This window comes from Carcharodon carcharias, chromosome 20, assembly GCF_017639515.1.
Source record: "Carcharodon carcharias isolate sCarCar2 chromosome 20, sCarCar2.pri, whole genome shotgun sequence".
NCBI lineage: Eukaryota > Metazoa > Chordata > Chondrichthyes > Lamniformes > Lamnidae > Carcharodon > Carcharodon carcharias.
Window position 1 is genome coordinate 62,080,959 of NC_054486.1, and position 288,358 is coordinate 62,369,316.

Sequence of the window (288,358 nt, forward strand, 5' to 3'; positions counted from 1 at the left end):
TCATTAATACCTCTTTTTGTTCCTCTTCTCTGTCAAAGTACTTTTCAAGCATATTTACATGACACACCCGCTGCTTCTTTCTTCTATCAGGAGTATTTATTAAATAATTTACTTTACTCAATTTATTTTCAATCCTGTAAGGCCCACTAAATCTTGCATTTAATGAATCACCTAGTGCTGCTAACAAAACTAGTACTTTCTCCCCAAAATCAAAACAGCGAATTTTAGTTTTCTTAGCTGCTTTCACTTTCTGTGATGCCTTTAAATGTTCCCTAGCCAACTCACATGCTCTGTTCAATCTTTTCTTGAAATTTGATATGCAATCCAGGAGAATAGCTTCTATATTTTGACCCACCAATTTCTCATGAATCAATTTCAGTGGCCCCCTTACCTCATAACCATAAACTAGCACAAAGGTCAATGCATTAGGAGCGTCTCTCATAGCAAATAACAAAAATGGAATTCCTGTATCCCAGTCCTGTGCACAATCCTGACAGTATGTTCTTATTATAGTTTTTAAAGTTTGATGCCATCTTTCCAAAGCTCCTTGTGATTCCGGATGATAAACTGTTGACTTAAACTGTTTTATGCCCAGACTGTTCATTACTTCCTTAAGCAGCTGTGATATGACATTTGACCCCTGATCTGATTATATTTCATTAGGTGAACCAGTCTTGTAAAAATTTTGATTAACCCTTCCACAATCTCCTTAGTTGTAATATTTCTTAAAGGAATCGCTTCAGCAAACCTGACAGACACATCCATTATTGTCAATAAATACTGATTTCCACTTTTAGTCTTAGGGAGGGGTCCTACACAATCAATCATGACCCTGGTAAAAAGTTCTTCAAATGCTGTATTGGGATTAAAGGCACCAGCTTAATCAGTGCTTGTGGTTTTTCTGTGTTTTGACATGTATAACAGGTTCTACAGAATTTGACTACATCCCTGTGCAGTCCTGGCCAAAAAAAAGACCTCTGTATCTTTTCCTGTATTTTCCTGATTCCTAATTGTTCCCCCATTGGAATTTCATGAGCAATCCTCAGAATCTCATTTCTATACCCTAATGGGATAACAATCTGATGCACCTCCCTCCAGCTTTCATTTGCTGAGACATGATCCGATTGCCACTTTCTCATTAAAATATCTTCCCGAAGATAACATACTGGAATACATTTTTCTTGTTTCTGAATAAGCTTTCTGATATAACTGTTTTAATTGCAAATCATTTTTCTGTAACTCCACTAACCTCTTTGAGTTAAACACTTCAGCTGAATTTTCCTGTATTCCTTCCTCTTGAACAATGTTATCAATTACTGTGCCAGCTAATTGGATTTTGACACCTTCTTCTTGCCTTTGAACTGCCTGCTTATCTTAATAAAAACAAAAAAACTGCAGATGCTGGAAATCCAAAACAAAAACAAAAACAGAATTACCTGGAAAAACTCAGCAGGTCTGGCAGCATCGGCGGAGAAGAAGAGAGTTGACGTTTCGAGTCCTCATGACCCTTCGACAGAACTAGTTCTGTCGAAGGGTCATGAGGACTCGAAACGTCAACTCTTTTCTTCTCCGCCGATGCTGCCAGACCTGCTGAGTTTTTCCAGGTAATTCTGTTTTTGTTTTTGCCTGCTTATCTTGTTTGCCTTGTTCTTCCCTATGAGCCTTTGACCTCGCCATAACACAACCTGGAAACAAACGAAGATGTTCCTTCAGTAACACCTCTGTTGAAAACACTTCTACAGGCTGCTCAACTACCATAGCTTCATGACAGGGCCCTACTCTCCAGATGGGGATAGAAGTCTCACTCTTAGCCAATTAACACCCGCCCCCCCCCCGAACATTAAGTGACTGCAGGGCAGCGGGTATCAGTGGGGATGCATTTCCCACCAACTCTTCAGGTGGCGGGAAAAGATCCATTCCCATATACTGCTAACCATATACTGCTAAATTGCTACCTTCCACTATTAAGTGAAACAATACTTTTCAAATCAATTCAAGGACACTATATTAGACATCATAAATCTGAGTGACTAGACAACAGTTTCCTTTTCTTCTTCAACACTAACAAACATGCAAGACAAGGCCCAAATCTTTCGATTAGCATTGGAACCACTTTGTCCGATGCTGATCAGACCGAAAACTACCCACTTACTTGGATATGATTTTTCTGGCCAAACTTCCAATCCATGATGCAGAAGAACTCCCCCAGTGCAGGAATGCATGGCGAGAGCAGCAAAGAGAATTAGTGCAGAAGCCACACACCCTTTTTACGGCACTAGCTGCTGTATTCTGGTAAGTTCTTAAAGGTCCCAAAGCTTTTCAATGCATTAGTGAGTGAGCGTGTGAGTCAATGGGTGTGTGCACATATGTGGGTAAGTGGGTAGGGTGGCAGATGTGTGAGGTGGTGGAGTGGCAGCTGGGTAAGGTGGTGTGGTGACAGGTAGGTAGAGTGACAGGGTGGCAGTGGGTGGGGTGACAGTTGGGTGAGGTGGTAGGGTGGCAGATGGGTAGGTGGGTGAGGAGGTAGGTGAGTTGGGGGGTAGTAGTCAGGTGTTTTGGGCTAGTCAGGTTGATTCGGGAGTTGAGAGGTATTTGGAGGAGGGGAGCTCAGCTGTAACCTAGGATTTAGTCCAGGATATTTCTGTCTAACATTCAATGGGTAACTATCCAGGTAAATACCGTGGAATGGTCTGAAATCGCCAACTCTAACTCAGGGCTGAATTTTTTGCCTGTCGGGCGGGCGGGCCTGACCCAATCCCCGGTGGGCAGGGAGCCGATCACCGCCGGAGAAGCGGGCCCCGCCGCCATTTTAAGTGGGCAGGCCAATTAAGGCCCGCCAGGCATGATGTCCGCCGGGAAACGCTATGCGCTTCCTGTGTGGGCGGGGGGGATTCCCCAAATGTGAGAGTGAGCTCTTTTGCGCATGCGCATGAAAGAGCGCACATCTCCCTGAGGCTAATTGCTGCCTCAGGGAGATCGCTGAAAGGTTTTCAAACTCTAAAAATAGAAAAATAAAAAAATCATTAACATGTTCCCCTTGTGTGACAATGTCACACAAGATGGGGCATGTTAATAAATTTCCCAAAAACTAATAGACTTTTTAAAAACATACATGAAACCTCATCCTGCCAGTGGATGAAGTTTCATGTTTTTTCAGAAGCCCGCTGGGGCTCCTGGCCTGCTCGCCAGCCTTAAGGTTGGATGGGCAGGGCCTTTAATTGTTTTAATTATCCTGTCAATGGTCTCAATTGGCCATTGACAGGTCAGCAGGCAGACAGCTGATCGCACTGTGCCCCCTTCTTCTTGAAGAGTTAAATGGGGTGGGATGACATCGGGGGTTCGGTCATCCCGCGTTGCCAAGCGGGCCTCACCCCCTGCTTGCTGATGGAAAAATTCAGCCCTCAGAGTCAGAGACTTTAGTGGAGGGTACTGGGAGCAGGGGAATTGCCTATCTGAAGTTCACACTTCACTGGCAATTCCCTCAGAGTCAGTGCATTGGGATTTCTGTGGGGTCCCGACGCAAATGTTGGGTCATACATCTGGTCTCCAATAATCCGGAGACAGAAGTTCTGGGCCAAAATATTGTGGGTGTTGGAAATCTGAAATAAAGACAGAAAGTGTTGGAAATACTCAGCAGGCCTGGCAGCATCTGTGGAGAGAGAAAAAGAGATCAACTCTGTCGTCTCTTAAGTCTTTCATCTATTCACTACTAAAACTGCACAATTTTTTTAATACAAAAGCATGACTTTAATCTTATTTTGATGTATTTCTCATAACCTTTTTCATATAATAGTTTAACCCCACCAGCTATGGAAATCTTTGCTGCTTCCAATGCCATTTTGTAACAAACCAGTAGGAGAATTCATCTAGAAAAAGAGTAGGAAAATTCAATATTATAACAGTTACAAGAAAGGCAGCCTAAGAAACTGCGTATGGAAACAAACTTTAAGACCATAAGGCGTAGGAGAAGTAGGCCATTTGGCCCATCAAATCTACTCCGCCAATTAGATCATGGCTAATCTGATAATCCTCAACTCCACTTTCCTGCCTTTTCCCCATAACCCCTCATTCCCGTACTGATTAAAAATCTATCTCAGCCTTGAATATACTTAACGACCCAGCCTCTAAGGTAAAGAACTCCACAGATTGACTACCCTCTGAGAGAAGAAATTCCTTCTCATCTCGGTTTTAAATGGGCGCCCCCTTACCCTGAGATTATGCCCTCTGGTCCTAGACTCTCCCATAAGGGGAAACAACTTCTCAGCATCTACCCCGTCAAGCCCCCTAAGAATCTTTTATGTTTCAATAAGGTTGCCTCTCATTCTTCTAAACTCCAATGAGTACAGGACCAACCTCCTCAACCTCTTCTCATAAGAAAATCCCTCCATTCCTGGGATCAACCTAGTGAACCTTCTCTGGACTGCCTCCAACATTATTGTATCTTTTCTTAGATAAGGGGAACAAAACTGTTCACAGTATTCAAGGTATGGACTAACTAGTGCCTTGTATAGTTTTAGCAAGACAAGTGAAAAATACAGCCTTCAGGAAGAATTATATTTTATAAGTAGAAACACCAAGCTTAAAGAAATGAGCACAGATTCCGCAGCTGCCTAAATCAATTCACTTTGAAACTTGTCAATGTAAGATGACATATTAGAACCATAACAGAATAAAGATATTCTTCTGTTTGCTCCTCTTTACATGGGAATCTTATAAAGGGATGTGAAGAATTTTTTAACTTCTATCATTGTCTCAAATGCTGTTTCTAGGGACTTGGCAATGACAACCTACTTTTGGTCCTTCTAGTATCCACCATGTACAGAACAAATAAACCATGTAACACTGGCAAGTCTTTAAAACGCTCCTGAAACCGACAAAATAAGCAAACAGGCTTTAAAAATTTCCTTCAAGAAAAACTGCTCTCCTCACAACCTCATAAAAGTATCAAAACAGCCATTCATAGTATCAATGACAAAAGGTTTAGTCCTTTTAACAATTCATAAATGTGTCCAAATAAACAAATAGGTATCAAAAAACCTCATCAAACAGCAACTTATTACAATTGCATAAAAGTAACAAACTGAGCACTCCTATTCAAGCTGTGTAAACATTGACTAATGCATTCAGACTTGTAGGCAGTCTTGGGAGCTCAGCCAAGCTTCTATAAGAACATTGGAAATAGAAGCAAGGGTAGGCCATTTGGCCCCTTGAGTCTGCACTACCAGTCAATAAGATGGCCTTAGTTCCACTTTCCTGCCTGCCCCCATTAACCCATGACTCCCTTGCCAATCAAACATCAGCCTTGAATACATCCAACAACTCAGTCTCCATTGCTTGCTTGGGGAGTGAATTCCAAACATTAATGACCCTCATAAGAAATTTCTCTTCATTTCCATTCTAATGAGGCCATCTAGATACTTTACCAACAGAAATGGGGTGAACAGATGGTCTCATTTTGAATGCTTGGCTGAGCTCCAAGACTGCCTAATGGACTCAGCCCTGTAGGTAATGTAGGTTTACACAGCTTTGAAGGTGGAGTGTTAGGTTTGTTCAATTAACACATTTATGAAGTTATGAGGAGAATTTTCTCCCCATCAGGGAGGGTTGGGCAGGAGCAGGTACATGCGCAATCAATCGCCGCCTGCGATTGGCTGCGTGCTGCCATTTTACGTAGGCAGGCCAATTAAGGCTCACCCAGCGTGACGTGCACCCAGAAGCGTTGAGTGCTCCCTGTGCAGGCTTGGGCGGGGGTGCGGGGGGGGGGGGGGGGGGGGTGCGGTGGGGAGTAGGCTGAGTCAGGGCCTGCGCTCTTTCGCACATGTGCGCGAAAAAGTGCAGAAATCTCCGAGGCCCACAGCTGCCTCAGGGAGATCAGTTTGAGTTTCAAAATTTTTTTAAAAATTAGGACATCCCCTCATGTGAAAGTGTCACATGTGCTGGGATATGTCTATGAATTTTAATGAAAATCTTTACTTCACTTAAAATCATTCATGAAACCTCATCCAGCCCATGGATGAGGTTTCATGGAAAATGCAAAGGCTGCCTGGGCTCTTCGCCTGCCCGGGCTCTTCGCCTGCCCGTCAACCTTAAGGTTGGACAGGCAGCTATGTTAAGCACTTTAATTAGTTCATAAATAGCTTTAATAGGTATTTGTTAGTTCAGTGGGCGTGCAGCTAACTCTGGTGCGTGCCCACCAAACTGAAAATTGGAATGACGTGCAGTGACATTGAGACACATGCCCAACATCACTGTGCATCATTTTACGCGTTGGTGAGCAGACCCCGCTCGTCGAGCCAAAGATTCTGGCCAATGTTTTTCTTTGATCTGGATTTTCAATATCTGTTCGTTTATTTGGACAAGATTAAGAGATGTTAAGAGGACTAAATATATTTTCATTGATAATATGAATGGTTGTGTGTGATTGACACTTTGATGAGGTTGTAAGATGAGAAGTTTTTTCCAAAGCAGATTTGATTATTTTGAGTTTCAGGCCCATTTCAAAGACTTCAGTGTTACCACATGGTTCATTTGTTCTATTCATAGTGGATACCGGAAAAGTGGTTATGGAGGATGCAAGGCAGGGTGGGGAAGGAAGGGGCATGGTGGTGGAGACGGTATGGGGGATATGAGGAAGCATGAGGGTATAAGGTGGCATGGAGGGTGCATCGGCCAGGCCTTTTATGCGGTATCCAACTCCACAGCAGGTTCACAAATTGAATTACCTGACGGGGTTCCCACAGACTTCAGGAACCCACCTGTCTGGGAAAAAAATGAGAAAGGAAATCTGAATTTCCAGCAGGGATTTAAATTGTGAACCTAACATCACTTTAACTGCACTATGTTTCCCAACCTAGGGAAAATGGGCAGCGAAAATGGACTGGCAACTTTGAAATTTTGGCCCCACACGCATCACAGTTAGGCCTCTCAACACAGGTTTGCTCTGTGTGTGGGGGAAGAGTCCAGCTCTAGAACTTATTATGTGGTCTGAAGGAGCATTCCTGCTCCCTTTTGTCCTACACAGTTCAAAAAGAAGCAATGTCCTTGCTTGCCTTGTCCTCTTATGATTAGTCCACTCTTCCTGCCTTGGTTCTGTTGTTGAACTGTACATGGTGTGGTAACTCTCTGGCTTTAAGTTAATAGTACATTGTGGCACTGATGGCGTCGTTGGGCTATGAGACTTGAATGTTAGGTATTAGCAGGAGCCTGGTTAATAGGCTGATTATTATAAAAATTACAGCCAGCTGGGATATTCTACTTTTCAAATTCCTCTTTAAACACTTCTAATTCAAACTCCTCTTATGTACCATTCTCACTGTGTGAGTGGAGAGGGGGTGAAAATCCTTTAGGTTTGAGACAATTTTTTTGCTCACAATTCTGCTACATCTATTCATTCATTTACTATTCCAGGAGCCTTTTCATGTAAAGGAGTTTCGTGAAAAATGTGATAACATTGTTTCAGCAGTTTAAAAGAGATTGATGTGTTCTGCTAATAGCTTACTGAGTAATGGAACCATGAGGTGTGTTATTTAGTCATATTAACTAGAATATCTGATGTTGAGTTAACTAATCTTATTTATTGAAATTGATATGAATATTTTAATCCTAAAAATAAGGAAGATTAGCCTGGGTCCTGCTATCCAGAGGCTTTAAACAAATAAATTTGTCTGGATACTAGATAATAGAGGATTACGCTCAGCTGTGATAGTCCCCTTAGGTGGATAGCATTTCGGCTTACATACAAATGGATCACCACATGGAAAAACGTGCTATAGGACTACAACACAAACAAGAAATTCTGGGAAAATTATATAATTTGAAGTGTAATATCCCAATGATCATCATAGCTCCACAGTAACTTCCCATACTCTAGAACTGTAAAGAAGTCAACATAAAGCACCATTATTTCATAAATTGTACAGAAAAAAATGATCAGATACAAACTATTCTCAAGAGGCAACTGTTGAATCCGAGTTACTATAGAAAGTGTCCATTCTGCCTCGGAGTATAATTTTACAACTCTAAACCACTGAGCATTTTCTAACACTATGAACCCCTTGGGCATTAAGGAATACTCATTTTAGGAAACTATATTGATTTGTTCAGGATAGAAATTGGGACTGTGGAAATTGAGGACAGTATAAACTTGTGGTTTGCACAACCTTAATCATATATTCTACGATCTGCATAATATAATTTGCCTACAGATACTGATTATGGGTAAGTAAATAATAGCACATGCACTGGTAATATCAAAATGAAAACTCTCAATTTCCAGATTGGAAGCTCTTAGCATGGAGTAGTGCTCCCCAGGAGCATTAGTTAGGGAAGTGAGACTGCAGCCCTGATTTGTTAAATGGAGTGTAAAATCAATGTCTTGATAAATGCACCCTGTCACCAACACCACTCTCCAGTAGTGTTCAATCATAGAACCTGCTGTTATATAACTTTCCTGAGAGCAAGGAGAACCCAGAGGACCACCAACTTCCACAGAACACCAAACACTTGCACAGCATATCCACCTTTATTTTGCAACTGGCTTGAGCACAGGAATTGTTATATAGGCAAACATGCTGCAACTTAAATACATATAGTAAATAATAATGAAATAAATGATTTGTTGATCCATGTTATAACAGAAGAACTCCCTACTCTTCAAAATAAGATGTGACATTTTTAACATGTACCTGAGCCACACGAAGAGGCAAATGGGGCCTCAGTTTAGTGTCTCATCTGAAGGATGACATCTCCTGGAACAAGGTACTCCTTCAGTGATATAACCATTACAAAGCTGATGTGTGTTCAAGACCGAGGGTGGAGTTTGAACAGCAGCAATTGGTTAAGATCTGGAATGCATTGCCTGAGTGTGGGGTGGAGGCAGGTTCAACTAAGGCATTCAAAAGGGAATTAAGACTATTACCTGAAAAGTAGTCATGTTAACTAGAAGATCTGAAAAGGAAGAATGTGCAGGGTTATGGGGAGATGGCAGAGGAATGGCACTAGGTGATTTGCTCATTCAGAGAGCCAGTGCAGACACAATGAACCGTATGGCCTCCTGCACTGTAACAATTCTGCGATTCTGCTTAAAAAATAAACCTGTGAATTTGTAACTGTAAATGCTACATTGATAAAGCAACAAAACACCAATAATGAACTTCACAACATTTTAGCTGACTATTCAGCAATCTCAGCCCTACTTGTGTCACTAGAAAATGACACTGAACAGGTCAGCAATACCATGATGAGTTAAAATAATTTATTGCCCTCTGTATTTTTGAGTTTGAGTTCATATCCGATATTAAACTCCAATGATGGAATAGTCTGTTGTGTCCCTTTATATGTCAAGAGGAATTTTATTGAAAAAGAATTTGCAGTGAATTTCCATTCTCATCAAAATTAGCAACATCAACTTTGGGAGTGAAATTATTTTGCACTTTTCATACCCATTATGAATATCAAACATTTCTAATTATTTGTAATACAAGGTTTATTCAGTTCAAAAAATACACATGAAAAATTGATACCGGAAAAGTAAGGATGCTTTTTGATTTGGGGTTTGGGCCCAGCTGTGATGTGTTAGTGTGGTAAGAATTTACTTTATATCTGACCCACGTAGAATAGGAACAGAAAAATGATTGATGCAGGAACTAGGAAAATCCAAATGTCATTTTCCAATACTGGCATCCTATACCTTAACTACCAGTGTATGTCCCAGTATTTATGACCAAAAGACAGCCCCCTACCAGGAATAATGATAGAAAGACAGCCTGACAATTTCTCTGATATCACAGCACAGAGAAAGAAATCATGAACTTGAATTTAAATAGTGGCTTTTGTATCCTCAACGTGCTCAATGTATTTCCCAGGCAAAGATATTTTTAAAAAGTGCTCATTGCAGTTGTAGGCAAATGGAACAGCTATAGTTGTACGTACCATGTTTCCTAGTGTAAGCTTGATACACAGCAGCCACCTGAAGCATTTCACTTGGTACCAACTAGTAAATTGAATGGCATCAACTGGATTCATCTCAATAAAATTCCATTCCACTCAGTGAGACGTGCCTGATTGTTGCTACAATTGAGGCAAGGGACTGGTTCTCATGGAAAATGATAGCCTACATTAAAACACCATCAGTGCTACTAGAGATGACTCTCCTACAACCCTGGGTGCACCACCACAGAAGGGAAGATCACAAAAAAGATGTTCCCAAATCAAAATAAAAACAACTTAAAGGCTATGAGCCTAGATTTTCAGCTGGTGTTATGCTGAAGAACCAGTGCAACTCAGGTGGAATACAGAGGAAGATGATCCTCTTACTTCCTGTCATTTGAGAGATTCATCCTTGGAGGTGGTGGAGTTTAGGGTGTGAAGAATTATGTTTATACATATGAGATGATATATCATTGACATATTTCCCATAATTTGTGACACAACAACAATGAACACATGGATACTTGTTCATCCCTGATTTTCAGCATTGCTTGAAAATTCAAACAGCCAAAAGCTAATGCACTGTGCATAGATACAACCGTCGCTATTCAAGATTTCATTTTTCTTAAAAGCTTTATCCAGCAGAAGCTAATGGCCAGCAGAATCTTAATCTGATCATTGGCAATTCTTCGTGTCTAAGATTATTCTTCCTTGTAGATGGCTGGGTTTAGCAAGATGCTAGTGTTACTTGTGGGTTCATGGTCCAATTCTATCCCCTCTCTAGCCATCTCCCAGTGGAGGCCAAGAAGCCTGTCTGAAAAATTGAAACCAAGAAAGAAAAGGCCACTCACACAGGCACATTGTAAGGGCATAAAGTCCCAATTTTCTGCATTTTCGTTGGCATTGTAGTCAAGATTCAGAAATAACATCCATTATGACTTTCATCATTGAAGACTTGAGCTTGCATCTCAAGTTGGTGGAAGGTACTGGAATGAAAATCAATAAACTCCATTTATATAGTATAAATGTCTTATATTATTTCTAGTCTGGATATGGTAAATTAGCTCAATCAGAAATCCCATGTATAATGTAATGTTTACTGGAATTTTGATTCTGGCCACCTATGCAATATGGTAACAGTCTTATCCAAGAATGTCTACAATTAAGGCAAATATTTACATTCTACACTTAAGAGTGGATGATAATATCTTGGATTATAATCGGTAATCTGGCCATACACACACATTTTATTTTATGTTGACTGCATTTCCTTTTACAGACAATTTTTAAACTCAGTGCCAACATCTTAGTATTCAAGTAATTTAAAAGTTTTCTATTTAGTATGTACACAGTGGTAATAACTTTGCCTTCACAGTCTGAAGGTTATTTTTATGCACCAAAACAAAGTAAGCAAGTTCCAAACAACAATCCCTTTAAATCTGCATAATGGAGAAGAGTTGACTTCCAAGAATCTCAGAACATTTTTGGAACAAGATGAACATTTTCACTGAACAAAATTTAAGGTTTTGCTATACAGAAGGAGAATATTCACTGAGATCAACCAGCACTGAAAGATTTCAACACAGAAGTGCAAAATATTCGATCATGGGAGTCAATTTTACAGCATTAACAACGAATGGAAGAATTTTAGTTGGACATAGAACACAATTCACCTTTGGTTCAAGTCCATTGGCTTAAGGAGCATTTTGCTATGGACCAAATTTTATTTTAAAGTATGTTACTATGCACAATTCAAAGCAGAGGTTTTGAAGACAGTAATTTTAACTCTTGGTAATGGCGTAAAATTAATGGCATCTGGTCATCCAATAAACTTTTCCACTGAAGTCAATGAAAGGAAAATACAAAAATCCAACACACAAACTAAAATATATTTCATGCATAACTATTTCTGGAAAAGCCTTTATTAGCATGTAATAAGACATCACAAGAAATCAGTTTGCATCTTAGGCACCAACAAAATTCTTTCCAAACCAAACTTAAGTAAAGCTACTAAATTTTGAACTAGAGAAATCTGAATGCGTGCACACAGGCAATATCCTGAAAATTTAATCAGAAAGCCTTTCATTCTGTATGTATAGAAATTAACACTAGTGTGACAACTGATGAAAATAATCAAAAAGGCCATCTTTTCACTGACATTAATTGCAATTTTTAAATTAGCAGAGGTTACAATAAATGGAGTTAGCTGCAAGTCATGTGACAAGGTTGACATTTATGCATAATATTGATGAAAAATTAACTAGGGCATTTTCCCCCATTTTGTAAGAAGCTTAATTATTGTGCGATACTTCATTTGCTGTAGTTTTGCCAGCAAGATTTGTCATGGTACTGTTGAGTGCTCAACACTTCATTATAATACTTCATTAGTAATAGTGGAGTTAATCTTTCTATATGCATATTGGAAATAAATATAGGTAAAGCCTTTTATTATCTTGTGTATTTCCTTTTAACAAGGATAACAGCTAAATTATATACAGTGTTATAAAACATAACGGAGAGTAAATATATTAATCTTAATTGAATTCAAGAAAATATTTTCACTTAAAGTGAAAGGTACCAGTCGTAATAGAAGATTAAAATACATGAATATAAAGGGTAAAATCTTGTCACTTGACTTTTAATCCACATTAAAATCAAGAAAATGCAATAAAAATATGGATAATGCCATGATACGAAGCACATGGTTTAACAGTTAAGCCTTAAAATTATTCTGTACACAATAAGCAAATAAAACAGTACAATCATAGGTAACAAGCCAGGTATGCAAATCTGTATCTAGACTTCAATAAAATAGCTGCAAGCATCATACGATCAAAACAGTTTTATAAGTTAAAATAGGTGTACATTCTGTTTTGAGACTCAGCTGCTTTTAAAAAAGTTATTTTTTAGGCAACAGTTTTGCGATGACAATACGTTTTTAGGGATTCCCCAAAAGCTATGTCAAAGTAAATGGTGAGAGATCGAGTAATGCAGATATTTTGAATCCCGAATCAATAATTTTAGTTGTTTACCATGATTATTTTCATCCAAATTTAAAGGAGAAATAATTAAAAGCAAGTTGCACCTGAACTTCCATACATACTAACCCACACACCCTCAAAAAAAAATTACAAAATAACCCAGGAAAACTATTAGGAAACATTTCAAAAAATGAGTGATCTAAAGATGTTACATTTGCATTGTAAATAGATCAGCTGCTAAACTATTTTAAATTATAGATGGTCTTTTAAACTTTGATCAAACATTCCAGTCCACCACAATTTGCCAGGTGTGTCCACAGCTCTGTTACTGCTGATATTCATACTGCTTGTTTATACAATGGTGTTCAATAAAAGCTGCATCTGAATTGTTACAGGGATTTGTGTAAATATTCGTACTACATTATATTTTAATGGACTTGAAACAGAAGGTGAGCAATTTAGATAATACACTATGCAGCAGAACTGAGCAGTACTCAAACTTAGAACTAACAGACTGGAATCCTGCAGCAAGTATTGGTACTTTAAATAGAATTTGACAGCATGCTGAAGATGCAACTCAAATGGAAAAATAATTGTTATACAACACTAAAACCAATATTCTTAATTCAGTTTCAGTTAAATTGTAACATTTTTTCTTTGTATGGGGGGGGTAGAGCATCACAGCTCGTTTCATTATTCAAAAATTAGAATAATTTCAAAATACAATATTGCATTGAATTTCAGAAACACCTTTGCAAAGGGTTAGTAAAGCTTTTAAAGAATACTTCAGTATTTTGAAAAACATCCGCCTTCTCACTGATCTCTGGTGCAGAACTTGGCTAATCATTTATCTGCACACCTGAGAAATGAAACCAAATTACAGTGAATGAGCAGATCACTGCCATACACTCTTACTAAAAGAGAGCAAGTCTAAATAGTAGTAATGCTAAGGTTATGCAATAGCCATAAAACGATTTACAGCTTTATCTGGACAGGCCAATCAAGTGTATACACAATATATTAAAATCATATAAATTATAAAACTATACAAAGGGCACACTGTAGCAAAATAGGTTAGAACAATAGGATAACTTTTTTTTTAGTTGTAGCTTTTACGAATGGCTCCTCCAAATGCTGAACCCGTAAAACATTAATCATTATCATCCACACACAAGTAACTGTGTCCCACACCAACCTGCTCACCCTCCCAATTCTTCCAAAAATGATGTCAATCATTCAGCAACAGTGGGCATCCAGCTACAGTGGCAGATTATTTTCACAGTATTTCCCAAAAAAGTTTTTTATTCTTTTTTGCCCTCCTTCAAGTCTTCATCAGTCAATTGGTCCCTGGAAAATTAGTTTAATGATGCCTTGCTCTCCATTAAGTTGTATAGCACAAAAAGGACACGCTGCATGGAATGCATGAGTACCATGTGGTAATGGAATTTGTGACCAGTATTTTGCTGTTTTCTCAGAGCACACATGTCCACATGGGCTAAATGTATGTGTAGAAGGACCTGCATCCACATAAAATCCTGCCTCACAACCTAGCCAAAGAGGCACATATGGGCCAACAGTTCTGCACATAGGACATTCTCGCTCATTGGCTTCCGTGTCACTACGATGTCCCCAATTGTGGTAACCATGGACATGACCACAGCTGAGGTAAGCCCACGGCTGTTTCTCTTCCACAATGTCCTTGCGATTGATGCTGGGAAATGCTAAGGTGTTAAGCCCAACTGGACACTGAGGTCTAGCAGCATTTATCTCCTGTCGAAGCGCCTCAATGTGTTTTTGCGTTGGAGTATGGAACAAGCCATCTGCCGTTCTCCACAGAAGTGTTGCCCCACAAAGATCAACAAGTGAGCCGTCCTGAAGAACATTCGTTTCACAGTCCACCTAAGGAAATAATTAAAAATACAACATACGTGTAAAAAAAAGTTCTTCCTGTAAATATTTCTTACCTTGTAGCACAGCAATGAAATAAATAATACAAATATAAGCCCATGGTCTTGTTTTAATCCCTCCCAATGATAAATGTAATACCAACTGTAGAATTGAACTGCACAGACCAGCAAGGGTCCATGGTTCAATGGCCAATTTGTGCTGAGTTGCACCCTCATGGTAGGTATGGTAATAGGAATATTATAATTGGCTTCAGCATTCTAGTAAAGGGGAGGGAAAATAGACAATGATGTCACTCCTTGTCACTTCGAGGTGGCATCCTGCCAGAAAATGGACATCAGAAGAGGTCAGAATTTGAGTAAGCCTGTGATGCTCCTATGACAGAATAGCATGTCAACACTAACTGGGCTCACACTGTTTGTGTTACTTTTTTCTCCAATGTTGTGGCTATAACTAGCTGAGCCATGAGCAAACTAGCATTGAGTAAATCAGATTAGAGAGTTAAAAGCATGGCTTAAGGAATGGGGTGGGAGAAATGAGTTTCAACTCGTGGGGCATTGGCACCAGTACTGGGCAAAATGGGAGCTGTCTCTTTGGGACTGTCTTCACCTGAACCATACCAGAACCAGTATTCTGGTGAGTAGTACAACCAGGACAGTAGAGAGCGTTTTAAACTAAATGGGTGCAATGTGATAAATTTAATAAAGACAAGACAAGGCAACAGAGCAAGGTTGGAATAAGAGAAATGATGATCAGAGCATGGCAGGAAGGGAGAGTGTGCAAACCTAAGAGAGTACCAACAGATAAGCCTACAGGTCACAAAAAATTGTAATAAGATAGAGCTAAAGACTCTGTATCTGAATGCATGCAGCATTCATAACAAAACAGATGAATTGACAGTACAAATAGAAATAAATATGCATGATTTGATAGCTACAGAGACATGGCTGCAAGATGACAAAGATTGCGACCTAAATATTCAAGGCTACATAACATTTAGGAAGGACAGAAAGCTAGGAAAAGGTGGAGGGGTAGCTAAGTTAATTAAGGATGATATTGGTGCAATAGAGATGCTCTTAGTCCTGGACAGCAAGATGTAGAATCCATCTGAGTAGAGGCGAGAAATAGTGAAGGTAAGAAGTCACTTGTGGGAGTAGTCTATAAGCCCCCTAACAATAACCACACATAGTACAGGGTATACAGGAAGAAATAATGTGACAAAGGTACAGCAATAATCATGGGTGATTTTAATCTACATATAGATTGGGCAAATCAGATTGGCAAAGGTATCCTGGTTTATGAGTTCATAGTGTGTTTTTGGGACAGTGTCTTAAGACAACACGTTCTAGCGCCAACCAGGCAACAGGATATATTAGATCTGGTAATATGCAACGAGACAGGCATAATTGATGACCTCATTGTGAAGGTGCCCCTAGATAGCAATAATCATAATATGATTGAATTTCACATTCAGTTTGAGGGGAGAGAGCAATGGATCTAAAATTAGTGTTTTAAACTTAAATAGGACAATTATGAAGGCATGAAGAGGCTCAAGTGAACAGGGAAATTAGGTTAAGAATAGGTCAGTAGAGATGCAATGGCAGACATTTAAGAAGATATTTCAGAATACTCAGAAAAGATACATTCCAGTGAGAAAGACTCTAAGGGAAGGATGTGCCATCTGTGGCTAACTAAGGAAGTTAAAGATCTTATCAAATTGAAAGAAAAAGTGCACAAATCCACAAAGATGTATGGCAGGTCAGAAGATTGGACAGCATATAAAGAGCAAAGAATGGCTGAGATTAATAGGGAGGAAGAAATTATTAGAGTATGAGAGAAAGCTACTTAGAAATAAACAAACAGACAGTAAGACTTTCTACAGGTATTTAAAAAGGAAAATAGTAGGTAAAGTGAGCTTGGGTCTTCTAGAGAGAAGCTGGGGAATTAATAATGAAAAATAAGGAAATGGCAGATGAATTGAACAGATATTTTGCAAAGGTGAAAGAGAGGGAGGAACTTAAAACAACTACAATCACCAAGGAAAGGGTACGAAGGAAATTATTAGAATTAAAAGCTGAAAAGTCCCAAGGTCCTGATGGATTTTATCCTAGAATCTTCGCTGCTGAGACAGCAGATCCATTAGTTTTAATTTCCTAAATTCTGGAAAGGTCCCATCACATTGGAAAATAACAAATATGGTTCCTCTATTCGAGAAAGGAGGGAGACAGAAAGCAGGAAAATACAGGCCACTTAGCTTAAAATCTGCCATAGGGAAATTACTGGAACCTATTATTAAGGAGGTTATAGCAGGCACTAAGAAAGTTTCAATACAATCAGGCAGTGTCAACATGGATTTATGAAAGGGAAATATGTTTGCCTTATTTATTGGAGTTCTTTGAGGAAGCAACAAGCAACATGGAAGAAGGGGAACCTGTGGATGTGCTGTACTTAGATTTGCAGAAGGCATTTGACAAGGTGCCACATCAAAAGGTTACTATGCAAAATAAGAGCTCATGGAGTTGGAGGCAGCAGATTAGCATGGATTGGTTAGCAAAAATTAAATGGAAGGCATAAATGGGTCATTTTCAGGTTCGCAAGCTGTAACTAGCAGAATGATACAGGGATCAGTGCTGGGGCCTCAACAATTTACAATTTAGATCAATGACTTGAATGAAGAGACCGAACGTACGGTTGCTAAATTTGCTGATAACACAAATGTAGGTGGGAATGCAAATTATGGAAAGGATACAAGGGGTGGAATTTTCCATAAATGAGACTAAGTGCGGTGGCGGGCAGTTTCGGCAGCATCCACCCCGTCGACCAGACTGGTGGGCACTCGCATCCAATTTTGCACTTGGGGCATCATTAATTATGCAAAGGAGCATATCAGTCCGAATCACCTGCAGGTTGAGAGTTGATTTGTGCAGCCACCATCAGCTGGTGGGTTCACAGGTCTGGGCGCCATTTTCAAAGGCCAGTCCAACACACAATCTCTCTCTCTAGCCCACCAGAGATGTCTGGCAACCAGAACAGGAAGGCCAAGAGCCTGAAGAACAAGACAACATCCCGCTTGCAGGAAGCGGATGAATGATCTCATCTGCTCTGCCAGAGTAAGTCATCCTTCAATACCCTCCAATATCAAACTCTCATCATGGCATCATACACTCAAACGGCTACTCTGTTCATGGGTCACAAGCAACCACCAGCCCATCTATCATGTTGCTCACACTCCATCCTCTGGGCCTTCTGGGGAGGGCTCACCACACACAGGGAACATGCATCTCACCCAACCTCTGCTCCATCCCTTCTCATCACATGCCTTTCTTTCTTCTTCATACAGGCCAAGCTGGCGCATAACAGGCACGAGAAAACGAAGACCAGGGGAGGGATGGCAGACATCATCATCCTCATTGAGTTTGAGGAGGCTGCAGCCAAGCTGGCTAGGGAGGGCAGGGATCACTCCTGTAGGGAACAGCCTCTCCCACCAACCCAGTACAAATCACAGCTCCAACACTTCATCAAATTCAGATTTGCACAGTGAGTCACATGCAGTCTTATCTAGCTCATACTCATTAGCCGAAACTCTATTTTCTAGGCACCAGCAGATCGAGCCCCAAGTCAGTGCAGCACCACCAGTGCGAGCCCCCAGAATTAATCAGAGGAGGAAGCTCTGGAAGAGCCCTCACAGCACTCACACATGCCCGCTACCAGTTTAGAGACATACATGTCAGTGAGACACAGATGTAGATTAGGTTTGGGCTTATGCTCTGGGGAACACCACACTGACATATCCCTGCAGCAGTTGGAGGCAGGGACAGCCCAGGTCTATCGGAGGGATGCTGGAGACGAGGGCGCTTCTACCCAAGATGACCCTCATCAGGCTGGGGCCCTTCAGGCCACAGGCCACCAGAAGACATCCGCCAAGGTCGACACAGACATCAGGATGTAACAGTCGGCAGGCTGCCTCCAGCTCCACGTATGGCGCTAGAATTAGGAAAGTTAAGAAAAATTGATGTCACTTTTGGGTCACGGGTGCACTAGAGGCACGTAAATAAATTGCACTTTTGTGAATACATTTGATGGTTACGTGAATGTTCCTGTCAATTGAAGGCATTGTGATTTTGTGCTTTGGAATCCTCTTATTTCAAGCTTTGGCCTTCCTCCCACTCAGTGATAGTGTCCCACTGAGAGATTCACGTTCCGATGATGTCAACCTCAGCTGAACTAGTGTCCGCACCCCTTGTGTGATGTCAGGGAGATGTGTTTAAATCTTTTTTGGAAGTGTGTGATGTAAGCATCTCTAACCCTTCTCCTCCTTAAAGGACACCATCAAGTGAGGGCAACTCTCAGCATTGATAATCTAGCAGCATTTGTGTCACCTCAGCGGTAGAAGAAGAAAAGACATGCACGGGAGGAGATCCCTAGGCAGTCCACATCTCAATCGCAGCAGTGTTTTGCATCATTAGAAGGTGGCAAGAGGGCTGCCCTGAGAAGCTGGAGGTCACAAACAGAGGGGGCTGTGAGTGGCTGATATGAGGCCCCTCGGGTGTCCAACTCATGCTCATCCTGTGGGTGCCCAAGGGCCCCATCCTGACTCCTGCAGGAGATGGTGCACCTGGAGGGAGGTCAAGGTGCCTCATCCCCATGCCACCTGCATCCTGATGGTGTCCACCAGGGTATGTAGCAATGGAGTGCAGGGCTGAGCACAAATTCAGCAAGACCTGGTGGGACCAAGATCTCTATGGTGGTTGCCAGCCTTCCCATGGTGACCTCGAGGCACTCGCATGTCAAAGCCACATCAGGCAGAATGCAGGCAGACTCCATCATTTGTTCTAGTTTCCTGAGTGACTGCTGAATCTCTGCCTGATGTTCCGCAGCATGTCGTTGCATATCCAACTGCTGCTTCCAGAGGTTCATCATCTGACTCGGACTGAGCGGGTGACTGGTCTCCAGCAGCCCTCCGAGTGTTGCAGTGCAGGTGCATGGGTAAGTGCTCTTTCTCTTGCATTGCTCCTGTTTCTAAGTGGGCTCTCAATTCCCGGAGTGAGCTCACTCCCAGGACCTCCACAGACCTAAGCAAAGATCATGGCCTGGTGATTCATGAGGCAAATGTGAATGTGGGACTCATTCTCAATGCAAGTGGGTGGACATCCCGAGTTGAAAGAACATGGCATTGAGGGCTAGGACAGACGTGTCCATATTCCCTCACTTGACCTTACTCTTTCTGGAACTTGTCGGTGATTAATGCATCATGGGCACATCTCCCATCCCTTCTTTCCTCCATGGTGTGATCAACTCATACTGACCCTCAGCAGCTTCCTGAGGTTCTTGGGCCTCCAGATCATCATCTGGCAAGGGTTCAGCTCTTTGCACAGCTAGATAGTGAAGGGCACAACACACTTCGATGATGCGTCAGGAATGTATTGGAGTGAGCCAGCTGAGCGGTCCAAGCATCTGAAACGCATTTTCAGATGCCCTACTGCCCTATAAAGGAGCGTGTGGACCTGTGAGCAGCATTGTATCTCTCCTTGGAACGACTCTGAGGTTGATGTGCCTGTGACATCAGTCAGCATTTCAGTGGGTACATGGTATCCCCAAGAAGTCTACCTTGCAGACGTAACGGTCCCTCGAAATTCTCAGGCGCCTGGAAGTGACTCAGGATGTAGGAGTCATGACAATTCCCAGGGTACCAAGCACAAACATGCAGAATGTGCTTCTGGTGATCACACACTAGTTGTACATTGATGGAATGACAGCTCTTGCAGTTTATAAACATTAGGGCCTGCTGTCATGGAGCCCATGGGTGCAGTCTATTGCACCCTGCACTCTTGGGAAGCCTGAGATGGCAGCAAAGCCAGTGAATCTCGTGGCCTGGCTATCTTCGCCCAGAGCTAAACTGACATAATGATGGGCCTTCCTGTAAAGGGCATCTGTGACCTCCTTTATGCATCAATGTGTTGCGGACTGAAAGATGCCACACAGGTGCCTGTTGGATCCTTGAAAAGAACCAGAGGCCAAGAAATTGAGTGCAGCAGTCATCTTCAAAGCCACTGGTAGGGGATACCCTCCAACTCCATGTGGCGTCAGGTCTTCACGAAGAAAGTGGGGACAAGCGCAGATGTACACGGCATTGCCTCTCACTCATTTATAAATAGGAGACTCTTGGATGATAAACCCAAGGTCTGGTGGGTCACCCGTTGTCTGGGTCTCTCCTCCTGACCCTCCTTGTTCATGCTCTGGCCCTGCTTGATCATGTCTCTCCTGCTGGAGCTGCACGCAAAGTTGACTCTCCTTGTTTTGCCCCCTCCATTGCATTAGAACCCTGAAAGGCAGCATTGAGTCCTAGATCCATATTAGCTTTTGCTTTCTCTCTGAAAGGAAACATTGAAGACATTCAAGCAGTAAAAAAGCAAAGTTCAGAAAATGGCACATTTGGAGACTGTAGGGGTCCAAAGTTTCTCGTGCCCTAGTGGCATGGTGGCTGATGCCACCTTGTCCTTGAAACACCAGCACACACATCGAGGTGACCAAGATGGCATCGCAGGTATGTAACATCTTGAACCCTGTGTAGGATGCTAAAGCTTAATTGACATAAGTTACCCAAACTGGCTCTGTGCTCCAAGCTCTGATATGGCATATTAATGGCCAATCAGTTGCTCATGGTCAATGAACGGATGCCCTTTGGCCCAATAGGAGTGTCACATCTGATTAACATGACAGGCCTTCATTGATGAAATGCCATAAATGATACAGCTGTGCCTCTTTCACTATTGCCTGCTTTCCCAAACTCTACATTCCTATGTCTTACTCTTGTGATGTGTAGCCACTGAGTTCTGAGTAGCCCTTTACAGTGCTAATAAAGTCATTGGCTTTAAGTAGTTTTCATCACAAATAGGTATTCCTCCTTTCTTTCTAAGCAGACTCCTGCTCATTCTTGTGGCAACAAGAGGTTGGAGGGTGACCCCAGAAAGACCCTCATAGTGTTCGCCTTTCCCTCTCCCTGCCATTCCACTGCCTTCCTTCTATATTGCCCCCATCGTGTTCGACTTGTGCACGCCACCCTTTTTCAAACAGGCATTCATGATGCGCTAATGAATGCAAACGGTGTTCGTGTCACTATTTGACAGGATAACCATGAACACTGTCAGGAGAATCGTGGCTTGTGTTTACAACAGCAATTTGCAACTTTTTGCCTGCTGCTGGACTCTCCACTCCTGCCCGCCAGGAAACCCACTGCAGGCAGTATGGGAAAATTCCAGCCAAGGAGTCTGCAAAGGGACATAGATAGGTTAAGTGGATGGGAAAATAAATTGGCAGATGGACTATAATGTGGGAAAATGTGAACTTGTCCACTTTGGCAGGAAGGGCAGAAATGTAGCATATTATTTAAATTGACAGAGATTGCAGGACTCTGAAGTACTGAAGGATCTGGTACATGAGTCATAAAAAGTTAGAATGCAGGTCCAACCAGTGATTAGGAAGGCAAATGGAAGGTTGTTGTTTATTGCAAGGGGAAAAGGATATAAAAATAGTGACGTTTTGCTCCAGTTGAACAGGATGCTGGTGAAACCACATCTGGAATACAGTGTACAGTTTTGGTCTCCTTATTTAAGGAAGGATATAAATGCATTAGTAGTTCAGAGAAGGTTCACTCAACTGATTGCTGGGGCGGAGGGGTTGTCTTATAAGGAAAGGTTGGACAGACTGGGCCTGTATCCATTGGAGTCTTGAAACATATAAGATCCTGAAAGCACTTGACAGGGTGGATGCTGAAAGGATGTTTTCCCTCATGGGAGAGACTAGAACTAGGGGACACAGATAAAAATAAGGGGTCTCCCATTTAAGTCAGAGATGAGGTGGTTTTTGGAACTCTCTTTTCTGGAGGTGGGGTCGTTGAATATTTTTAAGGCAGAGATGGATAGATTCTTGACTACCAAGGCAGTCAGAGACTATCAGGGGCTGGTGGGATGAAATGTAGAGTTGAGGCCACAATCAGATCAGCCATGGTATTATTGAATGGTGGAGTAGGCTTAAGGGGCTTAATGGCCTACTCCTGCTCCTAATTCATATGTTCATACGTTTGTATGTACTACATTGTTTGTGGGATCTTGCTGTGCACAAATTTCTTGCATTAAAAAATTGGATACACTTCAAAAGTGCTTAATTGGCTGTAAAGCACTTTGTGACATCATTAGAATGTATAAAGTGCTATGTAAATGCAAGCTTTTTTTTAACGTCCCAAGGACTCTTGGGTCAAGTAATATTCAGGCATCACTGGAGGCTACCTAAATAGGGATGAGAGATACACATTACAGATGGCCCTTTTTCAGGATTCTTCTCCTGGATAAGTTATTGTGGAAGATTTTTCCATATTTTCAGCAGCCTAACCAACCACCTCTAATGCCACTAACAAATGGTTTGCTTTATCTGTGCACACCTTTACGTAAGGCTACAGAATCTGAAGTGCTCGTTCTACCTTCACAACATTACCGCAAACTGCTGCTAGCCAGCAGTAGCCTCCTGTCATTCGCTTGCTTCTCCACAATTAAGGACTTGCCCAAAGGGCGGTCAAAGTAGTTGATGAGGCCCAAGGCCCAACTTTGCACGAGTCACAGACTTCCAGCTTCTGGCACATGTATCCAGCATGCCAACAATCTCAGGTTCAAAATAAGCTTAAATGAATTTCTAGGAGAGCAGCATTGAAAAGATATGCTACACCATGGCAGTCTATAGGACTTTACCAAGCAGGGCAACAGCAGAGATATTTACTTAAGGAGATGTGTTAGAGAAAATTACTTGAGCGGGGAGATACAGCAATTAGAGCAGAGAGATGTATGGTAATTTTATGTTTTGTGACTTCATTGCTTAAAAACTTAAAAGTTTGTCACCAAAGATTTAGAAATTATACAGTTACTTAGAAGGTAAACACAGAATTTTGCAATGCTTTCCAACATCCTTAGTGCATACATGAAGAAAATGAAAATTACCAAGGCACAAATAGTATTACGTAATCATTCTGCACTAAACCTGAGTGTTTTGTGAATTTTTTCCAATCTTGATGAGATACGTCCTAAAAAACAATATTCCATTATCAAATTAGATGATGCAATTATCCTCAGCGTAATTATAATGAACTTATATCATAACTCATGAGACAGAATCAGTTCTTTGGTAAGAATTAGAAGAGGTGCTGTCTTAATTGTCCCTGAAGGCAATGCTGACATCACAAATTGCATTCAATAATGAATGCTAGCTGTAACTTCAGGTTTAATAGAAACTACATAGACCATGTTCCAAATCTACTGTGCTTTTGGCACTATCTGGTGCTTTCTTTAACAAGACCCAACAAGACCCCGTTCTACTGGATTGAAAAATTGCAATAGCTATAGCGAAATATAAAATGTTCAAAAGTGGAGCACCTTTCTGACATTCCTAGGCAAAATATACTAAATGTTTCTGGTTCAAAAGGTTTACCTGCATATTTGATAAAGATTAGAATAATGCTTTCATCCTATGTGTTTTATTCATTGCTTCATTGAACCAAATGTATAATTATACTATGCAAATTGGAAAGGGAACATCATAAGAATGAAAAAAAACTAAGTAGTTGAGCAGGTGGTGCTCACACTAAGTCAGAGGAGATAACAATGACTTACAGGACTGAATTTTAACTTTCAGACCCGCTAACAGCAGGGGAGCTTGGCAAAAGGAGGAGAAACTGCAAGCTTGCAGGGTAGCGTTCCCCTAGCTCTTTAACTGAGCCACGACATTAGCATTCCCCTTCTGGCTTTCTAGACCAATTAGAGCAGATGGATGTGATCAATATCAAAAAGGTTGTGTTGTACTGAGTTTAATGACCAATATCAAAGAGATTGCGTTGCACTGAGTTTAATTTGCCAAAATACGTCACTGGCTGCTGGCCTGTGCTCTAATCTGTGCCCTTCAGACTGTTCCATCAGGCTCTCCCCCATTGAACTGTGCCCCTCAGACTGTTACATTGCAAACTCTTCCCTCTCCTGTGCAAAGCAGCTGCTCACAGCCTGTGATCGCCACTCGCTTAAGTCACCTAAGGTATGTTTAACCTCGTTCATCAGCAGGCAAATTATCCTTAACAGCTTTCTTAACCATCTCGATTGGCTTCCTTCTGTGTTGAGGCAGGTTCTCTGCCTTGCTGCTTTCGGTTTAATGCAGCCGTCATTTCTGCCATTGGAAATCCTTCCCGCCTGCTCCCACCTAATTCTAAGGCTCTACCCATGGTGAAACCCGCTTGGGCGGGTTACACGAAATTCCACCCTGTGGGTCAGACAGATATGTGGATCCAGGATACAGTGATGGAAGAGCCTTGGCCCTTGCCTTTCTCCAACAGGTAGGAGGTATTTGCTGCCTGTGTGGATGGGCAAACTAATCATAGCAATCATGGTGCAGGAGTCCATTCAAGTGGAGGAAGTTAAAATGATCAGTAAATATAGGTTAAGGAATAAATTCAAGGCAATCTGGCAGAGTCAACATGGTTTTGTGAAAGGGAAATCATGTTTAACCAATTTATTGGAGTTCTTTGAAGGTGTCATATGTGTTGTGGTAAAGAAGAACTGGTGGATTTACTGTACTTGGATTTCCAGAAGGCATTTGATAAAGTGCCACATCAAAGTTTACTGCAGAAAATAAAAGCTCTGGTATAGGGATAACATATTGGCATGGGTAGAAGATTGGTTAGCTAACAGGAAGCAGAGAATTGACATAAATGGGTCTTTTTCTGGTTGGCAGGATGTGATGAGTGGTGTGCCACAGGGATCAGTACTGGGGCCTCAACTTTTTACAATTTATATAAATGACTTGGATGAAGGGACCGAAGGGATGGTTGCTAAATTTGCTGATAACACAAAGATAGGTAGGGAAGTAAATTGTGAAGAGGACATCAGGAAGCTACAAAGGGACATGGATAGGTTAAGTTAGTGGGCATGGATCTGACAAATGGAATATGTCAGCAAATGTGAAGTTACCCATTTTGGCAGGAAGAATAAAAAAGCTCATTATCTAAATGATGAGAGATCGCAGAGCTCTGAGATTCAGAAGGATCTGGGTGTCATAGTCATAGAATCATAGAGGTCTACAGCATAAAAAAAGGCCCATCGACTCTGTGCCGGTCAAACAAGTACCTAACTATTCTAATCCCATTTTCCAGCACTAAGCCCATAGCCTTGTATGCCATGGCATCACAAGTGCAAATCCAAATACTTATTAAACGTTATGAGGGTTTCTGCCTCTACCACCCTTTCAGGCAGTGAGTTCCAGATTCTCACCATCCTCTGGGTAAAAAAATTCTTCCTCACATCCCCTCTAAACATCCTGCCCCTTATCTTAAATCTAAGCCCCCTGGTTATTGATCCCTCCACCAAGGGGAAAAGTTCCTTCCTGCCTACCCAATCGAAGCCCCTCATAATTTTATACACCTCAATCATGTCCCCCCTCAATCTCTTTTGCTCCAGGAAAAATAACCCCTGTCTATCCTCATCAAAATCACTCCAGCCCAGGCAACATCCTGGTAAATCTCCTCTGCACTCTCTCTAATGCAATCACATCCTTCCTATAATAGATTACAGAACTGCACACAATACTCTAGCTGTGGCCTAACCAACGTTTTATACAGTTCCAGCATAATCTCCATGCTCTTATATTATATACTTTGCCTAATAAAGGCAAGAATCCCATATGCCTTCTTAACCACCTTATCCACCTGTCCCGCTACCTTAAGGGACAGGTGGACATGCACACCAAGGTCCCTCTGATCCTCAGTACTTCCCAGGGTCCTACCATTCATCATGCATTCCCGTGCCTTGTTTTTCCTGCCCAAGTGCATCACCTCACACTTATCTGGATTAAATTCCATTTCCCACTGATTAGCCTGTCTATATCCTCCTGTAATCTAAGGCTATCCTCCTCACTATTTACCACCCCACCAATTTTTGTGTCACCTGCAAACTTACTGATCAACACTTTTACATTCAAGTCTAAATCGTTTATATGTACACCACAAACAGCAAGGGACCCAACACCAATCCCTGTGGAACCCCACTGGACACAGGCATCCAGTCACAAAAACACCGCTTGACCATCATCCCCTCCTCCCTGCCACTCAGCCAATTCTGGATCCAATTTGCCAAATTGCCTTAGATCCCATGGGCTCTTACCTTCGTTATCAGTTTCCCATGCGGGACCTTATCAAAGGCCTTGCTGAAGTGCAAGTAGACTACATCAAATGCATTGCCCTCATCTACACACCTGGTCACCTCTTCGAAAAATTAATTCAAATTGTTCAGACATGACCTCCCCTTAACAGAACCATATTGACTGTCCTTGATTAATCCCTGCCTCCCCAAGTGGAGATTAATTCTGTTCCTCAGAATTGCTTCCAATAGTTCCCCCTCCACGGAGTTTAGAGTGACTGGCCTGTAGTTCCCTGGTTTATCCTTCCTCCCTTCTTGAATAATGGTACCACATTGGCTATCCTCCAGTCCTCTGGCACTTCTCCTGTGGCCAGAGAGGTTTTGAAAATTATTGCTAACGCCCCTATCTCCTCCTTCGCCTCACTCAATAGCCTGGAATACATTTCATTTGGGGCCTGGAGATTTATCTACTTTTAAGCCTGCCAGACCACTTAGAACCCCCTCCCTTTCTATGCTAATTTCTTTAATTATATCATAATCCTTCTGCCTGATTGCCATACCCATACCGTCCCTCACTTGTGAGCACCGACACTAAGTATTCATTTAGAACCCTACCTACGTCTTCTGGCTCCACACACAAATTACCACTACGGTCCTTAATGGGCCTGACTCCTTCCCTAGTTGTCCTCTTACCTTAATGTACTTGTAAAATAACTTTGGATTTTCCTTTATTTTACCTGCCAATATTTTTTCATGCCCCCTTTTTGCTCTCCTAATTTGCTTTTTAAGATCCCCCCTACACATTCTATACTCCTCTAGGGCTTCCGCTGTTTTGAGCCCTCGGTATCTGCCATAAACCTCCCTTTTTCTCTTTATCCGATCCTGTATATCCCTCGACATCCAAGGTTCCCTGGATTTGTTGGTCCCACCCTTTGTCTGTACTGGAATATGCTGGCCCTGTACTCTCCCTATTTCCTTCTTGAATGAGTCCCACTGCTCTGACGCAGATTTACCTAAAAGTAGCTGCTCCCAGTCCACTCTGGCCAAATCCTATCTGATCTTATTAAAATTGGCCTTTCCCCAATTTAGAACTCTGATTTCTAGCCCATCCTTGTCTTTTTCCATAACAAACTTGAATCTAAGAGTTATGATCACTACCTGCAAAGTGCTCCCCCACTGATACCTCTACTACTTGCCTGGCTCCCATTCCCTAAAATTAAGCCCAGGACCATCCCCTCTCTTGTAGGACCTTCTATGTACCGGCTTAAAAAGCTCTCCTGGATGCATTTTAAGAATTTCGCTCCCTCTAAACCTATCACACTATGACTAACCCAGTTAATGATGGGGAAGTTGAAATCCCCCACTATTACTACCTTATTATTTTTACACTTCTCTGAAATTTGCCTACATATTTGCTCTTCTATTTCTCTAAATGTTTGGGGGCCTATAGTACACTCCCAGCAATGTGATTGTTCCTTTATTGTTTTTAAGTTCTACCCATTTGGTGTCTTAGTGCATGAATCATAAAAAGCTATTATGCAAGTCCAGCAAATAATTAGGAAAGCTAATAGAATGTCATCATTTATTGCAAGGGGAATTGATTACAAAAGTAGGGAGATCATTCTTCAGTTGTACAGGGGACTGGTGAGACCATATCTGGAGTATTGTGTATAGTAGTTCAGAGAAGGTTTACTAGACTAATGCCAGGAATGGGTAAGTTATCTTATGAGGAAAGCTTGGACAGATTAGGCTTGTATCCACTGGAGTTTAGAAGAGTAAGAGGTGACTTGATTGAAACTTTTAAGATCTTAAGGGGTTTTGACAGAGTGGATGTGGAGAGGATGTTTCCTCTTCTGGGAGGACTTTTAAAAATAAGGGGTTGCACATTTAAGACCAAGATGAGGAAAATTTCTCTCTCTGAGGGCCGTGAGTCTTTGGAATTCTCTTCCTCAAAAGGCTGTGGAAGCAGAATTTTATATATTTTTAAGGCAGAGCTAGATAGTTTCTTAATTAACAAGGGGGTGAATGGTTATCAGGGGTAGGCAGAAATGTGGGGTCGAGGTTACAATCAGATCAGCCATGACCTTATTTATTGGCAGAGCAGGATCATGGGGTCGAGTGGCCTACTGCTACTCCTAATTCATATGTTTGAATAAATACTGTTCACTGCTACAGAGACTGGGAGTTTCAAAGGTTCTGCTGCTTACCCGATGCCTAAGTTTGGGTCATCTCCATGTGACTGGTGAAGAACTTGGAGTGGGAGGCGGAGGATCCAGTCATTGTGATCCACGTAGGAACCAATGACAGAGACAGAAATAAGAATCACCTTCTGAGAAGGGAGTTTGAAGACCTGGGTTCTAAATTAATAAGCAGAACCTGAAAGGTACTTAATCTCTGGATTACTATCTCAGCCACAGGCAAAATGACATAGGGTCAAACAGATTAAAGAATTAAAAGTGTGGCTCAAAAAGTGTTGTGGGAATAAGGGATTTTGATTCATGGAGCTTTGGCACCAGTACTGGGGAAAGAGGGAGCTGTTTTGTTGTTGAGATTGCTCAACTTAAACCGAGCTGGGATCAGTGTCTTGGTGAATCATATAACTAGGCTGTGGATAGAGCTGTAATCTAAAAGGGGAGGAGGCAGGTGAAGGGAAATTTAGAAATCTGAAGAGAAATTTGGGTAAAGGCAAGCAGAGTGAGACAAGAAGTGGCAAAGTGTTTAACGGTAATAATAAATCAGTAAATAAGGCTCATGCAAAAAATAGTGGTAAAAAAATTAAATTAAAGGGTTTTTACTTGGGTGCACCAAGTATTCTTAATTGATAGATGAACAAGCAGCACAAACACCTAGCAAAAAGCAAGGTGGTTGCGGCTGATGGAGATCAATCCTCTCAGTTCCAGCACATCATTGCCGGACTTCCTCAGGATAGTTTCCTAGGCCCAACTATCTTCAGCTGTTTCATTAATGACCTTCCTACCATCCTGAGTTCAGAAGTGGGGATGTTTGCTGAGGATTGAGCAATGCTCAGCACCATTCGCGATTCCTCAGATACTGTAGTAGTTCATGTCCAAATGCAGCAAGGCCTGGACAATATCCATGCTTGGGTTGACAATTGGCAAGTGACATTCGTGCAACACAAGTGCCAGGCAATGACCATCTCCAACAAGAGAGAATCTAATCTTCGCCCCTTGACATTCAATGGCATTACCATCATCCTTGGGGTTACCATTGTCCAGAAACTGAACTGGATTAGCCATATAAATATTACAGCTACAACAGCAAGTCAGAAGCTAGGGATCCTGCGGCGAGGAACTCACCTCGTGACTCCTCAAAGCCTGTCCACCATCTACAAGGCACAAGTCAGGAGTGTGATGGAATACTCTCCACTTGCCTGGATGAATGCAGCTCCAACAACACTCAAGAAGCTTGACACCATCCAGGACAAAGCTTGATTGGCACCCCATCCACAAACATTCACTTCCTCCACCACCGACGTACAATGGTAGCAGTAAGCCCCATCCACAAGATGCACTGCAAGAATTCACCAAGGCTCCTTAGGCAGCACCTTCCAAACCCACGGCCGCTACCATCTAGAAGGACAAGGGCAGCAGACACATGGGAACCACCTCGAAGTTCCCCACCAAGCCACTCACCATCCTGACTTGGAAATATATCGCCATTCCTTCACTGTCACTGGGTCAAATCTGGAACATCCTCCCTAACAGCATTGTGAGTGTACCTACACCACATGGACTACAGCGGTTCAAGAAGGCAGCTCACCACCACCTTTTCAAGGGCAATTAGAGATGGGCGATAAATGTTGGCCTAGCCAGCGACACACACATCCCATGAAAGAACTAAAAAATAGAAGATTTAGATCTAATCATCTTTGTGGAAACATGGTTACAATTTGAGAAATAAATATTCCAGGGAACACAACATTTCAAAAAGACAGGCAGAATGTAAAAGGAGTAGCAGTCCTGACAATAAAGGATGACATAATGGCAGTAGTAAGGAGGAATCTTGGCTCAGATGATCAGGAAGTAGAATCAACTTGGGTAGAGATTATGAATAACTAAGGTCAGAAAATGTTGGTGCAAGTAGTTTACAGGATCCTAACAGTGGCTATATCGTTGAACAGAAGAACATCAAGAAATAATTGGAGCTAGTAACAAAGGCAATGTAATTACTGTGGCTGCCTTTAATCTTCACAGACTGGACAAATGAAATTGAAAAAGGTAGTGTCAAAACAAAAGAAGATGTGTTTGTAGAATGCTCCCTGTAACAATATGTTGTGGAACCAAGTAGGGATCAAGCTGTTTTGGATCAAGTAGTGTGTAATGAAGCAGGATTAGTTAGTGCCCTCATAGTAAAAGATCCTTCAGGACCTGGGGATTTGTCAGCTTTTAATTCCTTAAGTTTCTCTACTGATATTAAGTGAAGCCATTCATCCCTCCCCATACTGGGAGATTCCAGCCATCACCTTCTGGATAAAACAACTCCAAGACTCCATCTGAGTGTTCAGTATACATAAAAGATTCCAATGTACTTTTTAGAAAAAGGATATTAATCCCTAAGCCAACAAATTAACTGGTCTTCCACCTCACTGCTGCTTGTGGTACCTTGCTGTGGGTAATTTGGCTGAACTTTCTGATAAAACAACACTGACGACACTTCAAAAAAATTAATGAGCTATAAAGTACTTTGGGATGTCCAGAGGATAATTACTGTATAAATGTGAGTTCCTCCTTATATAATCTGGGCAGAAAGGTGTACTGCTTTGGCAAGTTAGCTTAATGCTCTTGGTAACAGCTCAGAAGGACATGGAACTCCTGTAAAAGATTAAATTTGGGACTTTTGTGCAATGTGGAGAAATCACACAATTTTGCACTCGCCCAAGGACATTGGGTGAATTTTAACTTTGAGACCATTCACAGTGGGATAAACTGGCAACTGGTTTGTCAGCTGTCTTTCAACTCAGCCACTGTATTTGTATCAGACTCATCGGTTTTCTAATCAGTTAGATTGGCAGATGGGATAGCCACCTGGGTCAATCTATTTTAGCTCCAATATTTAAAGGATCCCTGCGAAAATCCGAATTGAAGCATTGCAAAAGCATCATGAAAGTGCCAGGCTCGACCTAGAAAGGCAGCACCATGTTGTGGGCTGCAAGGGCCCTCAGAGTGATTGGGCTCCCCACAAATGGGAGGAAGGGGGCAGACTCAGAAGCCAAACAGACATAGTTGGAAATGGCCAAGGAGGATAGCAGCAGGAGTATGGCGCCTCCCTCCTGGATACAGGGCCACTAGAGGTTCAAAGACCCGATCAGGACAGGAAAGATGAGTGGCAAGGCACATTCAAATACAAACTCCTTAATTCTGCCTGCCCCAGCCTTCTCCCACACATTATTCCTCATCCAACAAACCTTTCAGAGGGATGCACCCATCCTCTCTTACAAGGCACCTTTTCACATCTTTATTTGACCAACCACCACTCATCCTCATATTACTGCAATGCCACGGACATCCTTGTGATCCTCAGCTAATACTGGCCTTACACCTTCTCAAAATATTCCACAGCTCACATTCAATGAGTCCCTTCTTTCTTTTCTTGCAGAGTATAGAACATTAGGGTAAGGCAGAGAGTCAGAGGTGGTTCTCCAGTCATCTCCACCTTGACAGCTGTGGAAAAGGTGCCACCAGATATTAGCTGGATTTCAGCATGCCTAGTGATTAACAATGGAGAGATGGGGGTCTCCCAGCTAAATGGTGACAGAATTAAATATCTCACAGCCACATGGAATACAGCACTCATTCATGTGGGCTTGATGTCAGCAGTCACTGGAATAGGATGATCTGCACAGTGATGACTTAGAAGCCTCTCACCTTGTCAGTTCTAGTTCATGTCTTTCATCTTCCTCCCACAAGCCCTACAAGTGTCCCTTAGAGTTTGATGTTGAAACAGAAGAAGATTCCTCAGAAGAGGTGCCATTACGAAACTTATTCCAGTTTCGTGTGCAAGTACACACTCTCCAGTGGAGTCACCAAAGCAGGTAGCTGGATTACCACTTCATGAAGCACACATCACAAGTGAACAACAGCAGATGTTGACATGGAGACAGCAGTGGAGAGCCCCTACCAAAGGATGCTCCAAGCTTTTCTCAGCTGGACGCAGATGCTGAGTGTCGGGAGATGTTAACGAAGAGCACTATTCTGGAGCAGCATCAGTACTCTAATTGTTGTCTGGGCTCTCAGCCAAGCATACATAATAAGGCTTAGCTGGGAGCAAAGACAATCATTAGGCTTTGAATAATTGAAACAGCTGCGTCCCAGAGAAATCATTGCTTGACTGACAGCTCAGGCTCTGATCTCTGCTGTCAATTTCACAATTTTTGTTTATACAACCTTGAGTGGTTACAAGTGTTATAGTTTTTGTTATTGATACTTTAAAAGCATCAGAATGATTGACACTTATTATCTTGTAGTGAAATGACAAGGACAGAGAGCATGGTTTTAAGGGGAGCTCATGTCTGACCAATTTGATTGAATTTTTCGAAGAGCTGACCAGGTGTGTAGACGAGGGCAATGCATTTGACATAGTCTGCTTGGATTGCAGCAAGGCTTTTGATAAGGTCCCGCATGGGAGACTGATAATGAAGGTAAGAGCCCATGGGATCCAAGGCAATTTGGCAAATTGGGTCCAGAATTGGTTGAGTGGCAGGAAGCAAAGGGTGATGGTCGAGGGGTGTTTTTGTGACTGGATACCTGTGTCCAGTGGGGTTCCACAGGGATCAGTGTTGGGTCCCTTGCTGTTTGTAGTATATACGAATGATTTAGACTTGAACGTAGGGGGGTTGATCAGTAAGTTTGGGGGTGACAGGAAAATTGGTAGGGTGGTAAATAGTGGAGGAGGATAGCCTTAGATTACAGGAGGATATAGACGGGCTGGTCAGACGGGCTGATCAGTGGCAAATGGAATTTAATCCGGATAAGTGTGAGGTGATGCACTGGGGCAGGACAAACAAGGCACGGGAATACATGTTGAATGGTAGGACCCTGGGAAGTACCGAGGATCAGAGGGACCTTGGCGTGCACGTCCACCTGTCCCTTAAGATACAGGTAGATAAGGCATATGGGATACTTGCCTTTATTAGCCGAGGCATAGAATATGAGAGCAGGGAGGTTATGTTGGAACTGTATAAAATGCTGGTTAGGACATAGCTGGAGTATTGCATGCAGTTTCGGAATTCACATTATAGGAAGGATGTGATTGTGCTAAAGAGAGTGCAGAGGAGATTTACCAGGTTGGTGCCTGGGCTGGAGAGTTTTAGTTATGAGGAGAGATTGGATAGACTGATGTTTCTTTCCCTGGAGCAGAGGAGATTGAGGGGGGACATGACTGAGGTGTATAAGATTATGAGGGGCAATGATGGGGTAGACAGAAAGGAACTTTTCCCCTTGGTGGAGGGATCAATAACCAGGGGACGTAGACTTAAAGTGAGGGGCAGGATGTTTAGAGAGGACATGTGGAAGAATTTTTTTCACCCAGAGGGAGGTGGGAATCTGGAACTCACTGCCTGAAAGGGTGGTAGAGTCAGAAACCCTCATAACATTTAAGTAGTATTTGGATATGCACTTGCGATGTCATGGCATACAAGGCTATGAGCCTGGTGCTGGAAAATGGGATTAGAATAGTAAGGTACTTGTTTGACCGGTGCAGACTCAATGTGCCGAAGAGCCTTTTTCCATGCTGCAGACCTCAATGACTATCTTTTCAACATAGGAGAAAGTTATGAATGAATGACTTTTTTTTAAAAAAAAAAGCTTTCCTCTTTACACATCCTACATTGGTTCTAGACAGTATATAGTGAATAAATGGGCATGGAAGTGCCATAGCTTGGAGTTGTGGGGTGGCGTGGGTGGGGGGGTTTACAGCAGTTAAGGGGGAAGAACTTGCCATAGGAGCACAAGGGGCCACAGGGCACAGGGGCTGAGTGGAAGGGCAGAGCTTGGCATAGTGGTAAGAGGGGTGAAAGAAAGTGATTTGCAGAACAAAGCTTTGCACATGGGGCATGCGGAATCATAGCGGGTGTGAAAAGGATCTTTCAAACTTAACTTTTAAAAGGGCGCCTCATGCAGACCAGGGTTCATGAATCCTGAGGGGCTGTGAACCACAGCTCTTTAAAAAACTGGCCCGACACCATGAAAATTGCAGAGGAGTAGACCATGCTTATCTCCACAATGGAGCTAGCCAGGTCAGGAGTGTTGAATGTGGGCTTTTGACCTGAACCAGCCCACACCCTTTAAAGGCACTCCTAAAAATCAAACAGCTTAGGAATGGAGTCCAGAATCCCAGAACTGGGACCCACTGCAATTTTTTAAAGGGGTCCTGAGTCATCCCGGTTTGGCGAAAATCCAGGCCAAGTGGGTCGTTAGTCTGTGGACTTTCCTTCCACAGAAAGTACAGGAGATTGAGTCATTGAAAGTATTCAAGGCTGAGTTGGATATATTTTTGATCAACAAGGGAGTCAAGGGTTAGTGGGGGCAGACAGGAAAGTGGAGTTGAGGCCATACATGCAGATCAGCCATAGTATCAAATCGCAGAGCAGGTCTGAGGGACCAAATGGCCTATTCCTACTCCTAATTCCTGTATTCATCTGTTCTTGATCTATTATGTATGCTGCCATTTTATCTTTCTACATTATCTGCCTGCTTCAGTCATCTTGGTTTTAATAACCAAAGAAACATAGTTCAATTGCTCGTTCTTCAAACTTTACAAGTTTTACAAAGGTAATATGGAATAGCTTATTTCTAATGGATTTGGTATAGATTGACAGCTGAATACAAAACCAGTAAACCAACATATTTGTTACAATTAGGCAAGTATGTATACCTACCAGTTTTCCTCTTTGCTGTGCTGATCTTGTTTCCCTTAGAGTGTATACATCTCCACAAACAGAAATTTCCCGCCATACCCCAGGCTTAGATTCCTCTGTAAACCCTCCCCTGGGATGCATTACTAACACTCCATTAGTTGTTAACCCATCCATGTGGCCATCAGGATTTTTCCACTTAGCAGCTTTCTCCTATTAAGGTACAAAGAATACAGATTTACAATACGCATTTTAAAAAAGAAAAGCTTTAGATTAGCAAATAAGGTAAATATACCTGTTATGAAAAAAATTAATTTTAAAAGACAAGATCATTTTTGCTCAACTAAAACTATATAGAACAAAAAAATAAGGAAGGTGATTGCGGTTGTTGGAGGCCAATCATCTCAGCGAAAGATATCGCTGCAGGAGTCCCTTAGGGCAGTGTCCTAGGCACAACTTCAGCTTCTTCATCAATGACCTTCTCTTCTTCTGTAATGTCATACTTGAGGATGTCTGCTGATGATCGCAAGGTGTTTAGTACTATTCCCAACTCCTCAGATATGGAAGCAGTCAATGCCCGCATGCACCAAAACCCGGACAATGTTCAGGCTTGGGCTTATAAATTGCAATAAACATTTGCAACACACACAAATGTCAGGCAATGATAATCTCCAACATGACAGAATAGGAGCCATAACCTCCATGACCATACTGGAGGATGACAATCTGGAGATCAGCAGGGTGGCAAAACCTTAGGTATCAGTAATGGAAAAAATGGGGGTGACCCAGAAACCTGCTGTCAGCATTTGATGATGTACTGCCACTTGGTACTTAAGTCAGCATAAATGACTAATTTCACCAGTAACTAAAATGCGACGATATGCACTATTTGCTGAGTTTGGTCACTTTCTTAACGTCAATGCTAACTCACATTAGTCATGACACACAAGGTGTGATCTCCCACAGGCCCTTCAAGAACAATTGAGGAGCTAAAGGACCAGGCTGAGGAATCCTCAGAGGAGGGCAGGAACTCTGAAGATGCACAATCACATGACTTTGCACCTCCTCCACCAATGCAGATACACCTCCGCCTTGGTGGGTACTCCAGTAGAGATGTCTAGGTTGTCACATGGTGAGAAGCACATCACATGAGAGCAGGAACGGGTGCTGGAGACAGGGACAGCAGTGGAGAGCCCCCATTGAAGGTGCCGGATACTCCAACTTCTGCTCAGCTGGAAATAGATGCTGAACCTCAGAGGTCATCCACAAAAAGTAACGCTGAGCAGCAACAGGAAACATGTGTACTTCCGATAGCATTTCCAGAAGCAGTACACATCCCTGGAGAGGGACTGGAGGAGCACATCTCTAGCATGAGTGTAATGTCGTCTCAGCTATTTGCATTGATGTTCACCTCCATGGAGAATCAGAGATGGCAGGCCGCCAACTGCAGCTTTTCCAGAAGAATGCCCTACACACTCATGCTGCCTTTCTACACAGGATAGAGCAAAGCCTTGCCTTGGTGGCTCAGTGCCTTACTGACATGCAGCCAAGATCTCTCCAAGTCTTGCATAGCAGGAAAATACCAGTGAGCCATGAAAAAATGGAATAAGGGTATATGGCAATTGGAATTCTTCTCAAGATGCTCTCACTTCACATTGCTTGCCCTGTACAAGTGCAGGTGAGGCAGTCTTTGGCGAGAACCTCACAGGCTCCAAATTCAGAGGATTCCCACACAAAGCACCTCACCTGTCAAAGGAGGAGAATGAGCAGCCTGCCTTTAGCATAGCTAAAGACATAGGGGTTGCAACATGTAGAACTAAAGGGAAGCAGGTAAGAAAACTTTAATAGAAGAACCAGGGTCAAGGATGTTATGGAATGGCTGCAGGACATTTTAAAGGGGGAGGGTGAACAGCCAGAGGTCGTGGTCCATGCTGGGACCAATGACATAGGAAGAAAGAGAAATGAGGTCCTGCAAGCAGACATTAGGTAGGAAAATGAAAAGCAGGACTTCAAAAGGTAGCAATCTCCGGATTACTCCCAGTGCTGTACAGTAGTGGGTATTGCAACTGAAGGATAGAGCAGATGAATGTGTGGCTGGAGAGATGGGTAAGGAGGCAGGGCTTTAGATTCCTGGGGCATTGGGACCATTTCTGGGGGAAGTGGGACCTGTACAAGTTGGACAGATTACATCTGACCAGGATACTATAGGCCCCAAACAACCAGGGAGAGATAGAGGATCAAATATGTAATCAAATTTCACAGAAGTGTAAGAATAATAGGACAGTAGTAGTAGGGGATTTTGACTACCCAAATATTAACTGGGATAGTTTTAGTGTGCAAGGTAGGGAGGGAGCAAAATTCTTAAGTTGCATTCAGGAGAACGTTTTTAGCCAGTATGTAGAAAGTCCAGTAAGGGACGGGGCAGCTCTGGATCTAATATTCGGAAATGAGCCCGGGAAAATGGAAGGCATATCAGTAGGCGAGCATTTTGAGATAGTGACCATAACTCAGTTAGATTTAGAATAGTTATGGAAAAGGATATGCTTGGGCCTTAAAAAGATAAAAGTTCTAAGCTCGGGGAAGACTAATTTTATTAAGATGAGATTCGATTTGGCCCAAGTGGACTGAGAGCAGCTACTTGCAGATTAAACTGTGCCAGAGCAGTGGAAGGCAATCAAGGAGGAAATAGTGAGAGTGTAGGGTGAATATGTTCCTGTAAAGACAAAGGAGTTCAGGGGGAAACCAAGTCCAGAGAACCCAGGATATCAAGGGACATAAAGGTTAGGATTAAAAGAGAAACTTATGGCAGATGCCAAGGGCTCAATACAGCAGAGTCCTTGGAGGAGTATAAAGAATGCATAGGGGAAACTTAAAAAGGAAATTAGGAAAGCTAAGAGTGCATGAGAAAGCATTGGTGGGTAGAATAAAGGAAAACCCAAAGGGGTTTTTTAAATATATAAAGAGCAAGAGAATAACTAGGGAAAGAGTAGGGCCATAGAGGTCATGTGTGTGTGGGCCCAGAAGACATGGGTGCAGCCCTCAATGAATACTTTGCGTCAATCTTCATAATGGAAAAGGACGACACCGAAATAGACATCAGGGTGGGAGGACTGTGAAATATTAGAGGAAATTAACAGAGAGAGGAGGTAGTAGCAGGTTTAGTGGCCTTAAAAGTGGACAAATCCACAGGCCCAGATGAGATGTTGAGGGAAGCAAGGGAAGAGATACCAGGGGCCTTGGCAGTAGCTTTCAAATCCGCCCTGGCCACAGGTGAGGTGCCAGAGGACTGGAGGACTGCTAATGTTGTCCCATTATTAAAAAGGGAGGGAGGGGTAGACCAGGAAATTACAGGACAGTCAGTCTAACCTCAGTGGTGGGGAAGTTACTAGAAAGAATTCTGAGGAACAGAATATATCCGCACTTAGAGCGACATGGATTAATCAGGGGTAGTCAGCATGTTAAGGGAATGTTGTGTTTGACAAATTTGATCAAATTTTTTGAGGAGATAACCAGGAGTGTCGATAAGGGTAATGCATTGGTATGGTCTATGTGGACTTTAGCAAGGCTTTTGATAAGGTCCTTCATGGCAGACTGGTCAAGAAACTAAGAGCCCATGGGATCCAAGGCAAAGTGGCACGTTGGATCCAAAATTGGCTGAGAGTTAGGAAGCAGAGGGTGACGGTAGAGAGGTGCTTCTGTGACTGGAAGTCTGTTTCCAGTGGGGTTCCGCAGGGCTTGGTGCTGGGGCCCTTGCTGTTTGTGGTGTACATAAATGATTTGGACTTAAATGTAGGGGGTATGATCAAGAAGTTTGTAGATGACACAAAAATTGGTAGGGTGGTATCTAGTGAGGATAGCCGAAAACTGCGGGAGGATATCAATGGACTCGACAGGTGGGCAGAGCAGTGGCAAATGGAATTCAACCCGGAAAAGTGTGAGGTCATGCACTTGGGGAGGGCTAACAAGGCAAGAGATTACACTATGAATGGTAGGACCCTGGAAAGTACTGAAGATCAGAGGGACCTTGGTGTGCATATCCATAGATCCCTGAAGGTAGCAGGGCATGTGGTTAAGATTGCATATAGGATACTTGCCTACATTAACCAAGACATAGAATACAAGATCGGGGAGGTTATCCTGGAACTGTATAAAATGCTGGTTAGGACACAACTGGAATATTGCATGCAGTTCTGGTCACCACATTATAGGAAGGATGTGATTGCAATGGAGGGGGTGCAGAGGAGATTTACCTGGATGGTGCCTGGGCTAGAGATTCCAAGCTATGAGGAAAGATTTTACAGGCTGGGGTTGTTTTCCTTGGAGCAATGAAGGTTGAGAGGGGATCTGATAGAAGTGTATAAGATTATGAGGAGCATAGATAGGGTGGATAGGGAGGCACTTTTTCCATTAGTAGAGGGATCAATAACTGGGGGCATAGATTTAAGTTAAGAGGTAGAAGGCTAAGAGGGGAGTTGAGGAGAAATTTTTTCACTCAAGGGGTGGTGAGAGTCTGGAATTCACTGACTGAAAGGGTGGTTGAGCCAGAAACACTCGTAACATTGAAGTAGTATTTAGATATTCACTTGTGTTGCCATAGTCTTCAGGGCTATGGACCAAGCTCTGGAAAATGGGATTAGTGTAGTCAGATCTTTGTTGACCGGCATGGACACGATGGGCCGAATAGCCTCCTTCTGAGCTGTAGACGTCTATGAGTCTATAACTTGGGTGTGTATTGTAATGTTAATAGCAATATTCTGATGTTTATTTCAATTTTCTCAGCCTCTATTTTGCACTCCCCATTCACCCTGGACAATAACCTTCAGGCGAATTGTATGATCAACATATGAGGAGGAAAGGGAATGAACCTGATGGTTGGCTGATTGACTGTTGAAATGGATGACGTCTATGGGGGGACACAAGGCATGGGGGTTTCTGATAGCACTAGCAGATGACCTCACAAAAAGAGAGATTAAGTAAAGCGTGCCTAGATGAGCGCATCACCAATTTCTCTGGCAGCCATATTTGTGGGTACAGGTACTATGGCCACATCTGGTTCCTCCTCAGAGGAGGAGGGTACCAGTCATTCTGCATCTTTTCTTGCTGCGGCCATTCTTCTCTGCAACATGATATTGTGATGGGCACAGCAGAGGCACAAGGCTCCTGTTGAGTCTCTCCTCTGGCTCACTGATGGCGTTCTTGCAGGAGTCATCAACCAGGTATTCAGAGGGTAGCTGTCCTCTCCAAACACCCAGCTGCTGAGGCTGTGTAGAGGAGTGACAACCTGCAGGAAATGACTGGTACAGAATGAACGAATCATAGCAGCTCTCTGGATATCTGGCACAGATATACATGAGCCACTTTTCAACGGTCACAAAGTAACTGGACATCAAGAGAGTGGAATCCCGTGCGATTAAAGACGACTTCTGGTTCCACCTGCTTAAATCAATGGCTCCCTCCACTTAAGTTGACATGCAGCCAACCACTGCAGCAGAGCCAACAGCCCTCTGTGTTCGATTAGCTTTGCTGGTAAAATGTGGAAGTCTTGGAAAAAATGGCAGCAGTAACCTGGATAGTGCATTATTGGGGAGCAGATTGAGAGATCCTCAAGATGTCACCAAGGAGCTAGAGGCAAAAGAATTCATGTTTGGGATGACCTTGATGGCCACTAGCAAAGCGTGCCCATCTGTCCCCTTTCAGACAGCTGCAGGCATTAGCAGTGACTTACCACAAAAACATGAGCCTTCTGTAGCACAGCTACTTTCTCATGTTGAGGAAAGCACTCATATCTGTAGACCTTGTGCTGGGGATATTGCCTCCTTCGAACTGCAGTTCTCTGTTGATCCCTTTTGTCACATGGAGCAAGCATGTGGCTACAGAGTAGACAGTCTTTGTGTTGCTGCCGTTGTAGTCATTGGTGTGCTGTCTGGTATTACTGCTCCTTATGAGAGTCCCAGGTGACTGCTGCGTAAGTTGCTCCCATACTGAAATGAAGGCTGACAACAAGGAAGTTGAAGTGAAGGGAAGCGATCACTCCCTGCTGTGCTCTAGTCTAGTTGACCCTGCTGAGTTTCAGACAGCTGGTCTGGGGATCTGGAGTTCACTGCCTAAAAATAAGGTAGCAGCAGAAACCTCCATAGCAGTTAAAAAGTACTTGGATACGAGCTTAAAGTACCATAACCTAGAAGGCTCATGGACCAAGAGCTGGAAAGTGGGATTAGATATTGCTAATATCTGCAGATGTCTGGAAAGGGACAGATGAACATGCTTTGCCAGTGGCCATCAAGGTCACATAAAAGCTGAGGAACACCTTGTTAGAGTAGGTTTGTGGGCCTTAATAAACAATTTTTATGTATGCAGAAATAAAACAGAAAAGGTTCAGATACATGATATTCTCAAATATTGGCTTCACTATGAATATATTTTCCATTAATTTACAGGGTAGCATAACATTCTGATCAGTGCTTACAATCTATATTGCAAATGCTCCAAGAAATGTGCTTTTAGATTAACCAAACCCTGCACCATACTTACCCCAAGAAATATGTTTTTTGATGAATCAAATCCTGCAGCGTAAATCCGTGCTGTGTATGGTACATTTCTGTCACAAACTATCCTACATGCAAATCTGGAGATGGTACTTTGAGTGATTTGCATCTCATCATTACTCTGGCTGCCAGAAACTGTGTCCGTCACCACAAAATCAATGGGATTCTCTGTAGACCTTCCAATCTGTGAAAGAAGGAAAAAACAAATAATCTACATATGGCACTACAGAATACTGCAAAGAAGAATATTTCCTAGTCTCTCTCAAATATATTAGCAAGAAACTTAAACTACATTTTTCATTGAATTTTATCAATAGACATTTTCTACTTTCTCATTGCAATGCAATATTATTTTCAAGTTATTATTACTGATTAACAACATAATACATTAGAATTCAGTTAGCCGTGTAAAGGCTCATGTAGGTGACAGTTTGGATTCATATGGTTCTACTCAATTTTATTCTATTAAGTGGTCATAATAATTCTATTAAATGGTCATAATAATCCTATTAAGTGGTCATAAAATTATTAAGATAAATAAACTTACAGGCCCCTTGATAGCTCCATCAAGAACCCTTGCTGAGCTGAATCCATTAGTAGGCTTTGAAGCTCAGCCAAGTGTTCATAAAAGGATTCCATTGAACAGCTGTGATAAAATCTTTGAATTCAAAGAAAGACCTCAGCCATCTGCTCCAGCTTAAAAGCTGGGGAACAGATGTCTAAACTTTCAGTAGAGGTCCGCCAGCTGTTCAAACTTAAAAACAAGGGAACAGAAATACGAGCTGTCATTCAATTAAGAGATTAAATCACAGGAGACAAATGACAGTCAAATCGGAATATCAATGCTGTTCAATGCAGAAGAGCACTTTATCTATTGGACAATGTAATCTAATGCATTGGAACACATTCCCACTTTAACAATGCTGGTCAATGTAATGGTCACTTGCCCTTTAAGAACAAAGTCCTCTCATGAATTACTGTATTAAAAAAATATTTAGATTATACAGCATGAAATGTGAAGTTATCAACACATTTTGAACTTGCCTGTCAAAAGGTTTCCAACTCCATTTTAGGGGCCCCCATGGTTCATGATACCTTGGAGCAACCATGAACCACAGTTTACAAAAATGGGCACATCATGAAAATAGCTGGGGAGGGGTGGGGGATTGGGAGTCTAAAATGCCCAAATACCCACCCCATGCAATGAGGCCAGCAAGGCAGGAATGCTGCATTGCTGCATGTGGGTTTGTGACACGCCCCATTTCCCAAACTGATCAAAATAGCCGACAACAGGAATGGGGTTAGGAACCACAAGCCTCTATTTTCACATGCCCAACACAGATTTGCTCCGTGTAGGGGTGGGAAATCAGGCCGCACAAGTTGTTATTCATTTTTATTTTAGGAAATAATACATTGAGTAAACAGTACATGACCACTTAAACAATACATGACCACTGCACGTCCTTGTGGAGACGAAGTCCCGCCTTCACAGTGAGGATAGCCACCATCGTGTTGTATGGCACTAACTGTGCTAAATGGGATAGATTTTGAACAGATCTAGCAACTCACAACTGGGCAATCATGAGGCACTGTGGGCCATCAGCAGAAGTGTATTCAACCACAATCTGTAACCTCAGGGCCCAGCATATCCCTCACTCCACCAAGCCGGGGGAATCAACTCTGGTCTAATGACGAGTGTAAGAGGGCATGCCTGGAGCAGGATCAGGCATATCTAAAAATGAGGTGTCAACTTTGTGAAGCTATAACAGAGGACTGACTACTTGCGTGCCAAACAGCATGAGCAGCAAGTGACAGACAGAGCTAAGCGATTCCACAACCAACAGATCAGACCCAAGCTCTGCAGTCCTGGAACATCCAGTCGAGTGGTGGTGGACGATTAAACAATTCATTGGAGGAGAAGGCTCCACAAATAGCACCATCCTCAATGATGGGGGAACCTAGCACTTCAATGCAAAAGATAAGGCTGAATCTTTTGCAAAAACCTTCAGCCAGAAGTGCCAAGTCGATGATCCATTTCAGCCTCCTCTAGAGGTCCCCAGCTTCACAGATGCCTGTCTTCAGCCAAATTGATTCACTATACATGATATCAAGAAATGGCTGAAGTGACTGGGCATTGCAAAGGTCCTGATAATATTTTGCAATAGTACTGAAGACTTGTGATCCAGAATGTGCCGCGCCCCTAGCCAAGCTGTTCCATTACAGCTACAACACTGGCATCTACCGAGCAATGTGGAAAAGTGCCTAAGTATCTCCTGTCCATAAAAAGCAGGACAAATCCAGGCTAGCCAATTGCCACCAGTCTACTCTCCATCATTAGTAAAGGGATAGAAGTGCCATCAATCAGCACTTGCTTAGTAATAACCTCAGTTTGGGTTCCACCAGGGTCATTCGGCTCCTGACCTTATTTCAAACATGGACAAAAGAACTGAACTCCAGAAGTGAGGTGAGAGTAACTGCCATAAGACCATAAGAAATAGGAGCAGAAATTAGGCCATTCAGCCCATCGAGTCTGCTCCGCCATTCAATCATGGCTGATAAGTTTCTCAACCCCATTCTCCTGCCTTCTCCCCGTAACCTTTGATCCCCTTACCACTCAAGAACCTATCTATCTCGGTCTTAAATACACTCTGTGACCTGGTCTCCACAGCACTCTGTGGCAATGAATTCTATAGATTCACCACACTCTGGCTAAAGACGTTTCTCCTCATCTCTGTTCTAAAAGGTCTTCCCTTTACTCTGAGACTGTGCCCTCAGGTCCTAGTCTCTCCTAGGAATGGAAACATCTTCCCCACGTCCACTCTATCCAAGCCTTTCAGTATTCTGTAAGTTTCAATCAGATCTCCCCTCATCCTTCTAAACTCCATTGAGTATAGATTCAGAGTCCTCAAACGTTCCTTATATGTTAAGCCTTTCATTCCTGGGATCATTCTCGTGAACCTCCTCTGGACCCTCTCCAGGGCCAGCACATCCTTCCTGAGATACGGGGCCCAAAATTGCTCACAACATTCTAAATGTGGTCTGACCAGAGCCTTATAAAGCCTCAGCAGCACATCCCTGTTTTTATATTCTAGTCCTCTCGAAATAAATGCCAACATTGCATTTGCCTTATTGATTTGATTTATATAAATTTATTTATAAATTTATTTGACATCAAGGCAGTACTTGACCGGGCCTGGCAACACTGGGGTCAACGGGGATCAGAGGGAAAACACAATGCTGGCTGGAGTCATACCTAACACAAAGGAAGATGGTTGTGGTTGCTGGAGGTCAATCATCTCAGTTCCAGGACATCATTGCAGGAGTTCCATAGGGTAGTGTCCTAGCCCCAATCATCTTCAGCAGCTTCCTTAACGGCCTTTAATGAAGTGGGGATGTTTGCTGATGTTCAGCACCATTCACGACTTTTCACATACTGAAGCTGTCCATGTCCAAATGCAGCAAGACCTGGACAATATCTAGGCTTGGGCTGACAGGTGGCAAGTGACATTCGTGCCATACAAGTGCTAGGCAATGACCATCTCCAACAAGAGAGAATCTAACCTTCGCTCCTTGACATTCAATGGCATCACCATCGCCAAATCCCCCACTAACCCCCACTGGGGGTTACCATTGACCAGAATCTGAACTGGACTAGCCATATAAGTACTACAGCTACAAGAGCAGGTCAAAGGCTAGGAATCCTGTGGTGAGTAACTCACCTCCTGACTCTCCAAAGCCTGTCCATCATCTACAGGGCACAAGTCAGGAGTGTTACGGAATACTCTCCACTTGCCTGGATGAGTGCAGCTCCAACAACACTCAAGAAGCTTGACAGCATACAGGACAAAGCAGCCTGCTTGATTGACACCCCATCCACAAACATTCACGCCCTCCACACCCATGCACAGTGGCAGCAGTGTGTACCATCTACAAGCTGCACTGCAGGAACTCACTAAGCCTCCTTAGACAGCACCTTCTAAACCCACAAACACTACTATCTAGAAGGACAAGGACAGCAGGCACATGGGAACACCACCACCTGGAAGTTCACCTCCAAGTCCCTCACCATCCTGACTTGGAACTATATCTCCAATCCTTCAGTCACTGGATCAAAATCCTGTAACACCCTTCCTAAAAGCACTCTGGGTGCACCTGCACCACATGGACTGCAGCGGTTCAAGGAGACAGCTCACCACCACCTTCTCAAGGGCAATTAGGGGTGGGCAATAAATGCTGGCCTAGCCAATAAAGGACAATGGACAAATTTTTAAAAGTCTGAATTCTGAGGTCTCCCACCTTGTGAAAATGGGATATTAATCCCCTGAAAATGGTGTGGGTGAAGTTACTGGCCTCTTCCAACCATCACTGTGAGCATCTTTATCTTTCAGGGTCCTGAATAGGCAGCCTAGGAGGCCACCCAAAGAGGACAAGTTGGATATTTAAATCAGGGTTCCAATGCTAATTTAAGACTGAATTGAGCAGAGGTTATACTCCCATGGATTCCACAAAAGCAGCATGGCCAAAACCACTCCCCCACCTCCCCACACCTCACTCCCATTAATGTCATCTTGGGGCTGAAACCAGTGGAATGCCCCAGGTTGCTTGATTTCGCAGCCCACCAGCTCAATGCAGTGAGGTCTAGCCCTCAAAATGGAGCAGGCCTCCCTACAGGACTAGGGAGTATCTGGTCAATGCTTTCCACCGGCTGGGTTCACTGAAATTTGCCTGAGGGAGAGGAAGTCTACCCCAATGTGTCAACTTGTTTTGTTGGCAATACTAATGAGTCAGAATGCAGTTGGTTACACTCCCAGTCCAGAACCTGAGTTCATAATCAATGCTGACACTTTAGTGCAGTATCAAAGAATGCACAGATGCAGCCTGACATTACTTGACCTCCACCTTCCTGTTGAAGTGATGGTAAACAAGCCTTTAACTGAAGAATTGTAGAATGAGTTTCCTAGTCTTGGCCAGCATGCTTACCTCATTCAATGCTGTTAAAAACAGACCAATTGGTTACTCATATCACTTAAGTTGACTGTGCTTCAAAGTAATTAAACACAAGTACATCTAATCACTAGTTTGAACCTAATTAGAATTACCAGAGTGATTATATGAAAACAAAAATAAACTCAGCAGATCAGGTAGCATATATGGAGAAACAGAAGTCAGTGGGCCTGAATTTCCCCTATGAGGTGGGAATCATAAGTCATGAGATTTTCGACATTTTGATCCCCCCCATGCCTGACAGTACCCACAACACACTGTCATGACTGGATGGCTGAGGCGGGTTTGAAAGAGGGCTGTTGGCTCCCAAAGCAGGCCTTAGGCAGGAATGGATGGAGGCAGGCAGATGCCAAGGCGAGCAGGTTAGAAGGTTCGCCTTTATTCATCGAGGCATTGGTCCAGTTCTGTACATTAATTCTAGGCACCCTAGCCCTTACCCCTCCTCACTATCCCCATTACTCATAACACCCGGAATCCTGTCACCTCCCACCCACCCTTCTGTCTCCTCCATATACCCCTGCCATTGCCCACACGCACGTATCTACTATGGACAGACCTCATGAGCCCTATAACAACATTGGGAAGTCTTTGAGCTGCTCACGAAACTGTCAAAATAAATAAACATCCATTCAAACTCCATTTAAAAAAAACCTTAACCCTCTTAGAAGCCCATAAGACTGAAACACAGTTATTCAAACTCCACTTGAAGAAAACATAATCCTATTAAGTGGTATTAAGATTGTCAAAATAAACAGCTATTCAGAAACCACCTCAAAAAACAATCCTCTTAGCAACTCATTAAACAGTCACTCAAAATAAGCTCTATCCCCTTGACAGGTGTATCAACAACCTATGTTTATCTGAATTCATTGGTGGGATTGGAGCTCAGCATTCATAGCGAGATTCCATTGCACAACTGTGTCTACAAAGCCTCCAAAGCTGAATATAGAGCAGATGGTCATCTGCTCCACTGCTTCAAAGGCTGAACAGATGGCTAAGCTGTCAATAAATAAAAAGATCTAAGCGCAGGATGCAACTGACACAGTAAAATCTGAAACTCAATATTGTTCAATGTAGAAGGGCACTTTATCCACTGGATAAATTAATCTAATGCGTCTGAAGACATCTACTTACACTGTGCTGGTTAATTTAATAGTCACTTACCTTTTCTAAAAACAAATCCCTATTATCAATCACTGCATTAAAAGCATAATTAACTTAGAATACAGTGTTACATTACGACACATTAAGTTAGCAACAACGTATAAACTTACCTGTCAAAAGTTTCCCAACTCCAGAACAAACTTTTCCCATGGTTCATGGTACCTCTGAGCTGGTGAGAGCCACATCTCCTTCAGACGTCGGCAGGATTCCATGAAAATTGTGGGGGGGGGGGTCTGAAATCACCGCCCCAGCAATGGAGCAATCAGCGTCTCGATTGCTGCATGCTGGTTCACAACCCACACCCTTAAAAATGATGCACATGGGAATGGGGGAGGGAATCTCAGTAACAGGTCCCATCCAGCTCTTTTCCCCCACCTGACATCGGTTTGCCCCACGTCAGAATGACAAAATCCAGCCTGAAGTCCTTCTTTCCCACCCAGTTAATGGAGTCCTGCTAATGTGGATACTTGGCTATCAATTAGTTCGCTGTAAATGCACTTTCAGGAATATTATCCGAATATGCTAATCGTTTGGCTTCTAATATCATTGACAATGATTTCTAGTATTACAGCGATTATAACTGACCTTAGTTATTGAATTGATGTAATTAACAATTAAAGTCCAAGCATTGATTATCTTTAACTTCTGTAAGTTTCCCAGCTGTTTTGGTTTTAAACAGTCTTTATGGCTTTCCAAATATCAAACAAGGTAAAAGAATATATCTTTGAGAACTTATCAAGGGGAGAGAAGGACACAGTGGGAAAGAAGGACACAGTGGGAAGTACAGAAAATTAGGGTTCTGGTGGGGGAGAGAAAGAAGATAAATTACCTAATTGAGGAGGTAACTTTTTTGGAATGCGTAAGGAGACAGGTAGAGGGGGAGTGAGGTAAAGGGATTTTGGAAGGAAGTTTCAGAAAAAAGGCATATAAACATTGACGGATCTGCCTCATACAGGAGCCATTATCCTAACTGGACAAATAGGTTAAAAACTACAAGGTGATAGTTAAGTTAGTATATATTTTGGTAGTTAAGTTATCTGCGCCACGAAGCCAGTGGTGTGTGCTAGCCACTATGATACAGTTATGAGCAACTCTCCAGTAGTTCTTAACTCAGCCTAGACAGTAACAATCTCAGGCTGCTCAACTGTGAGAGACTTCACTACACATAGACATGCACTTCCCAGTATGGATCTTCATAGGGCAATCTGGAGGAGCATAAATTTTGAATACTTTTTCCCCTCAAGCCCAGGAACATTGATCCCAACTGTAGCATTCCCCCCCCGATGCTCCATGAGAGGCACCATGAGAGATTCAATAAATCAACACAGACTATTAATTGAATCTTGAACCTTTCTGATTTTTAACACATTTTATTTCAACCGAGAAGGTTTTATATATATTTCTAATGTGCTTCTGAAATGGAATCCTTTAACTGCATCTCAGAATTTACACAATTCAACCCAAGTCTAAGTAAAACTCACTAAACAGGACTGAGAGTTTTCCCCTTACAGGGTTACAGAAAACAGTTTGCCATAATATAGTATATTTTAGGAACCGAGGAAATTTGTAGACTATTTAAATACCACAAGTAAATAGGACTCACCTGAAACATGTCTGTGTCCTTGTCATAAGTATACTCTACCACCACAGTCTGGTTTCTGGATAGTGTATATGAGATGCTATGTTGCCCTTTACAATTGACTGCCTATAAAGTAGAAAATAAAAGGGAGTACATAAATATTTTTCTTCGGATGTAATAACTGGCTTTCAGCGGTATGGACATTGCAACAATAGTAAGCTGCAACCAACTGAACAAGAAAATAAAATTGTATGATGCAAGTTGCAATTTATAAAAATGGAAAGTATCTATACCAAGAGTCAGATTTTCTCTATCCAGATGGTTCTGATTAGTCATTTTCAGGAGTGTACCTGCCGGCAGGGTTATTTGGTAGGCAGAGCTTGGCGCGCACAGGGTGTCCTGGTGACAGCGGAGGTGGTAGCGGAGAACAAGAATAATGGAAGGCAAGGGGAACCCAGCAAAGTCACCCTAGCTGAGGAGATAGTTTCCACGAGGGTTGGGATGGAACTGATAGCAATGGCAAGAGCAGGATGGGAATGGCATGGAAGATGAATGAGAAAATGGAATTGGTTAAATGCGGCAAAATGACAGGGACACTTGCTTGATACAACTTATTATTCAAAAGCTATTCTTTGTGCTGAAAATGAAGATTCTAAAAAGCTGCCAAGTGAATTCAAAAATACATCAGCATTGAGTCTATAGGTGAAGATGGTGACAACAGCCTATACCCTCCACAGTTTCTACACAGTCTAAATCCAATGGGCATGTCACCTCTGAAATTTAGATTCAAGGAAGGAGCAGTTATAATGTTACTAAAAAATTTGAATCTTAAGGACTTTGCCATCGAGCATAGTTGGTAGTTAGGACGTTGTTTTCTTCAATGATAGGCAGATTTCAAGGAAATAGTGTTTATTCCTCAAATAATATTGAGCCCGTTGGATGTAAATCTGCCTTTTCAACTCTGGAGAAAACAATTCCCAATCAGACTTTCATATTCTATGTTGATAAACAAGTCACAAGGCCAGACTCTTGACAAAATTTGTATTTATCTTCCTTAGCCTGTTTTTAAACATGAACAGCTTTGTAACACTTTCCAGCGTGAGAAATTTTGATTCTGTTAAAGTCTTTGTTGGAAGAACAACTAGAAATCTTGTATTTAAAATACTGTTGCAATGAAGATACTAATTTGACCACAAATGTTTTGCTGCTCTCTGTTATTATTAATCATATGTTCTGAAAATTGGACTAATGTATGAAAACCCCTGTAAACAATTAACGGGGTGAAACTGTTCGGTCAGTAGTGCAAAATGGGCTCTTTAACAAATTGGCAGCAGATTTTTTGCCACAAATTTTTCTTTCCATATTGCGAATATTTTTAATTTCATATTATTTCCTAGTCTGTTGCTTTTACATAAGTCTTTTAAAAGATTCTGAACCATCATCAGGCTGCAGTGAAAAATTGGCTGCCGATTCACCACGAGCCCATTTTGCAGTGTTGGCATAGACCAATCTTGCCCCCTAAGCCTCAAAGTCATTTACAAGGTTGGAGTACAATATCCCAAGCAAGATTAAAATCTTTTCATCAAGATCAACAAACAGCATTCAGCATAAGTGACTTGCAGGTTAAATAATGAATACTGCATTCACTAGCAATGTATTTGATCAAAAATGTTTTTGCACTTGAATTTTGTAAAGTATGTTTACGAAGGTACCAAATCTCTAGCAATTTCAGAATACAATTAAAAATGCCTGTGAATGCAGAATGTTTAAAAGGTTATTACAAAAATAATGTACAAATTTTGTAAAAAAAATACAAATTGCAAACTGTTTGAAAGATCCTTAATACACAGCTATAAATCCTGGAATTAGTGACAATCAAATTTATCCCTCCACATTGAAGTAACTACATCAATAACATGGTTTCTTCATGCTGATTTTCTTCTGCTCCAAAAACATCTCATTAAGTGAGGGGTTATTCACATATTAACCTAGACATAAATTAGCAGCAGGCTGGTCAATCAATGGGAAAAAGAAAGGAAGCCAAGAATGACTATATTCTCATCCAATGTCCACATTTACACCTGCAGCAGAAGTTTCTGGTTGGTAGAAGTGAGAAGCTTGGCTGATTCATTTTCCCACCTTCCCACCCCAGTCCACATATGGTTGGAAAAGGGAGACCAAAAGTTAAACTCCTATTACTGCAATGGTTAAAATCAGCTAACTTAGCATGAACTCAAAAAGAAATGTCAATCCTTCCTGTTTTGTGTGCCTCAGCTACACATTAACTAAACCCCACAAAATGACATATGGCCATTAAAATCTCCAACTCTAATATTTGCTAATCCTTCATTCTGTGGTTTGCATACAAATTTTGCCTTTGTTTTGTTTAGGATTATATTTTCTGTTTCTCCCTACTCTATATATTATTTTGGACAGCGAGGTATTGGGCTGGACTTTCAGAATTGGGGAGACTCCATGACCTTTAAAAACGGCAGCCAGGATCCAACTCCAGGATTCCTAACCCCATCTCCAAAGTTTACTATTTTCACCAGGGCTTTTTAAGGGTGCGGGCTAGTTCGGATTGCAAGCCAACACCCTGTAATTCTTGACCTGGCTGGCTCTATTGCAGGGATAAGCATTTCCTAGACCTCCACAATTTTCATGGAGCAAGCTAGTCCCCCCCCCCCCCGCCACCCTCTCCGCAAAGAGTTGTGGTTCATGACGCCTCAGAGCAAACCTTTTGAAAGGTAAGTTCTAAAGGTCCTCCTCATGCACCCCTGCCAAGGTATGCCCCCAACCAACCCCAATGACCATGTCAAATTATGGCACCTCAATGCCCATTCACCCACTATACACTGTTAGAACCAATGAACTCTATAATGACCATAGGATGCACCAAAAAAGCTTTTAGAAAGCACTGATACCTTTTCATTTTCTTTGAAAAACACTTTCATCACAAGCCAACAAATGTGTCAGTCATTCAGACCCTTTAAAGCATCAACAGCAGAAACTACAAGCACTTGAAACCTCTCTGTATTATGCAAATAAACATTGTGCAATTGACAACACAGATCAGAGAGCCAGAGCTGTCAATCAGGCAATGTTTTCCCTGTGGCTCAGGTGTTTGAACAGGCTACTGGCTTTCTGGGCTTTCAGCCAAACTTCTATGTATTCTTGGCTGAAAGCCCAGAGAGCCATTAGAGTACATTGTAAATTTAGAATTACTCAGCCTCTTTTCCAATATCACAGCTCCATATAACAAAACGTGGAGATCCAGATAATTGAAATTCCTTCCTCTACTAATTGTTGTTAAAAGGCTAGCATTAATTTTAAGCTCTTTTTATTTAAATTAGCAGATAGGAATTTCACTCCCAGTTATTTTACTTAATATGAATAAATTTAAGGTCACATAATATAAAATTGTTAGACTTCAGTTTTCACGATTTCTGATAAATTAGTTTATAGGATTAAGGAGATTTTCAGTGTGAAACAACAGCCTTAGCCTGTTGTGCATCACTGCTGAAATCCTCAGGTTACTAGCTTACTAATGCTGCCAGTGTTTTTTTTTTAAACTGAGCATATTGACAAATTGAAGTTAAGCAAGTTAAGCACCACCACCAAGGAGGCCTACTTGGCATTAGGCAAAACATTGAACAGTTCTACTGGTTGAAACATGATTTGTGGTTCAAGTGACTTACTGGCCTAAAGTAATTTTTGCTTTATTACTCCTTAGCTTTTTGGAAAATGGTGGAGTAAAAACGTTTTATCATCTTTTATCACAAAAAATGCCTACTCCGATCACGTGTGAACAGTTCACTATCAGGTTGTACCAGTGCTGCTTGAAGACAGTCATGGGGGTAAGTTAGAAAAAGATCACTTTCCATTTTCACTACTGGCATCTTTTACACAAATACTTTGTCTTCACTCAGCAACTTTCCAAACAGCTCAGCTCAAATGGCATGAGGTCATTGCAATCAGGCAGCTTATTGTATGACTATCACAAGATCTCTTTCTGTGCAATTTTCGGAGGTGCACAAGGAATCATTTTGGTGTATTATGACACAGCCAAAGGTAAATGCTAAATTGTTCAAATCCCAGAGGGAAACTTGAAACAACTGTCATAACCAATTTTTGCAATTTGTATGTTTTGAGATGCAGCCTTTGAATTCAGTTATAACAAGACCACTGAGTCTCAAGAAATCTTTATAAAACTAAATTAAACATTCATTAACTAAAACATCGTAAGCACATAGATATGTCTACAAATTACAACTACAATAACTTCTAAAAATCCCCTTAATCTGACTCTCAGTTACACCTCCGCTGAGGCAACAGTAACGGCGGCTTGAGGCTTACAGGTTGGAAGTTTTAGATCTTAGAATCCCTCTCCTTTTACCAACAGCCTCTCTTCCTTTATACATATTTTCCTCCGAATGCAAATTTTCATTGTATCACTATGTCTTTTGAACTTTACCTCTTCTAAAAAGACCCTTTCATAATACCCACTTTAGTAATCCTTGGAAAAAGTAAACACATTGTTTGGCTTCTTCTGGCTAAGTGTAATATTTCACACATTCTTTTGAATGGTTTATTTAAAAATGCAACTTGCCCCTTTTACACTTCATCTTGTAACTTCCCTATGTTTCCCTAATTAACATTTCAAACCTACTACTCTTCTATACATCAAACCTTTGGGCCAGCTGGCTTTAATCCAAGTAAGACACATAAGAGTTATAGTGGTGCTTGTGTCCAGTTTAAAATAATTTCCAATAACATTATAGACATTATTCTATCTTCTTGACAGGTGTCATTTTCTTAAACAAATTCGCAACTTAACAACTAAGTATCTCCAAATAATCCAAGTACACGAAAGATATTTTTACTGACATTGCACCTAAGCCTGGAGAAAGCAAAAATCTGTAAAACAAAAATAAAAATACCTGGAAAAACTCAGGAGGTCTGGCAGCATCTGCGGAGAGGAACACAGTTAACGTTTCGAGTCCGTATGAATCTTCAACAGAACAAGCAGGCTACAAAAACCACGCAGGGTTGAACTATATGTAGAGTGTTCCAATAACTAACTCAATTAGTGATTTATTTGCAAATGTTTTATTCCTCACTTTTGGAACAAGCACTGCACCAAATCTCGGTTCAAGAATTATTGTATGCAATTGCTTTTTGTTGTAGACCAATATACTCTAAATTGCTGTTAACTATATTAATTGGTCAGATTGCCAAAATAAAACAGAAAATAGATTAATCCCTGGAATTTTAATTTAGAAAACAAGGATGCTTTAAATGAAATATTTGGGTAAAAATTCAGAGTGTACTCATTTACTAGCAGGAAAGCCAGTGCAGAAAAGACCAATTTCAGGGTGCAACGTCTGCACCTAATCTGCTCCTGGGTTACATGTGTCTCCATATTGTTAAGCACGGCTATTTAAGCTGCATAAACAGATGTTAGGTAACAGAGATATCATTTTATTTCTTTATTCTTTCATGGAATGTGGGTGTCACTGACAATGCCAATATTTGTTGCCCATTCCTAATTGCTCTTAAACAGAGTGGATTGCTAGGCCATTTCAGAGGGCATTAAGAGTCAACCACAACTCTCTGGGTCTGGAGTCACATGCAGGCCAGACCAGGTAAGGACGGCAGGTTTCCTTCCCCAAAGGACATTAGTAAATCAGATAGGTTTTTACACAAATCGAAGGTAGTTATCATGGTCCCCCTTACCAAGACTAGCTTTCAATTCCGGATTCATTAATTAAATTTAAATTCCAATATCTGCCATGGTGGGATTTGAACCCACGTACCCAATTACTAGACCCAATGTCTAGTAATCACCAGGCCGTTAGTCTGGGCTTCTGAATTACAGCCCACTGACATTACCACTACGCCATCACTTCTCGGAAATGCTTTAGGTTCCCTGTCACCATCCCCTCAAAACTGTTTGGTAATCAGCAGAGCAAATGCCAGGCCTGCTCTGCTTAGGATTTGTGATTGGCCCCTCCAGCTTCGATCAGAATACGAGTAATTTTTAAAAAATAATAATCTATCAATTTTACTGTGGAACCAAAAGGAGCAGTACAATCAATGCCACAGCATTCAGATGAACCACCTCAAACTGCTGCAATTCCTCACCCCAACACCCTCCATGTCCCTGCAAAACTAAACTTAAAACCCCAATAACCACCTACTCACATATGTCACAGTTACCTAGCTGTTGCGAAGACCTAGCTCATAATTCATATATTTTAGAATATAACTTTTAGTTTTAGGAATTAAAGTTTTAACTGTAAATAAATAGGGGAATCTGATCAGCAACCCTGAAGTAAATACAATTCAAACAAGCTTGGATTTAATTATAGTTAAAAGCTAACCCATCTTCTCTCTTCAAGGTCAGAGTTAGAAGGGTAAACATTGAACAACAGATGACCCAATGCAAGACCTCTTTGTAGACCCAGTGTGTCTAGCGTTATCTCCATAGAAGGAGCTAAAAGCTAGCAATTCTGGGAAAGAGTTACTAACGGTAAAATACATTGTTTATATCGCCTTTTGAATTATCCCAAAGTATGTCATGTTACTAGAACAATAGCGATTCAGGATGGAGTCTTGGTTAGAAGGTTCTTCCTGTTTAATGTGCATATGTGCATGCGAGCGCACATTTTCTGATAGAAGCAAGCAGTTCAGCCTGGGAACAGAGAGGCAGCCTAAGCAGAGAAAATACTAACTTTATCATTCACCGTGTGGAATGCAGGTGGGGGCTCGAGTTCAGTTTGGAATTCGAGAGGGGATAGTAAGCTAGAAGATTTGCCTATCTTGAAGCTAGGAGAAATCTACAGTGGCCCTGTGGCAGAAAGCAGCTAGTCAGACAAAGCAGGTAATGAGAAAGCACCTGCCAGGGTCATGGAATCAGCTGTGGGACCCACAGCTGTACAGAAATTGTGGGAGCATTGCGGGATATTGTGAACCAGGGAATGTTCCTGATGGTTAAATCCCTAAGCAAGACAACAGTGAAGCCAACACTTGAACTGAAGAGTCCATAATCACAAGGTCTTTAAAGAAAATTAGAAGATTGTTTAGCCAAAAGCTGATGGAAGAAGCCCCATGAAACTTGCACCTCAATGAATAGCTGGAATACTAAGGAGAATTAAAGTAAATTCCAGAGAGCCATGGCGTACCTTTGGATTGGTCCCAGGAAAAGTGGATGAACCTTCAAGACTTTGTAAGATAAGGGAACTCTTGGTGGAAATAATTGTAAAACTGAGTTCATAATATACATTGCTGTAACCTATAGTGTTAAAAGTGCTTATTTTGTTTAATTCTTTGACATACAATAAAGTTTGTTTTTATTGTAAAACATGAAATCTTGTGGCACATTCCGTCAGTTGCTGGGTGTTCGGGTTTCTTCTTTAAATGTTAACAATCCCAAACAGGGATCGTAACATAGCATTGCTTATTTATTTATTTATTCGTTTTGGTGAGGAGCTGGAGGGTGGTTGATATTCAGCTCAGGATCAAGCCGGACCCCAAGACTTTATACCAATAAGTTCAATCAGAGTAAGCAGCTACAAAATGCGATGGAATTTCTGCCTACCTTTGAACAAGGTGCTATAAATTTCAAATGCAATTATTTCTGTTAACCTAAAATTTCTCCAGGTGAGATGTTGAAAAGTGGAACATCTATCAGCTTCAAATACAGGTTTGCATACAGACATGCAAATACACATGGTATTATTGCATAAACATTATCAGTGACCATGCTCCTAGTAAGAAGATAAAAGATACTTATCGCGAGTTGTGGGGAAGGGAAAATAGACATCTGTTGAGATGCCTTCCCATTTCAAAAGTTACGATAGCTGCATATGTAATACAGTAGCAAAATCATTTTACTAAATCAGCAACAGGCTCCAGTCATGTTGCTTGCCAGTGGGAAATTCACATGATTATTCCAATGAGAAGAAAATTCACAACAGTCTAAAGTCTTTGGAAAATATTAATTTAATCACTGATCAATTTTATACTGAAATTACTGTATTCACCACATATTCTAAAATAATCAGCCGTCCAGGAAGCTATACGCACATACCGTAGGCTGGTAGAGTCTCTTTGACCAATGACACATCCAAATATTCAACACATTCAAACCTTAAAACTATTGTTTTGGTTCTCATCCAGTTATCTTATTCTCAAGTACGCTGGACTAAAATGGCAATTGAGTTGGGAGTTGAGAATCAAACTTGGGAAAGTAAAATGAACAACAATTTTGGCAAACAATGCTGTAGAATAACAATGGAAAACATTTAAAACAGTGTTCAAAGTGCAGGAAAAATATATTCTGCTGAAAGGAAAGAACAAACTAAACACTAGCGAGAGTCCATGGATGAATAAAGAGGGTTAGAAAAGAGGCATACATTAAGTACACTGACAGCAGAGGAGCTCATGATATGAGAGAATACTAAGAGATTAGGAGATAAAAAAAACAATTAGGAAGGCGAAGAGGAACTATGAAATTAAATTCTCAAAGAGCTTAAAACAAACTGGTAAAATAATTTACAGACACATCAATAAAAAGGAAGGCTGTGATGGGAATAGGATCATTAAGAGGAAGGGCAGGATAATACCACAGGTAATGATAGACAGCTGGCAGAAATATTAAACAATTAATTTGCTTCTTTTTACCTGGGAGACAATGGAATGATGAGATGAGCAATAAGTTCACTTAAAATATAAAAAAAGGGATGTACTGAATAAACTAATCAAACTCAAAGAGGATAAAGTTCCTGGTCTAATGGATGACATCCACGTATTTTAAAAGTTTGATTCTGAACAAAACTGAGATCTGTTGAGGGACACAATATCTGCTATGAACCCATAAGCAGCAAACAAGCTATGCAAAATGGCTAAAGTTTTGCTAGCTGTTGTTTGATTAACCAGAAACCCCCAACTCACTTTGAATGGCTATCTATCACAATGAATAGCTGTTGCCCTTCAAATTCTGCAAAATCTATGTGCAGCCTCTGCCATACTCTTGCTGGCTATTTTGATGGTTGCAAAGGTACCGACGGCGGCTTCTTTTCGAAGCGCGGCATGCTCTACTTTCACATGCTTTCACTGTGTCCTCTATGTCCTTACCCAACCCTGGCCACCAAAGATTGCTCCACACTAGATTCTTTGTCAAACTCATCCTTAAGTACTGATCATGAAGATCACAAAGCAACTGCGATCTGTATCTTTCAGGAATTACAACTCTAGCCTTCCAAAAAACACAACCCTCATCAATAACAGCTCATTCTTATACACAAAAAATGGCCTGATTTCTAAATCCAGTATCTATGTCAGCCATTCAATTGCAACATAGTTGTATAATCTTACCAATAGAGGGCCCCAATGAGTTATTCTACCAATGTCATTTGCTGTGACTGGCAACTCTTCTATGTGCGAAAAGAAAAATACATCTTCCTTGTTGGGCTTTACTCTAAGCAGGGGGCAGAGGGGAAAGGAGTAACCTAGACATCACATCGGCATTACAACGATCTTCTGCTCATCTGTACTAAACGTCATACTGATAAGCAGACAAAATTCAAAGCCCATCTCTGCATTCAGGTTGCAGCTAAAATGTTAATCTGAGGGCATAACGCATTCCTTATTGCTTGAACCTTACTGTCAGTAGGATGTAACCCATCTTTGTCTTCCCTGTGACCCAAATACTCAAGTTTCTAAACATTCCACACTTTTCCAAACTTTGGAGGGCCTTTTTCAACCTGGTTCTGCTGAAATTAGTATGTCATCCAAAAAGCACACTACTCCCCAAGTTCCTTGCACAATTTGGTTCATCAGCCCTTTAAAAATTCCAGGGACTGAAAGAAACACCAAATGGTAGCCTATGAAACTGAAAAAGACCCATGTGTATTGATAGTTAAAAAAGACTTAGACTCATCGAACACATGTTACATATAGGCATTTGATCTAACTTTGAAAAAAATAATTGGCCTCCTGACAACATTGTGAGATCTTCCACATTTGGCAAAGTATTGAGTGGTGCTATGATGCAGCCGGTGGTAAAGGCAGAGTTGTTCAAATCCCAGTGGGAAACTTAAAACAACTGTCATAACCCATTTATGCAATTTGCATGTTTCGAGATGCAGGCTTTGAATTCAGCAGTAATAAGACTGAGTCTCAAGAGGTTTTGTATAAAACTAGATTAAACATTTATTAATACAAGAAATATTGTAAACACATACATATATGTACAAAATTACTACTATAATCACTACAAACATCCCCACATTAATCTGACTCTCAGTTACACTCCCGTTATGTCAACAGGAAAACTCAGATCTCAATGGTCACCTGGCGAAGCACACTCTGGACAGTCGCATGCCACGCACATACATCTCCTTGAATATAAATTTTCCATTGTATCACTAGGCTTTTAACTTTACGTCTTCTAACAATAACATCCTCTCATCCCACCACTTTTATTAGTAAGCGCAAAAAATAAACACACTGCTTGGCATCTTCTAGCTAGGTGTAAGATTTCACCTGCAGTCTTGAATGGTTTCTTTTAACAAATGCAAATTTACACTTTACCTTCTACTCTTTTTACATTTACCTAACATCTCAAAACTACTATACATCAAAGCACCTAGACTGGCTGGCTTTAATCCAATTAAGACACACAGACAGACCCCCCCACGAGGACTCTTTAAAAAATAATTTCCAATAACATTATAGACAATAATATCTCTTCATGACAGGTGGATTATATTCCAATAACTGAATTAGTTATTTTATAATCCCCACACGACCATCTGATTTTGGTACTAGTGCTATGGGTGCAGCCCAATTACTCTGTTCTACTTTAGAGATAACTCTGTCACACTCTCAGTTCTTGCTCTGCTTTCTCTTTTAGAGCATAGGGTACTGGATGAAACCTGCAATAAACTGGCCTTGCATTCCTCTGGACCTGCATATCCTTGGCCTTATATCATTGAATCGGTTTGCTGTTAGTGTTCACTAAACACCCGAGGGCACTTTGCAATCAGGTAACTTGCATTGTGAATTTTGCTTCTATGCGAAAAAGTTCCAACTTAAATTAAGTGTTGTTAACCAGTTTCTTCCTAACAAGGCTGGTTTTTCATCCTTCACTACAATGATGGGCCATTTTGCACATTGCTCCTACTATGGGCAGAATTTTTTGCCTGGCGTGCGACACGCATCCGACACACTCGAGCATAATAGCGAGCAATGACATCAGATGAGCATCCCGACATCATCACGCACTCTCACAATATTTCAGTTGGCTGGCACGCAGGAGTGTCGGCATCAGCCAACAACTAAAAGGGCTATTAAGCCCATTAATGGCACAATTTAATTGGATTTTTCCTTGCCCATCCAACATTACGGTTGGCAGGCAGGAGAATCGGCCAGGTGGCCTTTGCGTTTTTCAGGAAACCTTATCCAAGGGCGGGATAAGTTTTCTGAGATTAATTTAGAAAAAGATAAAAACATTTGGACACAAATTTCAGCATCCATGTGTGTAGGTGACTCATTCTGATGTGTGGGCATTTTTTCCAGATTTTAAAAAGTCGGCTTTTATTGAACTTAAATTCTTCAGCTCCCTGTCTTCAGGAAGCTTTCATTCTGTGCTTGTCCTGCATCCACGCTGACTTCAGCACCTGCCCCCCTCCTGCCCCTACACTGGCAGCGCTGAACCTTTCAGCGCACCTTTCACACTGGTCGGCCAGTAATTGGCCAGCCAGCGTGAAGTCGCAGGCCGATCGTGGGTGGTGGCCGATCGCAGGTGAGCAGTCCAGTCCCTGGCCCGCCAATCACGGTCGACCGCTGACCCGAAAATCCTGCCATGTTGGAAACCGATATTTCCCATTATGGGGATTTTCTCTCCTCCATAACTTCGTAATTGGATGTGTGATATCTCCAGTTGATGCTAACGGTGTAGCAATTCAGGAATCGCACTGACTGATGCACCTGTGTCGACCTCCATGTTTACTGGAGCGCCATCCATTGCAACTTGGCCACAATTCCCTGCAAATTTCCACTGGACTTCCTTGTGCTTTAGATCGTATGGGTCTCAAACAATCCTTCATTGACCTGGTGCTGTTTGACAACCTCATGCAGAGAGTGCTGTTTCCCCCAAATAGCGTTTTCTCCATTTACATATTTTGACATGCACAAGATGGCAACTACAGCATTCTGTCCTCACAAGTGGACAATTCTATGCACTAGCAACAGGGCTTAAGTATCACTGCTACAACTAACAGCTGTCATAAAGGCCTTCTGCTTATTCAGCTGCAGTTTGTTTACTTCAAAAGACTACGGGCAGTTGTTAACTCTGACTTCTCTAGAGTCATGGCCCGCTCTGTCCATGGGCAAGGCTGTTATGCAAGCTTTGTTGAAAGTTAACTTTGGCAATGTCAACAACTTACTATGAATGCATTCACTTTTTAAATCACACACAAATCTATACCGCAACACTCCCTCTTGACATTCTTCAAAATTATGATGGATGGAAAGTTTTTCAAAACCATGCTAAAGTCTCTAATGTCCTCACTGGGCAACTAATTCCTGATTCCAAAACAATAGCTTTCAGAAATCTCCAATGGTTTCTGACTGTAATGCTGCTCAAGCTTACACAAAATGTCTGATGGTGTGTGTCTTTTGGCTTAGCAGGGGCAAGCAAATTCTAATTGTTTCATACATTTCTAGGCCAGCTTCAGTCATAAATATCAGCCTTTTCCTTTCTCCCACTGCCTGATTAACAGCTGGGATATCAGGGACTTCAGTCATATTATTAGCAGTGAAATACATCTCTAGCCTCTCTAGACATGCACCAAAAGACTCTCAGCCACGACTATACTCTCCCAGTCACCCAATGATACCTATTAACTGCAGCCATCTTTGCACATCAGTCCACCAATGTATAGAAACAGCCTTTTTCAGACTGGATTTTAAAACTATTTCTCAGCAAAAAACAAACTATTCCTCAACTGTTTTGCTGAAAATTTCTCCAACCCAAATTTGTCTGGCTAAAGACATCTACAATCCCACCTCAATACCAGACTGTGATATCTTTACAGCACAGAAAAGAGACAGCGTGCAGCACACAGAGTTCGAAGTACCCAACTGAAAAAGCTAGTTTATTCTGGTTTGACTATATATACATACATATACAAATGTCCACGATTGTATGCTATTACACGCATGCCCTGAGGTTGGTGTGACACTCAAGTATCCTTGAAGTCATTAGGGGGAGGTCAATCATGTACACTATTAAAGAGTGTAGGGTTTATCAGGCTCATATGAAGCATAACTAACTCTTACCTTCACAGCACTAAATTTTCTTATGGGCTCCAAAATACTAAGTTTTTTGGTATAAGTACACATACAAAAAAAGTCACTTTGAGATAGGATTGAAGTAAAATGTAAAATAATGCATTCAATTTATCAGTAGTAAACTTGAAGACTATCTGCACAGCAACCATGTACTAAATATAGTCCGAACAAATTTACATGGAGAAGATACTGTCTGACCAACTTCCTTGATTTTTTTTTGAGGAAGTGACAACTGGAAACCCTACAACATTATAAGCTTAGACCTCCTGAAGGCATTTGATGGAGTTCTGTGCAAAATAATTCAAACTAAGATCAAAGCTGGAAGGATTCAGGACAAAAACTGGATGGATGAGAATGGGCAAAGGGTAGAATACCAACAAGTACTATTTAGAGGGATAACACCAGGGTAAGGGAAAATAATGAGCATGGGTGCCAGGACTCATTGTTGGAATCAATCCTATTTCTAATGTACATTTGTGACTTGGATTCCAAAACTCAGTGCAAATTGATAAAATTTGCAGGTAATACTACTAAACAAGGAAAGATTGTAGCATTGAAGGATGCACCCTAGAAACTGCACAATGAGCTAATCAAAATGTGTGCAAGCTCAAACAATGGTAGATGATTATTTTTTTTTGCAGACAAATGTAAATATAGAACTAATATCAGAAAGTGGTTCTTCATGCAGAAGTGTGCTCAACAACAGAGGAAAAAATCCTGGAGTCATTTAAGAGACAAACAAATGCAGCAATAGGGGGTAACTGTAAGGTTGTTCTGGATGAATGAATTACAATTGGTTTAAAGGACTTCCTTATGTGGTAGTATCCTGTGAGAATGCACCCTAGTTGCCATGAGAAGCACTCAGAGTGGAGAAGTGGTGGCGTGGTGGTAATATTATTGCATTAGCAATCCAGAGGCCAAGGCTAATGCGTTGGGCACATTGGTTCAAATCCCACCACAGCAACTGGAGGAATATAAATTCCATATTTATTAATTGAAGTTAAGAGCTAATCTCTATAATGGTGACTTGTTGGTAATTGTCCTAAAAGCCCATCTAGTTCACTAATGTCCTTTAGGGAAGGCAATCTGTCATCTTTACCTGGTCTGACCTAGTCCGTATCAGCAACGTTGCTGACTCTTAAATGCCCTCTGAAAGGCCTAGCAAGCCACTCAGTTGTATCATAAAAGCAACAAAAACGGACAGACCACCCAGCTTTGATCTAGGTACCAGAAATAACAGCAGCAAACCCAGCCCTGTTGACCCTACAAAGTCCTCCCAACTAACATCTAGGGGCTTGTCTCAAAATTGGGAGAGCTGTCCCACAGACTAGTCAAACAGCCTGACAGTCATATTCACAGAATCATACCTTACAGACAACGTTCCAGACACCACCATTACCATCCCTGGGTATGTCCTGTCCCCCCATCACGGGTGGTGGCACAGTGATATATAGGAAGGTGTTGCACAGGGAGTCGAAATTGACTCCGGATCCCAAGAATTCTCATGGCATCAAGTTAAACATGGGCAAATAAAACTTCCTGCTCATTACTACCTACTGCCTCACCAACCCAACCAGTGCTCAGCTGATGAATCAGTACTCCATGTTAAACACCACTTGGAAGAAGCACTGCAAGGTTCAAGGGCACAGAATGAACTCTGGGTGGGGACCAAGAGTGGTTTGGTAACTGACCGGGTCCTAAAGGAAATAGCCGTTAGGCTGTGACTGTGGCAGGCGGTGAGGAAAACAGAGAAAAAAGCCTACTTGACCTCATTCTCACAAAGCTACCTGTCCATGATAGCATTAGTAGACAACCACTAGAGACAAGTCCCACCTTCACATTGAGGATATCCTCAATCATGTTGTGTGGTACTAGCACTGTACTAACTTGGATTGATTTTGAATCAACCTAGCAACGCAAAATTGGGAAACCATGAGGCATTGCGGGCTGTCAGCAGCAGAAAAATTTTATTCAATCATAATCTGTAACTTCATGGCCCAGCATATCCCCTACTCTACCATTACCATCAAGCTGGGGCATCAACCCTGGTTTCAGTACAGATACAACACTGGCATCTACCCAGCAATGTGGAAAATTGCCCAGGTATGTTCTGTCCACAAAACAGGACAAATCCAACCCAGTCAATTACCGCCCATCATTCTACTCTTGATCAGCAAAGCTTGGGTTAATAAGTGGCAAGTAACATTTGTGTCTCCCAAGTGCCAAGCAATGACCATCTCCTACAAGAGAGAATCTAACCATCACCTCTTGACATTCAATGGCATTACCATTGTTGAATACCCCACTATCAACATCCTGGGGAGGTTCTCATTGACCAGAAATGAACTGGGATCAGCCAAATAAATACTATGGCTACAACAGGTCAGAAGTTGGGGGTTCTGCAATGAGTAACTCACCTCCCATCCACCACCTTCAAGGTACAAGTCAGGAGTGTGATGGAATACTCTCTACTTGCCTGGATGAGTGCAGCTTCAACAACACTCAAGAAGCTTAACACTATTTAGGACAAATCAGCCCACTTGATTGGCACCACATCCACCACCTTAAACATTCAGTTCCTCCACCACTGACACACAGTAGTAGCAGTGTGTGCCATCTACAAGATGCACTGCAGCAACATGCCAAGGCTTCTTTGACAGCACTTTCAAACCTGTGACCTCTACCGCCTCAAAGGACAAGGGCAGAAAATTAATGGGATCATCACCACCTGCAAATTCCCTTTCAAGCCACTCACCATCCTGATTTGGAAATATATCACCATTCCTTCACTGTCACTGCATTAAAATCCTGGAATTCCTTCCCTAAAGGCACTGTGGGTATACCTACACTGCAGGTCAAGACAGCTCACCACCACTCTCTCAAGGGCAATTAGGGATGGGAAATAAATGCCGGCCTTGCCAGTGATACTCACATCCCATGAACTTATTTTTTTTTAAAAAACCCTGGTTTCAGCACAATTGGAGTACTGTGCATAGTTCTGGTCTCCATATTATAAAAAGGATATAGAGGCACTGAAGGAGATGAAAAAAAGATTTAAGTGGATAAAAGCAGAACTGAGAGGTTGCGTCTATCAGGAAAGATTAAACCGGCTGTTACTTGTTTCTCTCAAGACTGAGGGTGACCTGATAGAGGTTTTTTGAAAATTTTGGAAGAGGTTGATAGGGTTAACATTGGGACAATGTTTCTACTTGTGGGAGAGATCTAAACTAGGGTTCACCACCACCTTCTCAAGGGCAATTAGGGGTGCGCAATAAATGCTGGCCTAGCCAGCAACACCCACATCCAGTGAACAAAAAAAAAATTACAATGCATGAACTAAGTAATAACATGCCATATGAGAAGTGCAGTGTACCGAATGCAAGTCTAAGTGGAAACATTTGTCGGTCACTTTGGTTCCCCTCCATTTCTGGAAGTAGCTCATTCAGCTTCCATCTAAATGACTATCCATCACTAACCCCTCCAAAGTTCCCAGCAATATTGATGCTTTTGTTTGGCAGTTCACCGGTTTAAAAAATAATATACCAGTACACAATAGTAGCTTAAATGAGGAGTATTTGTTTTGAAAGAAAACAAAAATTAGGAGTCTATAAATTTATTTGTAATACCATGATGGAACGCTTCGTGGTACTACAGTCCAACTTTGAGCAGGTGGCTGCTCCAAGTCAATTTGCAACAGAGGCTTCCATGAATGTAGCCTTTGGCTTCTAAACTGGGCACAAAGGGTGCTCCCGCAGATACCTTCAACAATTAGCTTGGCAAGCAGCTACAGGCAACATCCCTATCCTACATTACCTGACCTGCCCTCCCTCTGTTGTTCCTCCTCCAACAAAAAAGGAACAGGACCCCAACAAACTGATGGTAAAGCAGTTATGAATAATGATGTCAAAATCAGCTGAGTAATAATCTTATGAATCTTTTCATAACAGCTCAGGTCTCTTTAAATCCTGTACATTGCAACATTGGATACATGCTTCATACAGCCATGACGTACGTTCTTTGTCAATCACAGAAAATTAAAAGCATGATGTCATTATATCATTACTAACTTATTTAAGCATGCCTGCTTAGCTAGAAATAATAGCATAAAGTTGAACAGATGAAGAAAGGGTGCAATTCCTGAATAAAAGATCCTTAGTCCATTTCCCAACTCTACTTAAATATTATTTGAAAATCAGACAATAAAAAGAAAATCCAGGATAATGTGTAGGCACAAAGTTCTTTCATTTTTGGGATTAAGGCTTGAATCATTCTGGACTGATTGATGTTACAATCTGCCAACTGTAAGAATTCCATATGAAATGAGTTTGGAGAGGTTCAAACCAGTTCTGAACCTCAAACTCCAAATTAAAACGTGTTTGCTTTTTTAGTTATTGCATGGCCACTGCCAAAATTAGCCCTCACCTAGCCCACTTAAATGATTGCTGCTGAGCAGCACGTTTTGTGCTTGGCAATAGCCCACAAAGAGAAGCAATGAATAAATAATCAGCTAATGTGTTTTTAATTTTAGTTGCAGGAAGAATGATGCCACAGATACACACACAGCCCTGTTCTTCAAATAGTGCCATAGACCACAATTTTACAATACCCTGGGTGGGGGCAGCAGGCAGGCAGAGGGCATAAAATTGGGCATCATGGTAGGAGCACCATGCCTATCACCACAGCCTCCTGGAAATTCAACTATAAGAAGCCTCACAGCTTACTGAAAAACACCTGCTTACAAGACCTTCACTTCAACTAAAGCTATCAACTCATCTAAGAAGCTACAGGCCTGCCACAAAAGGGAGACTGAGACAATTATACATTGTAATCATATTGCTTTTAGTCTTCATTTATTTCTTATCTTTGTGTGAATAATAGCATGCGAGAATGGATCGAGTGAGATGTCACGTTTTTAACCTCCTGGCAAGTATGGGATAATAAATAACCTTTATTTTTAAGCCACCAAAAAGCTCGTTTCTGGAATTAATTAAATCAGGAGTCACTCTGAGGGTAAGAAAATACACATACCTCACATACAAAACACAATAATGGGCAGTAAGATAAAACACAAATTCTGTCCATGATACAAGGAAGAATCATCCCTGGCATTGCCAATGATGGGGGCCTAGGTATAGCTTGCTTGCCTGTTTATGGTGCCTGACCCCTGGGACCAGAGGAGGGGAAAATGGGGTTGAGGTTTAAGGTTTGGGAAGGAAAGATGATTTGGAGAATAAATAACTTAATAAATTTACACACAGTCCAAATTGGGTTTTGTTGAAAATCACCATTTCAAAATGTAGTTTTGACAAGTCCACTCTAGTAAGTATTTAGGCAACAAAATAAAAGTTTGAAGGGATTTATTAAAGCAACATTTATGATGTTGTTCAGTCCATGACGAGTGGTGCAAAAGCCTCTGTATTGCAAGCAATTCTATATATTTCTATACCTTAACAATAGTAGCAGTGCTGAGAAGACAAGGAAGCTCAGTTTGATACATTAGGAACTGGAAAGTAGATGGGAAAAGATGGGCAATTGAGATGGGGAGTGATTGCCAGTGGAAAGGAGAAAATGGGTGACAACAGAAAAGAGCAAATGTACAGCAAAGGGAAGAGGGAACTGGGTGATAATGAAGAGAGAAGTGTTTGGGCAGGGAGGGGGCTGCAGTGGTGGTGGAAGTTGATGGAAGAAGCGAGAAATGAGGCACAAAGAAGAATAATGGAGTACCATCATAGACCTGAGGGGTGGGAAGGCAGTGCGAAAAGGAATGCAAGTCCAAACCCAGGGAGAAGAATTTCAGCTTGAACTATGGGAAAAGAGCAGCATATTTCAGGATCTCAGAACATGAAGTATAATAACTGTTGTTTCATAGGCATAAGTCGCCTTTAAAAGATGGTTACCAAGTGTTAAAGATCCACTATTGTAATGTGTAAGAATATGGTTATCCTCCTCACATGACCAGAATCACCCAACAACAATGTCTAAAAAGACATCCTGTATATCTCAATACCTTCCTACAGTAATAACAGGTGCAGTTGAGCATTTGTAAAGTGCTACTTTTATTGCCCTCCCGACTTAACAGGTCATGCTGTTGCCTTGATCATGGTGAACTGCGCTTATTCTATGCCTTCCTAATCTTAGGGGACCAAAGGGACAAACCACAAAAAGACAAAAGACAAAAAAAGACATATTTTATGTTCTTACGTTCTCAGAAGTCGATAGATTTTTGAAGGATAGGATGGGAAAGTAGAGTTGAGGTAGAAGATCAGCCATGATCTTATTGAATGATAGGGCAGCTTCAAAGGGCCATGGTCACACTCACATAGGATATAATTTGTGACTTTGATAAGGGTGATTTTAGTGCTGTTACTGTGGCAGAAACATGATTGGAGAGGTTCAAACATGGACAAGGATTCAGGAGACGATAAATACAAGGAATCTGGAGAAGAAAGGGAGGTTAGAGATATAACAGTGGTTTGCAATGACAGTGCGTTCATGGGTGGATTTTTGAGAAGGGAATTTATAACAGCAGATTTGAAAAGGAGGACAGTACCAGAGAACAGAAAACCATTTACAAATCATTTGATAAGAGTCGTATGCACAGGCGGTGGGTCTCATAGATAAAATGAGCTCAAAGACAGAATGAAGGAAGATAGCTGAGACACGAGAAAAAGATTTGAGTTTAAGCTAAGACATCCAAGATGGGGCTAAACAGTAAGTTAACTGAAAAACTTTAACCTGGGTACCTAGCAAATGGTTTACATTTGAAAAGTCTTTTTTCTTTATGCTATAAACCACAAGAAAGTTTTCTTTCCAAAGAAATAATGTAACAAGGGTGTCAGCCTTGGGCAATGTTGCCAAAAATAATGTAGCCTTTTAAAGAATTACTATAAAAATGTGAATGAAGCTTATATCAGATATGCATTTTTTTTTACAGTATTACACATGGCTAGCAGTTGGAGGTTCAGAAGTGTAGTATATAGCATTAAAAAGGCAAACTATGGACATTTTCACTTGAAAGGCAGAGAAAGTTCTGTCTGAGCTTCGCTAGAAAACTCCTTAATCCCACCCTCAGTGCCAATAGCTCTTGTCACAACCACACAAAGTAAATGTGCAATGGAATTAAGGAGAAAAGACAACATTCCACAAATAAGATGTAGAATGAATAGACCACAAAGCAGCCCAATCCCCTACTTTGAGCATTTAAATGAACTCACCTGACAACATGTGATGTATGGACTTTAATACAATAATAGACCTTTCATTTTTATTCCATGAATTAAGGAGACTTGCAGTTTGCAATGTATTGTCAATTATTTGTATGCTGAAATATTCATAACTGCACAATTTTTATTATTTAACACTTTTTATTTTATCTATAACTATGCTATGAATTATGATTACTTGTTTTATCTGTAATGTCATCACAATTCGGCACATGCTGCCATGATTTTTCAATAATCCAATTTCAAACCAATTATCTAAAAGTCCAAATGTAATTGTTTCTCAACATTGAAAGTCAATGTCAACGCTCATCAATTTCAGATCTCTTTCCAACTTCCTCTAAAATAAATTACATTGATTTTACTGTTCTAACATGTCAATTGCAATCTATTTACAGTACAAAATAGACTTCCCCCAAGTGTCATTTATCCATCTGCTTTGGAAATATGTGAACAGGCCCAGAGTTATTTCCAGAGTCATGAGTTAATTCACATTGTAGGATGTGCTCCACATAGGATTCCTATTTAGGTGAAGTAGGTGGTCAGGTTAAAAGGGGCAAAGGAGGCTCGAAGATGTCAACCCCATGTTTAACCAAAGGCCCAGCACAGACCAACCCCTCTGGCAAGTAGGAAATTGAACAAAACTGGAGGGAAAGGAGCCCTATACTTAGCCCTCTCACTCGATTTACAAATTTGGGGCCATTACCACCACTATCATGGGTCTGGAAGTACCTTTCACCAGTTTGTTCCAAGAAATGGTGGAGTGGGGGGGGGTAGAAATGGGATGAAAAGTTAGGCACTTCATCTTCTCATTTCATGCATTATTGCAGAGAAAAATCCTGCCCTCTTGGTTTTGGAAAGTGACATGAAAGGGCAAGTGGTTAGGAAATGCTAGATAAGCACAACAATAACTTGGAACTAGCACCTTTAAAAGGTTGCAAAACATCCCAAGGTACTTCACATGAGTGGACATAAGTATAAATGGCCAGGGTGCAGAAACCAATTGTAAGTTTGCCAACACTTCTCAAACAGAGTTGTAGTCAGCTTGGAGAATGCAGTTAAGGTTTCACAGAAAATTCAAGATCTGCTAAGTGTTTGGGCAAACAAAGAGCAAATTAACTTTGAAATTGTTGGCATCCTTCCATATACATTGGACGATAGACACGCAGCAAACAATCCATTTAGGTAGGGTGTCTTTATTTGGTGCACCTTTGCTGGTAGCTGTGAAGGCCAATCCTTGAGAGGAAAGTTCTGCAAGTGTCGCACCTTACCTGTCAAGCGTTGATTTTACTGTTCTAACACAGCAATCGCAATCTATTTACAGTACAAACCGGGGGGCGCGGCAGCACAGGGGAGGGAGGTTTGTGTGGCGGGGGGGGTGCAAGGGAGAAGACGGAAATTACTGAGCCTCTTTTCCCGGTAGGTATAAGTCACCCATGTTTCGCAGCCAAGTTAAGAGCCAGAAACTGAACATAAAAGGGGATTTGCCTGCAAGAAGAGATAAGTAACAGAAAACAATCTTCAACTGCAATATTTCTGTGGTATGTCAAAGGGCTCACCAGAGATTTCTGAAGTTACCATTTGTAAGTCACTTAAATTGTCTCACTGTGTTTGCGCCCCCTCCCCTCCTCAAAGATGGGCTTACTTTTGAATTACATAGTATTTAATGGCCAGAAGCAGATCATTTGGATCTTGCTGGTATTTATACTCCACACGAGCCTGCTCCACCCCTCTTCATTTAACTCCATCAATATATCCCTCTATTCCTTTCTCCCTCTTGTGTTTAACTAGTTTTCTCTTCTATGCTTCAACAACTATTTGTGGTAGCAGGTTCCAAATTCTAACCATTCTCTGGGTAAAGAAAATTTTCCTGAATTTCCTATTGGATTTTTAAAGGTCATTTTATATTTATGGCCCCTACTTCTGGGGCCGGATTGTTAAATTTGTATGTTGTCCGGATTGGATGTGGGCAGGGGCACAATTTCAGCTTGCCACCACAATCCCACCTCCAAGCCTTATGGGATCAGATCAGCTGGCTGCCACTTACTGGCGAGGGAACCCTCCCCACACCCTAACCCAAAATGGCTGCTGGGCCACAACTGCAGCCATTGGTCGCACCCAAGGGAGGCTGCCCCTCCAGGATTATGACAAGATAGTAAGATCAGCAGCTTCCAACTTAGCCAGTGGGGCTGCCAGTCACTGAGTGTTGCAGGGCCTCCCACTGGCCCACCCACCACCCCCAATTAGACGGCAAGCCTGCTCACTGACCTTTAATTGATTGCAGCTTTCAAAATCCCAGAACTAGCCTGTATTTCAGTTCCCAACCAGATTGAAATCCCAGTCCTTGGTCTCCCCGCAAATAGAAACATCTTTTTTAGATCTACCCTATTGAGCCCTTTTATAAACTTAAAAGGCCTCTGTTTAGGTCGCCCTCAATCTTCTCTTTTCTAGAGAAAAGATCCCCAGCCTGCTCAATCTTTCTTGCTAGGTATAACTTCTGTGTGCTAGTAAATCTTCTTTGTATTTTTTCTAGTACCTCTGTAACATTTCAATAAAATGGAGAGCATAAAGGCATGCTTACCATATCTGGGAGTACTATATAAAAGTTTAACATAACATATCAGAGTTTCAATCCTCTCTCTTGTTATAGACAGGAGACAGGAGGGCAACTGTGCTTATTTCCTCTCCAGCTGTCCATAAACAGAAGCTGTTTTGAATTATTTTTGAAGTATGTGGTGGCATGTTTGCCCAACCCCTCCCGGTTTGAGAGATCCGATTTGCTAATAAACCGCAGCAAACTTGTGTTAGGATTAACTCAGGTTAGTTAATTTCACATTCAAAACATGGGACAGGAGTGTTCGCAACTTTCCACTCCACGCAAAAGCACATACATAGAAAAAGGACTTTTACAGCTATAGATAGTAACAATACAAGAACCACAGAAATGAATATTAGCTCATATGATTTCCAGAGTTCAGAGTTAAGAGTCCAAGGTGGAATTCTTTCATGTAGGAGTTTGAGTTCAGCTGGCTAAAGGCTGGAGTTGTAAAATTCACTTTACAGTTGGCATAAACAACACAAGATGAAGTAGGCACACAGAGACTGGGTCACTTCTGCAGGCAATGGTAGAAACAGGCTTGAGGAGCAGGCTGGTGTTCTACCTGGAGAGCTGTTTCTTGGTGGTTCACCAGTTAGATGTTAAACAGCAGACTGCAAGGCTAAAAATGTAATGTTAAAACTGTTCAAAAGGGCCAGAGGCTTTGGTCATGTGTTACATGATCTATTACTAGTTAATTGAAGCTTAATCAGTTTGCGCTTCTGGCCAGAAGTCCATTGGTCCTCCTTAGGAGGGAGACGATGATTAGCATCTCTTCGAGTACAATGAGTTTTGATCTTTCTCTTTTGTGATAGTTCAGGATAGGGGGCCAGTTCGTCTGCACTTCCTCTCCTTTAGTTGATTACAATGTACAGGAGTCTGTACAATGAGGTGAGAGACTCCACAGGCTGAGCAAGGAATTATTTTGTGCTTATAACCCTTGGTGGTAGCTCCCAGAACAAAGGCTATTCCTGTGGCTATGTAACTTGTAGCAGCCATCAATGTAGGTTCAGCAGCAAATCCATTTAAAAAAAAGCAATACGAATAAAGTTTCAAACATAGTGTTCGATTTCTTTTCATGTCATAGAAACCCAACACCCTGCAGAAGTGAGCCCCGTTTTTATTTTAAATGGTCTTATTAACCTGCATTGCTACTTTTAATGATGTGCATCTGTATCCACAGATCCTTTCTACTCTTCTATCCTATTTTGACACTTAAGACCGGATTTCCATGTTAGAGGCAGGTAGCTCTAGTTGGGAAATTTCCTGGTTTGGCACGCCCATCTTGGTAAAAGTGTCCCGAATGGTGTGAATTTTGTTCTAAGGCGGGCAGGTGCAGAATAAAGTCAGGCCTGTCACCCAGAGGATGCAGATCAGAGACAGTCATTGAGGCTGCAGTGTGTCAAGGTGGGCTGGTTAAAAGGACCACCTTGGTTCTCTGGGACTTCATCCCAGCTGTTTTGTTAGATATTTGACCCTCTACCCCTCATCCCTCCTCACACTGCACCCACTCCACATGTATGCCAACCAATGCTCCTCCACACAGCCCCAATTGCACCTCTCATCTCCATGCCACACACCCCCAATGGCCCCTCCTACCCTGCATGTTAAACCATGCACCCCCACACAACCCCAATGGCATGTATACACGCTGTACGAAATCAATGAACCCTTTAGTCAAAATGGCATGCGTGGAAATGCTTAGAAAACCCAGCCATTCATAACTTATCTTTAAAAAAAACTGCTGTTACTACAACCCCACAAAAGTGCCAAACAACCAGACCTTTAAAGCATCATACCAGAAACTATTGGCACTTGGCACCACTTTATCTAATGTAAATAAATAAAGTCAGTGACAAAATAGGTCACAGAGAAAAATGGTTGTAAGCCTATCAAGTATTGTTCTCCCTTGTCTGCACCTGTTTCAACAAACTAATGGAAGTCTGGGATCTCAAGCAGGCATGCATATTGAGGCTTAGCTGTGAGACCAGATATCCACTGGAGGTGGGGGACAGGCAGGTGCATGGGTAAGACCTTTTGAAGTTATCTTTCAAAATGTTCCCGCATCCAGGTTATGATTCACAATTAGACCATAAGACATAGGAGCAGAAATTAGGCCATTTGGCCCATCGAGTCTGCTCTGCCATTCAATCATGGCTGATAGGTTTCTCAACCCCATTCTCCAGCCTTCTCCCCGTAACCTTTGAAGCCCTTACCAATCAAGAACCTATCTATCTCGGTCTTAAATACACTCTGACCTGGCCTCCACAGCCTTCTGTGGCAATGAATTCCATAGATTCACCACTCTCTGGCTAAAAAAGTTTCTCCTCATCTCTGTTCTAAAAAGTCTTCCCTTTACTCTGAGGCTATGCCCTCGGGACCTAGTCTCTCCTACTAATGGAAACTTCTTCCCCACGTCCACTCTATCCAGGCCTTTCAGTATTCTGTAAGTTTCAATCAGATCCCCCCTCATCCTTCTAAGCTCCATTGAGTATAGACCCAGAGTCCTCAAACGTTCTTCATATGTTAAGCCTTTTATTCCTGGGATCGTTGTCTCGTGAACCTCCTCTGGACCCTCTCCAGGGCCAGCACATCCTTCCTGAGATACGGGGCTCAAAATTGCTCACAATATTCTAAATGTGGTCTGACCAGAGCCATATAAAGCCTCTGCAGCAGATCCCTGCTTTTATATTAGAGTCCTCTCGAAATAAATGCCAACATTGCATTTACCTTCCTAACTACCGACTCAACCTGCAAGTTAACCTTAAGAGAATCCTGGACTAGGACTCCCAAGTCCCTTTGCACGCCAGACTTCTGAATTCTCTCCCCATTTAGAAAATATTCTATGCCTCTATTATTCCTACCAAAGTGCATGACCTCACACTTCCCCATGTTGTATTCAATCTGCCACTTCTTTGCCCATTCTCCTAACCTGTCCAAATCCTTCTGCAGCCTCCCCGCCTCCTCAATACTACCTGTCCCTCCACTTATCTTTGTATAATCTGCAAACTTAGCCAGGATGCCCTCAGTTCCTTCATCTAGATCATTAATGTATAAAGTGAAAAGTTGTGATCCCAACACTGACCCCTGCGGAACTCCAATTCTGAGGGGCCATGAACCACGAGTCCTCGAGAAGCTGGCCCGACTTGACGAAAATTACGGCAGGGAGCTAGGAGATAGCCAGCTCCATTGCTGCTGTAGGTAAGTCAGAATGCAAGCTGAGGGCTCAGTGCCTGCACATTTCTCCCACACTAGTGAAAATTGGGGGCGCTGGGAATGTGGGCAGGAATCCTGGAACTGGGACCCATCTGCCATATTTAAAGGTCTGCAGTATCCCCAACTTCATGAAAATCTAGCTCTTTATTTCCAAGGGAGTATATGGTCTCATTGTTTCTCCCAGAATACCTCACTCTTACCTATATCGAAGTACATTTGTCCAATACATGCTGATTTTGCAAGTTTATCAATGTCTCCCTGTATCTTGTTACACTGTCTGTAAATTTTGAAATTGTATTTGATTCCCAAATCCAAATATAATTTTATATAAATAATCAATAACAACCTTACGCCAGTGGCACACCACTTCCCACCATTTGCCAGTCTGAGTAACTATCTTTAATCCCAAAGTGGTTGACATTCAGTTCTCGGAGAATGCATATTTATATGACAAAGTACTTTTCAGAAAACAGAAAATATTGAGTCTTGTGAGAAAATATATTTAATGGAAATTAAATCAAAGCTAATTTCTGACAAAATGCCATTCTTGTTTCACATGCTTAGTTATAAACTTGGAGAAGACACAGGGCTTTGTTTAGGCTGGGGGACAATAATTTCACCATGGCAATGCCATGATCAGAGGCGACTTGCCAATTAATCAGCATCCTTTTCTCATGCAGTATAAATTGTTGTTCTCATTGGAGTTTGGCATTTTTGCATCTATTCTGAGTGAAAGATGAAAAGCTTTGTCAGCATACAACACCATACTCAGGTTAATAGACTTTAATCCAGTATTGCTGGCAAGCACATTTCAGGAAACATTAGGCAAACAACTTGTGCCTTTTCAGTCAATAAAATGAATGGGCAGATAGACTAGGAACTGGGGTAATGGCCTGCTTTTTTTTTTAAGTACTCCAGAATCTTAAATAGACAACTGTGGAAGTAAATGCAGCATCTGTTGCATCTTGGTTGTGACTGGCTAATAAGGAATGATTGTGGAGACATAGATATCTGGCAATAACTGGTTTATTGTAGGAATATAACTATTTAGAGATATGCAAGGCTACAGGTATTACTCAGTCTAAGCCAGGAGTTTTTTTCTCTTATCAGATTCCTGGTCATGTGACTCTTACATCATGAGCAGTACTGATTCTCCAGTCCAGTTCTTGGTAGAAGGATTAGACTGTTGCCTAGCAACAGGGGACCAGAGGCAGGTCCCTCCCACAGACACACACAAAAGCTAGAAACAGCAGTTTGTTTTGGCTGTTGGAGCTCAGCAGGTTCTGAAGAAAGCTGCCAGGCAGAAGCAGCCTAGAAGGGACAGATAGCCAGTTCTAAGCTAAAGTTGGTTGATAATAGCTTCCAGAGAAAGACTGGAGCAAAGGGACAGATAGGCAGTCCCAAGCTAAAGAGACTCCAAAATCCAGGGGAGTGGAACAAGAGAAAGTCCCAAGCAGACCTTCTAGTCAAAGGAAGGACAGGAACCTAAAAAAATCCTATTAATGAAGTTAAGAGTAAGGGGCAGAGAGAAATGCTCCAAGCTTCAGATTTAAACAAGAGACAAAAGCTGCAGAAAGTGGATTTAAAGTGAGAACAGCTTACAAGAGGCAAGAAGGAAAGAGATGGCTGAAGGTCTGTATTTCTTTGCTATGGGCACGTAGGGCAGTGGTACTGTTGACGCTGAGTCGGTGAGAGTGTGTGCGGAAGACAGCTTGAATGCATGTGGTGACCCAGGAAAGAGGATCCTCAGAAGGAGAGTTGAAAACCCTGGAGGTGGACCCTTGCAGAAGATGTCTGAGGGAAAGTGTCAGTTTGAGAGAAGATTCCAAGGTGAGGTCTTGGAGAGTCGAAACCCTCGTGTGAAAGACGGAGTGCAGTGAGACTGGCCGGTTCACAGTATGACAAGTGTCAGGGGGGAGTTGAAGAGAAGTCCATAGCATCTGGTTGAGGTGATATCTGTCACTTGGTTTCAGACTGTGGTGTGTCTGTCCACAGGTTGCCTATTGGATTACATGCAGTGTACTTACTGTGAACATTAAAGTATAAGATAGTTTTTGTAACTTGTGTTATCCTTACAAATCTGTATATATCTGTAAAAGTGTAGTTGTGGGTGAAGGAGTATCGTAATATAGTTAATCTTTGTTTAATAAATGTTTTATTCTTTCCTTAAAAATTCATCAGTTGACTCCTGTGACTCTGTTCAGTAGCTACTCTCCATGTATTTAAACAAACAAAGTTAAAATCTATCAAGCTGGGTTCCACCCTGGGATCTGGCTTGTCCAGGGGTAACCTCAGCTGGAGATCGTAACATTTGGGTCTAATATTTTGTTACTCCGTAGGTTAAATAGTTATCAAAAGCTTTAAGATCTCTTCAAATTTGTATGATGTTTCATTAATGCCTTGATTTGCTATCACATCATCAGCAATTGCTCCATGGAGTACAATAATGTATTGACTTGTTCAGCGTCTGACTTATTGTTTAATCAGGATGCAATTCTAAATCTTAAAAATCTCTTCCTCCATATTGCTCAATTCTGCATCTAAACTGGCCTTTCCATGTGCCCAAATCGGTCTGGCAAGGTAAATTTGGAATCCATTGCTATTTTAAGCTCTTGGGATGTTTGCCTGGATTTTTTAAACTTATGTTACAATAGTGGAGTTTTCTTGTGATCAGGCTTTCTCTGATACCCACTATTGTCACAGGCCCTCTTTGGTAGCCGTTCCTAAACTTCAGAACTTTGATACTAATCACTGGAAGTAACTATTAAGCCCAGTTCACTGCTTTCCTCCTGTTGGGGAATAGCTTTGAACAGCCAATTCCAAACACCCCCCCGCCTTGGCCAATTACTGCCACATGTAATGGCACTAACCTCAGACCTGGGCAGTGAGTGTTTCGGAACCTGTGGGCAAAAAGTGGAATTTTCCAATGCTGCCTGCTTACTGAGCTGTTAATTTGAAGATAAAGGTTTTTTCAAGGTTTTTCCGCCCTTCAATTGTTGGCAGATTCTTTGACTCTGCTGCTGGATTGTGATTTTTCTTGGATCTTCTTGTGCTAATGTGTAGCCTTTTGCAAGCTGAACAGTTGATTTCTTCCCTGCCTCTCATCCTCCATATCTTCTATGCAGCTACTGTTTCTCCAGTCCGACACGTTAACCCTTTCCCTTTCAGCCCTGAACACCTTAAAACTATAGCTTCAGCTTGACGTCTTGGCTTATTGACCAGCGTTCCCTCCCTGCACTGCAGTTATCATGCAGTGTTCTGACTCTGCAGATGCTGACAATTCATGTTCTATCGTAGCATCCCTGAAGCATATTAATCCATTACTCTTAATGATCACAGATGGTTTTACAAACTGTTAAGACACAATCATAAATGCATTTATTTAAAATCTCAAGTTAAATGCCATTTATTTAGTCCACTCTTCTAATGCAACTGGCAAATAATTAGAGCCAATCAAAAGTACCTTACAACAGATTCGTCACTTAAGCAGAACCACAAGCCCACTGTAAGAAAAAAATACTTCGCCCAATCACAGTATGAAGCGTAAAGCTAAATCAAACACCAAAAAAACGAAATGTTGCAGAAAAAGATCAACTCAAGATGATCACAACAAACAGTCAGCTAATAATAGAAAACTAAGCATGTGAAGGACTACCTTAGAATTTAACCTTCAGTTGTCAAACTGAGAACTATATAAATAAAAACATTCTTATCCAAGCAGAACAAAAAGCCTGGCAAAAAAATACAACTTCATAGCTATTAATTCAAATCAACTTTTTCTGAACGTGAAGAGACTTTATTAACATTTCTGTGCAAACATAAGTGTACAAGAAATTCACTGCCGAACAATTTTTTTGGGCACCAGTGCTACCATTTGTGCAAAGTTTGAAGTTCCCTTTTGAGCATGATACTAATAATTAATGCAACAGCTGATGCTTTTCACCCAAGCTCATCTGTGCTTATTCTATAAAAGTTGACAGTAAATAACTTGGATGACACATAACTCAACATAACCAAATGTGAAAAAGATATCTATGTGTCTTGTTTTGACAATATCGTGTCCTATACTGGAGAACATTGTGCCCTATATTCTATAATACAAAGTCACAAAATACACATTAATATGAAGTTCAATTCTGTTCACCTTTTTTGTAGATTAACTCATTTTATACTCAATTATATCAGTAAAGTGGAAGATATGCTCATGTTTAAATGACACCATGCAGAAGATAAAAAAGGTACTGATTTTCTCAATTAATGATTCTATTGAGGCAAAAAATTCTACATATAAAATGATGCTGATTACATTTGTATTGCAATGCAAAATGGTGACCCTCAGTAAAAAAGATCAAATTTTTAAAACAACATTCAGCAGCAAACATTATTGTATGTCAAGGCCTACAGGACACAATTGATCAAATCTCATAGCATATGCTTACCATAATTGTCATAGCAATTGCATTTCAAATTTGTTCCAAGACTAACATTTTCACATACAAAAATAATACATGCATATATCAGGCCCATGAGAAAAAGCAACCATGGATGCCCCAAATGTAGGTGTCTGTCTTGCCAGGGCCAGGTTGGCAGGCCCCAGCGAGAGAGGTGGGGGCAAGCTAGACAAGGCTGGAGGGTGAGGGTGGATATGGGGAGGGCCTCCGATTGGCACAGGGGACCTTGGAAGGGGGCACCATGCCTTTTACTGACCAGCCTGTAGGATTAAACCTGCTGGGCTATACATTAAGTGCAGGCCTCTCCCATTGCCCTTTAAATCGGAATGGCGGTGGGATGAGACCCTTAATTAATGCTATTAAAGGCATTAATTGCCCACTTAAAGGCCTCAATTGGAAGGCAGGCAGGCAACCCAATGCCACCATACTGCCTGTAAAAACATGGCAGGGGTCTGCTGATGGCATGGCACCATAATTTATGGGTCTACCTGCCTATACTCTCACCCAAGGGTGGATGTTAAATTCAGCCCAGCATGTTGGGGAGCTTGGAGGTGATGTTCCCAGAGTATTTCTGTTCTTGTCTTTTGAACGTTAGGTAACCTTGCAAAAGTAGCTGCAGGTCATGTGTGCATTCCAGCCACAGTGCATCAGTCATAGAAGGAGCAGCACAAAGACACCCATTCTCTCCTGGATTGTTGAGCTCCTTGACTGTGCTGTGGCTACACCAATCCTAGTATTTTCTGGTCTTGTTTCACTTTTCAGGGCAGAGTTAAGCCTGCCACTTCCCAGATATACATTAGAGCAGCCATACATGCTATTTAAAAGGCCCACCTCAGCTCTCTGCCCCAATTGTTTCTACATACTTTAGTCTTTCTAGCCTTCATCCCTCATACCCACTCACCCCTCCCGCCCACTCCCATTCTGCATCCATGCCAACTCATGCACCCCCAACCCAATAGCCCCTCATACCCTCTGTCAACTCATGGCCCCATCCACACCCATGGTCTCTTAAATCCCCAATGCCAACTCATGCCAACCCACCCTCCACCCTTTGCCCTTTCATCAATACTAACTTATCCAGAATCCAGCATGGGCAGACCTCAGGAGCCACTTAAGATGAAATAAAGTTCTAAATATCTATTACAACCTTAATTTATTAAGAACACGTTCCAATTCATGAAAGCACATTCAAAACTTTTAAATCCCCTTAAGTAGTTAATTCCTCAAAAACAGACTTGTACTCATAACCCCGCATGAAAGACAGCTAATTCTTCAACAACCGCTTTGAACTGTCAATCTGTGCATGTATGACTCCCTGCTGGGATAATTTTAAGTTGTGGAAAGCAGCCAAGCACTAATAATTACATAATGGTGGCCTTTTGGGTAATGTCAACAAATAACTAGTGTAACTGTTAGATTAGATTTTGTTTTACCTCGCACTGACATAGGTAGCCTATTGTTTTCAAGTTTAAAGTGCTGATCTAAGTTACTTCACAACTTTACAGTTCTGCGGGTTTTCTCTGCCTTTCACAAGCATTTATGTCTATTCTAAAAATAGATAACCCCCTCACTGCTTGTTAATGCGCTTGTCACAGCAAAAACGGAGTCTGTTTGAACTCAGCATGGAGTCCAAATAGCCCGACTGAGTTCAGGTTTCCTTCATGCGAGTCACATCCCACACCTTTCACTTCCTGCCTAAAACAGAATCTGTCCAAAATTGAGGCAGGAGTACCGGATTTAGGTCACGCCCATCATTTTGCAAGGTCCACAGAGTCTCCACCACTCACTGAAAATACAGGCCCAAGTTTCCTGGCTACTAAAAGATTGTGTTGCCAGCAGTTAATCAATTTTGATTTATTTGGGCCTTGGAGGCATGGGCCAAAGCCATGCTTTGTTGGTGCGCACTGCCAATGAGGTAACAGTTGTGGCACTGGGCGCAATGTGGGATTACTGTAATTTCAGGAATGATTCAGTAATGTTATTTCTGATGTTTTTCACACATGGTTAAATCATTGAAGAAAATTTTACTTAAAGAAAAAAAATGGTGGAAATGGATGTAACAACACTGTTAACAACTGGGTGGAAAACTACAACACAATTGTCTTACTGTTCCCATCCAACTGCCACCAGAAATTTTATTGCAAGGTAAAAATGAGATCAATCAATCCCCTTAAAGAAATGTATTATTGCAATTGTAATCTTTTAAAAAAAATCATTTAAAACTAATTGTAAATAATCCTATGTACCATCTAAAGCCATCAGTCCAGGTAATTTATCGTGCAGTTTGTTGCTGAGTTTAGAATTTAGCTTGAAAATAATCTCCAAGCTACCTAAAACATTCAAAGAAAGTGTCTTATGTGCATATAACACATCAAACTTTGTTTCAGTGCCCACCTCAAAACAAAGCCTGATTATTCTTCAAGGAGGCAGCAATTGCTAGCGCTAATACACTAGACCTGGTTGAATAACAGGTCACTCGCTCATGCCCAAGGGAGTCATGTTGGTTTCTGCACAGCTGCTAAATACAAGAAAACAAAACAAGATAATACTAATCCAGATGGCTCTCTTTGGATAAAGACCTTATGACTATCTGGCAAGATTAAATTCTGCTTGCAAAATTGCAGTTATACACTCAAACATAGGATGTCTAATTTCCTTCTAAAGTTAACAGACAGATAAAAACACATACATTTCTGAAAAGTAAATTTCTTTATAGTTTTTTTAGTATTATACTTGAGAAAAATATTTCAACCAAAACAAAAAAATAGGTTGCTACTTAATATCGTCAGACTAATTTATAAATTTCATTAAATCCCAAATTTCAATTATGACTCATGTTTTTACCCAAACATGGAACCTACGGGTTTTCCAACAATAATCTTCTGGGAAACCAAATGCAGTTGACAAAAGAACTTGAAAAATTTTATCCCTTACATGGCCAAACCAAATAAACACAAAAAAACGTACTTGCAAAAAATCTTTCCAAGAGAACCAGCAGAAAGCTCCAGGCTGAGATCTTTGAACCTATTAATTAAGGAGTCTTATTTGTGTCTTAACATGCCATTGTTGGCAGTGAAATCATTATAATGCTATTCTATCTGTAAGAGTTTGCTTTAAAAAACATTTAAGTGGGGGAGATGCAGCACTCACCAAAGCTGCTATTCTCAACATAAGAATTCCCTGTTGCCTCCGTCAGCAAGTTAGCTGAGGGGGAGCCTAACAATTTTTAAAATGGATTCCTGAATAAAATCAATGGGCCCTTGATAACTCAGTAAACGTATTGAATGACAACACCAAGTCACTAGGGTCAGGAAATCCCAGGTTTGATCCCTGAAGCATTGTAACCGCTCTTCACATCACTGTTTGGGAAGGGATGGTGGGGGCAGGGGCTGAGGAATGTCTGGGGAAGGGAAATAAAAAAACTAAGCCAAGGCTCCAGGTCCTGATCACTTTGCAGTGAGCTCTATTAGAAAACAGATATTGAATCAGGACTCCTGTATGGCTTGGCTCTGCAGTTAGTAATTGTAGTGACACACAATATTCAGTTTCAAATGTGAAGATAGCTATTTGGACAAGATACCAGAAAGTTGCTAGAACCATAATTAAATATTTGGCCTGCCTCGAGGAGAGAAAGGAAGACAGCAGCAATAAGAAGGGAAAATAATTAGTAGGGGGGGTGGGGGGGGGGCAATGTAGAGAAAGCATGTTCTAATGAGTGAATGTTATCCTTTATGTAAATACACAAGTTGCTGAAGCACATACAATTTTCAACTATTTGAACTCAGTTTCATTAAAAAAACCTAAATGGAAATAAACATATTGCAGGCTAAAACCTAACTATATATCTTAAAACTATTTTTAAACTGTTGTGGCTTAAAAAGTACTGTGGGGTAGGGATTTTGGAGAGCAGAGTAATTGAGAGGGAAGAAATGAAAGGAGACATGACTATAGGATCTGGGTGCGGTAAAGAGAAATTTCAAACAAAATACAAAACACATACCTACACATATCTATTTATATGGGCCAATGGGCCTCTTCAGTGCCATAAATGACTCTATGGGCTGGATTTTTGCAGAGTCAGGACTACTCCAGAGTCATTTAAAAACAGGTGAGACTCAATTCCAGCATTCCCATCCCAGCACAGGTCATTTTCACCACCACAGGATAAGTGTGCAGGTAGCAAGTTCACACCCTGCACTCCTGAACTGGTCCGACTCCATTGCAGAGTCTCCTAGCCCCTGCAGTTTTCATGAAGTCGGACCAGTTTCTCCAGAACTTATGGTTCAAGGCCCCCTCAGAAACATAAGCCACAGTCTGGATTTGGAAACCTTTTGAAAAGTAAGTGCAGAAAGGTCTTACCCAAGCCACACTTCACACCCCCCCCCCCCACCACCCACAACCCCCACCCCTCTCTCTTTCCCCCCATGGTTCCAGGTACTCTCCATGCTAACTCATGCCCCTCCCATGCCTATTCACCCAGTATGCACTATGTAGATAACACAATGAGCCATTTAATAACAATGGCAAGTATGGAGATGCTGAAGGGAAAAGAAACATCCATTCAGAAATGTTCTTTGAAAAAGAACTGGAGAGTGAGGGGCGAGAGCTAGAGGGCTTATCAGCTTTTATTACAATTGGGACAAAGTCCTAGAGAACTGAGTCGGGTTTTCTAACCAGCCCTTCTCCACATTTACCCGCCACTGTGGCTTCCTAGTATCTGCTTCTGGGCTTGGTGGACCCAGCTCCATCCCACACCCAATTCCCAGAGCAAAAATAGCATGCATATGGGCATTTTAAACCGAGGAGAGTCTACCGAGTTGGGAAATTTCAGTCAAGAAAGCTCACCAGTTGGAGAACCAATGGGGAACCCCAGTCAGTTCCATGGGAAATGCCCAATGCAATCAAGTGCCTTTCAGGCACTCAACTGGCTGCTGTCAGGCCCTCCCTGCAATTGAGGGGGCCAGTGGCAGAAGTCCTGCCTACCAAAAGCTGCCTGCTAGAGACCGACAGCTCATTATTGATGTCAGGGCCAGCAAGACTGGTGCTGCTGGCATCACTTACCCAAGGCCCAGGATTGCAGATGGACCCCAGCCAGAGAAGGCAGGGGTCGGAGGGTGGTGGTCACCTGGTGCGGAATAGAGTCAGAGGCAAGGGCAAGGGATGGCTTTCAGTGGCCGATGCTGGATCTCCCAATTGGGCACAAAGTGTGCAGAGGGTAGCAAGGGACCACACCCCTTTGAGGTGGGGGGGGGGCAAAGAGACCTCTGACAAACCCAGCAGCTTCTGCTGAGTGATCATCTAAGGGCACGGAGACCAACGCAGTTTCCAATTAATCCCTGAGCCTCCACTAAATTGTGGTGAGCTTTGGGATAGTGTGTTTATTCATTTATGAGCCTAACTGACATCCTGCCACCACTAGCTGAGAATCATGCGTCAGCCTCTTTTGCTCTCCGACTCAATCAGGGGAGGTTTACCTGCCGCTGGGAGACTGGCATGGGGCCTCTCTAACGATTAAGTGGGCCTGGATACCATGGTTCCTACCACATTGGGCTGCATAAAATCCATCACAAGGTCAAGCACATATCGTTATGCTACTATATTTTACAACTAATTAATTTACAGATTAACAGACTCAATTCAAATCAGTACAACTTGTCTTCAGTAACAACACAAAATAACAAACATCGCTGTTTCCTTACAACAATGTGTTATCATGACTTAAACAAATCAACTTATAATCACCTATCTCCCCCACATTTCACTAAGCTTGGAAAAGTCCAGGTCCTTCAACTTTTGATTTAAAAATCTGACTGATTTCCTGCGTATCTGTGTTCTTAAATTGAGAGAATGGTCTTATTATAGACAGGCTGGCCACTTGCTTATTGTTTATCGTCTTCAAGAAAACATCAAAGTCCGTCTCATGATGATTTTATCTCCCTTTCACATCACAACTCTTGTATGAAAACACTTGGTTGTATTTTAAAATACAACCCTTAAATGCAACTTCTTCCACCACTGCTACCAAAATTCTTCCTGGAAAAAAATTCTCAAAAAAGCGTTTTGACAAATCAGCATTAACCAATTTATTTTAAGTCTGTGAACATCAGCATTAAAGTAATAGCAATTGAAAAATATAGGCTCAAATATTTTACATTTAGCCAGTAACATTTACCTACATATCAACAATGGATGCATTTCAGAAGTAAATCATTGCTTGAAGTATCTTAGGGCATTCTGAGGACAGAATAAAGCATTAAATACAGTTGCTTACATCACTTTTCTAGTGTTTCTGTGATAGTTACAGCAGGAGATCTCCTGTGGAAATTACAAGCACAGGTGTTTCCAATCAACTTAGTATTTTCTTAACTAAGCTAATAGAAATGATTTCCACTTAAATGTAAATGATGCATGTGGTTATCTGCTGTATGCAAAACATCACACTGATAAATATTAGTTTTACAACACAATATGAACCGGCATATACACAAAGTATCACATTTTTTTTTAAAACACAAGATTCAACATCAAGTACAAAGCATCTATAACCACATGCGGTACAATGGTTGGTGAATTACATACATTTACCTGTAAAGTATAGGTACTAATTTTTTTTCACATTCGTAAATACCCAAGACAGAATATTTCTGTAATAATGCATTGCAATTTAAATATATCAAATGTATATCCTTGCATCTGCCATTTCTTATGGCACATTATTGATTTTATTATATTGATATGCTTTACTCCAAACAGCCACTAGTTTTACATTTTTCATTAGATTTTAAAAAAAGGTAGGAAAAAAAGGGCTGTACTTCATGGCATTGACAATTGACACATACTTTGAAGGGTTGCCACATACAGCATTAGGTATCAAATTCATTAAGTTCTAGATAGTTCAACCCACTTTGCATGATGCTGAATCTGACTGCTAACAAGTTAATGGCTCAGATTTCGTCATTCGCAGCGACCATATGGGGTGCTTGGTGTTCACTATGCTTACCCACAAACATCCTGTGGGACTTTGTGGCTTGCTGTAATTAGATAAATAAAACAGCACAGTGCCCTCTATTGGGGGTCTGGCACCTATGTGAAAAGGACACACAATGTCATCTTAACCAATCAAATTGAAGAATCCTTAGAGACTGAGGTGAAATCAGGAAGTCTAAGTTAGAATTTTTAGTTCAATGCACAACGTACAGTGAAAACAGAGGAAAAGAAAGGTGGAATTGAAAGACAGCAAAAAATTAAAAAGTTGGAAATGCTTTTAAAAATCTCCAGTAATTAAAATCTGAAGGAATGATACAATGCATTTAAAGGGAAAATTCACTTACGCTCAGAAAGGCAAGTCCTAACTTTTTCTGTTTAATGAGTACCTATCGTGTTAAGTACAAGAAATTTAGCATTCACATACATACAAAGGAATAAGTCTCTCAGCAAGACACCAGCATCTCAAAGCTTCTGGAGGAGCTCGGCAACTCAAATAAAAACTCCCCAATTTGCACATTTAATTGTGCCTGTCCAGATCCCAGAGGTTGTTGTTTGATTTACTTCTGGAAATCAATGACTGCATCATTCCAGGTGGGAGAGGATGACATATCCAACATTTCCCAATATGCTACCTATTGCTGCAAAGAAATAATTAAGTCTGTACATGTGAGAAGGAGCACTAGCATGTTCTCTCTAAGCAGGATGAGGGGGCTTTGCCTGGATAGCAGGATTCCCAGTGGTTCAGGGATGGTAGCAGCCACAATGTCTCCATTGTGAGCAGACTGCCTTCCCACCATCCACAGGCCTCCATTCTGAACAGACCACCATCTGCAAGCCTCCAAGAAAAGCTTAAGGGTGGCTAATCAGACGCAACGGATATCCCTTTTACACCTGGCTGATGATCCCTCCACCATGTCCCACCCCCACAACCACCAAAAGACCACACAAGGACAATGGGTGTATAATTAAAGTAATGGAGTCACCAGGAATATCATGGAACACACGTGTAAAGCAAATCTCTCAACTGTATTGACCATTCAGAAGAGCTTCCATTTTTTTACCCTTAAGTTCGTCGTGGTCTGCTGTGTCCTCCACAACACTGCCCATCATGAAGGCACAGCCATTGCCACCAGTCATCCAGAGGCCACAGGGAGGAGGAGGAGGAGGAAGGGAGGAACAATAAGGGTCAGGGAGAATTAATCTAGGAAGCCTTTCCGTTGGACAGGCTGTCCAAAAGCAGCTTCTAGGACTCCATTTTCCATAGGAGAACTTAACTTTAGAACATTGGCTCCAACATTCCCCACCTTACCATTCATATAGGATGACCTATCATAGCTTCCCCTTGGTCAAGATCCTGCAATGAAAGCACCATTGGTAACCTTACCATAAAGTCTTTATTCAAAATTACATACACTTAAGCAAACAGAAATTAACAATATACCCTAAAGTATTTCCTCAGTGACCAACATATGGGTGCTTGTGACTGTCCTAGCTCTCCTATGCAGTGCTACACCAGTGGCTGCAGTTGACTAATGGAAGGCTGCTGACTTTCACTGGTGTTAACTGCAGATGTCCTTGCAGGACATCCCAATCAGCTCTGGGCCTTGAGGGCCCAGCTTTGGACTGCACCCCCTGGCAAGGCAGTTGCAGTTGGGGTTGGCTGGCTGACTGAGAGGCAACAGCAAGGCACTCACTGGTGGTGACAGTGGTGGGAGCATGAATACTTTCATCTTGAAAGGGGACAGTGGGTTCAAGCTCTATAGTTCTATTGCAACTCCCAAGAGGAAGCATCTCACCAATCCTAGAAATCTTGAGGACAACAAGTTGCTTGACTGCCGAGACCCTACAAATCCCTTTGGCAGCAATCTGAGCCGATATCATAGCATGACTGGATCTCATGACCTCTGTCTGAGCTCCTAGTGCTGCAAAGAGACGTCGCAAGATTTTTGCCTGTGCTATGGTGGAAGCTGAGATAGTGACCAACTGACGCTGCATCACGGCTGCATCTACAAGGGCTATCAAGCTGGCCACCACTCCCACACTGGAAAGGACGGGCATCCTCCATCATGTTGCAGCCAAGCTCCTCCATGTTCCTTTATAGTGACAGAAGGCTGTCTGGCAAGCCTCCCAATGCACCAAGCACCTCAGTACAAATGGTCAAAGCTCTCCTGTATGCTGCCACAACGAAGTCCTCATCACGGACCGTTAGCAGAACTTGCCTGTGACCTCACCTTCTGGTAAGCTGGTACACAAGCTATCCTTCCTCCTTGGCTTGGCAACAGCCCAGTGACTCACCATACATTGATCCCAGCTCTATGCAAGCCTTTAAAGTTTGCATGGTAAGCTGGCAACTCAAGTGTAAGAGCAAATTATGGTGCTTCTTCATCAGTGATGTGCTGCTGGTTTCACTCTTCCTTCTGAAGTTCCTGTGCCTGAGCAAGCAGCATTTCTTGGGTGTCTGAAAGCAGAAAATCAAAAGGAAAGGGCCAAGGTGAGGGCAGGGTGGGCAGAAAGCAAGAGGTTACACCAGCTGCAGCTTGCACTTCATGCCAGACACCAGGGTGAAGGGGAGGTGGAAGCTGAGGCAAAAACACAGCATCACCCTCAATGTTCTTGGCAATGCCGGAAGCAATGAGCGATGTTGGAGCGGTGCCCATGATGCAGAACATCTCCTCCTCCACAGGTTTCAGGGAATGCAGGCATGCTTGTCCCCTGTTCACTTCTATTTTGTGTAACCTTTCCGACAAGAGAGGGAAGAATGTTACTAATTGTGTCGCACTGTGTTTGGGTGGTGTGATTGCCATGGCTGAATAACTGCAGGTATGAAGAGGTGGTGAAAGGTAAGTGAGAGGCTGGCATAATTGAAAGGTGTGAGAGGGTAAGGTGTAGTGTCTGAAGATAAGGCCCAAGTCCTGACTGCTAGAGACTGATGAATGAGCGATGGAGCACTGAGTAGAGAGAGAGATTGTTCGAGCGGAATGGAGATGTCCTTTGAAAATGCATTCACTGATTGGCACAAGATCTGGCAATAGTGCCAGACTCTTAAAGGCCATTCTTAATGGCCTCCTAGCCCTCCACAAACACATGATCTCTCTCCTCCTGAGTACTTCCATGATGAAGGCCTCCAGTGCTGCCTCTGTGAACCTGGGTATCCTCTTTTTGTCCTTGTAATCCATTTTCTTTGTTTCTAATTTTAGGCAACTGGTACTAACATTCAGCAGCAGCTTCCTTTCCGTCAATACAGCTCCCTTTAAGGAGGGAGCTGAACACATCCTAGCTTTGCAGGTTGTGGGCAACTACACAATACAAGTTGGGTAAAGTTTCTACGTTGCCTCCCTCAATGGAATGAGCGGATCACAACTCGCAAGACCCATGCGCAAAGCATGTGCAGGCCAATTTTTAACTCAAGTCGTTGATATTGTTATTTATTGTTCATTCCCAAAGTAGAAGCCTCTCTCCAGTAGTCACCTGGGTTATGATGCTGCCCAAGAACAGAACTACTAAGATTGGTAAATAACTTATACGACAAATTAGTTGTCCATCCTAGAGAATAAACACATACACTTACATTTATATAGTGCCTTTTTTGGCCTTCAGGAGACTAACACAATCCACAGGAAGTACTTTGAGTGGGATTCATCATTATGCAAGAAAAGTATGGCAAAAATCACAACTGTAAAGAAAAAGTGGTGGCATTGTGAAGAAAAATAAAATAAAATTTAAGGCCTTTTATTAGAGCTGGAATCTGTCAGATATTCAATTCTAAACACCCAACAGACGATAAAGCAAATGCAATCAATGTATACAATGCATCCATTGAGACATTCACTTTCACGTTCTTTTAAGCTTTCAAATCAAATGCTACAATAGGAAATCATAAGTTAGGGCCAAGTTCTGAGGAAAAGGTAAGGGGTTCAACTATTTGTTATCAATAGACTCATGCAAGCATTATAGATCAGAATCAGAATCCTAGGCTTGCCCCAAGTATATGCCAAATTTATTTGCAGTGCCAAACCCATTTATGACAAATGTCCCTTGTGTTTATATACCTCTACAAGTTGTAGCACTCAACTTTATAAATATTTGCTCCATGGAAGCCTTGCAGCTATTCCAATTTCTTTGAAACTACTGGAAAAATAAACTGCTTTTTAAAAAATTTTGGCAAATAATGGACAAAAACCTATAGCATCAAAACTGTAGCATATCCTATTTAACATGGTGACCAGCATGGAATTTAAAGTGCAGCTCAGCAGGCAAAATTATGCCAATATCTGGGCAGAAAAGATTTAAAATCCGAACTTTTAATTTGGAAATTATAGCAAAATAAATTATTTTATTTGCTCTTATTTAACTTGGTATCCTAAATTATGCAATTTTCAAGTTTACTTAAATCCTTTACAGTGGTTGTTACCGTTAGTAAAATTTACTAACTTACTGCATCTACCACAGAAATCAATGTTTCAGTACAAAAGCAAAATACTCCAAATGCTGGAATTTTGAATAAGAACAGAAAAAGTTGAAAATACTCAACAAATCTGGAAGCATCTGTGGAGAGGGTAACAAAGTTAACACTTCAGGTCTGTGACCTTTCAACAGAACTGGAGAAGATGAACATGCCCTCTCTCCAAATTTTTAAGCTTTGAAATAAAAAAAAGACTCAGCAACCGGATCACTATTGTTGAGGGGGAAAACCCAGGCAGGGAGAGCCTCAAAATCCTGCCCGGAGTGTTGGCTGCCCCACTCTACCACTGGGCAGCTACCTCCAGGCAGCTGGGCTAGTCCCCAATGCTTCAGGGACCTGGAGGCAAACTGGAAATAAGTCTCATTAGGTCTTTAACGGGCCTTAATTAACAACTACCACTTGTGTGGGTAGCCCTACTGCCCACATCCCACCTCTGGAAAAATGGCTCAGGCACAAGATAGTGCCAGCAACTTAGCATGCCAGCTGATAGCATAAAATTCCACATCTGCCCACCTCTTTGCTCACCGTCAGGACCTAAAAGCCCAGCTCTTGGTCTCTGAAGTTTCCTCATGACTGACTGCCAAACAGTTACCCTGCAAATATATTTTAGTAAACTGAGCCTTTCCTAACTGCAGCAGAGATCTCCTCATACAAGGGAATGCTACTTGAAGCCTGTGGTGTCTTGGAATAATTTTCAACTGCCTAAGGTAGCCAGAGAACACTTTTCCAGATTTGCTTCTCCTAATTGACTGTTTCTTTTATATACAAGTTCATATTTGATTTTTTGCCACTTCCAGGGCATTGCACGGCTTCCAGGCACAAGGCACCACAACTGTTTGAGAAGGCTAAATGATCAGTAGGTTATTTCCTGTGCAACATTTCTCATAGGTGTATATGCATCTATTATAATAAGTGGTAAAAGTGAGTCTCAGCAGCAGTTTGATTAACAAGAAACTGTAAATATTAATGATATTACAAAATGCAGGTAGGAGAATCCCAGAAAGCTGAACATGCACAGTTGAAAAAATTAACCAATGTGTCATTTTCTTGGCAGTGTCTTGGACAAAATTAGTTTTCCAAGCTTTATCCTTTTGAATGGGTAAGAGAGAAGAGAGGAGAAAGAAAAACAGAGATTTTAAAGAGTATTTTGCCACCAGTAAACCCCTGGTGCAGATTAGTACAGCCATTAGGAGGTAGGAGGAGGAAAAAGAGTGACAGCAATTTAATAAAATATTATTCTCTTGTGTCAATGATTAGCTGATCCATACAGACAAGAATGATCCTAAATGTGATTACAGATGCTGTTGAGCAGATCTCAGGTGGATAGGGTGGCATTAAAAAAAAAAAATCAATGCCCATGAGATAGAGCAAGGAAATGGATCAGAGTTCCAGCTCCCTGAACCTCATCCATGGGCCCTTCCTGCTGCTCTGACAAATATACTAGACCTGGTTATGATAATCCCTGCAACTGAATTGTTGACATTCTCTGTCAAAGTCCTTTGATTAAAGTGCCAGAGGGCTAGCAGCTAATTCCATCAAAACAAAAAGGTGGGAAAGGAAAGAATATTGTGGAATAAAAAGCACACAAAAAAATTTCAGCCTTTCCTGCAAAAGCTGTTACATCCACATTTTCCTCAAGGTTAAACTGGTAATTAAATCAGTTTGCAATTACAAATGGATCCAAAAATCCATTTTCAGTATTACTCTATAGATTCCTTCCAGCCTGTGTTGAAAGAATAAAGGCATCAAATGCAAGGATCAACTTGATAAGTCCTTATTAATGGCTATGGCAGCTATATTAAACAGAAATTGGAAAAGCAGTGTTGAAATCTGCAGAGGCCAAGAGAAGAGGTGCTCTTTTCAGATGTCTTATGAGACCAGATGTCACAGTGGAAAAAGGATGTGTAAACTGTGGAAAAATTAGAACATTAATTTTGAATGATGTCAACTGGAGACGACGATGGGGTCGTGGTAATGTCACTGGACTTGTAATACAGAGGCCCAGGCTAATGCTCTGGGAATACGGGTTCCAATCCCAGCACAGCAGCTGGCAGAATTTAAATTCTATTAATAAATCTGGAATTGAAAACTTGTCTCCATAACGGTCACCATAAAACTACCATTGATTGTTGTAAAAAACCTATCTGGGTCACTAATGTCCTTTGGGAAAGGAAATCTGCCATTCTTACCCAAGTCTGGCCTACATGTGACTCCAAACCCATAGCAATGTGGTCGACTCTTAACTGCCCTCTAAAATACCCTACCAATCAACAATTAGGATGGGCAACAATTGCAGAAGAAAAAAAATGGACTGAGGGGGTTATCCAAATTCACAAGTCCAACGACAACCTCAAGTCAACCTCTGCTACCAGAGATTAGCCAATCGTTTGAGACTGCCATCAAATTCAAAAAATACAAAAGGAACAAAAAAAAGTACATAAAATGTACTTGACATATTTGGATTTGGTATGAAGGCCTGGAGAAGCAAGAGTACCAAGATGGAAGAGGGACAGAAGGGAACACTAGGTGAGTGTTTTCTGGAGGAAGGGAGGAGTTATTGAGGCAAGGGATAGGACTGAGGCAATGGAAAGCTGATGTGAAACAGCAGGTGGGGGGGTGGTGAGGTGAATCTTTTCTATTGTTGTTGCACAGGGCAGGCAAAGGCTACACTACAGAAGGCATCTGATAAGAGATAGTGACAACTCTTAACAATTCATTCAGGAGATGTGGACATTGCTTGCAAGATCATTTATTTCCCACCCTTAATTGCCCCCATGAAGGCAGTGGTGAGATAGCCTCTTGAGCCACTGCAGTCCCTGTGCTGTAGCTACATCCACAGTGCTGTTAGGGAGGAAGTTCCAGGGTTTTGACCCAGTGAAATTAAGTGACAGAAGGCTGGTGGATTCACGAAGCTTATAGGTAAAAGTAAAACTCCAGAAATAAGATTAACTGAAATTAAAAAGTACTAAGAGTAAAACAAAAAGTACTAAGAGTAAAACAATGTTACAGTTATAACAATGGAAATAGGAACTCGTAACACAATAAAGATGCCATTACTGTAATCCTTATTACTTCTAAAACAATACAAATACACACAAAACATCCACACTGAAATGAATGCTAATGCAGATGACATCAGCAGTAAATCAGTTCATTTTATGTCAAATAACTATTTCATTCTTTTCTGAGACATCTTGCAAAAAATCTAAAATGTAACAGATACAAAAAAGTAATCAAAAAGGCTACAAGAATATTACCTTTCATACCTAAAAAGGGTGGAATATAAAGAGGAAGTAGTTTCACTAGAGCTATACAAAGCCATGGTTAAACCACATTTGGAGTACTGTGTATGGTACTGGCCATCACATCTTAGAAAGGAAGATGGCTTTGAAAGGAATGAAGCACAGATTCGCCAGAATGTTACCAGGGCTCCAAGGGTTAAATTATGAGGAATAATCACAGGATTATAGAGGGGAATATAGAGGGTTATGCTGTGATTTAGCGGAGATGTTAGATTGAGAAGAATGAATACAGAAGACAAGAGAAAACCTTTCCATTCTGGTGGGGGTTTCTGGGACAAGGGGACATAATCTAAAAATCAGGACCAAGACATCCTGGGTGGAGGAAGGGAACACTTCACACAAAATATGGTACCCCTTCCCACAAAAAGTTGTGGATATTAGCTCAATAAGTAATTGTTAAACTTGAGTCGAAGTGATTTGAAGCCAAAGCAGGTGGATGGAGTTAATATATAGATCAGCCACGATGGGCTGGATTTTCATCGTGTCAGAAAGACTCTGGGGGGTGGGGGAGCGAAATGGCAGCCGAGGTCCAATTCCAGGATTCCCAGCGCCATTCCTGGTATTTCAGATTTTCAGCAGTGCTCTTTAAGGATGCAGGCTGGTTTGGGTTGTGAGCCCGCAGACTGCACTCCCGACCTGGCCGACACCATTGCGGGGATAGGCATGCCCCAGTCTTTCGCAATTTTCATGGAGTCAGGCCAAGACCCATGGTTCACAACTTCTCAGAGGTATCGTGAACCATAGTCTGGATGGGAGAGCATTTTGAAAGGCTAATTCAAAACGCATGCCCATCCCAAGCCATACCCCCCCAAGGTCCCTCATACTCTCCATGCCAAGCTATCCCATTTCCATGCCCATTCACCTACAATACACTCATTTGGAACCCAATGAACCCTAGTCACAATAGCATGTGTTGTGTGAGGTGCGAAAGCCAGAGGGCTTTACCAGTTTTTATTTTAACTGCAGAGTCTCAAAACACTAAGGCCTTTTAAACAGCCTGCCTCTGCACTCAGCAGCCCATGGCTGTCTCCAAACTCTGTGGGGGAGGCAGGCCCAACGCCAGCACACGCCCACTCCATTGGAACGAAAATCCTGCCTTCGAGGACACTTTCTCCTGAGGTGGGAGCGTCGAACTGGGAATTTTCCAAACTCCCACTACTTGATTGAAACCTCTAAGATCCTGAGGGGTCTTGACAGGGTGGATGTGGAGAGGGTGTTTTTTCGTGGGAGTATCTGTAATTTGGGGTTACTGTTTAAAAATAATTTAGGACAGAGATGAGGAGAAATGTTCTCTCTGAGGGTCGTTAAGTCTTTGGAACTCTCTTCCTCAAAAGGCAACTGAAAGCAAAGCCTTTGAATATTTTTAAGGCAGAGCTAGATAGATTCTTGTTTAACAAGGGATTGAAAGGTTATTGGGATAGGCAAGAACGTGGGGTTGAGGTTACAATCAGATCAGCCGTGAAATTATTGAATGGCAGAGCAGGCTTGAGGGGCCAAGTGGCCTACTCCTGCTCCTAATTCGAACGTTCATATGTACCCACCGTGAAGATGAAAATCTAGCCCGTTCTCACCAAATGATAGAACAGGCTCAAGGGGCTGAATTGCTTATTCCTGTTCCTATGTGCAATCAATATGCAAGTGGAAATCAGTTTTTTTTTGAAACAGTAAACTTACAGGAAAGGAAGTTTGGAATTAAAAGTGCTTTAGGCTACCCCATAATCAAGAAATTAAATAATAACTAACTTAATCTGCAATATAGATAAACTAAATCCTTTTTTTATTTCAAGATGAACACAACCTTAGTCACATTTTATGCAGATATATTTTGAAAAATACAACCAGTGTCATTTCACCACCATCAGACACTAATGGCCAGAATATGCTGGGTAAATGATGAGTTTAATGCACACACCATTATTATTGTATAAATAATCCAATTTGAGAGGAGAAAAGGATGCATTGGGTGTTGAGGTACATCACAAACTGTTAGCCTTATGAATGTTAACATCCCCATAAATTTCAAGGAATTGGTGCATTTGTGCTGTTAAAGCAAATTAAAGTTCTTGCAGAAATTTAAGGTTGGTACTTAATAACGCAAGGACTAACTGAAGAGAATACACTCGAGGCCTAGCATCATCGCTGGATCGCAGCCCACAGATGAGTGATGGTGGGGGGTGTGGGGGGACCGGGGCTCACAGGGGAAACAGCAAGAGAGGGATGGCTCTCAGCAGCCCTACTGCCCACACCCCATGCCTCTCCCTCACCCAGTTCCCTCAACCAGGAGGTGCTTTTGAATGAGGAACCCACCTCAGAAGCCTGTAAACAATGTTGCACGGGCTTGCTTGTTGTGCTACCTGCATGGCAAGCACAGCCCCCCTCCCCCACTAGGTTAAAACCAGTGGCAACAGGAATTAATTGCCCATGTAATGGCCTTAATTGGCGAAGGGGCAGGAAGGCCATCCACTGGCTTAAATTGGGGTACCCACCCACAACTCTTCCACCTGGTGAAATGACCACTGCTCCTCCTGCCAAACTCACCACAGGGGAGGACATTTCACCCAATGAGCTTGCGTCTGAGTTCAACTATAGTTGCAAGTTTTGCTGACCACAGATTAAAATTAGGAAAAGCATTGATAGGTAATATCAATGGACTTAGTCAGTCAACAGGTCCATGACAATATCAGTAGGAGCGACCACTGCAGAGTGTTGTGGAGACGAAGTCCCAGATTCACATTGAGGATGCCTTCCATCATGTTATGTGGCACTACCACCATGCTAAAGGGGATAGATTTTGAACAGAACTAGCAACTCAAGACTGGGCATCCATGAGATGCTATGGGCCATCGGCAGCAGAATTGGAATCGAACACAATTTGTAACCTCATGGCCTGGCATATCCCCCACTCTACCATTACCATCAAGTCAGGGGATCAACCCTGGTTCAATGAAGTGTGCAGGAGGGCATACCAGGAACAGCACCAGGCACACCTAAACATGAGGCGTCAACCTGGTGAAGCTATAACAGGACTACATGCATGCCAATAGCATAAGCAGCAAGTGACAGACAGGGATAAGTGATCCCACAACCAACAGATCAGATCCAAGCTCTGTAGTCCTGCCACATCCAGGCATGAATGGTGGTGGACAATTAAACAACTTACTGGGGGAGAAGGCTCAACAAATATCCCCATTCCCAGTGGTGGAGGAGCCCAGCACATCAGTGCAAAAGATATGGCTGAAGCATTTGCTACAATCTTCAGCCAGAAGTGTCAAGTGGATGATCCATCTCAACCTCCTCTGGAGGTCCCCAGCATTACAGATGCCAGTTTTCAGCCAATTTGATTCACTCCATTTGATATCAAGAAACGGCTGAAGCTACTGGATGCTGCAAAGGCTATGGGCCCTGACAATATTCCAGCAATAACACTGAAGACTTCTGCTCCAGAAATTGCCATGCCCCTATTCTGTTCCAGTACAGCTACAAAACTGGCATCTACCTGGCTATGTGGAAAATTGCCCAGGTGTGTCCTGTACCCAAAAAGCATGAAAAATCCAACCCAGCCAATTACCACCCCATCAGTCTACTCTCAATCATCAGTAATGGAAGGGGTCATCAACAGTGCTATCAAGAGGCACTTGCTTAGCAATAACCTGCTCACTGACGCCCAGTTTGAGTTCCACCAGGGCCATTCAGCTCCTGACCTCATTACAGCCTTGGTTCAAACATGGACAAAAGAGCTAAACAGCCGAGATGAAGTGAGAGTGACTACCCTTGACATCAAAGCAGCATTTGACAGAGTGTGGCATCAAGGGGCCCTAGCAAAACTGGAGTCAATGGGAATCAGAGGGAAAACTCTCCACTGGTTGGAGACAAGGAAGGAGATGGTTGTGGTTGTTGGAGGTCAGTCATCTCAGCTCCAGGACATCACTGCAGAAGTTCCTCAGGGTAGTGTTCTCGGCCCAACCATCTTCAGCTGCTTCATCAATAACCTTCCTTCCAACATAAGGTCAGAAGTGGGGATGTTCGCACAATGTTCAGCACCATTCACAGATCCTCAGATACTGAAGCAGTCTGTATCCAAATGCAGCAAGACCTGGACAATATCCAGGCTTGGACTGACAAGTGGCAAGTAACATTTGCACCACACAAATGTCAGGCAATGACCATCTCCAACAAAAGAGAATCCAACCATTGGCCCTTGATGTTCAATGGCATTACCATCACTGAATCCCCCACTTCCAACATCCTGGGGGTTACCATTGATCAGAAACTTAACTAGGCTAGCCATATAAATACTGTGGCTACAAGAGCAGGTTAGGAATAGTGCGACAAGTAACTCACTTCCTAACTGCCCAAAGCCTGTCCACCATCTACAAGGCACAAGTCAGGAGTGTGATGGAATACTCCCCACTTGCCTAGATGAGAGTATCTCCCACAACACATGGAGCTTGACACCATTCAGGACAAAGCAGCCCACTTGATTGAAACTGCATCCACAAACATTCACTCTGTCCACCACCGACGCACAGTAGCAGCAGTGTACACCATCTACAAGATGCACTGCAGGAATTCACCAAGGCTCCTTCAACAGCACCTTCCAAACCCATGACTACTACCATCTAGGAAAGACAAAGGCAGCAGATAGATGGGAACACCACCATCTAGAAATTCCCAAGTCACTCACCATCCTGGCTTGGAAATATATCACCGTTCCTTCACTGTCGCTGGGTCAAAATCCTGGAACTGCCTTCCTAACAGCATTGTGGGTGTCCCCACGCCACATGGATTGCAGCGGTTCAAGAAGGCAGCTCACCACCACCTTCTCAAGGGCAACTTGGGATGGGCAATAAATGCTGGCCCAGCCAGTGAAGCCCACATCCCGTGAACGAATAAAATAAGAACACCCTGGTTCAAGTGCCTAGATTTGTTACAATCTATTTCATTATTGTGTAATATGAAACTTGGTTGATACTTTTAATTGATTAGCCAAAATTGCTCCCTCAATTACCATCAAGTCTAACAGATTCATAATCACCAGAACTTCATGATATTGGGGCTTGGAGTGCTGAAATCTTAGTGACATGAAATATGATTGAATCACGATCAAACATAATTCCTGGGGGGGGGTGTGGTTTGGGGTGGATGTGAAGAACTTTTTAATGCAGCGAGTGGTAGTGACAAGAACTTGATGCCTACAAGAGTGGAGGAAGCAGAGACAGAATAAGTGTTGGATGGAACAAGTATTCATACCTTGAAAGAAAGTTTAAGACTGTTAAGATTCCCAAGTAAAATAAATGAGCAGTTTCCATCTAATCTCTAATGAATGAAAACACATGGCAGAAAATATAAGATGTGGAGGAGGATGGAATAATCCTGTAAAATAGATATTAACCAAATGCGGGAAAGAGAGGGGTGTGGGAAGAAAGGATGAGGTAAAATGACCTTGGTCACTACACAACTATGAATATCTTGCACCACTTCTATCAATGTCTCAAGCTGTCCAATATTTCTTAGAAATTGTGCTCGGAAACCCATAAGAACATGGTCCCCTCAGGTCCTTTAATTTAATAGCAGGACCTGATTTAACTTTTTTGTCTCCGTTTCCCAGTTCTGGCCAACCACATCAGGTGGTGAGTAAGCAGGCATCAGGCCACAAACCAGGAGTGGCAAGGAGGAAAGGGATCAGAAAAGACCAGGGAATGGGAAGTGGTGAATGAGAAAGAGATTTGTCACGATTGAGGCAGGGAAGAATCAAGGGGTTGGGTGCAAGGGTTCAAGTATTTTAACACTGACATGATGATCATTGGGACTCTCATTACTCAGAATAGAAGAAACTTTACCGTGTGTCTATTGGGTGGTCAACTTGACCATGGGTGTTGGATGCAGTCCCAATCACAAGGCAATATCATTTAAAAATATTCCAGAAATACTTATGTCTAGGCTGACCAGGTGCCCCAGTTCTGCCAGGTCGGTCCTGGTTTTTCATTAAATGCCCTGTTATATAGACATCCATACACACTATCACTGGACAATAATATGAAGCAATGCTAACCTTGTAAAGCTGCTGGCTACAACAAAAACTGTAGTAAAGTTGGAACTAATTCTTAAGTATTCTTGAGGCATAGTGTAGCACCAACTTGTTGGACTCGGGCAAACCTGAGCTCAGTCAATGCAAGTTACTCTATACCAGCGTAGAATGCCAAGGAAATTGTTGATATTAAGAAATAACCCAATGTCCTTCCAGAGTTTTTAAGCATCAAAAATATTAATGCAGGCCGTAGGATATTATTTAAACATTTTCAATAAGTTAAAAAGATGGCTTAACAGTTACATGCAGCTAGTGTGAAGATCAAATAGTTAAGAAATTATTTGCCAAAACTCAAATCATGACAGACTGACTTGAAACTACAGTAACATTAACCCTAGTGACCCAGAAGTTACATTACATCAAGTAAAAGCTGATGTAGAGGTGACACATTGATTTGCCACCTTAACCCATAGATGTAACAAGGCACTGAGCAAAAGCTGCACACCTTCCCAAACAAATGAACAGAAAGTACTTCTAGGCTTCACATTTATGCACCCTTTGGCCTGATTCAGTTGCAGGATAGGCAAAGGTCTGCAACTAGCAGTCCACCCACACTCACTTTCAGCTGTGGGCGATGCACGAGAACATAAGTGAGATTATTCATCTTCTCTAAAAACAACATAACAAATAGAATTTTATGTTCAAAATTCATTTGCAATGCCAGTAAACCAAATTGAAGCACTAATTTTTGCTGAGTCTAGCAAACTCACGAAACCAACATATCAATAGAGTAAGTCATTAAATTTTATTTGTCTTATTGCCTTGTGCTTGGGACTGCATATCATTTAAAAATATCCCTGAAATACTTATGTCTAGAGTGACCAGATGTCCTGATTTTGCCAGGACAGTCCTGGGTTTTCATTAAACGTCCTAGTATCCTGACAGTTTTCTCCAGATTGCACAAATGTCCAGGTTTTCAGCTTCCCCTAGTGCCCCCCCCTTCAAACCCAGCTCATGAGTTCAATTTCCTGTTGGCAGGCACTAAAAAAAACCTAATTACCTGGAAAAACTCAGCAAGTCTGGCAGCATCGGCGGAGAAGAAAAGAGTTGATGTTTCGAATCCTCATAACCCTTCGACAGAACTAGGTGAATCCCAGGAAGGGTTGAAATATAAGCTGGTTTAAGGTGGTGGGTGGTGGGTGGGCCTGGGCCCACCCACCACCTTAAACCAGCTTATATTTCAACCCTTCCTGGGATTCACCTAGTTCTGTCGAAGGGTCATGAGGACTCGAAACGTCAACTCTTTTCTTCTCCGCCGATGCTGCCAGAGCTGCTGAGTTTTTCCAGGTAATTCTGTTTTTGTTTTGGATTTCCAGCATTCGCAGTTTTTTGTTTTTATTTAACAAAAAAAAACCTTCTCACACTAGGCTGTTCTGCAACTTGGGAATCGAAATGCTGCCCCCTCCCCAACCACTAAGCTGTTGCACCAAGACACTGGACACTCCCACATTCGCAGAAAAAAAAATCCTTCTCCTCAGCATTGGACAGCTTTTTGCTACCCTGGTTTTTGTGCCCTGATTGGCCATTCCATCAGAATACTCCAATTGGCCAATCAAGCTGTCCGTGGAGGCGGCCATCAGGGAAGAACTGCAGAGCGGGAAAGAGCCGGAGGCCAGCAGAACATAGTTGGAGGCCAGAAAGGGAGGCACTGATTTATAGGAAGCACTAGTTAACTTATAGGAGTTACTGAGGATAACTCATAGGAAGTCATGGAGTAATAACCTCCTGTAATTAACCCCTGGCACCACCTAGGAGCCAGAAGGGATTCAGCCTCTGGGTGACGACAGAAGATTGACAGCAGTATCCGCCATCTGCAAGCCGCAGTTGAGGTGGTAGCCAGATGGCATCAATCGACAAACCATCAATCAGCACTGAGGAAGGTGGCAGGCAAGCTCAGTTGAGCCATGGCACGTTCAAGCGATCTTTTCATTGGAAGATTTCATGCTTTCCTACTTGTAGCTCTGGGTGCAAACAAAATCTTCCACACTTTAGGTATGTTTGCTAATTTAAAATCCAGCTTCTAGCTGAAAGCATCTATTATTAGAACCCAGTGAGCAAATGAAAATAAACAAGGCTTTTTAAAAGTGAGATTTGTCTTACTATTGTGCATTGCACAGTAAAATTAGAGTGGAATAGAGGATTCTGTCTGGGATCTTGTGACAAACAAAGCTTTAGTTCAATTTTTTTTAAAAAAAGAGTCAGATATGTCATTGAGACAAGTCTGTAGCTCCTAACTGCCATTTTCAAAAACTGGGTGTCTTAATAGGGTTGCCAACCCTGACTGGATATTCCAGGGGATGGCATCACATGACCTTCAGGTGCCCCTCCCCCAGACTCCTGCCATTGGTGACCCGGCTTGTCAATCATCACAGAGCATTGCTGTCCCAAGGCCTTTCAATGTGTCCCAGTTTTGCCTTTTGAAAATCTGTTCACCCTACTTATGTCAGTCACAAGAAAAAATAATTGAGGGAGAAGAAATTAGGCCAACAAGGAAGCTCAAGTGGTACAAACTCCACTGTGATTATAAATAATGGTTATCCCAACCAACAAACTTAACCACATACCTTGGAAGCCTGCGGAGTGGAAATAACATGCACTGTACTGGGCTTGACTCCATTAGGTTTGGGTCGTTTGTAAAGGGCAAATCTGCTTTTCCTGCGTCCTCTGTCACCATTTGGAAGGGAACCGTTGTACCTGTGAGTAAAAAGGAAGCTGCAATAAAATTTCTGTCATCAAAATATGCAATTTGTCCATATTCTACAATTATAAATGTTTCTGATCAATAAACTTGTTTCAAAGATGCAGGAGCAAATTATGCACTGAAACGCAGTAAGACATCTCGAAAGAATAACCTCTTCACATTGGCACCATACCATTGTTACAAATATCTAATTTCATAATTCATGCGTTTTAGAAGCATAATTTTTAGTTTGAGGGATTGGATTTTTAAATGAAAGATAAATAGAAAAAGTTGAGTTTGATAAATTGGTAAATGCCAAGATAATTACAATCCAAAGGGTGGTCGACGTTTACTTGAAGGGGTTAAAGTTGGATATGTTAAAACAATAAACAACAGGTTGTCCTCTGTTAACTTTGTTATAGAGCCAGTAATTCTGGTAAGATTGCAGATGTCTCAATTAGAGAAATAAATTATTAATGCATTTCCCTAGATCAAAGAAGGGTTTGAAAGCAATTGGTAAACAAAAGAATGCCTTAAAATATCCCTATACTTTTTGGATCAAGAGGCAAGTTTAAAGTTGGCAATAATTAATTTAAGTTTCGACCTGGAACATCCCAGGTGTGCAACATTGCTACAGAAGTAGAAGTAGGTTATGCAGGTACCATTTTGTTTTGGGTTTTTATCTGAGATTTCTCACAGAAGGCAGTTAAGTCACCCTGTAAGCAGCTTTGAAACTGCAAGGAGCTGTAGGCCAGAATCAGAGGGCTATCAGAAAACAAGGGTGCTTTCTGATGTGGAGTCACTAAACAAGAGCGCAGTGAGGCTCATGCTCATATGGGAAGTCCACAATCACGAGGTGTTTAAGGGGAGATGGAAGATCACCTAGCTGAATGCTAGTGGAAGGACCCTAAGAAATCTTACATCTTGGAGAATAATGGGAACACTGAGGAGAATCAAAGCGAATTCCTGAAAGTAGTGGCATACACGTTGGCTTAGATCCCAGGAGAAGTAAAGGAACCCTCAAGATCCTGTAAAGTATAGAGGAACACTTGGATGAAAAAAAAACAGGGAGTGTCTTTCTTTGGACGATTCACTCTCTTCCCTGAAATCAACCTGGTGAATCTAAGCTGTACACAAACTATGGCCTAAATGCCCTTTCCATAAAAAGGATGCTCAAACCATATACAGTACTCTTAACTGTGGTCTAAGCAATATTTGTAACAAGTTCATTCTTCCTTTACTCATGTATACGATGCCACTATTTATAAAACTAAAAAAATCTATTGATTTTTTAATGACTTTACTACCTACATTCACTCATTCAGGAATTGATATATCATGACCCCTAGAAATTGTTATTAATCTATGCACTCAAGGACCTGTCCATTAATCGTACTCCCATTCATTTTTTCTCCCAAAACCTAGAGGAGATGGTGACGTAGTGGTAATGTCACTCGACTAATAATCCAGAGGCCCAGGCTAATGTGTTGGGTTCAAGTCCAATTCTGGCAGAATTTAAATTCAATTAATTAATAAATTCAATTAATCAATAGTCTCAATAAGGGTGACCATGAAACTATTGATTGTCATAAAAACCCATCAGGTTCACTAATGTCCTTTAGGGAGGGAAATCTGCTGTCCTTACCTGGTCTGGCCTACGTGTGACTCAGGCCTACAGCAATGCGATTGACTCAAATGCCCAATGAGCAACCTAGAAAGTCACTCAGTTGTACCAAACTGTTTCAGGAAAGTTGAAAAGGAATAAAACCGGACAGACCTGGCACCGACCAAGCCCTGAAAAATGCCCCTTAATATCAAATGGGGGGCTTGTACCAAAATTGGTGATAGCTGTCCCATATTCAGCCCAAGCCCAAACGTTGTCCAGGTCTTACTGAATGCAGGCACAAACTGCTTCAGTATCTGAGGTCAGTATCTGAGGAGTTGTGAATGGTAATGAGCACTGCACAACTACTGAGCAGCCCCACTTCTGCCCTTATTTTGGAACAAAGTTCCAAAACAACTTAACTCATTAAATCGTACCTTACAGCAGGGATCAAAATACATGGGGGTGGCAGGTGAATTAACTTTCAAAAGCCCACCAAAAATCAATGGTAGGGCGAAAGGGGACAAATGCTGGTGAGACACAGACAGAATCTTTGACTAGAGCTGCTGCTGCTCCAAAAAATCTGACTCGCCCATTTCCACTGCAGTCCATGTGGTATAGATACACTCACAATGCTATTAAGGTACAAGTGCCAGGATTTTGACCTAATGACGGTGAAGGAACTGCGAAGTAGACCCAAATCAGAATACTGAGCGACTTGAAGGGAACCTGCAAGCGGTGGTGTTCCCATGCATCTGCTGTTGTCCTTCTACGTGGTAAAAGTTAAAGGTTTGGAATATACTGTTGAAGCAGCCTTGGCGAGTTGCTGAATGTATGTTGTTGATGGTACACACTGCTGCTACTGGGTACTGGTGGCAGAGGGTGAAAATGTTTAAGGTGGATGGGGTGCTTATCAAGCAAGCTGCTTTGTCCTGGATGATGCTGAGTTTGAGTATTGCTGGAACTGCGCTCATCCAGGCAAATGAAGAGTATTCCATCACACTCCTGACTTGCACCTTCTGGACAATGGGCAGGCTTTGGGAAGCCAGAAGGCAAGTTGCTCGCTGTAGAATTCCTAGCCTCTGACCCATTCTTGTAGCCACAGAATTTATACAGTTGGTCCAGTTTCTGGTCCATGGTAACTCCCAGGATGTTAATGGAGGGGAATTCAGCAATAGTGATGTAGTTGAAAGTAATGGGGAGATAGTTAGGTTTTCTCTTGGACATAATGTTACAAATATGAGGGTTTATATGATTGTTGTATTTTAGGGCTGTGTCTTTAATTTGAGGTAGAATGAGGGGTTGGGTGTGATGGGTTGGGGTGGGGGTACGTTGTAACCTGTTTGGCAGTCTGCCTGACAGCAAGCCTGAGTGAGATTAAAGGGATGCTTGGGTCATTTCTGATAGAAGCGTAAGGTGCCTCTGACCCAGGAGGCAATGGCAGCAGCAGTTGTGTTTACTGTAGTTAGACTGCTAATCTCCAAAGGAACACAGTTAACATTTTGAGTCTGTATGACTCTTCAACAAAGTCATACGGACTCGAAACGTTAACTGTGTTCCTCTCCACAGATGCTGTAAGACCTGCCTGAGTTTTTCCAGGTATTTTTATTTTTGTTTTGGATTTCCAGCATCCGCAGTTTTTTGCTTTTAAACTCCAAAGGTGTTGAGAACGTCAGGTTGTAAAAGTTAGGCTTTAAACTGCCCATTTACTTCCAAGATAAAAAAGTTGGGTTCTCCACTAAGATCCAGGAGAGGGGGAGAAGTTGGAGGCTGAGTCTATCTGGTTCACCATGCAGGAATGAGGCTGGGAGTTCACTCTGATTGAAAAGACCAAATTCATGAGGATTTGAAATGAGGCTGGAAGATTTGCCTGGCTTGTGTTAGAAGGAGAAGTTGCATGAAAAATCATCACCATAATGTACAGTTCTGGGGTTAAAGGTTGCCAAGCGAGGAAAGGATAGGAAAAGAACAGAAGTAAACTCTTGGGAGATAAGAGTCACTTCGGGCTGGATCTGGGAAAATCAAATTACTACTTAGGGGACTGTGTAAAATGTTCCTGTAAAGTGGATTTTTCCAGTTGTATTAAAAGTAAACAGGAAAGTTGTGTTCTGTAGTTGAAAATATAAATTGCCCACAAAAGTATTTAGTCAATAGTGCTTTCAGTCTGGCAGTTACAGTAAAAGTCTTAAAATATGAAACCTTGTTGCGTCATCCTTTCAGCTAGCAACTGGAAGTTCGCTTTTTTTTTAAAAAAAACTACTGGTCTTTACGGGGATCATTGTACTCAGTCAGATCATAAGTCACTCAGCCCAAGCCCAAATGTTGTCCAGGTCTTACTGAATGCAGGCAAAGACTGCTTCAGTATCTGAGGAGTCGTGAATGGTACTGAACACTGCACAACCACTGAGCATCCCCACTTCTGCCCTTATTTTGGAACAAAGTTCATTATGAAGCAGCTGAAGATGGTTAGGCCTAGGACACTACCCTGAGGAATTGCTGCAACGATGTCCTGAGGTAGAGATGACTGGCCTCCAATAGCAACAACCATCTTCCTTTGTACTAAATATGACTAACAAATGGAGAGTTCCTCCCCTTCCCACTGACTTCAGTTTTGCTAGGGCTCTTTGATGCCAGACTCAGTCAAATGCTGCCTTGACGTGAAGGGCAGTCACTCACCTCACCTCGAGTTCAGCTCTTTTGTCCTTGTTTGGGCCAAGTCTGTAATGAGGTCAGGAGCCATGTGAGCATGGTGAAATCCAAACAGTGACAAGTTCCATCACTTTGCAGAGACCGAGGATAGACTGATAATTGGCCGAATTGGATTTGTCCTGTTTTTTGTAAACAGAACATACCTACGCAATTTTCCACATTGTCAGGTAGATGCCAGTGTTGTAGCTGTACTGAAACAGCTTGGCCGGCAGGGGGACAGCTATTTCTGGAGCACAAGTCTTCATTACTACTGCCCGGATGTTGTCAAAGCCCAAAGCCTTTGCATATATCCAATGCCTTCAGCCATTTCTTGATATCATGTGGAGGGAATCAAGTTGACCGAAGGCTGGCATCAGCAATGCTGGGGACCTCAGGAGGAGGCAGAGATGGGTCATTCACTTAGTACTTTTGGCTGAAGATTGTTGTAGATGCATCAGCCGTATCTTTTTCCCATGTTTGCCTTCCTTATCAAAGGATGAGGATACCTGTGGAGCATTCAATTTAACATTTGTGGAGCTGACAATTTAACAATTGTTTAATTGTCCACCATGATACACAATTGGATGTGACAGGGCTGCAGAGCTTTGATCTACTCACATCACTGCAGTGACTACACATCAGCATACTTCAATTGCAGAAGCTGAAAATCTGAATTAGAAACAGAAAATGCTGGGGGGAAAAAGAAACAGCATGTCAGACAGCATCTAAGACGACAGAAACAGTGTTATGTAAGAAAAATCATTGCTCTGAAGTGTTGTTGAGCATGATTTTATTCCCCAAAAATGGTTCAATTTTGTTCAGGTTGGGAGGTTAAAAAGTTACAAAAGCTGAAACCAGAACTACAGCCCACCTCGAATCAGACTGCATCTGGTTTTACGAAGCTGGATGAGGGGAGAGTGAGCAGTCCGCTCGCAGGAAGCAGGTCAGTCACTGAAATCTTAAGGAGGCTGCGTGCCTTAATTTTAAATGGAAGTAGATAATAGTGATTTGCATAAGGGCAGGCCCTCTGCTCATCTCTCCACACCTCCTCAGAGCCTCCCACTTTCAATCTCAATGAGCTTTGGACTAAGAAAAAGAACACAAGAGGTGGTTTCTCATTGCCTTCCTCACGTGCTTAAAGGAAACACGAGTCATTTTCCCAAATGATTCTCTGCCTGTAAGCAGCCATTGTCCCTCAAGGTTCTAGGTCTTCTGCTGTCACTATGAAAAATTGATGGTTCCATCGCTGGCCTTGACTTGTAACCCTGAACATGGGACTGGGATGACTCGCAAAAAGTCAGGGATAATCACCCCATGAAGTCTCAAATGACACTAGTAAAAGGCAAGAAGGGTAAAATTCATAAGCCAAGTATGTTTACTGTACTGCTTGTGAGCCAGGGGGAAGACTTTTCCTTCAGGCCCAACAGCTAATCCTGTAAACTCACCCCACTACCAATGATTTCTTTTTTCATACACCTTTACCACCATCTATTAGCCCCCTGCAATCATATTCCCTTCCCCCAACCACAGCCTCCACACACCCACCCCCTACCGAACAACCTCAACACCACCACTCCATAGACCCTGTTCAGCTGCAGTGTTGTACTACAGGGTTATACTGTCAAACTTGCTGTCAGGCAAGAAACCTACAGAACAAAACTTAAGAAACATTCAAGAAACCCATAATTCTACAACTCCATCCTACACCATCACGCCAAACACGCCTCCAAGTTTGGGGCTATCACTCCTCAGCGGTGCTGCCTGGCCTTCTCTGTTTTCCCAACAATTCCTATATAAACTTCAAATTATTTTACTGCTAGCGTGCACCCCAATTTGTATTAGTCCATTTGATCCTTGGATAGGAAGCTAAGAGAGATAAATGAAGGTGGCAGATCCTGCCATTTAGAAGGTTGCAAAAGGAAGACAGTGCAGGCATATCTAGAGGCTAGAATTAATTTGCAAAACAGGTGTAACAGTGGTATGAAGGAATAAGGAACTTTTTTCTTTCTATTCATAAAACGTGGACTACACTGGCAAGGTCAGCATTTATTGTCCATCCCTAAATGTACTTGAGAAAGTGATAACCTCCCTTCTTGAATCATTTGCAGACCACATGGTGTTGCTACACTCACTGCCATTAGGGAGACAGTTTCAGGATTTTGATACAGTGACAATGAGTCAGTGGTATACTTCCATGTGGGATAGTCTAAGACTTGGAGCGGAACATGCAAGTGGTAATGTTCCCTTGCACCAGCTGCCTTTGTTCTTCTTGGTACTGGTGACTGCAGGTGTCAGGAGGTGCTGTGGAAGGAGCCTTGGTGAATTGCAGCATTACATGCTGTAGATATTTTGACATGTATTTAGTAAGTTTTCAATTGTTGTGGAAAAATCAGTGCAGCCTGTAAGTGAGGCACTCCTGAAGAATCACAATAAATTTTTGAAGAATGAGTTATACTTGGAGAAATACTGACAAATAATGGTGTCATATTTTCTGAAAAAACTAGTATTTGATAGTTTCTTCAGCATCATGCACCCTGGCTATTCTAAATGAAGCAAGTATTTTTGGTAAAACTGAGCAGTCCTTGAAATAGCTACACAGATTTATTGTGAACTGTTTCTATACGTGATACTCACTATGCAAATAAAAATATCTCAGCTGAATAAATGTTATATTATTCCTTTGTTTTAAAGTGCCTGTTCACAAAATTTTTACCTTTAAAAAGGTATCTGCAATGTCCTATTAATTGTCGCTAAACACGTTTCTCTCCATGAACCATCATAAAAGTCCAAAACTAAGTAGGTTTCATTGGGAGAAATGAGTGGTTTCCTTGATAGGTAGTTATAGTACTAATTTCTCTACCCACAGTGACAGAAGTCACTTTCAAACTGTAGTTGGACTGCAGTTAGCACTTCTCTTCATAATTAGGAAAATTGACTGCTTATGGTTTTAAAAAGACATATTTATATAGCGCCTCATCATCTTTCAAAAAGATATCAAAGAATGAACTTAAGTACAGTAACAGTTATGAAAAGTAAATGGGTAGCAGCTATTCTGTACACTGCCAAATCTCATGAGCAGCAAAAAAAAGTTAATCTGGCATGCAAAGAATGGTAGGAGAATTTATGCTGTTCTTAAAAAGCCCCACAGCACGATTTGAAGATACATTTAAAGTACTGAAACACAGGTTTGGTTAAATAACTGAACAAAACAACACTTCATACATTATGGATGGATTTAGCTCAACTTGTGAGAAACCCACCAGATCAGGTGGAACACTGATTTTTACATCTTGCTCAATATTACCCATTGACTTCAATGGGGATAAAATCAGACCGAGTGCAAAACCAATATTTCACCTAATCCCGTCAAACTTCCTGACAGGTGGGATGGATCAATATTGGCACCATTGAGTGGGGTGTAAAAATCAGCATTCCCCTTGATCCAATGGGTTTCCTACCCAGTGAGTTGGGTTGAAGTTGACCTATCACACACTCCGATGCTGCACTGGAATATTGTTAGGTTTTGATGCTCATTCCTGGCACAATACTCAAACCCAAAATTTTCTAACTCACCAGTGAGAATACTGTAAATCAACCTGAAAGACGGTCTTACATTATTGGACATAGGTGTCACCTCTCAATATAAACTACCAACAGAACTCAACCAGTAGTGTTCTGTATTTAGCACTTCAGTTCCAAACCCACCAAGGTCCCAATGCTTACAAAAAGAACAATTCTGCACACTAGCATTGTTACAACAGCAACCTGCATTTATAAAGCAACTTTAATGTAGCAAATGTCCCATGGTGCTTTGACTTATCCTGGCAGGGCTTTTCCCAATGTCAGAGTATAGGTCCAAATAGACCAGCAATGGTGAAAACACAGTAGCAGTCAGATCTAACACAAACGCTATCAATAGGAACCATTTAACTTTGTCACCAGCGGTACTTCACTCACTCACAATGAAGTTTTCACTCAAACAGTGCCCTTCCAATAACAAACATTCCTGCAGTGGTCATTTCTTGGAAATGGTTAGAATATATATATTTTCAAAAATTTAAAATCTAAAAAGGTGAAAGTCAATTTTTAATAATTCATTCCATTCTGTAATGAATTGATTTTTATCCTAACATTCTTCTCATCAGCTCATTTGCTGCCTCTCCCACCTCCACTTAGAATCAATGGCCCAGATTTTGTGGTCAGCAGCAAAGCAATGGTGCTCACTGCTGACATCAAAGAAAGCTGCCCACAAACATCTAGCACTTTATAATGACATAGATTTCACCATTCCCAGTATTAATTTGAATCTGGCAGCAAGTCCAAGGGGAGCTCCAGTAACATTGATGTCATCAAGCCACATTGCAGCCAATCACATTCAAGAATTCTTTGACAGCAAAACAGGACGTAAAATGCCCCGATCATTCTTCGCTTTTAATTAGATTTTATTAAGTAAAATAAATGATTGATACTTAAAGTTTTTGTGATATTTCAACTTAAAAAAATTAAAACTATGGAATTTATTGGAATGGAAAAATCCAATATCACACAAATACAACAGCAGGTTATCATATCAAGTTGTTGTGCAGTTACAACTTAATATCCTATTCAAAACCCATTTACCTCATTAAACAAGATTTTTTTTAATAAACCAGGAGTTTATCAGCGTGAAGCAAAGTTTGTCAAGTTCAGTGATTTCCAATGGATTGTCATCTGTGGGAACTTCAACAGCACATCCGATGGTGAAGTGCAAGATCATTAACAGAAACTTCTAGTTTCCAGGCTTAACTGCATGTCTGTAGACTCCAGGAGTTGCCATCAATTTCAAAGGAGTAATACTGCAAACAGTTTCATTGTCAATACTACTACAAAATCTAGGCCATAGTGTCTTCCAGCACAAGAGGCCGCCACTTGGCCGGTTTTCACCAAAACCCTGCAAGTATATATGTCCAATAACCTTTTGAAATTTCCTTTAGAATCTGTTTCCACCACTGTTTACAATCAAATTAAGATCTGAAACACAACTGTTCCAGAGTTTTCACTGCCACCACACCAGGTCATATAATTTCAATATTTACACTCCCTATCTTCAGGGACAATTGGTCTACTCACAATAGACTCATGGTGTTGCTTGAACTGGAGCACATACCTAAAGCAGACCTGAAATTTGCAACAAGGTTTGAGAGTTTTAAATGATCATACTACAGTAAATGGCCGTATACAGGGAGGGTGGACTAAAAGCCACATTCCTTGTTTTATTTTACATTAATAGTAATATTTTTTTTAAAATGTTTCTGGGATTGGATCCCTTGTCAAATATTAAGAGAAGCCTTAATGCTATATTGATGAGACTTTGAAAAGTGATTGTGACTTTAATGTGGGTTACACTTGTCAAGCATAAAATAATTAATCAATAGTAGAAATAATGAATAACATGCATGTTACGAGGGGATGTCCATAAGTTACAAAAGGAAAATAATTTTAATTTAATTGTTACCTGTAAGAGAAACTGTTAAAAATAAAACTAACTAAATATTAGGATGCATCACAAGGGCATTTAACTACAACTTAAAACATGATCCTGTGCACTGGTGAGGTTGCATTCTGCAATTGTGCACATAATTCTGAGTTCCCTACCTTCAGAACTACATCGATTAGTTGAAGACGACTCAAAGCCAAAAAGAAAGGTTCCGAAATTCAGATCACTAAGTTACAGGAAAAGATGTGGAATTTTGAGCTTGTTTTAGTTTGATTAACAGTGCAGGGTGGAGATATGAGCCAAATGCTGAAAAGATGTAGATCATACAGATGAAAGAATGCTATGTCCATTGTACTGAGTGCAAACGTGAGAGCACTATTGTATAATGAACCTGTCTCATGCAAGATTAAAGATCTGAAGGAATTCCCTTTTCCACCTTCCCTCTCCAGCATAAGTAGTGGCTACATGGATGAGACTCCTAACGAGAAGTGTCTGTGGGGAAAAAGATTAAAATGAGGTATATGACCCTTCATCAGAATCTACAAAGGGTTAATATCTGATACATTAACTATTTTCCTTTCTCCACAGGTGTTCTTTTTTGTTTTCATTTCAGATTTCCAGTATTTTAATTTTTGTCCCAATGAAAGCAATTAATGTTGACTTGTACAACAAAAACACTTAGAAAAACTTAATTTATGACTCGAAACGTTAGCTGTATTCCTCTCCACAGATGCTGTCAGACCTGCTGAGTTTTTCCAGGTATTTTTGTTTTTGTTCCAGATTTCCAGCATCCGCAGTATTTTGCTTTTATCTTAATGTTGACTTGTGAATGTTTCTGGAAAAATAGTCCCATTCCCAATCAGCTGAGGGTAATTCATAGGTATGTGTGAATATTTCAGTCTATACTTTTGGATAAGACACTCAGAGTGGTGCAGGAAGAGGTGTGTGGGGGCTTGCAGGGCAATAAATAATGGAGTTGTAAATGAATATTCTAGAAACCTGCTTCAGAACCTTCTGAGAATCAGGGTATGTTCATGCAACATGTTCCTTTAGGATTGGACTGTTGAAACATCTTGCCTTTTCTGGGTTGCTTAGGTGTATATTCATTATTACCTTGAGGACCACACAAGCTACATTTACCTAATCACTCTTATGAAAGGGCACTTCACAGAAGCAAAAATTAACACCAAGTCAAAGGAAAGGCATCAGGACAGATGAGCAAAAGTTTGGTTAGAGATAGGTTTTGAGAACACTTCGGAGGAGGTGATAGAGTGGAGGAGAGGTTTAGGGAATGAATTCCTGAGACTAGAGCGTAGACAGCACAGCTGAGAATGGCAAGTGAAGGAAGCAAGACATGAATAAGAGGCTAGAGTTAGAGAAAAGCAGAGTTCTTAGAGGGTTGTAGAGCTGGAGGATGTAACAAAGATAGGAAGGAGCAAGGCCATGGAGGGGCTTAAACACCAGGATGAGAACTTAAAAATTGAGGCAATCTGGAACCAATGTAGGTCAGTGAGCAAAGAGATGATGTGTGAACAGGGCTTAATTTGAATAAAACTACAAGCAGCAGAGTTTTCGACTGAGTTTAGAGAGAGAGGAAGATGGGAGATTGGTGAGAAAAGCATTGAAATGGTTCCATTAATTCACATTGTCTCAGGCTTAAGATACAAATAAATTTTGGTGTTTTGACCGAGAACCTAACCACCAATGAAGGAACAGTATTAAAAAACCTTTTTAAACCTCTGAACTGCTAAGCCAGGGCATCTGCCTTCCCATTAATTGCAGGAACTGCCCTTGGTGCAAAATCAGTTTAGCAGCTGGTATATCCCTCAGTAACAAACCTCCAGACCTACAAAATTTAAGCACAGTGAAATCAGCAATTGATACACATGAAGAGTTTATTGTCTAGTCTAATGAGGAAGGTTAGCAAGCCTCATGGGGCACACAGACTGTGCTTTGCACATTCATACTGCAACATGTGTTTAGATAGGCACCATTAATGTAATAAAAAGTCACACCGTGCTTCACAGGAGCATTATTAAACAAAAGATGACACCTATCCACATACTGGGCAGAATCTAGGGTGCATGCTCAGGGTCGGCGGCAGGGGTGCAGGTGTCGTAGAATCAAGCCTTGGCAAGGCAGTGGGGGGCCTCATCTTGCCACTGCTGGTAGGATGCCACATGGAGAGGCCACCCAGTAAAGGTTGGTGGCCTCCTTGCGGGCTCAGGCCCTACTGATGGGGAATTCTGTGGCCCACTGAGGGGCCCCTTGCAGCAAAGGTATGCCCTCACAAAGCCCCATCTTCCATCAACAAAGTACCCCCTCACCCCACCCCACCCCCCCACTGGGGCCTGCATAACTGGCACCAGAAAGACCTACATTCCAGGGCCTCCTTCAACTCTGCCATTTGGGACTGGCTACAGTCCCAGCAGCAGCCACCTTCATTGGTGGTTAGGTGCTGCTGGAATTGAAGAGCTGTTGGCCCACCAATAAGCCACAGCTCTTGGTTGAGGGATCTCTGCACTTAACAGAAATCCCGATGCTGGGCAGTTTACTGCCCAACGTCCATGCACTTACATCAGGGCCTCTGAAAATGGCCACGGAGGGGTTGCCCCCGATTTTCCTGACAGTGTACAGGTAACAGCCGTAGTCATTAAATTCAGTCCATTAGGCCAGATGACCAAAAGCTGTGTCAAAGAGGTAGATTTTAAAGTGTCTTAAAGAAAAGTGAGGTCGAGAGAGGGAATTCCAGAGCTCAGTCTTGACAACTAAGGCACAGCTATCAACAGCTGAACAATTAAAATCTGGGTTGCTCAAGAGCCCAGAATTAGATAAGCACAGGCATCTGAGGGTTGTGGGGCTGGAGAATCCACAGATTGGGAGAGGCCAGGCCATGGAGGAACTTGAAAACATGAATGAGAATTTTTAAATCAAGATGTTGCTTGACCAATAGTCAATGTAGGTCAGCAAGCACAGGGGTAACAGGTGAACTGGACATGGTGCAAGTTAAAACACAGGCAACAGAGTTTGAATGATCAAGTTTATGGAGTGTAAAATGTGGGAGTCCAGCCAGAAGTGCATTGAAATAGTAAAGTCTAGAGGTAACAAGAATGAATGAATTTCAGTAGATGAGCAGAGATAGGGTTAAAGTCAAGTGATGCTACAGAGGTGAAATAGGCAGTCTTAGAGATTGTTTGAAAATGTGGTCAAAGTTCAGAGTCAAATATGACACCAAGGTTGCAAAGAGATTGCTTTAGCCTCAGACTGTTTGGCAGGTAAAGACCATCTAGTCTACCAAGCCTGTCCTATACTGGCATAATGCAAATAATGCAAACACCATCACCCCATGTCTTTGTCCTATCATACAACAGCAGTGTGTACCATCTACAAGATGCACTGCAGGAATTCACCAGGCTCCTAAGACAACACCTTCCAAACCCACAACCACTACCATCTAGAAGGGCAGCAGGCACATGGGAACACCACCACCTGGAAGTTCCCCTCCAAGTCACTCAACACCTTGGCTTGGAAATATATTGTCATTCCTTCACTGTCACTGGGTCAAAATCCTGGAGCTCTTTCCCTAACAGCACAATGGGTGTACCTACACCACATGGACTTCAGCGGTTCAAGAAGGCAGCTCACCACCAACTTCTCAAGGGCAAATGGGGTGGGGGGGGGGAGGGGGGGTGGTAGCAATGAATGCTGGCCCAGCCAGCAATACCCACATCCCATGAATAAATTTAAAAAAACAAAATCGACTTGGCGAAGCTACACAAAAAAATTGTTTTACAAAATAAAAAACACTGGGAAATTCATCGTTTCTTGCTCTGCCACCTAAAACAGACAAATAAGTTAGTTGATTTTGCTGAAGGCCAATCATTTCAGACCAAGGACATGCTGCAGAAGTGCTTCAGGGGAGTGATCTAGGCCTAACCATCTTCAGCTGCTTTATCTTACCTCCATCATAAGGTCAGAAGTGGCTGATGATTTCAGCGTTCAGTGCCATTCACAGTGCCTCAGATACTAAAATAGTTTATGCCTACAGGCAGCAAGAACTGGGCAACATTTAGACTTGGGCTGACTAGTGGCAAGTAATATTCATGCCACACAAGAGCCAGGCAATACCATCTCCAATTAGAGAATTTAAATATCTTTCCTTGACATTCAATGGCATTAATATTGCTGAATCCCCCACCATCAACATCCTGGGGGCTACCATTAACCAGAAACTGCACTGGACCAGCATATAAATGCTGTGGCTATAAAAACAGATCAGAGACTAGGAATCCTGCAATGAGTAACTCACTTCCCGACTCCCCAGAGCCTGCCCACAATCTACTAGGCACAAGTCAGAAGTGCGATGGAATACCCTCCACTCACCCGGATGACTGTAGCTCCAATAACTATCGGCACCATCCAGGACAAAGCAAAGCAACCCACTTGATTGGCACCCCATCCACTACCTTAAAACATTCACTCACTTCATCAATGATGCACAGTGACAGCAGTGTGCTCAATCTACAAAATGCACTGCAGCAACTCGCTAAGGCTCATTCAATAGCACCTCCCAAACCCAAGGCATAGCACTTAGAAGGACAAGAGCAGCAGATGTACAGGGACGTCACCACCACCTGCAAGTCCCCCTCTAGCTCACAGGCCATCCTGACTTGGAACTAAATCTTCATTCCTTCAGTCAAAATCCTGAAACTCCCACAGTAACAGCACTGTGGGTGTACCTATACTACATGGACTGCAATGATTCAAGAAGATAGTTCCCAACCACCTCAAGAGCAATTAGGGATGGGCAATAAATGCTGGCCTTGACATACGTAGAAAAAAAAATGAAAAAGCTCCTAAAGATAGCAGTAACAGGAACATCTTTTTCATATCCTACCTACCTTTTATGTTGGCAAAATTCAGGAAATTGTCTAGCTCCTTTCTGAATCCCTACAGCAATTCTCCATTCATTGAATGTGCCAGCAACCTGCTCCAAAGACTCTGAAAATTATCTCCTTGCATCTAACCTACAAACATACAAATTAGGAGGAGTAGGCCACTTGGCCTCTCGAGCCTCCTCTGCCATTCAATATCATGGCTAATCTGAATGTAACCTCAGCCCTACATTCCTGCCTACCCCTGATAATCTTTCATCACCTTGGTAATCAAAAATCTATTAGCTGCCTTGAAAATATTCAAAGACTCTGCTTCCACTGCCTTTTGAGGAAGAGTTCCAAAGATTCTCAATCCTCAGAAAAAAACTTCTCATTTGTGTTAAACGAGCCATCTCTCACTTTTAAACAGTGACCTCTAGTTCTAGGTTCTCCGACAAGAGGAAACATCCTCTCCACATCCGTCCTGTCAAGACCCCTCAGGATCTTAAACGTCTCAATAAGTCACCTCTTACTCTTCTAGCCTAACTTGTCCAGCTTTTCCTCATAAGACAACCCACCCATTCCTGGTATTAGTTAGTAAACCTTCTCTGAGCTGCTAATGCATTTACATCTTTCTTTAAATAAGACCACCAGTACTGGACAGAGTACTCCAGGTGTAGTCTCACCTGTGCCCTGTATAACTGAAGCATAACCTCCCTACTTTTGTAAGCAATTCCCCTCACAATAAATGATAATATTCCATTAGCCTTCATAATTACCTGCTGAACCTGCAAACTAACCTCGTGATTCATGCACTAAGACACCCAGATCCCTCTGAATCTCAGCTCTGCAATCTCTCACTGTTTAGATAAGCTTCCTTTTCATTCTTCCTGCCAAAATGAACTATTTCACATTTTCCCACATTATACCCCATTTGCCAGATCTTTGCCCACTCACTTAACCTATGTCACTTTGCAACCTCCTTACATCCTCTTCACAATTTACTTTCCTACCTTTGTGTCGTCAGCAAATTTAGCAACCATTCCTTTGGTCCCTTCATCCAAGTCATTTATATAAATTGTAAAATGTTGAGACCCCAGCACTGACCCCTGTGGCACACCACTCATCACATCCTGCCAACCAGAAAAAGACCCATTAGCTAACCAATCTTCTATCCATGCCAATTTGTTACCCCCCACACTATGAGCTTTTATTTTCTGCAATAACTTTTGATGTGGCACTTTATCAAATGCCTTCTGGAAATCTATGTATAGTAAATCCACCAGTCCCCCTTTATCCACATGTGACTCCTTCAAAGAACTCCAATAAATTCGTTAAACATGATTTCCCTTTTACAAAACCATGTTGACTCTTGAGTGCCCTGAATTTTACTTAATACCCTACTGTAACATCTTTAATAATAGCTTCTAACATTTTTCCTATGACAGATGTTAGGCTAACTGGCTGTAGTTTCCTGCTTTCTGTCTTCCTCCCTTTTTGAATAAAGGAGTTACATTTGCTATTTTCCAATCTAATAGGACCTTCCCCAAATCTAGGAAATTTTGGACAATTAAAACCGATGCATCAACTATCTCATTGGCCACTTTTTTCAAGACCTGAGGGTGAAGTCGATCTGGACCTGGAGATTCATCAACCTGCAGCCAAACAATTTTCTCAATACCATTTCCCTGGTGAGTAATTTTCCCCGAATTCCTCCCTCCCATCCATTTCCTGATTTACTATTTCCAGGATGTTACTTCTGTCCTCCATAGTGAAGACTGAAGCAAAATAACCATTTGTCTGCCATCTCCCTACTTTCCATTATCAAATCCCAGGCGCACACACACTACAGGACCAACTCTCAGTTTGTTAACTCTTTTCTCATTTAAATATCTATAGAAATTCTTGCTATCCGTCCCTATATCACTAGTTAGCTTTCTCTCATACTCTATTTTCGTCTTTTTGTCATTCCTCACTGTTCTTCATATTCTTTCCAATCTTCTGATTTGCCACCCGTCTTTGCGTAACTATATACTTTTTCTTTAAGTTTGATGCTGTCTTTAACTTTTTTAGTTAACCACGGATAGTGGGACCCATACCCCCACCCTTTTGGGATTTTTCTTTCTCATTGGAACGTATATATTCTGCATACTCTGAAACATCGCTTTAAATGTCTGCACCTGAACTTCTATTAGCATATCCCTTAACCTCATTTGCCCATTCACTTTAACTAGCTCTGCCTTCATGCCCTCATAATTACCCTTATTTAAGTTTAAAATACTAGTCTTGGATGCAATCATTTCTCCCTCAAAATGAATGTACAATTCAATCATATTACGATCGCTGCTATCTAGGGGTGCCTTCAGTTGGAGGTTATCCATTAATTCTCCCTCATTGCTCAATACCAGGTCTAGTATAGTCTGCTCTCTGGTTGTCTCCAGAACATGCTGTTCTAAGAAACTATCAACTCCACATCCACACTACCTTTGCCCATTTGCTTTTTCCAAACTATGTAGATTAAAATCCCCCATGATTATTGCTGTACCTTTCTGGCAAGCATTATCTCTTCTTTTATACGCTGTAGTTACAATTAGGAGGCCCGTACACCACTCCCAAAAGTAACTTCTTGCCTTTCCCATTTCTCAAACCGCTTCTACATCCTGGTTTCCTGAACTTAGGTCATCCCTCTCTAATGTGCTAATACCATCATTAACAGAGCCACCCCACCACCTTTCCTAACTTCCTGAATGTCACATACCCTTCAATATACAGGTCCCAATCTATGTCATCCTGTGGCTATGTTTCTGTAATGACTGTCAAATCGTATTTATCACAAGTAGAAATAACTATCAGCTCATCTCTTTTGTTTCAAATGCTACGTGTGTTTAGATACCATAAGACCATCAGATGTAGGAGTAGAAGTAGGCCATTCAGCCCATCGAGTCTGCTCCGCCAAAGAGATCATGGCTGATCTGATAATCCTCAATTCCACTTTCCTGCCTTTTCCCCATAACCCTTGATTCACTCACTGATTAAAAATCCCTCTGTGCTGCACCTTTCTGCAGTCTTTCTCCATTTAACTAATATTCAGCTCTGCTATTCTTCCTGCCAAAGTGTATAACCTCACATTTTATTCTATCTGCCAAGTTTTTGCTCACTTACTTAACCTGTCTATATCCCTCTGTAGAATCAGTCATCTTCAGTTTCCCTTCCCACCTATTATTTGTCATCCACAAACTTGGCGATAGTACATTCACTTCCCTCATCCAAGTCAGTGCAATCTGGGACAATTCCATCCTTTCCCTCATCCAAGTCCGTGCAATCTGGGACAATTCCATCCTAAGTTTAGTAATGGGCATGGAAGTGAGAGCTGTTTCTGCTGGAAGTGTGGCATGGCTGACCACATGCAATCTTTTGTTCTTCAGCTCATTACATATGCATCCACAAGGAGCTTAAAGGCTCTCGCGGTGGGGGCAGGCCATTACCTCATGGGGTTGAAGATCTGGGAGCCATATTTAAAGGCCAGCCGGACATACTGAACTATTCCTTTCACCTTTGCCCAGCCACTACTCCACCGTTCCCTGTTAACCTTTCCTTGGTTCAGCCGCCACACAACTCGCACTGCCACCATCCAGTCTCAAGCATAGGTAAGCATTTACAGGTGCTCCCCAAAGAGGACAATGCAGCAGCAACTCACTATTAATCATGGGAGAAATTAACCTCAACAGGCGCATGCCACTTATGCACACAGTCTTAAGAGTGAAAGTTTTAATTTCTCGCTGGCAGGGAACTTAATTTGGAGGGGGGGCTTAATTCCAGCAAGGTGGCCTTTTAATGAGCTTGTATGATATGCTAATGCACAAATAGGGCCTTTAGTTTTGTCTTTTTATTATTTTTGTAGTGTCTAGCCTTATCTGTTGATTTACTCGTAGAATTGTACTCTGTCCCTTCCTGTCAATCAGTTTATCATTTCCCATATTAGTACTTGTCTCTCCTGCCTTGTCGCTACTCTTGGGTTTACCACATCTTCCCAAGTTTGATCCCTTGCCCCTACTATTCAGTTTAAAACCTTTTCTACTTCCTTTGTTAGCCAGCTCACGAGGACATCAGCCCCAGACTGTCCCAACGGTACAGATCCCACTTTTCCCCAATATTGGTGGCAGTGCCCCACAAACTGGAACCCACTTCTCCCACACCAGTCATTGAGCCATGCATTCATTTCTCTAATCTTATTTGTCCTATGCCAATTTGAATATGGGTCAGGTAATAACCCAGAAATGACCACCTTTGAGGTTATGCTTCTTAATTTGGTGCCTAGTTCATCATACTGACTATGCAGAGCCACCTTCCTCATCCTGCTTATGTCATGGACCACAATCACTGGATCCTCCCCCTCCCACTGCAAGTTCCTCTCCAGCCCTAAGCAGATATCCCGAACCCTGGCACCAAGCAGGCAAAGCCATCTGGACTCTCGCTCTTTGCTACAGAGAACAGTGTCAAACCCCCTTACTATACTGTCCCCTATTGCTACTACGTTCCTTTTTGCTCCCCCCATATGGATGGATTCCTGTACCATGGTCACTTTGCTCATCCACCCTGCAACCTCCACTCTCATCCAAATAAGCTGAGGGAACCTCAAACCTGTCAGACAATTGCAGAGGCATACACTCATGCATCCCTGCCCTCTGGGTCCCCTTACCTGCCTCACTTGCAGTCACACTCTCCTGTCCACTGACCAAATCAGCAGAACCTAAGTGTTGTGACTGCCTCCTGGTACAAAGCATCCAGGACACATCACCTGTCCTGCCATCCTCAATGTGTTTTAAATAATTACTTAATTATATTAATCACTTAAGTGTTGATTTCTTATATATTTTATTATCTTTACCACCAAATTATGTACTACTTTAGACATTAGGAATAGAACTTACCAGATACTCACCAAACAGCTAGCTCCTTTCCCTGCAGTAGTGCAAGAACCAATTTCTATGGGGTGAGAAAGAGGAAACAAATTCTTCTCCCCCTTCACCAAACTTCCCCTCACCAAACTCCAAGTCTTCACTCAGTTAGTCAGTGCACTGGATTTGCCAAGGCTGCAGTAACGAACCCCTAATTTATAGTAAATTGAACTGGGGCTACAGAAACCAGATTCAACCAGTTAGCTAATTAACTACTCAGCTCCTACAGCTGAAAGTGAGTTTACCCTGTCTAAACTGCAAGAAAGAACAAACTTAGCCTAATTAACCAGTACTTTCCGGTTACTGCTAATTACAAACTAGATTAGATTTTAAGGACAAAATTAACACTTAAAACTCCCTTCTCATCAACTCCAAGTCTTCACTCAGTTAGTAGGTTGCACTCCTCCACCAGCTGTAGCTAGTTCTACATTTGCTGATGGTCATGTCTCTTGTCCTCCCTAGCCGACCCAATCCTTTCATTTGATTGAGATCTTCAAGACAATCTTTTCAATCTATGTCTTTCTACAGTCAAAAAAAAACACTCCAGCTGTCTGCAAACCTGCTTTCATAACTGAGGACTCAAACTAGGTATGACTGGAGTGGTCCTCCTCTAATCTTTGTCCAAAATCTAGATCCCCAACCATGTGAGGAGACTGAAACTGGACATTTATATTGTATTTTATATGAGGTTTGACAAAGGCCTTGATCAGAGTTTTCCTCGCTTTATAGTCAATTGTCCTGGAACTAGATCCCAATGCCTTTTTCACTTTGGCAATAGCCTCAAGGCATAATGGACTGTTGATAATTAATTAATTTAACAACAATTGACTGTATGATATGAATGTGCTTCCTTCTACTGCTAATTGTATGGCATAAACGTACTAGTCGAGTGTGGGGGGGGGGGGTCGGTCAAATGTTATCAAAATCAAGTTACTACAACAATTTGTATTTATGCAGGGTTTTTAAGATAGAAAAAGTCCCACCATGCTTTAAGTTGGCAGGGCAAGATGGAGAGCGGTTGTAGGAGGTGCAGAGTTCAAGAAAAGAAAATGAATAAAAAAAGGTAAATGGTGTGGAACTGAGTGGTGACAATTTCTTTGATATTACAGAATATACAGATTGATCAAAACTGGCCTGTCAGCCAATCATGCAAAAAGCACAGCAGCCTCTTTCTATAGGGCAGCTGGGGCCTGTGTTGAAAAAAATATATTTAACAAGTAGTTCCTTAGTCTACTAGATTGAAGAGTCATTAATAAGCAGCAGTGTCTGAATCAGAATTGTCAAATTAGGTACAGAAAGTGAAAAAAAGAAAACTTAGTTTGACAGATAAGTAAAAGTAATAAAAGCAAAAGCAAAGAAAAAAAGTTAAAGGAATTATTTCCTGTAAACAACAACAATTAAATCTGAAGGGCTGAGTCTCCTTAATTTTCCGAGCTGGAGAGGGTGTACTTGAGGAACAGGCCAGGAATTTCCAGCCCCACCACGGTGGCACTGCATCTGACAGCAGCTTCTGGATTCCTACCTTTAAGTGCACACATGCAATCATCAGAGTTGCTGTCTGATTTGCACACAACAGTTAACACTGTTCACCATTAATTTTTTTTTAAAAACAGAAAAATTTAGCCTATTATTAATTTTGTGCCAATTATTTATAGTAAATGCTGTTTTTCTATATTTAATGAAATCATCATCTTGCATCAGGAAACAAATGTCTTTGTTCCTCAACACAGTATAATTGAAAATGTTAATGAAGAAACCCTTGGGCATGCAATATAATCAAATATAGGGCTGCCCTAATGTGATAATTCACCACTATTGTCAACGACACAAAGGTTAAAACAAGTTCAAATGTAAGCTGTGCAACCAACAGCACTTTTCAAAACTGATGAATAATCTCTGCAATTCATGGAGCCCTTATTAGAGTTTTAAATATTAAAACATTAAAGTATATAAAAGGTGCCCTTTAAAAGTTTTGTTTCACAGAATTTGTAATGTCACAATATAGCTGTTGATAACATTTTTCCCCAAAGATTGTGTAGAAATTGAACATTCTCTTTTTATAAAATAAAAATCATATTCAGAGGATCTGATTAATTATATTACCTTTCAACTATGGCCTTGCTCAAAATAATTAAAGGCCAGCAAAGCTAATTACTGCTTGATCTATTTAAAACTAACTTCTTCCATTAAACTGTCAGCATTAATCCTCTGTTGTGCATAAACGGACAATGCAGAAATATGATGGTCTGTTAATTGGAAAGGGCTAAAGAGAGAGGCAGTGGCATAGTAGTATTGTCACTGGACTAGTATTGCAGATACCTAGGGTAATGCTCTGGGGACCCGGCTTCAAATCCCACCACGGCAGATGGTGAAATCTGAATTCAATAAAAATCTGGAATTAAAAGACTAATGATGGCCATGAAACCGTTGCCGATAGTCATAAAAACCCATCTGGTTCACTACCATTCTTTAGGGAAGGAAATCTGCCGTCCTTGCCTGGTCTGGCCTATAAGTGACTCCAGACATACAGCAATGTGGTTGACTGACTCTTAGAATAAGGGCAATAAATGCTGGCCTAGCCAATGATGCCCACATCCCAGGAATGAATAAAAACAATTCCCATAAATTAAGAGCTAAACAGCTGAGTTTATTCTGACGGAGAACAAAGAAATCCCAAGATTCTGCAAATGAATAGCATTCCAGGAAACCTTACAAACTCATTCCTTCAATTCAATGATTACAACTCCAGCTGATAGCCCTGTAGATTTCTGGTTGGTAAGTTATCAATTTACAATTTAAATATCATAAGTGCTAAATTAAAGCAATTTGGCAATTGTTCAACAGAATGCAACATAAGCAAAAAACACAATTAAGGCCTAAATCAATTATTTTTAAAAAAATGATATATGCAATTGCAAGCTCCTGTTGCATGATAAATAATATTTAATAAATCAACCTGGAATATGTGGAATGCTAAGCACATACATTGCAATCCAAAATCTGGACCTGTCAGTTTTTGTTGTTTCACCACCATTACAAAGGTGAAACTGACCCATACAGTCGCAGTCAAACATGGAAATCCAGAAGTTACTGTCAGTGATTCCATATTCCTCCACAAATGAAGACCCCAGAGATGGAAATCTTCTGAAATCACTCAAATTGTCCTGAACTTCCAATTAATCATGTTGTAAAAACCCTTCAAAAAGTTACACCTTGTTGAACGATGTGTAACTAGGTTTTAAACAGCATCTTAAGATCATGATTATTACTGAATAACCTCTCCAGCCTTAAAAATATATATCTATGGGACGTTGAATCGCACCATGTTAAAAAAGTTCCCCATATTTTTAAAATAAAAATATTTTAAAATATTTATTTCACTTGTCAGTAAAATGAACAAAAAGGGAAAGATAATCAGTGCTCTTTCCTTCCTGATTTGCTGCGCTGAGATTGATTGCTTAGCGTGCTTGATGACATCACTGTTGCTGGACATTAGAATCAAAGTGATGTCAGGAAAGAGAAAATTCATGCCAGAGACATTGCTCAACTTTTGTGGGCAGCTTTCTTCAAGGTCAGCAGCAAGTGCTATTGTCTCGCTACTAAGTGGGAAATCTAGGTCATGCAATATTGCCAATTGCCCACCCTCCTAGAAATTTGAAGACTGCACTGATAAATATTATTAATCATACCACTATCATAAGTGCATTATGCTAAGCAATCATAAGGCCATCCTTTAAAGTCAGTGCAATTTCCACATCTCCTGAAAGTCACTCAAAATTTGTTTCAATAGAATGAGAAGCCACAAATTTATCAACTAAAATAACTTGTATTTTTAAAAAGGGACTTTCATTTTCTTTACTATTAAACATTAAATTTATTTTGTAATAGTTTGGACAACATTTTCAAGTTCCTTTTCTTCAAAGATGCTATTTCCAAATAGACCAGGATAAAGGCAGATAATGGATCTATAAACACTCATGGGCATAGAGACATGGAAAAAGCTAGTAATCAGAGAGAGATACAGATTTACTGTACAAAATGTTTCTGTTGGAATCTTGAGTGCAAAGCCTTTTCAACAATACCAACAAACTGGAGATCCAGCAGCAGCCACAGCACTACTTCAATCTTTGGACAACCATAGACAAAAAAGCTGCTGGATTGCATGGAATCCATGGCTTTACACACAAGCTGTTGGGCTTGAAACCTTGTAAGGAAATTTGGAGCATCAAACCCAGCAGAGGCCGCTAACCCACAAGTGAGCACAAATGCTGTTACTGCCAAACTACTGGCCAACTCAAAAGGATCCTTCAATAAACAAACAGGAGGACAAGAAAAAAACTCAAAAGCAACAGCAAGTTGTCCAGAGTCTTTCCCTGTCAAATAACTTTACCGTCATGGACGATGGCCTAGCAACCACAAAAAAGGGCAAAGCTGCTGGGAAAGATGGTATTTCACCAGACTTCCTGCACAATCTTGGTCCACTGGCAAAACATGGCTACTGGCACTTCTCAACTGTGCTGCAGAATGGCTACATTCCCCAAATCTGGTGCGATGCAACAATAATAGCCCTGCCAAAACAAGGAAAGCCAGCAGATGACCCTCAGAGCTACAAGCCTATTTCACTGCTCTGTACAGCTGATAAGCTCCTGGAGCAGCTTATTCTTTTAAAAATTAGCCCTATTACCAACTCATCCCTCCTCCAAGAGCAGGCTGGCTTTGTTCACAGCAACAGCGTTGGGGCCTAAGCCCTTGCTATCACCACAAACATCAAGGCTGGTTCTCATCACAACCTCAAGATTGGAACCACTTTCATAAATCTTTCTTCAGTCTTCAATAATGTGTGAAAAAATGGACTAATGTGCAAACTGTCCCCACTGCCATGTGTCAAACTGCTCCAGTTCTTGTGGGTATCTGAATAACAGAAGGATGAAGGTCTACCTACGAGACAAGATCAACACTCCAAGTACACTCAACAGCTCACTCTGGGCAACGTCCTGGCACCGACACTTAATACCTATATGAGTAACACACCCACCACATCATGAAAATTTATTTACACCGACGATATTGTCTTGACAGCTCAGACAAAATCTTCCAATAATATGGAAGCCATGCTAAACTCCGACCTGTCAAAAATGCCATAGATGAGAGCAGAAAATTTGGAGAGCACCCAAAAGTCTATTGACCTTGGGTGGGAATTTCTGGCCCTGCCAAAAATCCCACCCGATATTTCTACAAATCAAACTCAACCAGCCCATCGTCTCTGCGTTCCACCTTAAATCGCAAGGCACACACCACCCCAAATGTCACTTCCTGTGGAGAAAAAGGGTGGCACGACTCGACTCCCACCTATCTTGGAGTGACCCTTGACCACTCCCTAATTTACCATCACCACCTCCAAAGCCTGCCCAAAAGATAGAGACATGATTGAACATAATCAGCAAGCTCGCCAGCACAAGCTGGGGTGTAAAAACCACCACACTTCATACTTCTGCTGTAGCTCTGGTCTTCTCAACAGCTGAGTATCATGAACCCGGCTGGGCCTCAACTTGTCACACCAAACTCACTAACACACAACTTCACTTAGTAATGAGGATAATCTCGAACTCCGAGATCAACTCCAGTTCAGTGGTCACCCAGTCCTCTCAAATATTATCCCTCCCCTCCATTTGACAGTACACAGAAATATGCAGTGAAATAACTTTGACCTCCCCATCCAGAGGCCTAAAAAAGGAGAAATCTATCGAGGGCATAAAAACAACAAGACAGGAAAGTCAGTGCAAAAATAATGGGGGAGAGAAGAGGATTTATATCAAAGAGTAGGGAAGGGGGTAGTAGCAGGAAGAAGGGACTACAGAAGCAGCAGAAAGGAGGGGGACCAACATTCCCTCTGAGAGGGTGCACTGCAATCCAGAGCGTACCATGCAAGGGACAAACAGGCTATGCTCAGCAAAGGGCCATTAAGGGACACCGGGGGGGGGGGGGGGGGGGGCAAAGAGAGGAATGTTGAAGGGGAAGATGGAGGGGATAGGCATGGGATCAGGTAGAGAGACACACAGCATCACAAAAACAGCCCACCTACACACACAAAAAAAGAATGGGGGTACTTGCATTGACAGTAAGAGAGGGATCAAAGACAGGTAATTTACACAAAGATAAAAGGGCCTGTGCAGAGTTTTGGGGGTGAGAGATGTGGACACACAAATTCAGAAGGAACGTGCGAAGAGAGAAAAAAAAAACAAAAATTGACCGAGAAATCGCAAACAGAAATAGAAAATTAAGAGCTAAAGAGGGCGCTTGAAAATGAGGGCGCACACAGTGAGGAAGAGCACTGACAGAGGCAGACAGAAAGGGGACACAGTGGGATAAGCACAACCGAGAGCGAATACTTTTCATGGAGTGAAGGAAGAACACACGCAGCTAAAATTGGGGGTGAGGAGGGTAGACACAGAGTGAGGGATGTCCTGCAATCAAAGAGGAACAAGAATATCCAACACTCAGGGGTAGAGGAGCGCGGAAGGACAGGGATGGGAACATTGATTTTAGCTGAAGCTATACTACTGATCCTCTTACTCACCCCAGGACGATGAGTTCTCCGTACTTCACGGGATCCTTGGTGGGCGCACTGTGATCTTCTTGACTTGGTGAAAACATGAGTGGCGCTCGGTTTCCGTCTTGCCGACGTTCACCGCTCAGTACTAATTGACTGTATCCACAAGCACACCATGAGTTTCACCGTCTTAATTTATTTGCATCTCCTTGCTGGTGGAGGGGTGTTTGTATGTTGCCCTCCTCCGTCTTCTCCAGGTTCCGATCCACAGAACCCGTTCCTCGCTCGCTGCCAGCCGCTCGAATGTTTTCTGCATCGAGAAAGAGCCAGGGAAAAAAAAACCGTCAACAATCAGATTAGTCAGCTGGCCAGGGGGAGGAGTCTACCAACAACTGCACAGCCTGGAGGTAACCCCGCGGCCACTAGTACAACAACAAAGACCTCTCACATCACCATTCAGCTCGATTACATGAACGTAATGTCCAATCACATAGTCTATTGAGAATTTACTTCAGAAATACACGGGTTGGAAATGTAAATTTTTGGAAGAAAGGTCATCCAATGTATCAGCTGTCCCCCCCTTCCGTACTATTGTTTTTGCTGGGTTCCCAGTCTGAGGGTGTTATGTAAACAGAACAGACGGAGCCGCGGCGTGAAGCGCGAGCGTCTGGAAGGGCCGGCATCAGAGCGCGAGCTGTGGAGCGAGACAATTAAAATAACGAGCAGCAGCGTGAGCCGCGCGTGTTGTTAATGTGGTCGGTCAGAAGCCCTGGCCCCGGGCTCCCCAAGCTCATTAGCGGGAACCTTCCAAGGGGCGCGGCTGCAGCTGTCAACTCCATCCGTTCCGAGCTGCAGAGAAAGGCAGCTCCTGTTAAACTCGTTTGTGCCCGATTGGCGTGGCAGATGTCGGCGTTCTGCCCCTACCCTGCCAATGACTGTCGCCTGCTGCTTGTTCATCAATGGACTCATAGATTTAATGTGTTAACGGAAAAGCTTGAGCTCTCTCCCCTATTGAACCTCGGTCCCTGGGCCATGCTGGTACTGCCAGATCCAACGATAACAATGAATTCGCTGTTTCAAAGTGTCTCTCCCTCCCCCAAAAAGGCCTGTCAGTAAAGCCACAGAAAGCACAATGTAACAGCTGTGATACGTGAAACTCTGTTCATCCTTCTTTAACTTTTATATTAGGGTGATTTGGTACTTGTTAAACACATCCTCCATACACAACAATTAATAGGTTTCTTATGATTATTAGTGACATGGGAATTGTCCACATTAAAAAGCGTTATGGAATTATCCTTACAAAAGGAATTGCAAAAACATTTTAAATCATGCATTCAAAATTGGGAGCAATTAAAGAGACGGTATTAAAATCATATAATGTGCATATGTTGCATTCGAAGTGAAAGTTGGAAGTTCAACTGTTGCCAAACCACAAGAAATACGCTCAATTCGTCAGTCACATGAGCCAGACACCAACTGTGTACCCTCAACTAAAGTATATTAATTGATTTTTTAACGTAAAGCATTTTGAGCGAATTTCAGAAATTTATCAAACTGCAGCGATGTAATTTAAAATGTCAAACATATTAGATCATATGTTCTCCCAAATCTCGATTTCCTTTTTAAAATTTGAGAAACTAATATTGAAAACAGTAAAAGGGAAGACAAGAAAAACAGGAAACAGTGATTAAGTGACATCTAGCTTTGGGGTTTTAAAGGCTGTAGAAGGAAGGACATACTGAGGGAAGTAAGGAGTTCCAAAGTTTCTAGCCTAAAAATTTCTTTCGTAGCATGATTATTACCAAATGGTTATTGGTGAGTTTTAGACAGACTCAAATGGAGTAGACCGCTTACGCTCTAATTCCTGGATTAGCTCAGGGCAGGAAACCAAGAGAAAACAGACAAAAAGGAAAGGGAATCCAAGTTGCAGATACAAACCTACATGCAAATGATGAAGCAACCCACTCTTTCATGGTTGTTGAAGTGAAGGTGGTGTTGCTGCATGAGGTGGGTGTAAGGAGGCTGGACCTCTGTGTCATTCCACAGTACCATCCCCATGGGGTTCAACACCAGAGGTGCAAGGATTGTTGTCACTACAAGTGACATTCCTATGCTACATGCTAGCTGTAGTTATATTTGCAGCAGATAACACACTTCTCAATTTGCTTCTTTCCTGATCCATGTTTCCCGTGGTCATTGGCAGATAGGCACGTCAGGGTCTGAGAAATGGTGACATCTTGGCTGACGCCATCAGTCAGGAAACACTGGCTCTTGATCATCTTGCTTTCTTTCATATCAATGCCATTGAAAGATTAACATGTAATTGGGTTTTTTCCAAAGAATTTCTTTCTATGATAAAGTCAAACATTGAAACGTCACTGTGCTAGAGCAAGTGGTGGTCTTATAAAATTCTGGTGAAGATATGATGTTTGGGTATGTAGACAGAATCCATTGGTGGACCTGACTTGCAACCACTGAATACTCTACCTAGCTACAAAGAGAATTGGATAAACCTGCTGAATTCATATTTATTTTTGCAGAAAACTTAAGAAAAACTACATAAAAAGTGGGACTGCAAAAAAAAAGCAATTATCTTGGTGTCACAATTATTCTGAAATTTCACTGTTGAGCAACACAAATGGCAGTAATTATATTATCCTTACCATATTAAGACAAAACTTTGTTTTTGTACATCTTGTTCAGGGCAGGAGTTATTAATATAGTATTCTTTACAGATATCAGCAGCTTATTCTTTTCCAACTTGTCCTCTTATTGTAAAGCCCAATTGTATTCCTTTCCAATCATGTGATAATTTTACAAAATAAAATAAAACTACACTTGGAATATATCTGGGGGAGAAAATATAGAATAACCCTAGTGAATTAATGTTAATGAAAAAGGTGGTGACCCCACTGCTCTTACAATAGAACTTTCTAAAGTTATGAGCTTCAACATTGCATGTGGGATAATAGTGTTTGAAAGCTTAATATGTGTTTGAAATATCTCATTATGTTAGTGGATAAGTTTACCAGTTTAAAATAAGTGGCTTAAAGTCTCTGCTGAAATGTGGTTATTTCCACTCTTAGTCAATTATCTATTGATATTCTTGGCCTTGCTATCTTCTTTTACATCAAGGTGAAGTTTCATATCACCTTTCACACCACTTATTCTCCCATAAACAACTTTTAGCTCACTTAAAATCTCAAACTCATTTAAGACTTGAGAACTGCTTCCAAATTTGTGAAGACTGTTTCTGCACTTCTCTTGGACTAAATGGCATGATACAAGGAATAAGCTTATCCTATGATGGATGATCTTTCAATCTCTGTCTCTGATGCAACCTTTCTTTTTTTTTCCTCTCTTTTATCAATATAATTATGATCAGTACCCATTTGCTCTAAAACTCTAAATGCTCCATTCCATATGCTCTGCCCTACAGTATTGAAATGATTTCTTTCATGCAATGTCATGGCAGCTGGATGAGGAAAATTGGTGAACACTCACCCCAAAGGAAAAGTACCAAGTTTTCTTCCCAACCACCAAATTAACATTGTCCAATCTAATATGAAGCGGGGGTCATTTCGGTTTTGCAACCATTTCCTGTTTTTCTAGTTTGTACAGATATTAGTTACACTCATTTTGAAATAGCTATCCAATGCGATGGGATGTATTCTGGCAGTCATAGAAAGCTCACAATAATATGAAGTTATTTATTTCTTATTTCTTCACCAATTTTGCTCTTTAATGTTGCCACTTAGGCGCTCAAAAGCGTTTAGACAATTCATAGAAATTGCTTATTCCAATTAACTAATAAGGAGGCAGAAATTAGAATACGAGGGAAAGAAAGCTAGCTAGAAATATAAAAACAGACAGTAAAAGTGTCCACAGATATTTAAAAAGGAAAACAGCAACTAAAGTGAGCATTGGTGCTCTAGAGAGAGTGTCTGGGGAGTTAATAATAGGAAATAAGGAAATGGTGGATGCATTGAACAGGTATATTGTGTCTGTCTTCACTGTAAAAGACAAAAATTACATCCCAGAAATGCTTGTAAATCAAGAGGTGAACGGGAGGAAAAATTACAATCCCTGAGGAATGGACACTGAGAAAACTATTCAAACTAAAGACTGACAAGTCCCCAGGTCCTGATGGAGTTCATCCTAGGATCTTAAAAGAAGTGGCTACTGAGATAATTGAGGCATTGGTTTTAATTTTCCAAAATGCCCTATGTTCTGGAAAGATCCCATTAGTTTGGAAAGTATTCAAGGAAGGAGGGAGAGAGAAAAAAGGTAACTACAGGTCAGTTAGCCTAACATCTATCATAGGAAAGATGCTCGAGTCTATTATTAAGGAGGTTATAGCAGGACACTTAGAAAATCTTAGTGAAATCAAACAGAATCAACATGATTTTGTGAAAGGTAAATTGTGTTTGTCTGATTTATTAGACTTCTTTGAGGAAGTAACAAGCAACATGGATAAAGGGGAACCTGATGTGGTGTACTTGGATTTCCACAAGACATTTGACAAGGTGCCACATTATAGGTTACTACATAAAATAAGAGTTCAAGGTGTAGGGGGTAACATTTAGCACAGATGCTGGATTGGTTAACTAACAGGAAACAGAGAGTAGGGATAAATGGGTCATTTTTGGGTTGACAACATGTAACCAGTGGGGTACCACAGGGATCAGTGTTGGGGCCTCAATTATTTACAATCTATATCTATAATTAGATGAAAGGACCAAATGCATGTTTGCTAAATTTGCTGACAACACAAAGATAGGAGAGTAAGTTGTGAAGGGGACATAAGGAGTCTGCAAAGGGATATAGATAAAGTGATTGGCAAAAATTTAGCAGACGGACTATAATGTGGAAAAATGTGAACTTGTTCATTTTGGCAAGAAGAATATAAAGCAGATTATTTAAATGGAGGGAGATTGCAGAACTGTGCAGCAGATAGGGAACTGGGTGTCCTGGTACATGAATCGCAAAAAGTTAGTATACAGGTACAGTAAGGTGATTAGGAAGGCAAGTAAAGTGTTGTTTATTGCAAGGGGAATGGAACATAAAAGTAGGGAAGTTTTGCTACAGTTGTACAGCACATTGGTGAGAGCACATTTGCAGTACTGCATACAATTTTGGTCTCCTTATTTAAGAAAAGATATAATTGCATGAGAAGCAGTTCAGAGAAGGTTCAATTGCCTGATTTCTGGGATGAAGGGGTTACCTTATGAGGAAAAATTGGACAGGTTGGGCCTGTATCCATTGGAGTTTGGAAGAATGAGAGGTGATCTTATTAAAACGTATAAGATCCTGAGGGGACTTGACAGGACGGATGTTGTGGGAGGGACTAGAACTAGGAGGGCACGGTTTAAGATTAAAGGGTCTCCCATTTAAGATGGAGATAGGGAGAATTTTTTTTCTCTCACAGGGTCATTAGTCTGTGGAATTCTTTCCCCAGAGAATAGTGGAGGCAGGGTTATTGAATATTTTTAAGGCTGAGTTAGATTCTTGACTGACAAGGGCGTCAAAGGGTACAAGGGAAACTAACAAGAAAGTCAAGGCCACAATCAGATCAGCCATGATCCTACCAAATGACGGAGCAGGCTTGAGGAATCAAGTGGCCTACTCCTGCTTCTAATTCATATGTTCGTATATATAGATGATGGACAAAAGTCTTAAAACTTACAACTAAACATTTCAATAAATCTTAATAACATAACATCACCATATCTATTAGGCAAATGCAAGCAGCACAGCAAAACATTTCCCATCAAAGCACCTCACCTTACCAGAAATTTACTTACCACATTTCTTAACCAAAAAAAATCATATAATTACGATCAGCTGCACTGACAAAACTGAACCTTGCTAAGTTACATTCAAATGCGCTAAAGATAACACTTAGAAATTAATCACCTCTCTTCCAAAGAAAAACACAAAATGCTCCTTAACTGCTGGGTCAGCATTTCAGAAAGGTGATAGTTTTTCAACACACTCCATTAGCTTTAATATGCTTTGCTACTAGGCAAACATTAGGAAGAGCAATGTTTGCAAGATTTTGTTAGAAAGACATTTTATTTTGGAGTTCTTTGGCAGGTTTTAAAGGTCACAATCAAATGGAAATCTGACAATCAGTCTCGTCCTTGGAAGATGGAAATGTACTGGACAGAATGAATGCCATTTTTAAAAATTCATTCATGGGATGCGGGCGTCACTGGCTGGAGCAGCATTTATTGCCCATCCTCAATTGCCCTTGAGAAGATGGTGGTGAGTAAATTTATTATACTATATATATATTGTTTTTAATATTTCTGCCATGATAAAAATATGGAATCTACTATAGAGAACATAGTCTGAAAGATCAGAATATGTAACAAACGATTGGATTGACTATAAGGGACCTACTAATATAAAAACTACAGAATCACCAGTTTGGAATGTAGAGAATACAAACACCAATAGGCAAGGTCATGCGTCTAAGGTGGCTGATGACAAACCACATCTCACCGATAATTTAATCACTAATAATTTAACTGGATGAAAAGTTTAACTAACATCCTTCAAATTAGCAAAAAATATTGAAGTAACATACATCCCAAATGACTGGTCAATGTAGCTACGATGCAGAATTACTGTATTGTCTTGCTAAGAGCACTCTTCCACTACAGGTACCTGTTTAGAGCAACCAGGGACAGCAGACTGAAGCTATACTGTACACTTTGATAATTTTCCAGCCAGGGAAAATCAAGATCTACTCATCATTTCTGTGCAAACACTGAAAGATTTGAAAGTGACATTTTAAAACCTCATGGCCCAGAAACTCATCAGTGCTGTGCCAGGCTCCATCGTGTCCAACATTCCGTGCCAGAAATGCGCCACCTGCCATATTGATATAGTTATCAAAAGAATTGTCACGGTGTGTAACAGTCTTTACATATGCAAATAAGGTGTTCAGCAGCTGTTTGAGGACTCCTTTGTAAAATTTAGCTGCTCTGATTATTGAAAGGACTCGGTCAGGAAAATTGGGTCTACATGCAGCTTAACCAGCAGTCCCCAAAGGGACTGTTGAAGACTGCCACCAAAAATGTAAGTTTTAAAAAAATACTTGATTGAATATAGAGACAGGAGTTGCAGGAGTGCTCTTCCTGGCGTCACATTTAAATTATGGGCCATTGACAGGCACCATCATCCCCTTCCCTATCACTGCCTCCCTCCCCTCGTCTCATGGTCACTCCCAATCATTCTCTCTAATTACCTGAAGGGTGCTGTCGGTGACACAGCTCCCTGAAATTCAAGTCCTCTTTACAAGCAAGCTGCTTGGGACATCCAGTAAGTGGCTGCAGCACATCAGTCTGATATAAATAAGCCCTGAAGCCCGATTTCAGGTGGACCTTGGGCCTATCTATTCCAGCACAGCAATGGTTCCATGCAATAAAAGCAGAAAATTCTGGAAAAAATCAGCATCTCTGGCAGCATCTGTGGAGAGATAAACAGAGTTAACATTTCGAGTCCATATGACTCTGCTTCAGAAGAGTCAGACAGGCTCAAAATGTTAGTTCTGTTTCCCTCTCCACAGATGCTGTCAGATCTGCTAAGTTTCTCCAGCCTTTACTGTTTTCATTTCAGATTTCCAGTATCCGCAATATTTTGCTTTTATCAATTATTCCCTGCATCCAGTTTGCACCATCAAGCCTGCAGTTCATATTATCTTCAAGATATAAGGGCCAATATTGCATTTACATGGTTTACCCAAACTGAACAGCTACAACAGATCCTTTTATTTTTCTGAAAAGGTGTTTTAAATTTTGTACCATTACACAGAAGATGGAGGGAGGTCACGTGGTGCAGTGGGTAGCACCTCTCACTCTGAACCAGAAGCTCCAATTTGAATCCCACTCCAGGACGAAATGGCCATGGAAAGTGTGTTCATAACATGGCCAAACAGGTTGATTATCAACCTGTAACTACTTCCAATATGCCTATGATAGGCAGTAAGAGAGGGAGAGTCTCCTGGTCTGCCACACTAGATGGGAACTGGCGCCCCTCAGGTTACAGTATCTTATGACAGGCTAGCGACTTATTCCAAGAAAAACTAGCTATGAAAGCAGATGTAAGAATGTGCTTTATCTGCCTCATGTGGCTCTAGGTGTGGGAAAAGAATCAAGAAGACACAGATGATGAATTAAATTTTTGTTGTAAAACTAGAAAATCCTCGCTGTTTCAGGGGGAGAATAATAAATGGCTTCAGTAATCTGACTGAAAATGCAAATAGGTGTCAAAGTTTGGAGGAAAAGATAAACCTGTTCTACCACAGAAGCCAACTTAATCTTCCTGCTCAAGGACAGATTTGTGCTATTTACTGCCATAATTTCTGGGCCCACAGGCAGCAACTTCATAAAGCTTACTTAGGTTATTTTTGATGATTTCAGTACCATGTAATCTGCTGCAATTTGGGGGTGTATTTCCTTGTCAAATTCAGTGTATTCCCAGTTCATAATCAATGTAAGGATATTTTTGTAGCAAGGAAATCAGGCAGAATCAATTTTTGTTGTTTTCTACCCTAAAATCACTTCTGTGCATTCTCTCATTCTTTTTGCCCTTTTTGTGAAATGCCCATTGAGTCGCAAATGCCCGTATTTAGGTATATGAGGTGGAGGACCTTGAGCTGTAGCTCAACATTTCCTGCTTTTACATTTACAATACACTCAGGGTAATTCAGGGCCAGCTAAGACAGGTGAAAGCAAAGTGCATCTGACACGAAATAATGTGGAGAGTTTCATTAGCAATTGTTTTTCTATTTTGCCTTGCATTTATTTTGCTCTACTTCTACCAGTTCACACAACTGGCAGAAATTCAGTCGGTCCCTATTGTAAGGAGGAGGTATGACATTCCCTATGCGCACACTCTATGCCATCATTATTATTATGGTGGAGGAGCAGATTTAGAGCAAAAGGCAGTCAAGCAGCATTTAGGCAAGGTGGATTGCATCAGATATTACACTTCCCCCACCACCCACACAAACACATAGGGCAGGATTTTCAGGTCATCAGGTGGGTGCGGCGGACGGGCCTGGTAGCAGCCAGGAAAAGATCCACTGCCCGTGATCGGCCTCTGACTACGAATTCATGCTGGCTGGCCAATTAACGGCCAGCCAGCGTGAAAAGCACCCTAAAAGGCTCATCGCTGCCGGGGTGGGGGGCAGGAGGAGGTCAAGCGCCGAAGTCAGCATAGGCACAGGGGAGCACGCAATGAAAACTCCCTGAAGGCAGGGAGCTGCCTCAGGGAGCTGAAGAATTTTAAAATCAAAAATAAAGATTTTGAAAATCTGAAAAATTGTCCCCACATAGGACTCAGTCACATGAACAAAAAACACAATAAAAATTATGTCAAAACATTTTTATTTTTATTAATTAATGTCAGAAACCGTGGATGAGGTTTCCTCAAAAATGCAGAGGCCACCTGGCCGATTTGCCCGCCTGCCAATCATAAAGTTGGATGGGCAGTGAAAAATATGTCTTAATTAGTACTTTAATGGCCTTAATAGGCCTCTTAATTGTTGGCGGGCACGCTACCGACTCTTGCCCACGCCCGCCAATGAAATATCATGAGTACGCGCAATGATGTCAGGATGCTCGCCTGATGTCATCATGTGTGATTTTACACCCGATCAGGTCAGGTCATTCTGCCCATAGAGGCAACACAGATCAATATGAGGACCTCACTGATCAGACATGTATAAAAAGAGTGCAATTCACCAAAGAGGCAATTTGACAGGAATGTCACCTATTCCACGAGACCAACAGTTACACAAGGGCACCACCATACAGGAAATTGTCATTTCAGACACACGGACAATCTCTAATATTGTTTCAAGTTCCAAGATAGCAGTGCTTTCCCAGTGAGAGTCTTCACTGAACTGATCTAAAATGGCAGCTTACAGAGCTTCAATCATGGCAGAGATCACATGATTACAGCAAGCCACATATAGTACTGTTGCATTTCAAAACCCAAAATCTCCCTTACCATAACAAACAAATCATTCAAATATCCCCCTTTTCCTAACGAATAGAAGACAAATTTGCATGATCATGTGTAACTGTGAGTAACCCAGGTTACCCTCTATACACACACTGTTCTCATGCATTATCTGTTTGTTCTACTAGTCAGTCTCTGCCCCTTCTCAGGGGACTAAGACCTCACTCTATATTTTTATTATATATAACATCCTGACCATTGTATAAAATTATTTTTCTTAAAACTGGACAAAGGCTTTAAACTGACAGAAGCCATGACTGGCTATGACTCACATAAATAGAATTTTTGGCCTTCAGAACTGCAGCAACCTCATTATCGCTAAAGAGGCACTAACGCCCCTGTGACTGCAGAGAGCAAATCCCCAGAACTTATACAAAGGCTTTTTACATTTCTAAGGCCAGGTCCCTGGCCAATGGAGACGATCCATCCACGAGGACAAAAGGACCCTGAAACCTCTGTTGAATTTATTAATGATTGAAACATTAACCATTTCAAGAATCCAGAGCAGGAATACACATTTTTTGTTCAAACCAAGGTGGAGAAGTGGGAGGCCATGACATCCCTCATCCCTTCCACCCCGCCACCCCCCCACCCCCGCACAGCCCCCACCCCACCCCCCCACTCCCCTCCCCCACACCACCCCCCGCCCCCCTCCCCACACGCCCCCCCATTCAAGCTCCCAACTATTGTGCAGCTGAAAAAGGCAGTCCTGCCATTCTTCCATAAAGCAAACAGCAGCAGAATTAGAGCTCTGTCCAGGTTTAAATTGCCTGGCCCTCATCTACACTGTTTCTACGAGAACTTCTGAGCTTCTGTACCAGCATCTCCAAGGCTAATTCATCCCTGTGGACCCATTTCATCATGGAAGTCATTTCTACTGGAAAAGTGAATTATCCAGCATCAGTCTTCAGCCAGTCAACTCTGAAATAATACACCACTGGACTTTGATTCTGGACTCTGGACTCACATGAAACAATATTTTTTATCTTCTTAGTGGTCTTTGCCCTCTCCCTCTTTCTTTCCCTTATCCGCCTTTTATTGTATGAATGTACTAGATAGTGACACCCCCTCCCGCATTTTGAGTGTTTGTAAAATAAGCTTACCTTTTTAGTTCACCCTATCTCTAGTTTGCTGTGGGGCTACTAACAGAAATTGGATCACACCAAAGCTAAGGGGTTGGGAACTACACCACTGCTTACGAAGGGGTAAATCAAAAATCAAAAACTCCTTTCCGTTTACGGACAGGTGGTGAGAGGAGAAATCAGGGTTGTTAAATTAAACACCCTTCTGTCCTTAACACCCTGCATTGCATTCAAAATCTTTAAATCATGCAGGTCTCTTAATGGTCCACATGTGCATTGTCATTGGCTGTTCATCTGTATGATGTTCCTTGTCTGGAGAGTGTCATTCCCATGGCACTTATTGCTGTGGAACTGTTGTTATTCCATTGCCATTGTTAGGGACCTGTGAACCTCGGAGATTGATGGTAGTTCTGTACTTAATACAGCTGGTGAGATCCCTTCTCCCTGAAGGAACAGCTTCACTACTTGTGTGTATATGCCTGCACTGCGCTGCTATATTTGGTGTTTCACTTCCGCATGACATCCCAGATAGACCATGTGTTTCACAATTGAGGGGACAATTTCTCTATGCATGTCCCAAGTTTCTACGTGGGTTGATTCCTGTTGAGAGCACTGAAGAAGATTGGTACATTGACTGGCTCTCACATACTCAGCTCTGGCAATGGTTTGGCAGCCTTATCAAACTGAAATTTGGCTTTCTGCCATTTCACCTTGATTTTTTTCACTCACACCTGTTACTACTCTCAGTAGTTTCAGTAGCCTTTTTGCCATTGGAAGAGTAGTTTTCATGCGGCGTGACATTAGTCTTTGGACTGGACTACTTTCCACGTCTTCAGTTGATGTGTTTCTCCACTTGACGATTGCCTTGTATATATCTGTGCTAGACTTGCTCGATTTCTTGATGATTTCTCTGATGATTTTCACTGCTGCCTCAGTCTTCCCCTTTGACTGGAGAAAGTGTGGAGATGATGTGTAGTTTTGAATTTCCTCATCCTTTGTGAATCGGCTGAATTGTTCGCTCATGAACTGAGGGCCATTGTCACTCATCATAATGTCTGGAATGCCATAACAACTGAAGTATGCTTTCAGGCACTCTGCTATTTCTCCTGTCGTGGTTGAAGTCAGCTGGTCTAACTTCCAGTAGTCAGAACAGTAGTTGACAGCGATAACATAATTTGTCCCTGCTATAGTGAAGAGGTCTACTCCTAGCTGCATCCATGGTCTATCTGGGATGTCATGTGTCTCAATGTCTCTCTAGCTTGTTTACCTTGGTACATATTACAAACACTGCACTGGCCTATGTGATCTTTAATTTCATTGCTCATGTTTGACCAGTAGAGCCCTTCTCTTGATTTCTCAGACTTGATTCAATTCCTTGATGGCTTGGTTGGATGCATTTCAGCATCTCTCCTCTCATCTCCTTAGGGATGATGATTCTGGGCAGAATTTTGAGCTTGGCAGGCAGGGTCTCGACACAGCCGAGCTTAAAATGGCACGCGATGACGTTGGGCGAGTGTCCCCACGTCATCAGGTAGTCCCGCAATAGTTAGGTCAGTGGGCGTGCACCAGAGCTGGCAGTGTGCCCGTCGACAGTTAAAAGGCCTATAAAGGCCATTAAGTTAACAATTGTCCTGAATTTTTCACTGACCGTTCAACCTAACCAAAAGCCAAGCGGCCGTTGCATTTTTTAGGAAACCTCACCCACAGGCGAAATGAGGTTTCCTGAAGCAAATAAAAGTAAAATAAAAATTTAACACTTGAATTAAAAACACATTCCTGCTCATGTGACAGGGTCACATGAGGGGATACGTTTTATGACATTTTTATTTTGTGCATTAATTTATTAAAACAGTGCTTCATCTCCTTGAGGCAACACCGTGCAAAGTTCACGCTCAGCCCACTCACCCTCCTCCCCCTGCCTGCACAGGCAGCGCTGAGCGCTGCTGCTCGTGTTCCACACTGGGCAGGCCTTAATTGGCTTGGCCGTGTAAAATCGCGGTGCGGTGTCGATCGCAGGCGGTGGTCGGCTTCCGAACTGCCCCCCACCCTGGGCAAAATTCTGCCCCCTAATTTTTTGTACAAGATGTCACCTTGAGCTGCCAATTCATCTCAGTAGGCCCAATATGCTCTTGTGACCACGGGTGCAATCTTTATACTCGCAGGCAATCCTTTCATCACTAATTCTTGTAGCACTTGGAGAGTTGCAACTTGTTGGATAGTTCTCTTGATTTGAGCAAGGCACTTGCCTGTCAGGTTCAATGTCTCTGCAAGGTTGATGACTCCCAGAGCATGCTGAGTGCTGCTTCACGTTGAATCTCTTCAGCACCTTTAGGGTTACCAGCCTAAGCTTTAGATTTGCTTCAACTGAGATGAGTATCATTGCATCCCATCTGTGATCTGGAACTCCAGATTTTCTGTCTTACCATTGCTTTGGGCTCTCAGACTAATTTGTCCTCTTGGTATGAATATCATGCCATCATTTAGCCTCAACCTCACTTTTGAGTGCTTTAGTTTTGGATTGCCATGTTGAGCCACTTCACACTGGCCTGTGAAGGTCATGATATCGCACCAGTATCTCTCTGACACCTCTTGTTCATTTGAGATGCTCCTTCTGCGGTCATCATTGTAACAGTCACAAACTATTTCTCACCTTGACAGAACCAACAGTTGTATCGTGTATATTTCTTCATCAGATTTTTCTGCTATCTCTCCAGTGGCCATCTGCATAGGCTTGTTTTGCTTTTTTCTCACCAAACAATAGCATGCAAAATGATAAAATGATTCTGCTTCTTGCAGTTAAAACACATCTTTCCCCACGCTGGGCAATCCTTCTTTTCCTTTGTGTGATGTCCTTCGCAGTATTTGCATCCTGCCCTTTGTCTCTGATTGCTCTGCTTTTTCGGCCTGGAATGTCTTACAGCATGATGTATCTCCTGGTCTGCTCTGCCATATATATATATACTCTAAATTACATCTTACAAGCTCTGCATTTCCATACATGTCTGTCGCTTTCTTGAGCGTTAGTTTCTCCTCTTTCAGTAGACTTTCTCTCACTGAGCGGTTTTGTATGCCTAAGAGTATTCTACCTTTAATCAGATCATCTATTAATGTCCAAATTCACTTGATTCTGCCAGCTATGTAACTCCACTCACATACTGTTCAATGGGTTCTTTTTCCCCCTGAGCGCTAGTGTTGGATACATTGCGCTCATAAGTTACATTTACCCAGGGTTCAAAGTATTCACTCAAGACTTTCAAAATCTCTGCCAACTGTTTTCTTTGTTCGTTGGTTAGACTTAGGGTGGTATACAATTTGTAGCAGTCCCTCAGCAACAGGGCTAGAAGTGTGGCCACTCTTACCGATTCCAGTTCGCTAATTAAATATGTTGCAAGCTCGTAGTTTTGTTATTGTATGTGGAAAAACTGCAAGTTCTACCACATATTGCCTTTCATTTCTATTGGAGTTGGGAGTGAAAGTTTAGTGCCATTTTAACTCACCCCACATTTTACTTGCAGTCTTCAGTACGTGTTTGCTTTTCCTTGTTAATTTCAGCAGCTTTTTGCAGATTTGAACATTTTTGTGTGCCTTTCTAAGGATTTCAGAACTCTATTTGCTCTCCACTTCCTGACACCATGGCGAAAACTTTTAGGCATGCCCCTGCCATCTGAAGAGTTGGCGAGAGCTACACTGCTATTTTACACTCTAACGAGCATTGATTGACAGTAGGCAGGACTTCTGCCCCTAACTCGGGAGGAAGTTCCGCCTTGGAGAGCTGCAGCTCTCCAATCCCTCCAGGAACAGCATTGCGATGGCTGGAAGAGGCACTGCAAGAAGCTTCCTGAGTCTAAGTCCAGGGAACCCAAAGAAAAATGATAAGTGTCAGGGGTCCGAGTGGGGAGGGCAGGGAAGGCTTGGGGGGGTGTTGCAAGGGAGAGGGGGCAACCGGGATCTCGGGGGACAGGCCAGAGGGTAGGGAGATCCGCAGGTCACCAGGCCTTTAGAAGAGGTGTACCCCAGTCAGAAGGGGGCTTCTGATAGAGGTGCCCCTGACTTGCCGCCCAAGATCTAACTCCCTTCCATTTCTGGTCTCTCCCCCCACCACCCAGCCGAGCTGAAATTGAGGCTGGGCAGGAAACAGCCCTTAAGTTTCCTGTCTGAGGCCCTGCCCACCCCAGCGTGAAATCACTGCGAGGTTGGAGCGGGCAGGATCCCGGAGGGAATCCTGTCCGTGCAATTTCACTCTCCCCCAACCTTAGAACCCTCCGGGGAGGGAGCATAAAATTCTGGCCTCTTTGCATGTTTTTTTGTAACCATGACGTAATCCAGCTGTGTTTTCCTGTCACCACTGTTGTAGGGTTTTGGTACTCGGTGTTTGGTATTACCAGTTAGCATAACATTGGCAAACTCCAGGATCTTGGTTCCTTCTTCATTTGCTTCTCCAAAGTCATGTGCACCATGGATCACTGACTCTGTCGCTCTTTCTCTCTCCACATGTCCATTTAGGTCACTTGCAATCACTAACCTGTCACCACTCGGTATTGTTTGAATTGCATTGTCCCTCTGTTCTCAGAATTCTTCTTTCTTTTCTGGTTTACACCCACTTTGAGGTGCATAATAGCTCATTATGTTCCACATTTCACCCCCAATTTCTAGCTTTAATTTGATGATTCTGTCACTGATTGTGTCCACTGCCAGCACCTTGTCCTTCATTTCCTCGCTTAGTACTATTCCAACATCATTTTTTCTCCCATTTTGTCCATGGTAGTAAAGGTTACATCCACTACCAATTTCTCTTACTTTGCTGCCCTTCCACTTTGTTTCCTGGAGACCCATGATTTGAATTCCTTTTCTCACCACCAGGTCAGTTACTTCACTGCTTTTCCCTATCCGGCTACTGACATTTAGACTTGCTATTTTGAGCTTGGTCATCTTTTCACCTCTCCTTTGATCTTTCTTCTTTAGCCATCCTTGTCCATTAGATGATAAACATTGCCCGTTCCTCACAGGGTTCGGGCAGGGACCCTGTGTGTTGCTTGTTTGGTATGCACTAACATGGGTGCCATTTCCATTCATAACTGATGACTTCTCGGTCCCAAATTCTACCCTTTGGCTCCCAGTGATAATGGGTACCACGAAGATTGGCCTAAACAGCAATATGGGAGCATATTGCAGAAGACATGTGCCTCTGTTAGATTGTTTCTCAAAAGGACCACTGGGATCTTAAAGGCACACTTTTTTTGTTTGGACAGGTCAGGAGAGACTCTTTGATATGCTCCAGGGTCACGTAGCATAAATAGCTGTAGCCCGTCATGCCCTCTATAACTTTGCCATTCAAAAAGGGCTAGCCTTTAATATGCCATGCAACATGGATTTTTCTTTTCTTTCCTTGAGCTGACCATGCTCAAGTTTTAAAATTGATGCAAGACACATGTCAGGAATTTCATATTTTGATTTGGGCTGCCACATTTCCTACATTACAACATTGACACTTCAGTAGTACTTAAATGACTTTGGAATGTCCTGAGGTCATGAAAGGTGTTATATAAATGCAATTCATTCTTGAATAAATTTAAATACATTCTTAGATAATATAAATAAAATTCATCAGTGCAACACTGTCTTCACCTGACTGGAACCCTTTTGCTTGATATTACTTTTCCTAACATCACTTTTTCAATTGCTCTTTGCAATTCCAGATCATGAATTTGATCTGAAACCTATAGTTTCATTCATTCTTTATTTTTATAATGTTGTACTTTTATTCATTCTACACTTCAAAATAAGGCCAATGGATTATTTTGTTAGAATTTAGGTGATGTAATGTAGTCAATTAGCAGAGTGTCATGTAATAGTCAGTACTGACTAGCTGATTTTCAATCCAGCGATTCTACGTGTTACATTTACCATGGGTGAGGTAATGAGCAGGGTTGAAAGACTTCTTCGGAAAGAGAAAAGAAAGAATATAATTCGAGTGTCAACCTGCCCTGCTCTGGCTTTCATTCTAGTAGACAGTCCCAGAGCAACAATGATCGAGTTCTAAGCGACTGTAGTGGCCCCGTCCACTGTAAAGGAAACCTAAAAAGTATGACAGTATTTGGAAATATTTTTATAAAAATTAGGAAATGTGCTGACAAGTAAGGTGGATATTGACAATCTGATCTGTAAATAAAAACTGACTTCCATCTCCCCTAGGTGACCAGATGTTCATTTCCACACCCTTCTTTCTAGCTGACCTCATGCCTGACAACCGTTATTACTTTGCTCCTCCTTTTCCATCACTGCTTAACTGTAGAGTGTGCCAACTTTATCTTGGCTTTCTCTTCATTATCATTCAAATCACCAAAGAAATGTCTGTTTTTCCACTTCACTGGTTAAACCCCAAAATGAGCCTCCATGTTAACTTCCAAAATTGAATATAGGGAGAACAAGAGAAAATTCAAAGTTGTTTCTCCCCATTTTTAAATGGGGAAGGAAAGTAGTTCAATTATTGCTTTGTGTATTAAAATGTAGACAAAACTAATAAAAATGACATTAAACCAAGACTCATCATGTTGTATCTCCTTTCTCTAGGTTGTTCTGATGTTAGTGACAGGAGCTGGCCTAGATGGGTTCCACTCATTGGAATGGGGGAGCGGGCTGGGGTGGCGGGGTAGGGATCGTAACTTTGATGAGCCTGAGAGAGGACTCCGAACCACCTTAACCTTTCTGGGTAAGGGTATCAAGGGATATGGAAAAAAGGAGGGGAAATGGAAATGAACAAGTGATCAGCCTTGACTTAACTGAATGGTAGAACAGACTTGAGTGGCCTCAATGGCCTACTCCTGTTGCTATGTTCCTAGAAAAAATCATTACCAGCAGCATATTTAAAAATAATTGTGCAGCTTTTGAGCAACAATGGGCTCGCCAGTGTCTGCTGCCGTAAAATAATTTTACTTCCCAATCTATTGAGTTCCATTCCTCAGCCAGTCTTCATGAGAAATGTCAAGAACTATTTCAGCATTTCTTTTGAAAGAAGGGAAATGAAAAGGACGCCTCTCATTCACTTGGCTCCTGGCAGGTAACCGTCAGCAGGTTAGCCATCCTGTCCCTTGGCTGCCAAAGGCCTGTGGTACAGGGGGCATAGAGTGGAATGGGGGTGAGGAGATTAGAGGGTATGTGCTGTCTCAGGAAGATACATTAAAGAAAGAAAAACTGCAGTTTAACAGAATCAGCAGCAAAGGTGTAGATGGTTAACAAAAACTGGTAAATAATGTTAAGCAGGTTAGATATCGAGTTCATTTTAAAAAAAAAATATATTGTTTTTAGTTATAAAAGTGAATGTACAGTGTGCATGGTTCAACATACATAATATGAATTTATGATGGGAGAGCCTTACAAAGGAGCTTATAGATGGCGTGAAGAGTGGTGATGACAAGAGGCAGATTCAATAGTTTTTTTTAAAACTTTCACAACAGTCGTTTACAGCAATATAAATGTCCATTTGATCTTTCTGGTGCTCTCAGATGCTCCACGGGCAGGTGGATTTATGCATGTTCCTCTCCTTAACAGAATTTCTTCTGCTTCAGCCTCAGCCCTCAGCCACCAATAGGCTACTCTCATTGTGCTTTAATCTGCATTGAGCGGTTAAGCAGCTATGCAATTATTAATGCTAACTCTTGAAAAGAATTCTCCCCTTCCCCCATGTTACTTATTACATCAGCGGCAGCATTCAGATGCTACTGTACAAAGGTCTTTTTGTAAAATCATGTGACAATAAAAGTAATACAAAGACATTTTTGTACACCCTATAAGTACAAACATAGATTTTTTCCTAAAAACAAAAGTGAATACATGAAAATTCACAATCATTGCTTAAGAGTTACTGAGCTGAGTCTTATAAAGGTGGCAATTTACCGGCATAAACGGAGGAGAGCGGATTCATTTGAGTAGGAATAGTTTGGAAACGGAGCTAAGAAATTGGAGTAGGAGTGGATCATACGGTCCCTCAAGTTGCCATTCAATACGATCGTGGCAGACCTTCTGCTCAATTCCAGGTTCCAGCCCATTCCCTATGTCCCTTAAATCCCTGTAAGATCGAAATTCTCTCTATCTTGGCCTTAAATATATTCAATGATGGAGCATTCGCAATCTTCTGGGACAGAGAATACCAAAGAATCACAACCCCTTGAGTAAAGAAATTTCTCCTCACCTCAGTCCTAAATGATAAGCCCCTTATCCTGAGATGGTGAAAGAAAGAATAACTTGCATTTATATAGCGGTTTTCACAACCACCGGCCATCTCAAAAGTGCTTTACAACCAATTAAATACTTTTTAAAGTGTAGTCACTGTTGTAATGTAGGAAAGGTGGCAGGCAGTATGCACACAGGAAACTCTCATAAACAGCAATGCGATGATGACCAGATAACCTATTTTTGTGATCTTAATTGAGAAATAGATATTGGACACGGGGATAACTTCTGCTCTTCTTCAAAATAGTGCCATGGGATCTTTTACATCCACCCGAGCAAGCAGATGGGGTCTCAGTTCTGCACCCAAAAAACAGCACCTCCAACAGTGCAGAGCTCCCTGAATAATGCACTGGTCAGCTTTGATTTTTGAACCCAAGCCCTGAAGTGTGACCTGAACTAGGAACTTTGTGATTCAGAGGCGAAAGTGTTATCAACCAAGCCACAATTGTCACTAGGTGCCCCAGTGCTCTAGATTCCCCAGATAGGAGAGACAATCTCTCAATGTGTACCCTGTCAAACTCTTTCAGAATCTTCTATGTTTCAATGAAATCACCGCTGATTCATCTAAACTGCATAAAGTATAGGCCCAATTTACTCAGCCTTTCATCATAGGAACTTATCTCAGGAACCTGTCTTGTAAACATTCGCTGTACCGCCTCCAAAGGCAAGTATTTCATTCTGTGGATATGGAGACCAAGACTGTGCACAGTATTCCAGGTGTGGTCTCATCAAAGCAGGATTCCTTATTCTTGTCCTCCAATTCCCTTGCAATAAAGGCCAACATACCAATTGCTCCATAATTGTTTGCAGTTCCTGCATGCTAACTTCCTGTGTTCCTTGCGTGAGTATACCCAAGCCTGTTTGAAAATTCAACATTTACAAGTTTCACATCATTTTTAAAAATATTCTGCTTTGCTAGGCTGGAACAAAATATGAATGGATATAGGAGAGAACTAAGCAAGAAATAACAACTTTAACTTAAGTAAATAAAGATTTATATCACAGAGCCTTATCATATTTCTCAGAAATGTTCCAAAATGCTTCAAGGACAGTGCTATATAGATAGCCATCTTGTACACATTAAGTCCTAGCAACAGCAATGAGGTTAAGCACCTGTTAATATGTTTTTGTTAAATGAAGAGGGAATGATGGTCAGGACTTGCCAAAATCCCTGTTCTTCTTCAATTACTTTAATGTTGATCTTAAAGGGCTGCTTTAGCCATTGGTCCCAAAACACTAATCCAATACACCCGTCAACAAAACCAAAGTAAGTTTACCAGATTTGCTAAGACCAGCGATCAGGAAGATGGTATTTTTTAAAATCAATTCTTCCCAATGCCCAGCCAACAAATGGGTAGCCAACTAGAGTGTACCTATCAAAGGGTCTTGATTTAATAAGTGCCTCAGCATTTTTTGATGGTAATTCTGAGAAAAATTTCCCAATTCGTCATTAATTCACTCTCAAATTCCCAACTCTATCTTCAGAACACAGTACCTCTGCTGTTGTCAAACCATTTAAAATGCTCCCTCACTTGTACTTTTGATACATTTACTCTCACCAGATTACTCCCCATCTTCCAACCTTGCTGCTTCCCCATAAAATCCACAACTCTACTCCTTTAAGTCTAAGGGCTATTAACCTAACATGTGGAATACAACTGGTCTAGTCATTCATCTCCATCTCCTTAGCTAACCCCTTCTTCTATTCTAAGATGATACTCCAAGGGTTTCTTTTCTCTATGACAGTATCTACCAAATCCCTTTACTTCACCACACTAACCTTCAAAACAAAGTCCAAACAGCTTTTGGATTTATTTGTCTCCAAGATGTAGAGCATTCACATAACTGACTCTGTCACTATCTTCTCTTGCTCTCAACCTACCATTGAGTTCCCCCAGCTGCCTTACATCTGATTCCCTATTTTTATGGTTTCTCTCCCCTCCCCAACCCCACAGTCTCAAAGTATATCTCCCAACTCCTCTTCGCTTGATACTCCCTCTCCAATCAACTCTCTACTAATCAATTCAACACTGATATATGCCAGCATTGCTCAGATATTGTTTTTGAGGTACTTTGGAGAATAATATAAATACAACATGACAATTAAGTGTCTATACCCAAATGCCAGAAGCATTCAAAACAAGATGAGTTATCAGCATATGTGACAGGAAATTAAGAGCGATTACAAAAACGTGGTTCACTCAAGGTGGAAGAAAGTTAAATGTGGAGGGGTTAACTGAGGAAAAATAGAGAAAATGGAAAGGAAGGAGGATATCGGGATCATTTGTAAATTCAGAAAGATGAATGGATATGCAAGGAATACACAAATGAAATTGTGTGATTTAATTTAATAAGCAGATGGTAGGTAGGGTTAACAACAAGTACTATACATTTTCTATCTTAAGGTAAAAATGGATGACAAAGGTCAACCTTAGTTCATCAAGAAAGGCAATCATTGTGGCATCCAATTATTCAATTGCTTCTCAATTAATTCCAGGATCTTCACTTCCATTACTCATTTCATGTGTCCCGCTCTTTGATGATGAACACCAGTCCTAAATTTGCCTTGTTAATTAGTTTGAACTTGCATCCCCTAATCCTACGCTCAGATTTATGTTTTCCATAACAGTTACCATACTATAAAAGAGGTCTTGTGGCTCAGTGGTTAATACCCCTACTTCTGAGCCAGAAGCTCCAGGTTCAAGTCTTACTCTAGAACATGTTGGTTATGGAAGGAGTGTTCATGGTATGGTTCAACAGGTTAATAACTCATCTGCTAATCCTTGCCACTGGTCCCCTCAGGGGAAAAGTGGATGTGAAGATGTGCAACAAATCATACTCTATCTGTACCAGTCATCAAATACATAAGTCACATGTTTCTTTAAGTGCAGTATTTATGCTTGTCCGTCCACCATGAGCGATGTATACCAATGCTTACTGAGTACATACCCAGGTTCTGGAGTGAGCCAGATTTCCGTAATGCATATATCATCTGCTTCAGATCCCCTAAGTAATATAAGGGTAATGACAATGTATTAGGGTTCCTCCTGCACTCCTGGCTAGGATCATAGAGTCAAGAATGGTCTAATATAGTAACATGTTAGTTCAATCAACTAGTTTAAATTGCAAAAGCAATAAAACTAAAACTGCCTTCAATGGAAATAAAAATTGTGAGGGATGTAAACCAGGCAATTGATAGTGCAAATTGGGACAAAGACAAATCAACTCCAACTAAGATTCTTATGTGATCTCGACAGCATCTATAATATTTTTGAGGACATCAAAGATAAATTAGATACATAATTATTGTTATACAATTTATTTGGGCTTTCAGAAAGCATTTGACCAAGTTCCATAATAAAATAATTCAAATTAAATTAAAAGTTGCAGGAGGGGCAGTGGTTACTGCTGCTGCCTCACAGCTCCAGGGACCCAGGTTCAATCCTGACCTCGGGTGTCTGTCTGTGTGGAGTTTGCATGTTCTCCCTGTGTCTGGGTAGGTTTCTGCTGGGTGCTCCAGTTTCCTCCCACTGTTCAAAGGTGTGCTGATTAGGTGGGTTGGTTATGGTAAATTGTCCCTCAGTCTGAGTGTGTGCTATGTGATGGACTGGCATCCTGTCCTGGGTGTACCCCACCTAGTGCCCATTGCCTGTCGGGATAGGCTCTGACTCCCTGCAACCCTGAATTGGATAAAGTGTTTTGGAAAAGTGAATGAGCTGCAGGAATCAAGAGTATAATATGGGGCTGGATGTGAGCCAGAACACAGGCAAAGCATACATGTGAGTTTTAGAAGATATTACAACAGGCTGAAAGTGTACGAGTCTCAGGGGTGAAATTCTAACTCATCCATTTACACAGGGTTAAAATGTATATGTGAGTCTGAGGATGGAAGTTTACAGCCCTGTCACACAGGGGTATGCGGCGAGACGTTCAATACACATTGATTTGGGCGGGAACGGAAGATCCCGCCAGCAGGATGATGGCTGCCATCACCAGAAGCTGCCTGCCAATTGGAGGACTGGCAGCTCAGCTGTCTCAGCGGTGGCACTGGAAGTGGTGGCCACTGTTAGAACTGGGACTGAAAGTAGAGGATGCCATGTGAGGACAGCACCCACCAAACCAGGCAAGTAGGGCCTTGAGGCACGGAGCCCAGGCAAGCCCAGTCAAGATAGGGGTGTTGATGAATTGGCCACTTTAGTGGCCACTTAAGTGGCTCAATTGGCCTCCGGGCAGGAGGGTCATCCTCCACCACCACATCCGCTGCTAGCATGGCAGTGAAACAATGATGGGCACTCCACCCTTCACCTCTCCTCAGTACTTAACAGGCCGCCCTTCACTCCCACCTCACAGAGGGCCAGCAAAATCCAACTGTATGCACGCACATGCATGTGTGTGTGTGTATATGTGTGAGGGAGAGAATTTCCACAAGGGTTCTCCCTCTCTTCTGTTGTAACTTAAGGGAAAAAGGTGTGGAAACCCCAGGAAAATGACATAAACACTGCCTACATCATTTTTCCGGAGTTTCCATGGCTTTTATATCAAAGTTCTGGCAGCTAACCGAGAGAACTCACTTGGAAATTCACCCTCATTGTTGGAGCAACAGCTGTTAGAGTGAAGTTGGCATAATGTAAATCTGTGGTCAATCCGCTGTTTCCAGGATTCTGGTTGGCAGTTATCCAGGAATACTAATCTGCAATCAGTGATGTACAGTAAATGTGCACTAAATATATATGAACATCAGTAAAAATTCAGTGCAAACTCAAAGTATATTAAAAGAAAATTAATTGGTCTTTTCACTTTTATTCCTTTATTGCTGAAGCATGAATTCAATAGTTAGCACAGTAAACCTGATTAACACTTCTTGGTTTAACCCTTACCTCTCAGTTCTGAAGCACCAGGAAATCAAGATGGTTAGAAAGATGCACAGTGATAGATTCCACTTTAGAGTTCTTCATTTTTCTTTTATTGTTTCGCTTTCTTGTGGAGCATTAAATGATTGCGTCAGTAATAGGTGGGGTCCTGGTCTGCTGCTGGGACTCATTGTCAAGGTCATCTACAAAACCCAGCACTAGATATGACTCACACATAACAGAAACCTGAACCCAGCAGAGTCATTTGAACTCAGTGCCGAGTTCAAACACATTCCATTTTCATTGGAGTGAGGTCCATATCCCACAATGTGTGACTTCTTAAAGAGTAGTCATGTATGCTCGGAAAAGGCGGATAAGGTCTGTGGAGCTGTCAAGTTATTTAAATCCCCTGCCCTTAAAATTTTGTAAAAATCTAGTCTGCTGTGTCTCTGAGTTGAAAAAATATCAGTGCTTTCAGTTTCACTAGCTATTTATTGACATAACCATAAGGCCTATCATTACTATATTATCACTGCTTGACTGCTTCCAAAACCTATCATTAGCAAAGTGAGGGCTGTACGTTCAGTTTTATTGACAGCTCCAAGAGGTTATTAAGGGATTAGCTGTCTTCGATGTGCGGCTATAAATGCAAATGTTTGTTTTCATAAGAGATTAAGTACTTGAGGGCATTTAAATGTATTGAATGGACTTTCATTAACTCTTCTATATCGTGAAGTCTATTATAGATACTTAGAACATTATTTTATTTAATCTCAGCATGGCTCTTGAGGTTTGCCCATGGTGGATATTGGGTGAGTGGGGATGGAGGATGCAAAGGCTGGTAGGTGAGGGGTATGGGTTGGCACTAAGTTGGTATAGTGGCTACAATAAGCCATAGGGATGAGTGAGTGTCATGTGTTGGCATGAATTAGCACTATGTTGATATAGGGGCTACAAGGGACCATGGGGTGAGTGAAGGGCATGGGTTGTCATGGAGATTAAGAAAGGTCATGAGGGTGGGTAGAGGGGCATGGGTTGGCATGAACAAGCATGGGTAAGGCATGACGATTGGCTGGATGTATGAGGGGAAAGGGCTAGAGGACCTAATGTTCAACCACACAACTGGAGCGAAGTCCCAAAGAACTGAGGCCTGCCTCAACAATCAGCAGCCATGAGCCCCTGTGACTGCCTCTGAATAGTTTCTGGGTGCGGGGGGCCTGACTCCAGCATGCACCTGCTCCACCCCTCTCCCCATCCCCAAAACAAAAATCAAGTTCTTAGGGGGTCTGTTTCCTGAGGCTGCTGTGGCGAGCTGGGAAATTTCCCAATTCTGCGCACCCACCTCGGAAGTGAAAATCCAGGCCCCAGTCTCCTCCTTTACCAACTGGCTGCCAAAGGTTTAACAGTCCACTGCTGGTGAGAATAATTCAATGTGATTGGCTACTAACTCTGTTCGATGATTTTACTGTTGCTAAATGCCTGGAGATTCCCTTGACTTAGCACCAGATTCAAATTGACATCAGGAAAGGGGAAATCTAACCACAGAAATCAGCAGATCTTTTTGGGCAGCTTTATTCAAGGTCATTCTTATTTATCTAATCGTAGCCAGTGTATCACTTGAGATCAATTCCCTTCCTGCTCCTACACCATTACCTCTAGTGTCCCCCAGGGATCTATCCACACCCTTTCCTACTTCTCAACTACACGCCGGCTCCTGATGATATCTTTGAAAGCACAGCATTAGTTTTCATGTGTATGCTGACTACACCTAGTTCTACCTCACCACCACCACTTTTGACTCCTCCACTATTGCTAAATTTTAGACTGTTACTGGAAGGGCAGAAAATTCTTCTATTTACATATTGGGAACAGAAGCCATTGTTATTGGCCCTTGCTCCAAACACTTTTCCTTCGCTACCCACTCCACCTGGACTGTTTGCAAGCTTGGTGTCAAATTTGATCCTGAGAAGAGCTTCTGACCACATATTTGTACCATTACAAAGACCGCATATATCCACCTCTACAACATCGCCTGACTTCGCCCAGCCTCAGCCCATCTCTTGCTGAAACTCTTGTTCATGCCTTTGTTACCTCTAGACTTGTCCATTCCAACCCACTCTTGGTTGGTATCCCACATTCTACCCTCCATAAATTTGAGGTCATCCAAAACTCTGCTACCCATGTCCTAGCTCACAGCAAATGCCATTCACCTACCAACCCTGTGCTCACTGACCTATATTGGCTCCCAATCAATCAAATTCCTCCATGGCCTCACTCCTTCCTACCACTATACTCTCCTCCAGCCACACAATCCTTCAACATATCTGTGCTCCCCTAATTCTGGCCTGTTGTCCATCCTGGATTTTAATCACTCCACCATTGGTGGCCACACCTTAGGATGCCTAGGCACTAAGCTTTGGAATTCCCTCTATTAATCTCTCTGCCTCTCTACCTCACTTTCCTCCTTTTAAGAAATTTCTTGAAATCAACCTTTTTGATCAAGCTTTTGGTCATTGGTTATTTTTCACACAGGCCGTGGCTCTACCACTCCAGCTGAAAAATTGGGGTTGAGCCCACTTCTGCCAGGCTGCGAAACTATAACCAGATTTTGAGGCCGTGCCATCCGCCCCATCTGGGGGAATGGCCTACCTTCACGAATTGCCGGCCAATCAGATGGCCAGCAGCTCCTAGGCCCAGCAGCAGCACCGTGAGCTTTGGCCTTCACTGGAACTACAGCAATCCCCCACAAGAAGCCATGGAGGAGGCCAGATTGAAAGGTAAGTGTGGCTTCACTGAGGCCAGTCAAGCAGGCCCCAGTGTGGAGAGTGAGGAGCTGTGATCAGGAAGCCAGGAAGTGGGGAGGGGCATGAAACCAAGACTTAATTTGGCAGTCTTGCCACATGGTGCATGCCCCACCCAATGCTGGTAAGATACCAACGGCAGCTGGAGAAGACCCTTAAGTGGCCATTAATTAGCCACTTAAAGGCTTCAATTGAGGAAAGGGGAAGACCATCCGACAGCTACCTGGCTGCTGGTAAAATTCCAGTGGAGAAAACTGGCACTATGCCCTCTCCCGCCATGACACTCAATTTTATACCTCCCCCTACTTGCCAGTTGGGGGGGGGGGGGGGGGGGGGTGGGGAGAGGAATTCAGACCAATATTTCCTTATGTGACTCAGTGTCATATATGGCTTTTTATTTTCCTCTGATGCCTTGGTGCTTGTTATTACATTACAGGTGTTACAGAAATACCAGTTGTTGTTGCTGAACCTGCTCTTCCGATCAGGAAGCCAGCAGGGTCCTTCTTTAAATATGTGTCCAATGTCATTAAACCCCGATCGTAATTTCAACAAAGAAGCTGTTTAAACAGTTTAGATTTTCCATCCAGTGAAAAGAAATATCCAGCTGTACAATTAGATATCTTGAGTCTAATGGGAAGAGGAGATTTCTCCACTTACAGGGTTGATCTACTGCTATCTGACAGGCCCATTACCTCTCATAGCACAATGTTACATATTGAAAGCCTTTCACTTAAACAGTGCTTTTCACTGATCCTGTGCAAGTTGAACAGAGTGGGTTTCTGTCATTTCCATTTTCACAATGCAATCTTTTGATTCCAAATCAAGTATATTATAGTTTCCTAAAAGTCACCATTAAGGGCATACATTACAGTTCTGAATCTTCTGTGTTACTCTGTTCAATGTTGTACCATTTATTCCAAGCAGGACAATTATTATCACTTACAATGAGTACAGCTAGTGTCAAGCACAGCTAGCCAACAGGCTTGAGGACTATGCAAAAGCCCTCCGGTTCACTCTTAGACATACTTAATTATACAAATCATGTTTCTGATCCTGCCATGTAAATAGAGTAATAAAACTTTGTCACATACATTCTATGAAATAGTATTTAGATTGTAAGCTGGTGCTGGTCTGAAGCCAGCCTGTAACATCACTCCACCTTCTACAACTTGGTAATTATCTCAGATTATAATTTTTTTTAAAATATCGCAATCTTCTTACTTTCATAATCAATAAAATTTGGACTATTTGACTTAGAAGTTAGAACACAAAACAGCTTTTGTTTTGTAATTGCGCTTCTCTTGTGTTTAAAGAAACAGGAAACAGAACTGTGGGGCCGAATTTTGCCCTTGATGGATGGGCGGGCCCCACCGGCTCGGCTGCAAGTTGGTAGCCGATCGCCACCGCCAAAGCGGGCCCCGCCGCCATTTTGAGTGGGCAGACCAATTAAGGCCCAACCAGCGAGCCGACCAACGCAAAGCGCTATGCTCTTCCTGTGCAAGGGTTGGGGTGGGGGGGGAATTCCCCAACTGTCAAAGTCTTTTTTGACACTCCCTTCCACACTTAGACCATAAGACGTAGGAGTAGAAGTAGGCCATTTGGCCCATTGAGTCTGCTCTGCCATTCGATGAGATCATGGCTGATCTGATAATCCTCAATTCCACTTTCCTGCCATTTCCCCTTAACCCTTGATTCACTTACTGCTTAAAAATCTGTCTATCTCAATCTTGAATATACCTAAAGATCCAGCCTCTACAGCCCTCTGCGGTAAAGAATTTCACAGATTCACTACCCTCTGAGAGAAGAAAATCCTCCTCATCTCTGTCTTAAATGGGTGACCCCTTACTCTGAGATTATGGCCTCTGGTCCTAGACTCTCCCAAAAGGGGAAACAACCTCTCAGCATCGACCCTGTCAAGCCTCCTAAGAATTGTATATGTTTCAATGAAGTAACTTCTCATTCTTCGAACCTTCAACCTCTCCTCATAAGAAAGCCATTCCATACCCAGGATCAACCTAAGGAAACTTCTCTGGAGTGCCTGCAATACCGGTATATCTTTCCTTAGATAAGGGCAACAAAACTGTTCATGGTATTCTAGGTGTGGTCTAACTGGTGCCTCGTATAGTTTTAGCAAGACTTCCCCTATTTTTATACTCCATTCCCTTTGAAATAAAGGCGAACATCCCATTTGCCTTCCCTATTACATGCTGAACTTGTATGTTAGCTTTTTGTGATTCATGCACAAGGACCCCCGAAACCCTCTGCAGCTTTTTGCAGTCTTTCTCCATTTAAATAATATTCAGCTCCGCTATTCTTCCTACCAAAGTGCATAACCTCACATTTTCCCACATCATATTCTATCTGCCATGTTTTTTGCCAACTCACTTAACCTGTCTATATCCCTCTGTAGAATCTGTGTCATTCTCAGTTTGCCTTCCCACCTATATTTGTTTTGAGGATTTTCAGCTCTATTCCCCTCAACAACAACAAAAAGAAATCTGTCACCTGGAGTAGTCCTGGTCTGCAGACATTAAGTATGCTGGGCTCTGGTGCGCTTTAAATATGGCGCCTGGAGCAAGGGACTGCTGACGTCAGGGCCTGCCCACCAGCAATCCGGCGTGTTTCCCGAAATTGCATTATTAATGAGGCGGGACGCGCCGAGAATGGGACGATATAGCACAAAAACCTGCAATTGCAGCCGTCAGGTGAAACATCCTTTTTCCTGCCTGCTCCTGCATTTTGTGCAAATCTGGGATGATTCCGCCCTTAGTTTGAGGATAATCCATCAGGGCCCTCCCACCCTAATTGTAATCCTGATTAACTGAGGTCGGGTGGTGCCGAACAGCTTGCATGGAAGGGCATGCAATGGAAATATACTAAAATTAATAGGCAATTATGTTCTTGGAAGTAAACAGTAATGAAATTAGCATTTTAATTAATTATTGAAGATTCCCACTCCCCAATGACTAACTAATTCAAGTAGCAAGTGACTAATGCCAGTTTGATCCTGGGAGCGGGGCTGGAATCCACAATGATCCTGTCCAGAGATGCTGTTCAGTAATTTCTGCTGTAAGCCCTCTGGATGAGGATACAATAGGATGGATCTTGACTTTGTTCAATGGTTTAAAACAGGTGTTAGAACGTTGGCAGCACATTTTACATATTCCTGATCTTTTATTTCCATGGAAATTCACTATCACCCATTTTTACACTATCACACAAAGTCAAGGTCTAATGCCAATCAGCCTTGGCTGTGCTCATTCTCCATAGCTGAATATCCTGCAGACAGTGATTGTATGTGAACGCAAATGCAAAAGCATGGTCACTTAGCTGAGGTGCCAGAGATCACCATAATATACCCCAGAAAGGATCAATGTCTTCAAGAAATGAGAAATATCAGAAAAAGGCAGCTTCATTTTTGAGAAAACACCCAGGCACATACAAATATGTAAGCTGGATATACAAACAGATTGCTACAACTTTGTGTGCCCTTCACAGGCTTTCTTCTAAGTAAGTAGAAAAAATTGTTCGTTATTTCTATTGGTGCAGGTGCTATCAGTATTGAACTTTGGGGCAGGAAGCGGCTCACACTTCACCGCCACAACCTTATAGCAAAAGCATTTTGTAAACCATTTTTAAGCCACTTTATCTGAAGTTGAAAATGTTAGCACCAGAGATGTAATCAGTAATAAAATGAAGGCAGCACACAGTTGTGCTTTCCCCAGTTTAGGAACCCAATGACACTTTTACTGGACTCTTTCACCAGATGGGCAGTGCTCCTTTAATTTCAAGAGCAATAACATGGAACTGATAAGAACAATTTTCTCTCCTTCCAACAGAGAAATAAATTTAATGCCTAAATTAATAATAACTGAATGTGAAAGTTTATTTTTTCTTTAGAAGAATTTTTTTAAACCAGAGTTTCGAAAAGAAATGAGGGACAAAAGTAAGGAGTTCCTCACTGGTGTACAGCTCTTTGCTTCCTTATGCTTTTTCCAAAAGGAAGGACAGTGTTGGCAGACTTTATGACTACTGAATCTATAACATTTCAGGTGGAATATGACCTCACCCCACATTCACACACATATATATCCAGTAGCAGCCACTGGAAAGCAGTCAAGTGAAGGAATCCTGGCCAATCTTCTCCTCCCCAGCCCAGGGGCACTGCGACCAAGTTTTGGGATGTTTTAGCTTTGTCTGAAGGATACGGAGATACAAAGAGTGACGTCATGAAGGGGTTGAAATTTTAAAGCTAAGCCCTTCAGGGTCAGCCAGCATAGGAGTGATGGGTGACTGGGACTTGGTACAAGTTAGGATAAGCGTAGCACAGTTTTGAATGAGCTGAAGTTTTTGGAAGGTGGGAATGAAGAGGCCATTGGAATAAGCCAAATTTAGAGGTGATAAAAGGCATGAGGGAGGGTTTCAACATCAGATAGACTAAGGCAGGTGTAGGGGCAGGCAATATTACAGGGGTGGAAGTAGGCAGTCTTTATGGTGGCGAGAGTATGAGTCAAACTAGTTCAGGCTGAAATAGAACACAGGTTATGAAGTCTTGTTTAACCTGTTCCAGTAGCTGTGGAGAAGAATAGAATCCGGTAATCAGGTAAAACCTGTAATGGTTGCTCTTCTCTTTAATTTCTGATTCACAGTTTATTGCCTGGGTTATAGGGCCTATCATTGTTATTTGTCCAGCTGGGGAGATCAAGCAAGTACAAAATATTTTGCATCGTTTCCAGTGAATTTAGCAGCATAAGAAGTTCATTGTTCACCCCACAAATGCTACATTATCAGACATTTAGCACAGGATGTCAGCCTTGACTTAATGGAAGCACTCTTGCTTCTGCTTCAGAGGTTGAGTTCAAGCTCCACTCCAAAGATTTGAGCACATCATTAAAGCTTATGCTTCAGTATTGAAATATTACTGCAATATTTTCCAGTCGGTTTTTACTTATTGGACCAGGAGCCCGATGGCCAGTCTTCAGTCATCCAAGTCAGATCATCGCCCACACAGTGAATTCCTGCCCTGTGGGACCCATTCCTGGTGGCAACATCTTAGTCGTCTGTAGTCGTTGAATGGATTGTTAACCTCGACATCAAACTATAACTGCTTCCCCAGTCATACAAATAAAAAACACTGTAATATTGCAGTGTCACCTTTGACACATCTGCCCTCACAGGTAGACTGAAAGATCATACCATGGCACTTTTCAACAAAGAAGCTCCTGGAGTGCTGGCCAATAGCTTCAACCAATAGCACGAAAGCAGATTGCAGTGGCCATTTATTGCATTGCAGTTTCTGGGACATTGCTTTGTGCAAATTGGCAGCTGCGTTTTCCCCATATTACATCAGCAAACGCACATGGTGGTGAAACATTTTGGGATGTTCTGACATTCTGAAAGGTGCTACATAAATGTAATTTGCTTCATTAAAAAGTCGTGCTTCAGTTCACAAGTTTGAGCGGCTTGCCTGCGGTAGTGACCTCTTGCACCAGACAAGAAGAAAAAGTATCGAGAATTTACTTTCACAGAAATGGTTTCTTTAGCTTGTCTTCAAGCTATTCATCATTAAATATTTGCAGAAAATTATTTGTGAACAAGAAATATGTCATGTGGAAAATCTGGTAAAGTCTAATCCAATCAACTCAAGCACAATAATACAGATGATAATGGACAGCACATCATGTTTTATTAGATTTCACTCACACTTCAGCTCCGATTTCAACTCGGAGCAGGAATTGAGAGGTGGGGAGTAGAAATGGCAATCTGGCCATGCCCCATCACATACCACAACCAGAATTCGATGCCTAGGAAATTTTGATTCCAGGACCTAATTAACATTCTGTCACCCATTTGACGCTGGGCAGCACGGAAACAGCACCCAACAAGTCAGAAATGAGGGATAAAATGCACTCCTGCTTTTCCTAGCTTACAGAAAACCTTTCGAAAGTATTTTTTTTAAAGTCCTTCCCTGAACTGTCTGTGACTAAAGGAGGCATGCCTGCCTCCTTTTACTGGTGAATTGGAATCTGTGTGGGAATTGGTTGGCCCTGCAGTTTATCACAAAACTATCATATTTTTCATAATATTAGTATAGGCTTATGGGGTGTGAGTGTGGGTGGTTCTGCCTGCATGACTGATTTAATTAGACTAGAGACACTTAGACTACAAGATTGAAATTATCAAAAGAGTTAGGTGTAAAACAGACTTTTGAAATAGAGATGGGTAAGCTAGGATGAGGGTTCCACAGATAGGGTGTGAATGAAATTTACATTTTCAGATAAGTGAAGGGATTGTTTGATTTTCAAAGGGATGGTGTAATGTTTACAACTAACAAGGTAAGTCAAAGTAATATATTTATTTTTCCCAGACGTGCAGACCATAATGATGACATTGGAAGATTTTTAATAAGAAAAGTACATTTCCAAAGACATGTAGAACAATGGGATTGTCCACATTAAAGAGAGAGAAACATACATAAAGAAGGATGAAAGGCTATGTGGGGGTGGCCATGTAAAATCTTGAAAGGTACACTGGATGAAACAGCCTTGTACAAAAACCTCCAGCCACTCTGATGAAGAAGTGTTGCTCCAGTAACTAAAGTTGTGTTAAAAAGCCTTTGGAATATCCTTGCTGGGTTGCCTATTTAAATTTAAATCTATTTTGGGGACTGCTGCCTTAAAGAGGCTGTGCAGTTGGAAATCAGGTTAATTAGGAACTCAGGGATTTGTTATAATGTCAAGTAACTGTAATCGTATGTATGTGTTTGAATTCTTTTTTTTTGTTAATAAAAGTTTTAATTTAATTTTTTAAATCTCTAAAGTTGTTAGTGGACTCATTACTTCCAAATTCAGTGCACAAATCTTCCCATAATAAAAGCAAATTGCACAACTGGTGTGATAGCGTGGCCAAGTTTCCCTTGTGGATTTGGTCTGCCTGGCACATATCACCTGCCTCATCACAACAAACCAAAATGCTGTGCATGTCCTGATCAACGTAAAGCCCAACATAAAACAAGTAGAGACACAGAGAGGTTTAGGGAAGGAATTTGAGCCTGTGGGTAATGAAATCATCTAGATTTTTCCAGTCACTTTGTTTAGAGAATGCTTTTTTTGGAATAGCTGTAGAGGTTCTTGTACATCAAACCTTGATGCCTGACAGATGGAACCATGTAAAAGCTGTTGAAATCAGATACCTTAGTACTTCACAAACATGATCAGACTTCACAAGAGGAAAAAAAATCCACATCTTGTAAGCGTTAACAAATCTATACTGGGGAAAAGCAGCAGGGATCACAATTCAAGAAGTATTTGTTTGCTTTACTGATGTAACTTGTAGTGGTCCTGCAGAAATCGCTCAGGAACAAAAACAGAGATTTCCTAATCTTTATCTAATCCGCTGCTCCATTTTACTGAATAACAGGGATTGCCAAAAGAGTTTTCAATGAATCGCATTTGGTCTGAAAACAGTAATCAGATTTCTCACCTTGGTTCTTATTTTTGACCTCCTCCATATGCTACACAACAATCCATGGAGAATTCCACTTTTAGAAATGTTCAAGTATCTCAGGGTGATTTGCACTCACATTCCCCTCCACCACCCCACCCCCACAACACTTCACGCATATAAGAACTGCCAAACATCAACCCAGCATCCACTAAGCAGTAGCTCCTCCTGAAAAATCATTTCGACGATTTGATTCAGTATTCCTTTTTGGCAGTTTCCTCCTAACTCAGCATATAACATACCCAAAAGAAGAAATGCTAGTTCTATTATTGGCACTAAAATATAACATACCCCTGTAATCAAAACAGCTTAACAAAAGCTAAAAGTTTAATATGGTTATAGATTAATCCCACAGAAACGATTTGACAAAAACCAAAGACGAAGCACATAATAAGCTGTTTCCTTATCTGTTGTGCTATATACAAAATGACCTCAAGCGACAATACAGATCTATGGTTTCTGTATATTAACATATCTGACATTGAAATTATTCTATGTCAACATTGTGTTCTGGAATGATGAATGGAATCGCAATCGCGTTAATCCAGAGAATTCAATTTCATTTCTCAATCAACTTGATTGTGTCACAAGTTCAGTACTTCATTAGGAATGTAGAACATAGAAACAGAAGTACTCAATTCAGCCCTTCAAGTTTGCCCGCCATTCAATGAGATCATGGCAGATATATATCCTAATTTAATTTACCTGTATTCTTTAATACATTTGGCTAGCAAAAATCTATCGAACTCAGATATCATTTTTTTAATTGAGCTAACATGTATTCATGCCAAAGGGTCACAAAGAGTGAAACATTTTTTATACAATTTGATTAATTAGTAGATTTAAGTTAATTTTTTTTTTAAATGCCAGCTTCGATGCAATGATGGCCAGCAGTCCAGGTATCTGGGGAGAATGAGAGACAACAGAGGGTCACAGTATTTTTATGAGGGCAGTAGTAATCTTCCAGGCCCACAAAACTAAAAGGTAATAAAAAGTTTCCTGCAACCTCTAGTTGTCAGGTTAGGCTGCTCATTTGTACCTCAAAAATGCAATCAGGGTCCTATACACGTCATAGGATACCACTTTACATATCAAAAATGGTCTCCTGTCTGAAACAGGCTATTATTAAGGTGGCAGTGGCTGAACAGGCAGCATTGAGAGCCAAAGCTATTTACATGTTGCTCTGTCCCATTTATGGAACTTTTGAATTTCATCAAGAGGTCATCAAACTGAAACATTAACTCTTTTTCTCTCTTCACAGATGCTGCCTGAGATTTTCCAACACTTTCTGTTTTTGTTTCAGATTTCCAGCAGCCCCAGTATTTTGCTTTGGTAGGAGGTCTGGAGTTGGGAGCTAGGGCTTGGAGTGAGGACCAAAAACAATGGCTTCAGACGTCACGATTTTCTTTTTTGTTTGCTTTTGGCAATTTAGACTTTTCAAATGACTAGTTGCCTCACCAGAAAGCACACTAAAATTAGATTGGAAAATATCCTCCAATTTGAAAACGGTGAGGATTTAAAAAGGGAGCTACAATTAGATCTAATAATGTTACTGTTGAATGAGGTTGGACTTACACTACACATTTTGAGTTAAGAGGCTTTGATGACCTCAGTTTTAAAACATGCCATTCTCTGGAATTACAATCCAACTTTTGCACCTTAGCACCCAAAATTCACATCAATACTAAAATGACAGTAGAATCGCACTCCTAAAAGCATTGTAGTGGAGTGGGAGATTTCCTCTGTACTATTATACATTAGTTCAAAGAAATCTTTGAGATCCCTAAGTTTTTCAAATCCGAAACCCATTCTTGTTTATGATTTAATTACAACTAGCACAGAGAAGATTTGTTTTTTGGTTTATGATGTGTTCATGTTAGATTGTAAAAGCCTGGTTATGAGGGGAATATGGAATAAATCAGTTTTTACAGCCAAGAATCTGAAAACCTTTGGGATCTCTAATAGGAAAATCCCATTTCTCCAAATCCAAATCTAATCCATTTACCAAACTGAAACCAAAGGGTGAACAAAAGTTCAGATGACTTAGTAAATAAAGCTCTTTAAAGGGGAAGATAACTCCAGGGGAAAGGACTACAGGAGTCAGTATGATTGATCTATTTTCAGACTGATCACAGCCAATTGTTTCTTCAGTCACCATTAAGTACTGACAATGTAAGAAATAATCACCAGAGACTGCAAAAGGAAGCCTTTGATCATAATGATAACCATGTGTTAAGAAGCAAGTGCACTCTAAGGGCATTTTCCCTGATTTAAATTACTCAAATTTGTCTACTCCAATGAGCATCATGCAAGGCAACAAAAAGGTTACGCTCTGATTAAATATTAATAAACAAATGGGTAGAAATAAAGAAATTTCTTCGAAGTAGCTGGTAGTTAGCACTGGTAATATTTACCATTCACACAACTGATCCACCAACATAGCAAAACTTGCCAAAATTACAAAATGAGAAATTGATGCAATAAAGGTACTGATTTCATTCATTTCCTTTAAATTCCATTTACAATAAGCAGTGTATTCTATGAACCCAAACAAGATACACTGGGCTAGATTTTGACTTTCTTCGAAGTAAGTCAGCAGCCCATGTGACATCTATTTAGAGCTTTTCTCCAGTGGATTTTGCTGCAATTTATTTATTTTTAATCTTATCACAATATTTGTATGAGGTCATGGGGAGAATTTTCCCCCTGTTGGGGGGTGGGGTGTTGCGCAGGGGCAGACGCAGACCCGAACAGCACCCCCGATCGGGTCCGTGCCGCCATTTTATTTGGGTGGGCCAATTAAGGCTCGCACAGTGTGTTGTGCGCCCGGAAGCGCTGTGCCTCTACAAAGGGGCTTCAGGGAGATTTGTTTAATTTTTAAAAATTTAAATGAAGAAAAGAAAAAATTTTAAGACGTCCCCTCATGTGACTGCCACATGAGTTGGAACATGTCCATAGTTTTTACAAAAACTTTATTAAAATGTTTTAAAACCTACAATTCCCGCTGGGGCTCCTGCCCTGCCCGCCAACCTCAAGGTTGGACGGGCAGGTACACTAACTAGTTTAATTACTGTCAATGGCCTCAATTGGCCATTGACAGATCGGTGGGCGCGCAGCTGATTTTGTTGTGCCCCCACCTACCGGAAAATTTAAATGGGGCGCAGTGACGTTGGGTGTTCCGCCCGATGTCACTGCGCGTCATTTTACGCGTCGGTGAGCGGTTCCCGCCTCCCCCCACCCCGCTCGCCAACGGGAAAATCCTGCCCATGAAAAAGATCCAAACCTGCATGTACCAAAACATTATTCTTTTTTGCTATTTTAAAATGGACTTCAGCTGAACCACAAAATTACTGCTACAGGTCATATGACTCACAAGATTGGCCATCTGTTCTGGAAGGTTCCAACAGAGACTTCAAGAACAAAAGAGTTCCACTCTCATCCTTGTGGAATCTCACATCTCATTGTAAGGCCACATTATAATCACAAAACAAGATGACTAACAGACAAGAAAGGCAAAATACTGCAGATGCTGGAAATCTGAAACAAAAACAAAAAATGCTGGAAATTCAGCAGATCTGACAGCATCTGTGGAGAGAAAGACAGAGTTAACGTTTCAAGTCCGTATGACTCTTCTCCAGAGTTAAAGGGAAGTAGAATTGTGGTGAAATATATACTGTTTAAGGGAGGTGGAACAGGTGAAGCTGGATAGAAGGCCAGCGATAGGTGGAGGCAAAGGAGAGAATGCGAAAGATGTCATAAACAAAAGGTCAAAGGGTTGTTAATCCTGGTGGTACTACTAAAGAAGGCACTAATGGTGACATTAACAGTAGAAAGCAGAATGTGATAATGGCAGGACCAGGGTAAACACTCTGGAAAGTGACAGGTGGGCCTAGTCGGGGTGGGGGTAGGGGACGGTGGTGGGAAAAAAGATCGAAAAAACTAAAAGCTAGGGATAAAATAATGAATAAAAATGGAAATAAATTTAAAAAATAATAATAATGAAAGTAAGTGGGAAAATAAATAAATAAATAACAAGTTAAAAATAAAAATCAATATAGAAAAAAGGGGGGGATCAAAAAGGGATAGGGATAGAGGAGAGAGTTTATGGTCTGAAGTTGCTGAATTCAATGTTAAGTCTGGAACGCTGTGGAGTGCCTAGTCAGAAGATGAGGTGCTGTTCCTCCAGTTTGTGTTGAGCTTCACTGGAACATTGCAGCAGGTCAAGGATGGACATGTGGGCATGAGAGCAGGATGGAGTGTTGAAATGGCAAGTGACGGGAAGGTCTGGGTCATGCTTGCAGACAGACCGACCAAAGGTGTTCTGCAAAGCAGTCACCCAGTCTGCATTTGGTCTCTCCAATGTAGAGTCTTCTCTATCTCTCTTGCAATCAAGGGCAACTTAACAGTTGCCTCCCTATTTGGCAGCTGCACCTGGATGCTAGCTCAGAGTTACTTTTGAACAAGGACAGCCAGGTCAGTTTGGCCATCTGCACTTCCCATTATCTCACCAACTAGGAAAGACTTTCGTTTGCTATTCCTCAGACCACAGTGGACAGCCTCACACTTTTGACCCTCGTACTCCATCTACCATGTTCCTGGCCATTCATTTAGCCTGTCCAACTCCTCTTGAGGCCTCCTTGCGTCCTCCTCATATCTCACAGCAGGACATGCAATGACTTGGCTGCAAACGCTGCACAAACAGCATTTTAAGGGGACTCAAAACCGGGTGAGCAATAGCTGCTGGGTTGCCTGATGCATGCCTTGGTCGCAGGTTCATGAGCGATGGCCAAGACTGAAACATACTCATGTCAGATTGATGACACTACTGATGTGAGACAATAAGTGTTGTCTCTTTAGAACCACATCATCAGAATCTGATTGGGAATAAATTGCAATGCCCTTAATTTGCCACGAACATGGTAGCAACTAGCAGCATCATGAGAATACAACAAACGAGAACACAGTGCAATTAAACATATATTTACAAATGCCAAAAGTATGTACATTGGGGATGTATGCTCGTGCCACCTCTGTGCCTTCAAAACTTCCTCATCTTTCTTTTCCTAATACTACAACTAGGTGCTGCCCTGATACCCATACCTGAGGTGGAGGCAGCCTGCTGACTACTATGTCCTGTTGATTGTAATGACTTTGGTTGACATCCTCTGGTGGCCTGAGGTCTAGAGAGCCCCAGCCTGCCTAAGGTTTCCTGCTCAAGTGCAGGTACATCTTCCTCGGCTTGACCTGCTGTAGGAGATGGGGTCACTGGCAGAGGGGAGGTTGAGCAACGGGGCACCCTTGGAGTGTCCTGGGATGAAGCTCCAAGGATGCCTGGCTGGCGCTCCCCCTCCTTGTGGGTGTCTGATGGTGCCTCCCTGACTCTTTGACAAAAAAGGGACATGAGGGGGGAGGTTGAGGCGACTCACCCGCTCTCGCCCAGTGGCTAGAATGATGGAGTGCAGGTCTGAGCACAAATCCAGCAGCCACTATGCATTCTGTAGACCTGGGTCTCCAAGGTGGCCGCCACCCTTTCCACGAAGGGAGCCAAATGCTCGCATGCCGGAGCCACAATGGCAGACAGAAAGTGGCCGGAGTCCTCCAGCCTTTGATCCTGTTTGTGCATGCCCTCAGGCATCTCTGCCTGATGTCCCCTGCCTGTCTCTGCATCTCCAACATGTCTCTTGAGGGCTGAGTCCAGAAGTTCGTCATCTGCAAGGGGCAGAACAGAAGCCTGGTCTCCCACAGTCCTCTGAGTGTCAGAGACTTTAGCTGTCACTGCCTCTGCCTGTTGTGGACCCGTGCCTGGGATGTGTTCATCAGATTGTGACCCTGAGCCTAGACTAGAATGTGCACCCACCGAGGTGAATGTCTCTGTGCTGGTGGAAGGTGCAAGTGAATGCTGTGACAATACACCCTCTCAGCTTCTGAGGCATCATCTTCAGAAGTGGGGTTGGAGCTGGTTTGGTGGCTGGTCTCCCTTGTGGGACTCCCTTTTTTCTTGCTGGTACCTGGAATGGAGAAAAGAAAGATTTAGTAGATTCCTAGGCCTGAATATTCCTGTCGGCAAATTGGGGGCGAGGCCCGCTCGCCAACAGGAAAAGACGCGGGATGACCTCGGGAGAAACCCCCGACATCATCCCGGTCCATTTAAATATTGAGGAAGGCAGGTGGACAGCGAAATCAGCTGTCTGCCCGCCGACCTGTCAATGGCCAATTAAGGCCATTGACAGGATAATTAAGGTAGTTAAATGCCCTGCCTGGCCAACATTAAGGCTGGCTGTCAGGCAAGGAGCCCCAGCGGGCTTCTGATAATACATGAAACCTCATCCACTGGCGGGATGAGGTTTCATGTCCGTTTTTAAAAACTTTAATAAAGTTTCTGTGCTTCTTATTAACATGTCCCATCTTGTGTGACATTGTCACATGAGGGGGACATGTTAATAGTTTTTATATTTTTATATTTTTCAAGTTTTTTAGAATGTCAGTAATCTCCCTGAGACAGCACTTAGTCTCAGGGAGCAGTGCGCACTTTCACACGCACGTGCGAAAGAGCACACATTGATAGTTGGGGATTCCCTTACTCCCCCCCCCCCCCCCGCAGAGGCCACTGGGCAGGCCTTAATTGGCCCACCCACTCAAAATGGTGGAGTTCGGCTGCCCGCCCGGCTCTGAGCCAGTGAGGCCCGTCTGCCAACCAAGGGCAAAATTTTGCCCCTAAGCAGGCTCCCTTATAAAAGCAATGTCTCACTCTGTGGGCACATCTGACAACTGCAGACTGGGGGCATCCTCACTGGCTTCCTGGGGGAGTCCTATCCCACCTTCTGTACAGGCACAGTCCTGCTCTTCCCCAGCTAGCTTGGCAGCCTCCTCCTCAAAAGGGTGAGGATTCTGATGTCAGGCTGCCTCTGGTCTTGGCCTGCTGCCTTCTATTGAGTGTGTTCTTGTCCTGCAGAAAGACAGAAGGATTGATCATCATCCCAATGGGTGTATGAGCAGTTTAGGAACATGCATGCCTAAGCCAGCCCCAGAGTCCTCCCCAACAAGTAAGATGTCCTGAACATGAAGAGCATGAAGTGGCTGCAACACATTCAGTGCACATGTCCCATCTGCTGCTGAGTACCTCAACCCAAACTCCTGCCTGACATCCCTGTGTACTCGCACATTTACATTGCCTGATGCCCTTATGAGTGTCACTGCAGTGAGTAGACTGTGCCACTTACTCTGGTGGAGCGCAGCAACTCGTTCATCTTTTTCTTGCACTTGCTAGGCTGTTCCCCTGTGGGCTCCACGGGTACTTACCTCTGCTGCAACCTCTGCCCAGGCCGCCGTAGTCAGACAGGAGAACCTCCTGCTGTCATCCCTGGGAAACAGCACCTCCTACCTTTCCTGGACAGCCTAGAGGAGAATCTGCAGGGGGGTTTCACTAAACCATGGGCCACACCTTGTCTTGCAGTGAGTGAATGGCTGTCTGGATGCCCTTTAAATATGGCACCAGGACCTTCAACTCCATGAGGTAAAGACGACTTCCTGCCAACCCCTGTCGCGAGATTCACCGTGCCCCTCACAGGGGCGTATGTAATCAGCTGAACAGTGCAAAATCACTTGTGGCCAGCCGTTCCACACTAACTCCCACCCCCCCACCAGTGGAAATGACTCTCAATTCCACTCCTGCCACCAAACTTAGACTCCAGAACGGAAGATTCCAGCCCTCGTTTCCAATTCTCCACACAGCAATCAAAAAATCAAATTTAACACCAACGTGTGTTGAGTTTGAAATGTCAGCATTGGGTTACATAGTACAATCCACCTACAATGTTTTAATCTGCATTTGGAAACCATGTAGTCTTTGCCAATTGTCTGCATGAAAGCAAGATACAGTTCAATAAAATGGAGGTCTGCCAATTGTGCAACTTTCACCATGCCAGACTTTTTGTTTGACAGATCCAAAGCTCAAGCAGGGAAAAGAAACAAAAGCCATTTCTGATCTAATCAAAGGGTCTTTTTTATTAGGATTCCTGTCAAATTCTCTGCATTCTCAAATCCACCCCTCAACTCCTACAGTGAAATTGTTGCAACTTGAAACCTCTGCCCTGGAAGTTTAAAGCTGGAAACCCTTTTTAATCACCTATCAAAGTTTACATATGTAACAAATACATGAATAAAACTAATTAAAATCACTAGAAAATGTGAACATGTGCTTAAGATCATTAAAAAAATAATTGAGCTTATGTTTTATTTAGTCTTATAAACCTTTCCAATAAAGGAACCATTTAATTATATAGGTCTTAACATGTACTACAATGTGTCAGCAGTTACAGCTGCACTAATGCAGCTGAACTAATTTAAAATAACTTGGAAGCTTGCATGTAATGTCTACTTAGAATAATTCTGACCCAACAACTTCATATTAACTACATTAAAATAACCATTAAACTGCAGTTTTAGGACTGAACTGAAATCATTATAAATTAGGGATATTCCTCTACTTTTACAAGGAGTATCAGATTGCCAGTGTGAACATCTTAGTCAAATGTGTTCCAGATATAGAAACAACTATTCTGACATTTCTGGGAACTGGGCCAATTTTAGCAACTTCTTTAAAAAAGTTCTACTAATCAAATATAAAATGTAAAGACAGCACATTATGCATACTATCTGTACTTTAAAAATTATTAGTTTTATAAATTAACACCTACTGATCCATATCACAGTTACTTAATTTTAAAAAATATTTAATGTAACTATTTCAATGTTCAAGTGTTTGAAATTATTAGTGGACTAAGCCTTGTACGTTTAATGACGGCTGGTGACTGTGGGTCCATGGCCCCCAGTGTTCTGATTATGATTATATTTATTACATAGCCATCAGTTCTCCAACAACCTTTGTACAAAGAGGTAATTATATATTGACTTTCTTATGCATGCTGGAGCAGATTGTTTTATTGCAAATGTATTTTTTTTTGTCTTCACTTTTGTAACCTGTTTTATTTCCTTCCCCTCTTCCCAACATATGTGCTATTCTGTGGCTCCCGTGTTCCTGCTAATGCTGTTCTTTAAGTGATTACTACTAAATGCAATAGCAGTTCATGGCGATTTACCCTGTAATTTTGTTTCCTTTTCTGCTTGGAAGCAAGTCCACATCCAATGAATGAATAAAAAAAAGTTTCCAGCTTCTGTTCGCTGATTCTCTTAACGTTGCAGCTCATGTATAGAATTCAACGGAAGATGTAAATCAATGTCCAATCCTGTGCGTTGCTCCAATCCATTGTATCAAGCAATGTCCCAACCAAAACAAAAACAGAATTACCTGGAAAAACTCAGCAGGTCTGGCAGCATCGGAGGAGAAGAAAAGAGTTGACGTTTCAAGTCCTCATGACCCTTCGACAGAACTTGAGTTCGAGTAAAAAATATTTTATGCTCTCCCCACCCCCACTAGAGCTATACCTTGAGTGCCCTACCATCCATTCTTAATTAGCACATTCGTTTAGATAATATCACCAACTTTAACACCTATGTGTTCTTTTGTTCTATTATTGTTGACATCTTTTGATGATCTGCTTCTATCACTGCTTCTTTGTCCCTACAACCAAACCAACCCCCTCCACCTCTCTCTCTCCACCCCCCCCCCCCCCCCCCCCCCCCCCCCCCCACCCCCCCAACACACCTTAAACCAGCTTATATTTCAACTCTTTCTTGGACTCGAACTCAAGTTCTGTCGAAGGGTCATGATGACTCGAAACGTCAACTCTTTTCTTCTCCGCCGATGCTGCCAGACCTGCTGAGTTTTTCCAGGTAATTCTGTTTTTGTTTTGGATTTCCAGCATCCGCAGCTTTTTTGTTTTTAATGTCCCAACCAGTTACTTCGATTGCATCTGACCAGCTGATCCTACTTCCCCAATTTCATTACTATTTTTTATTTACTAGTTATGTTCTGTGGAAATAGAAGGTTGACTGATTGAGTAGAACCTGCCTTGTACCAATCAACTGGCTGTAAGGTGTGCTCAGTTTCAGTTGTGTTCATTTCAGAAGGGAAGAGGAAAGAGATCATAGATAGTCAATGTATTCTGCTCTCATTAACTTCCTGGTTGCTGGAGGAAGAACATGATTTTCATCAAAGAAAAGGTGCGGGGACATGTAATTGTAGTCACTGTCATAATTTTACATCAAATAATAGCCTAGCAGTGTAGATTAAGAAGCTGTGCGATAAACTACAGCCTAAGACATCGATTGAAGGAATTGCAGAAGCGCACATTTTGCAGTAAGTTTATCAAACATTTGATAGAACTGCCTAACAACTGGAGCACTGAATGTAGGTTGTCCTCTCAATTTTAAGTCATTCAGGTTGGAAATTTTTTTTTTAATTAACTATGAAATGGCACGAAACCTGCAAAGCAGTGAGATGTAGATTTTATCTTGCACTATACTGAATGTATGTCATGCTTTGCTACAAAGAAGAGATAAATTGAAAGAAGTCATCAATGGGCTTTTCATGTTGACATCCTATTAACAATTCAGAGGACCAGCTGAGGCCTGAGAGCAGGTCGCCAATCTGCCCTCTTGGTTAAAGAGAGGAGCAGGTAGAACCTGCGAAGACCTTTATGGGGGGAAAGAACTGATTTGTCACTGTTTCTTCTGTCCTGAAAATGACCCTGACAATGAAGTGGATACTAAGATAGAAATATACCAATAGAAAGTTATTTTGTGATAAATTGAGCAAATATTTACACACAAATATCTTCTTGCCTGTAGAATATAGTGCAAATTGTGACGGTAACACTTTAACATGCTAAGGATTAAACTGATGTACGTTTTATAAAAGCAAAGATTCTTCAGCAATCTGATAATAATTTAGTTAGACTACACTTCAAGCACTGTAAATATTACATAAAGATGTAGAAACACTGGAGAAAGTGCTTTACAAGGATGATATCAGAACTATCAGAAAACACTAAATATGCTGGAGCTCTTTGCTAGAGAAAAAAGTGACCTGATAGAGGTCTTTAAAATTTGAAAGGAATTAATAGGGTAGTCATAGAGATGTTTTTACTTGTGGGGAGTCTGAAAACAGGGCCATAAATATAAGATAGCAATTAATAAATTAAATAAGGAATCTAAGAGAAATTTCTTTACCAAGTGAGAATGTGGAACATACAAGCATATGGAGTGGTTCAAACGATTAGCATAAATGTTGATAAGGTAAGATGAAATAAAGTGGCAGGAGACCCATATAGCATGTAAACACCAGCTTAGATCTGTTAGGGCCTGTTTCTGTGCCATAAATACAGTGCAATTCTATGTAATATACTCTAAATAGATGAAGACACGAGTTGTTCAGGCAGAGTATCTATACGATTTTAATTATGGCTTATTAGCTCCTTTAATCTATGTTTTTCTTATACAGTGCAGAAGGAATCTGCAGTGCTCAGGTAATTAAGGAACGACTTGTTCTTTCACTGTGCCTGACTGAATAATAGAGCTTCAGACCCCACAATAAATGCAATGAATCACATACATCCTAATGTGCAGAAAGAAAAGCAATTCCGTGACAGTCTCAACATGTTGGAATACAATGCACATGTTATTTACCATTAGGCAAACTGACTGCGCTTGATGCTTCATCCTTTGACTATGTAGATCCTCCTCAGACCATATGGCTACTTAAATGGTGTTATTACAGAGCTAGCCAAAAGACACTAAAGCTTTTCACCAATTTACTACCATTGCAGTACCATCTGATAAATTGTTCTCCTACACAGAAAAAATCCAAGATCCTACAAAAGAAAGGTGGGGATCCAAAAACATACTTTGAAGTCTTAGAGATACAGGTACAGCATTGATGCAAAAGGTATTTGTGAAATCCATTTTCTGTGTGTTCAGAAAACTAGGAAGCAATGACGCAAGTCACACCAAACTCAGAAAAACATCACCAATTCTTTTGGTCAGGCACTATCATGGTAACATATGGGTGTTATTTGTTTCTCCTTCCATACATAGATAGTGCCTCTTCAATAAGCCCGACGACTAGAATAGAGGGGGTGTGTGTACATGAGAGAGAGAGAGAGAGTGCAAGAGAAAGAGAAAGATAGAATAATCCATTGAAGGATTGCTTCTTTGTATTTTGGCTGTGCCTCTTTAATCGGGCTAGTCTGTATTTAGAGATATTCCCCTTTGCCTTGTAAACTACGGAATCAATCACAGACTAAAGTGAGAACAGAGGGTAATCTCTGCTTTCTCCATTTACAGATCACTACCACTTAAGTGGTTCTTTCAACCACCCAGTGGTCCCCAGCTGCCAGACAGAAAGGTCAGTAAAGTGTAACATGATATCAATTGATTGACCTGTCAACACAAAGTACCTGACCAAAAATCACATCTGTGCGGAATAACATCTATTATGCTGTTATCTTATGTAGCATGTCATTATCCAAGAATTGATATTTAACGCATTTCGATATCTAATTTTAATTCTGGCCTTATTGGGCACACCCATGGTGATCCCAGCTTCCATCTCTACTACTATATTAGTAGATTCAAGACTCCCAGCAGAAACCTCTTGTTATGATCTCAAGGGAAGCCATTAACAGTTAAAAAGAAATTCAAACTCCCAGTTAACAAATGAAAATAATCACACCACAATGTTTCATGTTTAAAAAAAAATGTTTACTGCACAAGAGCAAAGCAAGTACTACCAACTTAATACTAATATTTCATAAACACTTAGATTATAAATCCGAGAATCTCAACAGAGCACTTCCTGTTCTGTTTTTAATTCCATCCAAGAGTTTCCTTATACGTTACAGGATGTTGAGGGTTCCTCACTTCCCCTGGGACCAAACCAAGGTGTGCCATAGCTCTCAGGAATTCACTTTAATTTGCTTCAGTGTTCCTGCTATTCTCTGAGGTTTGAGATTTCTTGAGGTCCTTCCACTAGCATTGGGCCAGGTAACCCTTCAACTCTCTTTAAGCACCTCACAATTGTGGAACCCCAGCTTAAGCATGGGCCTTGCTGCTTTCTTGCTCAGTGACTCCAAAATCAGAAAATACCCTTGTTTCTGATAGCCCTTTGCTACTAGTCTCAGCTACTTCCAAGCACCAACTGCTGGCAGCTTTCTCTCACTCCCTGTGTCTGTGAAAAAATGCACAGGTAAATCAAATACAAAAGATTACCTGCGCTGCATCCTATCTCCACTGCAACATGGCTCCCCTGGGATGTCCCACATAGAGATTTAAACCAATCATCGATAATTTCCAAACCTATCCTTTGATCTGAAAACTATGTGGAATTTAAAAGCTTTCCTTGTTTACCAATTGCTTTTCAACCTTCCTTTGATCTGGGGAATTATATGAATAATTCACATCTCTAAAGAAGACAGGTAATTCGTCTTGGATTTACTGTCTTCAGTTCCCCAGCTAAATGTGCCCATCTTCCATTTTATGGCTCTCATCTTCAGTGGTCTGGCAACTTCTGGATTTCAGAGTTTCAATTACCTTACATTTACAAATTTAGTTTTCCCAAAACTAGAAGTTATATTCCTAAAATACATGAATCATGAAATTAATTATTCATAATACCTGACATTCCACTATAATGATTTTACTGTGAACATTTATTTGCTATTAATTAATATTCTCTCAGGATAGGAGTGGCTCAGGCTTAGTGGTTCAACCTTTTCACCTCTCAGACCTGTTTTGAACCTAACTCAGACTGATGTGCTCAGAGTCTCATTTCCCCTTTGGCTATAAAGGCCCTGCACAAACTCTACACTGATTTCCAGAGAGCACATGCCGGCAAGTCAAAACCACCTGCAATCTACCACAAATCAGTGTTGAATAGTTCTCATTTGGTCGGGTCATGAGGCTAGCTGGAGCAGGAATTGAAATCTCATACTGAGCCAGGAGGGTCTTTTCTGAAGTTGGGCTCAAGGAAACAGTTAGCTCACAAGGAGCTCAATTGGTAATTATCAGTTAACTAGCTAAATACCCATTTGAATGTATAAAAGAGAAAACCATGAATTATACTTTAATTTGATGTTGTAAGTTTCCTTTGAGATTTCCTTTTGCAGTACCCCCTTAACGGGCTGCTTCTTACTTTGTCCCGTTTTCTTTAATTTAGTTTTTTTGGTTACTCAAAAAGGGTAAAAGAGAATACCGGTGAGTCAAAAACAAAAACAGAATTACCTGGAAAAACTCAGCAGGTCTGGCAGCATCGGCGGAGAAGAAAAGAGTTGACGTTTCGAGTCCTCATGACCCTTCGACAGAGTTCTGTCGAAGGGTCATGAGGATTCAAAACGTCAACTCTTTTCTTCTCCGCCGATGCTGCCAGACCTGCTGAGTTTTTCCAGGTAATTCTGTTTTTGTTTTGGATTTCCAGCATCCGCAGTTTTTTGTTTTTATATCGGTGAGTCAAGTTCGCGGTAGAGTTTTATGCACCAAAAATAAAACTCTGCTGGAAGAAGCTAATATTGGTCTTTAACTTTAATTCAAGTAGCTATTCTTAAGGGATGTTGCCGCTCTGGACTAAAGGTCACCTTTCTCTTTATCTAACATTGGGTGTTTGACAGTTACACTTTATGTTCAAAATGGGAAAAGAGTCCTATATCCTTCAGCATAATATTAAACAAAAACAATAATCAACAAACCAAAAATTATTTGCACTGACACACAGCAGCCTTTAATGCAGGAAAAGATAAATGAATTTCATTCTTGCCCATCAAATAGGCAGTCATAAGCCAAAGTAGATTTTTGGGTTGCAAGATATCTATCAGCTGGGATTTGAGTTGGTGAGCTGGGGTATTTCCCAACTCTTTCCCCACTGATGCTGTACAAAAGTCAAAATGCTGAATTCAGCAGATTAGAGACTAGATAGTGCTGTATGCTTAACAGAAGCTCTGCTATTCACACAGAGAGAGAGAAGCACATCAGATAAAGGAAATGAAAGAAGATAAACCTCTGCTCGCTGATGACTAGTCAGCGCATTGTTGGCAATATGCCTGCTTATAAAGATTTGAACTAAACTTCTGTATTGAGTCACCGGGAATGGAGGAGGTATGAGCTGGTGCTGGGGGCAGGGATTCTCTCCTGGTACATGGCTAATAGGATGGTCTGTACCTGAGGGTTCGACCCCCATTCTCTGCTACATTTGCCGGCCATGGGAGCCTTCTCATTGCCAGATTTTTCATGCTTCTCTCCTGCTCAGTTATTCTGCTGTAACCATTTATACCTCCTCTCCATCCTTTTTGCTTTGCATGTCCTATTATATCACCCTCTTTTGTATTGCACCATCATTCTTTTGGCTCTTTAATCAGGCCAGTGCTACCCAGCACATCCTTTTATTCTTACCTGCCTCCCTTTACCCTGGGAGCATGTCAGAAATTCTCGTGCAAGCTGTTGATGTTTTTCAGCCCATTTGAAGTAATGGTTGGGAAATTGCTGCCCGAATTCCTAATACGTGCTCTAGGGTGACCAAAGTACTTCATCAAGAATGCAGAGTCAGGGAATGACCCTATGGAACTTACAATCCAAATCACCACACTGCCACCACCGCAGTATCAGGTATAGCCGAAGCTGGAAGAATGCGACTTGAGCCAGGAGCTGAAAGGCAAAGCCCACCTATATCAAACATTTCAGAAGAACTGTTTCCAGAGAATTGGGTTTTGTGGAAGTGGCCTTGACTGTAATATTTTTGATGCATAAAGAAGTGTTGCTATGGTCATATACAATAAAATATCCCTTACGAAATAGAAGGAAATCGACATATGAAAAATCTAAAATAAAACAGATAATGGTAACATCCTCTTAATTAACCTCGAGCTTAATTCCCAAATGTTTAACAGCAATTTGTCTTTGTGACTTTGAGGTACTAACTGCTACAAATTAGTAGTAATGTAACATATATTGGGGGCTAAATTCAATAGCCCCGCAAAACTGGGTGCGTGGACTACAAACTCACAATCCCAAGTTTGTGGGGAGACTAGAACCTTTTAAGGCCAGCCTGCATCTCCTAAAGGGGAGACGTCTTCTGGCAGAAACAACTGGTGGAACGAGAAAAAGTTTAGGAAGCACTGACACGGAGGCAGGATAGGGAGACTCTGGGAATAAATGGCCTTCAGCAAGGGCATGGAACAAGATGGAACAAGGATAGCACAAGTGCTAACTTGCCAGAGAATGAAGGTGCACATAGGTTCTGCTGCAGCAAACTCAGACAAACACTTTAATGGGGCGGGCGATAGATGAAGGCTGATCTATATGCACAATAAAATTCTTGGTGAATCTCTTGGGGTGACAGCATTTGTGCTCCCACCACCGCTGCTCCGACTGTGCTCTTACTGTTGGCAGTCAGCCAGCCAGCCCAGACCGGTGCCAGCATGGTGCCGTCCAAAACCTGGCCAGAGCTGCTCAAGAGGATCCTGCAAGGCCATCTGCAGTCTCCTTCACAAAAGTCAGCAGCCTTCCAGCAGATGTGCCATAACCAGAGGTAGCACTAAAATATTAGAGTACAAGGAAAGGAAAAGATACATGGAAGACAGACACTAATGAAATGGACAAGAACGATTAGATGTCAGTTTGCAAAACGGCCTGATTCCATTTATAAATTTAGTTTAAAATGTATATTTTGTGCTGGCTTTTATTTTTATATTGTGGCCAAGTGGCTGTTATGATGGTCAGTAACAGAGGCAATGTAAGGTGTAGGACTGCTGGTGAATGGGGAATAGGGGTTTTACGTTTACTGGTATCATCCGAACAGCCCAGTCAGAAAGGGACTGTGCTGGTTTATTAGTTGCATTCTTCTTTCTGCTTCCGCTCGCGATTCCTTCTCAGCTGTTTGCTGTATATCTGATGGCAAGAGCTGTCTGCTCACGACGGTGAGATTATGCAGCATGCAGCAGACTACCAGTCTTGATATCCACTCTGCTGAGTACTGCAGGGCTCCGCCAGGGTGTTCCAGGCATGGAAGCATTGTTTCAAAACCTCAATGGTCTGCTCTATCACATATTTCTTGTGACAAAAAAATTTTTGTTATATGCATTCTGCCCCAATGTGTTTGGGTTGTGAGCAACGTTGTCAAAGGATAGCTCTTGTCACCCATTAGTGATCATCTGGTTTGCCTTGGTGACTTAAATACAGATTGTACGGCAGACAATGCAGAATGAAAGCACTTGACTACAATCGACTTGCACACTAGCTGCAAATTAAGTCAGTGGATTCTTTTTTGGTTGTGGTGCTCAGAATTGACATACAGTGCTCAAAAAATGACAACAGCACCCGACAGCATGGGGAAGTTTGCAATCCTTGTGAAGCTGGGAGCTCTATTCGCCTGCTTCTCATTAACAAGAGAATGAAATGTATTCAGCTCTCTTAAAATACAGAGTGTCAGTGGCCTTTCTTTTGCAAATTAGGAAATATTGCAAATATTGCCTGCTCCAGTCTGGAAGGAGCCCCAAATATTACGTTCATGGCCGTGATCATCTTCATAGTTACTGGCAATGCCGTTCTCATCCTGTTCTGAGGTTGCAGCTCTCGCTGCAGTTGCTGACAGATTTCAGTGAGGACATCCTCATTGAAGTACAGACATCTGACATGCTGTTCCTCACTGAAGTTGAGGTAGGAGAATTGCTCCCTGAATATTCTGGTGAGAGCCATTCTCCCCTCTTCCCTTTTGCAGCAGCTTGTTGTACTCTGTGTCACCTCTGCACATCCTCCCTGTTATGCTACAGCCCAAGATGCATCCCAACCTCCTCCTGAACAATTGCTCACTTGTACATATTTAGCTAGAGCATTGAGCTCCAAAATGGTAGCACTGGCATCAAATCAATCTCATGCACTGATTGATGTCACAATCATCCTACTCCACATACATTAAATGGATGTTTTCAGTGCACACTAACACTCTCGCCAAAACATGTTCTGAGATGGGTCCTTCTACCTTGGACCTTAGGCATAAGACAGATTGTAGACTTACTCTGGTATCTGCGTACCACTTGTGTGATGTTTGTTGTTTAATGTTTATGCTTTTTTGTACAAGGACATTTTAGTTAAAAATAAGTATCATAGAAAAAACCTGACAGTAGGGTGTGCTAAGTCTCAGATGTTGCCCTCTGGTGTAGAATAAGGAATATAGGAACCTTCTGTTTTCTACACAGGATGCTGGGGTTCAAAAGCATTTAGGGGGGTGTGTGTGTGAGAGAAAACACTTCAAATGGAGATGAGAATGGGATCATCATTATTAGGGGCTTTGGAGCCTTTTGATCCAGCTACTATGGACCTTGTAGTTTATGTTGAGCAAATGGAACAGCTTTCATTGCAAAAGAGGTTGACGAGGGAAAGTGGGCTTCAGTGTTTCTTACCATCATCGTAATGAAAAATTTCACTTTACTGAGAAATCTCATTGCTCCTGACAAGCCAGAAGATAAAAACTTTAAAGAGCTTGTGGACGTTTTGAAAAAGCACTTCGATCCCAGACCAGCAATTATTGCCGAGAGATTCGAATTTCACCAAAGAAAGCAGCATGAGAGTGAGTCAGTTTCCCAGTTCCTGGCTGAGCTGAAAAAATTAGAGGAACATTGTGATTTTAAAGGTTACGTGGAAGAAACATTGCATGATCGCTTGGTTTGCGGACTAAGAAATGAAAGAATTCAGCATAGATTGTTAGCGGAGCAAGAAATGACATTGAAGAAAGCATTCGAGATTGTGCAAAGCATAGAAATAGCAGAGAAACAAGCTGGAGATTTGAAAGCCCATTCTAACAATGCCGAAGTTAAAATAGTAAAGTCAGGGTATACTCGCTTTCAAACATGTTACAGCTGTAATGGAATAGGGCATAATGCAGAAACCTGTAAGTGGAAAACTGCTGAATGTCACTACTGTGGAAAAAAAGGGCACATACATTGTGCATGTAGATCAAAGGCTGATCACAGTAAAGCAGTACCGCCAAGAAAGGGGCATCATGAGGAGCACACAGACAAGTCGCGCTTGAAAATAAACAGGCAGTTTATTACTTGGAAACAAAATACAAAAAGTATTGCGAGTCCAGGCAAGACAGAAAGTGAAACTAACAGCCACAATGCAGAAGAGCAATTGTATTGCATTCAGTCTGATCTGAAACTAGATGAAGGACTAAAAGTTGGCATTGCCTTAAATGGTAAAATGGTTGAAATGGAGGTTGACACTGGAGCATCTGTTTCTATTGCTTCAGAGAAAACATGGGAGAAAATTTTCAAGAAATGTCCACTGGAGAAAACCCTCCTCCAGCTCAGCACCTACACTGGAGAGCCTGTGAATATACTTGGAAAAATGTCCATTCAAGCTAAATATGGAGATCAAATAGCAAGGTTTCTAATTATCATTGTGAAAGGGGATCGTCCAACGCTTATGGGCAGGAACTGGCTAAAAGAAATTCAGCTGGACTGGAATAAAATAAATAAAGTGCATTGCAACCCCATGTTGCAATCCTTATTTGACAAGCATACCCATGTCTTCAAAGAAGCTTTTGGAGTTATTAAAAACGTTGAAGCCAAACTTGCTGTAAAGGCTGAAGCTCCTCCAAGGTTCGTCAAACCACCTTCAGCTCCCTACCCAATGCAACAGAAAATTGAGCAGGAGCTAGAACGGTTTGAAAACTTTCAGATAACTGAGAAAGTTGATTATGCAGAACAGGCAACTCCAATAGTCCCGGTAGTGAAGGATGACGGGTCTATCAGAACATTGGGTGACTATAAGATCACCTTTAACCCTTTCCTGCAAGTGCATCAGTACCCGCTAACGAAAATTGAGGACCTGTTCACTGCTCTGATTGGAGGTGAATTATTCACAAAGCTTGACCTATCAAAGGCATTTTTGTAAATGCAGCTGTAAAGATTCCAGGAAGAATACAACATCAGCACACATGAAGGTCTATGTCAATACAAATGACAACAATTCGGAATCATATCACTACCAGCCTTATTCCAGCAGGCCATGGACTAAATACTGCAGGTCCTCCCTGGTGTAATCTGCTTCCAAGACGACATGCTCATCACCGGGGAAAACCTCCCAACTCATACAGAGAACCTAGGCAGGGCCCTGCGTAGACTGGAAAAATACAGCATCCATTGTAAGAAATCCAAATGCTCATCCCTGAAGCCCTCAGTGGAGTACCTGGGACATGTGATCGACAAAACTGGCCTCTCAACCTCACCCAGAAAGTTGCAGGCAGTGGTGAATGCACCACAGCCCAAAAATGTTAAGGAGATCCATTCGTTTTTGGTACTTGTGAATTACTACAGCAAGTTCATTTCCAGTTTGGCTACCAAAGCAGCACCACTGAATAACCTGCTGAAGAAGAATGCAAAATGGGATCGGTCACAAGCCTGTCACGAAAGTTTCACTGAACTCAAGCAAGAGCTCACTTCCGCTAAAGTGCTGGCACATTTCAATGAAAAGTTGCCTGTCAGCCTGGCTTGTGATGAATCTGGATATGGTGTTGGATCTGTCATCTCCCACACATTTCCTGATGGCAGTGAAAGGCCCATTGCATACACCTCAATCACATTGTCCAAAGCAGAACAAAATTATGCCCAAACTGAGAAGGAAGCTCTTGGACTAATCTATGGAGTCGAGAAGTCCCACCAATATTTGTATGGGCATAAATTCATGTTAATTACAGACCACAAGCCTTTGACCTGGTTGCTTAGCCTGAAGTCACAAACCCCGACACTTGCCGCTGCACGTCTATAAAGATGGGCACTGATCTTATCTGCTTACCAGTACAAAATTACATTTCGCTTTACTGAAAATCATGGAAATGCGGACGCACTTTACACATTACACGTTACAGCACAACCCAAAGTGAAGTCACTGCTTTCAATGTGAACCAGATAGTCATGTTACCTGTTAAAGCAGATCAAATTCGACTTGAAACGCAGAGGGACGCTGTGCTCTCCAAAGTTTACCTGTACACACAGAAGTGTTGGTGTGTAGCTCAAGAAGTGACTACTGAGCTTAAACCGTACTGCATGCATAGACTGGAGCTGACTCTGCAAGATGGTTGTTTGTTATGGGGAATCAGAGTTATTATTTCTCCAAAATTCCAAACACCTCAGTCACATGGGAATCATCAAAACGAAAGCATTAGCTCATCTACATGTATGGTGGCTACACCTGGATAAAGCCATTGAAGGCATGGTCAGTGATTGCCTTCCATGCCAAGAAATGAAGTCTTCTCCTGCACCTGCCCCATTACATCCGTGGGCTTGGCCTGACCACCCAGGCAGACTTCATCTGGACTTTGCTGGACCACTTCTCAGACATACGTTCCTGATTGTGGTGGATACCCACACAAAGTGGCCTCGTTTAATTCCCATGAAGTCGACCATTGATGCTCTCTGGAATGTGTTCATTACTTTTGGATTGCCAAAGCAGATTGTGTCTGACACACAGTTCATATCATGTGAATTTCAAACATTCCTGAAAAACAATGGGATCAAGCAGATTCTCATCTCACCTTATCACCCATCCTCAAATGGTGAAGCGGAACGCTTTGTCCAGACATTCAAAACGGCCATATTGAAGGGGAGGATGCAAACAGATTGGAAGTTGAAGTTGAAGAATTTTTTGATGATGTATCGTAACTCTCCACATTCAACAACAGGTGTATCTCCTGCCGAACTGATATTTGGAAGACGACTGCGGACCAGAATGGATTTGCTGTGTCCGGATTTGAAAGGAAAGATTGTGATCAGAAAAGGTCACATGACACAAGTAAACCAGCTTGTGAGTTTAAAATGGATCAGTCTGGTTAGGTCCGAAATTACTGTGGGACATCAAAGTGGCTCCTGGGAAGAATCAAGCGTCGAGGACCACTGACCTATGATGTTGAATATTCCTGTGGAATCTGGAAGAGACACACTGACCAGATTAGAGAAACCAAATCCAAGGAACCAAATTTCTAGGGATCTCCAGTCACAGTGGAAGATTTCTGGGAAACATCTGCTCCAGTTGGTGAAACGCAACTTGATTCAACTGACAAACCTGTAGCACCTGTAGCTACAACTGTTGAACCTGACCAGAAACAAGTGGAACAGAAGAACCTTCCAGCTCTAAGCAAATAAACTGAGATACCTAAGCCAACACTCCTCTCTGGACCAAAGTGAATCTGCAAACCACCTGACCGATTTGTTCCTGGCTAAAGGGGGAGGAGATGTGATGTTTGTAATTAACATTTATGCTTTTTTGTAAAAGGATATTTTAGTTAAGAAGAAGTGTTAAATAAAAAACCTGCCAGTAGGGTGTGCTAAGTCCCGGTTGTATTACCCTCTGGTGTAGAATAAGGAATAAAGGAACCTTCTGTTTTTCATACAGGAAGCTGGGGTCAGAAACAGATAGCTGTGTGTGTTCTTAAATGTTAAGAAGTGACAAAACACCTCAGCTTGTTTATTAGTACTACATCTAAACAGGTTACAGAGTAGACCTGTTACTCCCAGGCATGATTCCAACCACACTCAAGACAGAGAGTCTAACACAGAACACAACAGTAGTATATAATCATCTACATCATACATTAGCATATCCCATCTGTTAACTCTTTATGCTACAGCTCACACCAGAAGCATACATAGCAACAAAAGAAGGCCATTCAATACAATCATGGCTGATCAAACACTTCTTTTACCCATACTATCCCCATAACCCTTTATGTTATTGTCAATCAGAAATCTATCAATCCCTACCTTAAGCATACTCAATGACTAACCTTCCACAGCCCTCTGGGGTAGAGATTCCAAAGATTCACAACCCTCTAAGTAAAGAAATGTCTCCTCATTTCAGTCCTAAGTGGCTTCCTCTTTACTTTGAAATTGTGTCCCCTGGTTCTGGACTCCCCAACCAGGTGAAACATCTTACCTGCCTATTCCTTTAAATATTTTGTAGGTTTCAATGAGATCACCTCTCAATCTTCAAAATTCTAGAGAATACAGGCCCAGTTTGCTCAATCTTTCTTCATAAGACAGTCCCGCCATCCCCGGAACAAGTCTGGTGAACCTTCATTGCACATATCTCCATGGCAATAATATCCTTTCTGAAATAAGGGGACCAAAACTGCACACAGTACTCCAGGTGCAGTCGAACCAAGCTTCTATACAATTGACGCAAGGCTTCACTACTCCTGTACTCACATCCTCTTGCGATAAAGGCTAACATTCCATGAGCCTTCCTAATAGCTTGCTGCACCTGTATGTTAGCCTTCAGTGATTTATTGACAAGGACAACCAGGTCCCTTTGTACATCTACACTTTCTAATCTCATCATTTCAGAAATACTCTGCACATCTGTTCCTTCTATCAAAGTGATAACCTCACATTTTTCCGTATTATATTCTACTTGCCATGTTCTTGCCCACTCAGTAAGTCTGTCCAAATCCTCCTGTAGCTGCTTTATATCTTCCTCACAACACACATTCCCGCCCAGCTTTGTATCATCCACAAACTTGGAAAATTACATTTGGTCCCCACATCCAAATCATTCTTATATATTGTAACAGCTGGGGCCCAAGTACTGATCCTTGCAGTACCCCACTAGTCACAGCCTGCCAATGCGAGAATGAACCGTTTATTCCTACTCTCTGTTTTCTGCTTGTTAGCCAATCCTTAATCCATGCCAGTATATTGCCTCCTATCCCATGTGCTTTCACTTTGCTAATCAATCTCTTGTGGGGGATTTTATCAAAAGCCTTCTGAAAATCCAAGTATACCACGTCCTTTATCAATTTTGTTAGTAACATCTTCAAAAAACTCCAACAAGTTCGTCAAACATGATTTCCCATTCACAAATCCATGCTGACTATGCCCAATCAGATCATGATTATCCAAGTATCCATTATCACATCCTTTATAATAGATTATAGCATTTTCCCTACTATTAATGTAAGGTTAACAGGTCTGTAGTTCCCTGTTTTCTCTCTCCCTCCCTTCTTAAATAGTGGAGTGACATTTGCCAACTTCCAATCTTCAGGAACCATTCCAGAATCTATAGAATTTTGGCAAATGATCACCAATGCATCCACTATCTCTATAGCAACCTCCTTCAACAGTCTGGGATGTAAAATATCAACTTTCAGTCCTATTAATTTCTCCAATACAACCTTCTTACTTTTGCTAATTATTTCAACTCCTCATTCTCCCTAGACCCCTGGATCTCTAAATCCGAGAGATTTCGTGTATCTTCCTCAGTGAAAACAGACACAAAGTTATCATTTAGCTTCTCTGCTATTTCTCTATTCCTGAATATGAATTCTCCTGACTCTGCCTGCAATGGACCCACATTTGTCTTAGCCAAATTCTTCCTTTTTATATACCTATAGAAGCTTTTACAGTCCGTTTTTATGTTTTTTGCTAGATTGCATTGATATTCTCTTCTCCCTTTCTTTACCAGTTACTTGGTCTTCCTTTACTGTATCCTAAAAACCTCCCAACCCTCAGGTTTACTACTACCCCTGGCAACTTTATAAGCCTTTTCTTTTAATATTATACAATCCTTAGCTTCCTTTGTCAGCCACGGTTGACTGACATTTTGGGGGGTTTTGCACCTTGAAGGAATGTACAGGTGCTGTAAGCTATGTCATAGTTCTATGAAGGCTATCCATTGCCTATGTACAGCCATACCTTTTAATGTGCTTTCCCAATCCACCTCAGCCAATTTGACCCTCATGCCTTCATAATTTCCTTTCTTCAACTTTAGCACCCTTGCTTCAGAGTGAACTACCTCACTTTCAAACATAATGTAAAATTCTATCATATTTTGGTCACTCATCCCTAAAGGTTCTTTTACAACAAGATTATTAATTCGCCCTTTTTCATTAAATAATACTAGATCTAAAATAGACTGTCCTCTAGTCAGACCCTCAACATACTGCTCTAGAAAACCATCCTTAACACACTCCAGAGACTTGTCTTCCAAAGCATTAGTGCTCAATTGATTTACCCAATCTAATGCAAATTGAACTCGCCCATGGTTACTGTACTGCACATGCTACATGCTTCTCTCATCTCCTGATTAATACCATGCCCCATATTACCATTACCATTTGGTGGCCTATAAACAACTCCAACCAATGTCTGCGGCCCTTTGCTGTTTCTTAGCTCCACCCAAACAGATTGTTCTTCCAATCTAGGATCTTCCCCTACTAATGCACCGATCCCATCCCTTATCATCAGCTCAACTGCACCTCCTTTTCCTTCTTGTCTGCCCTTCCTAAACGTCAAATATCCTTGAATATTCGGTTCCCAGTCTTGGTCACCATGCAGCCATGTTTCTGTAATGGCAATTATTTCTTACCCATTCACCTCTATTTGTAACTTTAGATCATCTACCTTATTGCGAATGCTGCGCATATTCAGGTAGAGTGCCCTTAACTTTGTCTTTTTGACATCATTCTGCATTCAAAGCATACTCAATGTTCTGCATTGTTTCTCCTGCCTTCTACTCTCACTACTACTTCCAGTTACCAACTTTACTTCCTTCCAATTTGGGCCACCCCTCAGGCTCCCATCCCCCTGACAAGCTAGTTTAAACCCACCCCAACAGCACTTGCAAATCTCCCTACGAGTATATTAGTCCCAGACCTGTTAAGATGTAACCTGTCCAGCTTGTACAGGTCCCACCTTCCCCAGAACCGGTTCCAATGCCTCAGAAACCTGATGCCCTCCCTCCTACCCCAATTTTCTAGCCACGTTTTTAATTGATAAATCTTCCTATTCATATGCTCACTAGTACGTGGCACTAGGAGTAATCGTGAGATTACTGCTCTTGAGGTCCTGCCTTTTAATTTCCTTCCTAACTTCCTGAAATCTGCCTTCAGGACCTCATCCCTTTTCCTACCTATGTCGTTGGTACCAATGTGGAGCACGACTTCTGGCTGATCACCCTGCTCCTGAAGGATGTCCTGCAGCCGCTCCATGACATTGCTGACCCTGGTACCAGGGAGGCAATACACCATCCTGGAGTCATGTTTACTGCCACAGAAACACCTGTCTGATGCCCTGACTATGGAATCCCCTATCACTATTGCCTTTCCATTCTTCTTCCTCCCCCCTTTACAGCTGAGCCGCCCGTGGTGCCACAGGCTTGGCTTTGGCTGCATTCCCCTGAGGAACCATCGCCCTCATCAGCATCCAAAATGGAAAACTGATTAGCAAGTAGATTAGACTCAGAGGACTCCTGTACTACCTACCTGGTTCTCTTAGACTGCCTGGCATGCACACATTCCCTCTCTGGCTGTACACTTCTGACCTGCGGTGTGACCACGTCCCTAAATGTGTTATCCATGTAGCTCTCTGCCTTGCAAATGCACAACAATGACTCCAGCCACCACTCAAGTTCTGAAACCCAGAACTCAAGCTTGTGCAGTTGGTGACATTTCCTACACATGGTGTGTCCACGACTTCACAACTACTGCTGGAAGTACACTCCCCTTGGCTGAGTTGACCTGCCATCCCATAACTCTAAAAACTACTTATTACACTTAGAGTTAGCAGAATGAGTAGAATAAATTACTAGTAATTTGGCTTTACTACTCTTACGGGAACTTTATTTTACTTTGGTTTACTTTATTACCTTATTTCACTTTGACTTGATTTAACTTTACTTCCCTTTTGCTAGTGTTCCTTACTGAAATCCAAGTAGCTACTTCTTTATAATGATACGTTTTTCTAGTTTTAAACTATTTAAACACACTCCCTATCAGCTGCTTCTCACCAACAATGAACTTTCAGTTTTACTGTGATGTCACTCCTGGATTTTTTTCAAACCCAGCCCGCTGCCCGTGTAGAGGTGTCCCTTGCAGACCTAGCTGACTCTGCTCCCAGAAGGTGAGTGAAGGTCCTGATGTATGTCATAGATGCCATTTTGGAGCAAAAATGACATTCATTGCACAGAAAGACTCAGGAACCAAATTTTGCAGCCTTTATATTTTATAGGACATATCCTATCCTTAGAAGAACACATATCCTCTGACTTACCTGCAAAGAAGATTTGCTAATAATTGCTTAAATCTTAAGGAGCAAATAATTTACCTCAAATGTACAGCATGAAAACAGGTCATCCAGCCCAACTGGATGTACATGTGAATATTCTATTCCTTTCATCCTCATGTATTTGTCTGCTTCCCCTTAATGCATCTAAGCTATTTGCTTCAGCTATTCCTTGCTGTAGTGACTTCTACATTCTAATCACTCTTTGGGTAAAAGAGTTTCTCCCGAATTCCCTATTGGATTTTTTGGTGACCGTTTTATTTTTATGGTCCCTAGTTTAGGTGTCCCCCACAACTGGGAATATCATCTATACGTTAACCCTAACAAACCCTTCCATAATTTTTTAAAAACCCCTATCAGGTCACCCTCATCTTAAGAGAAATGAGCATCAACCTGTTTAATCTTTCCTGAGAGGTATAACCTCACAGTTCTGCCTTTATTCAGGTAAATCTTTTTTGCACCTACTCCAGTAACTCAAAATCCTTGTTATAATATGGAGATCAGAACTATGAAGCACTCGAATTGTGCTGAAACTAACTTATTTTTTATTAGTTCATGGAATGTGAATATCACTGGCAAGGCTGGCATTTATTTCCCATCCCAATACCCTTGAGAATGTGGTGGTGAGCCTTCTTTTTGAACCCTTGCAGTCCATGTTGTGTAGGTACACCCACAGTGCTGTTAGAGAAAAAGTTCCAGGACTTTGACCCAGTGACAGTGAAGGAATGGCGATATAGTTCCAAGTCAGGATAGTGTGTGACTTGAAGCTGGACTTGCAGCCGGTGGTGCTCCCATCTATCTGCTGCCTTTCACCTTCTAGGTGGTAAATATTGTGGGTTTGGAGGGTGCTGTCAAAGGATCGTTGGTGAGTTGCTGCAATACATTTCGTAGATGGTAGGCTCTGCAGCTGCAGTGTACCAATGGTAGACGAAGCGAATGTTTCTGGTGGTTCTATAATAGCTTAGCATAGCTTTTCTGTTTTTCAGTTCTATCCCTCGAGAAATGAACCCTAGTGTTTTGTTTGTCTTTTTAATATCTCGTGGTGCTACCTTAAGTGATTTCTGTTTCTTTATCTCCAGATCCCTCTGCTCATCTACCTGAGTCAGGCTCTTATCTTCCAAGGTGTATGTGGCCTCATTATTTTTTCTACCAAAAGTGCACCATCTCTCAGTTATCTATATTGAAATTAATTTGCCTTTGTCTATATCCCCCAATTTGGTGTCATGTACAAATTTTGAAGCTGTACTTTCAATTCTTGAACCTACTCAAAAATCATTCTTAAAATAACGTTTGTACATTCTCTATTTGCTAAAAGCAACTGACTTAGGGGCAGATCTTCAGAGCAGATTGCTACTGATCTGACCTGCAGGGTCAGGTCAGGTCAGGTCAGACCATGGGGGGCTCACAGTTCAGCATTTCTCCACATGATATGGAGCTTTAATGTGTCAGTGACTTTGCTTACCAGTTCCCCACCCAGAGGTCAGGGAGTCAGTCAACGCAGTTAAGTCCGTCCTGGAAACAGGTTGACTGGAAGTAGATTGCAGAGCGAGGTTTGGGGGGTTTAGGAAGGAAAATTGGAGGCCTGGTGGCTGTTGGAGAAAGGTCAGAGGCCTCACGCTGGAAGGTCGTTAAGGATTGTTAGGGATTGGGCCCAATTGTGGAAAATTCTCAGGCATGCACCAGGATCTAGGAAGTAGGTGTGAAGGACACCTTCCTCTTAAATTCACCATTCTTGCCTCAATGAAACTGCCAGATTCCCCACAGTTCAAAAAACGTGGTTGACAGCAGTTAAAGTTGAAAAGTCATTAGGGTCAGAGAATCATAACAACACAGAAGTCCATGCTGGCTCTCTGTACAACATCCAATCAGTCCCAATTCCCTGCTCTATCCGCCATACCCCTGCATCTCTTGCCCAAAACCTTAACTCTTTGAGTCGTGGGCCTCAAACCTTAAGTTAATGAAAACAGCTTCTGTCTACCTTATCTAAACCTGTCATTATCTTGTAAGCCTCTATGAAATTACCCTTCAATGTCCTTTGCTCCAAGGAGAACAACCCCAGCGTCTCCAACCTAACCTTGTAGCTAAGATTCCTGGAACCATTCTGGTAAATCTCCTCTGCACCCTCTTAAGGACCTTCACATCCTTCCTAAAGTGTGGCCACCAGAACTAGATGTAATGCTCTAGCCGTGGCCTAATCAGTGCTTTTATAAAGTTCAGCATAACTTCCCTGCTTTTCTACTGAATACCGCTCTTTATAAAGCCCAAAAACCCAAATGCTTTGTTATGTATCTTCCTCACCTTCAAGGATGACAATGAGTTTTGAAGTCTCCTTATCTTATTTAAATTTCCAAACCGCCTCCTTGGATCAGGTTGGTTGCTGCCCAGTTAAAGCTGAAAATAAGAACATGCGAAATTGGAGCCAAAGTAGGCCATTCAGCCCCTTGAGCCTGCTCCGCCATTCAATAAGATCAAGAAGCACCACTTTTAAGACCCTTGGATGAAGTCCATCAGGACCTGGAGATTTGTCAGCCCGTAGCTCCATCAGTTTACTCACTACCACTTCTCTAGTGATTGTAATTTCACCAAGTTCCTCTCTCCCGTCAACCTCCATATTTAGAGCTATTACTGGAGTGTTTTTTGTATCCTCTATAGTGAAGACAGAAGCAAAATATTTGTTCATTTCATCTGCCATTTCCTTATTATCTACTATTAACTCCCCATTGTCACCCTCTAGAGGGCCAAGATTCACCTTACTTCCTCTTTTCCGGTTTAAATGCCCATAGAAACTCTTGCTACCAGTTTTTACATTTCCAGCTAGCTTCCTCTCATACTCTAATTTCTTCCCCTGATTAACCTATTAGTTATTCTCTGCCATTCTTTATATTCTGACCAATCATCTGACCTGCCACTCAGCTTTGCGCAGTTGTATGCTTTTCCTTAAGACTGATGCTTTCCTTAACTTCTTTAGTTAACCACAGATGGTGGGTCCTCCCCTTAGAATTTTTCTTTATAGTAGGAATATACTTATTCTGAGTATTCTGAAATAGCTCCCTAAATGTTTATCACTGCTTCTCTATTGATCTATCCCCTAGCCTAGTATCCCAGTTCATTTCCGCTAGCTCAGCTTTCATGCCCACATAATTGCCCTTATTTATGTTTAAAATACTAGTCTTAGACCCAGTCTTCTCCCTTTCAACTTGGATGTAAAATTCAATTATATTGTGGTTGCTGATGCCTAGGGGTGCCTAATCCTACCACATTTCACAATACCAGGTCTAATATAAGCTGCTCTCTGGTTGGTTTCAGAACATGTTGCTCTAAATTTTTGGGTTCGAGGTGGGTTTGAATTGGGAGAAGATTTTTGAGACTTCAATTCTGTACCCTACATGCCCTTTTTGTCTTCCATTTAAATTCAGCCCTCAGAGCTCATGCTGTCATCAGGGAGCCTTGCCCACTAGCAGCCTACACCAGGAAATCATGGGCACGCCAATTATCACCCATTCATTGACAGATAATTGGAGGCACTATGCCCATCATTTCCTGATATGCTCTGCCTTTTATCAAACTCAAAAAATTGACCAATTCAGGAAGTGTTCTTCGTAAAAGAAGTAAAATGTCCTGCAGGAAATGAATCCACAACTCAGTTCACAGAAAGTGTAAAATGCTGTGGGATCCTGGCAAATATCATGCCAAAATCCAGTGTTAAGAAGCTAATGTGATGACCTTTGACCTGGACGCTGTACAATGAGGAAAATTTGCAATTTCTTTAAAATATCTGTGGAATTTGTAATTGTTTTTAAGAATATTTAAAAAGAATAAGAGTTTACATCAATTATAAAGGGATCAATTTCAATTTTCTTGGATAATAAGAAATACTGGAGCATGTGACCTGGCAACTGTTGACCTAGAAGCATTACCAACAGGAAGGAAGTTAAGATATGGATACTGTGCCACCAGATAGAAAGGCGAGCTACAAGCAGGGGAGCTGGCAGGTGAAGGCACAGATGCAGACGCAAAGGAAAGCAGACAGAGACCAAGAGTGGAATCTTGTGCCCTCCCGCAAGGCGGGCTTGGTGGTGGTAGGGGGGGTGGATATTTAATCAAGCGGGAGGATGGCCCCCACCACCTTCCTGCTTCCACCCCAATTAAGTCCATAAATTATGTCCTGTAATTGGGCAAGCAATGCCACTTAAGGATCTCATCCTGCCGCTGCTGATATTAACCCAACAATGGGCATGGGTTCGTCATTCAGGGAACACAACGTGCAAATACAGTGCCTGATCGAGGGTGCTGGCATCGGGAAGGGGGCTCACTGAAAGCCACCTGTCCTTGCTGCTGACCCACCTCTCCCACTTATCCACTACCCCCACCCCATGAACCGCTTCCTGCTATCACTCATCTGGTCTGGGTCTCTCCTCCAGCCAAGGCAGTAGCAGCAGCAGCCATGCCTCTCCGTGCTGTTGAAGAGCTGTTGGCTTCTGATTGGCTGGTAGCTTTCAGCTGGTAAGACTTCTGGCACCAGGGTCCTTGATCCCAGAGGAAGACCCACAGCTGGCCTGTCAAGTGCCTGAGTGACACAAGATGTGGTTGGCCTTCCCGAGAAGCGGAAACACGGGAGTCTTGCTGACTCTCACCAGTGGCCAAGACCACCGTCGCCTCCACATGATTCCACGCACAAAGAGGAACACAGAGAATTTTTGTGAGAAGAAGCAAATGTCTCTCAGGAAGAAGTCAGTTTTTCTGTTTGGCAGAACAGGAGACATGCTCTTGGAGGTACTGTGCAAACTGGCTAAAAAGGTCTAAAACCTGGAAAGCTGCATGCTCGAAGATGCTGCTGGGTGTTTTCCAAACCACAAACTGGGGTTTTATTGATCGGTCAGCTGAAAAGGAACTTTGGAAAGCTACACCATCAGGACTGTTGTGACCCGAGGGAGAGAAGGTTTGTAGAAGTATGCCTTGCTAACAATAATCATACCCGTGAAAGTCGAAGGTGAAAGCTGTTATCAAATAGGACTCCTGACCTACCCTAAAGAATAGCGTATAGTGAAACTGTGTAGCTACATAGTGCCACATTTTTCCAGAAAGTGATGCGATGCTTGTGGCTGCATAAGACTTATCTTCGTTGTATTGACTATTTAAAGTGAAATTTACCTTTTTATTTGAAATATTATTTGCCTGTTAATTCAAGCTTAGTTTAATGTTGATTCATGTTGAAGTAAAAGTTGCAACAAGTGAAATCTTGTTGGTAATTTCTTCTTTGAAGATCATTTGGAAAATTTGGTTATTTTGGTTTACGGTTTCTCCACGGGTATTGTAACACTAGTGTTTCATATTTAAATCATGCACACTGAGCCGTCAAAGGACTGAAAGAGTGTGTATATGCGTGCCGTCACTCAGATATTCTGCTCAGGAAATTATTGCCATGCAAAATTTCCCCAATGCCAGTTTTATGAGACTAGGAGAACTACTCACAGTATGCTATACATGTGCAATGTCACAATGTAACATGCATACATTTTCAGTAAATGATATTCCTCATTTGTTAAATAATGACAACGACGTATTACTCGCTACACAGTATACATATTTCGGTATGTGATATGCACTTGCCATTAAAAAATACACATGTTTTGTTATTCAATGCAGGCATCTGCAAACATCAGTTTATAAAAGCCCAAATAATTCAGCCTGTATTTCTTTCTCATTAGTATGATGCATGAGCAGGGATCAAATTTAGCTATTGGAAGAACAGTAGTTCAAACTGTAACCCAAATCCAGATTAGGATTTCTCAATTAGTTCATTTTCCAAACTACAAAGTTTGAACAATGAGAAATCTAAAATAACCAAGGCCAGTCATACAAATTCTAAATTCTTACATTGAGCAAGTTATTTTCTTGCAATTCCAATATTATGACCTTTTTCTAAAACTAGCACTTGGTTTGGGAAAATATTGTAAACAGCTGGGTTTGCACAAGAATGTTTTTTGCTGCAAGTTATTTTTCCACAAGTCTTGAAAATGTCCAGTCATTTTATATAAAAATAGATCTCAGCACACATCCTCTGTCATGGAAATATGTAGAAATTAAAGCCTTTTGGCCCAACCAGTTGATGTCAGCATTTACCCTCCACATAGCAAATATTTGTAATCACATTTACCAGTCCTGTTCTGCATCTGTTTATTCCCCTTTTCCTTCATCTACTTATCCAACCTAATCTTGAATGTTGACATAGTTTATGCCTCAGCCACTAATCCTGGAAATAAATTCCACAGCATCACACCTCTCTGTGTAAGCAAGTTTCTCTTGCTCTCTGTTCTAGTTTCTTATATTTTACTTTGAATCTATGGCCTTTCCTTCTAGACTCACAACCGCTAAAGAGTTTTTAGCTACACCAGCCCATACTTCCATAACATTAAATATTTGTATCATGTTGTACCATCTGTTACTCTAATGAGAAAGCACCAATCTTTCCAAGTCTTTCTCCATAGTTTTGTTTCCTCTTATCAAGCAGTGTTCTAGTGAATCTGTATTGTGCCCTTCCTTAAAGCCTCAATATTCTTCCTTCAGCTACTATATTCAAGGGCAAAAGAGATTCTGTGGAGGCAGAAGATAAATTCCAGTAATTTATGAATAACTACCTGACAGAATTTGCAGGTAATTATTCTGAACTTGTTAGTAAAAGCTGACGTGAAAGTCAACTTTGGGAACGGACACTCTTGAAGGCCTGTGGAGTTGAGGCTGGTCAATCAAAGAAGCCTAAGATATGAGAGCTGAAACGATAAAGCAACAACGTAGAGGAAATCCATAACACAACACTAGGATGGTCCCGAGGTTCTGCAGCACAAGAGGAAGGGGACCTGAGGTATGAAAGAACTGCGATCAGAGTTCTGACGATTTGCAGCACTTTGGGTCACGGGTTTAGATGTTTCCGGTGCATTTGGGGGTTGCCAGGGTTTGTCTTCAGTGGGGGTGAGTCCTGTATTACGGCAACATTGTCACATGATCAAGGAACACGGGGTGAGAGTCTTTGTTATGGCTGCACTGAGAAACTGTCACCATCATAGCAGAGGAGAAGCTTCCCAGCGTCTGGGAGAACTGCAGAGAGGCTGGTGTCTGGGAGCAGTCGGAGTGGCAGGGGAAAAGAGGGCCCAGTAAAAGCTGTTGCAAGCACTCTCCTGGTTTATAGTCTTGACTCCAAAGCAGTCAAACACAGCCTGAATTATCTGGGTTTAGATTTTACACCCCCCCCCACCACCCCCCACTGCTGGGTACGTTTTTCGCACAGTGGGCATGTAAATCTTTTATGCTCTCCCCACCCCCACTAGAGCTATACCTTGAGTGCCCTACCATCCGTTCTTAATTAGCACATTCCTTTAGATAATATCACCAACTTTAACACCTATGTGTTCTTTTGTTCGGTTGTTTGTGACATCTTTTGACGATCTGCTTCTATCACTGCTTGTTTGTCCCTACAACCACACCAACCCCCTCCACTTCTCTCTCTCTCTCTCTCTCTCCCCACACCCCCCACACACATTAAACCAGCTTATATTTCAACTCTTTCTTGGACTCGAACTCAAGTTCTGTCGAAGGGTCATGAGGACTCAAAACGTCAACTCTTTTCTTCTCCGCCGATGCTGCCAGACCTGCTGAGTTTTTCCAGGTAATTCTGTTTTTGTTTTGGATTTCCAGCATCCGCAGTTTTTTTGTTTTTATTTTTTTTCTCCAAAGCATGTCCTGTTGAGGTCCCCGCAGAATGCAATCAATTAGAAATTACTGAACCGATGAGAACTTCTACTCTTAGGATGGAATCGTCCCAGATTTGCACTGTTTGGTGGCGGGCAAGAAAAATTACGCTTTATCTGCTGACCACAGTGGCGGCTTTTCATGCCATATTGTCCGCTTCCCGCCTCATTAATTATGCAGCTACAGGAAACACGCCGCTGATGGGCGGCCTCCAAATTGCCCGCCACGCTGTTACCACATCATTTCGTCGCTCTGGGTGCCATGTTTAAACTGCAGCCATGCACACAGTTCTCAATGTTTATAGCCCAGGACTGCTCCAGTGAAGACATGGCCCCAAAAGCCAAAAAAAGTTCAGTTACCAATTACTGAGATGTCTGCTGGAGGCCCACCGTGATGTCCTCCATCCCCGTTCTGGCCACAAGAGGTCCAGCAATCTCATCATTCCGGCTTGGGAGGCAGTGGCGGAGATGGTTAATGCCAATGCTGCACAGAAGAAGTTGGCCACCCAGTGCAGAAAGAGGATGAATGATCTCATCCATGCCACCAGAGTATTAAACTCTTACACTCACAAGGCCATCACACATTCACTGGCATCTCACTCACTGCCAGCTCAAGGGACATCACCACTCACTATCTCACACACACCTTCACATGTCCATCTGGCCTCTTCTCCTCTGGAGACTGCCTCCTTAGCCCTCACCATCTTGAGGCCACTTGCACAGAACAACATGTGCCCCCACATACACCTTGGGATACCCCCCCTCTCCAGTACAGCCCTCGTACTTGCAGCCCCTTCCCTTGTCTGAGGCCACTTCACCCCCTTACCCAAGCAAGGCCTAGCCACACCCACCTTACGGCAGGTTTGGTAGACAGAGATCTTCCCAAAAGCCTCACTAAAAGTGATGTGGTGCTCCCTGCAAAGCCTGGTGCTGATGGCCTGAAGCAAGGTAGGCAAACAAACCTCGAAATCCTGAGCGAAGTGCAGCCTGCCTGGTGCATGTCACTTATGTACCATTGTGAACCATGTTGGCATGAAATCACGCTGATGTGCCCGGATGATCCAGCATGGGATGATTCTGGCGAGCAAGTCTTATAATGAGTTGCTACGGTATTGAAATTAGGTTCCCGACGTGCGGTGGTGGGAAACACTGATGGGTGGAGCGAGCAATCGCAAACTGGTCCACGGATTTTTGGCCTTCTCACCATGTTGTCCGCTCATACCTGCCATGATGCCCGCTGCCAACAGGACCAGACGTTTCCACCCATAGTCTTGCTGTTGAAAACCCTTGAAGAAGTCACACCTTGTTGAATGAGGTTAATTGGGTTTTTAACTGCGTACTAAATTTACAATTACTGCTAAAAATCTTTACTGGCCCTGAAAGAGTAATCTTATATTTATTGAATGTCAAATGTTCTCCAAGATAATTTTAAAAATTTAAAATGTGGAATACATTAAGTGTTTGTTTATGCTTTTTAGCTTCCATCTTAATTCCATGTGGATATCTCAACCATTTATTTTGCTGACTATAAAATTAAAAGTGAATGGATTTAGTGGTTTTTTTACTTCCTCGTTTTCTTTCTGTGAGAATACTTACAAATATAAAAATTGAAGCAGGAGGTCATTCTGCCCTTCAAGCCTACTCCTCCATTCAATATGATCATGGTTGATCCTCTATCTCAAAGCTGTACTCCCGTGCTCGCCCCATACCCCTGAATGCCTTTAGAGTCAGAAATCTATTTCCTTCTTAAATATATTCAGTGATTTGGCCTCCACAGCCTCCTGTGGTGGAGAATCCCATAGGTTCACTGCCCTCAGAGTGAAGATGTTACTCCTCATCTCAGGCCTAAATGGACTGCCCGGTATCCTGAGAGTGTGATCCCTTGTTCTAGGCCCCACAGCCAGAGGAAATATCATCCCTGCATCCAGTCTGTCCAGCCCTGTCAGAATTTTATATGTTTCAAGGAGATCCCCTCTCATTCTTCTAAACGCCAGTGAATACAGGCCTAGTTGGACCAATCTCTCCTCATATGACAATCATGCCATCCCAGGAATCAGTCTGGTGAACCTTTACTGCACTCCCTCTATGGCAAGTATATCGTTTCTTCAGTAAGAAGACCAAAACTGCACACAATACTCCAGGTGTAATCTCACCAAGGCCCTGTATAACTGCAGTAAGACATCTTTGCTCCTGTACTCAAGTCCTCTCACAATGAAGGCCAACATATCATTTGCCTTCCTAACTGCTTGCTGCACCTGTATGCTTGCTTTCAGTGATTGGTGTACAAAGAGACCCATGTCCCTTTATACATCAACATTTCTCAATCTATCATCATTTAAATAATACTCAGCCATTCTGTATTTCCTACCAAAGTGGATAACTTCACACCTATCTACCTATCTACGTTATACTGCATCTGCCATGTATTTGCCACTCACTCAACTTGTCTAAATTGCCTTGAAGCCTCTTAACATCCTCCTCACCACTCACATTCCCACCTAGTTTTGTGTCATCAGCAAATTTGGAAATATTACATTTGGTTCCCTTACCCAAATCATTGATGTATATTGTGAATATCTGGGGCCTTCCTTCAATTCCTCTTTCTCACTAGACCTTTGGTTCCTTAGTATTTCTGGGAAGTTATTTGTGTCTCCCTCAGTGAAGACAGAACTAAAGTAGTTGTTTATTTGCTCTGCCATATCCTTATTCTCTATTATAAATTCTCCCATTTCGGATGTACTTCTATGTAATTTGCTACATAAACTTTTGCTGAATGCCTGGAGATTCTCTTGACTTAGTGCCAGATTTAAACTGACATCACAGAGATCACTAGATCTTAGTGGGTAGCTTTCTCCAAGGTAAGAAACCAGCCAGCATCGTTGCTTTGCTGCTGGCAGCTAAATTCAGCCCAAATTATTGTAAGAGTCAAGTTACTGGTTGGAATGGGGGTTGGGGAGTTGATATGACCAGGAAAGAAAAAGTACATCAGGGGTAGGCTGGGACATGAAAGCAATCCAGGAGGCAGGAAGGACTCAGCCACACAAGATGTACAGATGTTGACCTCTGACACAGATCAGGCCGTGGGAGACCAAACAAAATGTTTTCCTGACAGAAGTTTCAATGGGCAATTTCATAGGCAAGTTGATTTTTTAATGCTATTTTACAAATTGTATTTTTAGCTATTTGCTGGCTGGAGGAAAACATTTTCAAAAGTCAGTACGTACAATTTGATTAGTTCATCTTCTTCCATTCATTGATTGATTCCTCTGACGGTTTTCAAAGTCCTTAAAATGTTATCACTTGACACTTAGCTTTTCTTATGTTTGACTGGTGTGGACCCATTCAATTCTGATTTGCTACTGATTACTGATGCAAACTTTGAGCCAATCAGTTATAAATTAGCAATTATTGCAATGTATTTTGAGTTGCTCATGACCCTTCTTGCTGTACGTTTTCATTAATTAATTTATTAATTCATAGAATGTCACACAGATCAGGCGCCTCTAAAGGGATGGGGCAAGCTGCCCCACGTCTTTCCAACCAGGACCTGGGTGTCCTGGTCGCAGAAGTCCAAAGGCAAAGGGACATCATTTACCCAGCTACCTATTGAAAACCGCTTGCCATGAGCAAGAACCGTGAACACCACCAGCAACCACAGTCGTGGATTCGGTGCTGCAAAAGGTTCAGTGACACTGTGTGTCTGGCAAGGGTGCAGCTTGGCTCATAGACACAGAGGCCGAAGGGAAGGGTCATATCTGCATGCTGCAGATGAGGTGCAAAATATAGCAAATACAACCCTCAATGCTGAAGCAGAGGATAGTATAAGCAGCTCATTTATGCACGCAAAGCATATGTGAATACACAGTATGGTGCACAGACACATTGAAGAGCAATATCTCTGCATGCGCTATATATTAAGGTGACAAACTCATGTTGTGTTTGCAGAGCAAAATGGTGGAGAATGCGAGAGAGATGGCCCAGACTGAGAGTGGGAGAGCCTACCTGAGGCCCACATGCGGGAGCTGCTGGCTGTTGATGATGGTGAATCCCCAGTAGCAGGTGATAAAGGAGGTGTTGAGATTGTTTTGCCACATGGTGGTAATGGTGGAGGTCATGCTGCCACTTTGATGAGTACAATGGGATGTTGGTATGAGAGGGAGTGCAACGATGAGTTTAGTCATCCCGGCAGCAGGAGCATGGTTAAGGCAGCGGTGTGCATCAGAGTGTGCTTTCACAATGAGAAAGGCTATACCTAAATATCTCATTTTGTGTCTCACACAGGTCCCAGCTCTGCTGGCTCTCCCCGTGCTTCCATATCATCCCTAGGGCATCAAGAGGAGGAAGAGATGTCCGAGGATGCAGTGTCACATCTGACTAGTCCACATCCACCAACTCAGATACAAGCACTTTGGAGGATTGTAGCACGTGTAGAGTCGGTGACACAGGGTGAAAGCCACCCTACCAGAGTGCAGGAGGAGGTGTCAGAGTCAGAGACATCTGTGCACAATGTCCCTCAGAGGAGGGAGGGGAGTCACGATGATGCTCCAGTGGGCAGGAACATGGAGCCTTGGGAGTCACCTTCTGGGGCACAGTAATTGTCCAATCAAGGAACAAACGTGTGGGCATCTGGCAGAGTTCCCTGAGGCAGTGGGAGCTCTAGGACTGCGATTGGAGAAGTCCATCACTGTCATGAGCTTCACATTGTCCCTAGGGCTCAACCACATGAGCTCTGACCTTGAGAGACTGGCCAATCTCATGGAGAGACACATGCAGCAGCATCTCAGCCAGGAAAGGGTGCAAGCCTCCCTCAGTAGCATGAATCAGTCTATTCAGAATATGAGCGCTGACATCCATTGAATTCATGAGGAGCTGTGCACCCTTAACAGGAAGGTCACACTGTTGGCACAGCGGTTGTTGGAATGGACGACTGCTGTGCACCAGGAGCCAGCTCCATCAACCCCACCTGAAGGCCAACCCAGGGCTGTGGAGGTCACTAAGGAGGGTGAAGGTGCAGAGAGCTCCTCAGCACCCTCATCCTCCACCCCTCCACCAGAGCCATTGTCTGCTCTTCATGTGCCAGTGACCACAGCTGCCCATGCAGAGATGCAGAGGCTGCAGCCTCAGTCAGGTCCCCAGTGGGTGCCTGCATGATGAGGCAGGCCGCAACACCCTCCTCATTCCCTTTAGACAGAGAAGTGAGCAGCCTGTCTCTACCTCCTCCAAGGCAACAGTTCGTAGGAGTGCGCACGAGAACATGGCGCTGTCTCACCTAGAGCACTAATGGGATCTCTGTGGTTACTGTATTCACATTGTATATGGCACATTTGAACACTTATTCAATATATTTCTTTTGACTTACACATGACTTAGTGTGTGTACAATTGAGAGCTCAAAAGGAATGATAAAAAATGTGAGATCACTTCTTACCAGTAATATTGAGGGCAGCATGCTGAGTTGCATCTCGACATGGCTTCACCAGGAGCAATGATGTGGCCTGATTGTGAGGCATTTGAGAGCTTCTTCCTTCTCTGTTGCATCACATAAGAGTCAAGAGGTCAAAGGCTCAAGCACTAAGATGCCCCTTGTATCTTTCAGTTCCATCAAAGTGTGACTTTAAAGGAGGCTTAATGATCTACTACACGACCAGATGCTGGTCAGCAAGTGCATCTGAAGCACAGATGCTAGGTGCTCGACATTCACGCTCATTGCAGTATTGCACTTTGGCCTTGGCTTGGCCAGTTAATATAGGTTGTCTGCTGTCACCACCACAGTGGCTGCATTATCATTTCCAAAGTCACAGGATGTGGTTTGTGCAGTTTGCAGAGATATATTTAAACTAGAACTGAGGCATGTGTTGCCCAGTTTTTAACCAGGGCCATTGGCCGGAATGGATGTAGCAGGAGTTATTTCAATGTGCTATCACAGCATGATTGTCTAATCATCATGTGTGAGATGCCATATCTGCATGTATGATGCAACATAAACCTCATACTTGCTGACATACGCGTTAACAGTTTAATTTGTGTCATTATCAGCAATGTGGGCATGGCTTAATGATCGTCCATTTTGCGGCATGGGTGTCTCATTCACGGTAAATGGCATTCATGTGAGAAGACTGGGATGAAAGGGATATATGACCATATGTGTTTGAAAGATGCTTACATGTCTATGATGGAGAGGGTAGCTGCAGTCTAAACATGACTGAACCTAACTCATTGAATTTGCTTCATTCCTTGTGAGGAATAGGCAGCCCCTTGAGAGACTAAGGCATCAAGGTACAAGGACCTTTCTGTGGAGGTCAGGAAATGTCTGATGGCATTAATTATTTTGGAAAAGCTTACCAAAATCTGTTCTAGACAAAGGCCCATCTGGCAAGGACCTCCTCTTGAACAGAATCAATCCTGGATGCATGTTCTTGCCTCCGTACTGCTCTGCCATTGGTGGGCTCATCATCCTTATCTGTTTCAGAAAGACCTGAATGTACAAGGGTTTCCTCTTCCTCCTCCTCTTCTTCCTCATCTTCTTTCTCCTCAGAGATTGGGGCTCTCTCCAAGGCCTCATCATCGTCTAGTTGTAGGCCCTGTTCCGCAATGTTGTGCAGCATGCAAGACACAGCAACGATTCTTGAAATCCTTGCTGGGCATTTTGGAGAGCTCCACCTGAGTGATCGAGTCATCAGAATCTCATTTTTAAAATACCAATCGCCTGCTCAATGGTGACAACATGGCTGCCATTGTAGTTTTGCTCCGACTCTGATTGTAAAGGGGGTCATTAGCCATGTTCCTAGGGGCAGCTCTTGTCCACTCATTACAGCCTGGTTCCAAGCATGAACAAAAGAGCTGAACTCAAGAGGTGAGATGAGAGTGACAGTCCTTGACATCAAGGCAGCATTTACCGACTGTAAAGGAGCCCTAGCAAAACTGCAGGCAATGAGAATCGGGGGAAAACTCTCCACTGGTTGGAGTCAACCTAGCACAAAGGAAGATGGTTGTGGTTGTTGGACATCAATCATCTCAGTCCCAGGACATCATCACAAGATTTCCTCAGGGTAGTATCCCAGGCCCAACCATCTTAAACTGCTTCATCAATGACCTTCCCTCCATCCTAAGGTCAGAACTGAGGATGTTCATGGATGATTGCAAAATGTTGAGCGCCATTCGCAACTCCGCAAATACTGAAGCAGTCCATGTCCAGATGCAGCAAAACCTGGATAATATTCATGTTAGGGCTAATAAGTGGCAAGTAACAGTCATGCCACGCAAGTGCCAGGCAATGACCGTCTCCAACAAGAGAGAATCAAACCATCTTCCCTTGACGTTCAATAGCATTACCATCATTGAATCCCCCACTATCAACATGCTGGTGGTTACCATTGAACAGAAACTGAATGGAACCAGCCATGTTAGCACTGTGGCTACAAGAGCAGGGGAGAGGCTAGGAATCCTGTGGCAAGTAACTCACCTCCTGGCTCCCCAAAGCCTGTCCACCATCTACAAGTCAGGAGGATTGATGTCCAGCAACCACAACCATCTTCCTTTGTGCTAGGTTGACTCCAACCAGTGGAGAGTTTTCCCCCGATTCTCATTGCCTGCAGTTTTGCTAGGGCTCCTCGATGCCACAGTCGGTAAATGCTGCCTTGATGTCAAGGACAGTCACTCTCATCTCACCTCTTGAGTTCAGCTCTTTTGTTCATGCTTGGAACCAGGCTGTAATGAGTGGACAAGGGCTACCCCTGATAAAATACTCTCCACTTGCTTGGATGAGTGCAGCTCCAACAACATTCAAGAAGCTCGACACAGTCCAGGACAAAGCAGCCCACATGATTGACACCCCATCCACCACTTTAATTATTCACTTCCTCTACCACCAACACATAGTGGCAGCAGTGTGTACCATCCACAAGATGCACTGCAGCAATTCACCAAGGCTCCTTCAACAGCACCTCCCAGACCCATGACCTGTATCACCTAGAAGGGCAAGGGCAGCAGATGCATGGGAACACCGCCATCTGCAGGTTCCCCTCCAAGTTACTCACCATCCAGACTTGGAAGTATATCACCGTTTCTTCACTGTCACTGGATCAAACTCCTGGAACTCCCACCCTAACAGCACTGTGGGTGTACCTACACCACATGGACTGCTGCGGCTCACCATTACCTCCTCAAGGGAAATTAGGGATGGGCGATAAATGCTGGGTCAGCCAGTAATGCCTACATTCCATGAAAGAATAAATAGAAAATGCACTGTGATTGGAGAAGGTGCTGACAGTCATTCAGGAAGTCAATCTGTCCTGAGAAACTTGAATAATTGCACAACATGAAGGAGAGTAGACTCCAAGATTCTTGAATGCTTTGGTATAAGAGATGGACACAAGTGGTCAGGAGGCCCTCCAGACACATGCACTGAAGGTCATGGGAGCAGATAGTTGTGGAGGTCAATGCCAGGATTCTAGCCCCAAGGACCTGAATGCAGTGCTATAAGAAATTCAATAACCTCACATGACTGGCCAAGGTCAGTGAATGCAACTTCAAATGCAATATCCTATCAACCGCACCAGTAGCCTGAGACACTGCTCAATTCAACACACCTCCACCACTCACCGATCAACAATCCTATCAATCAGGGCTCATATCTGACATTCACATGCTATACCTCACTCATACACACAGCACAGCAGCAAACCTCACATCCATATATTACAGCTTGCACACACTGCCAATTATTCATCCATGACAGCCACACTACCCGAAATAGAATGCACAAAACTCACTGACCCAATTCCCTTTCTGTTGCAGGACAAGGTGGTGCACAAGCAAAGAAGCTAACCGGAGGAGGATAGGTGTGCCTGTGCATCCTGAACCCCATACAGGAGATAATGTTGACCATTATTGGCACTCGCATTGCTGAGGCCATAGCCAACTGAGATGGTGGCATCTTCATATCTAATCCTGCTTCACACATCCCATGAGAAATCAAAGCAGGAGTAGGCCATATGGCCTCTTGAGTATGTTCTGCCAGTCAATAAGATCATGGCTGATCTTTGAACTCAACTCCACTTCCCTGTCCGATCCCCATAAACCTCAATTCCCTTAGGGTCCTCAAAAATCTCTCAATCTCAGCCTTGAATATAACCCAACAAATCAGCATCTGCAGCCCTGAGGTAGTGAATTCCAAAGGTTTACAACATTCTAAGTGAAGAATTTTCTTCTTATCTCAGTCCTAAATGGCTGCACCTACCACCACACACCTCCCAACTATTCCTCAACACCGCCCTTATCCTGAGAATATGACTTCTAGAATCTCCAGCCAGGGTAAGCAACCTCTCAGCACTTCACTGTCAATGCCTCTAAAAACCTTCCATATTTCAATCAGACCAATTCTCATTCTTCTAAACTCCAGAGAGCATTGGTCCATTCTACTCAATCTGTCCTCACAATACAACCCTCTCACCCCAGTGATCAACGCAGTGAACTTCAAAAGGCAAATATATACTTCCCTGGATATAGAGACCTAAACTGTGCACAGTACTCCAAGCGTGGTCTCAACAAAGCTCTGTAAAATTGCAGCAGGACTTCATCACTCTTGTACTACAAACCCCTTGCAATAAAGGCCAACATGTTATTTGCTGCCTTAATTACTGGTGTGCTAATTTTCCCTGTTTCATGCACAAGGATTTTCAAATCCTTCTGAACACCACCATTTAATAGTTTTTTTTAACCATTTAAAAAAAATTCTGATTTTTTTTTATTCTTCCTACCAAAAGAACCTCACACTTCCCCACATTTTGCTCCATTTGCCACCTTCTAGCCTATTCACTCAGTCAATCTCTATCCCTTTGCAAAGGCCAGAATCTTCCAGGCATAGAAAATAATCGAGGGTAGGGACCATACCCTGTTCCTAATCCATTTGAATGAAAGGTATGCCAACAGGAGGAATCTTCCAGGAGGCAAATAAGCTGCCTCCATGTTTAAATTTCAATGGCAAAGACTTGATATAGGCAGACAGCAACCTTGCCATTTGCTACCGTGAACTCTTCAACAGCACGGATGTTACCAGGCTCTGACCTCGCACTTCCTGGGGAGCAGGCATGCCAGGGGCCCATGCCCCATTTGTAAAATCGCCTTGCAATGGATAAATATGTGCTAATTACCCTTGTAATCACCCTAATTAGCAACCTGCTGTTGCTGGGCATGAAGCCGCTACTGCTAGGAGCACACCTCCAGTAAAAGTGCATGAGGCAGGAACGCATTGGGGAGCAGACTCAATGTGCAACTATCTAAGTTTCCCTGCAACCCACGCCCACCATCTCCATGAAGCCAGGAAGATTCCGGCCTTTTTGTTCACCTCACAAATTACATTCCCACCTAGCTTTGTATCAACAGCAAACTTGGATACATCACGCTCAGTCCCTTTGTCAAAGTCATTAATTATATATTATAAATAGCTGAGGGCCAATCACTGATCTGTATGACACCCCACAAATAACAGCCCACCACCTGAAAAATGGCCCATTTATTCCTCCTCTGTATTTTCTGTCCTTCAACCAATCTTCAATCCCATGTTACTATATTTGCCCCATGTATGAACGCTTATCTTGTGCTGCATTCTTTTGTACACACCTTATCAAATGCCTTTTGAAAATCCAAATATATTACATCCACTGATTCCCCATGATCTACCCTGCTGGTTATATCCTCCAAAAACATACATAGGCCACGATCGCTGTTTTGAACCCCAAATTGCACGCATTGCACCTAAACAACAGATGCTACCAATCCCAGCTATGCACCATGTTTCCATTTGTGGGGAAGAACAAACTTAGAAGCCATCAATGTAAGATGGTCACCAAGAAATCAGAGGGAATTCAACTTCTTTGCCCAGAGGTAAATGAGAATGTGGAACTCGCAAATAATACAGATGCATTTAAGAGGAAGCTTGATAAGCGTACGAGTGAGAAAGGAAGGGAATAGATGGTTAAGCTGATAGAGTTAGCTGAAAAAGATTGGAGTAGGCCTGAGTCTAGCATAATCGCTAGCATTGATTGTTTGGACCAAAAGGCCTGTTTCTGTGCTGTGTATTGTATGTAATATGTAATGTCATAGCCCTGCCCTTTCCACAAAGCCATGCATTTTCCTCTCCTTCAAATGACTATCTATTCTTCCCTAAAAGATACAACTGGCTCCATCTCAACTCCCTGTGTCAAAGGATTCCAGCATTGTCATGTGAGGACATTTCTGCCAAATTCGCTCCTTACTCTCAGTGGCAGTTCTAACTGGATGACCCCTTTCTTCGTGGTGTCAAAAGTCTATAAACGTTGTTCTTTGCTGCTTTTTGTATTTTTACAGAGTCCGATGACATGCATGTAACCAAATAAAAATACAGTATTTTCAGAGCCAGATGAAGTAATCTTTGTTAACAGCCTTGTAAAACTAAAGCAGAAAGATTGATAATATTTCTATTATTTGTCCATGTATTTCCAAAACACAAACTGTAATCAAATGAACAAATTATAATTAAAGCTGAAGGAAAGCCTTCTCGTGGCAGAGAAGCAGGAGGTGGGAGGCAGCACTTTCTGATCAAAATCTCTCAAACCAAATGTCTGCATTACAATATGCTTAACAGGGTGTTGTTTTCACATTTAGCTCCTAGAGAGCTGCGCTGGGACTCTGCTCCCCGCACCCCCCCTCCCCACTCCCACCTAGTGTCTCTTCTGTAAAGATGTTCACAGGAGCTGTACATACACAACTTGGAGTAGCTCTTCACCATGGACCTCTTCCTCTTCACCATGGACGTCCAATCCCTCTACACCTCCATCCCCCACCAGGATGGTCTGAGGGCCCTTAGCTTCTTCCTCGAACAGAGGCCCGAACAATCCCCATCCACCACTACTCTCCTCCGTCTGGCTGAACTTGTTCTCACGCTGAACAATTTCTCCTTCGGCTCCTCTCACTTCCTCCAAATAAAAGGTGTGGCTATGGGTACCCGCATGGGCCCCAGCTATGCCTGTCTCTTTATGGGGTGTGTGGAACATTCCTTGTTCCAGTCCTATTCCGGCCCCCTTCCACAACTCTTTCTCCGGTACATCGATGATTACTTCGGCGCCGCTTCATGCTCTCGTCGGGACTTGGAAAAATTTATTAATTTTGCTTCCAATCTCCACCCCTCCATCATTTCCACGTGGTCCATCTCTGACACTTCCCTTCCCTTCCTTGACCTCTCTGTCTCAATCTCTGGTGATAGACTGTCCACCAATATCCATTACAAACCCACCGACTCCCACAGCTATCTCGACTACAGCTCCTCACACCCCGCTTCCTGTAAGGACTCCATCCCATTCTCTCAGTTCCTTCGCCTCCATTGCATCTGTTCCGATGATGCTACCTTCAAAACCAGTTCCTCTGACATGTCCTCCTTCTTCCTTAACCGAGGTATTCCACCCACGGTCGTTGGTAGGCCCTCAACCGTGTCCGGCCCATCTCCCGCGCATCCGCCCTCACGCTTTCTCCTCCCTCCCAGAAACATGATAGGGTCCCCCTTGTCCTCACTTATCACCCCACCAGCCTCCGCATTCAAAGGATCATCCTCCGCCATTTCCGCCAACTCCAGCATGATGCCACCACCAAACACATCTTCCCTTCACCCCCCTTATCGGCATTCCGTAGGGATCGCTCCCTCCGGGACACCCTGGTCCACTTCTCCATCACCCCCTACTCCTCAACCCCCTCCTATGGCACCACCCCATGCCCACGCAGAAGATGCAATACCTGCCCCTTCACTTCCTCTCTTCTCACCGTCCAAGGGCCCAAACACTCCTTTCAAGTGAAGCAGCATTTCACTTGCATTTCCCCCAACTTAGTCTACTGCATTCGTTGCTCCCAATGTGGTCTCCTCTACACTGGAGAGACCAAACGTAAACTGGGCGACCGCTTTGCAGAACACTTGCGGTCTGTCCGCAAGAATGACCCAAACCTCCCCGTCGCTTGCCATTTTAACTCTCCACCCTGCTCTCTTGCCCACATGTCTGTCCTTGGCTTGCTGCATTGTTCCAGTGAAGCCCAACGCAAACTGGAGGAACAACACCTCATCTTCCGACTAGGCACTTTGCAGCCATCCGGACTGAATATTGAATTCAACAACTTTAGGTCGTGAGCTCCCTCCCCCATCCCCACCCCCTTTCTGTTTCCCCCTTCCTTTTCTTTTTTTTCCAATAAATTATATAGATTTTCCTTTTCCCACCTATTTCCATTATAAAAAGAGAAAAAGAAAAAAAAAATTATTTATTTATTTATTTATTTTACATCTTTTATGCTCTCCCCCTACCCCCACTACAGCTATACCTTGAGTGCCCTACCATCCATTCTTAATTAGCACATTCGTTTAGATAATATCACCAACTTTAACTTTAACACCTATGTGTTCTTTTGTATTATTGTTGTTGACATCTTTTGATGATCTGCTTCTATCACTGCTTGTTTGTCCCTACAACCACACCCCCACTCCACCTCTCTCTCTCTCTCTCTCTCCGCCCCCCCACACACACACCTTAAACCAGCTTATATTTCAACTCTTTCTTGGACTCGCACTCAAGTTCTGTCGAAGGGTCATGAGGACTCGAAACGTCAACTCTTTTCTTCTCCACCGATGCTGCCAGACCTGCTGAGTTTTTCCAGGTAATTCTGTTTTTGTTTTTGTTTTGGAGTAGCTCTACTGGCTTTAGGGGCATCTGGCTTCTCCGAAATGAAAATGTAAATGCCAAGCCAAGCAAAGTGCACATACAGGTTAATATTTTGCAATATTCAGCATTGGAGGGGTTTATGTTCAACCATTGGATGGGTTACTGGGGCAGGGTGGCCTCAGACCAGCTGTTGCGCCTGTCCAAACGCCAGCTTCTATTCAATGGAGCCACTTTGAAGCACAGATAGGCAGTCACTGTAAACTACATCACAGCAGCAACTTTGGAAAAATGGACACATGAAAGGTTGATTTCAAGCAGGGTAGGAATGTCATGTAGATATACAGTACAAAATATCAATTGTTCTATTAATATTTTATTTCTCAAAGATGGAGTACTTTCAACAGAAAATACTTCCATGAGGCTTTCCTTTCATGAAGTGAGATTTATCACTCTGAGTAGTCATCAGCATGGTAAAGCATTGAGATCAACTTCTTAAGCTTAAGACCAGAAGATTCCTCCATATAACATGGCACCAATGACAGCCTCTACTGGAAATTTTCCTCAATTAAAGGTGTAGAATTGAAAACATTAAAGATCATTGCTCAGTAGAGAAATGAGTTCCAGTAGCAGTTGTGTTTGGTTAAGAAGCTGATCACCCTGTTAACCTGTCTCAAATGTGGTACAAGAAATGTTCCTACAAAAACAGATATGTAATTGTTTATGGAATCAAGACTTTCAACATGGAGATGTTGTATTTGGAGAAAGTTTATTGGTGAACTAAAGATCTATGTCAGTTGCACCATACGGATTCATTCTCACAATGGTCCAATACCACCAGTTCTACAGGAGACAAGAATTAAGTAATGTTTTAAAACAAAAAATGCGAAAGAACCAACCCATCATGCACCCTTGCACAATTCTTGAAAACAAGTTACAAATTGGTATTGGCAAGGGTGGACTACCTTTTCTTCAATGGTGAGCGACACAGGAAAGGAGGAACAAAAACTAAAAATGTGCATGATAAACTTCCATAAGATAGATAAATGACATATTGTCAACAGTTGCATTTTTCACAGTGATAGTGATCATGTTCCTGTGCAGCTGGAATTTAGGTTACATCAGCAGTGATATCATTGCTTAATGTTCTAATGATCACGAAAGTAATCCTTATTTGGAACATTGCAAGAGTGGAGAAAATCCACACCAGCTTGAAACCACAATTATGCAGAAATTCTATATTTAAACTAAATCAGAGAAAGCTGTACACTTAAAACACTGGACATAAAGAGTCTACAGAGGGATTTAGATCAATTAAGTGAGTGGGCAGAAAATTGGCAATTGGAATATAATGTGGGAAAATGTGAACTTGTCCTCTTTGACAGGAAGAGGAGAAAAGCAGTATATTGTTTAAATGGAATTCTATGATACAGAGGGTATCCTGGTACATGAATCACAAAAAGTCATATGCAGTTACAGAATGTGATTAGGAAGAAAAATGGTGTTTATTGCAAGTGGAATTGAGTATAAAAGTTGGGAAGTGTTGCTACGGTTGTATAGGGCGTTAATTAGATCACATCTGGAATACTGTGTACAATTTTGTTCTCCTTACTTAATAAAGGACATTATTGCAATCATAGAAGGTTCGCTTGACTGATTTCTGGGATGAAGAGATTATTTTATGAGGAAAAGTTGGACAGGTTGGGTCTATACCCACTGGAGTTTAGAAGAATGAGAGGGATTTTGTTGAAACATATAAGATCCTAAGGGGACTTGACGGGGTGGATGCTGAGAGGATGTTTCCCCTTTTGGGGGAGTATAGAACTAGAAGACAGTTGAAAAATTAGGGGTCTCCCATTTAAGACTGAGATGAAATTTTTTTTCTCTCAGAGGGTTGTTAGTCTATGGTGGACAGGTCATTGAATATTTCCCAAGCTGAATTAAATACATTTTTGATCAACAAGAGAGTCAAGGGTTATGGGGACAGACAGGAGAGTGGAGCTGAGCCCCAATCAGATCATACATGATCTTATCAAATGGCACAGCCCAGGCTTGAATTATCAAATGGTCTACTCCTCCTCGTTCTTGTGTGTTCTTATGAAAAACCAACAAGGTAAAAATTGTGAATCGGCAGTTCAAACTACTCAGGTGCGATTCCAATAATGATTTTCATTCAATTTATTTAAAATTCATGTATCACTGCATCAATTTGAGATAATGGGATGGAATCTTCATACATATCAAGTGTTTGCAAACTTGGAAAAAGGATCTGAAGAGACATTTTGTCTGTTGCCAGTCTTAAAAGATGACCTTGTCATCTGATAAATTGTCTACTAAGAATAATTTTTCATTAAGGCAACTTGTATTCATTGACAACTTGGACAACAGGATAGAAAACCACATATCCAAATTTGCAGTTGAAACAAAGATATTCTAAACAGTACAGATGGAAGCAAAAAATTAGAAAGAGATATTGACAGATTAATTGACTAGACAAAACTGTGGCAAATGGATTTCAATGTTGGCAAATGCAAGGTCATCAACTTTGGACCTAAAAAGATGGAACAGGGTGCTTGCTAAATGATGTAAAGTTAGAATCAGTGAGGTCTTAAGAGACTGGGAGTCTTGATACACAGATCATTAAAATGCCATGAACTGGTACAGGAAACAATCAACAAGGCTAATGGAATTATGGTCTTTACATCTTGAGAAATAGAATGCAAAGGGATAGAAATCATGTTTCAGTTATGCAAAGCCCTGGTTAGACCACACCTAGACTACTGTAAGGAGTTCTGGACATCACACTTTAGGAAGGATATACTGGCCTTAGAGGGAGTGCAGTGTAGGTTTGTTAGAATGATTCCTAAACTCTAAGGGTTAAGCCACCAGGAGAGATTTTTTTTTAAAAAATGCTTGTAATCCCTGCAATTCAGACGGTTAGGAGTGATTTGATCAAAATTTTCAAGATATGAAGGGTCATAGGGTTGATTGCGAGAAACTATTTCTGCTAGTTAGGAAGTCTAGAGCTAGGGAGCACAGTTTAAATATTAGACCATTCAAATGTGAAATTAGGATACATTCTTCATGCAAACAGTGGTGGAAATTTGGAATTCTGTCTACAAATGGCAATTGATACTAAATCAATTGTTAATTTTAAAACTGAGATTTGATAGATTTTTATTTGTCAAAGGTATTAAGGGATATGGGACAAAGTTAGGTTTATGTATTTAGGTCTCAGATCAGTCATGATTTTATTGATTGGAGGAGCGAGCTCGAATGGCCTACTCCAGCTCCTAGTTCTTGTATGTGCTGACCAAAGCAACAGCTGGAGAGCTAAAATTGACCTCAACACCCCTTATCTATGGAACAAAAAAAAGTCAGCAGTCCCAGTACCGATTCCTATCCATTGACCCTGCTGTAATGTGTATGTGTGTGCGCATATTGAGCGAGAACTGCATGGAACTCTTCCGTGATGCACTCCACAGTGGAGCAGCCAAGAACACTTCCCATCTAGGCTCACATAAAACACCGCCTAAGGACACGAAGCAGGAGGTTCCGGAAAGGCAGAAAGGAAATGCGTGCTCAAAAGGAAAATACAGGTCATAGCGAGGAAACGAACAGCTTCCTCTCAATAGTGGAGGCAATTGTAACTTGTCGGGAAATGTTACAATATCCTACCCCATTGCCCGAACTGGGATTTTCCACATGTTTCGTTGTCTGCACACTACTCAGATTGTTAAACCTATTGTGCAATACTGAAATCTAACGTTTTATAAGGAATCCATGTCAACCCGTTTAAGAATCTTTTTTTATTTAAAAATGTACTTAATTCTCTTCCTTGCATTAGTTATCGACACGATTTATCTTATAAGCTGGAAAGCGTGTTATAAACAATAAATTGACGAATGTCGACATTTACTGGAGTGTTGTATCCTCTAACCAGCCCGGGCTGCGGTTGGATTCGTTGCACACGTACAGCAAAACAAAACCTCGAAATTATTCCCCACTGTACTTGTGGCAAATGCCCAGAATAATGAAAATGCGTTTGTAACTCTTCGGTGAGCTTACATAAAAACAGAACTATAAATCGAAACGATTGCTTGTCCTCTTGAACTAAGCTATAATGGGAAGGGAATGAGCTGACACCGAACAAACAACGGAAGTAAAACAAGATCGAGCCGATTGTTATGCAAATATTTTTTGCTAAACATCTGATCGAGCTCTGCCCTTAATTTTGTTGATAGAAACTGTACTTACTGAAGGCCTGTCGGGCTGGGGGGCAAAGTTCTGCTGCACTGAGTTCAGCTGCGAAAGGACGTGGGCAACTTTTCGGCTGGAGGAACCCGCTGGTGTCGGCGTGGTGAAAGTTTACAGCTTCTGGCGAACGACGATCAGAGAACGGGCGCAGCTCAGGCGAGTTGCCTTGAAACCAACATGTCACTAACAAAGCAGGAAATCCTGCCGGGCAAAGAGCCTCCTCAACTCAACACAAGCGAGTCAAGCTGCATGTGCAGTTCTGATTGGTCAGCCCGTGTTTGAATAGGTCGGACCTGGCACTGAGACTGAAACTCAGAAGAGCTTCATTTTCTGATCACGAGCTGAAGCATTTTGCACTGTGGTCGTCCACTTCACGAACACACACTGCTGCTGGTGGGCTATTGACACAGGTCAACCGCAGCTGGAAATAGACAGCGGCTAAATCCGGCATGCCGAGGGTTGTCGTGACTCCTTTACGAGTTTTCAGCTTTTTCTGGAATGTGAGGCTACATTCAGTCCACATGCAGCGTCCTTTCAAAGTGGTTGGAGGGCAAGTATTGTTTGATCAAAAGAGACACTGTTGGAGAGCTTTTAACTGAGGCAACAAGGGCTTCTCTTGACTCCTTTCCTCTCCCACACAGACAGGTCCTTTGACAGTGGTGACTCCTGTTAGTATCAGTGCTTTTCCCTTGTTTTCCAAAGGCCGGTTTCAAATTGATGAAACTGTTGGTGTGAACCATACCTTTGCCTTAGCATCAGCTTCCTGTTGCATTGTTTACACCCTGACAGGTAAGCTCCACCAAAGATCAAATAAGATTAAATTATTTTCAATAGCAACAATTGTCCATTCAAACTGAAAAATTCAAACCCAATTAAAGACCTTTCATATATCTCTGATTCACCATGGGGCGATTTATTATTTGATGTAACATTTAGCAGTTTACAGCACAGAAAGAGGTCATTCTCACCACAGGCAGAAGGGCCACAAAATGCAGCCAGTCCTTTGACTTTGGTGGGACTTTAAAATCCCGCTGGTGTGAAATTCTGCCCTGGCAGGTTTCGTGGTGGGAGGGAGCGGAGAATCCAGCGGCAGGCAAAAAGTTGAGAATCCACCACATAAAAATTGCTTGCAGTTCGCCCGATGGTAGGTCGGTTACCTCGCCAACTAGTGGCGCGAAGGCCATTTGCATTCATTAACATCTCATGAATACTCATTAAAACAGCTGCTCGCTGGAATCTTTCAGGCTTTCCAATCTTGCCTCACGCCAGCGGGAAGTTACATCGGCCTCAAACCCATTTGAAAATGGGAGGCGTGCACAAGTCGGACCTCAGTTCACTGGTAACTTTGAGGTGCATGTAACATACATAGCCTACCCGCCATAGTGCTGCGTCAGTCTTGTTGCGATGAACGCCACTCTGCTGGGGCTGTAGGGTTGGTCTGCTCCTATTCTTTGCCTACATTGTCCCGAAGAATACCACCACTGTGTGTGGCACTCATACAGGCCTCCACTTTCAGTAACTAGCACTTCAACTGGGGGTGGGCTATGAGGCGAAGGTGGGATTGATGAACCGAGGGAGGCAACAGGGGAGGGAAGGCTGTGGAATGGCAGAGAGGGGGGAAGACGAACATGAAGGGGCCGCCCTCTAAATTGATGTTGCTGCAGGAGTCTACTTAGAAAGACCCCCTTGCAATGAAAGCCAATGGCTTCATTAGCACTGATAAAGGGCTACTCAGAACTCAGTGGCTTCACATCACAGTCTCTGCATCTCAATAGGGATGTAGAATATGGGATTGCAGGCAATAGTGAGGGTGAACACAGCTGTATCATTTATGGCATTTCATCAATGAAGGCCCGTCACGTCTTCACCAGATATGATACTCCTAATGGGCCAAAGGGCATCCACTCACTGACCATGAGCAACTGATTGGTCATTAATATGCCACATCAGAGATTGGAGCACAGAGCTAGGTTGGGTCATTCATCTCAATTAAACCTTAGAATCTCACGCAGGGCTCAAGATGTTACATATCTGTGATGCCATCTTGGTCACCTCAATGTGTGTGCCGGTGTCTCAGAGACAAGGTGGGATCAGCCACCAGGTAAATAGGGCAGGAAAAACTATGGACCCTGACAGTCTCCAAATGTGCCATCCTCTGAGATTCACTTTCTTGCCCCTTGAATCATTAATGTCTTCAATGTTTCCTTTCAGAGAGAAGTCAAAAGAACATATGGATCCAGGGCTCAATACTGTCTTTGTCAGGGTCTGAATGCAATGGAGGAGGCGAAGGACGGAGTGGCAAATCTGCGTGCAGCTCCAGCAGGAGGGACGTGGTCAAGCAGAGCCAGAGCATGAGCAGGAGGATCAGGAGGAGAGACCCAGACAATGGGGGCAACTCGCCAGATCTAAGGATTTTCATAGAAGACTCTCCTATTAGAAATGAGTGAGAGGCAATGCTGTGCACATCTGTGCTTGTCTCGAGATCTGGTACATCACATATGTCACGTTCTTCGTGAAGACTTGATGCCAAGTGGAGTTGGAGGGTATCCCCTGCCAGTGGTTTTGAAGGTGACCGCAGCTCTCAATTTCTTGGCCTCTGGTTCTTTCCAAGGATCAACAGGCAACCTGTGTGGCATCTCTCAGTCTGCAACACATTGATGCATAAAGGAGGTCACAGATGCCCTTTACAGGAAGGCCCCTCATTATGTCAGGTTTGCTCTGACCGAACATAGCCAGGCTGCGAGATTCATCAGCTTCACTGCCATCTAATGATGCAAACGGTGCTGCGACTGAGATGTGGGATCTCCTCCTCCCGTGTGTGTCTTTTCTCCTGCCACTACCACTGAGGAGACACAGATGCCATTAGAATATCAATGCTGGTGAGCTGCCCTCACTCAGTGGTGTTCCTTGAGGAAGGAGGGTTAGAAACGTTTATATCACACACTTCCAATAAAGATGTAAACACATCTCCCTGACATCATACAAAATGTGGCGACTAGTTCAACTGAGGTTGACATCAAAGGAATGTGAATCTCACAGTTGGACACTATCATGAGTGGCAGAAAGGCTAAACCTCAAAATAAGAGGATTCCAAAGTACAAAATCACAACACCTTCAGTTGCCAAAAACATTCACATAACCATCGAATATATTCACTAATTTGTTTTTGTTCTGCAATTTGTTTACAGATATAGCACACCTGTGACCCAAAATTGACATCAATATTTCTTAACTTTCCTAACTCTACCATTACACCTGGGTGCAGCCCCAACATCAGCAGCAGGGGTAGAGGCAGCCTGCTGACTGCTACGTCCTGATATCTGTAGTCTTGGCTGACGTCCTCTGGTGGCCCGAGGCCTGGAGGGCCCTGGCCTGATAAGGGCTGCCTGCTCAGGGGTAGAAGCACCTTCAGTGGCCTGAGAAGCTGGAGTGGATGGGGTCACAGGCAGAGGGGGCTGTGCGCATCTGCACACCCTTGGAGTATCCTGAGAGGAGACAGCCAGATCCCGGAGGATCTGGCTGACACCTATTCTCCCTGTGGGTGCCCGAGGGCCCCGCCCTGACCCCTGCAGGAGATGGTGCACCTGGAGGGAGGTCAAGGTGCCTCTTCCCTTTGTCACCTACATCTTGAGGGTGCCCACCAGGGTGTGTGGCCATGGAGTGCAGGGCCGAGCACAAATCCAGCAAGACCTGCTGGACCAAGGTCTCCATGGTGATCGCCAGCCTTCTCAAGGCACATGTCAGAGCCACGACATCAGACAGAACACGAACAGACTCCTCCATCGTTCGCTCTAGTCTGCTGAGTGATCTCTGCCTGATGTTCCACTGCCTGTTGTTGTATCTCCAGCATTGAGTTGGCAGCCACTTCCAAAGGCTCACCATCTGATTTGGACTGAGTGGATGATTGGTCTCCAGCAGCCCTCCAAGTGCCAGAGACCTGGTATGTCCCTGCCTCCGACTGTTGCAGGGACGTGTCAGTGAGGTGTTCCCCAGAAAGTGAGCCCGAACTTAATCTACAGCTGTGCCCCACCGACGTGTATGTCTCTCAGCTGGCAGTTCTTCCAGAGCTTCCTCTTCAGACTTGGCCTGGGGGCTTTCACTGGTGCTCGACTTGTGGGCTTCGATCTGCTGGTGCCAAGAAAATAGAGTTTCAGTTAATGAGCATGAGCTAGATAAGACTCCATGTGACTCACTGTGATTGTCAGGATTTGATGAGGTGATGGAGCTGTGATCCATACTGGGTTGCTGGGAGAGGCCGATCTTCCCTTCCCCACAGGAGCGATCCCTGTCCTCCCCAGCCAGCTCGGCTGCAGCCTCCTCAAACTCACTGAGGGCAATGATGTCGGACATCCCTCCCCCGGTCTGCGCTCTCTCGTGCCTGTTGTTTGCCAGCTTGACCTGTATGAAGAAGAAAGAAAGGCATGTGATGAGAAGGGATGGAGCAGAGGTTGGGTGAGATGCATCTCCCCTGTGTGTGGTGAGGCCTCCCCAGACAAACCAGAGGATCGAGTGTGAGCAACGTGATAGATGGGGTGGTGGTGATGTGAAAGTCTCAGTGAGAGAATGAGTGTTAAAATGGATGTGTGAGACCCCAGAAGAGAGTAGTTGTTTGATTGCATGGTGCCATGATGAAAGTTTGATATTGGAGGGTGTTGAAGGATGACTTACCCTGGCAGAGCGGATGAGATCATTCATCCTCTTCCTGCACTGGATAGCATTTTTGCTGAGGTTGCCAGTCACACTGACCTGCTCTGGACGGCGTCCCTTGCCAGTGAGGTGAGGCTACTGTACTTCCTGCAGCCGTCCATGGGATAGATCACTTGTCTGTGCATCTGCACCCCTCTAATTAAGGTCTGGAGGGCCTGGCGGGTGAAGCGGGTGCTGCCTTCTTCTTGAGGCTCTCAGTCTTCTTCTTCTGGCTGCCAGACATCTCTGGTGGGCTGGACAGCATGAGATTACGTGTTGGACTGGCCTTTAAATATGGTGCCTGGACCTTTGACCAGCTGACAGCGGGTGAATGAATTAGCTTCCTTCCCACCAGGTGATTCGGACCATTACGTGCTTGTGAATAAAGATCCTCCAAGCACAGAATCGGGCGTGAGTTCCCGTCATTCCGGGCAGCGGGGTGGGTACTGCCAAAACCGCCCGCTACTGTGCTTAGTCTCATAAATGGAAAATTCCGTCCCATATCAGGACTGGTGGAGGAAGGCGAAATCAGTGGAGGCAGAGTCATCATTGATTTGCAGAAATCCATGAGTTATAAGGTTACCAAAGCTGTCTTCTCTTGTAGACAAGACAGAGTGCCAATGTCTCATTACTCTCTTCACCAATAGACACCTCATGACCGTTTTCAATGTATAAGCTTACATAAGAAAGGGAGCTATAGGATTGTGTCTTTCATTCCAAAATTTCTTGGGCTTTCATTAACAGATCGTTTTCATGAGCAAGAATGGAGAAATTATAGCTGAATATGCAGAACAATGTTAAAACCTGAAATTTGACAGGATCGCAGTGCCCAATTAACCCACATCTGTTGCTTCTGATACAAACAGTATGCAAATTTTGAGTTGCCTGCTGATTTAAGTGATTGTAACATGCAGTCAGCAGTAAGTGCACTGTTGAATGGCTACTTGTCTAAGGAGGGGGAGGTGCCAGAGGACTGGAGAATTGCAAACATTATGTCCTTGTTCAAAAAAGGTTGTAAGGTTAAGCTGAGCAATTACAGACCAGTCAGCTTAACTTCAGTGCTGAGAAAGCTTCTAGAAACTATCCAGGATAGAATTAGTAGTCATATGGAAACATGTGGGTTGATTAGGAAGAGCCAGCATAGATTTCTAAAGGGGAAATTGTGTTCAGCTAACTTGCTGGAGTTTTTTGAAGAGGTAATAGGGAAGGTTGATGGTAATAATGCCATTGTGTTATGGCACAGCTGATGGTAAATGCTGAGCTGCTCAAATCCCAAAGGGAAACTTGAAACAACTGCCATACTGTTTTGCAGTTTTGTATAAATTTTGAGATGTGTGCCTTGAATCCAACAGTAATAAGACCACCAAGTCTAATAGGTTTCTTACAAAACTAAATTAAACCTTTATTAATAGAAGAAATGATTTTAAATATACATAGATCTACAAATTACTTCTATGATAACTTCTAAATCCCCTAGTTAATCTAACTCCCAGTTACACTTTTGTTAAGGCAACAGTAAGACACATAGATTTTAAAAGACCCAGGCAAAGAAACACAATACCCTGAACAATGTAATTCAAAGTGAGTTTTCTTAACTTCAGTTCTTTGTAGACGGCAGCTTGAGGCTTAGATGCTGAAGGCTTTTCACACTTGTTTAGATCTTAGAATGCCTTCCTTTACACACAGCCTTCTCTCCTTTATACATATTTTCCCCTTTGAATGCAATTTCCCATTGTTTCACTATATCTTTGGACTTCCCTCTCCGATAATAAAAATCTCTCACAGTCGTAATTTTACCAGTAATCTTTGAGAAAAATAAACACACTGGCCAGGACTTTCCATTCGTCGGGTGGGCTCAGTGGGAGCGGGCAGGGGTGGTCACCGAGCCGACTGCTAACCACAATCGGCTCCGCACCATGATTTCACACGGGCGGGCCAATTAAGGCCCACCCTGTGTGGATCGTGAGCGGTAGTGCTGAGCGCTACCTGTGCAGATGGGGTGGGGGAGATTGAAGTGCTTTTTGAAAAAATTGTTAAATACAATAAAACTTCAATGAAACATGTCCCCTTATGTGACTGTGTCACATGAGATGGGCCATGTTTTTAATTTCAAAGGAAAGTTTTTATTTAATTTGTATTAGCTTTAGGAAACTTCATCCGCCAACTGTAAGGTTGGACGGGCAGCATTAATTTAAGGTTAATTACTTAGTTAATGGCCTTAATAGGCCTTTCAATTATCAGTGGCTGCACAGCCAACTCTGGCGTGCGCTGGCTGAAAGAAATATCACACGACTTCGTGATGATGTCAGGACGCATGCCCGACGTCGTCACACGTCATTTTATGTTCCGGCGTGTCAGGCGCACGCCTGCACACCGAATGTAAAATTCTGCCCACTGTTTCTGAACTTCACCTGGCTAGGTGACACATTTCACCCCTCCATTGAAAACAATCTGGTCTGACTTATTTAAAAATGCAAATGTTCCCTTTACACCTATGTCTACGTACCTAACATTTCAAACCTAGCTTATTTTCTAGTACATCATAGCTGCCTTTAATTCAATTAAAATACACACACACAGAGATAGACCCCACTATTGCTTTGCTTAACAATAAATTCCAATAACATTATGACAATTATTCTTTCTTCCTGACAGTTGATGTGATGTACATGGACTTTGAAAATGCATTCAATACAGTGCTACATAATAGACTTGTGAGAAAAGTTATAGCTCATGGAATAAAAGGGACTGTAGCAACATGGATACAAAATTTTCTGAAAAATAGGAAATAGAGAGTAATGGGCAATGGATATTTTTCAGGCTGGAAGAAGGTTTGTAGTGGAATTCCCCAGGGGTCAGTATTGGGACCTTTGCACTTCCTGATGTATATTAATGATCTAGATCTTGGTGTGCAGGGGACAATTCAAAGTTTGCGGATGATATGGAAGGATTGTAAATTGTCAGGAGGACCGTGTAGAACTTCAAAAGAACATAGACAAGTTGGTGGAGTGGGCAGATAGGTGGTAGATGAAATACAATGTGGAGAAGTGTGAGGTGGTGCATTTTGGTAAGAAGAGCATGGAGAGACAATAAAAACTAATGGATACAATTCTTGAGTGAGTGCAGGAGCAGAGGGACCTGGGTGTATATATGTATAGATCAGTGAAGGTGGCAGGACAGGTGGAGAGAGATGTTAATAAATCATACAGTATCCTGGGCTTTATTAATAGGAGCATATAGTACAAGAGCAGGGAGGTTATGGTGAATTTATATAAGACACTAGTTAGACCTCAGCTGGAATATTGTGCACAGTTCTGGGCACTACACTATAGGAAGGATGTGAACACATTGGAGAGACTGCAAGAAAGGTTCACAAGAATGGTTCCAGAGATGAGAAACTTCAGTTATGAAGATAGATTGGAGAGGCTAGGACTGTTCTCCTTGGAGAGGAGAAGGCTAAGAGAAGATTTGATAGAGATGTTCAAAATCATGACAGGACTGGATAGAGCAGACAGGGAGAAACTGCTCCCACTCATAAAAGGATCAAAAACAAGAGGACACAGATTTAAAGTGATTTTCAAAAGCAAATGTGATGTGAGATAAAACTTTTTCACACAGCGAGTCGTTTGAGTCTGGAATGCACTGCCTGGAAATGTGGTGGAGGCAGGTTCAATCAAAGCATCCAAAAGGGCATTAGAGGGTTATTTGAATAGAAAAATGTGCAAGGGTACGGGGAAAGGCAGGAGAATGGCACTAAGCCATAATGCTTATTCAGAAAGCTGGTGCAGACATGATGGGCCAAATGGCCTCCTTCACCATAACAATTCTGTGATTCTGAATTAAAGGCAGTCTGTACCATTTAAAGGTATTACCACCGGTCCCTGGGTGAGGTCTCCCAATTTGTTAACTTCCCGAATGGGACCCCAATTTTGTTATGCTTCCAGGTGAGGAGGAATGAGCTGGCTCCCCTTCTTTATTCAACCCCGTCAGTTAGTTGTAACCGGGTTAATTTAAAGGGATCCCTTCTCCCCTGGATACCTTTTCCCAGTCCAAATGTATTTTTTTTTAGAAGGAGTCAATTTAACCAGGCTTCCTTGTGTCAAAGAAAGAGTAAGTTTATTAGTCACTAAAACCTCGAGAAAAATAATAAAAATGCAACATACATACACATAGATCAGAAATGAGAAGTAAAGAGTCCAAAAAAAGGTTTAAAAAGATATACAAATCAGTTTTTGACTTGTCTTCAAGGCATAGATGGTGGAACATTGCAGCCATGAAGCTAAGTTATTCCGGTAGAGCTGACTTTGACAGTTTTGCAGTTGGTTTAGAGATCTGCAGGATCGCTGAAGAAACAGTCTTATTTCCTTTTTGATTGTGGCTTCTGCTGAGCCTTGCCTCCAGCAACTGAAAGACCGAGACTTCACTTGCAGCTGCAGGGGTGAATAGTTGGTCTTCTTGCTGTCACATACAGCACACCAGCACACACTGCATTGCTCTGTAGCTAGCTTTTTAACTCATTTTTCCTGTATATTCCTGTAAGGGGAAAAAAACCATGTCTTGCACCCGGAGCCTCCTTCCTACATCTCCGACCATTTTACAGATTCTGATATAAATTAACAGGAGGTGGATTTTAGATGATTGCTGAGACGTGGTAATCAGTCTTTGTCTCTGAAACCACAGGAGATTAAAGTTCAGTCTTTTGCATCTTTCCTATCTCCCTTTCAAGTGTCTCTGCTTGGAGAAAGCCATGACGCCTTTGCAGGTGCAACATTCCATGTTCTCTCAGGACAAGTCTGTCAGTATAATCCACATTGGAAATTTCCAGAAAGTAATCCACAAAGGAATTTTCCAGAAAGAGCTATCTTTTGCTCAGTGTTCTTGCTTATATTTATTTAAAAATGTACAATCTTGCTTAAAAAGCTTAATATGCTTGTAAGGAATTCATGGCTGTAATGGTCTTTTCATGACAAAGGGAGATGCATTCTGACAACAGCAGATGCTGGAAGTCTTTCCATGACTGATTTTGGCTGAGAAAGGATAGAAGAATGGTACAGCATGGCAGAGCTCCAAGATATTCTGATGCTGCACTGGAATCCTTGGTGGAGAGGAGGAGGCCCTCCAGACAAGCTTTGTGAAAGCAGTGGGAGCAGGTTGACCTGGCTGTAAAAGTCCTGATGACTTGGCTGCAGTGCCAAGAGAAGTTCAATGACCTTGCACAAGTGGCCAACGTCAGTGAATTCATCCCCAATTGCCAAATCCCACCAACTTCATACACTGCTCAATGCACCACACCCCATCACACTCCTAACAACAATCTGTATCAATCATGTCTGATACCTCACACTTATAGCTTCACCTCACCCTCACACGGTTAGCACTGCTGCAAGCCTCACACCCACAAGGTGAGGTAATCCATACATTCTGCTACAGAATGAGGACTTAGAGGAGGACTTTGATGGGGAGGCCTACAAAAGTAGATTGAGGGGTATGCACAATTAAATGTTTGATGCATTGGGAGGCATCCATCAAGCCAATGTCTCAGCTTCCATTGCAGCAATATTTAAAGAATTGCCACTGTCATGCTTTAGCTCAAGGCAGATGCAACCACATCTGGAAGCAAGTGATTTGTGCAGAATCTTGAAGTCAGAACTAAGTCCTCCAGCATGTGCACACTATTCCCTGTAGACTTTATATAATTCTGGAAACGACCAAGCACTTCTACAATCGCAGCATAAGCCAATAGCAATAAATCAACAAACATAATTTTTAAATTTGCAGATGACACCAAACTGAGGGAGTCGGGGGCACGGGGGTGATACTCAATACTGAGGAGGACTGTGACAAATTCCAGAAGGACATTAATAAACCTGCAGAATGGGCAAATAATTGGCAAATGAAGTTCAGCACAGATAAATGTGGGCTGAAAATTTTGGTAGGAAAGTCATTTATTACTTGGAAGGTGCAAGTCTAGCTGGGGCAGAAAAACTAAAGGATCTTGGAGTACAAATAAACCAATCACTGAAAGTTGTGCCATAGATTAGCAAGGTCATTAAAAAAGCAAAGTAAGCACGAGACTTTATGGGCAAAATTTTTAGGTCAGCATGCAGGTGCGCGCCCAACCCAATAGGACCCGAAATCACGCGAGATGACGTCGGGCGAGCATCCCGATGTAATCCCATGGTCAAGCGATATTTTAGTTGGCAGGCATGCACAAAAGTCGGAAGCACGCCCACCAATAATTAAGACGCCAATTAGTGCAATCAAAATTGCAATTGTCTCCAATTTTTTATGATGCGTCCAACCATACGGTTGGTGGATGGGTGAATTGGCCAAGTGGACTTTGCATTTTTCATGAAACCTCATCCAATGGTGGGATGAGGTTTCCATTATTAAATTTTTAAAAAATCTATGGACAGCATTTTTAGCATGTTCAGGTGACTGATTGTGATGCATGGACACTTTTTTCATGATTTTAAAAACTTTGTTTGTTGGTTTTAAAGTCTTCAGCTCCCTGAGGCAGCTCTCTGCCTTCAGGGAGCTTTCATTCAGCGCTCACTCACACCCACGTTCATGTCAGCGCCTGCCCTCCTCCCATCCCCACCCCGGTAGCGCTGAGCGTTTCAGCGCATGCTTCACATTAGCTGGCCGTGTAAAATCGCAGTTGGGAGCCAATCACGGTCAGCAGTCCGTTCCCCGGCCGCTGCAAGGCCCGCCGATCATGCCCACAAGCCGATCGAAAAGTCCTGCCCTATGTCTGGAGGAATAGAATTGAAATATAGGGAAGTTATGCTAAATCTGTGTCGAACTTTAGTTAGACCACATTTAGAGTAGCATACACTTCTTATCGCAACGCTGTAAAAATGATAAAGAGGCACTTGAGAGGGTGAAGGGAAGGTATTTGCTTGTAATTTAAGTGAGTACAAGGTGATACCAGAAATGCAGGTGTATAGATGACAGAAAAGAATTGACAGACTGGGTCTCCTCTCTTGAAAACAGAAGGCTGAGGGGTGACCTAACAGAGCTCTTTAAAATTATGAAAGGTTTTGACAGAGTGGATACAAAGAGAATGTTTCCTCTTGTGGGGAAGAGCATAACTAAAGGGTATCAAAATAAGATAGTCACCAAGAAATCTAATAGGGAATTCAGAAGAAACTTCTTTACTGAAAGAATGGTAAGAATATGGAACTGGCTACCACCGAGAGTGGTTGGAGTGAATAGAATAGATGCATTTAAGGGAAACTAGACAAGAATTTGTGGGAGAAAGAAAGATGGTTGTGACTGTAGATTTAGATGAGAAAAGATGGGAGGAGAGTTGAGTGGAGTATAAATGCCAGCATGGACTGGTTCGATCAAATGGCCTGTTTCTGTGCCATGTATCCTTGTATCCTATGGGCTGAAATTTTCACCCGGTGGGCGGGCACACGCCTGACCTGCTCGAGCATGAAATGACACATGTTGACATCAGCCAAGTGTGCCGACATCAACATGCAGTCACGCGATAGTTCAGTTGGCGGGTGCGCATCAGAGCCGGCAGCGCACCGCCAACAATTAAAAGGCCTGTTAAGGCCATTAAGTAATCAATTAACTTACATTTGTCACTGCCTATCCAACCTAATGGTTGGCAGGCAGGCAAAAAGGCCAAGCATCCTTTGCATTTTTTTGGAAACCTCATCCATGGGCTGGATGAGGTTTCCAAACGCAATTAAAAATAAAATAAAAGTTTTAAAATTGAATTAATAACATATTATATTACTTTTTATTTTCTTTTATTAATAATGCTTTATCTACCTGAGGCAGCTCTGTGCTTCAGAGAGAGTATGAAGCACTCACTCACGCGTATGCGCGAAGCTTGCGCTCGGCCCGCTCACTTTCCTCACCCCCCACCCCACACAGGCAGTGCTCAGCGCTGCTGCTCGCGTTTCTAGCTGGGTGGGCCTTAATTGGCCCGCCAGCGTGAAATCATGGTGTGGTCCCGATTGCAGGCAGCAGTCGGCTTCCCGACCGCCCCCGCCAAGTTCACCCGCCAAGGGCAAAATTCTGCCCTATGTGTTTCTGTGGACTCTGTAAGTAGTTGATTAGCTCTTTAAATGACTCTGGGGAAGGAGGGGGGGGTGGGGGGGGTGGCGGGGTACTTCCTGCTGCTGAACACATGTTCAGTTGTGCAATGAGAGGACATTAGCTGGAATGTTGTGCTCCAAAAAGGCTGCACTGGCATCAAATCAACATTGCCTGTCTATTGATGTCATGCTGTGCCTACTCAGCATATTTGTGGAGGATGCGGCATACACCTGTACTAATGCCCTCACCAAAATGGCACTCGGCACAGCTAGCGCCAGAAGTTGCCATGTGTACCATTTTGGAGAAAAAAACAGACCCTATGGAGTCTGAATTTCAGTGTTAAAAATTCAAAAATCTATTCCTGAAAGTGAGAAAAACCTGCCAGCTGCTGAGATTGACCAAACTTATACTAATACTTTCTAAAGAATGACACAACATGGAAAAGTAGCAGTAATGCTGCATGACAATGTCTATGTTTATAACTCTTTCCATATTCTCAAAATATGCAAATTGTTATGGTAATTATGGGTAGAACAAATTGTAAAGAGAATTTCCTGCCCAGAAGATTTGTCAAAGGCATCTCTGCTTCCTATCTAACATTCTTCAAATAAGATTTCTTCAGATTATGCATTTTAAACAACTTTTAATTGTTCACCAGGGACCATATCCCAAGACTTTCCCTATCTTGAGTTAGGCTATTAATCAAATATTCCAACTGTATATATCGGAGGTGCCTGTCTGTGCCACTATTGCTAGAAAATGTTCAAGAGTGACTCAAATTGTGTTCTGACTTTATATTACTCAATCAACATAGTTGCCTCACATCAAACAAATTTCTAATGTTAAAATGAACATTTAGTGAGTGACTCTACTGAGGCTGACATTTATTTCATTATCACTGAAAAACACTCCTTGCTTGGTTGTGTGATTATCAAGTAAACTAAAAAAATCTTTATGGATTTTGATGTTTCTTTGCTTTTATCAAGCAAATTTTACACTTTTGTAAAAAATCCTTAAAATGAAGTGAATTGTCTTATATAAGGAAGCACCAAGACACACTCTGGAAGGTTCAAGCCATTGTACAATTCCAAAAGTACATTTCCAAAGGTGCCAATTTAAAAAATAGCCATCAGGAAAGGAATAAAATGGATACCAAACTCCAAGGAAGAAAAAGTCTTAGTGCACTGGAAATGATAAAAGGTTAGATTGTCTAGTCTATCCATAGACTAGGGAATCATGTAATCTGGGGAGATAACTGAAAATAAATCAAATATGAGCTAAAAACATTTTTGAATTCAAGTCAACTCATTTGTGCTAGATAATCAAAAGTAATTTAAAACTTGACTCAGAACAGAAAACCAAAGCTCAATATTAACTCTGGACACAGTAGATATACTGAGACAGAGAATTCACTGAGTAAAGATTGTGAGCATCTTTGTCATACCGCAGCCTGTCATGTTAGACAATCAGCCTATCTCATCGGTTAAAAGTAGTAAAATAAGGCTAAATCTGCTATGCGCAAGAGTTTAGGTTACAGCGTTCTAAGTACATATATTTTTAAAATGCTTGTTACTCCATCTTTTCAAAAACAACAAATTGATATATCATTTTATTTTTAGGACCTAAATTTTGATTTTATCTTAAATAAAATGGTGTTGTTAGAATAAAAAAGTATATTGGTTTTGACTGGCAGTTTTTCTAAGTGGGTGTCAAGTTTTCCAGACTAATTCAGATTAGAGACGGGTAAGTAAAACCAGGTATCAAAGCTCAGGTGAAAGGATGGAAAAATTATCTACTGTGTGTTCCTTATTCATTCAGTGTATGTTTTGGTGTGTTACCCAAAAAGAGATATTGATAGTGCACAAGGACTGCACAGCTTACCTTGTAAAATCACCATTCTATCCCTGCTTCAAAAATTCTGGAACTCTCTACCTAACAGCATTGTGAGACTATGTTCACCAAATGGGCATCAGCAGTTCAAGAAGGTGGGCCGCCATCACCCACCTTCTCAAGGACAACAAAGAAGGAAAATGCTGAGATAAAAACAAAAAAACTGCGGATGCTGGAAATCCAAAACAAAAACAAAAAGACCTTGACCCCGCCACTGAACATCAAGCCATTGTTTCCAGGACTGTCACTGACCTCATCTCCTCTGGGGATCTTCCTCCCACAGCTTCCAACCTGATAGTCGCCCAACCTCGGGTGGCCCGCTTCTACCTCCTACCCAAAATCCACAAACAGAACTGCCCTGGTAGACCGATTGTCTCAGCTTGCTCCTGCCCCACAGAACTTATTTCTCGTTATCTTGACTCCCTGCTCTCTCCCCTTGACCAGTCCCTTCCCACCTACATCCGTGATTCCTCTGACACCTTACGTCACATCAACAATTTCCAGTTCCCTGGCCCCAACCGCTTCCTCTTCACCATGGACGTCCAATCCCTCTACACCTCCATCCTCCACCAGAATGGTCTGAGGGCCCTTAGCTTCTTCCTCGAACAGAGGCCCGAACAATCCCCATCCACCACTACTCTCCTCCGTCTGGCTGAACTTGTTCTCACGCTGAACAATTTCTCCTTCAACTCCTCTCACTTCCTCCAAATAAAAGGTGTGGCTATGGATACCCGCATGGGCCCCAGCTATGCCTGTCTCTTTATGGTTATGTGGAACATTCCTTGTTCCAGTCCTACTCCGGCCCCCTTCCACAACTCTTTCTCCGGTACATCGATGATTACTTCGGTGCTGCTTCATGCTCTCGTCGGGACTTGGAAAAATTTATTAATTTTGCTTCCAATCTCCACCCCTCCATCATTTTCACGTGGTCCATCTCTGACACTTCCCTTCCCTTCCTTGACCTCTCTGTCTCAATCTCTGGTGATAGACTGTCCACCAATATCCATTACAAACCCACCGACTCCCACAGCTACCTCGACTACAGCTCCTCACACCCCGCTTCCTGTAAGGACTCCATCCCATTCTCTCAGTTCCTTCGCCTCCGTCGCATCTGTTCCGATGATGCTATCTTCAAAAACAATTCCTCTGACATGTCCTCCTTCTTCCTTAACCGAGGTTTTCCACCCACGGTCGTTGACAGGACCCTCAACCGTGTCCGGCCCATCTCCCGCGCATCCGCCCTCACTCCTTCTCCTCCCTCCCAGAAACATGAAAGGGTCCCCCTTGTCCTCACTTATCACCCCACCAGCCTCCGCATTCAAAGGATCATCCTCCGCCATTTCCGCCAACTCCAGCATGATGCCACCACCAAACACATCTTCCCTTCACCCGCCTATCGGCATTCCATAGGGATCGCTTCCTCCGGGACACCCTGGTCCACTCCTCCATCACCCCCTACTCCTCAACCCCCTCCTATGCCACCACCCCATGCCCACGCAAAAGATGCAACACCTGCCCCTTCACTTCCTCTCTCCTCACCGTCCAAGGGCCCAAACACTCCTTTCAAGTGAAGCAGCATTTCACTTGCGTTTCCCCCAACTTAGTCTACTGCATTCGTTGCTCCCAATGTGGTCTCCTCTACATTGGAGAGACCAAACATAAACTGGGCGACCGCTTTGCAGAACACCGGCGGTCTGTCCGCAAGAATGACCCAAACCTCCCTGTCGCTTGCCATTTTAACACTCCACCCTGCTCTCTTGCCCACATGGCTGTCCTTGGCTTGCTGCATTGTTCCAGTGAAGCCCAACGCAAACTGGAGGAACAACACCTCATCTTCCGACTAGGCACTTTACAGCCTTCCGGACTGAATATTGAATTCAACAACTTTAGGTCTTGAGCTCCCTCCCCCATCCCCACCCCCTTTCTGTTTCCCCCTTCCTTTTGTTTTTTTCCAATAAATTATATAGATTTTTCTTTTCCCACCTATTTCCATTATTTTTAAATATTTTTAAATCTTTTATGCTCTCCCCACCCCCACTAGAGCTATACCTTGAGTGCCCTACCATCCATTCTTAATTAGCACATTCGTTTAGATAATATCACCAACTTTAACACCTATGCGTTCTTTTGTTCTATTGTTGGTGACATCTTTTGATGATCTGCTTCTATCACTGCTTGTTTGTCCCTACAACCACACCACCCCCCTCCACCTCTCTCTCTCTCTCTCTCACGTTAAACCAGCTTATATTTCAACTCTTTCTTGGACTCGAACTCAAGTTCTGTCGAAGGGTCATGAGGACTCGAAACGTCAACTCTTTTCTTCTCCGCCGATGCTGCCAGACCTGCTGAGTTTTTCCAAGGAAAATGCTGAACTTGCCAGTGATGTCACATCCAGAAGAATGATGCATTAAAAACTCAAAGAGAATAACATCAGTTTGAGGAAAGGCAAGAAAAATAAGAGGAAAAAAAGGTAAAAAGTTATTCCTCCTCATGAGAATATTGATTATTAAGATCATAATCACAACATAAAACTAATTGGTGAACAAAGCTGTCTAAAGTCAAAAAATAGTTATTTTACAAAAATGAAGCCTCTACATTAGTGAAAGATAATTGAAATATAAAATATTTTTCATATGAGAGGAGCTGGGGCTATATTTCACTGTGGCACCTGCAACAAGCAAATCAATTTAGAATCAGTTGTTTGGTTACTGCTGTGCCTCTAGGGAGCCAGCTGTCTCTCTGCAGACAAGAGGAAGTGTCTGTATTCTCATATCCCTCCCTTCCCCCATTCTACAATTTAAAAGAAATGTCGAACCACACAAGCAACTTAAACAACAAAATCGAAATCAAAGATGCAGGAATGCAATTGTGGCACTGGCAACACTAATTCCTCACAGTAAGGAGCCTTTGAGAAATACAGCGGTATGGCAAACTTAAATATGAAAATATTCCTCCACCTTCGCAAATATGTTGCTTTTCTTGCTATGTTCAATTTTTAAATTTTCCACAGAAGAAGAACACAGGCAAAGAAATAACTCAGTTTCCCTGTTATCTGACTTGGAAAAGTCAGTATTAGGAATGCGTAGATTCTAACCTACTGTGCTTCCAAATTAATTTCATGTCCTTGAAGAGAATCTGGCTTTGCTGAAGTTGCTGATGTATGTTCTTCACTGCAAAGTCTCTCCCCATTCTGCTGTGCTGTTTCTACTGTTTTCCTACCATGCGTTGTGATCTGCACAGTGGATGTCCAAGGCACAAATAAAGATATCAGTGTCTGAGCATTCTAGCATGCAATTCTACACAACATTTAGGATCTTTCCCCATCTGAGGTAAAAGTAAGTCTGTCACTATTAAAATCTTAAAAAATGTAACACCAGTTTTCAAACATTTTAGGATCGTCCAAGAAATTCTTTAAATTATTTGCTGTAAATACAGAATAAATTATTTATTCATTCAAAAGATGGGTAAGGATGCAGTTCAAGTCCACTGAGCATAAGGAGTTAGATTTTGCAGTCAGTGGCAAAGCAATGGCACTTGCCCCTTACCTTAACGAAAGCTGTGATCTCTGTGGTGTGAATTTTTAAATCTGGCAACAATTCAGGGGGATTACCAGGCACCAGCAGCAATGATGTCAGCAAGCAGGGTAATCAGCCAATCGCATCAAAGTATTCCCATAGATGGCAAACCAGCAAGTTAAAAGCACTTTATCCTTCAATTTTAATTTAAACTTTCAGATAGTGAAATTAATGAATATTATAGATTTATATAAAGTTAAGTTATCAATATAAACAAAATTTGACATTCTACAAATATAACTTTAGTTTCTAAGGATCAGTAAGAGTGTTGAGCAGAAATTTCTAAGTTAGTACACCATTAAAACCTCAGTTACACCTCATTCAACAGTTTTTGAAGTATTTTTAAAACAAGACTAACAGTGTAAAAGTGGAAGTTCTCTTCAATTCACTGATTACTTTCTTTATAATGTCACTTTACCAGACAGGGAAATCTGTTGTATTTTGAATTGCCCAAGGATCTAAACTTGGCTCTTTCCTCTACTTGCCCCTTGGCAACATCATCAGCAGACATGGGGCTGAATTTTACACTGGGCCAGTGTGGTTCTGCCCTCACATAAAAGTCAGAGGTGAGCTCGCCTCAGCTTGGCCAGCTCACACCACAATATTTAAACAACTAACCGCCTTTAGTTTGCTTTAGACAGGATGTCCATCCCTCACCAACAGGATGTCCTGCCTCAGAGAGCTGCTGACTAATCAGAGAGCAAGCGGCCCTCATGCCTAGAAGCACCAGCAGGAGCTGTGGGCACAGCTGGATCTGCAGCAAGGCCAAGACGAAGCCATTCAGTGTTGGAGCTGGGATGTAAGGTGAGCCTGGGGTCTCAATGGGGTCAAGTTGGCATATGCTGGTGAGGAGGGCAAGGAGGCAAGGTTGGAAGGGGCAAATGGTGGGTCTGGATCTTGTGGGGGCCTCTGATGAACACAAGGTGCCCATCATGGAGGCACACCCCCATAGCCTGGCACCAAAGTTCATCAGGTTTTTCCTGACAGCCTGGTAAGCAGGGGTTGGCCTCTTTGCCATGGGTAAAATCCTAGCAACAGTGGGAGGGGGTCCTTAAATGGCCATTAATTAGTCAATTAAGGAACTCAATTGGCCCATGGGCAAAGAGGCTACCCAATGCCTCCTTCACTGCTAGTAAGATTGCAACAGGAGCGGGCAGGCGTGGATAAGCAGCAAGAAACGACATTGCTGACATGGCACCCAATTTCATGGCCTGTTGGTCTGTCCCGGAGGAGGGTCTGTAAAATTCTGGCCAGAGAATCAACTTCCAAATGAGTGCTGGTAACAGCCAGCTCTCCTCTTCACCATCTCTCCTTTCTTCTTCTTAGGCCATCCCTCAGGGTCGAGGATGACTTGTTTCCACACTGAAAATTGGTTCTCAGGTGGCTGAAGAGTCTAATGTGCGACCTACAGTCTCTGTCACAGGTGGGGAAGAGGGTGGTAGGGCGAACGGGTGGGTGGGGTGCCCGGGTTGCCACATGCTACTGTCGACACTTGGCTTCAGCTAAGCCTTGGCAATGAGACTCGAGGTGTTCAGCTTCTTCCCGGATGCTGTCCTTCCACTTTGTGCAGTCTTGGGCCAGGGATTCCCAGATGTCAGTGGAGATGTTGCACTTTTTTAAGAATGTGGGCGGAATCTGTATTGTGGCTCTGAGAGGAGCTCTTCAGCCACAGAGAGAAGGCGATTGAGGAGGATTCTTGCAATCACCTTCCCTGTGACCGACAGCAGGGAAATTCTTTTATAGTTACTGCACTCGGACTTGTCACTTTCTTGAAGATGGTGACAATTACGGCATCTCTGAGATCTCCTGACATGCACTTCTCCTTCCAGATGAGGGAGATAAGGCCACGTATTCACACCAATAGTGCTTTTCCGCCATGCTTCAGTGCATCAGCAGGGATTCCATCTCCACCTGATGCGGTGTTGCTCTTTAGCTGTTGATTAGCCTTTTCTACCTTCTGCCGGGTTGGGGTTGTGCTGAGATGGAGGTGGATAACATGCTGCAGGATGGAATCGAAGACACTCACGTTGAAGACAGAGTCTCAATTAAGAAAATCTTTGAAGTACTCCTTCCAGCGGATGTTGACTGCCCCTCTGTCCTTGATGAGCACCTCTCCATTCTTGCCCAGCAGAGGAGTGGGGCCTTGGGTGCTCGGGCCTTAGGTGGTCTTGACTGTGCTAAAGAAACCTCGCATATCATGGTTGTTGCTAACTGTTGGATCTCCTGCGCTTTCTCCACCCACCATCTGTTCTTTAGGTCATGGTTTTTCTGCTGGACCTCAGCCTTCAGCAGTCTAGAGCTGCTTACTTGCTCTCAAGTTGCGTTGCTGCTTCAGGTTCATAAATGGCTTGCACTTGTGGCTTATCAGCTTCAGGATCTCCTGGTCATTCTCATTGAACCAGTCTTGGTGTTGCCTGGTCAAGTGACCAAGCGTCACTTCATAGGTGCTGATGGAGGAGGCCCCGAGGGCAGACCAGGTGCAGTAGACACTCTGCATCTCTGCGTCACCGGGAGTCATCAGGTTGGCAGTGAGACCCGCTGCTTAGGGCTCTCTTATCAGGGTCCTTGAGTGCCTCAGTGTTGAGTTTCTTGCGGTATTGTTTCTGTTGCCGTCGCTGCTTTGGGGCTACATTGATGCTGATGACAGAGTGATTTAGGCAGTGGTCCATCCAGCAGTCATCAGCTGCTGTCATGGTGCAGGTAATACGCATGTCCTTGCGGTCCCTTGCTCAGAAAATGACGTAGTCGAGCAGGTGCCAGCGCTTGGAGGGAGGGTGTTATCATGAGGCTTTGTACTTGTCTCTCCAATGGAACAATGTGTTGGTTATGACAAGGCCGCGTTCTCGGCCTCTTGTCAGGAGCAGGGTACCGTTGGTGTCAGATTTCCCTACCCCCTTTCTGCCGATTACATCTCCCCAGAGTCTGTGTCCTTCCCAACTCTGTCACTGAAGTCACCAAGGAAGATCAGCTTATCGCCCGTTGGGACTCAGGCCAAGGATTGTTTGAGACTGGAATAAAATTCCTCTTTGGCCTCGTCTGTAGCATCCAGTGTTGGGACGTACGTGCTGAGGACTGTAGCACGTTGGTTCTGGGCTAGGGTGAGCTGAAGTGTGATGAGGCGCTCGTTAATCCTGCAAGGGGTGTCTTTGAGATCGATAACTAGTTCATTTTTAATGGTGAAGCCAACCCCATGGAGGTGGCGATTTTCTATTGGTTTACCTTTCCAGAAGAAGGCGTAACCACCACCTCGTTCCTTGAGCTGGCCCTCCCTTGCCCGCCGGGTCTCAGTTAGGGCAGTAATGTCAACGTCAAAATGTCTGGACTCCCGGGCAATGATAGCAGTATGCCGTTTTGGTCTGTTGCTGTTGGGGTTGGCCATGAGGGTCCTTACATTCCAGGTCCCGAACTTCATTTTAAGGGGGTGGCAGATGCCTGTGCATGAGTTCTTTTATTGTGGGGTGCCCGTTGCACACCAGCTACCACACGGGCTTGACAGAGCAAGGCCTTGGTCCAGCGGCAAGGGGGTTGGAGATGACTGGAGACCAGGCTCTGCTGTGTGGGCCTAGGATGTACAGGCACACATACTCCTACTGTCCTCTTTTCTCTTTCCCACAGGATCTCTCTCTCTGGGATCCATAAAGTGCAGTGGCGGCTTCGCGATCTCGCTGTTGGCCTGTGCTGCTCTGGGCAGTAACCACCAAGTGGTGATTCCTGCCTCAGGGTCCTCAAGATTGCAGATGAAACATCGCAGGCCTGAAGGATTCTCTCTCAGTTCACTGGGGACAATGGAAGTTGGAAGTTTCTGGCTGTTTCAGATGAAATTGTGGCTGAGCTGTCAGTCTCCATCTCACTCCGGTGCAGTTGCCTGTCTCCTTGCATGCCTCAGCCACCACACTGACCATTAGTCCCCCATTCCCGCTGCTCGGCAGAGCAGCCTATGTAGGTGGTAATGATTCAGGCACCGGCTTGGTTGTGTCTCCATTGCCTTTGTATTGTCAGCCTGCTTGTCCAATATCCAGTCCTGGATAAGTTACAAATTGACCTAGTTAAACACTGGGAAGGCCGAAGTCATCGCCTTCAGCCCCAATCATAAAACCCCATAGTCTTGCCTCCAAATCTATCCCTCTCTGAACCAGAGTGTTCATCACCTCAGTGCCCTATTTCAGCAAACCCAACCCAATATCATCTCCTTCACTTAGGTTGCTTAGCTCCACCTCCTAACATCGCCTGTCTCTGCCCCTGCATCAGTCCATCTGATACCCTCATTACCACCACATTTGTTCATTTCAAAACCCACTTTGCTCCCATTCACCATCCTCCATAACTGCAGCTCATCCAAAACTATGCTGCCTGTACCCTATCCAGTACTAAGCCTCACTCCGACATCACCACTCTCCTAGCTGTCCTATATTGACTCTTATTCTCCCAACATGTCAAATTTAAAACTCCCATCCTTCTGTTTAAATTCTTTTGTGACTTTGCCCTCCCTATCTGTATAATCTGCTGCAACCCTAAATCCCCATGAACTCTTTCTTCCTTTGCCTGTAGCCTTTTCCTTTGCCATGCCTTTGGTCACTTAGGCCCTAGGCTCCCAAATTCCTTTCCTAAACTGTTTGGCTTTCCATCTCCCTCTCCTCCTGTAAGACCCTTCTTAAAACTGCCTCTTTAACCAGGATTTTGGTCACCCTTCCTAATATCTCCTCCTAACAATTGTTTTTTTTCTGATTACGTCTTCATGAAGAGTCTTGAAACACTTTACTACACTCATGGCAGCTATACAATGCAGGTTCTTATTGTATAAGATTTTTAACACCCGTGTATGAGATACAGTTGTCAAATTTAAATTTATTTTTATCTGCAGTCTTTGGTGTCACTGAGTTTGGTAGAATCAACATTTATGTGTGACTAGAAATTGTGATGTGGGGAAAGTTAGCTCCATAGGCGAAGTGGCTACAGATTATTGAAATAATAGCAGATGACCTTATGATGTTAGTACTTTTTAATTACAAAGCCATTAGCATCAATCTCACCAGAAGCCTCTATTAATAAATATCTGTGTAGTTCTTAATCTATCGAATCTGGCAGGTTGTCAGCTTGGCACAATGTTTGGCTGGAGATATGTTCTGGGAGAGCAGCCCTATATCCTTGAACTATGTGACTGACAACTATATTAAATTGTGTGAAACACATTTTTAATTTCCTTTGTCTCAGTGAATTCTTTGCAGTAAAAGTTGATGGAAGATTGGAGGCAGGTTGCTGAGGGGAGTGGGCCCTGACCATTTGAAGTCTACTCGACAGCACAGGTAAACAGGAGCAACCAATTCTGAAGATCAAGGTCACAGCCTCCTTCCAATTCTTTCTTTCTTCTAGGCAGATTCAGATAGAGACTTGCCTGGAAACTAGACGAGGATTGATTAATACTCACATTTTAAGCTTGTAGTAGGGATGCTGGTCCAGGTTTCATATTAGCAGAGTTAGCGAGAAATAGGGTGGAATCATCCCAGGTTTGCACTAAATGCGATAGTGGGCAGGTAAAACGACATTTTACCCACCAGCCATAATGGCGGCTTTCCATGCCGTATCATCCCAAACCTGCTGCATTAATTATGCATTCCCAGGAAACATGCCATTTCCATGGTGGGCGGGCTCTCAGTCACCTGCCATGCTATCACATCGCTGCTTCAGCACGCCAGCTGTCACATTTAAAGTGCAACCGCGCGCACACCTCTCAGTGCTTCCAGCCCAGGATGTTTGCACAGAAGAGAGGGGGCCGTGAAAGGCAAAAAGGCTGCAGCTCTTAGGTTTAGTTACACATCCCTCGAGCACCTATTGGAAGCCGTGGAGGACCACCATGATGACCTCTACCCCCGCTCTGGCCGCAGGAGAGGCAACAACATTACCACTCCGGCTTGGTAGGCAATGGCAGTGGTGATCAATGCTAACGCTGCATAGAGGAGGTTGGCCATCCTATACAGATAGGGGACAAATGACCTCATCCGTGCCGCCAGGGTAAGGCAACCATCTCAGCACACTAAACTCACACACTAAAGCCATTCACACATTCACTGGCATCTCACTCACTGCCAGTTCAAAGGACATCACCACTCAATCTTTCACACACATACCCTCATATCTTCATCATGCCTCATCTGCTCTGGAGACTGCCACCTCAGCCCTCACCATCTTGAGGCCCCAGTTGCACAAATTAACTTGTGCCCCCAAACAAACACCGGGATACTCTCCTTCCCCAGTACAGCCCTCACTCTGCAGCCTCTACACTTGCCTGAGGCCACTTTTTCCCCCTTCCCCAAGAAGCCCTAGCCCTGCAGCCGTACAAAGATAACCCCTGCTTTATGGCTGGTCTGGTAGGTAGAGACCTGCCCGTGAGCCCCCAGCTGTGGTACTGCCTGCGAAGCCTGGCACTGATGACTGCGAGTGCTGCCCAAAGCAAGATAGGCAAACAAACCTCAATGTCCCGAGCAAAGTGCAGCTCATCAGGTGCATGTTGCTTATGTGCTGATGTGAAACATGTCGGCGTGTTTTCCTGTTGATTTGGGCAGACGATCCAGTGAGGGGGGGGGGGTGAGTTCGGCGGGCTAGCCTTATAATGATATGCAGATGTATTACAATGAGATTCCCAACATCCGACGTCGGGAGACGCAACCCACCATTGATGGGCTGAGCGGACGATCGTAAACTGGTTTCATGACGTCGTGAAAACAATTTTTGGCCTTCTCGCTATATTGCCCGCTCACACCACTGAACAAGTCTGACACCAGCGGGCACAGACAATTCCATCCCTTGTGATTTATTATTCTCTTTTTCAGGAAAGACTTTCAAACTTTACTATCGAATTAAACTTGCTGTATCATTTTCTACTATCAAACAATTGTACTTCCAATAAACCTGTTTAGTACTTCATAACCTGAACTGCATGGTCTGAAAGTGTGATTATTCATCTGCTATCCAAGGACTAAGAAAATACATCAATTCCATGAGCTAATTGCAGCAACGGGGTTTCTGGTTGACCCTGAGCAATGCTACAATAATAATATTGTACAGATAGAGTGACACGTCTGTTTTTAGGGAGGGACAGTTTGCTAATGGGATTGGCCTTTCATTTAAGCACAAGAAAATTATCTGGTGAAGCCCTAAAAGTTTGCTCTGTTGTGATAACAAATTCTTCACAACATTAAAAAGCAACTTAAAGGAGGAGGGAAGTACTTGCCCATCTGTACATGTATATATGCACAATCTGGAACCAACAAATGCTAACAAATAGCTTCAACAAAAAGTAACAACCTCAAAAAGCTGACAATTCAAAAATAGCCCTAAATATGGGTCTTAGACATCCAATTACACTGAAAATGCAGCGGGGCATTGGCTTGTCATAACTTAAACTGTAGGTGTACCTAGCATTCCATCTGCTGTGTACAGATGGTTGTGACAAACAATGTGGACTATTGTGGTACTCTGTTGCCAAATCCCTTTGTTAAATTATGGCTCTCTCTCACAATCTCAATCAGGCATGATAGTCGGCAACACTTGAAAACAGCAACTTATACGACCTCAAAAGCACATTCATCAATGTCAGTTCACATTACAAGTATTGAATAAATATGCTGCTAGAAATGTAGTCATTTTCTCAGGAAACTAACAGACTAAGATATTAAAAAATCTGCTTCTTGGATTGCTACATAGTCGGAGATAAAAGTATGATGTCCTGAACAAAATGAATGCAATTTATAACACATTTCAAAGAAAGAAATTAACCCAGAGTTCTTGCCTCCAATTATTGAAAACAAAGACTGTTTTATTAGACCAGAGAGTAAACATAAAACTTAAAGTATTAAACTTAACTTAGAGCCTGCTTTCTTTGTGTCAGTCTTGTCTCAGTGACTGAATTCTCACATCTGAGTTAGTAGGTCATGGGTTCAAGCCCCACTCCACAGACTTCAGCACAATTGAGGCTGTCATGTTAACGCAGTACTGAAAGAATCACTGTCTCTCAGATGAGAATGCTCTTGCTACTATCTGAAATGGATGTGAAAGATCATGAGTTGTGATATCATTTTCAACAGTGGAAAGGAATAGGCAATCTATAATTATCTGGTACCTCCCCGTTATCAATGATATAGCCTGGGATGTACACTACAACAATAAAGCTCTAAATGTCATGAGCTAGTTGGAAGCTAGGTTTAATTAAAAAGCAGAAATTTTGTTATATTAAATTTGCATTTAGCTGTACAATATAGGCCCTTGAATAGAATGGCTTGTGATAAAATCAGACAACCTTATCAGGTTGCTTACATTAAACAAACCCTTTATTATCTATTGGGAATGACTTAGTACCAAATGTTACCAAATTTAATAGGATTCTAACAGCATGTCCATTAACTGCATAGGTTGTTTTAATACAAAATAATACAAAATAGATATTGCACACAAAATATGTTGAGATAAGTGTCTGCTGTTTTAATACACCTGTTAAGAGAATTAATTAAATTATGACTTTCTACAATATAACAATAGTTACAATAGGGACACTTGAATTTCATGAATATTAATTATAATGATTAAACTATCCAGAAACTGAATTAATATACAAATTCAAGATTTTTGTATATTACAGGTAAAATTCTGCTATTCTGACAATGAGAACAAACCAGAATTAGAGAGGAGATCTTTTCAGGCACATCTTAGCCCTGTTTAGGCCTTTCAGCCAGTTGGAAGTGTGACAGAGAGTTATTGTAATTGATATCTGATTTGCCATTAGAGTTCAAATTTTATATCCTGGAGAGCTTTCTCTCTCTCTTTTGAAAGAGCAAACATGTTTATTATACTCAAAACAAAAACAAAAATACCTGGAAAAACTCGGCAGGTCTGGCAGCATCTGTGGAGAGGAACACAGTTAACATTTCGAGTCCGAATGACCCTTCAACAGAACTAAGTAAAAATAGAAAAGAGGTGAAATATAAGCTGGTTTAAGGGGGTGGGGGTAGAGCTGGATAGAGAGCCAGTGATAGGTGGAGATAATCAAAAGATGTCACAGACAAAAGGACAAAGAGGTGTTGAAGGTGGTGATATTATCTGAGGAATGTGCTAATTAAGGGTAGAAAGCAGGACAAGCAAGGTACAGATTGCACTAGTGGAGGTGAGGTGGGGTGAAGGAATCGAAAAAGGCTAAAAGGTAGAGATAAAACAATGGATGGAAATACATTTAAAAATAATGGAAGTAGGTGGGAAAAGAAAAATCTATATAAATTATTGGGAAAAAAGGGGGGGGAAATCGGAAAGGGGGTGGGGATGGAGAAGAGAGTTCATGATCTAAAATTGTTGAACTCAATATTCAGTACGGAAGGCTGTAAAGTGTTCACTTTATAGCCTTCCGGACCGAATATTGAGTTCAACAATTTTAGATCATGAACTCGCTCCTCCATCCCCACCCCCTTTCCGATTTCCCCCTTTTTTCCCAATAATTTATATAGATTTTTCTTTTCCCACCTACTTTCATTATTTTTAAATGTATTTCCATCCATTGTCTTATCTCTACCTTTTAGCCTTTTTCGATTCCTTCACCCCACCCCCACTAGGACTATCTGTACCTTGCTTGTCCTGCTTTTTACCCTTAATTAGCACGTTCCTCAGATAATATCACCACCTTCAACACCTCTTTGTCCTTTTGTCTGTGACATCTTTTGGTTATCTCCACCTATCATTGGCCCTCTATCCAGCTCTACCCCCACCCCCTTAAACCAGCTTATATTTCACCTCTTTTCTATTTTTACTTAGTTCTGTTGAAGGGTCATTCGGACTCGAAAACGTTAACTGTACTCCTCTCCGCAGATGCTGCCAGACCTGCTGAGTTTTTCCAAGTATTTTTGTTTTGTTTTGGATTTCCAGCATCCGCAGTTTTTTGCTTTTATCTTAATGTTTATTATATTGTCCTCTGAGAAACACCTGTCAAATTACAATTTCCCATTGATTTATCTGACTAAGTCTCTAGAATATACCTTATATAATCTTAGGAGTGCATGGTCTCAGTAGCATTAGTGTACTTTCGTTGCCTTCTTTACTTTGGCTGAGATGATTTTCCAAGCTACATTCCAATTAGGCTACACATTAGACTCAATGTCTGAGATCAGTGTGTAGTTCAACTACAGTACTTCATAGAATTTGATTCATGGGTTACTCAGAGATTACAGATAAAGAAATGGAAAATGTTAACCTTGAAAGCACAGTCCTGTATGAACTAACAACTTCTTTGTAACTTACACCATACAAAGCTTTATTTATTCCTGATCATACGAGCACTGCAAAATGATAAACAATGGCTAAAATGAAAGGTCATTGAGAACAGGCAGAACAGCAAAAGACAGAATGTGACTTAATATTTATCAATTGGCTGGGAGGGGAAAGGAAGAATCATTTGCCAAGTAAATATTTGATTTGGCTTGCAAAATGAGCATCTGCAAATATATCTTGTAAAGAGATAATGTACATTGTAGGCTCAATAATCTACTTTGTGTTTCAACAGAGTTTACATTGTGCATTGTATTTGGTCTTATGACATTGCAATAACAGACATATAGATAGACATGCACCAGGAATTATTAATATTGAGTAGCTTCTGGAGCTGAGTGGTGTCACTGTAAAATAAAAATCAACCATGCACTAATTAATTACATATCTGTTTGAATCTGCTCCGAACTGGGGTCAATTTTGACTTCTGGGCAACCAACTGATGCAGCACACTTTCTGTTTGCCTGTATGTGCACTGAAGGGTAGGCCAAGGCTTTGAGATTCTGGCCTCATTTGCCTCGGGTAAGTGAGATGTAGAGTGACAAATAGGCATCTCAATCCAGCTTGCAGATCTGGGGCTGGCCAATGCTGAAACATCTTCAATAAGATAAGCTGTTGAGAGTTCGGCTGAGATGGTGGTCACACTTGCAAAAAGTAGAGAGGGAGGCCCCAGAGGGCCAAGAGCCAAATTATTTCTGTAGGGCCCAGAGGAGGATGTTCCTGCAGTGCCCATAAAAGTAATTTTAAATTTACCATTGCCAGGCCTCTTCTGCTCCAACCCCCATTGGATCATACACAGCATGGTGCACAGTTCCATTCCAACATAAAATGGCAAATGACATCAATTTACAGATTGACAGAGCCTATCACCTGAGACAGGCAGGCACATTGCGCACAAAGCTGGTATTCCTCTTTTAAGAAGTCATTGGCTGCATTGTTGGTGTTAATAGAGCAGTAATTCTACCATCCACATTTTTTTTATTCTTTCATGGAATGTGAATGTCACTGTCAAGGCCAGCATTTGTTGCCCATCCTTTATTGCCCTTGCGCTGCCTTCTTCAACTGCTGCAGTACATCTGGTGTGCTTTAATTTTAACTAACAATTTCTTATGTGGAACCTTATTGAATACCTTCTGAAAATCTGTGTAAACTACATCCATAGACATTCCCCTGACCACTACTTTCTCAAAAAAATTCCGTTTGGTTCATGAGACATAACCCACCCTTTACAAATGTATGTTAACTCTCTCTAATTAGCTCTAATTTTTCCAAGTGCTCAGGCACTGCCCTAAACTATACATTCCACTAACTACCCTACAACAGATGTTAACTAACAGGTTCATAATTTTCTGGTTTCTCTCTTACCTTTCTTAAATAATGGAGTTAGAATTATAAGTTTCTAATCTGAAGAAACAATTTCTGACTTAAGAGATCCTTAGAAGATTATGGTCAAAGCACCTCCAATTCTTCATCTACTTCCTTTAAGGGGTGGGAACATCAGATCCTAGGTATTTCTCAGTCTTCAGTCCCATTATTTTTTTCTATTTCTTGCTTACATTAACTTTAGTGAGTTCCAGTTCTTGATTCAATGTTAATTTCGCTGGAATATCAGGTATATTATCCTCCTCTTCTCCTGTGAATTCTGACACAAGGAATTATTCAGCAAGACTGTTGTTTCTTTAGTTTAATTTGCATTATTAGACATATCTATTTTTTATTGGTCCACATTACCTCTGATTCAACTTTCTCTTCTAATAAATGGTAAAACATTGTGTCAATCTTGATATTCCTCTCGTCTCTTTTCTTATTGCTTTGCAACTCTTATTATCCTTTTGTCTTCTTTTGCTGTTCTTTACATTTATCCCAATCCCTGGATCTCCATTATTCTTTGCACTTTTACTTTACTTCCTTTAGATATTGCTCACCTCTTTTGTCAGCCATGACTGTGTTATCTACTGAGTAGCATTCTTTATCCTCAATGTTATATACTGATCCTGTATGAAGCTAAATGCTTTTTTGAACATCTCCCACTGTCCATCTCTAATTTTGCTTAATAACATTTTTGGTCAGTTTGCTGCCGTGAGTTTCTGTTTAATGCCGCTAAAAATTGCCATACCAAAATCTAGAATCTCAGTAACTATGTTAAGTTTCTTCTTTTCAAACCTAACATTGAATTCAATCATACCCTATTCACCGTTAGATAAATATGTCCCTTGCTGTTAGATTATTTACTAACTCTGGATCGTTGTGCATAACTAAATCTAGTAGCCTGCCCTCTTATTGGTTCTCAGGCATATTACTCCAGAAAATTGTCAAGAATACACTCAATAAATTCACTGCCTTTCTGACATGAGCTACTGTGCTCTTTCCTGTATATGAAAATTAAAGTCTCCTATTAAAACAGCGTTGCATTTGCTACAGACCTCTTTAGTCGCTGAATGAATACATTCTGTCACCTCATTGCTGCTATGAGGAGGTCTGTAAATAGCTTTTGCAGTTTAAGCTCTCTCTTATTCCTCAATTCTAACCATAGAGGATTCACTGATTGTTTTCTCCTGTTTATATCCACTCTTGCTAATGTTGTAATATTTCTCTAATCAATAAGGCTACTCTTCTTCAAATTTCATTATCCCTTCTAAAAACCTTATACATCTGGAGTATTTAACTCCCAATTGTGTGCAACTCGCAGCCATGTGTCATGAATGACCACCATAGCATAGCCTCTAAATTATATTAGAGTCTCTAATTCACTCAATTTATTTCTTATACTCTGAGCGATAGTATATAAAACAATTACTTTGGCAAGAGACCCCAACCTGTCCTTTTCCCCTAATGCTGCCTTTCTCACACCTTATAATTTAAATATGTTTCTTTTTGTTACATCAGTTGCTTGAGTATTCCCTTTGCCTTAAGTATCTACCTGTTTGTGACCTGTGAATTCTGCCTTGTCTTTTTTGATCTTTAAACTATCGTTGTTACAACTATTCTTTACTGAGCACTCATTGCATTTATTAGTTTAAAGTCTTATTTACACTTCATTTGGTTTATCACACTTGCTATTCCCATCAGACTACAGGCGGAATTGTCCCAGAAATTGGCAAAGTCTGATATCGGGTGGGGAAACTGCCGTGTGACCCACCGATGGCAATGACGGCTTTTTCCGCTGTTTCATGTGCCACCTTGTTTAAAAAATTAAGAAGCATGTGTTTTACGTCAGATTGCTGGCAAGGCGACCTCTGATTCCCCTTGACCTTAGACCTTCAGTAATCCGGGTACCATATCTAAAGGCCGCCCCTGCACAGGGCTAACACTCTTCAAGGAATAGGAAGCTGCTGGGAACTGATGACTGCCAAAGGGCAGAAACATGCTGGTCCCAAATTTAGTGACGCCTCCCTCGAGTGCATACTGGATGCAATGGCGGCCTGCCATGTAGTCTTCTACCCCTGCTCTGGATGAAGAACCTCATCCAAGGTGAGAAATCCAGCATGGGAGGCGGTGGCAGTGGTGGTCAGCGCCAACACCCTCCAAAAGAGGACACCACCCAGTGCTGCAAGATGGTGAATGAGCTCCCATGTTCCACCAGGATAAGTCAATTCTCTTATCACTCTCAATTCACACACTCACAAGCCCATCAAATATCCACAGGGCTCTCTCTCACTGCCAGCTCAAGGGATATCACCATTCACTCTTTCACACACACCTTCATCTGCCCTGTGGATCATGTCCTCAGCCCATTCATGGCACCACTCAGTACCCACACATCACAGGCATCTTGCTTATCTGGCCTGGCAGACGTCCTTCTTACATTTTCCATCTGTATTCATGCAGGACAAGCTGGCACACAACAAAAGAGAGAGGTCACAGACTGGTGGAGGGATGCCAACATCTAGGCCCTCACTGACTTTGAAAATAGAGTCATCCAACTGACCGACAATGATCTGGGCTGTTCCTGTGCTGACAGTGAGGTCAGCACTGCTCAACTAACTGAGGATCCAGTAGTGCAACATCCATCAGATAACGATGCTGTGAGTGAGTCCTTGTGTCCTGCTGTCCTCTGCCGTGCACTAATTATCTCTCCTTGCTTTCACAGGCACATCTAGGAAGCAGCCAGGGTCCTCGACTCCAGCTCTGAAAACACCAAGGAAGAGGAATCAGCAGATACTGAAATTGAAGATCCATCACAGCGCTCACCCATATCCTCCACCAGCGCAGAGGCACACATCTCAGTTGGACCTAGTTCTAGAGTAGCCTCAGGATCAAGAATCTGGTGAGTACATCGCACTGTCTAATCCACAGCAGATGGAGACAGGAACTTCGCTGGTTGCCAGCACTCAGAGGACTGCTGGAGTCAGATAAGGAGTCTCTGGACTGGTTCATATTTCTGTTGCTGAAGCTGCAAAGGCAAGCTCAGGAACATCAGGAAGGGATGTCCGCTGCACTCCTGAGATTGCAAGGCACGATGGAAGAGTCCATCTGCCTTTATTCTGAGGTGATAGCGCTGGCATTGCAATGCACCAAAGTCAGCACTGCTGCAGGAGCTGCACTCCATCATTGAGGCACTTGCAGGAACCCATCAGCATCAACAAGAAAAGGGGTGGGGGGTGGGCAGGGCATCTCGATCTCACTACAGCTGCTCCTTCCTCTCAAGCAGTCAGCCAGGGCCCCTCGGGCACCCATGGGGAACAGGATCAGCAGATGCACACATTGGGGCCATCCACCCAGGTGACTCCAGGAGTGTCCGGCCCATCCAAATCCCGTCTTCACGTGACCCCAGAAGATCAACAGGTCATAGAGGATACCACTGCCACACAGCAAGACCCCAAAAGCAGACTGGGGCCCTCCAGGTCTCAGCCCTCCAGAGGACACCTACCAAGGTCATCACAGCATTGCAGTCAGCAGGCTGTCTCCACCTCTGCTGTGGATGTCAGGGGAGCACCATGATGTAGCAGCACGTTTAGAAAAGTCACAACAAAAGGCACAACATGGCGATGGGTCATAATCACTTGTACTTAAAGTTGACTATTGTAAATACACTCCCAAGAATGTCTCCTTACCTATGGCTCCTTGTTATGGTGATCAATGTTCAGCAGTGTTCATGTCAATCAGATGTGAAACCTTGTTTCCTGTACATAATGAAGGCTATTGTCACAGTCCAGGGCCTCTCCCCTATGCAGTCTGTAACCTTTTGAGCACAGTGATTGTCCAGCTTCAAAGTCATTGTCCGGATTAGTGATGCGTGCACCTCAATGTGGCTTTTGTTTGCTGCAAGAATCTTGTATCCAACAGTCACTGGGTTCCATGATGTTCTCTGTGTGCTCTCAGCACCTTAGAGGCAGGGCTGCACCCCCCCCCCACCAACCCCATCTCGACACCATTCCTGACAGCTGAAGCTGTGGTGCTGAAGGGAACAGGTGATGAACCCTGCCAAAGGATCAAGTTGTCTTAAAGTGCATGTGGCTGCTGTATCCTGGCAGCATCTCCATAATATGAGCCTCTTCACAGAGCGTATGTGTACTGGCGTCAGACATTCTCAGATACAATGTGAAAATCTCAGGAGTGTCCTCACTGCATCTCGTCATCATCCTCCTGGAATCTTGTGGCAATGAGGACCTCATGACCATGCCTGCCTCGTCTGGCCAATGCAATGGCCTCATCGTCTGCACCCTCGCCTTACAGGACCTCATCAACTTCATCCCCTTTGACTTCCTCCTCAGTGGAGGAGACATGCAGCTCTTGCATCCCCTCATCATCCAGTTCCTCCGCCCTTGCATCGCCAGGTTGTGTAGCACTCAGCAAGCCACTATGATGTATGACACCCTCTGGGGAATGTACTCCAGTACTCCACCAGACCTGTCCAGGCATCAGAACCTCATTTACAGGATGCCAATGGTGTACTCAGCTCCAGGATGAGCAGCATGAGCCTCGTTGTACCTTCTCTCAACAGGGGTCTGAGGCCACTACATGGGCCTCATCAGCCACATCCTTTGTGGATAGCCCTTGACTCCAGGGGACAACCCTGAATCCTGTGTGGTCCCTGGAAGATGTCAGGGGTCTGAGACCTGCTGAGGATGTACGAATCATGGACGCTTCTGGGGTATCTTGCACACACCTGCATCATCTGTTTGTTATGGTCACAGACCAGCTGAACATTGAGAGAGTGGAAGCCTTTGCAGTTCACATACTGGACTGCTTGTTGCCAGGGAGATTTAAGAGCCACGTGGATGTAGTCAAAGGCACCTGTGGGAATCCGGAAATCTGAGCAAATCCCAGCTCTCTTGCTTCCTGGATTGCCTGATCCCTGTTGAAATTGACAAAGTTGTGTACCTTGGCAAAGAGGGTGTCTGTGTCCTCCTGGATACATTTGTGGATGGAGGCTTGTGAGATCCCGCAAAGGTCCCCAGTGGAGCCCGGGAAGGAGCCATTGCCGTAGAAACTGAGCACGGCAGTAACTTTAACTGCCAATGGCAGTGGATGCCCTCTGAGTCCGCATTTGGTGCCAAATCCTGCCAAAAGTGGCTTATGTATGTGACCAATTCCCTGGAATGCACAGGCGTCAGCGACACCTGTTCTCACTCATCTGCTGATAGCACATGCGCCGTTACGAGACCCTGGATCTAGCGATGCACCTACGAATGACGGTCAATCATTGTCACTGTGAGGAATTAGTGCTGCTTGAGTGGGCACAATTGCTTGACTAGGCTGTCTCCAAGCATGTCAATTGAGTCATAGAGTCACAGAGTCATAGAGGTCTACAGCACAGAAAAAGGCCCTTCAGCCCATCAAATCTATGTCAGTCAAACAAGTATCTATTCTAATACCATTTCCCAGCACTAGGCCCATAGCCTTGTATGCCATGGCATCACAAGTGCACATCTAAATACTTCTTAAATGTTATAAGGGTTTCTGCCTCTACCACCTTTTCAGGCAGTGAGTTCCAGATTCTTACCACCCTCTGGGTGAAAATATTCTTCCTCACATCCCCTCTAAATCTCCTGCCCCTTACCTTAAATCTATGCCCCCTGGTTATTGATCCCTCCACCAAGGGGAAAAGTTCCTTCCTATCTACCCTATCTATGCCCCTCATAATTTTATACACCTCAATCATGTGCCCCCTCAATCTTCTCTGCTGCAGGGAAAATAACCCATCTATCCAATCTCTCCTCATAACTAAAACTCTCCAGCCCAGGCAACATCCTGGTAAATTTCCTCTGCACCCTCTCTAGTGCAATCACAACCTTCCTATAATATGGATTACAGAACTGCATGCAATACTCTAGCTGTGGCCTAACCAGCGTTTTATACAGCTCTCCTAATTTCCTTTTTAAGATCCCCCTACACATTCTATACTCCTCTAAGGCTTTTGCTGTTTTGAGCCCTTGGTATTTGCCATAAGCCTCCCTTTTTCTCGTTATCCAATCCTGTATATCCCTCGACATCCAGGGTTCCCTGGATTTCTTGGACCCATTCTTTGTCGTTACTGGAATATGTTGGCCCTGTACTCTCCCTATTTCTTTCTTGAATGAGTTCCACTGCTCTGACGCATTTACCTAAAAGTAGCTGCTCCCAGTCCACACTAGCTAAATCATATCTGATCTTATTAAAATTGGCCTTCCCCCAGTTGAGAACTCTGATTTCTGGCCCATCCTTGTCCTTTTCCATAATAACCTTGAATCTAACGGAGTTATGATCACTCCCTGCAAAATGTTCCCCCACTGATACCTCTACCACTTGCCCAGCTTCATTCCCTAAAATTAAGCCCAGAACCACCACCTCTCTTGTAGGGCCTTCTACATACTGGCTTAAAAAGCTCTCCTGGATACATTGTAAAAATTCCGCTCCCTCTAAACCTATCGCACTATGACTAACCCAGTTAATGTTGGGGAAGTTGAGCTCAAGCTAGACACTCTCAGCTGCGGAAGAGTGTTCATTTTTGACATGTTTTGGTATTTACCTGGCTGTTTTCTTTCCCCCTCCCACCCCTGGCCTGTGTTTGCGTTCAAACTTCAGTCTGTGCTGCCATGACCCCCACCCCCCGCCATTGTTGCCCTTGCCCTGAGGTCGCCTTCTCCCCTTACCCCCCTTCTTGCACTGTCGCCCTTGCCCTGGCACCACAAGCCAGCCACGAAGAAGCCACCGTGGAGCCTTGCCTGTGACTACCCCCCCCCCCTCCCCCCGACAAATCTGCAGAGCCGCTTCTTTGCATTGGGATCCTTGCGAGCAATGTGCAAGGTTGTGTGCACTCACCTCTGAGTTCCCCTTGAAGCTCAGGTTGCCAGGTGCATGCCTTTAAAGGCAGTTGTAAATCACGCCGTTGTGAAATCCACGTCATCATGGGCTTTAAATTTGATGTGAGGTGTGATTCCGGCGTGTAATTCAAATTAAGCTCCTGACATTCAATGGCAGGAAATGTGGCCCGCCAATGACAGGGGGAGGGGACAATTGCTTCCTGGAATCACGTCGTCAGGAAACGTGCCTCGGGCCTTCTCGTGAGATTCTCCGATCTCGCCACCACACATGTCCCATCATAGTCGGGCGTGGAAAATCCTTACCTATGTATAACTTGCACTCTCAAGGACTTTAGCAACACCTCCTCCACATTTATTATCTGAACTTGGTGTCATTCGATTTCACAACATTGCTGGATGTATTCTCTGCCGCACCATTTATGTAGCAGTACAAATGGCAAGGAACTCAGAGTGACATCCCATCCTCATTCCTCACCCTCATGCTGATTTTGGTGATTAAACTAAAAGACAGTCACCCTTCTTCAGGGTACCATTGACCAGAAACTGACCTGAACAAGACAAATAAATATTGTCGCTTCAAGAGCAGCTCAGAGGCTGGAAGTTCTGTGATGAATAATGCACCCCCACCATCTATAAGGCATAAGTCAGGAGTGTGATGGAATACTCTCTACTTGCCTGGATGAGCGCAGCTCCAACAACACTCAAGAGACTCCACACCATGCAGGACAAAGTAGCCTGCTTGATTGGTACCCTATTCCTACCTAAACATTTATTACCTCCATCACTGGCACACTGTAGCTGCAGTGTGCACCATCTATAAAATGCACTGCAGCAGCGCACCAAAGCTCCTTTGACAGCACCTTTCAAACCCACGACCTCCACCACCTAGAAGGACAAGGGCAGTAGACACATGGGAACACCACCATTTCCATATTTGCCTCCAAGTCACTTACCATCCTGACCTGGAAATATATCACCGTTCCTTCACTGTCACTGGGTCAAAATCCTGGAACTCCGTCCCTAATAGCACTGTGGGTGTACCTACACCACATGGACTGCAGCAGTTCAAGAAGGCAGCTCACCACCACCTTCTCAAGGGCAATTAGGGATTGGCAATAAATATTGGCCTTCAGCAATGCCCACATTCTATGAGCGAATAAAACAAAGGTGTAAAAGTAAAATAATTATACTGTCTCACTTTTTATTTAGCAGGGTGTTAGGCAGTCCAAAGTAATTTGACAGGAAATGTATTGATCCAAACAGAAATCAAGCATTTTGGCACAAGACAGATGACAAAAAAAAAAATCTAATGGCTGGATCAGTATTGATTCCATTTTGCAGTGATTAACTTTTTTCATGCTAATTTCAACACAGTTAATAGCTATTGGCAGGACAAACATACGCAAAGGGCAGAAAGAAAAACACCCCTCAGGATTTGAAGGCATCGCGTTTGTCTTATTGATTGGTCCTTCGCTCATTATTCTTAGAGATTTCAACCAAATAGTGAACACTGCACGTTCACACCAATTAACCTGTCAGTACACTTGATGTCACCCACAATCCTGTTTCAGACCGGTGCCCAAGCAAGCATAGGCCAGTTTCTAATGTCACATAATTTCTTAAGTAACTACTTTTTCCCTGCTTTTCATAACATTAGATTCTCAATAGCCTTTCAATAGCAATAGAAAATCAAGGAAACATTCTTTGTTATTGTGATATCCCCACTGTTTTGTCTTCAGGAGCTGTACCAACATACCCCTCCAGCACCCGTGGAGAATCTCCATATATCTGCCAGATCAAGGAAAGTTTCCATTTTGTCAACATGCAGGTGGTACATGATGACAAGAATGTTATTACAGAAGTATGTGTCAGCTTCCCTTGCATTACCCACAGCTCTTTAATACTTGCCAGTTTGAGGCTTGGCAGGAGGTTTAAAGAAGGAAAATTGAGTGGTGCATAGCTGGTGGGCAAAAGATCAACCTACGATTCTCATACTGTTCCCTTTTTATTAGAATTCCTCCAGCAATTGTTATTCTACCACTTTGGAGCTGAACTTAAAAAGCAATTGGCTTAACTGCAATATCAAGCTGTCAATATAATATGGGGTTGCACCACTTTGAAATGAACCAGTACCTATGCTAAGTTTCCAGTCAGATACTCAGAAAACAGGGTCTGTCTGTGCACACACTTTTATCTCCAAAATATCTCCTGGGTTTGACATAATATGAATGAACAAAATCAGATTAATGCAGCTACTGGCAAAAATCCAAGCTACCTCCCTTGCGTTAGAAGATTTATATCAGTAACTCAATTGAACGTATATACAGCTGGGTGAAGTGAGCAGCACACAACATAAGATTTTACTTTATCATAGCCTCAGAGTGTCAGGTAATTAATAATATGGCAGATGCCAGGGAGGCAGCATTATTTAACACAACTTCATAAGTCTGTTACTGGTACCCTAGAAGTTAAAGAAAATTAGCAGAAACATTTATGTTCCATGTTGCTGTATATGGTGATGGATTTTCCCGTCACTTCAACAGAGGAGAGTTCAGCAAGGAGACTAGCTATTCACCGTCTCAGTTGATGTCATTTCATTTGTGATGTTAAACCAAATTTTGATTTGCAGATCCAATTGCAAATATTACATATGAAGTCACTCTTGGAGAAGTGGGTGAAGTCACTGGCTTTGCGGTGTGCTCACTTGTCCTGTAGGGGCCTGACTCTGTTACCCTGAAATGTTGATATTACTTGATGACAGAGACTTCTCCATTAGGATCTATTCGGGGTTGCTTTCCCCCAAGGAGTAGGGTCCAACTTAGATGTTCTGAGGTTAGCATTTAGAATATCTTTATATTTAGGTGTGAGATGGTGTGGGTTCCCATGCTCAGCAGATTGTAGACTGCCGCCTTTGGTATGCAGGAATCCTCCATGTGAATCACATGACTGACCCAGCGAAGCTGAGCTCTGAAGAGCAGGCTCTCGATACCAGGTATGCAGCACCTTGCAAGAATTTCATTGTTAAGGATTTTGACCTGCCACTTGATGTTGCAGACAGATCTCAAGCAGTAAAGGTGGAATGCCTCTAGTTGTTTTGTGTGGCACCAGTCGGTTGCCCATGCCTCACAGCCAAAGAGAAGTGACGTGAGAACCACTACCTTGTAGACTTTGATCTTTGTTTTGAAACAAACTCCATGCTTTCTCCAAAGCCTATACATGAACCTGCTGAATGCTGAGTTTGCTTCTGCCAGGCAATGAGTGATTTCATCATTCAATGTGGTATTGTTGGAGAGGATACTCCCTCAATAGCAGAACTTCTGAACTGAGTTGAGGGGTGTATTGCTGATTGTAACTATGGGATCTTGGAGTTTGTGACCAGGGACAGGTTTGGACAAGGTCTCTGTCTTTTTCAGACTTATTGTAAGGCTAATGGGCAAAGCAGTTAACAAACAGCTGGATATCCTCCAGATTAGATGCTATGAGAACAGTCATCAGTAGATACGAGATAAAAACAAAAAAACTGCGGATGCTGGAAATCCAAAACAAAAACAGAATTACCTGGAAAAACTCAGCAGGTCTGGCAGCATCAGCGGAGAAGAAAAGAGTTGACGTTTCGAGTCCTCATGACCCTTCGACAGAACTTGAGTTCGAGTCCAAGAAAGAGTTGAAATATTAGCTGGTTTAAGGTGTGTGTGTGTGTGTGTGTGTGTGTGTGTGTGGGGGGGGGGGGGGGGGTGGTGGGGGGAGAGAGAGAGAGAAGTGGAGGGGGGTGGTGTGGTTGTAGGGACAAAGAAGCAGTGATAGAAGCAGATCATCAAAATATGTCACCAACAATAGAACAAAAGAACACATAGGTGTTAAAGTTGGTGATATTATCTAAACGAATGTGCTAATTAAGAATGGATGGTAGGGCACCCAAGGTATAGCTCTAGTGGGGGGAGGGGAGAGCATAAAATATTTTAAAATACTTAAAAATAATGGAAATAGGTGGGAAAAGAAAAATCTATATAATTTATTGGAAAAAAAACAAAAGGAAGGGGGAAACAGAAAGGGAGTGGGGATGGAGGAGGGAGCTCAAGACCTAAAGTTGTTGAATTCAATATTCAGTCCGGAAGGCTGTAAAGTGCCTAGTCGGAAGATGAGGTGTTGTTCCTCTAGTTTGCGTTGGGTTTCACTGGAACAATGCAGCAAGCCAAGGACAGACATGTGGGCAAGAGAGCAGGGTGGAGTGTTAAAATGGCAAGCGACAGGAAGGTTTGAGTCATTCTTGCGGACAGAGCGCAGGTGTTCTGCAAAGCGGTTGCCCAGTTTACGTTTGGTCTCTCCAACGTAGAGGAGACCACATTGGGAGCAACAAATGCAGTAGACTAAGTTGGGGGAAATGCAAGTGAAATGCTGCTTCACTTGAAAGGAGTGTTTGGGCCCTTGGACGGTGAGGAGAGAGGAAGTGAAGGGACAGGTGTTGCATCTTTTGCGTGGGCATAGGGTGGTGCCATAGGAGGGGTTTGAGGAGTAGGGGGTGATGGAGGAGTGTATGAGTTCACTTAGTAAGTATTCTGTGATCTTCATGCAAAACTTGAGCCTTTGCAGATTGAAGACATTGTGTTTGCTTGGCGCTTTGGTGGCAGGAAAGGCATCTGATGAGGCACCATTCTGCAACACCTTGGCCATCATGCCAAGAAAAAATTAACATATGACCCCAACCATCTTTTCAGGGCAGCCATACTTGTACAGTGCCTTCCACAGGCCTTCACGCCTTACTGTGCCGAAGGCTTTGGTCAGGCCAATGAACACCATGTAGACATCCTTGTTCTGTTTGCAGGACCTTTCTTGAATTTGACACACCACAAAGATCATGTTCACTGTTCCTCATCCAACATGAAAGCCACACTGTGATTCTGTGTATACTGAGTTGGTAAGATGAGTGACAACCCTGTTGAGAATAACCTTTGCAAGAATTTTTTCCATTGTGGAGAGAAGTAACTGTGTATAGTTAATGCAATTCTTTTTTTTTATGGTAATAGAGCATATAAGCTAAAGTGGCAGACAGTACTCAAAACCCTTGTGCAGGAGAGGAACAACCAGGCTACTGTTGGGGATTTTGAAAACGAAATTTAGATTTGATCAGTGCAAGCCATAATACAACTGTTACTTGTTTGTAGAAACCATTGAAAAGCTACTGGACAGAAAAAGGCCATTCAGCCTATCGTGTCTGCACTCGCTTAAAAAACTAGCTGCCCATTCTAATCCCATTTTCCAGCACCTGGTCTGTAGTCTTGGAGGGTACAGCACTTCAGGTGCAGATCTAGGTACCTTTTAAGTGATTTCAGGGCAGCGAATTCCAGACACCTACCAGCTGTGGGTGAAAAATATCCCCTCTAATCTTCTACCAATCATCTTAAATCTGTGCCCCCTGGTAATTGATCTCTCCTCTAGCGGAAAAATGTTTTTCCTGTCTACTCTGTCTAGGTCCCTCATAATTTTGCACACCTCAATCAAGCCATCCCTCAACCTCCCTCCTCTGTTCTAGGGAAAACAACTTCAGCCTACCCAATCTTTCCTCAAAGCTGCAATTTTCAAGCTCTGGCAACATTCCTGTAAATCTTCTCTGTACCCTTTCCAGAACAATTATATCATTCCTGTAACGTGATGACCAGAACTGTATGCAAAATTCCAGCTATGGCCTAACCAGCATTTTATACAGTTCCAGTATTACATCCTTGCTTTTGTATTCTATACCACGTGCTATAAAAGGAAAGCATTCCATTTGCCTTCTTTATCACCTTATCCACCTGTCCTGCCTGGGACTTGTGGACATAAACTCCAAGGTCTCTCATTTCCTCTACACTTCCTAATATCCTCTCATTTATTGTGTATTCTTCTGCTTTGTTTGCCCTCCCCAAATGCATTACAGGCTGAATTCCATTTGCCACTTTTCCACCCATTCCATTGATATCATTCTGGAGCTCTCCTCTTCACTATCAACTACACAGCCAATTTTTGTGTCATGTTCAAATTTCCCAGTCACGCCTCTCACATTTAAGTCCAAATCATTAATATATTCCTTATTCTGCACCATATGACAATACTTACTGTCGACTTATCCGATGGCAACATTGACAGATGGACAATGCAGATGGATAACTGAAGGGGCATTCAGCAACAAGATCAGGTGGCCACAAGGGAACTTTCTAATGCCATCAGCTATAATCATTTCATGCAAAAGGGATTGAGCAACACCACTGCATACTTATCACCTTGTAAAATCAAGACTGGTCACAGGGCAGAGGAAACAAATTCACATTTAACATGGAAACAGCATTGAAAAATGGCAACAACCATCAAAGTCAAGGAAAAATTCAGACCTTTTTAAAGAAATGAAAATAATTTGCAATTATAAAATGTTCTGCTTGCACAGGTTCAAGGGGCTGAATGGTCTACTCCCGTTTCTATTTTTCATACTGCCCCATTTCGACTGGCAGTCCAACCAAAGGGAAGACAAAAAGGATCATTTCTGATTATTTTTGCGGGCCCATGAGGGACAGAAGTGCTCCGCTGTGCTCCACAAAAATATGAGCCCCTGCCACACCTATTTTCCCCACTTTGGCAAACATATCTTCACCCCCACCCACCTACCTTTATGCTTGCCCCTGGCTGCTCAACATTGCACAAGCCTGGAGCTGGCCAGGAGCAGTGAGGTGCGGATTTGTTGCCTGCAGCTTGCTGACTGTGGGTGGAATTTTTAAAAGTGTGGTAGCGAGCGAAACAATGTTCTACTCGTCAGCCGCGATGGTGGGTTTTCATGCCGTATTGTCCTGACCTCACCGCATTATTTACACACTCCCAGGAAACATGCCGTTTCCATGGCTCTCGTTCGCCCTCTCGCCATCACCCCGCCGCTGCATCACACCAGGCGCCATGTTTAAAGGCCAGCCACAAGCACACATCTCAGTGCTTCCAGCTCACCCCTGCTGCACAGAACACATGGCCCTGAAACTGAAGAAGACTGAAGTTCCCAGGTTTAATGACAAGTCTATCAAGTGACTTTTGAATGCCGTGAGGCCCGCTGGGATGTCCTGTGCTCCTGCTCTGGCCGCAGGATGGGCAGCAACATGACCAATCTGGCTTGGGAGACGGTGGTAGTGGTGATCAGCGCCAACACCCTTCAGAAGAAGACAGTCACCCAGTGCCACAAGAGGATAAATGATCTCCTTCGTTCTGCCAGGGTAAGTCATTCTTTTCACCACTCTCAACTCACAAACTCACAAACCCAGCAAATATGCACAGGGCCCTCACTCACTGACAGTTCAAGGGACATCACCATTCAATCTCTCACACTCATCGTCATTGTCATCATCCTGTCCATGGGATCACTCACCACCCACACAGACCAGGCATACTTATCACCTGGCCTGGCAGGCGTCCTGCTTACACTCTCTCCATCTCTATCCATGCAGGACAAGCTGGCACACAACAAGAGAGAGAGATCACAGACCAGTGGCAGAATGCCCGAAATCAAGGTCCTCACAGACTTTGAAAACAGAGCCATCCAGTTGGCCGGCGAGGATCTGGACCGTTCCTGTGCTGACAGTGAGGTCGGCACTGCTCTACCAAGTGAGGATCCAACAGTGCAACATCCATCAGACAGCCATGCTGTGAGCGATGTGTTCTCTTTCACAGGCCACTGCCATGCACTAATTATCTCTCCTTGCTTTCGCAGGCACATCTGCCAAACAGGCAACAGAGCCCATGGCCCAGGGCCTCCAATCAAGCCCCGAAGAAACCTCTGAAGAGGAATCTAGAGGCACCCTCCCTGAAGCCCCGTCACAGTGCGCACCCACACCCCCCACTGGTGCAGAGACACACACCTCAGTGAGACCTAGTTTTAGAGTTGTCTCAGGATCACAATCTGGTGAGCATATCGCATTGTCTGATCCACTGCAGGCGGCGGCAGGGACTTTCCAGGTATCCGGCATTCAGAGGGCTACTGGAGGCCAGAAAGTTGCTGAGTCTGAGTCAGATGACATGCCTCTGGATTCATGTCTCAGTTGCTGGAACTGCAAAGGCAAGCTCAGGAACACCTGGAAGGGATGTCCGCTGCAATTCTCTCTGAGAATGATGGAGCAGTCCATCTGCCTTCTGTCTGAGGTGATAGCGCCAGCATGTCAACACACCGAGGTCAATACTGGTAGGATGCTGTGGAGACTTTGGTCCAGGACATCAGTCCTGCACTGCTGTGCTGGCTCAACTCCATCGCTGATGCCATAGTGGGCCTCCAGCAGTGTGTACACGAGAGGGGTGCCGGGCAGCTTGATCTCACTCTAGCTACCCCTGCTCCTCAAGGAGTCAGCCTGAGGCCCCCGAGCACCCATACAGAGAAGGATCACACTCCAGGCCCATCCATCCAGGTGATTCCGAGACTGCTCGGCCCATCCTGTGACATCTGCAGCACCAGTTCCACAGGCTGAGGAGGGTGCTACTGCCACACAGCAAGACCCTGAAAGCAGGCCGGGGCCCTCCAAGTCTCTGTCCTCTAAAGGATGCCCACCAAAGTCATCACAGACAGGGCGTAGCAGTCAGGAGGCTGCCTCCACCTCCATTTTGGATGTCCGGGGAGCACCAAGACGTAGCAGCAGGGTTAAGATGGTCAAGGAGAATTATAGACGGTGGTTTTCTCAATTGTCATGTACGTTTTCCCATTCTTTGACATGCCTGAGCATGTCCATGTTGGGGACATCACTTGGTCACAGCCTGGGCACAGGTGTTAATCATTTGTACATACTGTTCACTATTGTCAATAAACTCACAAGAATGTCTCCCTGCCTATGGCTCCTTGTTCTGTTGAGCAGTGTTTGTGTAACTCAGATGTAAAACCTTTCTATAAAAGATAAAGGCAGGCATATCAGTCCAGGGCCTCTTTCCTGTGCTTTCTGCAGTCTTCAGACCAAAGTAAGGGTCCGGCCTCCGGCCCTGGAAACATTGCTGATGCCTGCACCTCGGTGATGCTTGTCATTGCTGCCAGAATGTAGGGGCCACAGGCACCATAGAGTTCTCTCATTCTCTCGGTGTGCTTTCAGCACCTTTATGGAGGGGCTGGCCCACATAATACCAACCACTGATGCTGTGCTCCAGTTCCTAAAGGGCTGACATGCTGAAGGCGGACAAAACATCAGATACTTCTAAAGTTTCATGGCTGCGTCTCTATGATATGACCCAGATCACAGAGCGCAAGCAAGCTGCCCTTGGCCAGACAGGAGTTAGACATTCTCAGAGGCTGTGTGAAGATTTACAGAGTGTCCTCACTGCATGTTGTCATCGTCCTCCTGCAATCGAGCGATTATTAGGGCCTCCACCGCCTTTCCATGACAGAAGCATCCTATAGAGGATATTCGCGCTGCCATAAGCCAGACTGGAGTCAAATACTCACAAATGTGATGTGAGGATCTATGGGGTCACCTCACTGCCTTTCGTCATCATCATCCATAAATCTAGCAGCAATGAGGGCCTCCCAAGCATGCCTGCCTCATTTAGCCAGTGTGAGATCCTCATCCCCATCATCATCGCCTCCAAAGACCTCCTCAGCCTCAACGCGTTGGAGGAAACATGCAGCTCCTCCATCTCCTCCTCAGCCAGCGTGTCTCCCCATTGGAGCGCCAGATTATAAAGGGCGCAGCGGATGATGATGATGGGTAACACCCTCTGCGGACTATATTTCAGGGGTCCACCCGACTGGTCCAGGCACTGGAACCTCATCTTCAGCATCCCGATGGTCTGCTTCACCAAGTTGCGAGCTGCAGCATGAGCCTCATTATACTGTCATTCTGCTACAGTCTGAGGTCGCCGAACAGGTGCCATCAGCCACGGCCTCTGTGGGTAGCCCTTGTCCCCGAGAAACAATCCCTGCAGCTTCTATGGGCCCTGGAAGACTTCAGAGATCTGTGACTGACTGAGGATGTAGGCGTCGTGCACACTCTCTGGAAACCGTGCGCAGGCCTGCAGGATGCGTTTCTGGTGGTTACATATCAGCTGCACATTCAGTGAGTGGAAATCCTTGTGGTTGATGTAGTCCACCATGTGTTGCGATGGAGACCTGAGCGCCACATGAGTGCAGTCAATTGCAGCCTGCACCTGTGGGAATCCCGAGATCTGGGAGAATCCAATCGCTCTTGCATCCTGGCTGACTGGGTCCCGGGCGAAATGCACAAAGTTGTTGCCCTTGCAAAGATGGCATCTGTGAAGTCATGGATGCATTTGTGAGTGGAGGCTTGTGAGATCCCACAGAGGTCACCTGTGGAGCCCCGAAAGAAGCCACGGGCATAGAAAAGGAGCGCCACGGTCACATTCACAGCCACTGGCAGTGGATGTCCTCCATGTCTCCGTGGTGCCAAATCCTGCAGTAAATGGCAGATGTGAGCGACCAGCTCCCTAGACATGCGCTGTCTTCGGTGACACTGGTTCTCGGTCATCTGCAGGAATGAAAGTAAGCATCTAAAGATCCTGGATGTCACTAGGCACCGAACAGTGGCGGCTCACTCTGGCTCTTGGGTGGAGTGTGCGGGAGCCCCAGCTGCCCCTTCTTCTTTCTGAAGTTGTTGCTCCTGCCTCTGCACAGCTGGGAGCCTCAGTCGCTTTCTCCTCCATCTTCTTCGTGCTCTGAAGGCCATCAGGCTTACAGCTAGTTCACCAGGCTCCATGATCCTGATGTACTCCTCCTGCAGGATGAAAAAGAGAGACATGTGGTTAGCATGGGTGCACTAAGAGCCTGTCCTGGTTAAGTGTGACGGCCCCTTAACGTTTCCCGGAGAGTACTGGCCACCACTTGGATGGCCAGAGATTAGTGTGCTGCATTGGCTGCCCTGTTAGCTTGAACCATGGGGGAGACTGGTCCAAACCAGGATGCTGACATTGCAAGAGGCTGTGAGTGCTTCCAGCAGTGACCTCTCCATGGCCAGCTTAGCGAGGAGATTGTACAACATGCGCAGTCCAACTGATCTGCAGTCCACTAAAGTGCTCATGAATTTGCAGTCAAATTCCTGGTGGGGTGGGGAGCTCTGCAGAACTTGGGACTGTCTCAGTTGCAGAGGACCCTACCCACCGCCCCCCCCACCCCCACTCCGAATGCTTGTGCGCTATATTCAATAGCAGGGCTGCCCTTGCCCACCAACCCCCCACCTCACCACCACCAGTCACCTCAGAGGCAGGGCTGCACTCACCCCCCATCAGAAATCACCTCAACAGCAAGGCTGCACTTGCCCACCCACATCCCCCCTCCACCCCTACTCCCCCTCACCCTCAAAAGTCGCCTCAGAGGAAGGGCTGCACTTGCCCCCTGATCTCCCCACCCACCACCACCAGTCGGGTAGGGCAGCAAAACCCCAACACCCCCCCCCCACGCACCCCCCACCGCGCCCCTGAAGCCTGCAAAGCAACTGGCGACCCTAGCAAACTCTGCAGAATGTTGCTGTGCCCTCATCCCCAGTTCAGCCAAAGTGCAGGGTGCCAAGTGCACGTTGCCTCTGTGCTGTTGTGAAACACGTCAGCGTGCTTTCCCGCCGATGTGGACGGATGATCCAGCGGGGGTGCAAGAGCCTGGCGGGATGGCCTGATAATGATATTCTGATGTATATTCCTGACAGTCGATGGCAGGCAACGCAGCTCACCGTCAGCGGGCTGAGTGGACAAACGCGACCTGCCTTCCCGCCGTCATGAAAATGATCGTGCCATACTGTCCACCTACGCCACCTATCACACCCGCCGCAGCGAAGCCTAGACCTCAAAATAGACCAGGGACCAGGTGGGCACAATCAGAGCACTGGGTGGTGCCCTGTGGAACTGTGAAGAAAGAAAACACTTACTGATAAGGCTGAGATTCAAGTACTTCGCACACTTATTTCCAAAGACAGCACATCAATTTCATTCTGGATTCCATTACAGAGAAAGAGCAGCATCACTAATTTTCATGTTGTCTGATCCCTCCAAGTGAAGCAATGTCTTTTGCAATCTTAAGAGATAGGAAAACAATATTTCGGATATTTTCAGGTTATTAAGACACCAAAACCACCAAAATCAATGACATTTGACAGAATAGAAAATCATCTTGGAGTATAAATTTCAGACCCTTATCCTCCAATCTATGGTGAATTCAAGGACTGAGGTAGGATTTTGTATCTTAACCTGCGGGCAGAGGTATTAAAATCTCACATTCACTGGGTTTCGGGGTGAAAACAATTTCAGAAAGGAGGATGGCATATGACTCAGTATAGTGAGTGGTGGCTTCAGGACATTGCTTCAACTTAGCTTTATAGCCATACAAACAAACGCAGACTGAAAGTACATGGAATGTACCAAGTCCAGGGGGTTTTAACTGTTACAAATTATTATAATATTGTGTAGATTAATATATATTTAACAGATTTTTATGGACAGTTTCTTACTGTAGGTTTCTCAGATATTTTTGCAGCATTTTTCAGACTTGAAAAAGAGCTACACTACTCTGCATTGGGTGGGACATGCTGCCAGAGGACTGGGGAATTGCAAACGTTACACCTTTGTTCAAATAAGTGTATAAAGATAAGCCCAGCAACTACAGGCCAGTCAGTTTAACTTCAGTGATGGGGAAGCTTCTAGAAACAATGATTCAGGATGAAATAAATAGTCACTTGGGAAGATGTGGGTTAATTAGAGAGTCAGCAAATCAAAAGGCAAATCATGTTTAACTAACTTGCTGGAATTTTCGAAGAGGTAACAGGAAAATTGATAAGGGCAATGCTGTTGATGTGGTGTACATGGACTTCCAAAAGGCATTTGATATGGTACCCACTACAGACTTATGAGCAAAGTTATAGCTCTTGCAATAAAAGGGACAGTAGTAACGTGGATACAAAATTGGCTGAGTGACAGGAAACAAATAATAGTAGTTAATGGATGTGTTTCGAGCTAGAGGAAGGTTTGTAGTAGAGTTCCCCAGGGGTCGGTATCATGAATTTATTAATGTATATAATGTTATTGGAAATTATATTTTTAAATAGAGGCTTAGTCTGTATGTGCGTTAATTGGATTAAAGCCAGCTAGTCTGGGTGCTTTGATGTATAGTAGTTTTTTGATGTAAACAGAGGTAAAGGTATATTTGCATTTTGTTGAATAGAGCATTCAAGAGTGGGAGTGAAATCTTGCACCTAGCTAGGAGATACCGAGCAATATGTTTATATTACTAATAAAACTGGTACTTTCAGTACCGAATTCTCCACTTCAGTTTTTAAAATGTCCAATTTTCCTTTAAGCTTCAAACTCTTGATATCGCTTCTGCGAACAGATTTTCTCTTCCAGCAATATGTATAATCCATAGATTAAATGGTTGTAATAATAGACTTTACCTGAAAAGTCTTGCACTTTTGACTCAAAATTTGTCCAGAAACTTTAAAGGATTATGCTCTGTATAAACAATTGTTTCTGATGAATTGTAAACAACAAAATTTTAAAATGCTGCAATGCTAACATCAAACCCAAAGTCTCTTTTTTGATCGTTGAATATCTCCTCTGTTGTACATTCAGCTTCTGTGAAAAATTCCTTATTGGTTTTTCAATTCCAGTGTCATCTTCTTGTAACAGTACAGCCCCAATGCCTATCGCTTGCACCAACAGCCAATTTGAATTGCTTGGCATAATTGGGTACTGTCAAAGCTGGTGTTGTAGTTAATACAGTTTTCAAACTATCAAATGACTTTTGACACTCCTGTGTCCATTGAAAATTCTTGTTCTTTTTTAATAGTTCAGTCAGTGGAGCAACCACACGGCTAAAATTTGATGCAAATTTCCAGTAAAACCCACTCATGCCCAGAAATCTCAAAGGTTCTCGTTTTGTTGCAGGCACTGGGAAATCCACGATAGCCTTGACTTTCACATCTCTCAGAGCCACATCACCACGTCCAATGCTATAGCCTAGATACCTAACTTGCGCTTTTACAAATTCACTTTTAACCAAGTTCATCACCAAATTAGCTTCTTGTAGTCAAGTGAATAATTCTTCCAGATGCTGTAAATGCACCTCCCACCCCTGACTGAAAATGATTAGATCATCAATATAAACAGCACAATTGCTTAGACCTGCAATTACTTTGTTTATCAGTCTTTGAAATGTCGCAGGTGCATTCTTCATACCAAATGGCATGACTTTAAACTGATATAGTCCACTTGGCATTACAAAAGCTGATATCTCCTTTGCTCTCTCCGACAATGGTACTTGAAAATATCCTTTTAGCAAGTCAATCTTTGTGATAAAGTTCGACTGTCCCACTTTCTCAATGCAATCTTTCAACCGTGGTATAGGATATGAATTTATTCTTGTCACTGCATTCACTTTTCGATAGTCCACACACATACTTTGTGTTCCAAACGGTTTCGGTAGCAGTACAATAGGCGAATTCCAGTTATTGCAACTAGGCTCAATGATATCATTTTGAAGCATGAAATCAATTTCTTTTTGCACTTGTGCTAACTTTGCTGGATTTAATCCATAAGGATGTTGCCTTATTGAAGATAAAACTTCTATACATACATCATGTATGGCTAAATTTGTCTTCCCCAACTTATTTTCACATATAGGGACTGCAACAGCTTTTCCAAATCACTTTGACAATTGCTTGGAAGGTAACTCAAAATTTCATTTAAATTTTCAAACACACACCCCTCCTCATCTCATTATCCAATTTGATTAGAGGAAAATCAATTTCCAGAGTCCTGAACTTTTACCTCTTTCTCATCATCTACCATCACCAATACCGCTTTTTGTTCCTCTTCCCTGTCAAAGTACTTTTTAAGCATATTTACATGACACAACCTCTGCTTCTTTCTTTTATCTAGAGTATTTATTAAATAATTTACTTCACTTAATTTATTTTCAATCCTGTAAGGCCCACTAAATCTTGCATTTAATGAATCCCCTAGTACTGGTAACAAAACTAATACTTTCTCTCTAGAAATAAAACTGCGAGTTTTAGCTGTCTTATCTACCTTCACTTTCATTAGTTGCTGTGATATCTTTAATTGTTCCCTAGCCAACTCACATGCTCTGTTCAATCTTTCCCTGAAATTTGATACATAACCCAGGAGAATAGTTCCTGAATTTTGACCCACCAATTTCTCATGAATCAATTTCAGTGGTCCCCTTACCTCATGGCCATAAACTAGTTCAAAAGGGCTAAAACTAGTCAATGCATTAGGAGTGTCTCTCATAGCAAATAACAAAAATGGAATTCCTGTATCTCAATCCTGTGCATAATTCTGACAGTTTGCTCTTGTTATAGTTGTTAAAGTTTGATGCCATCTTTCCAAAGCTCCTTGTGTCTCCGGATGATAAGCTGTTGACTTAAACTGTTTTATCCCCAAACTGTTCATTACTTTCTTAAACAGCTGTGACATGAAATTTGACCCCTGATCTGATTGTATTTCTTTAGGTAAACCATATATTGTAAAAAATTTAATTAACTCCTCCACAATTTTCTTAGTTGTAATATTTCTTAAAGGTATCACTTCAGGAAACCTGGTAGGCACATCCGTTATTGTCAGTAAATACTGATTTCCACTTTTAGTCTTAGGGAGGGGTCCTACACAATCAATCATGACCCTAGTAAAGGGTTCTTCAAATGTTGGTATTGGGATTTAAGGCAGCAGCTTATTCACTGCTTGTGGTTTTCCTGTTATTTGACATGTATGACAGATTCTACAGAATTTGACTACATCCTTATGCGATCCTGGCCAAAAAAAAACCTCTGTATCTTTTCTTGTGTTTTCCTAATTCCTAAATGTCCCCCCATTGGAAGTTCATGAGCAATTCTCAGAATCTCATTTCTATACACCAATGGGATAACAATCTGATGCACCTTCCTCCAGCTTTCATTTGCTGAGACATGATCTTTCTTTCTCATTAAAATGTCTCCCTGAAGGTAATAACATACTGGAATACATTTTGCTTCTGCTTCTGAATAAGCTTTCTGATATAACTGTTTTAATTGCAAATCATTTTTCTGTAACTCCTTGAGTAAACACTTCAGCTGAATTGTCCTGTTTTCTTTCCTCCTGAACAATGTTATTAAACACAGTGCCAGCTAATTGGATTTTGACACCTTCTTCTTGCATTTGAATTGCCTGCCTTTCTTATTGTTCTTGTTCTTCCCCATGAGCCTTTGATCTCGTTGCAACACAATCAGGAAACAATCCACAATGTAACACCCATATTGAAAACACTTCCAAAGGCTGCTCAGCTACCATACAATCATCCACATTTGCGATCCAGCTATATAATTACCCAGAATAATTGAAACCCTGCAATGGGCAATTTTTCCACCGCTCCAATATAATGTTACCTGTCTTCCATTTGCTCTTTAAATTTACTTTCCACAATGGAATAGATTTAGCATCTCCATGAACGCCACTTATTATCACCTGCTCCTGCAATACTCCCTTTGAACAACAAATATCACTATCCCACAACATTAAGGATTGACTTGCCCCTGTGTCTCTTAACATTTTAACATATTTACCTACTCCACCCTATACACATGGAAAAACTTTTCCTTCACACACAAAGTCTTTAAACATTTCTGCAGCCTGCTCCTCAGAATTCTCTTGAGTAAACTGTGAATACATTCCCACTTCTTCACCTATCACTGCTAGTCCCTGTTTCACCTGTAAACAAATCACTGGTTTTTCCTGTGCCTGAACCTCAGGACCCACAGTACTTATACTTTCAGAGTGTTTCAATACCCCAACAATTCCAACAGCTTTTTCCTGCAATTTCCAACACACTGACTTTCTGTGCCCCACTTTGTTACAATGAAAACACCTCAATTTTTGAATGTCACTTCTACCTTCAGCACCTCCCTTTTTATTCTGAGAAAAAACTTCCTGGGAACTTCCAGCTACTCCTTCTCTTCCATGACTACTTACCTTTAGCTTTTCACTTTTTATCCTTTTCCAATTTGAAAGGTTTAGCTCTATGAACAAACTCATAATCATCAGCTATCTCTGCTGCTTGTCTTACAGAATCAACCCTCTGTTTCTCCACATGAGTTCTCACTACTGAAGGGATTAAATCTTTAAATTCTTCCAAAATAATTACTTCCCTAAGAGCTGCATATGCTGTCTCTATTTTTACACCCATATCCACTGGTCAAAATTACTTTGTTTTACTCTTTCAAACTCAATATAAGTTTGCCTAGGCTGTTTTCTCATATTCCTAAGTTTCTGCCTGTATGCTTCAGGAACCAACTCATATGCACTCAAAATAGCCTTTTTCACCACATCATAATTCACCGACATTTCTTTTGCTAGTGAAGCATATACCTCATGTGCTCTACCCTCTAATTTAGACTGTAGTAATAACATCCAGTTTTCCTGTGGCCATTTCATCTGTTTAGCTAGCTTCTCAAATGAAATGAAGAATGTTTCAATATCTTTTTCCTCAAACTTTGGAAGAGCTTGTACAAATTTAAACATTTCCCCATTGGGTTCTACTCTGGAGATAAGTCCTTCCTCACCTTCTGGAGTCTCTTTTTTAACTGCCAACATTTTCAGTTGGAATTTTCTCTCTCCTTTTCTCTTTCCTCCCTATCTTCACAATTTCTAATTCCCTTTCCTGTTTCCTTTCTCTCTCCTGCATTTCTGCCTGTTCCCTTTTAAAAGTCACTTCTCTGTCCTTTGCTTCTAATTCAAGCTTTTCAGCTCCTTTGCTTGTTCAAATTCAAGTGTCTTCATTTGTAGCTGAAGTCTCAATAGCTCCAGCTGTGACTCACTAGTGTCAGGTTTCACTTCCAACTGTAGATGCTGTGCTATACTTTTAATTTATCTGATTTCCTAGCCTGCTCAGATAACCCCAAATTTAAGTTATCTGCCAACTCTGTTAACTTACTCTTGGGGGTGTATTCCCCGCCCCCCCCGCCCCACCCCCCCCCCCCCCCCACCCCATCGGGGGGTTGTGAGGGAGTGGGCAGGAGCGGGCGCAAACCCTATCAGCGCCCCCGGTCGGGTCCGCACCGCTATTTTACATGGGTGGGCCAATTAAGGCCCACGCACCTGGAAGCGCTGAGCGTTCCCAATGCAGGGGGGAGGAATTCCCTGAGTCAGGGCCTCTATGCCTCAGGAAGATTAGTTTAAATTTTAAACATCTAAATAAAGAAATTAAAAATTTTAAAACATGTCCCCGCATGTGACAGTGTCACATGAGTTGGGACATGTCAATAAATTTTTTTAAAAATTTTATTGAATTTTTAAAAACTTCATGGAACCCCATCCCACCCATGGATGAGGTTCCATGAAAAATGTAAAGGCCACCTGGGCTCTTTGCCTGCCCACCAACCTTAAGGTTGGACAGGCAGCTCATTTTATTAGTTCAGTTAGTTTTTAACAGGCCTCAGTAGGTCTTTGACAGTTCAGCGGGTGCGCAGTTGAGGCAGCCACACACATGCTGAACTGAAAATCTAAATGATATGCAACGTCACCAAGTGTCATTTTACGCATCAGCAAGCAGGCCACGCCTCCGCTCGCCGACCCGAAAATTCTTCCCTTGGTTATTTTTTCCAACCCAATCAAGAGCTACATCTTCTACTCCCAGACAAGTCTTAGTAACTGCCAAAGTCATCTTGCAGTCTCACCACTTCCAAAATACCTCATCAACTCCTGAATTCAAAGTGCTTCTCATACTCGTAACCTTAAGATTCATCAATCCAAACCAATCAAGAAATTATAATTTTTATCCTGCAAGAGCCCCCAACTGTTATGACACAGCAGTTGATAAAAGCTGTTATTTAAAATCCTAGAGGGAAACTTTAAACAACTGTCATAACCTCTATTTTCAGTTGGTATGTTTGAGATGCAGCTCTAAATTCAGGAATAAGACCATCAGTTCTCGAGAGGTTTTTATATCAAACTAAATGAGACATTTATTAAGTTACAACAAGGTATTAAATACATACACATGGTTACAATTTATTGCAATCATAACTTTTTAACAAATTCCCAAATTAATCTCCACTAAGGCAACAGCAACCCAAAGACTTTAAGCAGACACCAAGTAAAGCATTTTCACCTTACAAATTCAAAATGAGGTTCCTTTCAATTTGATTCCTTTGCAGACAGTTGTAGGCTTACAGGCTTTAATCTTATATGTCTCTGCCTTTCACACACAAACTCCTCTCAGGTTATACCCAGCATTTCCCTTTGGATGTAAGTTTTCATTGTATCACCAGGCCCTTTGAACTCCACCTCTTCTAACAATAAAACCCCTTTCATAGTACCAATTTTATTAGTAATATAAACACATTGCTAGGTGCAAGGTTTCACTCCTGCTCTTGAATGCTCTATTCAACAAAATGCAAATGTACCTCTAACTCTGTTTACATCTCAAAACTACATCAAAGCACCCAGACTAACTGGCTTTAATCCAGTTAACACACACGGAGACTAACAGTTGGTGTTGGGACCTTTGCTTTTCCTGATTATATGTTAATGAGCTAGACCTTGGTGTACAGGGCACAATTTCAAAGTTTGCAGATGAACAAAATTTAGAAGCATTGTGAACTGTGAGGAAGACACTGTAAAACTTCAAAAGGACATAGACAGATTGGTGGAATGGGCAGACAAGTGGCAGATGAAATTCAATGCAGAGTGTGTGAAGTGATTCACTTTGGTAGAAAGAATGCAGACAGATATTATAAAACAAAGGACACAATTCCGAAGTGGGTGCAGGAGCAAAGAGACGTTGCTGTATATGTACATAAGTCATTGAAGCTGGCAGGAAGCAGGACAGACTGATAGAGTGGTTAATACAGTCGTTCAGTACATGAGCAAGGAGGTTATGCTAGACTTGTATAAAACACTGATGAGTCCTCAACTCGAGTATTGCACCTAGTTCTGGGCACCAAACTTTTGGAAAGATGAGGAGGTATTAGAAAGAGTGGAGAACAGATTCATGAGAATGGTTCCAGGGTTGAACTTCAGTTACAAAGATAGATTGGAACATTTGGAACAAAAACATAATTACCTGGAAAAACTCAGCAGGTCTGGCAGCATTGTCGGAGAAGAAAAGACTTGACATTTCGAGTCCTCATGACCCTTCAACAGAACTGTATGTCTGTTCTATTGAAGGGTCATGAGGACTCGAAACGTCAAATCCTTTCTTCTCCGCCGATGCTGCCAGACCTGTTGAGTTTTTCCAGGTAATTCTGTTTTTGTTTTGGATTTTCATCATCTGCAGTTTTTTGATTTTATCTTTTGGAACATTTGGAACTATTTTCCTTGGAGAAGAGAAGGTTGACAATTGATTTGATAGGGGTGTTCAAAATTATGAGGGCTCTGGACAGAGTAGATATGGGAAGAACTGTTTCCACTGGTGGAAGAATCGAAAACAAGAGGAGACAGAGGTAAGGTAATCGGTAAAGAAGCAATGGAGACATAAGGAAAAACTTTTTTCATGCAGCAAGTGGTTACAACGTGGAATGCGTTGCTTCAGAATGTGGTGGAGCCTGGTTCAATTGAGGCATTGAATAGGAAATTAGCTTATTATCTGGAAAGGAGGAATGTGCAGGATTACAGGCTGAAGGCAGGGAGATGGCACTAGGTGAATTGCTGACTCAGAGAGCCAGCTGAGACACAACAGGCTGAATAGCTCCTACTGTGCTGTGAGTCTGCGACATGTGGTTTGTTTGCCTGAAGAAACCGCTCTACTTGGAACTCAGTCATGGCAGGAAACTCCCGGGAGGGCAGTGTCCTCAAAACATCCCTGAAGAGGTCAAACATACCCATCAACTCATTGGAGACCCTGGGTTGTGACCGACCAAAACGGAGAAGGCTCATTTGGGAAGACACTGAATACATTGAGAGATTTCATTGGGAATGTGCAAAGGCAAAACCAAGGCATCAGAGGGAGCACACGAACCTCCAAACAGCCCATCTATCCAGCCCTTCAAACACTTCCTGCCTTACAAGTAGCAGGGACCGCAGATCGCACATTGGACTATCAGCAATTTCAGAACCCATCAAACTAGAGTGGAAACAAGTCACCCTCAATCCTGAGGGACAGCCTAAGAAGAATATTGCAATCTAACTTTGGTTAGTGACCATGGGCAGGATTTTTAGGTTGGTGTGCGGCGCGTGGTCGGCAGGCCTAGGAGCGACTAGGTTCCCTAGGTTCCCGTTCTGGAATGGCATCCGTGATCGGCCTCTGATCACGATTTCAACTAACGGCCAGCCAGTGTGAAGCATGCGCCGAAATGCTCAGCGCTGCCGGAGTTGGGAGGCGGGAGGAGGGTGGGCATTGATGTAAGCGTGGGCTTGGGCGAGCGCTGAATGAAAGCTCCCTGAAGGCAGAGAGCTGTCTCAGGGAGCTGAAGACTTCAAAATAATTAAATAAAGATTTTAATATCCAGGAAAAAATGTTCACGCATCACAGTCACCAGAACATACACATGATGAAAATTCTGTCCATGCATTTTTTTTCATTTAATAACAAAAACCTCATCCTGCCCTTGGATGAGGTTTCATCAAAAATGCAAAGTCCGCCTGGCCGTTTCACCCATCTACCAACTGTAAGTCTGGGCAGAACATGAGAAATCAGAGACAATTGGAACTTTAACAACTTTGATTGTCTTCTTAATTGTCGCCAGGTGTGCTTCCGACACTCGCACGTGCATGCCGACCAAAATATCTCGCACAATTTTGCGTCCGATCGGGTCGGGCACACTCCTAAATGCCAACCTAAAAATTCTGCCCCATGGGTGCCATTATGCATATTTATGCAGGCAAATCATCGCAATCAGCAACCTTTAAAGTTTTAACACTGCGATATAACAAGGTCATAATCATTATTTATTCAGGTCTCCCACATTTAAAAAGTCAAATAGGATTCACAATGATTCATCTTTGTACTATTCAGCATCAAAAAGCAAAAGTGTGAACAACACAGATGGCTGAGGGGTCACTCTTAGTTTTTATTCTTTCTCTCCAGGGACAATAATTTGTATTCAGCTCAGAGATTAGAAACAAAGGTCTGATTGGTTAAAAGCTGTCTTTTCTAAAGCAAAGGGGGCATAATTTATGGGATGGGGAGCATGCACTGAGTTCTGATGACATCAGCCTCACCCTCACTGGGTTATTATGTGATGAAGTGATAGATAAGGTCTTACGAGTGAAATAAGCATCCATACCAATTCAATATCCTATATTTGAAAAAAATATATATGCCCCCACAGAGAGCTGCTAGCCTCTGATTGTCCGGCAGCTTTTGGCAGCCAGGACATATGTACCGGGGTTCTTGATCCACCGCTGACCTGTTAAGCACCTGAATGGAACAAGATGAGGTAGGCCTTCCGGAGATGAGGAAATGCGGGCCTCTCACTGGCTCTTCAGCCAAAGGCTGAGAACACATTGCCTCTACAAGATTCCGCCCCTAATGTTTAACAACTAAATCTCAGATAGCTGACAAGATGATTCCAGTTGACTTTAGTCCTGCCTAATGGTTTTCCACTTAGGGAATCAGGCTATGGCACCATCTGTTTCTTCTGTGTTCATAACTGTTCGAGTGTGTCAAAAGATCAGATATACTTTCATTATCATTCTCAAAGAAATTTGGACATTTTGATGTGGATTTTCATTGAGTTGGGTTGACTTGGGAGCCCTTAAAAAATGGCAGGCCGGTCCCGATTCTGGGATCCCCAGCCCCATTCCTGAGCTGTCTAATTTTCAAGAGTCCCTTTAAAGGATGTGGGCTAGGAGTCGGCATCTGGCATTCCTGACCTGGCTGGCTCCATTGCGGAGATAGGCATGTCCTACTTCTCCATAATTTTCACGTCACAGGTGTTTCCTTATTGTATTAGCTGTCTGGGCTCTCAGCCAAGCCTCATTATGTATGTCTGTCCAGCCTAGATTTTATGATTGACACCTCAGGCTCTCTGATCTCTGCAGTCAAATTCATAATTTTTGTTGACACAAGTTAAGTGGTTTCAAGACTTTTGTGGTTTGTGGTTTTGAACCTTCAAAGGTCCTGGATGATTAACACTTTTATTAGCTTGCAGTCCAGACTTTTTTTCAAGTATAGGGAGAAAGTTATCAATGGATTACATTTGTTCAAAGCTTTTTTGTTACACAACCACTATGCACTGTGGTGTTCATCGGTTCTAGGAAGTATACAGTGGGTCAGTGGACATGGAAGTGCCAGAGCTTGGCATGGGGGTATGAAGGGCCTGAGGGGCGGATGGAAGGGCAGAGCCTGGCATGGGGGTATGAAGGGCCTGAGGGGCAGATGGAAGGGCAGAGCCTGGCATGGGGGTATGAGGGGTCTGAGGGGTGGTTGGAAAGGTGGAGCTTGGCACAGGAGGCATAAGGGGACATAGGGGATAGGTGGGTGGCTTGAGACGCCGTGGATGGGGTATGGGGAGCATTTGGAGTGTGAAGGGGGTGTGAGGGGCGAGGGCTGGAGGGCCTTTGTGTTTTTTTTTACAGGGACAAAGTCCCGCAGCGCCAAAGTGGGCCTTTTAAACAGCCCAACTTGGCACCTGGCAACTCCTGTAGCTGACTCTGACCTCTTTCCTGGGTCGACTGGCCCCACTCCAGTCCACACCCAGCCCCCAGCAATGAAGATCCCGTCTTTGCGGGCACTTTCTTCCGAGGAGGGCAGGCCAAGCCAGGAATTTTACCAACTCCTCCTACTCACCTTGAGAATGAAAATCCAGGCCTTTGATTCAACAGTGAAACTTTTCACCTGTCGTTCAATTTTCTATTGTTCAGTCTGATTCTTGATGATCTACAGAGAAGGACCTTGGGTTTGTGAAAATAGAAAGAAATAAAGGCTTGCATTTATATAGGACCTTTCAAGACCACTGAATGTCTCAAAGATCTTTACAGCCAAGGAGGTACTTTTCAAGTGTAGCCATTGTTGTCATATAGGAAATGTGACAGCCAATTTGTGCGCAGTAAGCTCTCACAAACTACAATCTGATATTGCTCAGATAATCTGTTTTTGCGATGTTGATTAAGATAAATATTGGCCAGGGCACCAGGGAGAACTCCACTGTTCTTCAAAATAGTGCCATGGGATATTTTACATCCGCCTGAGAAGGGCCTTGGTTTTAACATTTCATCTAAAAGACAGCACCTCCAACAGTGCAGCACTTTCTCAGTGTTTTTCTAGATTTTTGTGCATGAGTCCTGGGGCAGAATCGTCCCAGATTTGCACCAAGTGTGAGGGCGGGCGGGTAAAACAGTAAAACATTGTTTTACCCACCGGCCCTGAAGGCGGGTTTTCACACCGTATCATTCCAAGCCCGCCGCATTACTTGTGCATTTCCGGAAAACATGCCGTTTCCTTGGTGCTCTGGTTCTCATTTGCCTGCCATGCTATCACCTCGCTGCTTCATCACGCCAGGTGCCATATTTAAAGTCCAGCCACGTGACTACTGCAGGGAAGATGTCCACGAAAGGCAAAAAGACTGCAGCCCCCAGGTTTAGTGACATGTCACTGGAACGCCTTTTGGACGCCATGGAGGCCCATCGTGATGTCCTCTACCCCTGCTTTGGCCAAAGGACAGGCAGTGGCATCACTAATCCAGTGCGGCAGGCGGTGGCAGCGGTAGTCAGTGCCAATGTTGTACAGAAGAGGTTGGCCATCCAATGCAGATAGAGAATGAATGACCTAATCTGTGTAGCCAGGATATGGCAACAATCTCAGCACTCTAAACTCACAGACTCAAGCCCGTCACACATTCACTGGCATCTCATTCACTGCCAGTTCAAGGGACACCACCACTCACTCTCTCACACACACCCTCATATCTCCATCTGGCCTCATCTCCTCTGGAGACCGCATCCTCAGCCCTTACCATCTTGAGGCCACTTGCACAGATCAACATGTGCCCCACACACACCCTGGGAGACCCTCCTTCCCCAGTACAGCTCTTGTCCTGCAGCCTCTTCGCTTGCCTGAGGCCACTTCTCCCCCTTCCCCAAGCAAAACCTTGCCCTGCAGCCATTGAAAAGTCACCCACATATGGCTAATCTGGTAGGTAGAGATCCACCCGTGAGCCCTCCTAAAAGTGATGTGGTGCTGAGTGTGAAGCCTGGCTCTGATGACTGCGAGTGCTGACCAAAGTAAGGTAGGCAAACAAACCTTGAAGTCCCGAGCGAAATGCAGTCTGGCAGGTGCACGTCGCTTATGGGCTGTTGTGAAACATGTCAGCGTGTTTTCCCACTGATGTGGGTGGACGATCCAGCAGGGGGGATGAGTCCAGTGGGTTGGCCTAATAATGATATGCTGCTGTATTACAATGAGGTTCCCGACATCTGATAGCAGGAAACGCGGCGTGCATAGCGGATGATCGCAAACTGGTTTCATGCCGTCATGAAACCAATTGCGCCATATTGTCCCTCACGCTACCGAACACATCCGACGCCGGAAGGCACGGAAAATCCCGGCCCTGGAGTGAGACTTGAATGCACGCAACTCAGAGGTAAGGGAGTGAACAACTGAATCATAACTGACACAAAAGGTGTGCTGTCTGGAGACTCTGAAAGATTTACTGATTTGTGCTGCAGGCAGTTTATGAAGTAAAGGTGACTTCATTTGAGTTTTACCAAGTTGTGAATATTTCAGCTCTTATCCAATCACTTTAACAACATGTGCAAAATATGACAAGAAAGGTAGGGACAGAGAGTGAAACTTCACAGCAGTAAAATTAAAAATATTACATGTGTGAAAATATCAATGAAAGAGTGACTAACAGACTAGCAACGAGAGAAACTTGAATGCAAGAAATAAGATCTTTCAATTTTTGTAAAACAGAAGGGATTCTTGTAAATGTAACCAAGGATCTAGATTTTTGAGTTTTTCCCCTCTGGATAGGAGACTATGGCTACAAGAATTCCTGACTTGCAATCCCTGCCTCTAGTCCATATAACCTCCTCCACCAGCATTTTTAAGTTGTGCGTGGGGATATTACCAGCAATACTAATAGAATGCTCCCCAGCTTTCCTTTGGTATTACCTGCATATATGCCATAAGACAGCACTACATTTTTCTAGCAGAATTATTAGATTCTTGAAAAATTATTCTTTGCATGTCAGTACATTCTACAAGGGTCTTCAACGTCAGACCTTTAACACATCTATTTTTCATAATCTCATTTATAAAAAGAGTTGAACAAGGTCTTTGGATGAATGCAGATGATTATTTCTCATCTTGCATCATTTATTGGTTTCAGAAGATGTCTTGTGTGAGGTTCTCACCTGCTCCCATGTAATTTACCAGTAAAAAGGAGGAAGTTCTAGACTAAATTATAATTCCTACATTACAACAGTGATGACACTTTCTTCATTATCTGTAAAGTGCTTTGAGATATCCAATGGCCGCTAAAAACTGTATATAAATACAGATCTTCCTTTTTATGTGCCATAATTATTCAAGAAATTTTCCTGGAATTTACTGAAAATCTTTGGGATACACCATATTGAAAATCCAATGAAAATATGGTGTAAATGAAAAAGCAAAATACTGTGGATGCTGTAAATCTGAAATAAAAACTGAAAGTACTCAACAGATTAGACAGTATCCATGGAGAAAGAAAGAAAGTCAATGGTTCAGGTCAATAACCTTTCAAGTTATCAACCTGAAACATTAACCAAAATTGGAATTACACAGCTTGGATTCTGAAGGTGAAAAATAAGTTGATTTCAGCCAGATTCACTTAGGAGACAGACCATGAGAAGTGAAATTGACCAGACACAAGGATCTGCAACAATAATGAGCAGCCTTGATTAAACAAAATGGGGCCATGAGTATAAAAAAGAGAAACCAAATCCCATTTATAATCTACTCAGGTAAAGATGTAAAGATGTTTTTAAATGTGAAAATGCAAAGCCTGCACAAATTATTCAGCCCTTTTATTTTTATGCAAGTGTTAACTAACTTATTCCATTCTATATTCAGCCCCAGTAACTTCAATGTAGATTAGACATTGGCCATACCACCTTTAACTCAACCTATGGTCGCTGAGGTGTATTCCAATCAGTTCCCCAACAACTTTTAGCACAAATTCACAACTGAAGAATTGTTCCATACAATGTAACGTATGTTTTTGAAAACTTCATCTATGCCTTTGTTATCTCTAGACAACTTTTGCAACCTTCTCCTCGTTTAGTCTCCTACCTTGCACCCTCTGTAAACTTCAAATTATCCAAAACTCTACTGTCCGTATCCTAATGTGTACAAAGTCCCATTTTCCCATCATTCCTGTGCTCATGACCTACATTGGCCCCAAGTCCAGCAAAATCTCAATTTTAAAATTCTCTACCTTGTTTTTAAACTCTGCATGACTTACCCCTTCCTATCTCTGTAATGTTCTCCAGCCCTAGAATCGTCCAAGATCTCTATGCTCCTCCAATTCTGGTCTCTTACTCCTTTCCAATTTTTATCACTCCACCATCGGCAGCCATGCCTTCAGCTGCCTGGGCAGTAAGTTTTGGAATTCCCTCCTCAAACCTCTTCACCTCTGTACTTCTCTCTCCTCCATTAAGACACTTATTAAAACCTAACTCTTTGATCAAGTTTTTGGTCACCTATCCTAATATGTTTGGTGTCAAATTATCTTGTAAAGTACCTAAGAACAATGGAATTACATTAATGATGCAATATAAGATGCTACATAAGAGCAGCAGAGGCATGGTAACACCACCACCTTGCAAGTTCCCCTTCAGGTTACACACAATCCTGACTTGGAACTATATCACTGTTCCTTCACTGTCGCTGGGTGCACCATGGACTGCAGCGGTTCAAGAAAGTGACTCACCACCACCTTCTGAAGCGAAACTAGGGATGGGCAACAAATGCTGGCCTAACCAGCGAAGCCCACATCTCGCAAACGAATAAATGTTAAAAAGTGCAAGTTGTTATTTGGGGCCAGATGTACCATTCCAGGAAATTCCAGTCCAGTGTTTTATTCAATAGTCACATGTGGCTTTGCACATTGTCACCGGTCAAATGTAGTCTGATGTGCACCTAGCTATTTGATTTTGTTTTCTAGAGGTGATTCCAGAAGGGTCATTTTGCCAGGAATTTGCATATTTAAGTTGTTAATCAAGGCGACCAATTCTGGGTGTAGTTCTAAACCTCCATGGTTGTTTTCATTTAATTTATTGTGCATTATTAAACAGTTTGTCAGCTGCTTTATTTTTGTCTATTCTTAAGATTTAATACTTTTCTAATGGATGCTTTGGATTACACATAAGGTAAATTTACATTGTATCATTTAAATAAATGATCCATAGTCACGATGGAGTGACAAAGTGACGACACTGATAGCAGTTAGGTTATTTGAATACAATCATATTCCATTCTGAATAGTGGTCCTAAAAAGCACTAATTTTTCATTGTATGTTTATAATACATGGAGGGAAAAGGGCTGGTAGGATCAATGTACTATAACTAATTTATAAATTCATCCAGAATACTAGAGGAATTTTTAGGTTGTTGATCATTTTATGACACACTTAACACCTTTCAGAAAATAATACTTTTGTTATTTCATGTATTATTGTTAGTCCATTTCTTTGTGACGGTGTTTCATACTGTGGTAAATGATGGCTCTGAACAGAAAAAAAGGCCAATTAGACCCGTCATTTAAGAAGTTGAATAGCATTAACTGTCATTTTCCATGTTCTAGCGTTTGAAGCCTGTTATGTACCAGTGCCATAGTTTCGCTCTAACTAGGTTTATTAGTGTCCACAGTTTTAAGACATTGGCATTCCATTATGATTTTATACTGTAAATTGTCAGAATCTTACTTTAAATTTCAAATTTTAATGATGAGATGCAAATAAAGTTAATGCCGTGTAACAATTCACAGGTATTATGTTACCGAATCACATTGCAGGAATGCTTAGAAAATATTTTGAGTTGTATATATTTACGGAGAAAAGTTATTTCAGGTGGCATGGGGCAAAGTACTCTTGAGATAAATATATTAATGAAAGCAGGATAAAAACAGCATCACGTGACAGAGCATTCTAGGAATTGCGAGAGCCTTAACAAGAAAGGTGAGCTGGCAACACACAGCAGATCCTTTCATTGCAAATGAAATGTTAATGGACATTCAAAATGGAGGAGATAGAGGAGCAGTAAAAAAGATTCTTTAGTTCAGTCACAACCTAATATTTCACAGCTAATTACTTAGCAAGGTATGGTAATTCATTTCACAATTCTACAGAGTAAAATGAATCCAAGATGCCAGAGATTCTTTTTTATAAACTCAATTGAACAAAACAATTGTTATCCACATTATAGAGATGAATATGCACGGAACTAAAACAATAAAGGCTGTTTATAACAAACCGAATAAGTATCTTAAAAATAACTTTCTTTCTAAAATTAAGAGATATGTTCAACATATAGATCTTATAAGGAACTGTTTGTTGAATTTTGGGAAGACCCTTTACTGAAACTCTACACCAAGTTACATCTTGGGATTTTTATGCCCTTGGAACAGCACATAGGGTTGCTTTTCTCTCTCACTATGTATCTCTTTCAGGAAATTGATTGTGTTGCCTGGTGTCCTTGTTAGGACAAAGTGATACATAGTCTGTGGAGGTGACTGGCTCAAAAAGCCGAAGGCCTTTTCTTGCTCCATATTTTATGTATTACCATCGTCCTGTAGGCACTATAATTAAAAAGACTCGAATAGGGCCAGAAAGACACATTATTAATAGAATAATTTTTGTGTTATTTCCACAACAGAAAATGCAGAACACAGTCCAGCAACTGCAAGAATGGCAACAAGAAATGTGAGTAATTCCTTTCTTGTCCGGCTTTCATGTTCATTTTTAAATTCTGATAAATGTGCAGAAAACTTGCTCTAATTGATGTGTAAAGCACAAGGTTCCTCAGTTAATTCAACTTTAATGTGTTATCAGAAACAAGACATTACCCACTGTTAACAAGGGCACACACTTTTAGGTGATGTTAGAGCATGAATACCAGTACCACACCATTCCATTCTTTATTTTTTAATTCATGCATGAGATGTGGGCATTTGTTGCCCATCCCTAATTGCCCTTGAACTGAGTGGCTTGGCACACCATTGCAGAGGGCAGTTAAGAGTCAACCACATCCTTGTGGACCTGGAGTCACATGTAGACCAGGCCAAATAAGGATGACAGATTTCCTTCCCTAAAGAACATTAGTGAATCAGATGAGTTTTTATGACAATTGACAGTGGCTTCATGGTCACCATTACTGAGAATAGCTTTCTATTTCAGATTATTACTTGAATTCAAATTCTACCAGCTGCCACAAACATCCACTGAATGTGCAAGCTGGTACGCAACCACCACAAACATATCCTGCAAGTCTGTGCATGGTTTCCAGGGAGTGTCCACAACTCTTACATTCTCAGTCAGTCACAGATTCCTGAAGTCTTCCAGGGTCCACAGAGGCTGCAGGGATGCTCCTCAGGAACAAGGACTACTTGCAGAGGCCATAGCTGATGAGACCTGTACGGCAGCCTCAGACTGCAGCAGAATGACAGTATAACGAGGCTCATGCAGCAGATCGCAACTTGGTGGAGAAAACCAGCGGGATGCTGAAGATGAGGTTCCAGTGCCTGGACCGGTCTGGTGGAGCCCTGCAATACAGTCCACGGAGGGTGTCATGCATCGTCGTTGTCTGCTGCGCTCTTTACAACCTGGTGCTGCAACAGGGAGAGGAGCTGGCTGAGGAGAGATAGAGAAGCTAAAGGTCTCCTCTGATGAGGAGGATGCCGAAAGGAATGGGGATGAGGATGATGGGGATGAGGCTCTCGCACTGGCCAGACGAGGCAGGTGTGCTCGGGAGGCCCTCATAGCTGCTAGATTTGTGGAAGATGATGACGACATGCAGTGAGGAGACACCATAGATCCTCACATTGCATCTATGAACCACTGACTCCAGTCTGGCTTATGGCACATACCCTCTGTGAGGATGATCCTGTCACGGAAATGCAGTGGATGCTCTAATTGTCACTCGATTACAGGAGGATGTTGATGACATAGGATACTCCATAGATCTTCACATAGCCTCTGAGAATGTCTGACTCCGGTCTGACCAAGGGCAGCTTGCTTGTGCTCTGTGATCAAGGTCATACCATGGAGATACAACCATGAAACTTTAAAAACATCTGATCCTTTGTCCGCCTTCAGCACCTGAGCCCTTCAGGAGCACAGCATCACTAGTCACAGATGCTGAAGAGATGGGGGCCAGCCCCACCTTAAAGGTGCTGAGAGCACACAGAAAGAATGACGGAACTCTGTGACATTTGTCCACGAAATTCTGGCAGCAATGACATTGAGGTGCAGGCATCAGTAATGTGCCCAGTGAATGTGAGGCCAGACCATCACTTTAGTCTGAAGGCTGCACAAAGCACAGGGAGGCGGCCCTGGACTGAGACACCTGCCTTTATCTTGTGCAGCAAGTTTTCACCTTTTAGTGACACGAATACTGCTCATCAGAACAAGAAGCCATAGGCATGGAGACATTCTTGGCAGTTTATTGACAGTAGTGAACTATATATACAAGTGATTAATGCTCGTGCCCAGGCTGTGCAACTACAGTTTCTTAACCGTACTAACCCTGCCTACGTCTTGGTAACATCCACAGTGGGGGTGGAGGCAGCCTGCTGACTGCTACACCCTGTCTGTGATGACCTTAGCGGGCTTCCTCTGGCGGGCTGAGGCCTGTGGGACCCTGGCCTGCTTTCGGGGTCCTGCTGTGTGGCAGTGGCACCATCTTTGGCCTGTGGAGCTGGAGCTGCTGAGGCCAAAGGAAGAGGGGATTCGGATTAGCCGGACACTCTTGGAGTCACCTGGTTGGGTGGCCCCGGGGGTATAGCTGCTGATCCTCCTCCCTACGGCGCCCAAGGGCCCCTGGCTGACTCCTTGAGCAGAAGGAACAGCTGGATTGAGAGCTGGCCCTCATCCCTCTCGCATAGGCACTGTTGGAGTCCAACCATGGTGTCAGCGATGGAGTTGAGCCCCTACAGCAGTGCAGGAGCGACGTCCTAGACCAAGGTCTCTATGGTGGCTGCCATCCTACCAGTGTTGACCTTAGTGCTTTGGCATGCCAATGCTATCACTGAAGATGGATGGACTCCTCCGTGCAACCTGAGGAGTACAGCGGACATCCCTTCCTGATTTTCCTGAGCTTGCCTTTGCATCTCCAGCCACTGTGACTTAACCGAGTCCAGAGGCTCTTCATTTGAATCGGACTCAGTAAATGTCTGGTCTCCAGCAGTTCTCTGAGCCCCGGACACCAAGGAAGTCCCTGCCTCCGCCTGCTGCGGATCAGATAGTGCGATGTGCTCACCAGATTGTGATCCCAAGACTACTATAAAGCTAGGTCCCACTGAGGTGTGTGTCTCTGCACTGGTGGATGGCATGGGTAAGCGCTGTGATGGGACTTCAAGGAGGGAGCCTCCAGATTCCTCTTCAGAGGTTTCTTCCGGGCTTGATTGGAGGACCTGAGCCATGGACTCCATCAGCAGTTTGGCAAATGTGCCTGCGAAAGCAAGGAGAGATAATTAGTGCATGGCAGTGGCCTGTGAAACAGGACACATCACTCACAGCATGGTTATCTAATAGATGTAGAGCTGCTGGAACCTCACTTGGTAGAACATCGCCAACCTTACCATCAGCACAGGACCGGTCCAGATCCTCACCGGCCAGTCTGTTTTCAAAGTCCGTGAGGACCTTGATTTCAGGCATTCCTCTACCAGTCTGTGATCTCTCCCTCTTGTTGTGTGCCAGCTTGTCCTGCAAGAATAGAGGTGGAGAGAATGTAAGCAGGATGCCTGCCAGGCCAGATGATAAGTATGCCTGGCATGTCTGGGTGGTGAGTGGTCCTATGGATGGGATGAGGACAATGAAGGTGTGTGTGAGAGGTTGAATGGTGTTGTCCCTTGAACTGTCAGTGAGTGAGGTCCCTGTGCATATTTGCTGGGTTTGTGAGTGTGTGAGTTGAGAGTGGTGAAAAGAGTGACTTACCCTGGAAGAACGAAGGAGATCATTCATCCTCTTGTGGCACTGGGTGGCTGTCTTCTTCTGAAGGGTGTTGGAACCGGCAGTGAGTGAGGGCCCTGTGGATGTGTGATAGTTTTGTGAGTTGAGTGTAATGAGAAGAGTGACTTACCCTGGTGGAACGGAGATCATTCATCCTCTTGTGGCTGTCCTCTTTTGAGCCTGGTTGGTCATGCCGCTGCTCATCCTGCGGCCAGAGTGGGTGTAGAGGACATCGTGGAGGCCCACCGTGTCATTAAACCTGGGGCTGCAGTCTTTCTGCCTTTCGTGGACATTTTCCCTGCAGTAGTCCTAGGCTGGAAGCACTGAGAGGTGTGCGCACAGCTGAACTTTAAATATGGCACCCAGTGTGATTAAGCAGTGAGCTGATGGTGCGGCAGACAAATGAGAGCCCGCCCACGATGGAAATGGCGTGTTTCCTGGGAATGCATAATTAATGCGGCAGGTTTGGGACAATATGGCGTGAAAAGCCACCATTGCATCTGGCAGGTAAGTCGTCGTTTTACCCGCCCGCTACCACACTTAGTGCAAATCGGGGACGATTCCACCCATGGCGTCAGCAGTGTGCAGCTGAAATTGAATGCATTTTGATTGCTTTAAGAGAGCCAGCCTTTGTAATAAACGGCAGAGAATAATTAAAACTTCAGTCTGCAACTTTTTACAGGACATTGACTGCTAGATCAGTCAATGTGG

The 288,358-nt window shown here is 42.6% G+C and overlaps 1 protein-coding gene across 2 annotated transcripts; it reads right to left on the minus strand.

Annotated features, from left to right (window-relative positions):
- Positions 1-11,831: 11,831 nt before the first annotated feature.
- LOC121292268 (E3 ubiquitin-protein ligase pellino homolog 2) lies at positions 11,832-218,248 on the minus strand. Of its 2 annotated transcripts, XM_041214081.1 has the most exons (8): positions 217,828-218,248; positions 152,950-153,006; positions 130,679-130,961; positions 104,387-104,516; positions 50,166-50,267; positions 42,381-42,578; positions 35,874-36,062; positions 11,832-14,807 (listed from the first exon to the last, which is right to left on the minus strand). In XM_041214081.1, the coding sequence occupies exons 3-8, from the start codon at positions 130,753-130,755 to the stop codon at positions 14,241-14,243; spliced, it is 1,263 nt and encodes a 420-aa protein (XP_041070015.1). In that variant the 5' UTR covers positions 130,756-130,961; positions 152,950-153,006; positions 217,828-218,248; the 3' UTR covers positions 11,832-14,240. The 2 variants fall into 2 exon arrangements, with proteins under 2 accessions (XP_041070015.1, XP_041070014.1); XM_041214080.1 differs by lacking the exon at positions 152,950-153,006 and having other exon boundaries at positions 217,828-218,247.
- Positions 218,249-288,358: the final 70,110 nt, after the last annotated feature.

Excerpts from the sequence above, each read along its gene's own strand:
- LOC121292268 (XM_041214081.1), bottom strand. The coding sequence starts at position 130,755 with ATGTTTTCACCAAGTCAAGAAGATCACAGTGCGCCCACCAAGGATCCC. Across the intron at positions 50,268-104,386 it reads CCACTCCGCAGGCTTCCAAG|GCAGTCAATTGTAAAGGGCA; the intron begins GTATGTGGTTAA and ends TCTACTTTATAG. Across the intron at positions 42,579-50,165 it reads AGGACACAGACATGTTTCAG|ATTGGAAGGTCTACAGAGAA; the intron begins GTGAGTCCTATT and ends CTTCTTTCACAG.